This window comes from Sphaeramia orbicularis, chromosome 8 (genome assembly GCF_902148855.1).
Source record: "Sphaeramia orbicularis chromosome 8, fSphaOr1.1, whole genome shotgun sequence".
In the NCBI taxonomy this organism is placed as follows: domain Eukaryota; kingdom Metazoa; phylum Chordata; class Actinopteri; order Kurtiformes; family Apogonidae; genus Sphaeramia; species Sphaeramia orbicularis.
Genome location: NC_043964.1, coordinates 30,391,835 through 30,680,192, shown reverse-complemented (window position 1 = coordinate 30,680,192; position 288,358 = coordinate 30,391,835). Strand labels below are relative to the sequence as shown.

The following is a 288,358-nucleotide window of genomic DNA, read 5'->3' as shown; positions in this document are numbered from 1 at the left end:
GTGTGCCCATTTGAAAAAAGTCTATTCATATTAAAAAAAAAAAAAGTCAAGTAAAGTGTTTATCATTTCTGTTCCCTCAGTGAAATGAAGAATCGTCAACCTCATCTAAAGATCAAACAGGGATCATTCAGAGTTTTACAGCTGTCACTGCCTGTTTGGCAGTAAGGACGGTTCGTAAATGTTTTAGTCAGCACTGCAGTTTACTGTCCAAATTCTCGTAGGATCCATGTGAAATTAGACTTCACAGCAACTCTCAGTAGATGATTTAGTTTTCTTAAGGTTATAAACTGATTACATAAGTGGTCTCAAAACCAGTGCTTACCAGTGTGTCACTGTAAAACATTAACTAAACAAAGGGGACACAGTTGAACAGTTCCGTCACATACTACAAGGATGTTTTAATAAATGAATAATCTCCATCCAAAGACTTGTTTTCAAATCAGTCTCAGCAGTATAAAATTACCCTTCCATAATTTTAGATGCTGTCGGTTTTACTTAACTGAGAGAGGAACACTGAATCCTGCAATAATGATTTTTCTTTTTGAGAGCTCTAAAAGTACACATACATGGTGCATTGTGTATTGAAGACATAGTTATTTATAGGCTTACATAACAGTAGGAGCACAGTGAGGGAGAAAACTCTCATTAATTGACCCATGAAATCAATATTTTAGAGACTTTCCCTCTTAGCATTTCATTATTGAATGCGGAAGGGGTGTGGATCAAAAGCAGATGATGTGGTTGAATGTCACTTTGTACAGTCCCCCCCCCCTCTCAGGTATAGTACAAAGACTATGGTTAGAAACTCACTGTGGAATATTGCATTTCCTCCTCCTCAGCATTGATGTAAAAATCAAAACCAAAAACACAATACCTCTGCACACACTCGCAAATTTTTTTGGTAGCCCCCCCCCCTCCCCCCTCCCCATCTTTCCCTCTCACTTCCTCTCACTTTGGCTTTCTCTCTGTTGGTCTGTTTCTTTCCCATTTCTCTCTGTCAGCTGTGATGCTCTCTTTGATACAGACACCATTTTTTTGTGGATCATATCACTGGATGCTCTTTATTTCCTCCTCTGCATACAGCTCTTAGCTGCTATAGCCAGTTTGCTGCAAGAAGATGAGATATGCACGCATACAAAAACACATAGATGCACACACCCCTCTTTCACATATGTACAAAGTCTTTACTTTGAAGTTCTATGCTGGAAGAAATTATGAATTGCTGCCTCAGGTGAGTACTAAATAATTTGGCGTTGTACTTCTGCAGAGGTTTCAGTAGTTATAATAGTAGCATGTGACTTGTGAATACAGTGGTCTCCTATGTGGTGAGTTGGGATTGGTTACAGTCAGAGTGAACTTGTATCGGTAAAGTTGTAACAATCACTTAGTTTCTGCTTCCTTCAGTCACTTGGTTTTGTGAGTAACCCGTTATCCCTCCAAAAAAAAAAAAGTGTACAGTCCAGCCGTCTCACTTTTCTCTGACACAGCTGTTTGCGACACATTTCCCCCCTGAGAAAGCTGCCTGTAAAAATGCTTTGTAATGTTTGTTTTGCACAGAACTCCTTAATTATGCATTAGATGAATCCGTAGAGGACTGAGACCTGGTTTAGCTGTTTGTCTCAGCTATAGGCAACAAGAAAGGTACGCACTGGTGTCTGAACCTGTTTTTAGACAAACTTCAGATAATTGCTACCCATAATTCCATTCTGAGGTATTGAGTTCAGCTGCGCTCCGACCTTGACAAGCTTTCATATGCAAAGTTTTTTCTTTCTTCTCTCTGTCTGTCCCTTAGTCTGCCTGCTGTGTTCTTACCTTATTATTACTATCAGCGCTATTTAAGATTCACTGTTTGGGAACAATTTGTTTCTGAAACCTAGTTAGGTTGTACAATTCTAACAGGGATTTGTTAGGTTTGTACTTGTAAGGAAGTAGAGTAATTTATGTTTTCACATTTGAAAAAGATTTGGATGTTTTCAGCAGTCCCTGGTGATTGTGTTTCCATGGTGTAGGCCTCAGGGAGTTTTACTTAAGCCATGCCTCAGGATGTTGATGTAAATTGATGTAGCAAAAAAAAAAGGTCTAGGTGTGTGGAGAAAACATATCTGGAAGTACTTTTATGTAGGAACGCATTGTCTGATAATGCAAATATTGATGTGCTTAAAAGCTAAGTCATCTTTTAAAAGCAATTTCTGTCCAGCAAAAGATACACCCATTAAAACAACCATCGACCACAAAATACCACAAGAGCTCAAAGTTGTTTTTACTTACAATCTAGATGCCAGTGATGTGGTTTGTAGTGTAGAGAATTAATGCATCTTCCACAGAAGCTGGATTTTTTTTTTTTTTTTTTTATTTCCTTGTTGTCTCCTCCTCCTCCTCCACCTCCTCTCCTTCCCATCAGCCAATCTCTCTTGCTCCACTTCAATAACTGTTACTTTCTTTGACAGTCAATCAGCCACTCACACAACTGTGCGTCCACACACACTTCACCCACTCATCCTCAGTCTGATAATTAGAGGTCACATATCAGAGGGTGCGAGGTGTGTTTAACAGCTTATGAAGTTATTTCTTCTGTTCGTCTTGTAAAACTTGTCCAGCTGGGCCACGTTCCGCTCAGTCTGCCTCTGTCCCCTCTCTGATTTGGCTTGCCCTCCCACAGGATGCGTTCTATTTATAAGCAGCCTACTTCTTTTAATAAATTCTCTCTTAGGTTTCTGACGCACTTGCCAGAGTCGATTCTTAAACGACTCTGAAACCCACGTGTTAGCAAGTGCTTGAACACTTGAAAGTTATGCAAAAGACTGTGTATTTGGAGTGTCATTAGGGACAATCTTGCAACTCTTATTAGCTCTTTTGTACATGCACATCTGTGTTGTTATGGTAATTGAATGTAATTATATTTAAAATAAAGACCTTTGTCTAATACTGTGTATGTATAGACTTCAAAGCTGTGAATTAATGAGACTGATCCAGAATTTGGGATGTATTCTTTAGTCTTTTACAAATCATTTATAATCCAGACAAGTTGTTTGGGACTGAAAATGTTACCAGGAATCCAAGTGGATGTCGCTAAACAGATAGATATTTTGAGCAGAGACATGACTGGCAAAACTTCTGTACATACACTTATGCTCATTATTGGTTCTTGCACACACACTCAGTCATTGTGGTACTGACCTGCCTATGAAATTCCACTGGGGCTCTCCTCACTTCTCCACTTCTCTCCACTCTCCCTCCTCACTTACTCCTCTCTTCATCTCATTCTTTCCTTACTCATCCACTGAGGAAAGAGAAAGATTTGTCACTCACTACCTCTGACTGCCAAATGATGGATGTCTCAGTGACGAGGGCTATCCTTTAACTGCGGCCGAGAAGACTTCCCTGTGGTGACCTTGACCCTGCCTTCCTTTCTTACTGGAGGAAGAAAGAGGGAAAAGATGGGAACGGAGGAAGAGAGCTGCCCCCAACATGAAGCTGCAGAACAGCTGATAATGCTGCCTGAGGATGTTTTGGAGGTGTGGAGGGATGTAATCCACAGCCAGTCTTACCGTTTTCTCCCTCCCTCTCTTTCTTTCCCTCTCTTTCTCCATCTGGCTGCCTTCCGAGCCTGCAGCAAGTGCTTTTGAGATCCAGGACACCTTATTTCTCTTCTTTCCCCTTTTGTCCGGGAGAGCTGTTTGTTCAAACTAGATGGGGACTCACCAAGATAGAGGGAAGGCATTTGCATTGCTTAACTGAGCTCAGACACTTCCTCAAAGCCCCGAAGAGCCATGGGAAGGGATAGGAGCCTTTCCAGGCACTTTCGGTATGATACTTTCACTTTGATCTCCGCTGTGCTTTGTATTGTTTGTGCTGAATTGTATCTGAAGTTACTGAAGTATTTTTGTGCATCTGCCATTTGTTGTCTCTGTTGTATTGATGATTATTTTACAATTTCTGCCAACTTACAAAAATATGAAAATCTGTGCTGTCCCTAAATCTAATTCTAGTGTGGGAAACATGATATGCAAACTAGTTTCTGGCAAAATTAGGGAGTGATAACTATGTTTTGTTTTGCTTTCTTTGCATTTTTAATTCCAGTGTGTTTCATTCCACTCTGTCTGATGCTTAGAGTTTGCTGTACTTGGGCCATCTGTCAAACTGGCTGATCAGAAGTGGGTCTGATAATAATGGCTGTGGCAATGAGTTTCCCAGCTGATTGCCGTTGTCATTCATCCCACTGTGCTCGATGTCCTTGATCCACCCCTCCTTCAGTCCTAATTATAGACTCCTCTCGCCCTCCTTCTAATTGAGGGCATCCCGAGGCCTACATCCAACTACAATGGAGGAGAGCTGTTAAGTTCCTGCTCACTTGTTTTGGCCGTGTTACAATTAAGAAGTGAAACTGTCTTTCACTGAGGTTAAAACATGACAGAGCAGAAAAAGGATGATGGCAAAACAGGCACTGAAGCCTATGGAAGGAATAGATCTTGATAGTTGTCAGGGCCTGAGCCGGGCTGTCATGAATGCACATTATACGGCCCCATTCTGTTTGATTTTCCCTATACTCCGCTTGTCCAAGCAACTATAGTGATGTACGAGTTGCGTTTAGGAAAGTTCTGTGACCTACATAGCCTGTGAGTACACTACTTAGCTATACTCCCAGTAGTTACATGACCCTGGCCTACAAAGAGCTCCAGTTCTCCACTTTCTGTTTCCTTGCTTCTTTGACTTTGTCATAATTTAATGCTCATATCTCTTTATCTGTCTCTTTGGCTTTTCTGTCATTCTTTTTCTCAATTCAGTGCTTCCAACTGCATGTCTGCTTATCTTAAACCAACTTGATCTTTTCTCTATAACTCAACTTTCGCAAGTTTCTATGAGCTGAGTTTGATGATTATAACTCATTTTATGTTGTGGTTTTATGCCTCTTACCAGACTTACCTTACATCTTCTTCCTTGCTATATAACCTCAAATGTGCACAATGCAGCCCTTGCAAAGACTCTCAGAAAGACCTCTTGCTGCATGAATGCACCATACACTTAATCACTGTCACCTGCATAATATACACCTTCCCTCCCCTTTTGTATTTCTATTGATGTTCTTTTATTAGAAAGCAAATAAATAGTACCTATAGTGTCCCCACAAACTCACTGCTTCCCTTTAGTTTATCCAGAACATCAACTTATATCAGAATTGTATGTGGCTTTGAAAAGAATACGTCTTCATCTGTAGTTGTAATCATTGTAATCAGTTTGTAAAATTTAACTTGTACATACCTGTATTGCCAGGAGCAAAAGCATATATAACATGTAATATGATACAGTCGCGGAAAAAAATTATTAGACCATCAAAAGTCATCAAAAACAATGGTTATGCAATCAAATACTAACTGCTGTGTGTATCATTTGACTAAATCAGACAGAAAAGAAAACATGGAATGCCTAAATGCACTGTTTTTGGCAGTTCAATGCCAGCTATTGATGTAAGAACTTATGATTTCGGTTATTATCAGGAAAACATGGAAAATGGCTAAATATCAGCTCTGAAATTAATTCTCATGAGCTATTTTTTCGTTATCATTATATTTGTCCAAACAAATGTACCTTTAGTTGTACCAGGCATTAAAATGAACAAGAAATTGAAGAAGGGTAGTGTAATAACTTTTTTTACGCTTGTATTGTTGGTGTGGTATCATCACCATGGTAATATCATGCATCTATATGTGTAGATTTAGTATAGATGTGAAAATCAGAGAGGAACTACAGCAGATCCCTGTGGAACACCACAGTGTTTGAAAAGTTTTGGCTGCAGAGAATTAGTAACCTTAACTTCACTCATGTATAAGATGACAGACTTTTACACTGTGCTGCTCACTTTCCAGTGTTAATAACATATTGCACGAAGATTTGGGGGTATTCTGTAATATTTGTAAGGAAGTGGACTGAAAATGGGCCCAGGTCTCATATTAGGTCTGGATTTGCTGGCATCATAAGCATCTGTACTATACTTTCAGCTCACTAAGAGCACTTGAAAACCTTTATCTTTATTTGAACTGGTTGATGTGGTGTAGCCTGCTGGGGTAAGGAAAAAAAGTTCAGGTTGCATATGGGTAATCAATTGATAGTATTTCAAGTCAATTTAACCTGATTTTATAAAAGAAAAGTGACACTCCTGAATTTCTTGTTAACTTTTAATATGTAAACGATGTCCCAGAAGTTTCCTTTACACAGATAGGGTTATGGGATATATTCTCAGTTTTTTATTAGATCAATGTAATAGTATTTAGGGCACCTGTAATTGCAGGCATTTGTCATGAGTCAGTTTGTGAATTTTAGTAAAAAAAAAAAAAAAAAAAGATAGATGTGTAAAATCTAGCTTCTGTCAGGTTTTAATTGAAAGATATTGCTATGATTTTGCATCAATTTTGATTCCCATTGCAAATGTCATTTTGTATGAACCCACTGAATCATCTTCATCTAATACTTGCCCTCTAACAATGTTCCCAAATGTACTTGCAGTCTTTGAAAAACCAAACTACATCACTGAGTTTTATTCTGACAGTGGCAGCGCTGTATATCTAAATGCACACTGAAACTGGCACACTGTGAAAAACCAAAGCACTTGTCTCTCCTCTGCATAAAGGAGCTACCCAGGAGATTCAGAGAGAGGAAGTGGCTTGTGTTGAAGACGGAGGTGGGATGGGTATATGCAAAAAAGAGAGGGGACATATTTGTTGCGTATGTGTGTCAGGTGGATACTTGTAGTGTATGTGTGTGCATCTCTGTAACGAACCACAGATAAGAGCCAAAGAACAACAGAGAATGTCCTATATTAAAAGGAAAAACATATACTCAGACACTTCTAAAAACACAGTTATTGGCGGTGTTTCTTGCATTTCTGGGTCACTTTTGTTGTTTTGTATTTCGCTTGTACTTGCAGATAATTGGGCGACTCTAAACCGCATGCAGATGTCAGTGCAGTGACAATTTAATGTGAGCAGACATTTACAGCACACAAAAACATCAGTCCCAGGGAAAGAAAAGAAGAAAAAGCCTGTTCTGTACTTTTTGTTACTGCTGTTAAACAATCATTAGGGATGAAATAAAAAGTACAGGAAAGGCAGTACCAACCTCTACACCACAAGACACTGTTTGTGGCTCGACTCTTGCATTTGGTTGTTAATAAGCAGTCGTAATGTTCCAGTATTTCTACATTTTGATGACTGGATGGTATCTATCCAACTGCAGCACATGCACAACACGCTCACATGCTGATATGTAAGAGAATCTGCGGGTGGGTTTTTCCTTTAAGAAGCAAAAGGCATTGGGAGTTGCTTATGGGAGGGGGAAACAACACTAGTAGAGAGAGCTTTGTCCCAGAAGTGGAACAACTGCTGGGCTCCCTCCTACTCTCATATTAACACTGAACTGTCACTGGTGCTGAGCAGTATTACCTGCAGCTGCTAATGTGACAGGAGCACACAACACAGAGCTTTATCTCCTGGCTTTCTCTCTTTCTCTCACACACGTGCATGCACACAGAAATGTTGGACCAGTCTCTTCTACCTGTCTCGGCCCTCCCATGAGACGATATGGACTGAACTATTTTTGAACCAATTAAGTGAATGCTGCTGCTGGAACAATACATAACCAGAGCAAGAATCCCTCTGTTTTCTTTTTTTGGATACTTTGCAAGATGGATGCATTAAGAAATGAGGATAAAGGATTTGGGATTTTAGAGGAATTTTGGCTCAAGTGGTTTTTTGATGTGACTTTTGCTATCGTGTTCAGAAACATGATGTCGAATGGGTGTTAGGCTGATGTGTCTCTTTGTGGTTAAATGATTTTGTCATTGACATACAAGGCAAACTGAATATGTCTCCCAATTTGCTTTTTCACTGAAAACCACATTTGCTTTCATCTAGAAGATTTTTTTTTTTTTTTTTTTAAATCTGAGCTTGTGTCTGATTCCGCAATGTTTGCCAGGATCTTCATTCCCAAGAAACATCGGGAGCGTTTTGACGAGGTGGTTTCCCAGAGCCTGATGAGCCGGCTCAAGGGGCGGAGCTTCAGTGACCCCAGCCGCCAACACCTTCGCCGGAGCCGGAGTGAAGATCACCCTGAACGCCTTCTGGTGTCTACCCGTGCCAGCTCAGTACCACGCACCCACGCAGAGGAGGGTGTGGCCCCCCCAACCAGAGGCATGCGCAAGACCACCTCCCTCATAGCTGGGCACACCACTGCCACCACATCTAACTGCAGGTCTGTATTTAATGTCAGTGTTGCCACTTTAGTAACAGGATATAAGTAGTATTGCAATTTATTATTCATCAGTTAGTTGAGTTATCTCAAAATGCTTTCTTCTGCTCATCCTGTATTCTCATTCCCTGTATATTTTGATATTTGATCAAAGGACTTTTTTTTTCCTTTCATGTAATTTTTAGTTTAAGATTTTTAGATCTTTTAAATCTTTTATGTCTGATCAAGTACATGTGAGAGGCTGCATCCAAATTTCTATTAACTGAACTGTATAGGAGTTCAGTGAAAAAGAGATTCTTTAGTGTTAAAGCCAATATTAGTATAAAACTCATTTCAACTATATTCATGCTTGTTCTCTGATTGTCATCATCATTAATGGTCTTGTTTCCTTTTATGTCTCTATGAAGAGATGCCATTTGGTGAACATTATAGTCCTGATTACATTTATCAGAAATAACAACATTTGTTGAAACAGTTAAACCGCACAATTATTTGACATCATTAAACAGTGTTTTTACATTGTACTGATAAAATCCCTCAAGAGCCTGATAATATTTTCTGTTGCTCTGGCTTATAGTCCCTGGGGATACACTGTCCATATTTAAGCAGGATGTGAATTTAAAGTAGTTTGCTGAATATGGAAATCTGTAGGAGGTCCACAATTGGATTGCAGATACTTCCTGATAAGGAGAATGAGATAGCAATGAAAGTTACTCAGCACTGCTACCTCAACTTATGTGTGACACATGTATGAAGAACACTTCCTATGGTCCAACATAGTCATTGTTTTCTACATTATAAATGTAATCATAATCATATCAGGTATTTTTTGATGTCATGACCAAAAAAAAAAAATACACAGTTTGTCCATGAACATTTCCCCTTAAAATGTTCTCACACCAAAAAAAAATCTTCATCTTTTGATACCATGGGCTAAAAACTAGTTGTCTCCTCACTAATAAGCAGTACCTAAATCTGCTCTACTTTCCCTCACTTATTAAGGTAGTAGCTGTCATATGAGAGAAGTGCTAATTGGTGTAGACATAAATAACACAAAGTAGCACAGACAGAGTGGCTTCTACACATCTGCTTTTACTTCAGAGTCTGTTTTCACTTAATCAAAGCTCATTGTCTGTTTCTTTAGGACAGTGAGAGTGTGCAAGGGTAACATGAGTTTTGGCTTCACTCTCAGAGGTCATGCTCCAGTGTGGATTGACTCTGTCATCCCTGGTATGTTAGAAAATGTTTGTGCACTTACAGTTTTAATGCCTTTTTGTGTGGTAGTACACAGTATTATACAAACACAACGATTTTTATCTCTCTCTGTCTCGGTCTCTCTTATGCAGGAAGCCCAGCAGACAAGGCAGGTCTAAAACCAGGAGACCGCATCCTGTTCCTGAATGGACTGGACATGAGGTGGACTTTTTATTTTCTTTCACTTATCATCATGTATACAAACTTGGATCAGTTTTGATACATCGAGTTAACAGGTTCTATTTCCTTTAGGACATCCTCTCATGAGAAGGTGGTGTCCATGCTCCAAGGCAGTGGTGCCATGCCCACCCTGGTAGTTGAAGACGGTCCACCCACTTTCACTCTGGCAGAGCAGGAAATGGCAGGGGGCAGTGCACCCACAGAACGGGCCCGCTCTCCTGTGCTCAGCTCCCTGCAGTGGGTGGCAGAGATTTTGCCCCCTAGTATCCGAGTTCATGGCCGAACTTTTGGGCAGCAGCTGGAGCATCTTCTGACCATCCAGGAGAGATACACCATTTGCAAGGCTCTGGAAAACTTCTTTCAGCACAGGTGGGCAAAAGGCAGAGAAGATGAAGGGGAGGGGGTGGGTTAAATAGAGGGAGTAAGCAGATAGATTTGCTAACATCAGCTAAACTTCCAGTTTACAGGGGTTCTACACAGTAGACTAAACCCAATTAATCATCTTGATGCTCAAGACATTTTCCCAATTATCAGTATTGGCTGAAGTTAGAGCCAGTGGTGGCTCGTAGTTAATGTTATTCATTAATAACTTTGAGTTTGATATTTTGTGATTCAAATTTATTTATGTATTTATTACTTTGACTTAATGTTCAGTTCAAGAATCAGCCTGTTTTTAATAAAGTGAAAGTGGTGAAATTTGACCAAGCATAATACATTTTCAGTGTGTGAATTTTTGGGGTATGAGCCTGGCTGATATGGGCTGATTAATTTCAGTGTTTTCTTCCTCCAGAATGTCATTATTATGTTGGTCTTAAAAACACTGTTGCTCAGCATCTATTATACAGCATGGAAAAGTATGGAATTTGATTTGAATAATTTCCAAATATGGGTTAGCATAAAGAGCAAAAAGCATAAAGAAAAGATGGTGTAGGAAAATATTTGTGGGTCCTGACTATTACTCTTTTTCTGTTTTCTAAAATATAGCTCAAACTTTCTAAAAAGTTTCACCGCATGTAGAGAATGTTGCCAAGATCTTGTCCACCAGTGCGTGAAAGAGCCAGAGCAAGCTTATCATTGTCAAAAAGGCATAGTCGAAAACAGTCATATCTATGGAGCTCTGCACATACATGTGTAATGTTGTCCAGACCTTAGTGTTAAAGGATTTGTATGATCTACATTACCTGTCTACAATCTTCTTATTTGGCATCATAATAGCATACAAATCAGAATGAACATACACGTTAACAGTTGAATTAAAGCCATTTCAGTAAATGTTAATGAACATCTAGCTATTGAACCCAAATGTCAAATGCTGTCTGAAAAATCTACAGAGAAGTTGAAATTTGGGAAAAGACAGAATTTTGAAGTTGGAAACGTGTAGGAATCCTGCATTCAGTGTTTGTCCCATGCTCCTTGAAGGCTTGGGTGATCTCTTACACTTTGCCTGTGTTTCCACGGAAACAGGAATGTTGACACTCTGATCGTGGATGTGTTCCCGGTGTTGGATACTCCAGCGAAACAGGTGATCTGGCAATTTGTTTACCAGCTGTTGACGTATGAAGAGCAGGAACACTGCCAGAGCAAGATTTCACGCTTTCTTGGCTACAAAGCACCAGGTGTGTGTAGACATTTATCATCTTTACATGTATAAAGATGCAGCGTGTTACTTTTAAAGCTTGCTTGCATGGAAAGGGAATGGGAGACTGGATACCTTGTGAGAATTGTAACCTACAGTGGGAATGTCAAAGGTCGCCTCAGCTGTCAGGAGTAATTAATGAAGTGCATTCAGCTCAGGTGCTGTAGCTCTTGAGACACCTTTCCCAATCCCTTTTCTTTTGCAATGCCAATCTGTGTGTGTTCCAGTTCCACCACCACCTCCGCCGCCTCCCCCTCCTCCCGAGCCCGAGGCAGCCCCCGAACCCCACCGCCGTAGCAGCTCCATGAGGGTGACAGGGACCACGTACAGGAGCAGTGTGAGGGGCCGTAGCTCTGATGACCTGGTCATTGGCACACACTTGGGCATGGGTACAGACCTTCACTGTTCAAACCGTTGCTTTTTCATCAGTAGGAGCATTAACAAAACCACCACTGAGACACTGTCATCACCATCACTCGCCTTATTCTCATTGTGATCCTAAACTCCGTCGTCAAATTCTCAGATCCTTACTCGTTTTATTTCATTGTCTTATTCATTTCATTTGTGGCTGGAACATTTTAAGAAGCGTTTGATACACTGAACAATACATTTTCACAAAATAGCATGGCCCAACCTTGCATCCATTTACAACATGCGATTTAAGCTACTCTAATAAGTGTATGACTGTAGGCTTCCGTGCAGAACCGGTGCTGGAGGCAGGGATGAGGTTGGCTCCAGGAGAGAGACAGTCAGGTGACGGTACCTCCCTTCCTGAGACTCCCAACAACCTCACAAATGTATGTACTACCAACGTAAAAAAGGTCTGCCTTCTTCAGAAAAGAATTCACATACATAAACATTAGTTATGACAAAATTAGGGCAAGAAGTCTTACCCTGCTCTCCTTGTCCATTTCCACCACGCCAGCTGTCAGCAGTGTACGCTGAACTGGAGAACATGTATTCAACCAAGAGATCTAAGTCTCTGAAGAGTCGTCCTCCTCCTGCACCTGAGACTTTACTGGATCTGGATCCTCCCTCCCCAACAGCCTCCCCTCCAATACATGCTAACGCAGGTAGCCAATCTCACAACTAGAATAAAATTTAGATATTATATAACACATAGATAACCATGGTGCATGTACTTTTTAATGAATTTGTATGAGAGAGAAAGTATAACAAAAATAACCAGTTTTAAAAAGTGCTGCAGTGTAAGAAAGATGAATCCCAAGGTAACCAGCCCATTTCTGACTCAGCTCAATATGTTGGAATTTTATCCCTGAGTTTTTTTTTTTCATGAAAATTTACATACATAAATATTTAGTATAACAGTGCTGATGCAGCCTTCTCTTTTTCAATCAGTGTGACTGTTTCGATTAGTCTAAAGATGGGAAATGTGTAAGGGGACAGAGCTGGCATCACAGATAGAGTGAGTTATAAAATGATCCTCTGTCAGAAACAGACAGACGTCCTCCCAAATGGTAGGGAACCACTACTGAGAATACAATGATATTTTGCTTTTTTTTGTAGAGGAAATATCATTTTTAAGCTGGATATGGTGATGGTGGAAGTGGAACTAAGAACACACAAATTGTGTTTATGTGTTTATGACATTTGAGCTTGTTCAATATATTTTATCTCTTGAAGAGTGAAATTGAGGCATTATTCCTTGAGACTGAATGAGGGTGTTGAAGAAGATCGGTGTTTTTTTTAGACACTAAAGGTATAAAACTGCTGGTTGTCAGTAGTAGTCATTTCTAGCTTCAGAGCTAAACATACATTTTTCTTTCTCTCCTCAGGTAGTCGTAAAGGACCACCACCGTCTTCATCCTGGCCAGAGCCTCTCCCTAGCCCCCCTCCAGCCCAGTTCTACCCTCCTGGACTAACCAGTCAAACAAGTGCAGAGTCCAACCCCTACATCAGCCTGGACAGTCCCCCACCATCACCACCAGAGCCCCCTGACTTCCCCTCTAGCCCCCCACCCCAAAGGAGCAACAAGAGGCGTTACACCTTCTCCAAACCACCTCGATCAGAAGACACAGACCGCTTTTTGGATGCACTGAGTGAGCAGCTAGGACAGAGGGTGGCCATTGTTGATGACTTCCTGACTCCTGAGAATGACTATGAAGAGGTAAAGCCAAGTTTTAACAATCTGACATTGAAAGAAACAGTCAAATGTCTGGTTTTTACATTTCATCAACCCAGTTCTGATTTTTTTTGTTTCTTGTGAACATATCCATGACTTCACTGGCTCTGATTATAGGAGATTAATTTCCCACGGTAGACTAATTCCCCGTTGCACTCTGACATTTATACAAATGTAAAATAGAGCAAACCTCACCAACACAGATACACACAGAGGAAAGTTTGATAGGCAAAAGAAGACCAATTTGATTGAGAAAAATCTTGTTTTAGCTTTTTAAAAGCGCAAACAATTTTAATTTTGATCTGTTGTAGGGCTTTTACAAAAATCTTTAGCTGCTCCCCCATCACACTCACACACACCAACAAAGAAAGAAGCAGTTGATTCCATTTTATATATCTTTATTCATTTCTTTTTTGTGTGTGTTTGGTTTATCCCAGTTATCCTTGATTCGTAATTATCTCCTGAAGACTCCTGACCCCTGAGGACAGAGTTGAGTGGTCACAGAGCTGACTAAAGCTAAAACCACCTCCTTGAGTGGTTTTATGTACAGACTTTTGATTAAAAAAGAATTGCATTTTTAGGATTTATTTAATATTTACAAATTCACCACTTCAGACTTGACACAGTATCGTCTGCCCCCTGTGACCTTTTTCACCCAGTTGAGGTTGCCTGACTCTCAGGTAGGGGACCAAGGATATAGGCCTTAAACAATGTTTTCACCTAAATTTAGCCTACTTAACTCATAAAGACCCAAATATCCATCATCGATCAAAAGCATCTACTGATCTAAACTATTGATCCACTAATCCTGTCAATCCATGTAAATAATTGGTGTAAAATGCAGTTTGTCATCTTTTCATGGTCATCAGATATGACCCATTTGGATGTTCAGAGGCTCCGTGGTGAACATGGAAACACTGTCATCGTCTACAACACTGATTCACCAGTAAAACCCATGGAGTTGGATCAATAACAGTAGACAGAAATGCTTGATTTATGTTCAGGTAATGATAGATTTTACTGAAAAAAATCACTTTTTTTTGTGTTTTTTTCTGTTTTTGATATAGTATTTGTCAATTTTAATCTGAACATTTTCAAGGTCAGTAAATTAAATACAGGAAAATACCTGATTTATACTGATAAAATGCAAAATACAGTGGATAATATAATAGTAAATGGTGATAAATCACTTAAGAAAGGTTAGATATGGAGAAAATTTCATTTCGGAACTGACACAAAAGTAGCACTGGGTCTTTATGGGTTAAAACAAGGCCTAAACTTAGAAGTCTATGTTTCTTTGTAACAACTTTCTAACTGACATAACAAATGTACTCAAACTCCATTTTGACATTAACGGACTAATACAGTGTAATTGGTGTTAATGCCAGGATGTTGTGCAGATGGGTTTCCCGGATGAGGAGGATGAGGATAATGAAGATGACTTGGGAGTAGACGAGGATGAAAATGGAGGATTTGTTGCACCAGAGCTCAGCAGCCCGAGCGATGTTCAAAGCAGCAGCGGAGAAGAGAATGCCTCCTCTCTCACCTACTCCTCCTCCTCTGACCACATCCCTCCTCCCCCTATGACGCCCCCTCCACCCCCTCCGGTTCAGTTTAACGACCTACCTCCGCCTCCTCCCCCAGCACCTGTGCAGCCTCAGCAGCAGCAGCAGCAGCAGCAGCAACAACAACAACAACAACAACAACAGTTGAGCTACACCCCTGAACACTCTCCCAGAGCATATGTGCCAATCCGCCGGAAATCTGGCCCTCCTCCACCCCCTCCACCCCGAAGTAATCCCCCACCCAAGCGCCACTCGCTTCATAAAGTCCTCCCAACAAGAGACGATCTACAAGTCCATGCTACGATTCAAGAGTTAAAAGCCTATCAAGAAAAACAAGCCTACCAGGAAAGACAAGCCTACGAGGAGCAACAAGCCTACAACGAGAGGCAGGCGTATGAAGAGCAGAAAGCCTACGAAGAACAGCAACTGTTCCAGGAGCAGCAGGCCTACCAGGAGAAACTTTTTAAAGAGAGACAAGCGTATGAGGAGCAGAAGGCCTATGAGGAGCAAAAAGCTTTTGAGGAACAACAAATGTATCAAGAGCAACAAGCTTACCAAGAAAGACAGGTGTATGAGCAGCGTCAAGCCTACCAGGAACAAAAAGCCTATGAGCAACGTCAAGCCTACAAAGAACAAAAAGCATTTGAGGAGCTTCAGGCTTATCAGGAGCAAAAAGCCTATGAGGAGCGTCATGCTTACGAGGAGCAACAAGCATATCAAGAGCAGATCTACCAGACCCATCACTCGATGCCTGCCCAGCCCACGCAGCAGAAAGCCCACTCACCACTCCCTCTTCAGCAAATGCACCAGTCCTTACCTCCACTCCCCTCTCCAGAGTCCGCCCATCACCTCGCTAACCATCCTCTTTATATGATGCGCCAAGCACAACAGCAGCAGGTCCACCAGAGCCACCACCATCATAGGCGGCTGTCTCGTTCTGCCCCGCCCCCACATCAGCCATCACCCCAAACCACATCCCACCCCAGCCAACAAGGCCAGTATGCAGAGGGCATCTACCAAAGCCATCAAGGCCTGAGAACCCAGGCCCACCACTCATCTGCCGAGATGCTCCACCAGATGCACCAAGCCCCTGCTCACCATTCATCCAGCGAAATGCTCCATCAGTTGCAGCAGTCCCAAGCCCACCACTCGTCGGCTGAGATGCTCCAGCAGATGCAGCAGGCCCATGCTCACTATACATCGTCAGAAATGCTCCATCAAATGCACAAATCTAAGGCTCATCATTCTTCATCAGAACTCCTGCACCAGGCTCATCAAATGCAGCCTCACCACTCCTCAAACGAGCTGCTCCATCAGGCTCACCACATGCATCGCGGACAACCCCACCATTCGTCCACTGAGCTGTTACATCAGATGCACAAACCCCAGCCCCACCACTCCTCCACAGAGCTGCTCCATCAAGCCCATCAGATACATCAACCTAAGCCTCATCATTCATCCACAGAACTTCTCCATCAAACCCAACAAGAGCCCGCCTCCCTCCCAGTTCAGCTAAACCGAGACAGCCACTCTCATCAAAGCCGTAAGAGTCTGAAAGGTCATCATCAAACCCAAGTGCCGCCGCAAGCGAGACATCAAGAGCAGCAGATTCATCAAGCGCATCACCCCCAACCCACAAAACCCTCTCCACAGAGACCCCACTCTATTCAGCAGACCCACCACCACTCTAGCACACCCCAGATCCAACACATCCACCACATGACCCCTCAGCCCCCTCCTCAGGACTACCAACACCAGATTCATGTTATCCACCCTCCCCAACAGCCTCACAGACCTCAGCCGCTTCTCTCCACCTTCCAGCCCCTTCAGCCCCACCAGCCCACCCTCTCAACTTTCCAACCCCTGCCCCAACACCACCAGTCTCAGCACCAAGGTCAGTCCTCCAACCAAGCCACCCGACCACAGTCCCAGCCCTCGCATCACCTGCTGCAGACTCAACACCAGCCCACAACCCAGTCCCACCATAAGCAAGCCCACAGTCAGACTCAGCCGCAGTCCCTCCCCCACTCCCTTTCTGATCCCACAGAGCATCTAGAGCCCCCACCGCCTCCACCCCTGCCCCCACCTTGCTCCCCTCCACCACTACCCAGGCCCACTCTATCCAGAATGGACTCCCACCACATGAGTGTAAAGAGGTTACGTTGGGAGCAGGTGGAAAACTCAGAGGGCACCATCTGGGGACAGGTGAGCTCTGCAGAACAACTTAAAGCACAAAATACAGTCGTGGAAAAAATTATTAGACCATCAAAAGTCATCAGAAACAATGGTTATGCAAACAAGTACGAACTCCTGTATGTATCATGTGACTAAAACAGACAAAAGAAAACATGGAATGTCTATAAGCACTGTTTTTGGCAGTACAACGCCATAGCTATTGATTTAAGAACTGAAGTGAATTTGGTTATTATCAGGAAAACATGGAAAATGGCTAGATATCAGCTCTGAAATTAAACTCTTATGAGCTATTTTTTGTTGTTATGATTATATTTGTCCAAACAAATGGACCTGTAGTTGTACCAGACATTAAAATGAACAAGAAATTGAAGAAAACAAGGATGGTCTAATAATTTTTTCTGTGACTGTACTTTAAATCTAGTCCTCAAAAGTCAAAACAATCTAATAGTCTTTAAATTGTAATATACATAGCGCTGCTTCTGCATGTCTTTCATAGTTGGGAGCAAATTCTGACTATGAAAAACTTCATGACATGGTGAAGTATCTGGATCTGGAGCTACACTTTGGGACACAGAAGAGTTCTAGTGAGTATAAGTTGCAGTGTGTCCACTGTATCTGAATGCAGTGCTTCAAAATAAGACAACTATGTAAGGAACTCTAGATTATTTGTGAAGGAGATTCAACAAAAACAATGATTTATCTTAGTTTGTATTTCTCAAATTTCCCATTGAAGGTTGCCAGTTATGGGCTCTTAATGTTTTGTACTGTAATGTATAGCTTATCCCTTACACCCCTTTGCCATCTTCCATGTACCTCTTATTAGTGCCTGCACCAGAGCCCTCACTACAGCCAGAAACCTTCAAGAAGAAAGATGTGATTGAAATTCTGTCTCATAAAAAGGCGTACAATGCTTGTAAGTATAAAACAGCTTAAATTCTATTTTGCAGTATGATGCCATTTACTGTATGTATTTTTATACTTGACATTCATTTGTTTTTTGGTTGTCTAGAACATATGTGAGATTATAGCTCCATGGTTTCCAAACTGAGACAATCTGGGCTGGTATTTATCTTAAGCTTTTTGCTACAACTTTAATTTTGTGTGTTTTTTTTTTTAAACTTCCTTAATGAAATACCTTCAAGATCGAGTGTAATTATGAGCAATTTTTTTTTTTTTGTCTAGAGTTCTGCTCCATGTTGTGTGTAACTGTCTGGATCCAGGCCAAGACCCAAAAGAGGATTTAATTTTTCACAAGGAAACACAAAAGAGCAACAACTATGGGATGTTTTCAGGGGTTGTTGCCAGGATTATGGGCCTTTTTTGTTCATTCTTTATTTAAATGACACTGATGTTGTTATTTCTTTCATGGGTGCAGTTTATATCTTTATTACTGGTACGATCCTGTGTTGTAAAATTGACACTGTACATATAGGTGTTAAATCTCTCCCCCACTGCTTTAGAAGCTTTACTCAATAGTCATGAGCTAGTTCATAATGCAGATAAAGCGAAATGTATGTTCTTATTAGAACCAAATTTACTAATTAGAATAATCTGATCATCTTTACAAAAATGGTTCAAAAAGGAAATGTGTTTATTTTGAAGGAATAAAACTAGGGCTGTTGCTCACTCACGGTTTTGGCAGTCACAAAGTTTCACCTACTTATTTGTTTTTTGATCTGATAATATGATCATTGGATTTCAACCATACTACATGCAACAGCATTGTATGAACATATTTTTTAAGACAGCTGCATATGATACATGCAGCCCTGTCATTAATGGATATACTCCCCAAATGAATACGGGTATCCTGATCAGTTAACTAAGAGTTAATTTACTCAAAATCTGCAGTATCATTATGTCTAAGGGGGATTCCCACTTAGAGGCTTTCAGCTCCTTGGGAAGTTTCCTTCCCTGAGCTCGCCTTAGTATACCTGCGTTACCGTTTGACAGGTGTATCTCCACAGCAGAGCCAGGTGCTTGACACCAGAAGCGAGACTCCACTCGGGGCTCGCTTCCCCGCCTCCCCTGGTGAGTGAAAAAAATGACAAGAATCCCTCGTTCAGAGTTCAGCTTCCCTCCTTAGTTAACCACCAGCGCATGTTGTCACGTGGATTGCTTTTTTAAGTGCACCAGTGAGCCCTGAATATGTATGACTCCCCTTGTTTTCCTTATGCGTTTTCGTAAATTCCTATCCCTGTGCAGTTTTTTTAGTTCTATCCTGTTATTGTAATGCACACTGACTGTCAAAAAAATGAATGCTTGGCCCAGTCATTTGATGGGTCTCCTCATGGATGATTTTAATCATCGACTTTCAGGGGGCAACCTTAAATAAAATGGGTTTTCCTCTGCTTTGTGGAAGGATGCTTGTTGAGGCCACTTTCCTTTCAGTTTTGAATGATTGTGACATTTTCTACATGCATGCTGAAGACACTGGATGCTGTTTATCACTCTACACTAAGATTTACTATATGATATGACTCCATAACTAATCACTGTGAGCTGTATGCTAAGGTTTGATCATCCTCTCTGCAACATGATACACTTCAGATTTAACATATTTATAGGGCTTTTATCTCCCTGTAGCACTTCAGTGTTCTGGGCCCTTATCATACATGCTCAAATGATTGGATTTTGTTGTTGCTGTTTTCACAGAGTTACTCTGCACCTGTAACTTGAATGGAAGACTTTATTTGATTTCATTTTAATTTTAAGGGATTTTTCACAAATGTTAAATTCTGTCACATTCTCCCTCTAATTGTTATTGTTTTAGATGACACTTTTGTGTTTTATTTTAATGACTGGAATTATTATGTATTCTTTTGATTGTATTACATGGCTATTGAAAATGAAGTCTTCATCTTAATGTACCATATATCCCTTGTTAATGTAAAGGTGAATGGGATGACTATGATGCTGGTAATGATGTTTTCTTTGGACATGTTTTTTTTTTGTTTTTCACTTACAAGTCTACATTCATATGAGGATTTGTAATCTGGAATTAAGCATTTTAATCCGCATCTATTTTTCTTCTTGACTTTTAACAATATCATTTCTAGCCATCCTGATAGCCCACCTTAAGCTGTCTCCTGGAGAACTGCGGCAGATTCTAATGAACATGGTTACTGATCGGCTGGAACCATCTCACATCAAACAGCTCCTACTCTACGCCCCCGATGCAGAGGAGGTCAAAAAGTATGAGGAGTACAGACAGGACCCTAGCAAACTCAGTGAGCCAGACCAGTTTGTGTTACAGGTACAGTCCTGTCAGCATGTAAGTGGTTTTGCATGATTAATCTGTATCATCACTCTCTAATTTTCATGTGATTTGTGTTTGCAGATGTTATCAGTACCGGAGTATAAAACCCGTCTGCAGAGTCTTCTCTTCAAGTGTTCACTGCAGGAGAAGACTGAGGAGTTGAGGGGAGCGTACGACTGTATCTACAAAGCCTCCATGGAGCTGAAGACCAGCAAGAAGCTGGCTAAGATACTAGAGGTAGACGACTTCATAATGAAGAAAAAAATAGTTTAGTATGTATAATTGTGATACAGTATTGGTATAAAATGAAGTCACAACTCTATGGGGAGACATCTTTGCATGGCACTGTACATGTCACTGTGTTTTATTTGATCAGCATTTAACAGGAAGTAAGGATAAATACATTAGAAAACATCATACCATTCATGTTTGGTAAAAAGAGTAGTATTGTGATAATAAGTTTGTTCATAAAGAGGTAATAATTAAGTTACACCATTGAAGGTAATATGATTGAAACTGAAGCTTATAGTGCTGTGAAACCATCAGACTATTAACAAATACCTCATTATTAACAGGTTATTACACCATTAAATTCAATATATCACCATTTGTAAAAAAAAAAAAAAAAAATCTTACATGCTTAACTTAATTTCAGCAGGCTGGTAGCCTAAATATTACTAAGTTATTGCTAAATAAATAGTGTTGCCTCCTTGTTCTAGTTCACTGTTTTTCAACCTTGGGGTCGGGACCCCACGTGGGGTCGCCTGGAATTCAAATGAGGTCACCTGAAATTTCTAGTAATTGATAAAATTAAAAAAAAAAAACCAACAACAAAAAAACCAACAAAAAAAAACAAAACAACTTACTAATAAAAAATATATGGTGAGTTTAGAGAGACAATCACTATACATAAAAGACATGACAAACTCTGAAGCTGAAACTGAAGCGCTGTGGTACTGTTTATCTTTCAAATGTTCATTGTGGTCGGTTTCAGATGCTGCAGCTCTTTCATAATTCATAGTTTGAGTTATTGTTTGTTCAGTATTAATTGTCAGCCTTGTAAATACGAGCTGGACTGACTGTACATATCCTGACCAAGGAAAATCCAACTCTCCCTTTGTGCAGTAATCTACACCTGGCTTTACTGCCTCCGTCCATAATAATATACATTATATAGACTAAATGTCCTCTAACACTGACCTGGATTTGAAACAGAGGATAGCAAACTGTTACATGGTCAAAAACAATTTAATTTTAGCAAAAAAAAAAGTCTCCATTTTGAATGTCTGGGGTCCCCAGAAATTTGTGATGTTAAAATGGGGTCACGAGCCAAAAAAGGTTGGGAACCACTGTTCTAGTCCTTTAACTAAAGGTTTCTCCATTATTATCCTTTGTTTTTGACCCTTTATTAACACAGTACATAAAGTTTAGTCTATTTCCCTGATATGCACTTTGTTAATCATGGTAATTACAATTGTATTATCTAGTTATTATCTCTTTATATCCAACTTAGTGTCCCACTCTCCCCATGTTATTACCTACAACAACAAATTTGATTGAAGAAGATATGTCAAAATTGTAATCCCATTAACATATATTATTTATGATTTAGTATCAAAGTGTCACAAGTGTCTGACATCTGGCTTTCCTTTAGTTTGTGTTGGCGATGGGGAACTACCTGAATAACAGCCAACCTAAAACCAACAAGACCACAGGCTTCAAGATCAACTTCCTTACAGAGGTACATCCCCCACCAACAGATTTCTAAAACTAAAAAACATATATGTATTTTCATTCAACACTGAATGACTCTTCTGTATTGTCTGCAGTTGAGCACGACTAAAACCGTGGATGGGAAATCAACATTCCTGCATATTCTTGTCAGATCTTTATGTCAACACTTTCCTGATGTGTTGGACTTTTCCAAAGATCTTACCATGGTTTCTCTTGCAGCAAAAGGTAACAGTGCTCTTCTAACATCTTGAAATACACTGAGATCATATACAAGATTTACTTATGTTGGTGTTTTATTCATTTCAAACATTTTTATTTAATTTTTTGCTCCTGCTTCTAGTAAACCAAAGGAATATCACATCAGATCTCAATGATCTCCACGCAACAATCCAGGACATTCGTTCAGCCTGTCAGAAGATGCCTGCAACTTCTGAGGACCGCTTTGCTGTTGTCATGAGTGTATCCTTCCCTGAGAAAAAAGTAAAAAAAAATATATATATATGTAAATAAGCAGAAAACTGAATGCCACTCTTGGTGATGAAATGATGAAACTTCTATGCACCTTGACTCTAGTGTGTGTAGAATTTCCTCGAAAACAGCCACCCAGCCCTCCAGTCACTGGAGTCCCTCCAACAGAGAGCTATGGAAGAATTTGCTAAAACTGCCTCTTTCTTTGGAGAAGACAGCAAGTCCACCAATACTGAGGCCTTCTTTGGTATCTTTGCTGAGTTTATGGGCAAATTTGAGGTGAGTGATTAAAAAAATAGGTGTGATTAGAAAACGGAAAATGAACTGGACTTTTACTGTTTGTTTCAGTACAAGTGACAGTTAACCCATAGAGACCCAAACATCCATCAGTGACCAAAACCATCTACTGATCTAAAATATTAAGTACCTGTTGATCCACTAATCCTATCAATACATGTAAATAATTGGTGTAAAATGCAGTTTGTCATCTTTTCATGGTCATCAGATATGACACATTTGGACGTTCAGAGGCTCCGTAGTGAACGTGGAAACACCATCAACATTCACATCTTCTATGACATTGATTCACCAGTAAAACCCATGGAGTTGGATTAATGACAGTGGATGGAGACACTTGGTTTATGTTCAGTTATTGATATATTTTACTGAAAAAGTCACTTTTTATGCAGTTTTCTCTGTTTTTGATATAATAATCCTCAATTTTAATCTGAGCTTTTATGAACTTTTACATGGTCAGTGAATTAAATATAGGAAAATACCTGATTTATACTCATAAAATACAAAATACATAGGATACTATATCATAATGCTGGAAGATCTTAGAGCACAGGTGTCAAACATGTGGCCCGGGGGCCAAATCCGGCCCACCAAAGGGTCTAGTCTGGCCCGCAGGATAAATTTGTGAGACGCAAAAATTACACTTCAGATATTAACAATCAGTAGTGTCAAAATCATTTTAATTCAGGTTCCACATACAGACACATACAGTCCAATTAGATTTCAAGTGGGTCAGACCAGTAAAATATTATCATTATAACCTTTAAATTATGACAACCCTAAATTCTCTTTGTTTTTTTGGTGTAAAAAGAGTAAAATTACATGAAAATGTTTACATTACCAAACTATACTTTTACAAAAAACCTGAATAATCTGAACAAAAATGAACAAACAGAAATGTCTTAAGAAAAGTAAATGCAGTTTTACCAATATTCTGCCTGATACTAAATGTTTTGTGCAATTGTAATGCACATGTGTAAATGATAAACTGATAAACCAAGGCAGAATATTGTTAAAATTGCACTTGTTTTTCTTAAGACAGTTCAAGTTTTTCATGTTTTTCAGATTTTTAAGGAAACTTTGTAGATGTAAACCTGATCATAATATAATTTTATTTTTTTTCACTGTTACTATTTTACTGGTTCGGCCCACTGGAGATCAAATTGGGGTGAATGTGGCCCCTGAACTAAAATGAGTTTCACACCCCTGTCTTAGAGCGTCTCTGTGTGTGTGTGTGTGTGTGTGTGTGTGTGTGTGTGTGTGTGTATCTGCACGGTTCTGACAAATTGAGACATTTTTAACTGGCCAGTTTGGTATCTACAGTTGAGGAATAGTCCCATCTCAACATTAAATATCTCAGGAAGTCGATAAGACCAATATTTTGGAATACAATAGCCCTTACAGTCACGTTGCTATGGGATGAACGCTTTGGCGGTGACTGCTGGACAAGTACGGTACAGCATACACGAATCCCCAACAGCATAAAAACTACCACATCTAGAACCCCTGGATCCCCACGGGTCAATGCAGTAATTAGAAATAAATGGTGATAAATCACTTAAGAAAGGTTAGATGTAGAAAAAATGTCATTTGGGAAGTGACATAAAAGTAGTACTGGGTCTTTATGGGTTAAATAAAACCAATGTTCTCGTTAAAGTTTAGTTGTAACTATGCTCTCTGTCATAATCAGTGTTCAATGCTCAAAATCAACATTTTTTCTTCGCCATAGAGAGTTTTGGGTGATCAGCAGAGTGCCGAAAATCCCAAAAGCCCCAGGAGTCCACGAATGGCGTCACCACTGGCCTGGTAACACATATTATATTCAGACATTCACAGACTTACATGTTAAGTCTAGATATACTTCCACAATTACGCAATCCTGAGCAAAAAAGCAAGTTTTTACATGTTATGGTGTTTTGGTGAAATTACATGAGAGGGTGAAGTTGAGAGCTAAAATACTTTTGCATCAAAGGTGGATGATTTTCATTTATACAGTGACGTTCTGTTGGTATCATTTTAATCAGAGTTTTGGTTGAAATCTAAAATTTGAACGGCAAAAACCAGTGTATGTAATGTATATTGGCCTCTACTGTTGGAATGATAGTTACTGTAGATTAAGTTATATTTCTCTTAAACCCAAGTATAGATATTCAAACACCTCTCTATGTGTGTTTAATACAATCTTTGTAAAATATCCATGATTAAGACATAGATTAAAAATACCCTTGAATAGATATTTAATTAAGATATACTCTCATACACTTTGAGGAAACCACACGTGCAGATTTCCTGTTAGTTTACATGTGCTGTATTTTTGTAAGCCACCCACCACTCTGAATGTAATATAAGTTCTTTACTGTGTTTAGCTATTTTTCTTAAGTGGACACACTGTTTTCATGTCAGCTGTAGCCTTATCATTATTATTATTATTATTATTTTAGTTGTACTGCTCTTGTATCATACCTAACAAAATGCTACAAATGACTGTAAATATGAAATATCATCAGTGGGAGTTCACATTTGTTTTTATAAGACAGTTTTATTTGTTTTAAAGGATCAGTTTAACCTGGCTAAAATCTTTAACATACTCATAAGGGGTACTAAAAGAGGAGCTTACAGCGGGCAGTGTGCAATATGTTAATTTTCAGATTATTGACTATATTGTAAAGTAAATATCTTTGGGATGTACAACACAGATTGAATATAAGGAACATGTATACAGAGGAATTTTGTCAGCAGAAGGTATAAAGACTTTCATGTATTCAACTAATACTTCTTTTACTGACCATATCATATGGATTGAGCAGGAAGTTTTAGCACTGCTACCACAGCAGTGTCATTAAGTTTAGCGCAGCAGATGCAGCATTTTACACAATTTGGTCACTAATAATACAGCATACCAGCTTCTCAGAAATCCTGTTGAATTGTGAAACGTGAAGCTTCAACCTATATTTGTAAATGCTAGGGTAAATTCTGATGGTAAGAATAACATGTGCAGCTACTAAATGCTTTGTTTTTCTAATGTATAAGTAGTTAATTTGTGCTTAAAGTACAGAAATAAAACTTCTGAAGCATTGCTGTTCATTTAGGGCTGATAAAGTGTAAGTCTGTATTTTGTTTTGTTTCCTACCCTTGCTGAGAAATATAACATCTCTGAAATCTGTTTATGCCTGAATGTCTGTTTTCTTAAGACTTGTGATGAAACTGTAATTGTTCTATTGTGAAATTTGTCATCTCATAGATAAATAAAACTAAATGAATTGGTGTTTTGTTGAGTACAAATAGAAATACATAACACATAATAGTCCTTGTAATTGCAGATGTTATAGTCGTGGAAAAAATTATTAGACCATCTGGTGAAAATTCTTGTATTTATTCATACACAAATAACAGTCACGAAAAAAATTATTAGACCATCAAAGTAATCAAAAACAATGGTTATGCAATCAAGTACTAACTCCTGTGTGTGTATCATGTGACTAAAACAGACAGAAAAGAAAACACGGAATTCCTAAAAGCACTGTTTTTGTCAGTAGAATGCCATAGATATTGATGTAAGAACTGAAGTGATTTTGGTTATTATCAAGAAAACATGGAAAATGTCTAGATATCAGCTCTGAAATTAAACTCTTATGAGCTGTTTTTGTTGTTATCATTATATTTGTCCAAACAAATGCACCTTTAGTGGTACCAGGCATTAAAATGAACAAGAAATTGAAGAAAACAAGGGGTGATCTAATCATTTTTTCTGCAAGTGTATGTCTTTACAACTTCGTTTACAACTGCGTTTGCCACTCCTACAGTTTACACTTCTTACTGCTGTTACATCTGTCCACATGAAGCAGAAATCAGATTAATATATGTTTTTTTTTAAGTGTCATCTGTATATATATGCATCTACACACTAGCCTACATTAGTTTGACACTGACCATTTTTGTTTTGTGACTGTAATGACTTGAAAACTCTTAAGAATTCACGTTTCACCTCTTTTGGCAGCAGTGTGTTGTGTAAACCCCACTCAGTGAAGAGTAATAAATCTCTTACACGTTAACTAAACCCTGTAGTACGCAACCTGGAAATGGAATTTGATCCTCTGGTGAATGGACTGGTCCTCAGCTAATTTCTGACACGTTTTATCGATTGGGCCCAGTTAACACAACACCAACTGGAATGAAACGGGTAGTGACAGCTCACTGAAGGTGAGTTTATTTTGATTTATTCTCTAGATAATAGTATCTAACAGAGCATAAGGGCAGTACCAGAGTGAGCCATAGTCAAATGGCTGACACCATTATTGAGACTGGTTGAACATTATAGCAGATATTTACAGCGTCTGCATTTATTTAAGGACAGAACATCTAGATATTTATGTACAAAGTATACATATAATTTTGTATATAAGTAAAAATAGCAGTATCATAGTATTAAGACACATATAAGTCATACAGTGTTTACTTATAGAACTATATGAGTGAAATGAATAATAATACATCAGGATCAACATATAATTAACATTATAGTTTTATGAGTTAATTGTATCAACTATGTATAGTTTTATAGATGTATGTTTAGCCCATCATATTTGACCTCCCCTTATTGTTTTGCCATTTTTTAACCTTTTTTCCATTAATTTTACATAACTAATGGTGAAGGAATCAACAATCACACTCCTGTTGTTTCCATTCTTTATTATTATAATGTCATATGTTTTTGATTCATTATTCCTTGTGCATAGTTAGAGCTATTAAAACCAAAAAGTCCAGCTCTATGAGAATATTTGTGATGTCGTTTTTCTTAATTCTGCCCTTTAAAGTTTTTTGATTATTCAGCTTTTCCCCATTGAAATGAATGGGGAATTCCTTCAAACCCCTCTACTACATTCACATACTCTCAGCTAGAAATGCCATTCAAACTTTAAATAAGGCAAGATTATGAGGTATTAAATTGTTCAGCTGACTGATATCTTGTACGAATCTTAAAATGTCACAGTTCAAGTGTTTATTTATTTATTTATAACGTAAGTCTATGGGACAGAATCTTCCAGTGTTAGAGTTTATGATGTCACTCCCCAGCTTAACCCTCTGCTGTTCAACTTTTAACAAAAAAAAATCTATTTACAAACTTCACTTCTACAAACACTTTCTATGCTTCGAATATGGAGATTTGTGTGCTCTTTCTTTAAAGCGGTATGACATATACTTTTTGATATTTCCAGCCTGTGGTTCCTTTTTTGTTGCTCATTCATTTTAAATCTAAGCCCTGGAGTGAAAACCAATTACTGAGAGGTTTTTAAAAAAAAAAACAAACAAACTCATAATAACTAATTTTAAAGGCTTTTTATTGACTTTTTTTTTTTTTTAACAAGACAAATCAGGACAACAAGCAGATTCTTCTGTCTGGATTGTTGATTGATTGTTGCTTTTTGTGATTTCTTGTATACATTTTACCTCAGAAGCTCCTTTTTGAATGTTTCTTTTGAGGAGAACGCCGAGACTCTGCAATCATACACAATATCTTGAGAGACTCCAATTTTTTTTTTCAACTTTTTTTTTTTTTTTACTTTTTTTTCCCTCCATGTTATGTTAACATTATTATAGCTGACATTAACCCTTTCATGCATGAATTATGAAAATAAGTATCTAGATTTATTTAATGTAATTAATTTATTTATTTATTTATTTTGATTGATTGATTTTATTACTCAAAATTAGGCTAAAGTTGGAATGCATTTTGAATTATTTATTTATTTATTTATTTAAAATATGGTTTTATTAAGAAGATATTTACCCTCCTGAGAGCCAGGAATACAAGTTTTGTTTTTGTTTTTTTAAATTAAATAATTGCCTGTATTGGAAACATCATGATGCAACAGTTTTTTCAGATGCTTTTTTTTTTTTTTTTTTTTTTTTAATGAAATGTCCTTTGCGGTGGACAGTTAATTTGTTTATTTATTTATTTATTTATTTATTTATTTTATACACATATGGAAAGCAGTGAAACTCTTGTCTGCACACATGGACAGAAAATCCATAGCTGGGTCTTAGGAGGTAAACTGTATGAGATCACAGACCAGTCCAAATTCTAAAACTAAGATGATACTTTTTTCATTGTATTGCTTAGGGTCTATAGAGACTGTGGTTTGGAGAATGTTGCCTTCTAACCCTTTGGAAAGTGAACTTAAACTATGTGTCTACAAATGTGGATGTCATGCATGAAAGGATTAATATGAGACATTCTTTCTAATAATTACAGCATTCAGATGTGTGTTGGATTGAATATCTGTTATAACTGTTGATACATTCTTCATTCAACTGTATTCAACAACCTCAACAAATGCATTTTGTTCATTTTATCACAGATGACCTTTGACCTTAAAGATGGCCGTCAGGGGGCCAGTATGTCCCCTTCTCCACTGACTTCAGGGAATAAAACCGCTCTGGTAACTGTGGACATAGTGGTCCTGGTGGTCTATTTTTTACTTGTGCTTGCTGTGGGCTTCTGGGTAAGTACAGTTCAGTTTGTTCAGTTTTCATTGGGGTTTGTCTGTCTGTCTGTCTGTCTGTTATCAAGATAAGTCAAAAAGTTATGGACGGATTTGGATGAAATTTTCCGGAAATATAGATACTGGCACAAGTAACAAATGATAAAATTTTGGTGGTGATCGGGGGGGGGGGGGGTGGGGTGGGGTGTCTCTCCGAGTGTTTTTCTAGTTATAAATGTTCCAAATGTCCTTCAAAAACAGATCATTAATAAATAAAAGCATAGGAAAACACACATGCAGGAACATCCAAAAAGTAGTTACTGCATGACTAGAATAACATAAAAAAAAAAAAAAAACTACATAGTTTATTACACATTAAATCAGGGGTGTCAAACTCATTTTAGTTCAGGGGCCACATTCAGTCTAATATGTTAAAGTGGGCCGGACCAGTCAAATAATATGAATAATAGGATAAGAACTTTTGAGTGAAAAAAGTAAATTCCGTAATGAAAATGTTTACATACGAATTGTACTTGAACATAACATGAACAAATATGAACAACCTGAAAATTCTTTGGTAAAATAAGTGCAATGTTAGCAATATTGCGCCTTAGTTTATCATTTATACATGTGAATCACAACTTAGAGATCACAGTGGATCTACAAATACATAAAACATTAAATAACAGGACAAATATTACTGAAATTCCACATACTTCTCTTAAGATATTTCAGATATTCACATTTTATGTTAAAGACTAGACTGTAAATGTAAACATTTTTGTGTAAATTTCCTTTTTTTTTTTTACACTAAAACAAAGAGACAAATTTACTGTTCTCATTATTTATTGGTTATTATGATAGTATTTTCCTGGTCTGAGCCACTTTAGACTGAAATGACCTAAAATGATTTGAACATCCTTGATTGTTAATATCTTCAGTGTAATTTTTGCATTTTACAAATTCATCCCAGGGGCCAGATTGAACCCTTTGGCGGGCCGAATTTGGCCCCCGGGCCACATGTTTGACACCTGTGCATTAAATGAATTCTTCTTGTACGTGGCATACTGAATTCTTAAAAGTCTTTGTTGCATTTACTCAGTTAATTTGCTGAATGAAAATAAAGTGATCTGATTCTGAGAAGCAATAATAATTATACACCTAAATATGCAAATGATACAAAACACAATTTTCATTTCATTTTGTCTTTAAAGTGAAAATGCACAGAATATGGTCAAAGCCAGCATGAAATTTAGACATATGTATTTTTTTCCTCACGTAGGAAATAATGTTAGGAATCATGAAGTGACATTGTTTCTTCTTCCATATCTTTAATATGTTCTCCAACATTTTCTACCAGTCGATGTTGAGGACAAAGCGCAGCACAGTGGATGGATACTTCCTGGCTGGGAAGAACATGACGTGGTGGCCAGTGAGTCAAATATGGATGAGACTAATTAACGATCACATTATAGTAATAAAAACTTCAGTCATTGGAAGTCAGATGTTGTATGTGCATTTGCTCTTCATCTAACCTAAATCAGATTAAGGAAGAAGACTCATCTGATCAAAGATTGATATAAAAGTGAAATTCTGATTTACATTTAGGTGGGGGCCTCACTCTTTGCCAGTAACATTGGCAGTGGACACTTCATTGGTCTGGCAGGGTCTGGAGCTGCAGCAGGAATTGGAGCCATTGCATATGAATGGAATGTAAGAGACTCAGAACAGTAAAGCTGAGTGTAAGTGAACCACTGTGGTAGGATGTTTGTCATCGTTGTGTTATGTGGAAACTGACAGGGTATGGTGATGTTACTGCTGCTGGGATGGCTCTTCCTGCCCATTTACATCGCATCTGGGGTGAGGTGTCTGCCATCCATCCATCCATCCATCCATTCATTCATTCATTTATCCATCCATCCATCCATCCATCCATCCATCCATTCATTCATTCATTCATTCATCTGCCCGTCCATCATCCATCCACCCGTCTGTCCGTCCATCCATCCATCCATCCATCCATCCATTCATTCATTCATTTATCCATCCATCCATCCATCCATCCATCCATCCATTCATTCATTCATTTATCCATCCATCCATTCATTCATTCATTCATTCATCTGCCCGTCCATCATCCATCCACCCGTCTGTCCGTCCATCCATCCATCCATCCATCCATCCATTCATTCATTTATCCATCCATCCATCCATCCATCCATCCATCCATCCATCCATTCATTCATTCATCTGCCCGTCCATCATCCATCCACCCGTCTGTCCATCCATCCAACCATCCATCCATCCATCCATTCATTCATTCATTCATTCATTCATCTGTCGTCCATCCATCCACCTACCCATCCATCCATCCATTCATCCATTCATTCATTCATCTGCCCATCCATCCATCCATCCATCCATCCATTCATTCATTCATTCATTCATCTATCTGTCGTCCGTCCATCCATCCATCCATCCACCCAACCACCCATCATTAATTAATTAATTAATTCATTCATTCATTAAGTCATTAATTCATTCATTCATTCATTCATTCATCTGTCCATTCATTCATTCATTCATCTGTCTGTCTATCCATCCATTCATTCATTCATTCATTCATCTGTCTGTCTGTCTATCCATCCATCCATCCATCCATTTTTTATTTTCTAATATTTGATCTCCCTTTCTCTAGGTAACAACAATGCCAGAATATTTGCAGAAGCGTTTTGGTGGAAGAAGAACACAGTTACTTCTAACTGTCTTATACTTATTCATTTACATCTTCACAAAGATATCGGTATGATACGAATCCAAAATAACTCTGTTTTGGAAAATAACTGTTTTCATGTGTGTTCTTGAACCCTTGGTGGCTTTGTGATCTATCAATTCCCATCTGTCAGACACATTTGTGCTGGTATTTTCTACATATTATACAGTTTTTTTGCGTGCTTCTGGTCAGGTGGACATGTATGCTGGTGCGTTGTTTATTCAGCTGGCTCTACAGTGGGACATTTACCTGGCGGTGGTGCTGCTGCTGTCAATCACAGCTCTGTACACAGTGGCAGGTAATTTCCGCCTTTGTCTCAACATCTTAAACACTCCAACAGTGTAAGAGTCTCAAACTGTCTGTTGTGTCATAGGTGGTCTGGCTGCGGTTATTTATACCGATGCTGCTCAAACTGTGATCATGCTGGCAGGGGCGCTCACACTCATGGGCTTCAGTAAGTCAAATGTAACAAACACAACATGCCTAACAGCTGACATGTCATACTTATGTCATCTGTCTGTTTCCTCTCAAGGCTTTGCAGAGGTAGGAGGCTGGAACGCTATGCTGGAAAAATATCCCAATGCCATCCCCTCGTTCCGAGTGCCTAACTCAACCTGTGGTATCCCTCGGGATGACGCTTTCCACATATTCAGAGACCCAGTGAACTCTGACCTGCCTTGGCCAGGTGTCATCATCGGCATGTCAATCCCGTCCATTTGGTACTGGTGTTCTGATCAGGTAGTATAATAAATATAAATGTCATTTGTGTCACTTTCAATTCAAGCTGTTCAGTTTTCTTTACCTTTTTTGTTTAGATTAGTTCGGTCTTGACACCATGAATACACAGGGTTGCTGGATCGATGCAAACACTATTAGCACTTCTAGTTCTGCGTATCATTTCATTAAAATACTACATTTTTAAGTATTGTTGAGGGGAAATCAGTATTATTGTGACATGACCACTGACCAAGCAAACGAAGGTCATGATTCACAAAAAACCCAATTTAAGAAATTATTGAGAGAACTAGTCGTGGAAAAAGTTATTAGACCATCAAAAGTCATCAATAAGAATAGTTATGCAATCAAGTACTGACTCCTGTGTGTATCATGTGACTAAAACAGACAGAAAAGAAAACATGGAATGTCTAAAAGCACTGTTTTTGGCAGTACAATGCCATAGATATTGATGTAAGAACTGTAATGATTTTGGTTATTATAAAAAAAAAACATGGAAAATGGATAGATGTCAGCTCTGAAATTAAACTCTGATGAGCTATTTTTGTTGTTATCATTATATATGTCCAAACAAAGGTACCTTTAGTTGTACCACGCATTAAAATGAACAAGGAATTGAAGAAAACAAGGTGTGATCTAATAATTTTTTCCACGACTGTATAAGACATCAACAAATAAGTTCTATATAGTCACCCATAAGTAATACTACTAATATGTACTTTAGTTAATGGTATTCCTTAATATAGTCAAGTCAACTTAATTTTTAAAGCGCTTTAAAATAACACAGTCGGCCCAAGTGCTGTACACAGAGATAAAAATGAATTAAACACATAAAAGAAAATAGATTGTTCCTAGTAATTTACAAAAACATGTAGATATACTTGACACATCTAGGGTTCAAACAATTTAATGTTCTGGCAAACTGGGGCAGAGTCAGGAAGATGGACAACCCCAAGAGGCCATAATACATATTGTTTTTTATTTCTTCTTATATGTGACATGCTATTGTGAACAAATTATAAGCATGCAATTTCAGGCTTTGCCATTGACTTTATGCTGCTTACATTTATGGCACCGAAAGAAGCTTCCTTTCAAATCCATCATCTTGTTTATTTGTCATTTTCTCACTAATATTAAAAATTCGTTTTGTACAGGATCAGAGTAACCGTATGCCTACAAGCCAAATCCAATTAAATGTATGAACCTCCAACATGATCATGTCATTTGTGGACATCAGACCTTTTACCCCCTAATACCTGCAGGCTCCTGAATAACAGGGAGCTACATTAGGGTAAACTGTGGTCGGTATCTCCGCAGGTCATCGTGCAGCGTTCTCTGGCTGCAAAGACCCTTACTCATGCAAAGGGTGGATCCCTGCTGGCTGCGTACCTCAAAATTCTGCCTTTCTTTGCCATCATGTTGCCTGGTATGATCAGCAGGATACTCTACACAGGTACAGTATGAAATATATGTAATTAAGATAGCACATAAAAGACCGTATTTGATACAAACTATAGTCTGACCACAGTGTGTTTTTATGATGTTTGTGTAGATGATGTGGCGTGTGCAGACCCTGAGCTGTGTAAGCAGATCTGTGGTAACCCTGTGGGTTGTTCAGACACAGCCTATGCCAGACTGGTTATAGAACTACTGCCTGCAGGTAACTCTTTATCTTTTACACAGCGTATCCGAAAACGCAAAACCTTTTGTTTTCCAAATCAGCTGTGGGATGGATGGATGGATGGATGGATGGATGGATGGATGGATGGATGGAGGGATGGATTAATGGAGGGATGGATAGATGGAGGGATCTTTAGGAGTTTCAAAAGTCAAAACAAAACTGGGAAAGAAGGCTTTTAAATATTCTGCTCCCACTGCCTGGAATAACCTACAGAAGGAGATAAAACTAAAGGGACTGGTCTCTTTTAATACATTCAAAGTCATTTTAGATGAATGGGAAAAGGATAAATCTGGATGTACATGTTTTTCTAATTGATTGAATTGGGTTCTGCTTTGACATGCTTTTAAGGAACATTGTTGTTTTACTTTTAGTACTTTTTAAAATAATGGTGATGTTTTACATGTATTTTCTTATTTAGTGTTTAGTAATGACTTCTGTTGTGTTTTATGTGTACTTTTTTTATGTATGTTTTTAGTGTGGAGGTATGGCTGTGATTTTTATTCTGTGTATCTTCTACTGCTGCTCTTGTCTTGGCCAGAGCACTCTTGAAAAAGAGATTTTTAATCTCAATGAGCTTTTTCCTGGTTAAATAAAGATTATAATAAAATAATAAAAAAGTGGCTGTATAGATGAGTTGTATTATAGATTTAAACAGTTTATTTATTTTTATAGTTTCCATTGTATGTATTTTTATTTAATCTTTCCGGTTTTTATTATTATGGCTTTTGTTTTATATAATGTTGCATGTGCATTTATTTTCTTTCTGAGGAAGTAAAAAGTTTCAGTTTAAATTTAATTTTAGGGTTAGTTTTAGTTTTGCCAAGGTTAGGAGAAAAGCCTTTGTTTATAGAAGTAGAGAGAGGTAAGATGAAATAATGCATTTAATGTAAAATATTTTATATGGTATAAGGCCATTTTGTTCCGATATGCCATGTGTCAACCTCATTTTTTAGCCTTTTAATTCAAACAATGTACTTTTACAATCCTTTTACTAATCAAGGTTGGTTTTATTTTATGTTACATTGTTCATTGGGATCTTTATTTTTCCGTCCTGTCAATTTTTATTTTAATGTAATGTAATGTTTATGTTCAAATGACAATGAACCGCAGTAAGACTTTTCCTTTTCTCTCCAGGTCTTCGTGGCCTGATGATGGCGGTGATGATTGCTGCCCTCATGTCGTCTCTGACTTCCATCTTCAACAGCGCCAGCACCATTTTTACAATAGACCTGTGGAAGAGTTTCAGATCCAGAGCATCTGAGTGGGAGCTTATGATTGTGGGCAGGTAGGTCCAGAAACCAAAGTCAAACACATTTCCATAAGGTTTTCTGAAGAGAACTTTAATGAACTCATAAATTTAATATTTTCACTAAGTTTCTGTGCAGTAGACCACCCGTCTGTTTTTTCCACTGCGGACTTAAGTCAAAGGTTAAAGCCTTATCTGTCATGAAGACTATTTCAGTCTCACTTGGATCATCTACATGTAAAAAGTAACCACATATGCCATTATAATGCACTTTGGATTAAATCATCCACCAAATTGTATAGTAAGTTGTTAGATGTTTCTGTTATATTCACCCAAACCATAAATCCTTTTTCTGCATGTTCTGCATAATGACTTTTCCAGGTTTTCTTTTATTTAAAGCCTACGCATACACACACACACACACACACACACACACACACAAATACACACACACACACCCCCTCTGGACTATTTGTAAAGGCCTGCAAAATACAAAATGCCACTTTTTCTGACATCAAATTAATATGCAGGAAAAAACGATGCTATTCCATTAAAAACACATAAAGCTTGTTTCATGTGCGTGGTGCAGAGTGTTTGTGCTCGTGCTGGTGGTTGTGTCCATAGTGTGGATACCCGTCGTCCAGGCCAGTCAGGGTGGGCAGCTCTTTATCTACATCCAGACCATCAGCACCTACCTTCAGCCTCCTGTGTCCATAATCTTCATAATGGGTTGCTTTTGGAAAAGGACAAATGAGAAGGTAAGACTGTGATTCTGACTGATATCAATATTTGTAGGAAAACACCATTTCTGTGATGTTCATGGATTATTTTGAGTTCTGATATAACTGGATGATGAAAGTTGAGCTAAAGCACATATAACTGAATGCATGTGTGGTTGTGTTTCCCTTAAGGGTGCGTTCTGGGGCCTGATTATTGGCCTGGTGATCGGCTGTATCCGCATGGCCCTCGACTTCATCTACCCTGCACCCTTGTGCTATGAACAAGACGACAGGCCCGCAGTGTTGAAATATGTCCATTATCTGTACTTCTCCATGTTACTGTCCTTCATCACGCTAGTCATAGTGGTTGTGGTCAGCCTGGCCACAGAGGAGCCGAGGCCGGAGCAGGTGAGGCCCATAAAACCTGACAAAACCCTGAATTCAGTTTTGGGATTTTTGTGATTCTTCTTCTTCTGCTTCTTTGTCTTCGCCTTATTCTAAATGTGTTTCCACTCTCCTATCTGAATCTCTGTTTGTATTTATGCTATAATACAATATTTGGTGTAAAGCAGTTCTGCAGCACCACTAGGGGTCAATAACTCTCACAAACTGGCATGATTTTGCATACATATTTTCAACATTGTGTCTTCCATCCATCCATCCATCCATCCACTTCTATAATAACAATAAATAATAATAATACATTTTATTTGTACAGCACTTTTCATGGAACTCAGACACTTTACATACAGCAGATAAAAACAGAAATTAAACACATTAACGACAGATAAAAGCAGGTGCAGAAGGCAGGTATATAAATATAAAACAGTTAAACATTAAAAGCAATCTTAAATAAGTGAGTTTTAAAAGGGATTTGAAAGTGTTGAGGTCAGACTTCTGTTTATTACAGATAAATATACAGTATACTGCCCCCAAGATTAAAAATGTATGTATACAGTACAGTGCAAAAGGCTCACACCACCATCATCTTTGTTGTAGTAGCAGGGTTGAAATAATCAAAAAATGTATATCTCAGACTCTCTTGTTCAAATAACAACAGAATAAAACAGGAAGTGTGTGCATGCTCAGAATTAGATGGATTCTATGTCCAGGTTTGATGTTGCCTACATTCCCATGAGTCAAAACACTTGTTCACATTCAGTATGGATTGAATGAAACTTAATGTAAAACACCAGAAAAATAATGCTCAAATTGTCTGAACAAAAGTGTTAAGTGCAAAGGGACGTCACAATAACAACATGATGCTGCGGTCTGTAGAAGATGGTAATGCTTTACATATTTCCCTTATATCCTGGTTGTCTCTCAATGTAGAGACTGAGAATTCTATATGTGTGGTCATTATAACTTTGCTAAAAAAAATTAATTAATTAGACTAATGGTGGCCAAAGCCTTTTGCACAGTCTTGTATATTAGAGAGTGTTGAGGTTAAGTGCATCCAAATGCAGTTTTGCAATGTGAATATTAAAATATGTGAATGTGATAAAATACCTTTTCTCTACTATTCTGAAATTTAACATCACATCACTATGAAGTAGAAAGAATGAGTGATCTAATATATTTTGAAATGTTTAGAAGTATGACGCTGAATTTGACTTTATTGTCCAAGGTTATACAAGATCGCTGGTTTAAGTATTTATTATAGATTTGTTTTTAAGTAACACTATTGACAATATTTCTCCCAAATTCCAGGCAAGTCATTTGGAGCATTTATTTTCAAAGTTCGTATTTATTCCAAACAACACACTATTGATATTTTATCTTAGGAATAATTCATAATAATTCATAAATCAATGTTTAGTTAGTATTTTGCATTACTGTTAGGCGCTTTATGCAACTCCTGCTGCTAAAATGGTCTTAATCACATTCCAGACATTTTCAGAAGTTTTCAAGTCTGAGAATTTAAAATGGTCTCCTTCAAAGCTGAGCATATTTACTTCCAACCTAAACTGAGCATTAAATAGAGTGTTTGTTTCCTGTTTTTCTGGTGCAGGTGACTCGGCTCACCTGGTTTACAAGGTTTGACCCCGTGGAGCCTAAACAGCAGGTGTTCACCGTGGAGCAGAGCAGTAAGACCTTAGAGGTGATAACCAATCAGACGGATAGGATGGAAGTTCTAGAAAACGATGGACAATCAAGCCATCACAGGGGTAAGTATCTGCGCTGTTCATCACGACATTTCATCTGGAGTTTAGTGGTATTTTCTGTCTAACGTCAGTTCCCCTCATGACCTCCACAGACTCCACATCCTCTGTGTCCAGTGTCCAGAGCCAGTCGAGGCTGATGTGTGCCCTCTACTGGCTGTGTGGGATGGAAAGACGGAGGGAGGGCGACAATAATCCTGTAATTCCTCCTGTACAAGAACAAGCTGTCTGCTCCCTGGAGGAAAAGCCACATCTTAGGAAAATTGTTAATGTCAACCTCATCCTCTCTCTGTCTGTAACGGCCTTTATCATTGGCTACTGGGCTTGATTGTCAAATTTGACCCTAATGGACATGTGTGCACAGACTATTTCTGACTATTAAGATGCATTTATGTACAGATGTCACTTTCTCTGAGAAACACAGATACTTTCTATGAATTATTTATAAAAAATAATAACTGAATATCCACTCAACTGTGATATTACAGTCTGTGTGAAATTGTCTTTTTTTACATTCATAAAAGAATAGAAAAAGTTACCGTGAAGATGGTCTCTTACCCACATTTATTAGTTATGAGCAAATCAACAAAACACATAATTGAGATGAAACTGACACTTTAAAATGTGGTTGAACAATCTTTAATCATTAGGAATAATGATGCATTTTATGATGCAATATGTGCAGAAATCCACCATAAAATGCTGCAAGGAAATTTAAAAAAATAAACATGTAATCAAAGCGCTGAAAAACACCCCAACAAAGTAAGGATTGTCTGAGTAATAAAAATTTTACATACAAGAAAATTATTTGGTTGCTGGACATCGAGATCGAGGGAGAGCGATAATTTCAATGATATGTATTAAAACCCCCAGAAATACAAATCCCTTTATAATAAAAGTGAATTTTCACTATCAAGGCTATTTTGAGGTTGGTAAATCAGCTGAAATTCAAAATCTGAAAACAAAATTAAATGTTACTCTGCTAGATTACTACATATACCAATACCACTGGAAGACGATTGCTTTCTGTATTGCACTCTTTCCAAAATATTTGGTCAGCCAAACAGCTATAAATCGGAATTTCCTATCTGTTTCTTTGGTCCTTTATGCTGCTGTATGCATCATGATGCTGTTATAATTATTTTACAACCCCTTTATGCTGAATATCACATTTAGCCGGAGTTTAATAAGGCAAAAGTGGGGGGGGGGAAAATTACAGAATGTGATTCTGTTTCATGATAAATAAATCAACAAAGGCTGGCTTACAAATGCTGAATAAACAATAAAAAACACACCAGTTCAAATTTTTTTAGAAACCAAATTCACAGATTTCTGTCCCCAAAAAAGATGATAGAACTGTGTAGAAGTAATAAAGAGGTTTTTTAAAGAAACAGGAGATGTAAATGCTTTGAAATTGTCACCAGCACCTTCTGAGTTCAGCTGTTATTTGGTTCATGTTACACATTTAAGTCACATTTGCTTCTATGGTCTAATCTCAAAGTACACAGCAGTATATCGAGAAGAGAGAGTGATGTTTGGTCAAATATTCAAAGTGACGGTCATGTTTTCTAAGACCAACACTGTGAGATGAGGTTCATGGTTTGAGTCTCAGCATAACTGAAGAAAAGGCAGCCATCTTTTTTTTCTTTTTTTTTTCCAGAAAACACCAGCATCATGTGAGTGGAGCACAGGCTGCAGCGATCCATTGCTTTTTAGATACCTGCCTGATATTGAATTGTCAACATTCAAATCTGATCTGACTGAGTGATGGAAGTTTTTCACTGACTCTGGTCCGTCTTTTTCTCACAGAGCAGTGCTCTCTGATTGGATCCGCAGGTCTGGGGGTGGGGCTTGAGTGTCGGTGGGCTCCTGACCAGCAGAGCTCTCCCCCTCTTGGTCCATAACCACTTCAGGGATCAGGGCTCGTCCAATCCCTTTTATGACCAGACTTCCATCTATACAGGGCAATCAAGGTATAGAGTCAGCAAACATACTGGATGGCAAAGTTGTAAACTTAAACTTAAGGAAGTAGTTAAGCTCAACAATGGCCACATTCAAGGAAATGTTTCACATCAACCTGGGGAGTATACACACATACACACCACTTTTACACAACACTCAGTAAAAGATACCAAGGATTGCTCTTATTAAAGTCAGCCAATATAATATACTGCATTTTAACATATCCTTGGTGTATTAATATTAACACAAATATTAATATGAAAACAAAAATCAGTTTCCACATCAAATTCTACAAAATGCACATACAAATTTAGAGCACACTGTCGGTCAAATGTTTAGTTCAAAGCTGGTTAGTTACGAGAAAAGTCTGTGAGCAGCCCAAAGCCGTCCAGCCTCAGCCTCAGGGGTGGCACTGGTGTCACAAGCATGTTAGTTAACTTGTACAGAAGGGTTAAAGTGCAGGGTCAACACACACATACATACCATCATACATAAATGTATGTATATAGTATGTGGGCACAAACAGCCTCATGTTTAGAAGAGCACACTGCTGCATTCTTAACCCCCCCCAAACACACAGACACATGCAATGGGAAAAGAAGCAAGGCCCGTGCATCAGCCAGTCAGATCCTTACCATTACCTGCCTTGCAAAGCTCATCTTACAGGCAGGCCGCCAGCTCAGACATCTGTAATATTTACACATTTCCTGTCATGCTTTAGATCACCACAGTTATATTTAGTGTGCGAGGCACTATGACACAGTGAAACCAAAAGCCAGAAAGATAAATAAGCCCTCAGAGGATGCTGAAATCACTCGATATTAAATACAATATCAGCATATGACCGGTGTGTGATTTCAGTTGTGTCAACGCCTAAACAAAGAAATCACATTGAAAATGTCAAATATAAATGACAGTGTGTTCTTGTTCATGTTTCACACACCTTTATAAAGATCAATGATTCATAACTAACAGGGATGCACTGATCAGCCAGTATACGCAACAATCAAAATCAGAAATTAAAATGACATTTACTGTTTATTTGTAGTGTTATATTAAAGATTATTTTTTGGGAAATTTTTAAGATGGAATTTGAGTTTCTTTAAAATAGGGCAATGAAGGGTTTCAAGACTTTACAGCAGTTATATTTTATTATAAAGACTGCTTTGTTTCCATGGCAAGTGGAAATAAGTAACATAAAAATGTTGGAAGTAATCATCAGATCACTGTGGAAAAAAGAGTGAACTGTCAACATTTGTAACATTTCTAACACATGGAACTTTTGCTTTGCAAAGCTAGTTAAGAAGTACTTTATATTTAAAAGAATGAAAACAAAAACCTTTTTTTTTTTTCAATATCAAGCAGCATATTAAGAACATCTGATATTAAAATATGTAGAAACACTGAATATTCCATGAAAAGAACACTAAAAGGACATATCAAAGAGCTGTTATACTGATTAAAATCACAGGTGGCTCAGTAATTATTGCCAAAGCTTGATATTGAACATTGTATTGGTCTAGAACCAGTGCATCCCTAGTAATACAATCTACAAAATAAAATGCCTGCATGAGAAGATTGAGACATGAAAAAAACAGCTCCTTTCTACATCATCATTTTTAGATCCCCTATAAAAGTACTACAGACCTGTAATCCTATTCTATCTGCATCTACATAGAAAAACTTCATCATAATCCACATTTTATACTTAATACTGAAATAGAAGGTGTTCAGTTCACAGAGGGAAGAATGTACCTGTTATGATCTTGGAGGCGGAGTTGCAGATGCCATTACCATCATTTGTACCAGGCTGAGGTGGTGGGGGCATGCTGGGACGGGGCCGTGGTCTGGGAGCAGGCCTAGAGGGGCGGGGCAGAGACCCGGAGTGGTACGGAGACAGCGGGTTGGAGTGTGAGCCATCATGAGGCGGAGTGTCAGGAGGGGTGGGAGTGCTGGGGGGAGAGGGTTCTGACTCGCCCTGGGCCAGGGGGGCCTGTGGAGGCTGCGGGGGTGGGTGACTCGGAGCGTGGATGGGACTGTCTTTGACGGTGTGTCGTCTGGGCGTGATGGGTGGGTGATGAGGGGAGCTGGGTGTCTGGGTACTGGGCTGGGATGCAAATGGGCTGGCCTGTTTGGGAGGAGCTGGAGCCTGTTTCTTGGTACCTTAAAACAGATTATTATATAATATTAATAATAACACAATAAACAATCAGATGTAGACTTAACATATAACATAATTTAGTTTATTTTTAGGTTGTTACTTCTTTTTATAGGTTATAACACTTTTTTTTCCTTTTTAACTGTTTTGCACTACACACCACAGGAGAGTTGTCTCTTTTAACTCCGTTGTACATATGTATAATGACAATAAAGGCATTCTATTCTGTAATATTAATGGACACTAAAATAAAAAAAAAAAAAAAAGACTAAACTAAGTAAAACTACAAAATCAACTTCATTTTCCTCCATCTGTTTATGGTTCATGATGCACAATAAACAAAGGTTTTGAAAGTAATATTTGAGGTCATGCATTCTTTCATTATATATTTTTTGACTTGTATAAAACAAAGCCTTTGGCCCAACACCAGAACACTAAAACTAGAGTAAATCTAATTAGTCATGTCCTCAAGAAAAAAAAAAAAAAACACTTTTAAAACTGAAAAAAAAGAGCTGAAATTAAACACCAAACAGAAAGTTTAAGCAAAATAAGAGTCTGAATCTGTACAAATAAGTACTTCTCACCTCTGCGCACCATGTGTGGACTGGGCCCCCTGGAGCCACCCTGAGAGTGTGGTGTTCCTACAGAAAGATGGACTGCACCATTCCTCTGGGGAGGGGGGGTGGACATCATTTCTCGGCCTGGGCTGTGAAAATACAGAACATCCTAATGTTAATCAATCAATGTGTCATTTTCACTTTGCATTGAGCAAGCAAGCATTGCATCGGGCCAGGAATTCATGCATTACAAACAAAAACAGATAAATCTACATATATACACACATACACAAGACTAATGTCAGGACATGATGTTATCACATGTAGGGTACTCATAAAGGATGCAAAATCAGAAATTAAACGGAGGCAGATCAAAATTTTGCACATGTGCTATACATGCAAAACTCAGACGATGACAGAAATTAGTCAAACACCCAGACCGTCACACTGACAGGCAGGCAGGAAGGAAGGCGGGTGTATTTTTAACAGACTGGTGTTTGGTCAATCATAACAACAAGCAGCAGCGGGGAGGATAAACATCGCCTGAAGACAAAGCATCACATGATTTTTTGTTGCATTATAATTCTAATTTGTTAGAATCAAGCCAAATTGATGATTTTCTGCTTCTAATATAGGAACTGACCAATCAAACACATAACAAACATAAAGGGTGGCGAGCTCCAGACTGACTGATTGGCTGTGAGCAGGCGGTGGTTTACTGCTGCTACCTCAGCTCGCTCGCTGCTCCTTACCTGCTCTCCTCTGCGCTGAGCTGGGTTACAACCTGAGGCTGCACTGTGGCTACCTGGACCCCCACACCTAGACCACCACCACCAGAAGCACTACCAGCACCACCCAGGCCAGACTGCTCAGCCTCTGCAGCTGGAGACAGAACCTGGGGCTGGGTAGAACCCCAATCCTCCAGAGGGGGCAGTGGGGGTTGAAAGGTAGGTGAGGTTAGCTGTGGTTGTTTTCTATTTACAGTGCCAGCTCTACGTGGGGTGGGCTCCGGCTGTTTGTTAACAGTGCTAGGGAGGGGGGAGAGGGGAGAGAGTTCAGGAGGGCAAACCACACACCGTCAACCAGAGAAAAAGAGCACGAAACCGAGACAGAGAACCAGCGACAGACAGAGAGAGATGGAGCGAGACACAGAAACTTCCTGAGTTCAATGAAACCAGTTCAGAAAGAAGAACCCCAAATGCACAGAAAACCTGATGACTGTGAACTTTAAAATAGAACAACTCTGAGCTGCGACAGAGGAGACAGAAACAAAATGCAACAGAAGAAGCCCACACAAAACATAAAACCAGCACCTAAAGTGTGACCTAAGCTTTAATTGGGAAAAAAGATAACAAAGGAGTACAAAGAAGCAAAACAACAGTTAGACAAAAAAATCCAATAATGTAAATGTCAAAAGATTTTAGTTTCATTGAAATATCTTAAAGAAAAGTGCTGTCTAATGCTCAGTACCGACCTTGACCATAACACATAACTGATTACCTTAAATCACCTTAAAATGACAAATAATAGAAATGTGTTGTAAAAATGACACAAATGACACATCATTCCCTTATTTCACTGATCAGCAGCTGGCTTCATGGGGCTACACTGGACTAGGGCACAGCTTTGAAGTCTGGACTGGGCAGATCTTCAGTGGGGGTTTCAGTGACTGTGATGGACTCATCGGCCACTACATACAGGGCCGAGACCGACGGGCCACGCGACTCCTGCCTGCTCAGGGTCTTGGGACGGGATGGGAGGGTGAGGGGCAGGCTGAGGCTGAGGTTGGGGCGAGACAGGTACCTGTCTTTACGGGGCGTGTGACTGTCCCCGTCTTGCCCCACCAGGCTACCGGGACGTTTCCTGTCCAGACTGGGCTCAGGGTCTGGGGTGGCTGGGTGGGTGGGCATGGAGAACATGCCCGACACATTGAAGTCCACCTCTGGAGAGAAGAAAGAAGACAGAAAGAGGTGGTAATTTTGCATTTTGTATCCTGTTCTGCTTCGTTTAAATTTTTTCAAGTACGACATTAATTTAAAAAAAAGTACCACTTTATATCAGGCTCCTTGTCAGTTAAATGCTTTGTTGGATCCCAAAAGTTGACAACTCATAAGCAGACAGATAAGAGCAGGCACATCTTCATTCAGCCATTTTTATGTGCATTTTCATTTTGTGCATTAAGAAAGTGGAGATGCAGAACATTTGCAGAAAAAAAGACAACTTTGAATGTCACAGGAAAAGTTCACTCAGGACATGTAGAAATAACAGCAAACTGATAAAAAGGTAAATGCCAGTAAATGCAATGGAAACAGATTTAGCAATAATTATGTGTCAATCTGAGAGACTCCAACGTCAACTGAATTAAAACAGAAAAGGCATAAATGGCACATTAGAGGAAACTGTGATAAAACACCAGTACATATTCAAAGCTGCAAAGTAATAATAATAATAAAATAAATCAGCCAGCCAGATTCGTGTCTTTCTATACTCATATATCGCTTCTTCCTTCATATATTCTTCTGCAGATTTTCAGAGAATTTGGCATGAAATTTGCAATACATTTAGATGGAAACCTGTCTAATGACATGATGAATTAGCTTGATTAATGTGCTTGTAATGTTATTATGAACCATTATGAGAGGCACATAAAGCAGTTACAGGTTTATATACTTAAATAATAAGGTGATTTTTTTTTCTGATACTAATGCTACTTTCTATTTCTTTATTTTGTTTTTGTTGTTATTTATTCCCTATTCCCTTTGTTCCCCAAATGTCAAAAATCTTTCAGTCCTTCATCACATTATCGTTGAATAAATTTAACTTCGAAACATACAAATTTATGAACAAACTTTTAATATAACACGACATATGTATCTGCCACTGTCATCTGAAAAGTACACAATTGTTTGCCAACACCAGTATTTAAAGATATCAGCAAATATTGGTATTGAAACTCGAATCCGCTGAATAAATAGAGCAAACTGATACTGACGTTCAGCTAATATATCGGTGTATTCTTACTAATTAATAAGTAATACCACAGTAAATGTGTTTCTGATGCTATCCTTAAATGTTATATAGTCTTATTAGCACATAATAATATTATAAAGTATTATATAATGACTTACGCGCACCTTAATAATGCAAACACGAGAAATGTCTTACCGTCTGGGAAGAACCAATCAGCGTGCTGGATAATGGGCTCGATGATAGCCACCACATGGACAGATGTAGCTGCTGCCATCTCCGCCAGCGTCCTGAAAACACCCAAAGAATAGGTCAGTTTTATCAGCCTTAACTCCACTTTGTGCACAAATATGAAGTAAATACATGGTACAAACAGTGAGTTCTCACCCTTCAGTCTTTGCCCAGAGCAGGTTGGGCCCCAGGACTATGGCAATGTTACTGGGAGTCATTTTATTAATCTCACTGTCCTGCGCCAGTTTAGCCAGAAACTTCACCAGATACCTGCAGCACAGATGCAAACATTACTTTGAAAATGCATTAAAACAACAGGCTCATTCTGCAGTCTGTTCCACACCTGACTTTACTTTTAAAAACAGTTCAGTTATTGTTCCTTTGTTCTGTTCAGATTATCTGTAGAGCTCTGAAAGTAGTAGCTGATTTTTACATGTCAAAGGAATGAATTTGATATAAAATCATTTTCTTCGTGGCTTTCATCTAATATGACTTCTCAGATTTACCGTAGGACCTTGAGGGGTCCTGACCCACATTTTAACATTCATTTTAGCAGCGACTGTTACTATAAGGCCTAGAGTACAGTTGTTAGAGTCAAATAAAACTAGCAAATTATTTCTGAAATACTTAAAAAAAAAAAAAAAAAAAAAAAAAAAAACCACAAATATAAATAAGAAACTACATCATTTCAGTTGGTTTACATATCGTCTCAGTCGGGTGGAAACCTCATAAGTCTATTTTTGGTGGTGGTGGTGGTGGGGGTTTATCGAAAAATGATTCTATTGGTCAGTCTTCATATTGGCCTGACAGATTTAGAAATATTTAACCCATAGAGACCCAAGCAGCTACCAGCATCCAAAACCATCTACTGATCAAAAATGTATAATAACTGTTGATTTAATAATCTTATCAATACATGTAAATAATTGATGTAAAATGCAGTTTGTCATCTTTTCATGGTCATCAGATATGACCCATTTGGACGTTCAGAGGCTCTGTAGTGAATGTGGAAACACCGTCATTTTCTGCAACATTTACTCTCCACTAAAACCCATGGAGTTGGATCAATGACAGTCGGTGGAAAAACTGGGTTTATGTTCAGTTCATGAGAGATATTATTGAAAAAGTCAGTTTTTCTTCAGTTTTCTCTGTTTCTGATTTAATAACCCTCAACTTTAATCTCAATAAACTAGATATAGGGAAATACATGATTTTCACTGAAAAAAAACACAAAATATGGAGGATAATATTATAATAAATGATGATAAATCACTTCTGAAAGGTTAAATAGAGAGAAAATTCATTTGGGAACTGCCGTAAAAGTAGCACTGAGTCTTTATAGGTCAACCAATCAAAAGTCTTGAAAACGTGTTTTGACTACAACTTTTAACTCCATTCATTTATTTAGAATATACATCGTTTTTCCAGCTTGCTGAAAAATAACCATTTTGGACATATGAGGTTTCCACCCGACAGCAACAATATGGGACCTTTAATTAATAATAATAATTTTGTGAATCATATGCGATGTCATGCATTCTTTACCTTATCTTCTCAATATTCTATGAATCAATGCTTGTTTCATAATAATAGTGACAGTAAAAAAGTAGCACTAAAACTGAATAAATCTAGTCAATTCCTCATCATAAATATACAGCAATATCTGCTTTTGTAGTTGCAAAAGTAACAAAAACTAAACTGAAATAAAAAACAATCTTACAAATATCTATAAACTAAAAGAAAAAAGAAAAAAACAAAAAGAGATGTTCAGTGCGTATCCATGAACTCCATTATCCCATTATATATACTGTAGGTGTGATGTTTTGATATTCTGAATTAGTCCTTTTCTGAATAGAGCATTTTCCAAGAAAGATATGTGGAATATACAGGCTTCCCTAATACAAATGACAAATGGCATGGAATAACGAATGACCACTAGGGTTAGGGTTAGGTCATTCATTATTCCATGCTATTTGTCATTTGGATCAGGGAGGCCCGGAATATACTGGTGTTATTCTGGTTTTATAAGGATTCTTTGGACATGTATGCAGCATATTCAAAAAAAAAAAATATATATATATAAATTTAGGTGTTTTACTGCAAGGTACAGACAAAGATCCTCTCTGGATCAGATGCACGAGTTCAAATAAAAATCATATTTCTGGAAAGAGAAACACGCCCTCTGTTAATCAACACGACAGAGAACATCACCAGGTTCTTGGATATGAGCTGACATTTTCAAGAGGGGGCAAAGGGGTATGAACGGCCACATGTAAACAAGAACATTAGTGGAATTTTCAGTTTTGCAATCCATGTAGTCAGTCTATTAGAGACTTTGCTTTTTTTTTTTAGAATAATTGCAAAACTTGGAATATTTTGTGCATGTAAACATAATCACTGAGGCGAGTTCAGCATCAACACCATTACCAATGTACAAACTAAAAAACAAAGCAGAAAATTAATGTAGACATCCTGCACTATTGAAGTACTCCTGCTGTGCTAACACCAGAGATGATAATATAGGACACAAGCAAATCTAGTAAAGCTGAAGATCTCACCTGAAGTTGACCTTGTGAGGCTTCGGCAAATGGTCACATGTTACCCATAAGGCCTGAAGCCTCTTGTCAGGGTCAGACACACTAAAATACACACAAACACATATATGCACGTAATTACCTGTTACATAAGCACAGTAATAACTAAAAAAAAAAAAAAAAAAAAAAAAAGCCCATGAGCACAAATTGCTTAAGGTGTATGCTTAATTATTTGGACTGAATGAGTGTATTTTACAGGATATTAAAAAGAGTCATGTCTGTGTTTATCTTCTTACTTGGAGGCTTGTATCCACTCGTCATACAAGCCAAAAGTCATTAGAGGTTCAGGAAGTTCCCTGAGGTAGGACTTCAGGGCTCCTGCATGAAAAAACACACATTCACATATCACAAAAACTATGAGAAAATGATCTGGACCAGATGGTTTCATTTCAAGTGGATTTATAGAAGACCGTGTACCAGCTACAGCGTGGGGATCCGAGTAAAACTCCTCGAGCTGCGATGTGGAACAGTCCAACGCCGCTTTGAGTTTCTTTAGTTTCGAAGCACCGGCAGCTATTCGGAAGAGGCCCTGCAAAGAGAACAGAAAGGATGCAATGAACGGTGAAGTGTGATTTTGGCAGGAAGAGGTGACTAGTTTCAGTCTTAAAATTTAAAGAAGTAGCTACGTCTGTGTTGGCATCAGGAAAAGAGAAGTAAAGCAACAACTGTACCATTTACTGAATGACAAAATATCAGTTAAGGACTAGTTTTGGTACCAATAGAGATGTGGATCTTTCAAGATGAGTAGCAGACAAATAAACACTATTTCTGCTTCTATTTGTAAAAAAGTCTTAAATCCTTTTCCTTGGGGAGTCTAGTGATATGTTTTCATTTAAAGAGTGTAATAGTGAACATGCTAATGAATAACAGATGCCCATGCACTCACACACACTGCATTTATTCTGCAGCCTGAAGGCCAACTGACCACAAGTCTGCCACAGATGTTTCCAGACTATATGTGGTATCATTTCTAAAGACTAGTCCACATGACCCACATCTCCCTCCAGCCCCGACAAAGAGCTCCACTGCAGATTTATGGGTACCATTTACAACCAAACCTTCAATTAACCCTCACCTCTGCCCCCGTTTTACCTCGTTCTCCCTCCATCTTTCCGTACGTACCTCCTCCTTCATGCCGGTCTCCAGAAGCATCATGACACAGGCCTCTAAGGGCAGCGCGATCTCACGGTTACTCTTCTTTAGATGCTCCTCCAGGGCCGTCCCGAACGCCGGCTTCTCTGTCCACGAGTCTGACGGAGGAATAAATCATCAGTATTGTGTCTTAATACTCTAATCCAAATTTAACTGCATCTCATGTCTGTCAACTACTATGTCATAATAACTATTAAATGACGATAATGTGTGCCTGAATGAAAAAATATATTGTTCTGACTCTGTACTTGTAGAAGGTGCTACAAGCAAACAGCTTATTTTCTAATACTCTGTTACACAGTGTACTTAAGTATTTACATTTAAACTGCTTTAGACTTCTACTTCATTACATTTCAGAGGAAAATATTGTAACTCTATAAAAAGTGATTGCTTTTATGAAATAATGCTGCACTATTACTAATCTAACCAGTGGTCTCCAAAATATCGAAAAATAAAAGTTCCACATTGATGACCTGCAACATTAAAATGGTCTTATCTGTATTTATTGACAATAAAAACACACTAATATAACAACCTTTGAAAGGAGCCCTTCCACTAATCCGAGTACTTTCACTTTCAATATATTTTGTTGATAATAATTCAAGTATTTTACTTGTAAAGGATTGTTAATGTTAATGATATGATTTTAAATCTACTTTTCACTGATAACACTGATAGGCAGCCAAATGAAATGTACCATTACGGTGAATAAGATAGAGATTTCTGTTAATTTGAGTATTGTTGGAAACATTTAATATTGTGTATGAATACAACTTGAAAAAATTAAACATTTTCCTGCATACAGAAATATGAGGTGGCCATATCCATGAATTGTTCCAGCTCTTCACGGCATGTGCCATACTATGCCATCCTTTTGTTTTTTTTTAGATAGTATAGAGATGTAGAGAGAGAGAGAATAACATGCAGCAAAGAGCCTGGTCAAGAAATCAAACCTATGTCACTGCAATAAGACCTTGGACCACGTGCTCCACAAAATCATAGTTGAGGAACCAGAGCAGACAGGATGTGTTTTATCTGTAACTCCAATTGCAGCGTTATGTTGAAATGGTGGAGTTAAATCATAATCAGTAAAAAGCACAAGGAAAGTTGTTGCCAAAAGAGGAAGAAAAGATTTCAGTTTACCAAATAGAAATACAACTTTGCTGGTAGAAAGAGGGGGCTTTGATACTTTCTTGTGGCTAAATTAATGATTAACCACCACAAAAAACTGTTGGTGTAAAAATAAGATAATCTGTAAATCTGCAATCACCGTAACTTTACATATATTTATACTGCATATAGTCAGTATCTATATAGTAGATCATTTTTTGTACAGCTGATTAAATATTTTCTAGATAAAAAAACAATTTTCCTCCTGTTTTAACATGATAATTGTTGTTTTCTTCAATTATACTTTCAGTAGAACGCCTCAGATACATTGCTGTAAAACATTTAACATGTTATAAATGATAAAGATAGTAGCACCTTTACTTTGACCCAAGTCAAACCCTGACATAAGTCCATCCACTTTTAGATATTTCAATCCAGAAATGTTAGGATCTGACTATTTCTTGCATTTCTAACCATATAAATGTATGGATATGGACTATGTAAGGGTTAAAGCAGAAGATTGAGGGTATTTATTATTTACCTTGTTGAAACTGAATCGTGGGTATAGCTGCCTCCAGAGCTGCCAGAGACCTCCTGTGGTACTCTGCCTGGGTCTCTAACAACTACACACAGAAAACAGTGAATGCAAATTGGGAATTGGGAACTAAAGCAGAAAGGTATTCAGATTTAATAGTATGAGCCATATTTGCATAATATTTCCATCTGAGTTCCAGGTCATTTACACTAAACTGAGGTGCACTCACCGTGACATAATAGCGTGCGTATTCTCCCTCTTTGGAAGCAAAATTGTACAAGTCTGCAGAGAGCTGGTCCTGTGGGATGAAAACACAATATAGTCTATCTTTCTATACATGAAAACCACGACCCTTCCACTCTGATGTATGTTACAAAGACGCTTTTCATTAAGACACAAATGAACTCCAGATGACAGCAATGATGGTTTAATAACATGGACATAATAACCTGCGTAGATGTTTGTTCCTGATCCACTCCTGTTTCAATACTTCCATTGTTCAGACACATCATCAGATATGATCATAACCTGATGAAGAGGCCTTTTCCAGCCATTACTTTAAAGTTGTGTGTAATTATGTAACAACATCATGAATACTCCACCTTGCATATTTCTACTTTATTGAGTGCCTCGTCCATTTCGTCCTTGAGAGAATCAGTCTTAGCTGCCATGGCCTGGTTGCTGGACTTGGTTGCTTGGTACCACCTGCACGAAAAAATAATAAAACACATGCAGTATAGTGTATATCAGTAATGAGTGTATGTGTATTCAGATGGAAAAGTCATAGTCAAAGGTCTAGAATAACATTAATCATTTGTGTAAAAATACTACAGATGCTTAAAAGGGTAGTATTTCTACTTTCAAATATTACAAAATTACCTAAAATTATCATCAGAGTTGAAAACAAAGAGCTCTACAGTTATACCAAGGATGCAAATGTATTGGATTGTAGAGATGTGAATGGATTCTATTAGGGATGGGAACTGATAAGAATTTTGTGATTCCGATTCCATTATTGATTTTCCTTATCGATCAGATTCCTTGTCGATTCTAATTGGGTGAGGGAATAAAAGAGTACATGAATGAATGAATGAATGAATGAATGAATGAATTTTTATGATTGTGTCCTGCATAAGAATATACCCAGCCCTTACATGGGCTTATAAGACATCAAAAATAGAAACCAAAGACCATTACCAGACAATAGGCACAGTAGACATAAACAAGACAATGTCCTGACCTATTTAAAAAAAAAACACATCTGCTGCTTTTTCCAGGCTTTACAAACAAATATTGCTAATTTATATACATTTAAACTAAACAGCCATTTCATCTTTTCATCATTAGTGCTCCAGAACATATGAGGCCGTAATGTAAATGGGTTTGTTTGCATTAACTGTCTTTCATATTTCCATCTCTGCACAGAAAGTATACAGTATATATATAGTGTATATACAGTATGCACAAATAATAATAATGAATGAGGCCGGACCCAGTTCCAGATAGTCATATATGAGGTGGCAATCAAGAATGTTAAGGGGGCAATTGCTGGTGACAAAGCAGTGATGGGGGGGGGGGGGTACAAAGCAAAAGTGAAACTTAAGACGTTTTACTAATTCCTCTATGCCACCCACTGTTGTGCACCTCATTTTCCTTGTACCTGTCTTTGGAAACTTTTATTTGAGGGGGCAGGACGTTTGTCGCCCCCTCTCTTTTTGTAGATTTTCTTTGCTGAGAAGGACGGTCTAAGGACAGGGGATGTCCGGAACATCGATTCATTTGCTTCACTGACTGTTTACTAACTGATAACTTGACTGTTTGTTTATTTTCATTGTGTTTTTTTTTTTTTTTTATCAACTCAACAATTTCTGTAAAGCCCTGTGAGGTGACTTTGTTGTGATGTTAGGCTCTAGAAATAAAATTGAATTGAACTGAATGATGATACCATAATACAGATATGTGTAAACAATGAGCTTTATACTTAATTCAGTGAGTGATACAGTCTGTGGATCCATAGCGTTGATTGATTGGTGGTTTTAGTAGCCATAACTGTGTACTGGTATGATGCTCAGACTTTGGAATACCAATACTACATTAAACGACAAGTGTGCAGTTTATTTTTAAAGCTGTACCTCGTCCTAGCGGAGTCATAGTCCAGAACCAGTTTAGCGAGTTGCTTCCTCTGTTTCAGTATATTAGGAATATCCACCTATGAAAGAAACAGTGACAGGCAGAGCATGAGTAAACATGCATGTTATAGTTCAGATCAGCTGCTGTGGGAAACACCGTTCCCGTGAGAAAATTTTGTCAGTGTGAATTCAGCAGAATATTAGTGCAATATAAAAAAGATGCCAAAGGCCATGATGAATAATGAGACTTAAACACACAGTGTGTACAGAGTCTCTAAAGGCTCCTGAGTGTTCCCGTCAGTTGCAGTTTATCTTAAAAATAGACGAAGGGGATTTAATGCAAAATCAATAATCACTACAGAACAAAGAGACACTGTCTGTGCTTTTACCTCTGCCAGCTGGTTCAGAGGATCCAGGATGTCCCTCTCCAGCTGAACTTCATGGTGCATCAGTTCAGTTGCTAACCTGTTCTCAGCCTCTCCACACACATCCATCATCTTACTGCACACACACAGACACATAAATAGAAATGCACGGAACATTAATCAGTATATGCTTAAAGTACAGTTAATGCTAGTAAACCCTAAAAAAGATAAGTGCCCTATTAGATGAATCAGGCTCTTTTACTCTTGCACTACCCTCTTGAGACCCAGCAAAAAAACACCCACAACAAACAAAATTGCTGTCCACTAATTAAAAAAAAAAAAAAAATTCAATGTATCTGAAAAAATGGTTGCATTATACTGCTTCCCATCAAGATGGTTATTTAGTGTAAAAAAGCCAAAACTTTAACTTTCCTGGGTCTCAGGAGGATATATTGGTATATGCATTGTGAGGCAAGCTCTTAATAAGTGCCTTCATTAACCTCACATCGTGATGTACAGTCACGGAAAAAATTATTAGACCATCAAAAGTCATCAAAAACAATGGTTATGCAATCAAGTACTGACTCCTGTGTGTATCATGTGACTAAAACAGACAGAAAAAAAACATGGAATGCCTAAAAGCACTGTTTTTGTCAGTACAATGCCATAGCTATTGATGTAAGAACTGAAGTGATTTTGGTTATTATCAAGAAAACATGGAAAACGGCTAGATATCAGCTCTGAAATTAAACTCTTATGAGCTATTTTTTGTTGTTATCATTATATTTGTCCAAACAAATGTACCTTTAGTTGTACCAGGCACTAAAATGAAAAAGAAACTGAAGAAGACAAGGGGTGGTCTAATAATTTTTTCCGCAACCGTATGTGTTCAGTGCAACTAAAACTAGTCTTGCAAGCAATAAAACCTTGTTGTTAATTTTCTATTCTCACCCGATCAGACTGTCATCACCCAGCTGACTGCCTCCCTCTTGCATAGCCTGGGACAGTGCTGTCAGAGGCAACTTTTTCTGTAAGCAAACAGCAAGTTCACAAGTTTAACGGACAGAAAAAAAACTACAAGTCACTAATAATGATACTGATGGCCATTTGTGTATTTTTTCTGATCTGTGGTAAACAAAAAAGCCAAGGATTCCTTATGATTACCCATTTAGGATTGAGCTAGGCCCTAAGACAACTCCTTCACTTTGATTTATTAGCCGTAAATGTTGTGTTATTGAGAGAACTGCATATTTATTTAGCTTCACAGTTTCTGCAGGCACGTCAAGGCAAGCCACATTTAGAAGACTTAACTTTAAAAATCATATAAAAATGAAGACGCAACAGTGATTTCCTCGGTTGTGTGTTTTATTGTGCGTGTCTGTTATGCAGTGATAGGAAAGCTGGCAGCTGGCCAGTGCTGAATATTTTTCTCCTGAGTCCTGCTCATATCTGTGTGTTACATAAGACAAGATGCTATGTGTTCATACCACAAGATAGCAGGGCCCTGCTAGTACTGACACTGGTGTCATACTGATTCATCCTTATTACATTCCTGCGTGAGCTCTATGCTACTCCCAGAGACTTTACACAGAGATTCTGAACTTGTGGTATGTTGTTAATATGCTGCTATAACATAACAACTTTATGACAGTGCAAAGTTATGAAGATGGGGTCAAAGTTGAGTGTTTCTACAAATAAAAAGACCGTATAAAAAGTATGATAGAGATTTCTTACATGTCTCTTCTCAGAGTCTGTGCCGAGCTGACCCTGCAGACAGGACACCAGTCTCTTGTGTGCGTTGTGTGACACCAAACGCACCAGCTCCATTCGCCTCTCGATCTGTGCAGGAACATACCAAACATAATCCGGTGTCATAAAATGCGAACAAGCAAAACAGACATACAGATGCGAGTCATGCGATTTAAGACAGGATGAAGGGAACATGTCTAGCTGGGTAAAGATAGTTTGATCTTCCCCTGCACATGTTCCTGTTGGACAGAAACGACCCAGGTGGAGCTACAAATCAAAACACAGACGTTGCACCAGCAAACATCCATCCACAAGCCTTCCCTGCTGCTTTTGCTACTGGAAAATGATGGAGGGTGCAGGTGCTGTTTCACTATCTCTTGTTGCCATCTGTTCTGCGGTGTGCACTGTTACAACATGGGCCGCTGACAGGCACATGGACATCATGCGGAGCCGTAACACTGAATGATGGATTGTGGTCTTCACCGAAAACAGCAAAAGGGGTCTTTGCCTTGACATTTGAAGACTACACGGAGAGATTTTACCAAGAGGAACAAATAAATCTCTGACTACAGGCTTGATGGGTTACAGTAGTAAGTTATAGTAGTGTTTTTGCCTGTTTTCACTTAACTACAAACCATGTATACCTATTCTATGTAATGCAGGCCATTTCCTAGAGTGCTGAACAATATTTTTTAAACTCTATCCAGCTGGTGATCCATATTTATTCCAGTATTTTGTGAAAATAAACCTGCAGAGACTTGAAACGTACCTGACATCCAATTTTATAAGAAAAAGTCCTATTACCCTCTTATTATAAGTCAGTGAAGACATTAACCCATAAAGACCCAAACAGCCACTGTCGACGTAAACCATCTACTATTGTAAACTGTTTAATACCTGTTGATCCACTAATCCTATCAATACATGTAAAATAATTGATGTTAAATACAGTTTATCATCTTTTCATGGTCATCAGATATGACCCATTTGGATGTTCAGAGGCTCCGTAGTGAACATGGAAACACTCATCTTCTACAACACTGATTCACCAGTAAAACCCATGGAGTTGGATCAATGACAGTGGATGAACACACGAGGATTATATTCAGTTAATGATAGATTTGGCTGAAAAAGTCACTTTTTTGTCAGTTTTCTGTGTTTTTGATTTTAAAAAAAACTGTCAACTTTAATCTGAGCTTTTATGAACATCTACATAATCAGTAAATTAAATATAGGAAAATACGTGATGTTCACTGAAAAAACACGAAATACAGAGGCTAATGTCATGTTAAATGGTGATAAATCACTTAGGAAAAGTTAAATACAGAGAAAAATAATATTTTGGAATGGCCATAAAAGTAGCACTGGGTCTTTATGGGTTAAAACATCAGAAATATTCATACTTAACTGCTGAAAATTATTCCTAAAAAATAAGAAAATATTTATACTTTGGAAAGGATTGTTTTACAGTTTATTTTGCATTTCAGTTTATGCATTTGAGGCATCCAAATATCAGATGTCATGGTGTCCTTAAATACATCTCAGGTGAATATTGTATAGCCATGTGACAGCACAATATAGTACCATAATATGACAAAAACAAAATAAGTATATATACTTTCCTGTCTCAGGTTGATGTATTTACCAAAGTTAACTAAACTAAAGCCTAAAAGACCTTTGTTTGGTACCTTTAACCAAAAAATTTTTTATAGAAGCTATATTTAGAGCATCATAAATCTAAACCACAGATTTACTGGGATGTTTTTTTTCACTGAAGCTAAAGAAAGGGATCATAAGAATAGCGTACACACTGATTTTTTTCACCCGTCATCTAAGTATCCACTTCCTCTTCCTGTTTGAGTGTAAACATCCATCTGTGTCACTACTACTCCCTACTGCTCTGTGAATCTTACTCCACTTCTTCCTTTACTTTAACGCTCTCAAAGCTGCTGCGATTTTACAGCACATAAGTCCCCCCCCCCCCCCAATTTCTTGCAGCTGTTGCTTCGTGCCAGACCACAACTGGAATCAGCTTCCTAGCCAGGATCCCATTGATTCGCTCACCATTCAGCTGATCCCTAGCTCTGATTAATGCATGGAAGTCTAGCTCTCTCTGGTGACGGCTCGATTGGATCCAGACGTACGATATTTAGTGCCAAGAAGGAAAGAAAGAGGCCCAAGTGCTGCAGTGTGGGCGGTACAATGGACTGGATATACTGGGTGATCCCATTGTGTCTGTCGACGGAAAGTCTGTCTATACTAAAAGAAACAGAATTAAATGCATCTACACTGAGCTGCACTGATTTTTATGCACTTGACATTTGAGTTGCTTTAATGATTACATATGTGACAAATGGGCTTCATTAACCTGTATTGATATCATGTTGTAGACTGGATATGGCACTAAAATCCCTCTGCAATGCTCTTTTAACATAATGGTCCATAAAAATGATGTCTTGTGATCTTTAACCTTCAATTAGCCCGGTTTACGTTTTAAGCAGGAGCATTCAATATGGGCTCAGAAGACGAGTTGTGGCCTCAGGGAGTAGCTCAATTAGGGAAACAGACTCTCGCACAACTCTTTGGGTTTTAGAGGAAGAAAAAAAAAAAAGAAGCAGGAAAACTCCCTGATCATAGGCGCAGACAAGCACACGCTTAGACGATTAACAGAACAGAGACAATCCCTTCTGCCCACTGCTGCAGTTTAGAAGCCGTTCAAAGGTTTACAGGCCGGTTACTGCCATCTTTTTTTCCAGACAGCAATGAAAACAATGAACAGAGCAAGCTGGCGACCTCTGACCTGCCAGTGCAGAAAATGTGGAACGCCGAGTGAGTCACAGAGGAAAAGCTCTGGCTCGCTGGATAGCAGGTTAACCAGCAGCATAACAGGCTGACAGATTACCAGCTGGCCCAGTGAGTGGTTTGTTGATGACAGAGCCGAATATAACGGTCCCTATAGTCCCATTTGCTCAACGGGTTCAACCAGTATTCTCACCAATGGAGGGTTATCTGACAGATGCTTGCATATTATACACTATCAGGTACAAGGATTCACTAAAGCCCATTGTGTAGCCTCGGCTGTATTCAAATACCAACATGAAACCAGTTCCAGCCTGACTCTCTCCAGTCTGAGGCCAAACAGGCAGCAATACAATCCAGTCTGACAGCCTCCCCAACTCTCCCACTGAGGCAGGACATGTCCAAACAAGATAAATACCTTAGCCAATGTAAAAGATGATGGAAAAATGGAAAAGAAAGCTACGACGATACCACAAAAATCACAGCGTCAAATTTCAAGTTCAGCAGAAAAGGGGCTGTGGAGTGTGTGAGGAGGGGGAGTCGGGACAAATGGAGGGAAAAAAAATATTCTCTCTGTGCTCATGTTCGGAAAGAAGCAAAAAGTTTTTAAAGAAGAATTAAAATGGCAGTGCTGACTGTAACAGATATAAAGAAATAAAATAAAATATAATCGAATCTCTGAAAGCTGATTGGGTGCAGTGTGTTTCCTCCTACACTAAACAACTTCTCAGAACCTGACAGGCAACTTAGAGCTTAAATGATTATACTTTTAGACATCCGATCACTTCTACCATGTTGATTGCCTGACAATCACATTCCTCACAGAGAAGTGGAGCTAAAGGAATGTCTAACGCAGCACAAAACGTCTGCGTTTAGGACAAGGACCAAAGACGAGAGAGAGAGCATTCTCTGATAGGGTTGGGTCAGTTTGTCCTCTGTGCTTTTGACAATATAAAACAACACAAATTTAACTAAATGTCATGTTTTAAAAGTCTAGACAGTTTTGACTTCTTGTTTTCATTATAGCAAAACAGCTGTATTCATGTATTTGTCCACATTTAATAACCAAATGCGCTCACAAACACGTGTTTGCGTTCTACATTACTGTGTGCTCAAACCTCATGGGGTTCATAGTTCACTGCTGCCCGTCATAAACCTTCAAGCCTTCATGATTAAAAGGAGTAACAGGCTTTTCCTTTCACTCTTCACCTTTCCTTTCCTTCCACAAATGTTCCTTTCTTCTGTAAACTTGCCATTTTTCTCTGTGTCATTTTTGTATAAACTGGAAGTGACCTCACATTTTCATTGGCAGGAAAATTCCCCCAACTCTCAACATACACACCCAGGCCCTCAAACAAACAAACAAATGCAGACAAATAATGCACCACATACATCCTGTGTGATTTTAAGATAACACAACATTGCCAAGGGTTTGCATCGAGTGGAAAACCATGAGGCACTTTTGCTTTAGCGCCAAACCCCTGAGCTGGTGAGGCGTAACTGAATAAAAGACTGCAAAGTAAAGTTTTAATACCAACGGTTTCACTCCAAGTCTGCAGATGGACTTGGCATCAACAAGGCATGATGGCTTTAACAGAGACTCATGGGAAACTTGTAAGTTGTGCGATTACTTCCGTATTTCAGTGTCCCAGAAAACAACTTTGGAAAAAAAAGAGATACAGGAGATTAAAAGAAGGAGGTGTTACAGTAAACAGCATGTAACACCTTTCATAAGAGATAAATAATGAACCAAACATTCTTTCCAACTTCAGCTGAAAGAGCTCCACAATATAATCAGACCATAGATTACACAGCAGAAGTCTTTATTGAACGCACTGAATTTTTTTTTTTTTGAATTTCAGGATTACAGAGGGAGATTAATTTTCTTATGACTTTTTAAATGATATAATGCAAGTCTAATGCTGTAAAAACAATATCTGCTTTATAAACTCATTATTAACGCAAAAGGTCAGTGATGCAAACAGTTTTCTTGGATGAATGAATGAATGAATTAAAGCTGCATATATACAGAGCATAGATTACTTCACAAACCTTTTTCTCATCTTTCTAATAAACGAATAAGCTGAAGCCATAGACTTATTTTTGCTAATCTTATTTTTTATCCCTTGAATTACCCAGAATACCGACAATGCAAAAGAAATATACATACATAAATAAGTTAAAATTCCTTTAGATATAGTAATTGTGCATGTATTTCTCCAGCCATATATGAGATATAGTTTTAGGTGAAAAAAATGACTATATTCTTCTTTTGTTTTTAATATTCTGATTGAATCATTTAGGCGCATAAGTACTAATGCTAATGCTAGATGCTGTGTACGTTAGAATGGGTAAAATGCAGACACAAATTTTCCTACAGCAGTAATAAAACTGATTTAACCATAACTTTATTCACACTATAATGCATATTGTTATATTTTATAGTAGTAAATGTTGTTCTACAACACAGGTGTCAAACATGCGGCCTGGGGGCCAAATCTGGCCCGCCAAAGGGTCCAATCTTGCCCATGGGATGGATTTGTGAAATGCAAAAATTACACAAAAATATTAACAATTCTTTTGGTTCAGTTTCCACATTCAGACCAATTCAATCTCAAGCGGGCAGGACCAGTAAAATACTATCATCATGACATATAAATAACAACAACTCCAAATGTTTCTCTTTGTTTTAGTGTAAATACATGAAAAATTTACATTTACAAAGTAAAATTTTGCAAAAAATGTGAATAACCTGAACAAATATGAACAACCTGAAATGTCTTGAGAGAAGTACAATTTTAACAAGATTCTGCCTGTTACTAAATGTTTTGTGTATTTTTAGATCCACTATGATCTGTAAGTTATAATGTACATGTGTAAATGATAAACTGATGCTTAATATTGTTAAAATTACACTTATTTTTTCAGTTTGTTCATGTTATTCACATCTTTTGAAAGGATAGTTTGTAGATGTAAACCTTTTCATAATGTAAATTTACTTTTTTTCACTCTAAAACATAGAGAAAAGTTTGGAGTTGACATTATTTCTATATTAATATGTTATTATTTTACTGGTTCGGCCCACTTCAGATCAAATTTAGCTGAATGTGGCCCTTGAACTAAAATGAATTTGACACCCGTGTTCTACAATATATCGGCGCACACCAGACCATGACAGATGATGTATATGCACGTAAATATCAATAAATGTCATATTCACCTGTAGGAGGTCATCACTCAGCACCTCAGTTTTCTCAGCCCTGTTGAGAAAAAAACACATCAGATGTACCTCAGAAACACACTTTAAATGTACGAAGATTAGACAAACACATGTACACAACACAAAAAACATAATGTACACAACAGCAACACAAACTGCTTGCTTATGGATACACACGGAATCATTTCTAAGTATGCTGTATCACTGCTTATCTTGTAAACAGGCCCTGAAATACATGTCATGTTGCTCCGTTCTTACAGATCAAACAGATGAGTTTTATTTTAGCTAAACAAGACCTAACTTGCTGTACAAACGGACTGACAGTCAGGTTGCAAATCTGCAGTGTGATTTGTGCCTGCAACCATGTTACACAGTGTGCAATGTGTCTAAAATCCTCACTGATATAAGAATCACATGATGTACTTTGACAAAGTGAAGTGTGTCATCAGTCATTATGAATTACTGGGAATCACTTGTGTCGTCTTTAAAAAACACACAGCATGAGCCTGACACCATTTGTGCCTGTGGCTGTTTTCCATGATGGACCTGTCAGATTCCTCCACCCTATCCCAACACCACTTCCTGTTGTGTCATCGGCACCTTGTTTGTTATGGCAACAACGGAAGGTGTGTGAAATAGGGTGGGAACCGCTGAGTGGATCGCTGTTGTCTGAAACACACTGCACATTGTAGCGGAGTCTGTGGAAAATTGGATAGCGACTTCATGCCAAAACCTCTAGGAAATGTTGACCCAACGCCAAAATTTTCCCCACATCATTGGAAATAAGTCACAGCCTCTGTCTTTTTTATCCATTTCAACGCCTATTGTTTATAACCAGACAAAATTTTGCTAAGATACTGAACCCAACAAGCGAGGTCATCAGTTATCCTATCAGTATAACAAAAAACCCCAGCCACAGCCTAATGTGCAGACGTATTAAATCCACATACTCAAATCCCTGAAGACTCTTCCCCCTGCACCACACTATAGATCGAAATCTCACAGGGATCAATTAACCCTCTCCCACACAAGCAGTATTACCTAAGACTGTTGTAAGACTCAGAAATAAGATCTTTGCCTGTTACACCCTCACATAAAGGCTGACCTCACTAATGCCTGGAATATCATCGCCATTAAGCAAAAACCGCCTTTGGCTACATTCAAAATCCCACCATAAGGAGACATCTTGATCAAGTTTGAGATCTTTTGGATGAGATTTCTTGTGCTAACACAACTAACAACTTTAGACGCTGCCTTAAAACTGGAGCAACAGATGTTTGTGTTGGAAAAAAATGGGAATAATGATTAAAATTTGCATAAAACAGTGGCAAGATGAATCATGTGGTATCGATACAGATCATGATATGTAAACGCACAAAAACGCCACTGCTCGTCACTTTCTCAGTTTAACAAAGACTATATGTGATGGTATGAGATACGATCTGCAGTCAGAATACCTACACACTGACCACCGTGATCGCATTACACATCGGGCTCGTCTCCGAAGGAAAAAGCTACAAGCGCAATTTTTAGATTCCTATCAATATTGAATTAGCATTGATTTGACTGGAGTACAGCTTGGCTCCGGACAGCAGCTCTAGGTCTAAGAATAGACTCAGACTGTACCAGAACTCAGGCCCTGAAAGAATAGATGGAGCAAAACAAAGCAAAACAACAAAAGCACATGAATCATCTACGGCAGCATTGTAGCACATAGTGTATTATGTAAATTAAGTTTTTATTATACCACAAGGCAGACAGTCAACATGCAGACCAACAGTATGAGAAAAATAATGTTCTTCTGCTGAGGTTTTAGGGATGAACTGATGTGTTTTTTTCCAATACTGACCGATACTGATACTGATGATTAATAAACAAAGAGATTAATAAGCAAAAACTGGGACAAGAGATGTACCGACCAATACTAATACCTATGTCTAAATAAAATATTTGGCCTATAGTTAGTGTTATTTTCCATACATTAATTTTGTTTTCCCCTTTTTGTGCCCTATGAAGAAGGAAATATTCATTATAAAAAATATCTAAACTATTTTGTATTTTTGTGGCCCCATCACAATATATTTGAATGAACAAAAATGTAATATTAAATGTTTTATGAAACAACCATGAAAATACAGGACAATAGCTACATATTAGCCAATGATGAAACATTATTTTATTTGAACTCGTTTGCACTAAACATAAAATGTTGTGTGTTTCTGTGTTGGGAGTTAATTTAAATGAACATCATATGTATTTTTACTTTTAAGTTAATGAAATTAATTCACTTTATCTCTAACAAAAATAATTTCTTAAACAACGCTGACTGTCAAATCAAACATGGGAACACTATTCAGTAGTACTTGAGTTCATAATGAAAAATTAGATACTGTTAAATGAATAAATGTCCTTTTCTCATTTTGGTGTTGTTGTGAAGTAGCCTGTAATTATTCTTTATTAAGATTGAACTTTTATTACATGTAACTACATACTGTAATTTTTTAACTTGAGTTGAAAGTTGTTTTCATGCTTTTCTCCTGTCACACATGGCATATAGTTTTAGGAAAGACAGAGTGTTTTTTAATCAAGTTTTATCTTCAGTTCATGTAGCCAGAAAATAATTGAATAAAATAGTCAATGACATTAAAATACAAAACAAAAAACACCACTTTATGCTATACTGACACACTATATATCACCCCCCGCTCTACTGTAGTCCATCACTTACTATACTATGCATATAATCATCATGTTGTATAAGGGTAAATATTCTTCTATAATATATCATTGCTGAAGTCAATTATGTCAGCTGATGTATATGTAACTACATATTGTATTAATTCATCTGTTATGTATGGAAGTGTGTTTGTTGTTGTAACTTATGCTGATCTCTTGGCCAAGTTTAATCACGATTGTACTTGATTAAATAAAGGACATAATACAAAAAATAATTATTTTAATATCAGGTAAAAAAAAAATGCGGAAAAAAATGGGAATACCACAAATAATGATATACTGCTTGTTTCCCTGCCATGTTTAGGTCCCAGTTCTAAATTCTGTTAAAAGGTTGTGGGTAAGCTTGTCTCAGTGCTTCACACGTTTTCACAGCACCAGCTAAGTCCTGCTAAGTCATACCAATCTGCAACAACATGTAAATTAATCTGCCTTCCTCTTATTAATCGCATGCAAAAATCAAACTGGCTTCCTCTTTTTAAAACCAGACCACTGGGGCTGCGTGACGTCCACAGCCCCTGCCCTGTCAACCCCGTCCCTGTCAACAATCATGGAAATGCTTACTCCACAAAACCTCTGAGCCTGGCCCTTCCTGCACCAAACAGGGAACCACATCATTACAAACTGTCATGAGAGGACAAATTGAGTGGTTTGTGAAAAAGATAAAGTCAGTCTGTGTTCCAGTGTTTCTCCTTTTAACTCATTTTGTTGGCAGGATAGTGATGGATGTGCATGTTTTTATGATGTATACTTGTTTTTCTGATATTAAAGTTAAATCAGAGTTGTGACTCCACAGTGGGTGTGTGCACGCAGACACATCTAACCTGCCACTCTGCTCAGTTCAGTTTTACTGCTGTTACACAACATATAGAGGAACGTATGCGAGGAATTCAAAGCCACTGCCTGAAGCTTAATGGGTAGAAAGTCATTCTAAGGAAACATTAAGAAAACATCATCTGCAGAGACCCTTAATGCTGTTATATTCACAGACATCATCTCAGTGGTGGCTCCAGGCAGAATGGAAACCCCTGTAGGGATGAAGATGAAGGAAGAGGAAGAGGAAATGACAGGATGCGTGATCATCTATGACTTGGGCTGATGTAAACTAACCGCCAGTATCTAAACATATCTGAACACGTGTGGCTACATGCACATTCTGGTGTAAAACCAAAGACATTTGCAGCATCATCATGTACATAGAGCTGCAAATACCAGTCTACTAACCAAGTACGTGACAGGAAATTCACCAGCAAAGAGTTTAATTATGCTTTTACTGATGTTTTCAAGCATATCATGGCTCCAAATGTGACATCTGTAGATCATTTTGGTTGAATATTGTGAGTGGGCATCTGATGTTGTGACCTTAGACCAGAGGTAGGCAACCTGTGGCTCCGGGGCCACATATGGCTCTTGGGCCCTTTTCTAGTGGCTCAATGTGGCTATGTCAAAAAGCAAAAGGAAATGAATGACAGTTTTTTTTTATTTAATTTTTTTATATTTATTTATTTATTTATTTACACATTTTGCTATTATTGTCACAACCATAAAGAGATTCTAACATTATGCAGTTGTAAAAATGTAGACTACACTCCAAATCAATTTTTAAAAAAATAGCAGTAGTAGAAGTAAAAGTTACTTTTTAATTTTAAGATACTGAAGGTATTCGTGTGTATTCTTCACTGCAAAGAAAGTCTTCACATACTAGTTGATTTTTGAATGAAAATAGTGACAAATATCACCGTTTTCTTTGTTTTATAATTTCTTTGTGGTTCTGTAAATGCAGTGAAACTTTGATTTATTCTCTACATATTCTGTACAAACTAATCCCAAACAGCTTCTTAAACAGTTACCACTTTGATGAAAGATATAAGGGTATCTTTTGGCTCCAGACAGTTTCAATTTCCTATTTCTGTCCTAAAATGGCTCTTTAGATTGCATAGGTTGCTGACCCATGCCTTAGACTATCGTAACTTTAGTTTTCTACAAGAAATTACTCACAGAGGGAACAAATATTATTTGGGAATGAAAATAACTGTCGGTTACAGCACAGTCATAGATAGTTTTGTCACAGCCTGAATAAGAAGTGACAACGTTAAGGACCTGAGTTAGTTAATAAATATAGTAATCCACAATGACTTATGGATTTAGTTTTCAAGTGAAAATATAAAACATTTCAATCTTACACATTTGTAAATGTCTTGGTGATACATTTTGGGTGTTTTGTCACATTTACGCCTGATCAGTAAAATATGGAAACAAGTAGTTTTCATTCAAAGGAAAAACAAAGACACTAGTTGGAAATGGATCTTTGGATACAGCCTGAATGAAAAATGGTAACATTAAGAGGTTCCATTAGTCAGTAGAATAGTCATCAGCAATGACTTTAGTTATGAGTTAAACATTTAAGTAAGATTTCCAGCAAGAATAAATAACATTCCATGATTCTACATTCACAAATGTGACAAATGGAGACTGTCTTTATCATATATTTTACCAAGCTGAATATTTGGGGTGTTTTCTCCCATCTGATGTCACCTGGGTCTCTACAATATTGTCCCTGGTAGCTTTTATTCAATAAAACACTTTAGAGATTGGGTGGAAATGACGATCACTGCTAGGTATAGCTCTGTAAAGTCAGGATACGAAGTTTACTCTCAGCCTGAGTGAAAAGTGGCAACATTACAGGGGTCCAAAGCTGGGAGGGCACATTTTTAGGAGGAAAAACAAAGAGTTGGGGGGTGGAGGTGGAGGTGTGTGTGTGTGTGTGTGGGGGGGGGGGGGGGGGGGGGGTCTGCACCACATCTGGAACTCCTTACATACTCATACTACTTATATTAGCTGCTGCCAGTGAATAGGAAGGTTTCTGCTATACTAAGTGTCACTTTTCTCTCCTAAACTTTATGGACATCCAGGTATTTTATTTATTCTAGAAAATGTAGCCAAGCCCTGCTGACCACGCCCACAGAAAAAACCACAGATCACGCTGCGCTCTGTATTGACAAATCATTAAAAAAAATATAAAGAAAACATGACATGAACTTATAATAATACCTGTTGTTAAACAAATACCCACCTTCCTACGGTCTGGTTGGCAAGTTGCCTCATGCGGTTAAATTGTTTCTTCATATTTTTGTTCCTTTTTGGTGTCTCCTACTTGTGCGTAAAAGTTAGCGGCACCTCCAAACGCAGTCGTTCATCCACCGTGGACCCAAAAGTTGCGTTACGTCGCAGCCATTGTGGAAGAGAAAAGCTGAGCTCCGATGACTTCTGTTCACTGTAACTCTGTGGTTTTCTGCCTTCAACCCGGTGACACTGACCGTCGAGCTCAGATTCCACAAGAAAAGCACCAGAGTCACTTAAAGCCCCTCCACGCAGGCTTCTGGAGCCCCATGTCCACCAAATACACGTCCCACTGAACTGGTGTGGGTTCAACCAGTGTGGTAGGAAGAAGGAAGTGCATTTACTTCCCTACTGTAGAGCTGCATGGCCCAGTGGTGACATGTGATACCTCAGCAGGAGAAAAAAAAAAAAAAAAAAAAAATCTTGACTCAACCATTGGTCTGTCACTGCTGTCAAGACACACTCATACACTACGATTTAGTCACAAAAAAAAAAAAAAAAAAAAAAAAAAAAAAAAATCATATAAATCTTTAAAATAAAGAACTGGACAAAAAATAGAAACGTGTGTTTTAGTTACAGAAGGAAATGTTCTAAGTAAAAAAAAAAAAAAAAAAAAAAAAAAAAAATCACATAAATCTTTAAAATACAGAACTGGACAAAAAAAAAAAATAGAAACGTGTTTTTTAGTGACAGAAGGAAATGTTCTAAGTCAAAAAAAAAAAAAAAAAAAAAAATCATATAAATCTTTAAAATACAGAACTGGACAAAAAATAGAAACGTGTTTTTTAGTTACGGAAGGAAATGTTCTAAGTCAAAAAAAAAAAAAAAAAAAATAAAAATCATATAAATCTTTAAAATAAAGAACTGGACAAAAAAATAGAAACGTGTGTTTTAGTTACAGAAGGAAATGTTCTAAGTAAAAAAAAAAAAACAACAAAAAATCACATAAATCTTTAAAATGCAGAACTGGACAAAAAATAGAAACGTGTTTTTTAGTTACAGAAGGAAATGTTCTAAGTACAAAAAAAAAAATAATAATAATAAATCTTGACTCAACCATTGGTCTATCACTGCTGTCAAGACACACTCATACACTACGATTTAGTCACAAAAAAAAAAAAAAAAAAAGTCATCATCACATAAATCTTTAAAATACAGAACTGGACAAAAACATGGAAACGTGTTTTTTAGTTACAGAAGGAAATGTTCTAAGTAATAATAATAATAATAATAATAATAATAATAATAATAATAATAATAATAATAATAATAATAATAAAAGAGTTCAACTACTACCAGCAAATGCCAAAAATGACAACAACCCTTCAAATGTACTGAACTCTCTAATCACTGATCCAGAATCAGTACAGGCTGCTTCCGAATTAACTAATTGCATACAGGTGTGGGATCCCCGGACCGATTGGAGATCAGTTCGTCATTAAACATGAGCACATATGGTTCTGTAATTGTAAGTAGTCTTCTGCCCCCTTGTGGCAGCTTTCTATTATGACATGGACATTTTAAAACAACCAATGTGTGTTTGTTGTAATGATTTTAGTTTGGAGCAGTGAGATCATCATTTTCACCTCTGTTTTTTTTTTTTTTTTCTTCTTCCAGTTCCATAAGGCTCAGTTCAGATTCAGTGTCAGATTCAGAAAACTTTATTTGTTCCATACGGGGAATTCATTTTGCAGCTTACCACAGACATCAGCCCACATTCAAAGTGCAATGTGACAAACATAAATCAGTGTACAAATGGCGCCTACAAATAAATGCATTAAATAATCAACCATAAATAATCAATAAATATCAATGCAGGCTAAAAGACTAAAAGACACTGTTGGTTCTGCTAACATAAAAAAAAAATCTTGTAAAATGACTAAAATGACTGCTGCCAGTTTTCATGGAATAAGGGTTATTTTAGAGTATTGAATCAAATTAAATAGACACGCATTGTATTTGAGTTTAGAAAAAAAAATCTTTCTTTTTTTCTTTTATTTTTAACACTTTTTTAAACACTATTAACCCTCCCCTGAACTAAAGGAACATGAATAATGTTCTACACAAGTCTTGATTTTATTGTGAATTGTTCTTCAGGGGTCACGATTTCCATGAAAATATCCAAATAGATAAAATATAGAGAATATGGAGTTGAATGAAAGTGACTCTCCCACAATTACCACAGTATGACTTAATTAATCTCACTTCCTGTCAAATGCTAGTTAGAGCCAAACTACAGTAGGTGTATCATAGATTTGCTGTGTTTCTTGTTGGGCTCAGGCTGTGTGTGATGAAGTGCAATATCGTCGCAATATTTTGAGAACAGCTGGAAAAATCCTGACGCAAATCTGCTCATTACTAGTCCACATTTTCCAAATGGTACATACATCTGTGGCAGTGTTTCCCATTAATCATCTCTAATCAGCCTAGTTTCTTCTGTTGAGATTTTATAATGAACCAGTGACAGCAAATCGACAAGTTACCCAAACTCTGCACATTACACTTGGTGAACCAAACAACACATATAGACTTCAACAAACATTTTTACGATGTTGAAAGACACCAAGTGATGAAATGATTCAGATAAAACATCAAATGATGTAACTATTTGTACCATTTGGCATTTCAGTCAAATACATGAGCACATGACCTTAGTTAATATTAACTTGTTTTTTGGGGCCACATCATTTGAAATTTAAACCAAAACATACCTGACCACACCAGAAAAATGTCAAAAGGTCTCAAATTTAGTTGCCAATTTTTGCAAGCACATAGTTCTGCAGGGTGATAATTTTCTGAAACGTGATTTTTACGCAAGGATGAGCTAATTATCTAAACACATGATCTACCAATCTGCTGATGATGTAGCTTTTATAATAAAGATAGTGACGTTAAAGTAATAATAACACAATTTTCATTCAATTGAAACTGGACATTTATCTGATGATGACAGTGTTTACCGGCAGAGATATTAAAAAAAAAAAGAAAAAAAAAGAAAAGAAAGGTTGTGATTTCTTTTATCTGAGGGCCGTGGAGGGGGATTTAGTGTGTGTTCTGATTTTTTACCCTTAGAAACATTCAAACCCCTGAGTCTTTCAGTAACAAACAGTAAAAACTGAACTATAATCAGTCATCCTTGTTCCTGTTTTCCTGCTGACACTTGCTGTCACATCTGTGGTTTTCATTTCAGAGGTGATGAAGGTGACCTGACCTGATTGGAGATTTACTGAGGTGTTTTACCCGCTGGATAGATATGATCATCAGTTAATCCACATATTTAGGAACAATATCACTAGAAAACCTCCTTGTCATCAAAAGTGTCCCAGTCCTTTGACAGGTGTTTTCCCTCCTGTGGGATTCACATGCTGCATATACAGTCACAGAAAAAATTATTAGACCATCAAAAGTCATCAAAAATAATGGTTACGCAATCAAGTACTAACTCCTGTGTGTATCATGTGACTAAAACAGATCGAAAAGAAAACATGGAATGTCTAAAAGCACTGTTTTTGTCAGTACAATGCCATAGATATTGATGTAAGAACTGATGTGATTTTGGTTATTATCAAGAAAACCATGGAAAGTGGCTAGATATCAGCTCTTAAATTACACTCTTATGAGCTATTTTTGTCGTTATCATTATATTTTTCCAAACAAATGTACCTTTAGTTGTACCAGGCATTAAAATGAACAAGAAATTGAAGAAAACAAGGGTGGTCTCATAATTTTTTCCACGACTAGATGGGAGGAGTCTCAGTGTGTCCACATTTTCTGACTACATTCTACTGTGGTCCTGTAACACATCTTCCAAAGTCATGTATTTGTACAAACGGCTCTTGCAAACTTCAGACGGTTTACCTGTTGTAGTCGCATATTAAGTTTGTGGACGAGTCTCCAAACTTTATGGGTGGAGTCCTTGTCCACTGTAAAAAGATTGTTGATATCGATCTGTTTCCATCAGGTTATATGGCAGGCTCTGCACGGCCTCATATCCACACCTAATGTTATGCAAATGGTGACCCAGGTACAAAAAAGCCACTGTGCACTCGAGAACCCATCTATCTATGGATTCACACAGAAGGAGGCACAAAATGACCAACAGAGCCTCATAATCAAGGGCCTGTATTATAGCACTAAAACACATTTTGGAAACCCTGGTGGTAAAGGGCGGCTGTGGCTCAGGTGGTAGAGCAGGTCGTCCAATAACTGAAGGGTTGGCAGTTTGAATCCTGCTATGTCCAAGTCAGTCTGTTGTGTCCTTGGGCAAGACACTTCACCCTCCTTGCCTCCAGTGCCACCCACACTGGTGTATGAATGTTTGGTGGTGGTTGGAGGGGCCGTAGGCGGAAATTGGCAGCCATGCTTCTGTCAGCCTGTCCCAGGGCAGCTGTGGCTACAGATGTAGTTTACCACCACCAGAGTGTGAATGTGAGAGCGAATGAATAATGGGTTAATAATGTAAAGCGCTTTGGGTGTCTAGAAAAGCACTATATAAATCCAGTCCATTATTATCATTATTATTATTATTATTATTATTATTATTATTATTATTATTATAAAGCCAAACCGGTCAGTTTGACTCTAAATGGCTGCAGATGATGGTCCACCAACACAACATGCTCTGGTTTGAATCATGGATAGACAAAACTAGTGTTTCTCAAAGTGTTTGGAGCCACCATTAACCACTATGTGATGAGTTGAATCTCAGTGGCAGTGACTTACGAGGGCTGCTCAATAAGTTCATGGCCTCACCCAGAAATACTGGTTGTTATAATAGAGGATGTTACATTCTTTCGTGATGGGATAGTGATGCTTGAACATCGATGGACCAAGTGCATTGCTGTAAATGGAGATTATGTTGAAAAATAAAATATAAATTATCAGTCTGTGTTGTTCTGTTCTGGGTGAGGCCATGAATTTATTGAACGGCCCTCGTAGGTGTTCTTTACTTCATAAAGTTATGGAGGCTTTTGTTCAGCATTTCTTAGACAGTCATGAGACAGTGATGACCTTTGAACTGAAAAGAGTTATGAAACTCAGCCAAGCTGCTGTTGTTCATATCACAAAAACACAGTTGTTTTTAGAACTGATTCATTTCTCATTTTTAGCAGCTCAAGATGAGTGTTTTTTGAAAACTTGTATGAGTATATATGAGTGTAGATGTATAAACGTAGGTGTATATGTGTATGGATACATATATTGTATATGTATATGTACATATATGCATGTGTGTGTGTGTGTATGTTTATGTTTATGTGTATGCGTGTGTATGTTTATGTGTGTATGTGTATGCATATATTCATTATGATGTGTGTTTTTTTTTGTTTTTTTTTGTTTTTTCACATGCTTTAAATAAATGATCCATCAGTGAATTACAGAATTGGACTAGTCAGCGTCCTGTCTCAGAGCTTCATTCTCCCTCTACATCTAGTAGAAAACAGAAGGCAGCTCTGACTCAATTTCAACCACTTCCAAGGTGCAAAGGGAAAGAAAAACACTTACTGCAGGTCAAGAACTCCAGCAGCACAGGACAACTTTATTAGAGACTGATAAATGCCTTTCACTAGGGTTATCAGAAAGTGCACCACAAGCTGCTCATAAACCATTATCTGAAGAATGAAAAATAACTCTTGGTACTTTACATTTGGCATCAGGAGGTGTTACTGGTAAAAATATCATACTTTTTTGTCAATTGAGGTGTTTTCTGGGTTGAAATATGTCTCAGTTAAATAAAAAAAAAACTCTGGGTTCTGTATGTTTATAAAGTGATCACTGTTAAGACTTAGCCTTGAACTGCAAAGAAGAGGACAATGCACTGCACTGATTATAATTAGCCTATACACATGAGATTTCTACACATAATAACGACTCTCCCTCTGTCCTGTCTCCTTTGTATTATTAGACTTGATAGTATGTATTTTAAAGGCATTCTTAAGGGACTCCAGTGCATCAGAATGGAAACTATATGAATCTAAGAAGTTTAAACTGTGCTCATTATGTGCGAGAAACTCTGTCACCTTTCCTCATTGCTGCTTAACCTGGTTTGTTGATGTTAATGAACAACTAGCAATATTGCCTCATCTGCAGTTTTTAAGCAGCTATGCAGAAAACAGCCTGGGGGAGAATATACTTTACACCTGCCTATGTTTTACCTGAGTTTCTGTCACTATTTGTGTCACTATTTTTGTGGTGATTTTCAAATGACCTCTTCTTTATATCTAAACTTTTTTCAGTAATTTGTTATCATTTATTAAAATTTTATCCTCTGCATTCTGCATTTACTGCAGAGTAAATGTGTGTTACATATCAGAACAGGGGAAAAAAAAAAAAAACAGAAAAAGGCAAATTATATAATTAACTGAACATAAAAATCACTTCCATTTACATGAGTTTTATTGGTGCATCAGTGTTGCAGAAAATGTTTGCATTCACTTGAGCCTCTGCACATCCAAACAGACACATTTGATCCCACTGAAAAGCTAAGAAAGTGCATTTTACCTGAATTATTAATGTGTTTAACGCATAAAGACCCAAATAAACACCAGTGACCAAAAGCATCTACTGATCTAAATTATTTAATAACTTCTGAACCACTAATCCTATCAATACATGTAAATAATTGGTGTAAAATGCTGTTTGTCATCTTTTCATGGTCATCAGATTTGACCCATTTGGATGTTGAGAGGCTCTGTAGTTGCCATGGAAACACTATCATCTTTTACAACATTGATTCACCAGTAAAACCCATGCAGTTGGATCGATGACAGTGGATGTACACACCTGGATTATGTTCAGTTAATGATATATTTTACTGAAAAGTCCCTTTTTCTCAAGTTTTCTCTGTTTTTGATGTGATAACCCTCAAACGTAATCTCAGCATGATGATTAAAGTACATGATTAAAAAAGTAAATTTAGCAAAATATCAGATTTTCACCAAAAAAATGCCAAATGGAGAGGATAATATTATGAAGAAATGGTGATAAATCACTTAAGAAAGGTTAAATAGTGAGAAAAATGTATTTGGGAATTGACACATAAGTAGCACTGGGTCTTTATGGGTTAAATAAGATTAGTGCTTCAAAAGATATTTAACATTTTGGATCAGTAGGTGGTTTTGGTCATAGTGGCTGTTTTAGTCTTTGAGGGTTAAAGTCAGTCTGTGAACCCTCATATCACTGATTTTTTTTTTGTTTTTTATTTTTTATTTTAATTTTTAGGTTTTTGTTGTTTTTTTGTATTTTATTTGTTATTTGTTATTTTTTCTTTTTTTTTTTTATTATTATTTTTTAATTAAACTTGCATTTATCCACTCATGCTTCATTCTGAGTGGCTACAGTCTGAACATCTGTTGAGCCAGTTAACTGTGTCTGGATACTGGTGCTCATTTTACATAATAAACATCACTGCAGCTTTATTCTCATACTCTTTCAGCTGTTCTTGTTGTATTTTCAAGTTTCAGACAAAAAACAAACTCCGCATTAGAACAGTTTCAGATGCTAAGGTGTTGCAACAAAGTAGATTCTGACGACACTGTCTTGTCTTTGTCCTATGTTTTCCATGAGATGAGTGGTGTTTCTTTTAATGTGTTCATGTGGAAAATGATTAATAAGCCAAGTGAAATCTGCTGTATTAGATTAACTTCAGTAATGTTTGTTTTCTGAATTCTAAACAAGGCACAGACTTTGCTCTTGTATTTTTTTCCACCAGCAGTTTTACAGTAAGTTATTAGATTTGAAGTCACACTGAATTACAAGGTTTCTTTAAAATGACATCATTTAACTCTTTACCTTGAGCATATGTAGTTTGGATGGCTATAACTCTTTCACTGTTTGTGCAATTGGAGAAATTCTAATGGTTTCTGAAACCTGAGATGTGCTTTATTCATTCATTTATTTCTTTTGAGCAGAATAAAAAAAATTTAACATTTTTTGTGTACAAGGAACTAATATCCGAGCAAATGCATTAATAAACAAGGGTGAGCAAGACAAAATAGGAATTGCCATGTACGCTAGTAATAACAATATAAATTCAATATATACCGCACAAAAAGGAGTGGGAAGAAGAAAACTTATTAAATCCCACCCCCATCTCACATTCATACAACATAACGCTTTACTTTTGCTTCCTTAATCACATATGTTATAGGTTTTATTTGGTCATTACAGTAATCTCACTCACCCCTGTACTAGAAGCTGGAGAAGAAGCTGTTTTAGCAGAATTATAACATGCCGTAAATTGTAAATGACTGCTAGATTTTGAAAGTTCTAAGTGAAGACCCTGGTGCTAAAAGTACTGACGTCACCAAAAAAAGTTTGTTATATTTATAGGGTGGACTCAGCTAAACAAATACAGCATGTTTATATGCTCAACTTGAATTGTCCAAAAATGTGACTTCAGTACTTTTAGCACCAGGTTCTTCAAGTGCTCTGGAAAAATAGGCAAATGGACTCACTCACAGCATATTTTCTAACTTTTTTATATTCAAAACAAGAAAGAAAAGTTCAGACGGACTATTTTAGCTTTAGGGTTTAAATATATATTTTTACACTTGTTAAATTTCTCTCCTTAGCCATAATTGTTTCACTCAAATTTCTGAATAATTAATATCATCTTTTAGAGCTGTCTGTCCTGCCTTAACCCTACTATAACATCTAAAAACAGGCTTATATAAACAGAATGTACGATAATATTTCAATTATTTACAAGAAACTGGATGATTTTTAAACTGATATTGGCAGAGCTCATAATCTAGTCAGCAAATTCATGATTTTTTTTTTTTTTTTTTTTTTTACCTTAGCCAGTGGATTTGTGTGATGAGACGCCATGTGACCCACATTGTATCTAAGATAAATGAGGAAAAAAAGTGAGTAAGTGGAGCAGCTCTGCCACACTTTAACCCCACACACCAAAGTTCAGGTGCTTCACAGGCGTGCAGCTATTTGTGTGCACACTTCAGGACAGCACAGTCAGTGTCACACACTCAGCTCTTACAGACACCAGACATCACTGAAGACTCATGGCCGATGAGAAGATGGAGATGAATGAAGTGGGGACGTCCCTGGTGTCTTCAGAGCCTAAACCTCCTCCAGTCAAACCTCCTAACAAATATGAAAGGGTGTTCCAGCCCTGCCTGGCTGAGGTGGTGGGTACTGCGTTCTTTGTGTTCATCGGTTGTGTGTCCGTCATTGAGAACGTGGACAATGCAGGGAGGCTTCAGCCAGCGCTGGTTCACGGTCTGATGGTGGCCATCATGGTGGCCTGCATGGCTGAGATCAGGTGAGGATCATCATCAGTGGCTGAATACACTGCCAAAATCTAAATCTCACCAAATGTATTTTTCTTATTTCTAGTCAAAATATCTCATCACACTTTAAATAAGACATCATCACATAAAGAGTAACTTTTCAGTGAGATATAAGAACTTATTTTTAGACGATAGATCTTGAAAATCTTATTTCAAGAAATCTTACCAAGATAATTTTCACTTTTTCCATTCGCAGATTTTTTTTTTTTTTTTTTTTTTTTTTTTTTTCTTTGCTTATTTCAAGCAAAAACAATCTGCCAGTGGAACAAATGAAAATTATCTTGGTAAGATTTCTTGATATTAGATTTTCAAGATCTATTGTCTAAAAATAAGCTCTTATATGTCACTGAAAAGTTACTCTTTATGTGATTATGTCTTATTTTAAGTGTGATGAGATATTTTGACTAGAAATGACAAAAATACACTTGGCAAGATTTTGATTTTTGCAGTGTAATGAACTGTAAAGGCTGTATGTTTACATCACCCATCATTTTATACTCGTCACCGTAATGGGTTCTCTCTGACTTACTATATATTTTCTCCTGTTTAGTGGGAGGTTCATAAGTTATCAAACAGGTCACATTTTCCAGAAACAAGAGGGCTATTGCAGGAAGACATGAACACATTTGTCCTCATTTTTGTTCACATCTATGATTTGCTTTTATTTTGTTGATACCCATTAATTTCTTCAATGTTTGTCTTCAATTTTGCACTCATATGAAGATTACCAAAAAAAAAATCATTTTGTTCTCATTGTCTCTACAAATGGTTTAAAACATTAAAAACATATAAATATAATATACCAAACCAAATTTAGATTGCTAAAAGTTTTGATTATTTGTGGTTTGAGGGAGTGGGATTTCTCATTCGATACACAAAAGTTAAAGATTATTTAGGTTAAAGGTCTCAGGATTGTCAATTCCCTTATCTATTTTATTTATTTATTTATTTATTTTTAAATATAACCTAATTTTGCAAGAATGGTGCCACATACCCTCCATGCTTCAGTCTTTATCCTACTAGACTTTTAGACATGAAACCATCTGACTAATGAGTGATATATTGTAACAATGAAATGAAAGTTTGAAGGGTGGTTTAACACAGGAAATTGTATCCATCGCAGTGATTTTGTCTTCCTCTGTGCTTAAAGTGGCTCTCATTTTAATCCTCCGTTCACCCTGGCCATCTTCCTGTGTGGGGCGATGGAGATGCAGATGGTGATTCCATACCTTGCGTGTCAGCTCCTCGGAGGCGTCCTTGGAGCAGCAATGGCAAAGGTGACTCTGAATCACACTCTTATGTCATTAAAATAATCCAAAAGGTTTCCTCACGACTAAATGGTGGCTGCTTAATGCCAACAGCTGATGACTTCATCAGAGAAATATGCCAAGGCCAACGGGGCTGCGTTTGATGTGCTGGATTCCAACGCTCCCATCGGGGGAGCTCTGTTTGGAGAGATCGCCATGACCTGCCTGATCACCATGGTGGTGCTGCTGGGGGCCATCAACCATAAGACCAGGAGCCCCATGGCACCGTTTCTGGTGGGCTGTACTGTCATCTGCAACATCCTGGCAGGGTGAGTAAGAGGAAGATAAGGGAAATTCACAGGAAAGGGGCTATTTTTGTAGTATTGCACTGATTTAGGAGGAAAGAAGATTTCATTTTATTTAAGAGGATTTCACATAAAATTACAGACTTTGTCAAAGTTAACTTACATGTTACATTGTATTAGATTTTCATAGTTATATATCACATACATTTACTAAATATAAGGAATTTCACGATAAAATATTCCTTTTTCTGCACCAAAGTTGACTGGATATGTTATTCCCTCTCCTGTTACTGCAGAACAAATCTACCTACGGGTACAAATAAAAATTACCTTGACTTTGTTTTTTTTGTTTTCCCAGCGGTGACGTATCTGGTACATGCCTCAACCCAGCCAGAGCCTTTGGTCCAGCCATAGTGAGCAACTACTGGACTAATCACTGGATCTACTGGGTGGGACCCATCGCAGGGGGTCTGGTGGCAGCTGCACTGGTCCGGTACGTGCGCTACAACACAATCGCTTTCTAACTCAAAAGAATCCTGGTTATCCTTTGCTTTGATTGTCATATATAACTCTTTTTTGCAGACTCATCCTTGGAGACAGGAAGATTCGACTCATTCTGAAATCATGAACATGAGCTTCAGAGATAAAATGTGGGGTGGAACTTAGAATATAACCTTGTTAGATGTATGTATATCATTGAACTTTCTTTACAGTATATAATAAAAAGCTGAATCCTTTTTACAAAACAAAAGGTTTGACATTTTGTTTTTGTGCTGGTTAACTGTGTAACTTGACCCTCATTTTCCAGGTAGATGATTACAAAAGTGGTTCTAGCATTAAATCTAAAATTATGCCAAGCTCACAGCGAATGTAAAATGAAGCACGTTTATTCAATAACTCCTCTCCTATTACAAGTAACATTAAAATGCACACATGGGCAATTATTAAACAGGGTTAACCCCCTAAGAAAGTAACATTTGTCTGTAGATGAGCAATGTTCCATTTGTAAAGTGTTATTTGCACCAAATAGAAATACTCATTCAAGTCAAGATAAAATGCTTCACTGAAGTCCTTGAGTATTTCAATGCAAAATAAAAGCTCAAATAGGTGTATGACAGGTGCATGAATGATGTAAATTAAATGCAAAAGTAGAAAATCTATGTAACTCATTACCTTTTGAACTAACAAAAACACTAAAAAGCTTTCTTTAAAACTCAATTACCTCTGCAGATTTTCAACCAGATGCTGCCTTACATTAAAAGCAACCTTTTCAAAATGAAACCAGCATCTCCTCTCCAGCTTTGTGTTGCGGGTTCCCCATCCCTAGTCTTTAGAACAGGACCACTGAAAGCCTGTTCAGCACTAGAGGGTATCATGCTGTTTCCATATTGTACCCCTGGGCCTCCCCACAGCAGTGGCCCACATGGGAAAGCGGGCCGGGCGGTGGGATAAACCAATTACCCCCCAGTCTGGGCGGACTCCTGCCGGTGCAGCATCCAGCAGCTTCGGGCTTGGCCCTCCTGGGTTCGTCCCCCATGAGGACCAGCTGGAGTTCCCACACATGTGAACTGTGTGGTCTCAAAAGCCAAAATAGAGGGGATAGATGCTGGCTGGATATTTGACATGGTGCCCCTCCTGGGACAATACCGAAGGAGGAGACTGCAGATTAGGGGTGAATTTCAGGCAGCATTCAACATCAAGATTTTTAATGGTTATTATTACATGTCATGTTTAGAATAGGCCCAAACTACATCTGTTTTCTTACAACTAGTATTTAGTGGTAACACTCAATTCTTGTACTTGAAAAAAAGTTTTAAAATAAATAAATAAATAAATAAATAAAAAGGGTTTTTTTTTTGGTTTACATGAAGTGAAAAAGTATTAGCATTAAAATATATTCAAGGTATCTGCAGGATCCTTATGCAGGAAATGCAGAATGGCCTGTTTCAGAGTACTAGAATTAGTGACACATTCAGTTGTTCATCTTTAATGTTGCAGCTTGAATTAAATTAACAAAACCTAATGCATTGAGCTTTGGTTTATATTTATAATCCTATGAATTTAAAAGTCAGTTAAGACACTTGTAATAAATGGAGTCAGACATTTCCCTCTGAGATGGAGTAGAATATGAAGCAAAACATGGGAATACTGTTGAAAATAGTGCCTCACACAAAAGAGCTTGAATAACTGTACTAATAATATTCCACCAATAGAAACTGATCTGTATTGTTATGTGATTAAATAGATGAAGGATTGCAATTTTGCAGGAAAAAAATACTGAGGTAAATTTAATAATGATTATGTAAATGGATACGAAGAAGAAATAAAGAAGTGAGAGCATGGACAGAATGACAAAAAGACGCAGGGTTGAATCCTGCTCGGGTTTCTCGGATTCATGAGCCCTGATGGTTTTGCGATGACAGCAGCTGTGACAATGGTCATTATTTCTGCTGGAGCCCTTGTCAGTGCAGGGCCATTGTGCGGACCCCATTCACCACACAGTCATTTACACTTTCATTGGCAGCTATTTAGTCCTCATAAAAAGTTCAACACACCAATTTGTGAGCCCTGCTCAGCCAAGGAGAAGTGTGGAAAAGCCTGGAAAAAAGCAATAGCTTTAAAAGTCAATTAATTGTTTTCTTCTGCTGGGAGGGGCCCAAGGGGAGGAGCTCTGAGCTTTGGGGCCTCACATCTGTCCATTCGTCTTCTTGAGCCGTGATGCCACACAATTCAAAAGAAGTCTGATGGGAGCTTTGGCCATCTAAGGAGATTTTGTATTTCATTTTATGGTAGGGCTATCCTATTATCATAAGAATCTGATTACAGGGGGAAAGATGGGCTGCAGAAGGGAAAGGGCCAAAATAAGCTTGTAGGACACTTCACTCTAAATCCTATTCTGCAGTATATGGTTGGGAATGGGGGCACAAGTTCATTTAAGGTATTAAGCCACAAGAAGAGCACATGGTCTTCAAGGGGCTGGTGGTTTTTGTGAACCGAAGCCCCTCATGAAATTTAGATTTTTATGTAGTGTTAATGAGCTCTGTTCACATCCAGATAAGTCAACCGTAACAATGAGATTCAGTGGCAGAATAAAAAAAAAAAGAGCTGAAATGAATTTAATTTTTATTGCACTGCTAAGATAAATCTATTAGGAATTTTACATTTATCTCAAATTAATTTAATACACACCACAGGTCACATATTTACATCTGTCTTTATTATAGGGCAGTCAAACATAAGCTCTTTAATCTGTTCAGTTTGAATAATGTTTCACACAGTGTAAAATAACAAGACAGACATGTTGATTTGTTGTAAACAAACTAATTGAACCTAAAACCATGAAAAACTAGCACAGAGGAATCAATACAAAAAATCTATTCCTTCAAGAAACAAAGAGTATCATTGAATATCTTTGGAATAAATGTCTTTACAAAGTTAATGGTCCCTCAGTGAATTCAAGACATGAAAAACTTTGCATTACAGGCTCTATAATCCTGGAAATGAAAGGTTATGTGTAGTTTACGACACACATAAATAGAAAGGACGCTACATTTAACAGATGATTTAAGATACCGCTAACTTCACTGGCGTTTACAAATGGCCATGTTTCAGTCCTCCCTCCCGCCTCAGTTCAGAGGGCAATTGTCACACAGAGGCAGCAAAGTGAACAACAGTCAATGTGGGGAGAAGCACAAAGAGAGAGCAGCAACCCAACCCCTTCTTAGTCTCCCAGGACCGAGGGCAGCGACGGGAGAGAAACAAAAGCTGGCCCTCTCTGAGCCTCGGGAGGCACCAGAGCAGGAGGCCCCGCTGTTTGCTCCTCCAAATGTGTTTTTCAGCAGCAATTCAAAAGCTTTGTCCCTGCTGATGATGCTGGACGCCACCTTGATGGCGTGGTTGCTTTGCCATGACAACATTAAAGGGATCCCACAGAGGTGAGGATGCCTGTGGATAGAGAGTCCGGGTTCAAATTAGGGCCACAAGTACTGCTGCACTCTTCCTCAGTCTAAAGGGAAGTCACAGGAATTCCGGTGTGCCGCCCAGGCCGCCTGGTACACTGACAGGAAGTCTTTGAATCGTGGGGCACACCCTAACCAAGCTTCCCCGAAATGTTCTGACCCTGTAAAAAGAAACTCTCCATCCCCGGGCTTTACATGACACTGGAGGAGTGTGTGGATGTGTCCGCGCCACGACGGCTTAGACTGAGATGAACCTGAGGCGGTGGCTTGTGGCTCAAACACCCCACTACGCTGCCAGTACACCCGGCCCACCGACACCTCCACTAGTGACGTCTGTCTCACAAAGTCATGGGACACGTTCCTGATGACGCCTCGAATCACTATGAGAAGAAAGAGGAGAGGGGCTGTTAGTGTGTTTTCACCCAAGAAAGGACAACACTCACATCAGGCCATTATGGCAAATCTGACTATGTATGTACAGCCGCGGAAAAAATTATCAGACCATCAAAAGTCATCAAAAGCAATGGTTATGCAATCAAATACTAACTCCTGTGTGTATCATGTGACTAAAACAGATCGAAAAGAAAACATGGATTGCCTAAAAGCACTTTTTTTGGCAGTACAATGCCATAGCTATTGATTTAAGAACTGAAGTGATTTTGGTTATTATCAAGAATACATGGAAAATGTCAAGATATCAGCTCTGAAATTAAACTCTTATGAGCTATTTTTTGTTGTTATCATTATATTTGTCCAAACAAATGTAACTTCAGTTGTACCAGGCATTAAAATGAACAACAAATTGAAGAAAACAAGGGTGGTCTAATAATTTTTTTGACTGTATGATAGGAATAGATACAGTACATGAAAACAGCAATCAATGTGTCATAGTGTTCATAGTGGATCATATTTACAACTTTTTGTGAGACAAATTAAAACACTGAAGTAAGAGAAAATAAGTTAAATAAAGTAAGGTCATGTTTATACATTACATTTAGAAAATAGACACAAGCACAAGTTTGATCCTAAATTAACCACAATTTGGGAGTTTTCTTCAAAGGGATGAGGGTTGAAGAAAAACTAAATTAAAAAAAAAAAAAAATTAAAAAGTAGGGGATAATCTTTCATATCTTTGGAAATAAGGATCAAATATGCATTGTACTAAGTCCCAAGATTTTTTAGCCATTAAAAATTGACCTAAAAATATCGAAACAAATTAAAATATAAAGACTATTGTTGGATTGGACTGATCCATTTGCTCAGTTGGGATTTTTCTGAAATCATGTGAGTGCACATGTTTTCTTTGACTATCTGTAGTGTGAGTTATGATGTGTATGTGTAATATATCTGTGATTTTATCTATGTTTTGCTCATGTTTTGTCTTCCACAGGCTTTGCTCATGTAATTATTCTCAATAGGCTACACCTAAATAAAAAGCTGAAATGAAAACTGAAGCTTGCATCTTTTCACAGAAAATTAAGAAGTCTGGACTTTTTTTTCCCCTCATTTGTATTTTTTTTCCTTTTTCATTTCTACTATTTTTCCATTTTTTGACATTTTCCCCTCCCCTGCACACTCACTCTGTTATCTTTAATAAAACATGTTCATTTTCTTAGACAAAAGCATATAAATTCTGTTTTTTATATTCCTTCTCTTCTGCGTCTCTGTTCTGCATCTGTCTGATCACTGCACATCCAAAAGCACTGATGCTTTAAAGGCATATGTCACATCATTTAAAACAGATTGGAAACTTCAAACTCAACAAACATCTAAAACACATCATGCATCTTTTTGTCTGAACCATGTTTTACACTCATTTGTATCCAGATATTTAATATAACACAGTTGTGCATCCTTTAGTGAAAAAGAAACATTTTTTCCTTCTTGTTTTTTATTTTTAGAGTCTAAGAAAAGGTCATATGTTTTAGGAATATTTAGCATATCTTTATATTGGTGTATTTACAGATCTCAGATTAAGTACCCACCAAAATCACTGTTGCAGATGGCCATGAGGAGCTCTGTATCATTGCAGGGCCGACAGGAAGCTGTGAAGAAAAACAATGCAAGTAAATACTTATAAAGACTTAAGTATGTAAGTCTGCACTCAATATCAAAGATTTATATTAGGACTGTCAAAGTCATAGTAATTCAGGGGCCACATACAGCCCAGTATTATCTCAAATGGGTCAAACCAGTAAAATAATGTGAAAAAAGTAAAATTACAAACTATCCTTTAAAAAATGTGAATAACATGAACAACCATGAAAAACCTGAAATCTCTCTCTCTCTTTTTTTTTTTTTTTTTTGGAAATAGGCACAATTTTAACATTATTATGCCTCAGCTTATCATTTACACATGTGCATTATAACTTATAGATTGAAGTGGATCTATAAATGCAAAAAACATTTAGTAAAAGGCATTATATTGTTAAAATTGCACTTATTTACCCTAAGACATTTCAGGTTGTTCATATTTGTTCAGGTTATTCACATTTCTTATGAAAGAACGCATGCATTTTCACGGATTTTTAATATTTTAGACTAAAAAAAGAGAAAATATAGAGTTGTCATGATTGTATTTTACTAGTCCAACCCACTTGAGACCAAAAACTGAACTAAAATGTTTGAGTTTTAATATCTTGAGTGTCATTTTTGCTTTTAAGAAATGCAACAGGCTGAATTGGACCTTTTGGCGGGCCAGTTTTGGCCCACAGGTCTTATATTTGACACCCCTGCTTCATCTGAACTGACATTAATTGATACATGGGTGTCACATCTCCACTTTACCACTTCTCTGACCTAAAATCTCCCTCATACCAGCTCCATTCATCTCCTTATGTCACACAGTGAAGAAACCAGGGCTAAGTCGCAGGAATGCTGCCTCTGTTTGCGCTCCTTTAAGTGCCTCTACACCGCCTCCAGATCAAAACCAGGACAGTCTTGACCCCGTGTTTGACTCCTATTGTATCTCCTTAATTGAATGACCCGATGCCAATGCAGGAGCCTGCAGGAGTCAAATACTAGAGCAGACTGGCAATATAGACCAGACAAAACCAGCAGCTGTCTATGAAACACAGAGAATGACATCACCACATAGAGCCAGGCCCGCACACATGGATAAATGCTAATAAACACTCGTGCACAATGATATGGCATTTGTGGAATCTGTGAGGTATTTGCAGTCTCAATTCAGTCTTGTTGGCCTGGTGCCCCTGAGCCGCCCTGTGGTCTGCTCGGTCCTCATCGCTTTGTCCGGCGATGGAAACCAGACAACCAGACAAAACACAAGTGACCAGCAGCTGCATGCCTCAGTCTGCAGAATGGATCTGTAATTTAATAAAAACTAGGGCTTCGTTTTATGATGATGTGCATACTATGAATGCCTTATTTGCAGATTTCTCCTATAAATAGTCATGGTTATGAGAATTTATCTTTAACCCATAAAGACCCAAGCCCCAACCAGTGGCCAAAACCATACTGATCTAAAATGTTTAATTCCTGTTGATCCACTAATTCTATCAATACATATAAATAATTGCTGTGAAATGCAGTTTGTTATCTTTTCATGGTCATCAGATATGACCCATTTGGACATACAGAGGCTCTGTAGTGAACATGGAAACACCATCATCTTCTAAAACACTGACTCACCAGTAAAACCCATGGAGTTGGATCAGTGATGGTGAATGGACACAGTTAGTATGTTAAATTAGTGATATATTTTGCTGAAAAAGTCACTTTTTCTTCAGTTTTCTGTTTCTGATATAATAACCCTCAACTATAATTTGAGCTTGTATGAATATCTACACAATCAGTGAATTAAATATAGGAAAATACCCGATTTTTACTGTAAAAAAAAACACAAAATACAGAGGATAATATTATAATAAACTGTGATAAATCACTTAAGAAAGGTTAAATATAGAGAAAAACTAATTTGGAACTGCCACATAAGTAGCACTGGGTCTATATGGGTTAAAGACCCAAGCCTCCACCAGTGGTCAAAAGCATCTACTGATCTAAAATGTTTAATACCTGTTGATCATCTGATCCTATCAATACATGAAAATAATTGGTGTAAAATACAGATTGTCATCTTTTCATGGTCATCAGTTATGACCCATTTGGACATTCAGAGGCTCTGTAGTGAACATGGAAACACCATCATCTTCTACAGCATTAATTCACCAGTAAAACCCATGGAGTTGGACAGTGACAGTGGATGGAGACACTGGGTTTATATTCAGTTCTTCATATCTTTGCTGAAAAAGTAACTTTTTCTTCAGTTTTCTCTGTTTCTGATATAATAACCATCATCTTTAATCTGAGCTTTTATGAACATCTACATGATCAGTGAATTAAACATAAGAAAATACCTGATGTTCACTGAAAAAACTCAGAAAATTTAGAGGATGATATAATAATAAATGATGATAAATCACTTAAAATTGTTAAATAGAGAGAAAAATTCAAACTGCCACAAAAGTAGTAGTCTACTGGGCCTTTATGGGTGAATATCTCTATAAATGGATTATAATTTAAAGCTGTAAAAGATGAAAATGAGGTGACACATTTTGCATCTACTCACTCTGGTGTCCAGTGGTCCTGTTGCCCAGCAGTTCATATCTGAATCCAACAGTGCGTCTGCTCCAGGGTTCCTCACTCTGCAGGTCGGCCTGGAGGTACAGAACCGGCCTGTGCGCTCCGTGTGCGCGGAAACAGTAGACCTGCTCCGGCCTTCCCTGCTCCGTCACCAGTAGCTCCAACTGGCCGGACCGTTCGATGAACACATTGGCTCCGCGGAACGAGGGAAACGGTTTGATGCAGACGGTGGTGCGCCGTGCGTAGGACAGGTTGGGCTCCAGGACCACTCTGAGAGCCTGGCCCGGGTAGACCCACCTCACCGAACCCTCCGTGCAGCGCAGCCGCACCTGCAGCACAATCTTGGTGTCCACGCCGGCTGCAAAACCGCTGGAAAAGTGTACAACGAAATGAAATGTGCACAAGCCTTATGTCAAATAAAGCTGAATTATGTAGCTTTTAAATGTGTGTCCCTCTCAGATCCTTACCTCCCGGTCCAGTTGCACAGATCAGCCGCGCAGAACCGCAAATGAAGGACCAAAGATGTGAGAATAAGAATCACATTTAACAACATCTCACACACAGAAGGACAGAGATCCAGGATGGAGCTGGCGGCGCATGGCGAGAAAGTCTGTCAGTAAATGAGTCTGTTCAGAGGTGGGTGAGTGGTCTGCAGCCAGATCCAGGAGGACGGGCTGGGATGGGTCTCTCTCTCTCTCTCTCTCTCTCTCTCTCTCTCTCTCTCTCTCTCTCTCTCTCTCTCTCTCTCTCTCTCTCTCTCTCTCTCCACACACACCCTCTCCTCCTCATCCTCTAATTAGGGCTGGTCCAGTTGTTGGGGTCTGCTGGCCTCTGCAGGTCTTTGTTTTTGGTCTCTAAAGAGTATGAAAGCCATACGGGTCCAGCCATCTGTTAACATCCGTGGGCCTTTCTGCACAGTCACTCCTTCACTTTTAAGAAGACTAATGTCAATTTACTCCAGTTCACTGCTACTGTGGCTATGACGGGTTATTTTTTATATTTCATTTTTTTGTATTATTATTATTATTTTTTATTTTTGATTGATGCATATTGTTGTCCCAGTTTATATAAATCTAAATAAATAGAATGAATCTTCTTTTTAAACCTTTATTAATAAACTTTCACCTCATCATATTCTTTTATAATAAAACTGAGGAAAATGATGAAGATGAAGAAAATGAAGATGAAGAAGAAAGAACGCATCAAATTAGAATGGGATTTAATTCTTGGGGTCAAATCTGAGTTTTTGTGCTTGAGCTTCATCTAGTGGCAGGTCTTTGTAATGCACCTCTCACATCTGGAAGGGCAACATCCACTGGAGACTCCCCCCTTAGCCCACAGACTCCCTGTCACAGTCCACAGTAAGTCCACAGACGCGCACAAACTGGAATCCTTCCCTGGCTTTCAACAATAATTAATCCTCCAGGGGTGAGAAGTTTCCCTCAGCCTGAACCTGCACGAACCAAAAGAAATTTGGCAGCGTGTCAAAATCTCGCTGGTGGCGACATCTTGTGGAGGTAAACTGTGTGGAGTGACCGTACCCACGCAGGCCAGTGTCACAGCTCCAGGCTGCTGTCAGTGTGTGCGGAGGGCCAACAGGGCCGTAGGCAGCATCACTTCAAAGGGCTGGGCTTTTCGATGGGTCTGTCGTAGAGTAAATTACACTCAGATGGAGAATCTGGCCAGATGTTGTCTCAGCTGCAAGAAAAGCATGTGCGCTTCAGGGCCGGCGACTCACTAAAAGGGTCTTCTGATCTCTGCTGTCACCACTATGAAACCCCACTCATATCCACAAGTGGGGGGAGCAGAATCTAATAGACTAAACCGACATGTTGGATATTTTTAGACGTTTTTCTTCCTTATTATTTGCGTCAAAATTTCTAGAATTTAGTTTCTCGGTCATTTGAATTCGCTTTTCCACTTATCAAATCACGTGATTCCAGTTAATGAATTCCCAACATAATGTAGAGTTACCAGGCCTGACCTCATGAACCCCACACCAAACTGGGCTGTTTCACAGAAGTGGACTGTACCGGACGGTCAGGGTCTAGTGTCCGTGACAGACAAAGGAACATCCAATGAATGGAGGCTTTGTCTGTGGGAGCAGCGGCCTCCTAAAAGGCCTGATAATGAAGGTGTTGGCTCGGACGGTTTCATAGATTAAATAAAGCATTATATTGGGCGGTTTTTAGCCGAAATTGGCCCTCAGATCTAAAGTGGACACGTGGGTCACACTGTGCGTCATCGGTGCGTCTGTGTGTCCTACATAGAAGTCAAACGGATCAGTGACCTCTTTATCAATGTTTTACAATTATTTACAGCCTGGTGAATAAACTCACAACAAAACGCCAGAGGGGTTTCCATTGAGGAACCCTGTCCACTCCAAGGCCTCACTCCACTATGGGAATATTTTTTCGTCTGTATTTTGACCTTCATAATAGTACTAAAAACCAGTGACGTGGGAAATTAAACAACGTCTGTTTATGGTTTTAATCCATCTGAACAGGTTCACCAGTTGTACGACCTGTACACTCTCAACAGGTAATGCTCCACAGTTTGGAAACTGCGTGGAAAAGGTCGAATGTGTAAAAACAAATTAATTTGATCACTTTGGCCTTGGATTTGTTAAATAAACCTTTGGGGGGGTCACAGAAACAGTTTCCTATTTGACAAGTAAAGATGAGATGATGTGCAACCCAGAAGATTAATATGCTATTGCAGAACGCATGCGCATTTTTTCATCAAGTCAAATAATTATTTTACCATTTGTTCGTCTTTTGTTTGCATAGGTAGTCTTAAAATCTTTGGAGCAAACACTTGCTTTGACAGTTCATTTTTAATCGGGACTGGACAGGATTAAACTATTATTAAACCTTAATTTTGCCCTGTATGATGTGGTATAATTTAATTTTTTAAATCATCTTTAAATAAATCATCTGTCAATATATTAGGCATTGGTTGAGTTATTAGCATCAGTATCAGTTCATGATTTAAGAATCACCAACAGAAATTATTTACTTCGGTTTATCCTGCTACAAACATACATTTTAAAATTATAATATTCATACATTTTAACCCAGATCATCAGTTGACTTTTGCATTTTTTGAAGGAGACAAAATCCTTACAAGCAATGACTGAATCAAAGAAAAAATCATGTACAAAATGAGTATTCCTGTAACCACAGTAATCCAAACTAAATATACATATTCAACTAATAATTGTGTTTTGTCTTATTTAGTATCTCTGTCAGGTTTTATTTATTTGGAAGGATCCCCAGTAGCTGTGTTACTCTTCTTGGAATCCTCTTTTAAAAACATACAAGACATGAAGGCATTTTAAGAAAACCTACAAAGTGGAATTATTCCCCAAAGGCCATATATGGTCAGATAAGGTTGTTTCTCCTAAAAAATATAAAGCTGCAAGAATATCTGGAAGTTCAAGTATGAGTTAAGATGACAGCAGACAAAGGATGCAAAAAAAAAATGCAACAAAAACTTTCATTTTACAGTTTAGGTTTAATTTTTTTTTTTTTTTAGCAGCGTATTAAATATTTGTATGTACAAAGATGAAAGTTACACTGAAAAAATATAGTATTACAGTAGGCTTGTTAGTAGCATGTTAAAGAATTATTTAGGCATACATGAGGCTCTCCTGCTGCACCAAAGCGCATACTCATCTTTTATCTCTGAAAAAGCCTTTGTCCGTGTTACTCTCTCTGATGGTAACTGTCAAGAAGTTCATGGTCACATCGGTCACGGTCACAGTGTCCAGATTGGTGAAAGTGGGTTTCCAGGAAGAGGACGGCAGCGTGGATGAATCGATGACAGAGTCGGAGAATCTGGGGATGATGTCTGGTTGTTCCCGTTGGAGACAGCACTGTTGGACCTGATGGCCACGGTGTTCACAGGGATGCTTCATCTTACCGGGCTGTGGAATCGACATCCTGCTCGTGCACATAGTCCTGTGTTTCCCACGCTCACCTTTACGCACATCTGAGCTGAGTGAACATGTGTAAGACAGGCCCGAGGCCCCCATATGTCTTTGCCCGCTGCTGGATTTGGGTGTTATGGTGGTTTCCTCCTGGAATCTCTTGGTCAGCTGGATAAGGCTGTGATCTGACGTCTCTCCGTGATGGTGCATGCGTCGGGGCATCGTGGACAGGTCGTGTGGCTCTTCCAGTAACCTGCTGCGTTTGCTGTCAGGCTCCGTTGAACCGCTCCCATGATCTTCAACACAATGTAAATGCAGCTTCGGTTTGCGCCCTCTCTTTTTGGGTAAACGGATGGATTCTTGGTCCATGAGTGAAGCTGGTGGAGACGGCCTCGGCCTCCTCTCAGGCTCCGGTGGTCGCATGTGGACACTTTCTCCTCGGTTGATCGCGCTCGGTGGGAAAATTGTGGGAACCACCGTGCGTAAACCCTCCCGGGCCCTCGGTGTTATCATAGGCTCCGGGATAGGATAGGAAACCTGGATCCCCCTGGGAGGCTCTCTTCTAAATTCATAGGTCTTATCTTTGGCTTTGGCTTTGGCCTGAGGATAGAGCAGATAATGTTTATGTGGAGCAGCTTCCTAGAGCTTAAATGTTAAAGTCTGTTGAGGAGATCTAAAGGTTGAAATGAATCATCTAAAGTGACAGCTCTTAAATCCGTTCTGTTTTTGTGAAGGAATGCAAGTCAGTAAAGGGAGAAAATTTATATGTTGCGTCGTCACTCTAAGCAGTTTCTGTTCGACACAATACTGAGTTTCAGAATCAACAAGAAAGCGGCTGTCAAACTGTGGAAATGACTCGTCATCTGCTCCACACACGTGTCAGAAGAAGGTGAAATGAGGTACCTGACCTACCTTCAGGAGAAATGTTTCTGGCTTAGGTCCCCTCTTTTTTGGGCCAAACAGCTCCCTTTCTCGCTCCCTAATGGATGAAAACAATTAAAGGAATTACTACAGTATATCTAGAATTAACTGTTTGATCATTCAGCCTGATTTAATTGTGAAAAACATCTGATCGCTTTAAGACCAAACTGTGAATAAGGTGACATTTGTTCATATCTCGGGGCAGTTTTTATTTGAATAGAGCTGCATGAAAATGACAAAACACAGAGAATAAAGCAGATATGAACTTTTCATAGGAAATGACATCGCATCTTGAAATTAAACTGAAAACTGATTCATCTCCCCAAAACCGATACATACAGCTTCTGTTAAGAAAAATGAGACTGTCAGACCCAAGTGTAGGCTGATTTAGGCGGATATTTAGGCGGATATTTTCGTAACGCAGATTGCGCGGTGCCATTTGGTTTGTGCAGAGGCCTACTGCTGCGCTGTCAAAACCTCACCTCTCCTCGAAGGCAGAGAAGAGCCGTGCATCCAGAATGTTTTCCTCCGGCTCCCAAGTGCTGTACCTAAGTCAAAATAAGGAAGAGACAAAAGTGTTTGGGATCACAAGGGGATCGGATCAAATGCCAACACGCCCAAACACGTGTTATAATACTTTTATCAAAGCAGTCTTGCTAGGCGCGCTGCATTTCCAGACTACGTAGCGGACAGTGACGCATGGTGAACCCCAGCCATTGCTAAGGCTAGTGAGGACTTCAACACATCCCAGCGGGCCCGTTTTCAGACATTTCCAGCCCGCGTCTGGTGCGCACAAGCGACCAGACGCGCGTTAAAGTGGTCAACAGTGCGCGATATGGATAAAAACATCCACAAGCGTAAGAACGACAGACTCAGAGGTGGTGCAGTTGTAAAAGCGGCCAGGATGGAGCGCTGTCCTTCACAGCCTCGGCTATTATACTCACTTCTGAGACCAGCCCTTCCATTTCACGAGATATTCCCAGCGACCCTGCAAAACAGATCCGTAACACATTCAGGTTATCAGAGGTTTGCCTATCGGCGGTGCACAAACAAACCAATTGCGTAATAGGAGTGGAGACACAGCCTGGTGGGTTAAAAGCAGCCAGTACCCGTCTGATCCGCCGTTTAATGATGGACTCGGCTGCGAAGACGCTCTCACCGACAGCCGAGAGCTCCATGATCCACCATGCGCCCCGTTTGAGTCTGTCTATTATTTTTTAGGCTTCCCCGTGTCCTCTTCAGGGTTGTTTAATTCCGCACATCCCATAATACGCAATCTGGAGAGGACGTCATCACGTCTTTTTCTGTTGCCAGGCACCGCAGTCAGTAGGACGGATCGCGGCGGAGCACATTGGCTCAGTTGTTGCTACGTGCTCCGGGTTTGTGAGTGAAGGGGAGGAGTCCCGCTGCTCTGGCTGCTGTACAGGAATGTCTGGCACAGTGGAACAAGCAGAGTCACAGGCTCCCGGAGCGGGTCAAGGGCCCCGGAGGGTCCCCGAGGCGCCGCACGGAGCCCCGCACATATCACACTTTAATTTATGACCATCATTTACCCAGATTCTTAGACTGGAAATGAGAAAAATGAATGCGTTCACAATGGGTTTCATCCCTCCAGTCACAAAAATATGAATTTATAAGCCACTGCATAAAATTAACCAAAAGCAATTATCATTTTCTTCAGAAAGAGAGGTATTTGAAGGAAGAATATAACATTTGAACATAAATATTTTCATGCATCTTCATGCGTGATGTGTGTAAAATGTTGACATGGTTGGCCTGGCATTGGCCTTAACTCATCTGTATTCATCTGCAACTTCATGATTGATTATTGGAACGTTTATACTAAATTAACATTATATTTTAATTATTTTCGTTTTGTGTTGTCATTGCTAAATATAAAAATGCGCACCGTGCGTAAATGTCCTGCTGCGTATTTGAGTTAAAGTCAGATTTTATGTGTATGCGGTGTTCATCAGTTCATCTCTGCATGGGCTTAATTCAATTCCTCAAATGTTGCATTTGTAACCGAAAGCCATAAAAACTGAAAGAATTTAATTTGATTGCCATGACAGTTCATTTTTTATTGCTTTCATATTTTCACAACAGAAAAAAAATGAGACTGGATGTCATTGTTGAACGGAGGTGGATGGACTTCAGACGCACGATTAATACAATGATAAAAACGGCGTTTAAGGACCTTAAGAATACACGACCCATTAATCAGAAAAACTCTTTCATATCACCTCCTCCTTCCAAATACACTTAATTCAACAACTGCGATAGTTTCTATGAATACGAAAGGAAAGAAAATAATAAGGAAAAAATGAGACAACGTGGGTATAACAGAACAGGGAGCCTTTTTTTGCGTAAAACGTCCCACTTTCTCTAAAAAAAATAAAATAAAAATAAAATAAAATAAAATAAAATGTTACGATAAGCCTGCTGAACAAATACATATTTACCATTTACCATAAATAAATAGAGGGGGAAAAGAGAAAAAAAAAAAAAAAAACACAGAGAACCTCAGTCGTTTCATTTTCTTTCACAGGTTTAATTAAATCTGTTTTTTTCCCTTCGTTCAGAAACATAGCCAGGAGGAGCTGTTTGCTCCTGCAGTTTTTCTGAATTATTAAAAAAAAGGGAAATTATTATTATTATTATTATTATTATTATTATTATTATATTGTTGTTGATGCTTCTTCTCATTTAAAAATATTGTTCTGATTACTTTGTGTAAATGTAATTAATATATATGATTTATATTCCTGCGCCATGAGATACATTATTATTATTATTATTATTATTATTATTATTATTATTATTATTATTATTATTATTACTGAAACCTGCCCTCGGCCTTTCTGGAATATATTGACCAAACAACTTTTCTTTTTTTTTTTTAAATGATAATGATACAACTATGAACCAAATTAGTGCAAGCAGTTGAAAACCAGAATGCAGACTTGTGATCCAATTTCCTAAATTTGTTGCAAGATGCAAGATGGCAAAAAAAAAGACAAATAAATAAATAAATAAAAATAAAATCACTATAATCATAATACTTAATTACATTTGGCTGCAGATTTGAGAGCTGCTTTCCATGGGGGTGAATCTTTATCCTTAAAAAGATGTCAAAGCCTTCAGGCCATCAGCATCATCACTGTTTGATTAAGTATCTCCAACACTTAGACTTTTAGTGAATTTATGAAAAACCACTGGAATGAATCATGACGTGTTTAACGCATATTTTAATCAGAATCGGATTTTGCTCCGATTTTCCAGCGCCGTTCATCCAAACTCTGATCCAGCTCTGTGCATCTCTCCAGGCCTTTTTTTTTCTTTTTACAGTTTATTCACTATTAGAATAGAATAATTCTATCTCCCATTTTGATAATTTACCAATATAACCAATATGCGGTTTACATATTGACAAATTAAAAACAGTAATGCCTTCTAATGACCGACAAGGACTCATTAATTCACTGTTTTTTTTCAGGGTGTTGCAGCTTTTTTACACGCACACATCTCCAACTGACACTGTTTCATGAATCCTCCTGGACATTTAAAACGAATTTACCCCCACTGATCATAATTATTTAGAAGATATTGCCTCAAAACACCCATCTCTCCTGTTCTGTTTGATTCCAGTTGCGCATTATCGTCACATATTTTCCGCGTAAAACACACTCAAATGAATAAATAGTCTGTCTTTAAATGAACTGTTGGATTATTCCCGTGGTCAGTGGGATCATGTGGATCAGATTGCAGATGTTTAAAATGGAATCGTAGGGCGCACCGAGAGGCATTCGGTGTATGTCCCCTGAGGTGCACCGGCGTTTTGTCTTTACGTTTGGATCAAGTCAGAGATATTGACTGATTGATTTATGGTTTGGTGCCATCAGTGTGCTTTAATGTACTCTGTTTCTGTGGTGCGGACAAAGGCAGGCGCGACGCGGACAAAAGATGCGTTGTGGCTGCAGTCGAAATATGAACCACCATTTTGATAGTCGTAGGCTGTGGACCGACATTTCACGTCGGGGACTATAATGGCTAAAGCCTCCGCGGTTTCACAGAGAAACGCGGCTGGTGCGCGTCGAAGGGGAGGCAGCCTGTGTCCGGGTGCACGCTGCGGGTCTCCATATTTGGCTGCGCGTCGATGAAAAGTGAGTCTGCAGGCTAGAGAGCGGAGCTGCAATGGCGACAGCCGCACATGAATAAACAGAGCTGCCTCTGTGAGAACAGTATTGGCTCTCTGGTTTCTGGGCAACTGCTGCACACAGCTCGCTCTTCACTGTCCTACTTACCGGGCGACATTTTCTGCTCAAGGTGGTGGCTCAGATAGAAAAAAAACCCACAAGCAACAAACTGAAGCTCTGTGGCTCTGACCCTGCACCTTTGCCATATTTCTACGCCTGCTTTGAATCAGAAAGCATCCCTAAGACGACGAATACATTCTGCACCCCACCACACCACACTACACTACACCACATCAGCTCTCACTTCTCTCATCACTATTTGGGGAGTTCTACTTTAGATCTATTTGCAGATGACAGCTCTTTGTTGATATAAATGTGTTCTCATAACTGAACATTTAGTGCGTAAAGGCGGATTCCACTGTAAGAAAATCAACAAAGTCTTTTATAAATTAATTGGAATCCCCTGCTTTCGATTTCTTAAAATATTCCCTGCTATATTTATTTAATTTTCTGGGGTGGACAGGGCCTCCAGTGGGTCACACACAGACACACACGCACGGGGCTTTAAATCTGCCAAATGATCCTCGGCGCTGACACGATCCTGTGAGGCTGCACTATGAGATGAAACTAAGACTGCGCAGGCTGCTGGGTACGATGATAAAGGGGGAATGTGAAACATCACACTTGGTCTATAAATATGTTCCTGTGCTCAACGATGTTTCAGTTTCCTCCTGATGCACTGGTCCAAAGCAAAGGCCACAGAGAATGTGAGATAGCCCATGTGCGCATGGCTTCAGAACGGTGCGTTCACAAGTTCTGAAATTCCGTTCGTGTCAAATAGTATCAGTTGTAATTTGTCCTTAAAATGCGTCTTGTCTTCGGGTGCCACTTTTAGACACGACGACCGCGGGCCTTTCTGATTAATCGATTGTTTGTCGCATTTTTGCCATAATTAGACTCACACTGTAAAAATAAAAGCGTAAAGTTTCCTATTTGGCACACATTTAAAAACAGCCACGATGCAATGTTTACTCTCAATTCATCTTAATTTATTCTTAATTTAATTTCTAAACCAATATTTCATGCACAAGATCTCAAAGAAGAGGAATGTAAGAGTGAAAAAGTCGATGCACCATCACTTTCTCAATTAAATTTCTGGTGCGTTCAGTGTCCCACCGGTTTGTCCCAGGTAAAGAAAAAAAAAATCATGCTGCTAATTTAATATTTTCTACATGTAAGCCACAAAACAACACAGGTTGCAATATCCCAAATGATCCCAAACTGACTAAACAAAATGAAAAAAAAAAAAAAAAAAAAAAAAAAAAAAAAAATCAAGAAATCACATGAGATTTATTTTCTGAAAGCAAAACAAGTGAGACTGAAGAGAAAATGATTGTTTACTTCGTTACAGTCAAAGCAGATGAAGAGGAAATAATTATTTAAGTTACATCAGCCTGTTCATGAAGGCATTAAAACAGTCAAATGAGTGGCATCTCTTTCTTTCTTTCTTTCTTTCTTTCTTTCTTTCTTTCTTTCTTTCTTTCTTTCTTTCTTTCTTTCTTTCTTTCTTTCTTTCTTTCTTTCTTTCTTTCTTTCTTTCTTTCTTTCTTTCTTTCTTTCTTTCTTTCTTTCTTTCTTTCTTTCTTTCTTTCTTTCTTTCTTTCAGACCCTAAATCCTTCCATCAGCCCTACATTTTCCCTCTTCAGTTAGTCCTCAGATCTGTGTTGAAGGCCTCCTTAAAGGTCTGTAATGGTCACTTCTCACATTGTATTCAAGAGCTCAACTCCAAACCTGCATGTAAAACTGTGCATGTGACGCTGTTACACTCTGTGAAGATAATGTAGAAATTGCTGTGTCATTGTGACACAGGTCTAAGAGAAAACACAGCCCTGCTCAAAAACTGGCCCATTGTGCTATGATTCAATGAAGCCTTGCTGCGGACACATTATATTTAAATGTCATATAATTGACGCCCTTTCCTGTTTCATTGTGGTGGACTAACCAAATACCTACTCTCCCTAAAGTCTTTCTGTGTGATATCACCATCACTACAGTCAGATTTATACAATACCCTTCCCTGCCCTCCCCGACTATGTTGTGTATTTACATTCCTGCCAAGGGTCGAGCTGCAATAGCAAAATAATGCATGGGTAAAGTTTTAATAACAGAAGTGGCTGGTGCAGTTATGCAATACAGAGGGCCCTTTGTGCAGGATCGTTTGTGATTATGCAACATGATCTGTTTTCCTATTCATGGGTCACAACCAAGTTACTGTTTGTAGTGTTTAATTTTCCGTTCATTGTCTCTACAAGCAAAAAAAAGCCTCATAATAACTGCAGGAAAAGAAGTATAAAACATGGATCTTAGTCATAACGTACCACAAAACACAGAAAAGGTTTAACGTGCTGTAAATAATCATGCCCGCTTTTCCCCAAACAAATATCAAAACGACAGACTCAATCACTGAGAGGTCATTTTTCTTTCTTTATTGTGAGACATACCATCCAATAAGCTGTGCCAACAGCAATAAATCAACCAATGTCTGGTAGAACATACTTTATAACAATCATTTTGACTTGGAACCAAGTACAGGAACAGAATGAACAAAACAAAACAAATGATTCAGAACAAAAAAAAAAAAAGTAGCATAAACATAAAACATTTTATTGAAACGGACAAAGTGTTCAGTGAATCACTTGCAGCTTCTGATGCAGAGAACATATTATTGTTTTGAACAACAAATTAAATGTCAATAAATATGCACTCTTCATTTTCAGTACTATAGCATTTCGCATTCATACTGGTTTTGCATTAAATGTGCGTAGAAGGCAATTTAGACTCAAATGTGGGTTACATCCAATAGTTTTTCTCACACAAAACTATGACATTTGAATTTTCAGCAGCATAATCAAAACAGCTTGCACTCATTGGATTGCATGTAACAGTATACAAAACCAGTTTTGCAGCTCATATTTTATCTGTACAACATACTAGTTAGTTAAAAGCAACCCTGTAGCTTGTTCTAAAACATATAGCAGTCACATGTATTCTTCAGATCATATAATATGCTTCAGTTAAAAAAAAAAAATGAGATGAATGTTGCTAATCTCTGCGACATTAGAAACTCCTAACAAGACTAGCATAGATCCTTTGAAGTAACTCCAGCAGTAGATGAGGTCCATAATAAGGTAATAAATCACAGCCTCATTATGGTAAGAATCAACGTCACCTGAACAGTTACATGTTTGATAAATGACACGGCTTTCTGTAGAATAGCTGATCTTTGAAAATGCACATCATCCTTTTTCTTTAAATGTTTGCTCAAGATGAACTGTGCAACATAGTGACAGATCAGATTGAGACCACATTTACACAAAATGAAGTTCACATGAAAAGGACTGGAGCATTGTGTTAAGGTGTTGTTGTCATGGATTATTTTTTTTAACTTAACCAAGCAACACACAAACCATTTCACAAAACATGCCAGTTTCGACAGTATGGAGTACAAATCATTAAAAAATAAGACTGAATCAGCTCTTTCTCCACTACTTCTCATGAGTACATGACAGAAATGATTACATGGAAATGCAATTAAGTGCTTTAATTTGATCTTTGATCGCCATAGACTCAAAACGTTCCTCTCCACTTTCTAGTAGGACCAAAATAAGTGATATTATTAATACAAAATATGTATAAACCTTCATACATCTCAGGTTATAGGTTTGGTACAGGTATCCCATCAAGTTCAATAAGCAGATCTTTTTAAATAGTGGAATACATCCACCTGAATGTATTCGCTCAAATCCTCGAGGGCACTTTCTTGGCTACATCACAGAAGAATTACAGTATAAAACATTATAAGAAACATATTGACTTTGAATGATAAATTATAAATTTCCATATATACAAAATTCTTATGTTTTTACAAATGTACATTTAGACAAGATTATCCGATTTGTCGCTGGTGGTCCCCACGGTCTTTTAGAAAGAAACGTATTCCTTGAAGGTGACAGTGAGACTGTTTGTTGTAATGTCTGTGATGATGATGTTCCCCATAAAAGGGGAGATTTTTTTCACAGATGTTTCCTTTGATTTCTCTGTGGATTTCTCAGAGTTCTCAGTCACTGGAGGCGTGTCTTTGACAGCTGGCTGTGACTCTGGTACTGGTTCTGGTTCTGGTTCTGGCTGTACTTCTGGCTCTGGCTGCCTTTTAGTCTTTGGGCAGCTGAGATCCATGGGCTCCTCCTGGCTTTCAGAGTCCATAGTTCCATATGTACATATACTGCTGTGGCGTGGGCGGCTGCAGTGGAGGTCCATGGGTTTATCCTGAGGGGGCGTTACCACAGCACTGGGTACGCTGAAGCTCCTGGAAGTTAGGAAGGCTTTGGAAACGCTCCTATCCTCCACGGGATCTGACAGCTTTCGTTTGCGGTCGTTGGGAAAAGAGGGAATCCTGATTTGGTCGACGGCGGTCGGTGTTGGGATGTTGGTGTCAGTGGACCAGGACGTCGGGGGCGAGCATGCGGTCAGCTGTAACGGCAGGTCTTCTGGCAAATCAGCCTGACCACAAGCCACTTCAGTGTTGTATTCCTCTGCTGTGCTTGGGGAAGGTTTGGAAAAATGCCGGTCCTTTGGGGAACACTTCACTGGGTGTTCTGCGGCAGGGGGAGATCTGCCGTTACACATCTCTTTGTGGATGCCATTTTCAAGGTGCAACGGCTCCACCATTTTGGTTCTGTGTGCTGGATTGTTCTCTGATGGTTTGGTGTTCTGGGGTTTCTCTTCACTTGATGATTCCCCATGTTTACCCTTTGCTCCATGTACCTTGTTACTGTCCATATATTTGCTCATGACAATCACAATACGTCCATTCTTGTTTTTATTCTTGATTATCTTCATTTTGCTGCTAATAGTGCTAGGTAGGGTTACATCTTTAGGACTGGGTTTAAGGGCATGTTCACTGTCAGGCTCCTTAACAGCTGGTTTCCTCACCTCGACTGCCAACTCTTTAACTTTGCTCAAACAGCCTGTATCTTTGTCACGGACCCATTTCTGCTGCAAAGCCAGCGGCAAGTTCCAACCAGGATTGGCTGGTTTATTGGCTGGTTCCTGGACTTTGACCACCTCCTTAAGCCTGGAGGCCTGTGCGTCGTACATACTGGGGTCGGGCTCGTAGTGGTGGTGCTTCTTGCTGTTTAGCTGGTAGATGAACTTCTTCTTGCCGTTGGCCATCTGGTCAGCAGGAACCTCCTGGCTGCTGGGCTGGTACTGGTGGTGCTTTTTGCTGTTCAGCTGGTACTGCTGAGGCTGGGAGCGCTGGACCTGGATGGGGTCGGATTTGAGGCTGGTTTCTGCTTCCTGTGATGTTTCCTCAAAACCTGCAGGAATACTTGACCTTCGTGCAAATGAGGGAACCTGAGAGAAAAGACAGGACATTAGGTTTGACTTTTCAGCCAGTCGGATAACAAATGCATTAGTTTATCAAAATGAACCCCAAAATTTTTAATTTTCTCAATTCCTTAAGCCATGAAAAAAAAAAAAACATAATTAACAACTTCCATATAAGCCCATGATCTGCTAATCTTGTTACTGCAAAAATAAGTGTGTGCTAAAATAACATCAAATTGATGAGTCAAGAAGCCATAAAACATGTAACAAACTACAACATCCAATCAGTGCTCAGCATATGACCTCCCTCCCACCATGTTTCCCCCTCCCCCTCCTGTGCAGGCTGACCCTGCGGCCGTCAGAGGGGCACTGCAGCGGAACGCTCGAGACGCTTTGGCTGTGACCTTAGGTCAGAGAAGTGCCACCAGACGTGTCACGCTTTATCCCTGATTGCTGGCCACGCGTGACTCTGGCAGAGTGGCATGCCTCTTAAGGACTGACACTGCATAGCAATCAGCTCTGCGTATCTCCAAATATATAATCACATTTGGCTAAGAAACCTGTCCTGTAAAAGCCTTAGCTACGACAGAGTGCTAATTTCAGCTGTCTATTTTAGTCTTTACACACAGAGAAACAAAAGAAAACTGGATCTTGGAACAGATTTAATGAGTGCAAAAACAACATAGACAAAAATATTAGACTGTCTTTAAAAAAGTAAGCAGGTGTCTATCGCATGTCTATTCGTTATAAAAAATGCATGATCTTCAGATAAAAACTTTGTACTCATGCAACGCTTACATAACCTCAGGCAGCAAATCCGGTTTTGTGATGAGTCTGAAGAGCAGCCCTTCCCTTTACACTTTTTTAATCTATCTGACATCTAGAAACCACCACAACTTTGATGCAGCAGTCTTAAAACTCATACTACGAACCTTTTCTCTCAAAACAGTCAAACTTAAAAAGGGAAACACTTCTACATGGACTGTTATGATAGTGGTACTTAGTCAGTGATGGCAGTTACCTGGAGCAGAATGTGTTTTGGTTTCGGCCCTCGCTTTCGATATCCCATCAGCTGCTCCTGCCTTTCTCTGTGAAAACAAAAGACAATTACTTTTTGTTGCACAACATTCTCCTATTGTGCACACAACTCGTTTGTAGATGATGTTTCAGATTACTACATTAAAAAACATGATTAGAATTACACAGGAAATTACAGGGTTGACATTTGGAGTATTCCTTCATTTTCTTCCACCTATTCAAGGTCAAAAGTGGAATTTTGATTTGGAGGACTAATGAATGCCCACATGTGACCGACTGCAAAGTATTATGGGTCTTATTTGCATAGCTCTCCATGGTAATCGGCCCATTCTATATTCTCATTATCCTGGAGAAATTCAATTAAGGCTACAGCTGGGAGAATCTCTCCTTGTCTTTCAAACATCCTCCCTCCTGCAGCATACCCTTCCTCTTCTTACATTCACTCTCTAATTAGGGTCATGAGGTAGGGATGAAATGGGATAAACACAACATTGTGGAGAATTTCTGAGATCTATGCTGCTGTTGTAAACACAGCACATTTAACACCCACACACTCCAAATGCATATTGATTAGAATCCGAATGATAACAAACATCTCTCGGAGCTATTTTTACTGTGGGAGGCAAAGTGTTATTTTGATTGTACTGTCTAGACCCAACACTAGCGTCTATGTGAAATATTGCTCCCTGATGTAAACCTTGACTCATCATTGGCTCATAAAAAACAGGAGGCGGGTGAAGGCCGACAGCACGCAGCCTCCACCAGGCATGCGTAAGCCCAGCCTATTGTTGGCCTTTTGCTACAGATGTTCAAACTACTAGAGCTGCCAGAAAATGGACACAAAAAACTGTCTACATTTTAATGCTATAATGTGTGTGATTTCAAACAGCGTCCAACGGGGTGACCCCTATTCACAGAAGATTTGGCAATTACAGCCTCCCCTCTCTGATCCCCTCCCCCATCCTCTGGGAGCAGAGAGGAATCCACACACACAGTGCAGAGGCAGCACTCCATGACCATCAGCACAGAGGCAGACACATAGGCAGGCAGGCAGGCAGGCTGGCTGCAGGGGAATATGAGAGCGGTGCACTGGAAACGCTGGAGAGCACTGCGTGTCAATTAGCCTTTTCAGAAATGTGAATTCCTTTCCATAGCCATCATGTCTTACTAAGTCCCATGAGTGGCCTGATGGCCCACAGAGAGGGTGTATCTCCCAAACCTCATGGGTTCAGAAACCCATACATAATGTTGCACTGCACACGCCATGGGGCTAAATGATATTTATATTCATTTACACCGCAACCTCTGACTGAGATTTATGCGTTTGGGATGATTTGACTCAAAAGGTGGGAAATTCTCAAAATTTTTGCAGCATTGCATCGCAGGAAAGGTCTGCTGATGTCAAAAAAAAAAAAAAAAAAATCATTACTGGCAGTTTCGTCCTGGAAAGACTAGATCAAGCCTGTAACTGGTCCCATTACAGTGAAGACAATCCCATCAGGCACTACATAGGCCTCCCCACTTAAACATCATGGTCACCCGTCATCATATTGGGAAAATGAATAAATGTAGTCAGGTCCATGCAGGTCCATTTTTGGTCCTCGTGCATCTTTTTGATAATTAAAGGCAGCTACTTTTGTTTTTATACAAACTGGGTCAAGTGATGAGTGGACCTTTTCATTCCAGATGCACAACCATTAAAACATAATAACTCAGTACAAATCAAATCATACTACATCCACAAATCATCACCCGTGTCTGATATTTCCACCATAATTCAGGAATTCTCGCTTCCACATCCCCAGCCTTATCCCCAGGAGACAGTTCTGTGGAGAGGGGAGGGGGGTGGGGAGGGTTGGTGAGTGGGTGGGTGGGTGGTGGGGGATCAGCGATTGAGTTACTGGAGCGCCCCTCCTCCCATGCCCATATAAGGTCATGGTTGAACTGGAGGTTGCGCGGCCTCGTCCGAAGTCCACATCTCTCACCTGTGTTGAAACGCGACCAGGAGACGCGGGTCAAGGATGTTTTCCTCTGGTTCCCATGTGTTGTATCTGCAGAGAGGAGCACACAACTGTCACACAGCAATCGCGGGCAAACTTCCTTTTACTAACTGACATGCAGGCCTCAACCACACTGTCACACACATATTCCCACATTACGCATTAATGTGCGTAAAGTGGACAGGTGACGCACAACATCCATTCGGTGCCACGATTTTTTTTTAAATTTTTAACCCAAGTGTCCCGCAAGATCTCATTTTAAAACATAACAACGTGAATATCTGTTAGTCATCTTCCCGCTACAGCGCACCATGAGGACATCCAAGTGCAGAGCGAAATGTCAAACAAAAACTCTCTGTATGTGCTTCCAAACGACCCTCCAGCACCAACATACAGTCGGCCATTTTAGCACCACTGTCTCGTAAATTCGCTGGCAGAGCAGAAATAATTAAAACGGGATTACATGGCTGTGCCTACCCCCTTCCCTCGCATAAATTAGTGAAGGCATCCGCGGATACACTGAAACACATACCAACCGCGCTCACCAAGCTCCACACACACATACACACCACTCACCCACTCATAAACAACCACACCGAGCGCGCACGCCCTTGGTGATTGCAATTCGATTTGGCAATTTTGCAATAAAAAATAATAATTTGCAAAAATGTCACAGATTTGGAGATATTAACGGAATGTTGCACTTCGACTTACTTAGGAGACCATCCTCGCCACTTGACCAGGTACTCTGTTTTGCCCTGTGATGGTGGAGAAGGAGAAAAAAAAATGATGATGAGGATCATATTGAGCGCAATATCGCTACCTCCATCCAACGGGCGCTTTTGCAATTTTGCTCCGTGCATGTTACCTTGCGGATGCGCTTCTTTTCGATGCCCTCTACCGCAAAGACGTGCTCTCCGGCGGCAGGGAGCTCCATTCTCGCCTGAAACCGATCGCAGGGGACGGGGAGTAGGTGAAATGTTGGCTACGCACCGTCGATATGCCTTCCTTTCGGTGCGTGCTGTGCGCGCTTGGTAGTTTTCCAGTTGTATCCAAATCCAACCGTATTCCCCTCCACCTCTCCTCGCTCTCGCTCTCCCTCCTTTTTGCACACTCCACAGTCCTGGCAATGAGCATAGAGATATTCACAGTAGTGCGGCTGCGAGCAGCTCTTTTCGTGCAATAGCTTCAGCCTGGTGCATGACGTCAGGACGGAGAGGGGGAGGTGGAGACCTTGCACTGAGGCTGGGGTTTATCCCGTACGTTCTAGACTGCAGGAGGGATATCTGGAAACTCAAATCAATCACTGTGTTATTGTCAAAGCATATGTATATATGCATGAAATCAGCTTTTATACTTACATTGTTTGTTTATTTATTTATTTATGGACAATAGGGCTAGTGGGATTCCCCTTCATGTATGAAAAAACACTCCGAGTGGTTAAGATGAGATGGTAATTAAAAGTCTCTATTAGCAAAAAAAATTACTCAAACACAAAAAAATTACCTTTAAACTCTAAACCCCACTAAGTGCTTTGTGCATTGCAAAGCCACACTAGGGAACTTAAATTCCCAAGTCAGTCAGGGTTCAGCTAATTCCAAATGCTCTCCTCACATCAGTTAAACTTATCAAGAGTCTTGTCCAACAAAACAAAAACAGCGTTGATTTTGGTGTTGGGGCTGAAAACATGGCATGAATAAGGCTTCTGTTTTTCACTTGAGCTGAAGCTGAAGCTCAGATGAACTAGAAGTTCCCTTTTTATTTCCGATCCCCTTAAAGCAGCACAGTTATTTATGCACAGAAGGAGGCTTGAAGTTCAACCTGCTAACAGTGCTTCGCAAATATAGGTCACACACACGCACACACAGGTCGTCAAAGCAGTGCCATGTCCTCTGGGTTTAGCTGCCATTAATTTGACACACAGCAGAGGGTTGGTGTGCAGCCTTCAGCCTACCTGTGGCAACTTTCTAATGGTAAACTCATTCGTTGCCAGACTTCTCGGCTTTCCCCCCAAATTACAGAGTCAGTTACAGCCTCTTATTGGCTTATTGGCTGTAATATCGGATTTGACACGTCTAGCGCTGCAATGACAATTTATGTCCGACTACACGGAAGATATGACTACAGAACATGTACCCTGTGTTGTAAATGTCATCCGCATTAAGTCATCTAATTTATGGGGACTTGATTGGAAACATAAGAGAAACAGTGCATCCGTGCGTAAAAGTCATGATTTCGTGCGTAAAATTGTGATCTCTGAACGTAATTACACTCAAAACGCACCAGTATGTTTGTATAAGCTGAGCTGATGATGCATAAAAAGACGTTGACAAGCTAAAGGCGATGCTTTTTGTGCTCCAAAAATAATTCAGCATCACAAGGGTTAAAATGAAGCCTCTAAGCAGAGCGGCAGCGGCCAGCCTATTAAACACAGGCACGATATATCTCAGCCCTGCCATATAAGGTAATGGAGAGAAAGCGCCGAAATAACGCATATTATACACATTAATTCCCGAGTTTGAGTTTTGAAATAGGTGCTTGAGGAGGTTAAGACTATGTCGGTTGAAAATATGCTCGATAAAAGCCACGTATTTTCGCCTTATTCCTGTTTTTTTCCTGTGCCCTTCAGCCGCGGCCAGGGAGCGCATACGCCCTGCTTCCCTAGCAACAGCATGAAAGGAGAGAGAGACAGAGAGGAAGACAGAAAGAGAGAGACAGAGAGGGAATTTAAGTTTGTGACAGACAAACAACCTCATGATAAAATGGCACCAAAGAACAGTCGTTTCCTCAAACACGCTTCAGCCTTTCAGTGGATATTCTGTCATCGAAATGCATATTCACAAGTGTAGACTGATTGCATTACAGAGCAAATTTTGGCATTGAAGGTGTTCTCTGTCAGCTCTGTTTACGCATCAGGTACCCAAAATACAAATTATGTGTCATTTTGTGTTCGTACCGACGGGAACGACGCCTAAAGTCTGCGTCAAGACAGAGACGATCATTTAGAAAATCTTCTGACTCAGCTTGTCGGCATGGTCTGATCAGAGATTCACACAAGCTGCTTTTATTGGTTCAAAATCACAAGTCTTTATCTCTGTTTGCTTCAATCATGAGAGGCTTCTGAAGTGAAACAGCGCCAACAATGCAAAGACTAACAGGTTTTCATTCACTGACATCGCCCAGATTGCGCATGAAGTATGAACATTTGAGGAATTAAACAGCATTCATTTCAATGTTCAGTTTTGCTTCTAATTTTTAAATTTGTTTTCTGAGGATCTGGATGTGCTGCCCTTTCTAACCAACAGATCCATTTTGCCTGGAGCACCTTGCTGATCATCTGAGGAAGAGTTACTGCAGTCAGATAAAATGTGAGCACTGAGCAGTAAATGTATATCTGTTCCTCAATCTCACCTTCTTTATAAGTGAGTACATTTGCGGTGTTGTCGCTCCCCGGTTTGTGCGCCCTCTGAGGAATGCGCTCAGGTAAGATCATGTACACTTGCACTTGCTCACCTGTGACATTTTACATTCAAGCAGCAGATAAAATCCGCTGTCTGGAAATCGACCAGGTTTTGCACAGAGGTTCGATTTCGGAAAGCCAAAAGAAAACTCTGTAGAAATTCAATTAGTCGAATAAAAAAGTGGGGGTGTCGCAAATCAGCCTGTGATGAGCAGGTAAATTGGTTTGCAAATCATTCAAAGACCCGCTGAGTTTTCAACAGGACGATGTTAAAAAAGAAGAATGTCTGTTCACAAATTACTTCTCATTTCTTTTCAATGAAAGCCTTCTCTGTTGATCGGAAAACGACCCTAAATTACCCAGCACCACGCAAAGAAAGGGTACTTTATACATTTCATGTCACCTTTAAAAAAAAAAAAAAAAGGAACCGACATTTTGAGGAATTTGCATTTGCAGGTTTGTTCAATGAGTGCTTTCACCAAAACATTTCGACATTTATTTTGTCCTTGCAGCGGCCCGCCAAGGTCACATGAGCTGTTATCTAAAACAGGAGGATAAAGTCAGGGTCAGCAGTTTGTGTTTTATCTCCTGTTTGAAAAGACTCTTCTCAAACAACTCATGGCGTCATTTTTCTGCAGCAAGGCTGGTTTGTGGGAAAGAATATATTTAAGATATGTAAAGCAGGAAACAAAGTTGTTTTTTTATTTAAAACAAATGAACAGGAAGCTCCTTCTGAAGTCAAAGAACATTGCACGAGTGTGATTTCTACAGAAAAAACATAGTCAAAGAGTTGAGGGAGGTTATAGTCTGTGCCAGGAAGAATGCCTGTAGAGTATATTAATGGGTGTGTAAATGAATGTGTGGCCCCTGTTGTTGTGTGTGTAACATAGAGAAAACTGTGTGTAGGAGGAGGGCCAGGGTCAGGTTAAGTCATGATCTCTGGTCCAGTCCCAGCAGGAACCAAAGAGAGCTCTGCCTTGTGACCTTTTCTGTTGCAACACCAATTTCTTCCTTCATTTTCCATCTTGCCGTCTGTCTCTTCCCCTACACTTTCTCTTTTTCAGTCATTCGAAGCACATGCACACAGCTGGCTCAATCAAGCAGTCCACAAAATGGTGGCTCATGGGAAGCCAGAAGGCCTCCCCTCCTTGGCACCCGCCGAGCATAGTGCCAGAAGTGCCAACTGAGGGAATGGAGAGATGAGGAGGAAGGCGGAGGAGAAGGAGGAAGAGGAGGAGGGGGTAAGTGGGAAAGTGTGATTGATGTAGGGAACAAGGAAAGGAAAGACTGGAGGTATAAGAGAGAGCAGAGTACAAAAAAAGGTGAAAGATGGTGGTGAGAGGAAGAGAAAAAGGGGAGGGGGGGGGTGGAATGGAGACGGGACAGAGTAAGACAGAAAAGAAAAGAAAGACGGGTACAGGGAAAAAGGCCTTTGCATCAGCCAGCCAAGCATCCGATTCATCCCTCCACGGCAATGTAGAAGAAAAGAGTTGATTGGTTTAAGAGACAGAATGCAAGGACAGGGAAGAGAGGAGAAGGAGGGAGGGGGGAAGAGGGGGGGTATTACAAAAATGTTAAGAGGGCCCTACAGCCATTCTCACAAGGCTCAGCAGGCGGTCATTAAACTCTGCTATCAAACAGGCTGATGTAGCAAGGACATACAGATACATAGACATACACAGAGGCTGGAGCATGCACAAGAAGAATGAAAACTCAAGGTTCAGACTGGTGCTGAAAACAAATTAAGGCGACGCATGGAATTAACGAAAAAGTGGCCCTGTAATTAGAAACTATAAATATGCTGTATGATTACAATATCCGAGTCTATTCAGGCTAATTATGCTATAACCAAACTATCCTTTTCCAGTGCCTGCGTGCCCCCTTCAGGTGCTAACACAGAAATCTCTCCTTCCCTTTGTCTGCTCCTGACATATGTTTAATTATGATAATTGTAACAAATGAAAGCTATTAGGAAGCCATTCATCTTGGCACTGCTGAATTTAATGCACTATGAAGATGGGGTGGGGAGGTGTGTGTGTGTCTGTGTGTGTGTGCATGTGTGTGTGTGTGCATGTGTGTGTGTGTGTGTGTGTGTGTGTGTGTGTGTATGTGTCGGTGGTGGTGGTGGTGGTGATGGGGGGCAGCGGAAATTCCTCCTCCAGTGTCATTGTCATGGCCATTGTTGCTCCGAGGCGACAGGTCTGCAGAGAGAGGGGTGCTCCTCTGCCAGGGTGGGCTCTGCTCCCCCCCCCCATCCACACTCCCCCCTCCCACCCCCCTACATACACACTCCCTCCTCTTCCCCTCTTAGCGCCCTACCGCCTGCTTGCCTGCAAGGCTGCCGTCGTGTGGGGTTCACCCCCACATCCACCACCATACGCTACCCCCATTGATCCCCTCTACCCAGAAGCCTGAGCAGAAGTGGGGGGTGCGTGAAGCCTGAGAGAGAGGAAAGAGGAGAGAGGGAAGGAGGGAAGGAGGGAAGGGTGGGGGGCTATGCAGAGCACCAGGCTTCAAGGGTGGTAGGGGTGAGAGGCGAAGCCAGAGGAGGAGGAAGGAGGAGGTGCAGTGGAATTCTGGTAGAATGCGGCTGAATACACGACTTGTCAATACTGTATTGAGCGTCAGTGTGTTGGGAGAGGAGGATGGCGTGGAGGTTTGACTGTGGGGAGTGTGCACAAAATGCACACAGAACACTGCACTGTGGGTCTGAATTCAAAGCACTGCTATATGTTAGAATTATTCATCCAGTGCCATCAATGATAGATACTCCACAGCTTTGTGCAGCAGCATAAATAGTAAGCTCGCACATGAGGCACAATAGTAAGCACACAATGCGACGCTTCAGAGAACAATAGCTGAATAATTGTCTGGCTTTTACTGTATAGCAGCGTGATTCCCTTTGGATAGGATAGTGAGGTTATTTTCATCAGCTTGGAGACCCGACAGTAGCAGCTACGCTAAATGTGCCTGTGTTCAGCCTTAGCTCCCTTCAGTCTAATGCTATACTAATGATGAGTGACACAGGCCCTTATCCTGAGAGCCCTTTCCTCCTCTCCCCTCCTCTTTTTCCCCCCTTGCCCATCTCCCGGGAACAGCTTATTTGCCTGTTTTTAATTGCGTTTTAATTTACATGTAAGCCTGGAAGCACTATGATGAGGAGCTGTCTTTTTCTTTTTTTCTTTTTTTTTTTTTTTTACCCCTTTGCTTCTCTTTTCCTTACCACTGAGGGATCATGAACTGCAGCTATTACAGGAGGAGGAAGAAGGCAAACTCACCGTGCAAATGAACACAACAAACCGTGGCTGTAAAACCAGGAGCAGGTTCCTTTTTATGGGGTCAACAGCAGTTCAGAAACAATCAAGTGTCCAGGCAGATAGGGACACCACAGACAGTCAGACAGAGAGTGATATGGTGGGAGGGAGGGAGAAAAGGGGTGGGGTGGGGGGGTGAGGATGAAGAGGGGTGTTGTTGTAAGATGATGATGTAGATGAACCGGCCTTCTCCCCATCAAAATGTAATAAGAGGAAGAGTGGACAGAGAGCTCAGAGATAGACAAGTTTAATGTGCCCGTCTATCTATATGGAAATTCAGTCACCGCTTTCATTCCTCTGATTTTTTTTCCCATAATTCACTTTGGGCTTTGATTGGCTGTATAGAGAGCTTCTGAGGAGGAGCTGAGAGATAAAGCACGCTTTCTTTACAACAAAACAGGGATTTCAGATTCGTATTATATTTGGGGAGATAATAAGGCGTCGGTCTATGGAGCGCCTGTTTTTTTTGTTTTTTTTGCCATTGACTTATTATTGAACTACCATACACAGCAGTTTTTAATCTACAGAAACAAATGCACTGAAGATTCATATTATCTATTATTATATTTTACTCTTTCCTTCCGACTAAACATTTACCCATTTTCTATGCACTTATTATTATTATTTGCATAAAAGTATTCCCCGTTATAGACAACTTTTCTGAAAATGTAATCCCCACAGAGTATTCTTTTCTGTCCTTGTGAGCACAACAGCAATGCATGACTGTATAATCACCTCTCACTCCCACACTGATGGCCCACGGCAAGCCTGTCAGGACTCATATAGGCAGGGTTGGCAGCATGTGCCTTTGTCACTCATCACCCTGCCACTCTTGAACGTGTGCACTAGACATCATACACTCAACACAGGAACTCAGTGTGTGTCACAGGTACTGCAGTTCACCACATCAGAGCAAAGCAGGCCCCTTCCTGAACACAACAGCGCAGACAGCCTTTTGTCTGCTGCATGTCCTGTATTGTCCCTCTCTACTGTTTGCTGAGGTCCTGTTGTCACAGCACCGCGTGTGTTCTAAAGGTATTAGTTTTAATGCACTGCAGTTCAAACAAGATATTCAGTGTCTTTAAACAGAGCGAAGTGTGCAGATAGTGTAAATGAATCATCACCAGGAGCTCACACATTTCAGTATTAATATATGCATACACGGTGCATGAACTCTGTCAGGTGGAACAGGTGAAAAATATTAGAGTTTGGCAAGTTTTCTACTGGAATGTCAAATTAAGGAGTTCTTTTTTTAGTTTGTCCTGAAAAACAGATCATTTGTTGAACCCTTAAAGAGTGTTAGGAGGGAGAACTATTTTTGTGGCAACTTCCAAAGTGATTTAACTTCTTTTATTATAACATCATCTGTATTTTGCATTATTCAGCACAGAGCAGGTGTTGTCCTGTAATTTGCTGATCATGTAGGTCAGTGGTTCCCGACCTTTTTTTGGCTTGTGACCCCATTTTAACGTCACAAATTTCTGATGACCCCAGATATTCAAAACAGAGACTTTTTTTTTGTTTTGCTAAAATTATTTTGTTTTTGATCATGTAATAGTTTGCTATACTACGTTGCGAGTAAATGTTAATTTTAGAGGACATTTAGTCTATATAATGTATATTTTTATGGACAGAGGCAGAAAAGCCAGGTGGCGATTACTGCACAAAGTGAGGATTTTATTTTCCTTGGTCAGGATATGTACAGTCAGTCCAGCTTGGATTTACAAGGCTGACAATTAATACTCAACAAACAAGAACTCAAACTATGAATTTAGAAAGAGCTGCAGCATCTGAAACTGACCACAATGAACATTTGAAAGATAAACAGTACCACAGTGCTTCAATTTCAGCTTCAGTTTGTCATGTCTTTTATGGATTGTGATTGTTTCTGTCAACTCACCGTATATTTTTTTATTAGTAAGTTTTTTATTTTTATTTTTATCAATTACTAGAAATTTCAGGCGACCCCATTTGAATTCCAGGTGACCCCACATGGAGTCCCGACCCCAGGTTGAAAAACACTGGTATAGCATTAATATGAATGTGCATGTGCTAAAAGTCCACAATACTCTTTCATCTGAAAACAACCTGCAACAAATACATTATTTAATCCTGCTGAAATAATCTCAACTCACCATATATTTTTCATTAGGAAGCAGAGGTCCCAACCCCAAGGTTAAAAAACACTGATGTAGATACTCTGAGTAGATTCAAAGGTTATTATATCAAAACAGAGAAAACTCTAGAAAATCTTACTTTTTCAACAGAATATGTCATTAACTGAACATAAAATCAAGTGTCTACAACCACAGTCATTTGTGACTACGTGGGCTTTATTGGTGAATCAGTGTTGCGGAAAATTATGGTGTTTCTATGTTCACTATGGAGCCTCTGAATGTCTAAATAAAACTGATTTGATGCTGCTGACAACACAGGAAATGGCACTTATTTTTTGGAGAAGTGGTTCACTAATTATTCGAAATCTTAGATCAGTAGATGCTTTTGGTCGACAGCAGCTGTTTGGATCTTTGAGCTCCTTAATGAAGCTTGAAAATTCACAATTTTCTGTAATAAAATGTTGCTTTCTCCTTGGTTTTGGAAGACAAATAGAAAACAAGCTCAATTTGGTGAATTGTTCAGTGAAGACAAAATGTTTAAAGTTATTTTAGAATCGATTAAAACTTAATGAGGTATAGTAAACATTTTGGGCAATGGGTATTGTTGCAGTAAGTACAATCCATAATAAAAAACAATAAAATAAGCAGCTGGAGACTTAAGAAAGTTTATGAACGTGAAGTTAAAATTTATTTTGTCTTCTCCGAGGTCCAGAACGTCCTTGTATTTGAGCTTAACTCCTTCTCGCTGTAAACAAGAAGACTTCAATACCCAAACTATGCCTACTGAATAGTGAGATGAAAGCATTCCCTTATGTGAAGAGGAATCCCTCACAACAATACACACAATCAGGGTCTCCAGAAAAGCCTGATTCAGCACAGCTTAAGATAATTCACGAGCTTCGTCTTTGTCAGACATAAGACACACAGAGAAGATTGCCTTGCTTACATTGGGCATCCCATGTGTTCCAATTCGATATGGTTTCTCCGTGATATATCTCTCTTGTCTTCATGTGATGGTTATTTAAAAGGAGAGTCATGGATTTTCTCCCCCATACAACATAATGGCAAATCAATACACAGGCCATATGGGGAGAGTGGGCATTTCATAGAGCAGCCTAAAGGATGGGAGACAAAATTAAACTGGAGTCCTGGCAAAAAGGAGTAGATGGGGGTTTAAAGCACATTATAGAACTAAATACTTAATCATTCTTGCCATTTGTGCGATTGAATACAGAATTTCTCTTGATCACTTTGTCAGCTGTTTGGCCACAGTCACTGAAATCACAACGACACAATGAATCCGCCATTATGTTTTACAGCAGAATCTTTTTTTTTTCTTTGGTGTATGTGCAAGTCATTTCCATCTGTGTGTCTGGAGTATGCCTGTACACATGTGGTGCATGTGGATGAGTGTGCTGATGTGCCTGCGAGGTCCCTGTGGTGCGTGCACACACACTTACAAACACTTATGTGTGTTTTTCCCATGGCAAGACCTGTCAGCCAGCAGACGTCTGACATCATGCTCTGAGCGAGGAGGAGGTTTTCCACTGCATGTGTTACAGTGTGTGTGTCTGTGTGTGTGTGGCGTGTGTAGGAGGAAAGGAGGAAGACGGTTGTTATCATGACTTATGGATTGGACAGCAGTTTCCTACTGGGCAGAGACGACATGATTGGTTACACAAAGGAATGCTGTTTTTTTTCTTTCAGAGTGGAGGGTTTTCGCAGGAAAACACTGCAAGGATGACATGAGAGGAGAAATCAAAGGAAACAAGTAAATGAATCTGTTCCAACCACCGGCTAAGGCAAAAAACACAGGGGGTAAGAGAGACCGGTGTCAAAAGACAAGATGCCTGGAGGTCCTTTGTGTTTACACTTTCCATTCTGTCAGTCAGAGCCTCCTTCACTGTCTTTATCTCTGACACAACTGGCAATCCCTCAATGAGTCACCCCGCTCTGAAGTGCTGCAAACCTGGCTTTGCTTTGGGAGTAAGGGAGGGTTGAGGATCGACGTAAATCCTGCTTAATCATCCCCGCCACCGCCGCAGCAGATAGCCTTTGGTTATAAAAGTATGTGACTACCGAGGGTGGGAAATAAGCGAATGACACTTCACATCCAGATATGGTGACAGCTGAAGTAACAGTTCGTGACCGTTCGCTTTTACCCACGCTCACAGCATCACAAAGGGAAGGTTGTCTTCCTCATGGCCTGAGTTGGAGAGCCTACGTCAGGGTGAAGCTCTCGCCAAACTCCTTGAGTCGCGGCTAGTGCTTGTTTCGAAAAGCCTCTTTTGTGTTTGTGCTGCCCGAGGAGACAGGATGACCAACAAGCTGTCAGTATGATCACATTTTCTTAGTGTGAAAACAATTGGATCAAACCTGATGAAGCTCATGTTTTCACGTATCTGTGTCACTGGAGACAGATTTCTGCAAATGGACACAAAACAGAAAATAAACCAAATTAAAGCATATGTCCAAAGTAACAAAATTCACAGCTAAACACACGACAATACACACAACCAGTACAATAGCTGTAAACCTTAATTGTTAGTTTATAGACAGAACTGTGTCACTCCAAACCACAGATTTTGGGGTGTGCTTCACACCTTTGCAGAAACTACACACTGTATGCGTGCTCACACAGCACACAAATAAATGGCTAAGGCTTCACACACAGAGCTACTGTGGCTTAAAGGGAATTATGGAAGAGATCACAGTTTCATGTGCTTTTCTCTTCCACATACAAGGGAGTACACACACACACACACACACATTTCAGTCGATGCTGTATTGCCTGGGTTGGGCCTGTCAGAGCGGTGGATGAGAGAGGAGGGCTGGGATGTGTGATGTTAATCTAACACTTTTGAGCTTGTGAGTGAGCGCAGCAGCTGTGCTCACACCTTTCCTGCTTCCTTCTGAATTGGCTGAATCTGACTTATCACATATACAGGCACATGTAGTTGCTCACACAGTCGGGCAGGCTCAGTTAGGCTCTGTATGCCTTTTGCTGTCAGAAACTTTCAGTCACAGAAAGCTGGAGAAACTACGCCAATTAGTGAGTTGAGAAAAATGCTTATTAGACAAATGAGACGAGAAAGAACAGAGCAGGGGGGGATCATGCCTCTGGATGGTTAACACGGCTGCAGAAACATAACCATGAAATCTCAAAACAAAAAGCCATCATTAGCACTGGCTGAATCTCTTGTTCCATCAGTCAGCCTTGCCGATTCACACAAGTAGCACAAATGTTCTGGTTATCACACAAGTGCAAACACAGACACTTGTCATCTGCTCTTTTATATTAGTGCCACGATGGCAGATCGTGTTGTTTATACTAGCTCTGAACACACAAAGCTGAGGAGAAGAACAAGACTGTTCAGAGCTACATACACACTACATGTCAGCTCACTTTTTCACTCATCCCTGAAAAGACACATGCCTCTGGTCAGAAAAACCACAGAATACTTCATAGTTTCATGTGACTGATCCCACTAGTAACACATGTCTCTTTCTATCCAGATCACAGCATTTCAGTAAAACAGCCTCAAAGATTATATTAACTCTGTAGAATCTGTATAAAGCCTTGCAATATTAATGCTTTTTTAAGGAAATAGGAACTATTAACAAATACAGAAATGGGAGGTTTTATACCATTACAAAACAAATGGACAATTGTTATGCACTATTTTTAATACTCAATATTTTACCCAAAAGCCTTTGAGGTAAAACTCATGAAAGCATGTTGTAGCTCGATTGCCAGTGTATGTATTTCACTCTGTGCTTGTTCTCACAATTCACCTCAAAGATGTGTTTTTTTCAAAATGCAATAGGGTCCTTTACTCCATTAAAGAGACCAAAAAAAGCATTTAATCTCCACTTAAGGTTTCGTCAATATGAGGACATTATTACGCTCTTTTCACAGATTTACTCCAGTGATAGTAACTGACCTTTGTGCGTTTATAATCAAGGGAATGCCTCTTTGCAATAAATCGAGAACAACATGTCAAATAAAGGGAGTTTAACAATGTTGCAGTAAACTTCTGTTTCCAAAGCGCGCTCAGTTCTCGTGTTTGTGAACAGAAAGTGCAGCCACTCCATAAAGACTAATGAATGACCCGTTTAACCAACAGATTGATGCTGAATAGCTGGTAAAATCCACGTAGTAAAAATGGATGGAGTAGCCATGTCATAAAACTAAAGGGAAACCTCAGTCACGTGACTCTGAGTTTGACTGGTTCTCTTGAAGGTATTGATTAAAATGGTTGCATGAATGATTGCTTCATCTGGATTATTGATGGACATGTGCAGAAACTGTGTGTAATTGAACAGTCCCCTGTGTGTGCTCAGGTCACTCTGATGGCGATCGGCTATAAACATAAATTGGACGGAGAGGGCAGTGAGATCAATGCACGAGTCTTGGATTTCCAAATAGGACATTATGGCATATGATAAGATTTCAACAGTAAAGGGCGATTCTGCAAAAACTCTGCAGCGTCATCAGGAGTCACCAATTCTTCTTCATATAAACATTTTGTCCCCGGTGTTGTCATGTCACACATGTGTCCGAACCTTTTTCCCTCCGGGCTTATGTGTACTGACCTATTCCATCATCTGCAGCTGAGAATGACTTTGATTCCTATTTTAGCTCCTCATCTCATCCATCTCACGCAGCCCTCCATTGTCTGAGGCCGCATTTAAATGACAGTGATACATACGGCACATTACAAAGACAAAAGGTCGACAAGGCCCGGTTTTTGCTCGCATAAAAACCGTGACAAAACACGTTGCCGTTCGCCCTCGCAGCGCCGCATGTAAAAATTCACAGGAGCTGGAAATTTATCAGCCGCCTTTAACGGCAGCATCCAGAGACTTAGCCGGCTGAGGTGTGTGTGAGGATCCCATTAAAATGCACTACAGAAAATGAGATTTGGGGGAGCCCTGTGAAAAACCATGCGTGTAATCATCTCTCTTCCTCTCTCAGTTTATCTGCGAAGGATTTGGAGGAGGCTTTGGTTCCCCACCCTCCCTGCCCCTCAACCTCCCCCGTACTACACATTAATATTCATAGAGGAGATCTTCTTCTTGCTGTTGCTGCCTGTAGCACACACAGACTTGGCTTATTAAGAATCTAAAATATGGCTAGCAGATTCTCTATTGGGAAAGGCTATTGTGATTTTCATGGACTCTGCGTGTTGACTGAGAATGTGAAGGCGATACATGGCACGAATCAGTGTTGGGACTGTCTGTATTGTTGCTCTCTTGGAATATATTCGACCGGAGGAAAAGCAGACTTTGTAATCTGATTGAAGAGTTGTGAATTTGTCAGCTTGTTTCGTCATATGGCGCGTTGTGAGTTTACAGAGAGGTGAGCTGATCTTGTGGCTTGTTTTGGTCAAACCCTTCTCAGTGCCGTGACTCAGACTGAAACAGAACGCTCTGCTTTGCCTTTCCTGCTTTGGTTCATGATGAACATTAAATAGAGAATGAGAGTAAGAGGTGACTCATGCCTCCCATGAACAGACTCGGTAATTACATGCTTAAAGGCATTAAGTCCACCTTGCAGATCCCCTGAACAACAAGCTGCACTGTGACAACATAGTACAGTACTTCATTTCCTCTCACAGTCATTTTATTGTGCTTTTTTCCCAAACTAATTGCAAAGTTCTTGCTTTTAAATTGCATTTAGTAATTTCCTTCTCTATTTCACGTTCTCTCTCTGTCTTTTTTTTTTTTTTTGAGAAAGAGGTGTGACAGGATGCCAGATGTTGGCCTACATGCAGTATGCAAACCTCCAGCTGTCTCACACAGACACCAAACACATGTACACAGCTACACTAGAAGTTATATAATATTATGTGCAAAGGAAGGGATTTATGTAATAACTTTTCATAAATGCAGTTAATGTACATCATCAATATTTGCTTTGATCATGCATCCAAACACAGACAGCACACTTATGATTCCACTTACACTAAAACTCAGCTGGGGCATCTAAAACAAAACATCATCAGAACAAAGCGTGTTGGTAACAAACATTGATATGAAATGCAAAAACTTTGGCCGAAACGTCTGCAAACATTTGCCTGTGCCCTATCTGACCCTCTTCTCTAGAACACTCTCAAGTGAGTACGGTGCAGAACGTAGTAGTCTCTCACCCGTGTTCTCTCTCTCTAACCACTCTCCTCTTTCACATGTAAATGAGTCTTTAATCTCCGCTGCTCTAATAGACAACCATGGCAACGGAGGCAGGCCTAATGAGGCAGAGGCGCAGGTTAAAATCTGCCTGCACGCTAACACCACTCATACAATCAACAGTTTAAACATACACACTCATTCATGCGCACACACTTCATGCATACATCTTAACCTGGTTGCACATGCATACATCCTCATGTTACTATTCAAGCATCATAGCCCTGAAGACGAGACATTGCTTTTTAAATATCACATTATGCTGCAAACAAGCACTTGGGATTGTCCTTATTGCAACACAACATTAATTATTAACTAAACCAAAGCACCAAAGGCTTGCACGGATTTCAGTGTTCTGTGTCATAAATTGCGGAATACACAGCAACGCACACAAATTGCTGTTCAAAGTGTTCAAGCAGCTGCCTTTACGCACTATTTTTGTATGAGCAGTTGTCTGGATAATTAGACAATCCATTCAAATGAAGCATGAAAATAATCATAGACTTAGAAGAAATCCATGCAAAGCTGTTAGAGTCTATAAAACCAATCATGACAGAAAAGAAACCGTAAGAGAGGAGAAAGAAATAAGAAGACGAAAAGACATGAACAACTAAAACTTAGGTGACCACAAATGCACTCAACTCAGTCGACTAATGTCTTTGAACAGGCCTGTTGAAATATGCATGGAAATGAAGATGTAGCGCACACACACATGACTGATAAAGCTTTGAATACAGCGATAAAAGACACTCGAGTAGCGCTCATTTCCATGTGAGTGGTACTGATGCTCCTGCACTCTGTTGACTGTAATTTACAGCCATATTAAATCCATTAGACCAACATGTGTTTTTTTGAATAGTTTTAGCCACAGACAAGCTTTGCAGTGTGCTGTAGTCCCAGACCTCAAACACACAGACACATGCTTTATGTCGACAGAGCATCAGGAATTAGCATCAAAGACAGAAACAAAGTGAATTTCATGATAAGATTGAAGATATTTTACTGACTAGTTGTATAACAAGGTGGCTTTAACTTCAGAACATTACACACCTGCATGTACACACACACAGAACATATTTAAGCTTCGTGTGGAATGTGAAGACAGCGTGTGCAGCCCAGATTCACCCATGGTTCAGGCACATGGCATATGAGATGCGTGAGATACAGACGCTGTTTGTCATTTTCAGATTCCATTACCAATATCCTGCTGACATGCCAAGTGGTTTGTGTGTACTCAAATGTCATTTAGTCCCAAAGTAGCCTCAGTTTAATGCTTGGTCCTTCCAAAAGTTCAACTACTCTGACCTGAACAATTTACTGTTGTCTCAAAAAAAAAAGGTCATTTAAGTAATCAGATGATTTGCGTACATTAAATTATTCAGTAGTATTGCTTCTGTGTGTCAGACTCATTTTAGTTTACTCAATTTTTGATTAATTCAACCCAATGTGATCTGAAGTAGGTCAAACCAGTAAAATAATAACAGTGAAAAAAGTACAATTCCATTGTGAAAATGTTTACATCTATAAAGTTTCCTTAAAAATGTGAATAACATGAACAACCTCATATGTCTTAAGGAAAATAATTGCAATTTTAGCAATATTATACCTCAGTTTATCATTTACACATATGCATTGCAACTTCCAGATCACAGTGGATTTACAAATACACAAAACATTTAGCAACAGCCAGAATATTGTTAAAACAGCACTTACTTCTTTTAAGACATTTCATGTTGTTCATATTTCTTCAGGTTATTCACATTTTGTCTAAAAGGATAGTTTGTAAAGGTCATCATTTTCATGTAATTTTACTTTTTTATACCAAAACAAAGAGAAAAATTTGGAGTTGTCATTATTTATAGTTAATTATAATAGTATTTTACAGGTCTGATCATATTTGTTCAGATTATTCACTTTTTTTCATTAAAGGATAGTTTGTAAATGTAAACAGAAAAAATTGGAGTTGTCATGATTTATAGGTTGTTATGATAGTATTTTACTGGTCCAATCCACTTGAGATCATATCGGTATGTATATGGCCCCTGAACTAAAATTACTTTAAAATCTTTGATTGTTAATATGTTCAGAGTAATTTTTGCATTTTACAAATTCATCCCACGGGCCGGATTGGACCCGAGCCGGTTTTTGCCCACGGGCCGTATGTTTGACACCTGTGATGTAAAGGATGTTTCTGCTCTCTAAGCTTAAAACAATAATATCTTCTCTGTTCTTTTTTTAAGACCGAATTCTTATCTTCGCAGCAACAAATGACCCGTGGAATATTCTCCTGATTCCACATTTGTGCAAATATCACCGCACTGGTGAGAGGAGTCTGTCACATTAGTGAGTGCTCCTCTCAGAAACCCTTTCTTTTTACTTCCACACAGGGAGCAGATGTTGACATGCTCTTACAACACCTTTCATTGTAATTATTCTGTGTACACCGACACAGTGCTACCACCTCACACAGGGGTCTGTTGCTACACCAGCCTAATTAGCAATTAACAGCCATATACTCATGAAAACACTGTCTGTTGGGGTTCACTGGGGGATATAAGCTTTAAATAAGAAAAGGATGAAAGCATGTACAACAGAAAAGTATTAGAGTTTTCTTCAGACTGTGCACGCCGTGCCATTTTATTTGTGGGAAAGGGCCTACAGTGTGTTTAATGATTGTAACATGATTGTGTACTTTTGTCATGACAGAGAGGCGTAGGCTGCTGAAAGACAGAACACACTCTGTCTCTCTGTCTTTGCTGCAATGTTATTTTTGCCCTGAGGCCCAACACAATTAACACCCACTGCCAACTGGTAGGTTGTGTGTTGTGTTGTGAGTATGTGCATGCGTGTGTGTAGTCGACATACATTAATGTGTCTGCACTAGATACACAAATGAGTTCAATTTGTTTATTCATTCCAGCCTAAAATTACTGTTTCTCCTACATAATGTGTGTTGGGCCTTAATTAAGAATGCACATACAGTACATAATATCTGCCAAAGCATCACTGGGGGAAATTCCTCTTTTCCTTTTTGATTGATGTAGATTTTCGTAATTTCCGACTCTATAATTAATTGCACTTCACAAGTTAATTTCTAGATAAATGTAAAATAAACAGGCAATAAAGCTGTGTTTAATTTGGCTCACCAAGGAAGAAAAACTTGAGCAAAACGCACACACAAAAACACACTCTGCTGCCGTACAGCATCTGTTAAAAAAACACAAATCTCATCAGATTGATCACTCAGAAGCAAATCAATGACATTTGGACATTTTGGAATGCTTCTGTAAATCAATTCAACCCCCTGCAACAAGAAACAATAAACCTTTCTTCAGTGGTAATAAAAGAGTGAAGCCCATTTCATTAATTTATTGCCCCATTCTGTATGTGTGTGTGTGTGCGTGTGTGTGTGTGTGTGTATGTGTGTGTGTGTGGTGTAAATGAAATATGAGTGGATAATCACAGCCCAGGAATTCTTCCGGCGGTCCAGCAGGCAGGTCGGAATGCTGTGTGTTGGAATGCGGAACCTGGAAAGTCAAAACAATGTTCCATAATGGAATGAAGTAAAAATGACGGCGGACTTGAGGAGGGTCCTGGAGGACAGAGGGAGAGGAAAAAGGAGTGGCTGAGACGTGGAGGAGGAGGAAAAGGAGGTTTGAATGGTGAGGTTTTATATCTGACTGGAATGAAAATATTCCTAACCTTTCTGTGGCATCCAAATCTGTCAAAGTAATGGGAGTATGTGTCGAAATGTAAATCTTAGCAAGCCAAAAATCCAGCACGTCTTGAGTGAAAACGCTTTTCAGGAACTAAAATATGCATAAACACTCTTTTTAGGTGTTCTGTTTATTATGAGGCTCCAAAATCCCTAAATAAAGGGGGTTTACCACAGTAATCACTCTTCTTCTCCACCTTCTCCCTGCTTCAAAACTCATCCACGTTATAGCCTCATGCCCCATCCAGAGTCATTTTAATTCTGTGTAAATAAGGAAATGCTCCCATTTCGATGCACGGCGCAAAAGAAAAGATGCGTGAAAAGATGCATGAGCCCCGTAACACAATACAATTCAGAGGTGTGGAAATCTCCCCTCCTTAATCCAGAAATCAGTGCTGTGGAAAGAGGGATTTGGGGCTGTCACTGCTAAGCTCCTTGTCCCTGGTGTATTATTGGAGCTGTGGCATAGAGGAGAAACACAGGGAGGATGATGCTGCTGCTCACTGCATTGTAAACAGGTTTCAGTGTTTGGAAATAAGCATCTTGCCATAACTGAATTTCCAGGAGTGCTGTAGGAAGAATGATGGCATCGAAGGCAGCAGAAGCTTATCTCTGCGCTGCATCTGCGCATATATCCAGCTCTGACTGCTGAGCTGCGATGCTTAGATGAATATACTGCACGCACAGGTTTGTCGCAGAAAAAGGAGAAGAATGCCGATCCATAGGTCTTATCAGTTTTGTTTTCTACGACACCTGCAACACCCACGTTTAAACAGAAGAAACAGACTCTTAATTAACTGTGTTCACATGGTTTTAGCACTGTGGGATGTTTAATTATTTCCTACCATCTGAAAGCACAATTAAATATGCTATTAAGTGTTGATTTTTTCTAGTACTGCACAAGAATTTTGGGGAATCTGGGTGTCACTGGGAGAACTACAGCTATAGTAGCAGCCAAAATAGTATTTGTAATGGCTGGGGGGATTCTGGCATGCAGGAGCAATGCATAAGACATGAGCTATGTTAGGGAGGTGAGTGGGTCGCAGCTCCAACCGTGTGCTATTCATAGACCCTGCTGATAACAGGTTGACTTCTCTGGGAAAGCAGAAAGCAGAGGCAGGGAAGGAGGGGAGGAGGGGTGTGTGGGGGGGTGATAGACGGGAGACAAAAGAAGGGAGGGTGCAGGAGTATTCACCTGTGGAAAGGAGAAGAATCAAGCTGGGGAAGAGAGGATGTTTAAGGGTTAAAGCAAAAGGATAAAACACAGGATAATGAGGAAGAGGAAACATCCTTCCACCCACATGCACCTGCACCACCAGAGTATGACAGCTACACATCTGATTGTCGCTGACAGCAATGAAGAAGAGAGGGATTGCCACAGTAAAGGTTAAATAAGAAGGAGTGAGTGGCAACGGGATGCAGGATAAAAGGGAAAAAAGGGGAGTTTCCAGCTAACAAACATCCGTGTCACATGCATGTAGCCAAGGAGTAAAAAATGTGGAGGAGCATCTTCCTGGCCCCATCTTTCTATTTCTGTGTAATGTGTGAAGATGAACTTGTGAGGCAGGGATGACAGCGAGGCAGACACAACAACATACCAAACTGGCCTTGTTCAACAGCGGGAGCAGTCACACTGGCCCAGTGTAACGAACTACAATCATGTCATCTGTAAAACCTATGACTACACCCTCTATGTCTGCAGCTGAAATTACACACATATTTGCACGCCCCAATCTAAGACCAGAGGAGAAAACAGAAACAAGAAATACAGCACCAGCTCTACTCGTCCCGCTGCATCTGCCAGCAACTCCTGTTGATTTATTTGCCATGTTTGTTTTGTGTTCACAAGAAACACAGTCGCCATCATTTGTGGCTCTCATTCCCAAATTTAGGAATACTGTGGTCCAATTTGAAATGTTCAAATATTCCTCATGGTTTCAGCCTGCTTTACCTGTCACCGTCATGGAAAAAATTATTAAACCACCTTTGTTTTCTTCAATTTCTTGTTCATTTTAATGCCTGGTACAACTAAAGGTAGATTTGTTTGGACAAATATAATGATAACAACAAAAATAGCTCATAAGAGTTTAATTTCAGAGCTGATATCTATCCATTTTCCATGTTTTCTTGATAATAACCAAAATCACTTCAGTTCTCACATCAATAAGTATGGCATTGTACTGACAAAAACAGTGCTTTTAGGCATTCCATGTTTTCTTTTCTGTCTGTTTTAGTCACATGATACACACAGGAGTTAGTACTTGATTGCATAACCATTGTTTTTGATGACTTTTGATGGTCTAATAAATTTTTCTGCAACTGTATGACATAATCCAGGTCATAAATATGTCTGTAATTTTAATCCCATATATCTTTGTTTTGGTACATCTTATTTATTTTAGTCAAAAATACTTTGTACTAATTTCTTTGTAAAACTGACATTTAAAACCTTTTAATTTATTTATTGAAAGTGACCTCCTGCAGCCCACCTGCAGTATCTCAGTGGGGTGCAGAAGCTCACACTTCGTAGGATCTTTAATCTGTCATGAAGGTGAACAGCAACAAGTTATCACCTTAACTCATAAAGACCCAAAGAACCACTGACTGCCAAAATCATTTACCATTATAAAATGTTTAATAACTTCTGATCCATTAAACCTATCAATATATGTAAATAATTTGTGTAAAATACAGTTTGTCATCTTTTTATGGTCATCAGATATGACCCATTTGGACTTTCAGAGACTCTGTAGTGAAAGTGGAAACACCATCATCTTCTACAACATTAATTCACCAGTAAAACCCATGGAGTTGGATCAATGACAGTGAATGGAGACACTAGGTTTATGTTCGGTTAATGATACAGTTTGTTGAAAAAGTCACATTTTGTTCATTTTTCTGTTTCTGATATGAGAATCATCATCATCATCATCATTTTTGTGTATTTCGAGCACTTACAGAATACATGCAAATTCAAAATTCCAAAATCATTCATCTACACTTGAAAAGGAGTGGGAAGAAGAAAAATTTATTTAATCCCACCCCCATTCTCATCATCAAATAACTTAACATAATAACATTTTAAATACTCACTCCTGTCCTTACACTTCAAGGCAGAACAATGAATAAAATAGGCCTATACCAAATTAGAATGAACTCATTCAACAGTTTTGCATTATATAACCAAAATGTGTGTGAAAAATAGAAACAAAGTACATTCACAGTGGTGTTACCATGGGTAACAGTTAACCGTCAACTTACATTATAATATTATTATATTATTATAGAATTAACTATAATCTGAGCTTTTATGAACATCTCCATGATCAGTCAATTAAATCTGGGAAAATACCTGATTTTTATTGGAAAAACACAAAATACAGAGGATAATATTATAATAAACGGTGACAAATCCCTTAAGGAAGGTTCTATATAGAGAAAACTTTATGTGGGAAGTGACACAAAGGTAGCACTGGGTCTTTATAGGTTAAGTATTGATTCAGAGTTCACCATTATGCCATTATGTCCAGTCTGTCTCCCAAAGGTTCTGTGCTTACCTCCATCTATGCTGACTTATACACCTGGATTAGATGTTTGAAGCACATATTCATTACACAAAGCAAGAACAGACATATACAGAATGGGGCGTGACACCATCGTTTTCTAAATTTCCCATTTTCCCCGTCCACATGGATACACACAAACCAAAGGTTTCAAGAATCTTCACTTTGTAAGGTGATTTTTTTGTGACTTGAAACACTATTTACATGTACAAAAGAGGTTCAAATATAGAGAAAATATACATTTAGCAAAATATCTGCATTACATGGAATTTCAGTAGTTCCACTGACTTTATTTTATCCCAGTAAAGTGTATTTTTTAGTACAACAGGTGGTTGGGTTTGTAGCACTGAACATTTCTAATTGGTCTGTATTTGTACCTCTATAACCCTTAAAGACAGCTGTATTTGCATATCCTTAGCCTCATAGCATAATTGCCTAAGTCATATTTTTGTCCAAATTGTAATTCCTGTATAAAATGAAGCAACAGTATTAGGAGAGTTAAGTTACAGCAATGTCAAAATTTAGCCAAAAATATGACCTATAGCCAATTATGCTATGAGGCTAACAATCTATGGTTTGACACATTATGATAGAGTTATTGAAGAGACCATGTGACACGTGGGCCGTCGATGAAGTACAGATCAGATTGTTTGGTCAAAAATGATGCAGTAGACAAATTCTCCTAACCTTTGCAGGTCTACAGATCACAGATATCCAATGGTCTAAGGCAGGGGTGTCAAACTCATTTTAGTTGTGGGGCCACATTCAGCCCAATATGATCTCAAGTGGGCCAGACCAGTAAAATAATAACAATGAAAAAAGTAAAATTAAATTATGATAATGTTAACATCTCCAAAAATCTGAATAACATAAACAACTGGAAACATCTTAAGAAAAACAAGTGCAATTTTAACAATATTCTGCCTCAGATTATCAGTTTATCATTTACACATGTGCATTTACAACTTACATTACAATTACAAATGCACAAAACATTTAATAACAGGCAGAATATTGGTAAAATTGCATTTACTTATCTAAAGACATTTCAGGTTTTTCCACATTTTTTATAAAACAACTTTTTAATATAAACACTTTCATGTAATTTTACTTTTTTTTACACTAACACAAAGATGAAATTTGCTGTTTTCACTATTTATACGTTTAATATGATAGTATTTTACTGGTCTGACCCACTTGATATCTAATTGGTCTGTATGTGGAATCTGAATGAAAATGATTTTCACATCCTTGCTTGTTAATATCTTCAGTGTAATTTTTGTATTTCACAAATCCATCCTACGGGCCAGATTGGATCCTTTGGCAGGCCAGATTTGGCCCCCGGGCCGCATGTTTGACACCTGTGGTCTAAGGGAACCTTTTAGGTGCTGGCACTAGTTCATAGCTTCTGGGTACTTTGGATTGAAATGGAGCTGAAGTCTGGAAAGCCAGGTTCGCTCTGGCTCTGCACTTGAGACTGAACCTGAGTTTTCAGATGACCCAAACATCTGTGAATCTTCCATAACCCTTAGCTCTGAGTCAGTGGTCTTTGCTTCTCTTTGGTTGCCTTTAACTGCTTTATTTCATATATCAGTGTCCATGGTCTCCCCATTAAGAAGCTCTGCCAACACGGCCAAGCCCCCAATGCCAACGGAAATGGCCGCCTCTAATTTAGCTGAACCGGCTGCATTCCTTGCCTAAAACAAAGCATTAGCTGTTCACCATATTAAGTCGATCTTGCAACAGATACTAGCTCCATGTTGAAATGGACTCTAATCCCTCTTTTCATGCTGGCCTCTTGGTCTTCATCCAGTTGTACTAGAGTTGACAATTGAACTCCCTCGGGCATATGCGCTCATTTTTCCAGCCTTAATAATAACAGCGATAGCATGTTTTAATAAATTGCACATTTCATTAAAGACAAATGTTAAAGGGAACAAAGGAGGACAGAGTTGCAGTGTAATTAAAAGCAGGTAAAACAACACTGGAAAAGTTAAAGTAATTGAATTTTCAGTGTGTTGAAATTATCTCTGTGAATTCTTCAGTGTCTGATGTGATCTCAGGCGTTCAAAGCACCTTCTGGACATATGTCTCAACTCAGGTGGAAGTCTTCAAAGTTATTTTCCATCTTTCCTTCATGTTTATATCTGTCTGTCTTCCAGTTTTATTCTCTCTCTTCTTATCCCTCCCCTCATGAAACTTCATTCACACTCCTCATTTTCCTTCTCCTCTACTTACACTCCCTCCCTCTGTCCTGCTCTCACTCCCAGTCTCTTTTACACTCTCTCTGCCTGAGCCTGCCCTGACCCAGACGGTCTGTTCCCTGTCTGAGCTCCTGCCAGATTCATGCAAGGGGAGGAATGCGCAAGAGGGCCTCACCGAGTCGCAATTAACATTTCGTCTGTGCTCCACTCACACCTATGCAGGGTTCTTAATGATGGCATATTCATGAAAAGCAAATATTTGCACAGAAAAGCTGTCTCCCAGCGACCGCCAAGAGGAAGGGGAAGATAATTGAAAGGAGCTTGTGGCACTTCTAAAACAGCGAGGAGGAAGATAAAAAAAAGAAACCTGAGATAAATGGAGGGCTGGGCTTTAAAGAGACTGTTGGTAGTGAGAGGATACCCTGTGATGAGCGTGTAGTGACAGGAGAAAACCCTCTCTGTGGGGGACAACAGCACATGCTGAGAGGGCACCAGCAACAGTGAAAAAAATACTGCCACATCAATGTGCAGAACGATGGCGAGAGCAGCACAACACACACAGACACACACACACACACACACAAAAAAGACAGGAGTTGGGGGGGGGGGGGTGACAGGTAGAGTGAAATATTTTCCAGCAGGTTGGGAAATCAGATACAGTATTAGGGAGATATGTTTAAAAGGGAGAAGAAGGACAGGAAACTTACATGACTGACAAAGGACAGAGAGAAAGAGAGGAGGAGATGATACACTGACACTTTTCCAAGAGGAGCAGACTGCATACCGTCCTCCATTTCCCCAAAGAACATCCCTCCCTACTGCTGCCCCCAGCTGGGAGTGCATACACACACACACACACACACACATACATAGCCGGCTGTCTGGTTTGGGGGAGGGGTACGCTGAGATGCAGGGAGACGACGAAGGATAGTGATGGAGAGAGGAATGGCGAGGAGAGGGAAGGCTGCAACAAGACAAGGAGGGATGGAGAGCAAGATGAGGAAGAAATACAGGTTGGAGAGGGATGCATGAGAGGGAGGTGACAAGTAAAGAGGAGAGAGGAGGAGATGGAATACCATCAGGGAAACAAAAGAAGAGAAATTATGTTTCACACGGCGTGTTTGCATGGACTGTATGTGTTTCCACCTGCACTGCACTGCTTACACTGTTAATCACCCACCTGACTCAGCATCCCACTCTGTCCTCACATTCACATGCATATGGAATCACACACACCACTATTCATCATCCATGATCTCCTCCCTACTACCACACACACACCCACACACACACACGTGAAATTCCAACAAAATCCCCCTGCAGAGAAGTAATTCAGGAGTCAATAACCTGGTACACTGACACCCAACGACCCCCTTGAAAACACACACAGATACATGCACCATCCCCCCTTCTAAACACACATATAAACGTGTATACATATATATATGTCTATATATACGCCACTGCACAAACATGTAGTCCGAAGCGAGACAGCTGGAGCTATCAAACCAAAGCCTGTGAGAGCCAGCCTTCTTCAGATGGATTTGAAAAGTGGGCTTTACCGTATCATCTGCCAGCACGCTGCTGGGAATGAGACGTCACATACATAACAGCCTACTGCCTTATAAGGCAATTATCTCTCTCTCCCTCTCTCACTCTCTCTCTCTGTTTTCAGTGGGGGAGGGATGAGTGGTTTCAATTATATGCGACAAAGACCAAATTAGGCACCTGGCAATTTCAATATGGCCTCTTGCTCTGCATTAAGTTGATAGGATGTGGTTTTGATGGGGAGGTAATGTGGTTGCATGCATCTTGTCTCATGGATGAACATGCATTTGTTTGTTTGCGCGGGTCACAACCGCACTGCTGTCGAGTTTCTAAATAACAACCTCGCAGCCTCCTGCAGAAAAAAAGACCAACAACGTACAGACAAAGATAGTCTACTCATCGTGGAAAGCAAGTGCTGCACACCAGCGTACAGATTCCATTATGCAGGTCACACAAAGGCTCAGCAGCAGGCCGGGATCGATCTGTCCGCGGCAGCTTTGAGGGCACATTGAGACTTTACTCTCATTGACTACTTCACAATCAATAGTAGCTGATTACCGGGCTGGAGAAACTAGCTGGGGTATCTGACACTGCTCTGCTGCTCCGATCATGCACTCAGTTTCACACACAGACCACAAGCTAGTGTACAGTTCAACCGGTAGCTAAGCCCCCACTCCTCTTTCTGTCACAAGTGCACACATGAAACACACTATATATTGTACAAATGCACACCCACACACACTGTAATGTAGATAATCTCTCTAATGAGCGATGGCAGGCTGCAGCTGCATGAAATCTGTCGTGTGTCTGACTGCGGCCTGCAGACTGGGCTGGTAAAAGAGCCAGTGTGCTATGAAATATGGATTTAATTCCAAAAAGAAGTGTAATGCACAACCTTTATTAGATTTATTGTTTTTAAAGTACATTTCAGTGTCCTGAATGTTTTTGGTACTCAGCCTAAATGGATTACTCACATGATTACATTACCTGGACCATACACACAGTCCAAATAAATACATTTGATAACATTCACCATAACAGAAATGAGTTGTTATCAATGCCTCTGTCCAAAACAACAGTCTTCAGCTCAGCGTAATAGCATCAGACACTAAAACCTTCTACTAAACCTTCTCAGACAAGTAATTCCACAAGTCAAAATACAAGGGGCAATGGAATATGTGATTAAATGCCTCAAAGATCACAAAAATCACTACCATTGCACTTCAGGAATACCTTTATTTCTGTCTTTATGCTTAAATTTAATATTCTTCATGATTTAGCACAATCTCAAACTCATAAAGGCAACTATTATCTGCCAACACCATATTTGAGCACCTGAAGTCAAGAATGGAAAGATCAGCCTTTCATTGTGTATGAGAGCGCAGTCAACCATCCCCTTTTTTCCATTTCCATGTTTGGTGCTGCTGTGTAGCTGCGAGGGGACCGGCGAGCTTTGCTGTTCCTCTCGGTCTCTGCACCTCACAGGCAGCTCAGCGTCTGTACGGCTCTAATCCACTGAGCTGCTAAGGAAAGAGTGCTGACAGTGCCCTTTTCCACTGACTATCCCCTAATCCAGCTGGCTGCGGGTCTGGGAGAATAATCCAGGATTAGAGACTTCTTCCCATGGAGCGGCCAAGGGGTCCCTGGTGGGGGCCCCCGTCACAGTCAGCTGTGCCTGAGGCGCTGCGCCTTTCACTTCATGAGAACATTACAGCCAATCCAAAAACAGGCAAACAGTATCTGATTAGGATTGAATTGCGTCAAACCTCGCCTTGTCGCCCTAAGGGGAGCTACAGCGCTTATTGGGAGATGAATAATGGTAAAGAGGGATAATGGTGGCACGGCCTTGTGATGTTACAAGTGCTTTTCATTTGAGGTGACGAAGATTTGGATTCAGGAAAAGCAAGAATTGAGCCCCCAATGAAACATTTTGTCACTAGAGGATATACTCTAATTGGTGCATTGTTGGAAATGTGAGCTATTGTGTTAATGAGAACCCTCACATACTGCATGTGTGTTCCCACCTTAACACAAGCATGAGCGACAAAGATGTAGGAGGAGAATGAAGAACAACAGAACAAAAATGCTTAAAAAACAAATAGGGAATGAACGTCTCAAGCTGAAAAGATTACAGAGGGTAAAATAGATCCAAATTGGTAACAGTCATAGCTTTGACACACCCTATTTACACAAATTTCAGACATAGACATATTTCCACTCTGAGTCAAATAAGATACAGACAATGATTTCACAAACAAATGAGGGGTAAAAACACACAAAGCAGATTGTTCACAGAAAATGTTAACTTCAGAGGGACGGAGCTGTCTGTCGAGAAGCCACAGAAATTTTCCAGACGTTAATAGGCAATGACAAATTATTCAAGTTACACTGAGATTGATCCAAAGGCTGAAAGATTTTCATTTCACTGAGGTAAGATGTGTCAGACAAGAAAAGAAATAATTAACAAAACATTCAGAGTGGAGATATTATCATTTTAATTTGTGTAAGGTGCTATTCTTTTTTTTTCTTATTAGCATCTTCTATTTTGAAATCACTTGCTACCTTATCGATGTAATTAAAAGAAAGAAATGATTCTGGTCAGAGGAGGATACAGCTACAGATCAATATAGAAATTATATTTCAGTCACAGTATTAAGATTGATCCAGTGCTCATCCTGAGACAGAGATATGACAAAGACTATTATTCTGGCTAACCGAGTATAATCACAGGTTTTCTTTTTCATCAGTGTACGTGATGTCCTCCCTTAGCAGTCATGCACGAACACAAGCCAGTTTATTTACCTGCATTGTTGTGCAAGTGGGATTTGAGCTTGCGTCAGTGCACAGATCCCATAGGTCCAGTGAAGCACAACAAGGGACATCAGGGAGGCTTAAAGCACCAAGTGTGTGCGGACACATCATAGCAACATAGCTAATGGTTGTGGAGATGTCTGTTTTATAGCTCTAAATGTTAATTTCATCATCCTCGATAGATTGTAATTGTAGGAAAAGGTGAATTATGCAGCTTGTAAAAGAACTCTCTCATACTTCTCTCAGTTCTGTACCCTGGAAAAACATATGCAGTTTTGTTTTCACCAGTTCAGACATCTCTTATTGCATGGTAGTAGAATGCAGTTAGCAGTTTACATAATACCTTTCAAGATTTCTTAAAGGTTCTGTACCTTAAAATTGGGCATTTCAGTTTAGAAAACATTATTTCAGTAGGATTAAATAATGCATTTGTTGCAGGCTGTTTTTCAACCCTGGAATTCAAATGGGGTCACCTGAAATTTCTAGTAATTGCTAAAAATTTAAAAAAACAAATAAACTTACCAATACAAATATATGGTGAGTTGACACAGACAATCCCAATCCGTAAAAGACATGACAAACTCTGAAGCTGAAACTGAAGCTCTGTGGTACTGTTTATCTTTCAAATGTTCATTGTGGTCAGTTTAAGATGCTGCAGCTCTTTCATAATTCATAGTTTGACTCATTGTTTGTTTTTCAGTATTAATTGTCAGCCTTATAAATCCAAGCTGGACTGACTGTACATATCCTGACCAAAGAAAATAAAATTCTCACTTTGTGCAGTAATCTCCACCTGGCTTTTCTGCCTCTGTCCATAATAATATACATTATATAGACTAAATGTTGTCTCAAATTAATGTTTATTTACAACATAGTATAGCAAAATATTACATGATCAAAAACAAATTAATTTTAGCAAAAAAAAAAAAAGTCTCCGTTTTGAATGTCTGGGGTCGCCAGATATTTGTGATTTTAAATGTAGTCACGAACCAAAAAAGGTTGGGAACCACTGTGCTATAGTGACAATGGCATGTGTGATCATGTTGAAATGTGCAATACAACTATTACAGTCATGTTAATGGAAGTGTAGAAGCACATTACTGTGACCATTATGAAAATTGTGTCAACAATTACAACCAAAAGCAACAAATGTGTTCCCACAGAATCAGTTAAAGTCACAGTGTGTTTGAAGCTGGTGGTCTGATGTGATACTGTTTAAATACGCTTAATAACATTCAGACATTTCTGGGAATACTAATAATTCTTTTTTGTTTTTTTGCAGCAACATAAAAGATTATAAAATTAAATTAAAAAAAAAAAAAAAAGAGCTGTGGAGAGCTGAGTTCATTCTGCAAAAAGCATATTTTCTTCTATGAATCATGGAGCTTTTATAATGAGAGAATAAATGCAAAGCTGTGTCTTAGTCATTCATTTCCTCCCCTGTTCTGGTTCACACCAAAATATGCAAAAAAACAGACACGCACACACAACCACAGACACCAGCAGGAAGACTGATGGGGTGAGGGAGGGGATCTGAAAGGCACACACAATAATACAGATCTGTGTTTGATTCACAACACACACACACACACCTGCATTCGTTGTTTTGATGTCTTTCTCACACACGTACAATTGCAGCGTTAATGTGGCATATACCACAATCTCCAATTCATCATAACACCTGTGACATGTCTCCAAAGCATGGCAAAGACACAAAACAACCCATGAGCTCTAAAATACACAGACAGTCATTGCATATATCTTCACCTCCGTCACCCTCAATCCCCTGACTACAAGCTTCCCCCGTTTGCCTGCAGCTATTTTGACAAATTCCTCATTTTCATTTCGATCTCTCTATGATATACTGCACGGCTGCCGTAACCTGAATCCTTCACCTAAACGACACTAACAATTGAATAGAGCAGAGATGAAATATGCATTGAAAGAGCTGTTATTGTTATGATAAGAGGCCAAGTCAATCTATTTGCATTCAAGAGCGAAAAGATCTATTTTTGCACACATTCATACATGAACAGAGGGGAGGTAGTGGAGGATACAGATGGCTGCGGTAATGCAAAAGCAGTGATCTATGCATGTCTTATGTCATACTTGATCACTTAGTATGCAAAAAGATATTAGTAGCTACATATAAATGACATGCAACAGAGGGAATGACATGTAACTATAGATGCTCTATTTTTGTGCTGCGCCTATGCTGATATAGATATGAGACATTAAGACAGATGATGAAAAAACAGGTCATAAAGCCTACTGCAGATTCAGCAAATTCTTTCCTAATAACCTGGATGTGGACAGACTAAATGAAGCCCCTTCTGTTTTATTTATGTAGACCAATATCACTTACAAAGAAAGAAAAGGCTTTAAAATATTTACATTATACAACACCCTTTGTCATTTGGTTTGATTGAGGAAATACCCCCCAAAAAACCCTTTTAACCAGGAAAAAAGATGGTAGAAATCTAAGAAGAGCAACAGATTAGCAATAGCTGTGTTGACATTTGGAAAAACAATGATAACAGAGGATTAATAAATATCATATATAAGACAAATGTATTGAATATAGGAGTGATGAGTAGATTTTTGGGGGCAGGGGTGGGTACAAGACCTGGAGTTCACAGCTCTGGACATAAGAGGACAGGATATCCAAACACTCAAAGACACACAACATTCACATTCATCACTCATCAATAACTTAAAAACAGAATACGTGGATATGTTAAGGAGAATAATCTGACTTGAAACCATACACACAGTGAAGCTTTCTATATAGCATCTGCACAATGGCATTACTCACATGTTAATAAATTACCACAAGGATTCTTTACTTAACCCTATAACATCAAACGTATCATATTTGATACATGAGTTTTGAAGCCCTCTACATGATTTTTTTTTCTTAAAAAACCTGATGTATACAATTAGATACATGCAATACACCAATAATCTACCAGGGGGGAGGAATTTAGTTCACCAGAGGCCTTGCCAGTGACATTACATGATTGTTATTAATGAGGAAGGAGGGAGAACTTTACCAATTTTGAAAAGGAATGACCAATTTGTTAGACATGTTTGTGTTATATTATGTTTTTGTTTGTTCAAAAATAATAATATTTGAGCATTAAGACCCAATTTATCAAATATGATACAAAATTGAAACTCATAGAAATTGATATTTGAAAAAAAAAAATGTTTGGGTTGTTCAGAAGGACCAATAAAGGCTCCAGTTTCAAAGAACTGGAATTGTTTGTCAATGACTTACTGGTTCAAGCTTTACAGGGTTAAGTTAATATATTAGTAGAAAATAACACTCAGTTAAGATATTATAAGTAATATCTTGCTGCCAAAATGTCACTTCAGTAGCAGAAGTACAAAGTCTTATCAACAAAAATACTGTAAAATTGCATAGAATGGCTCCTTTCATGGCGTTTTGTCATTACAGATTGTTTTATTTTAGCACTAAAGCATACATACTGTTGTGGTTTGCCAGTGTGGAGCCATGTCTGGCTACTAACGGGTATATTATTATCAGTTATCCTCCATGATAAAGATAATGCATTGAACCTGTGCCAATAGTATGAGACACTTCCTGTCTCTTAAGTGGTTACAGTCTGAAGAGTTGAGAACATTAATAAGAGCTAAATAAAATAATGTAAGAGCCAATCACTAATAAAAAGATGTATTTTATTGGTAAGGAAGTGACAGTTCATGCTATTTTCACTCTTTTGTGCAAGAATGTGTTGCTGAGACATTGAAAGTACATTTTCTCCTCATCTGTCAAACCTGGAAAATACCATTTTAATATGAAGATGTTCAGAAAATAAGTGGCTTGAGAAAAACAGGTCCAATAATTGGTTAGTGGAATATTAACATTTATTTCCTGGTAGATATAAGTTAGGGTATGCATCTATTCTCCTAAAGGGGGAGTACAGAGGGGAAGCCTTGTGACAGGGAAACAGGAAATCATTCTTATCTCTGTTATTGCATCATATGAAAAATATATTGCAGGGTTTCTGTGCATGTGCATGTATCAAATAAAAGTAGTTGAATAAAAAAAAAAAACAGAATATTTGTTTGTGAAATGTGGTGGGGTAGAAGTATAAAGCTGCATAAAATACTCAGGTAGCTCTAATTTGTGCTCTTTTGTACACTTAAGTTGGAATAAAATATTTTTACCTCTTCTCATGGCATAATTATGACAGTGTGTTTTATTCTTAATAGATAAAGCATAACAGCGACTCAGTATGTAATCATTTGACCTGGTTAAAGGTGATTACTGATGTGTGGAAATAGGAATAAAAAGAGGAATGTGTCTGAAAACAAAATTATTCCAACTTTATGGGCGATGGTGTACATGCTTAATCCATAAAGACCCAAATATCCACTGGTGACCAAAATCATTTACGAATATAAAAAGTTAAATACCTGTTGATTCATTAATTCTATCAATACATGTAAATAATTGGTGTAAAATAAAGTTTGTCATCTTTTCATGGTCATCAGATATGACCCATTTGGACATTCAGAGGCTCCGTAGTTACCGTGGAAACCCCATCATCTTCTACAACATTGATTCACCCGTAAAACCCATGGGAGTTGGATCAATGACAGTGGATGGAGACACTGGGTTTATGTTCAGTTAATGATATTTTTACTGAAAAAGTCACTTTTTCCTCCCTTTTCTCTGTTTTTGATATAACAACATTGAAATTTTATTTGTGCTTCTATGGACATCAGTCATGATCTGTAAATTAAATATAGGAAAATACCTGATTTTCAACTAAGAACACAAAATACTGAGCATAATATTATAATAAATGGTGATAAATTACTTAAGAAAAGTTAAAAGTAGAGAGAAAAATCTATTTGAGAAGTGCCACAACAGTAGCACTGGGTCTTTATGGCTTAAACTCCACCACTGCTGTGTTTACAATCTCAGAGGCCATTTAGTTCCTTGTGTTACTGGTAGTCTCATGTATATAATAGTTAATATCATGCTTATACTGCGGTATGAATTATTTTGATATGTGCCATTACCTACACGTTAATAAGTTACCACAAGGATTCTTTACTTAACCCTATAACACCAAACGTATCATATTTGATACATGTGTTTTGAAGCCCTCTACATGATTTTTTTTTTCTTAAAAAACCTGATGTATACAATTAGATACATGCAAAACACCAAGGAATTTAGTTCACCAGAGGCCTTTCCAGTGGCACTACAAGATTGTCATTAATGAGGAAGGAGGGAGAACTTTACCAATTTTGAAAAGGAATTACTAATTTGTTAGACGTGTTTGTGTTATATTATGTTTTTCTTTGTTCAAAAATAATAATATTTGAGCATTAAGACCCGATTTATCAAATATGATAAAAAATTGAAACTCATACATGGAAATTGATATTGGGAAAAAAAAAAAAAAAGTTTGGGTTGTTCAGAAGGACCAATAAAGGCTCCAATTTCAAAGAACTGGAATTGTTTGTCAATGACTTAATGGTTATGTAAATCTTGATTCAAATTTATATATTACACCAAGCTGTTTTGCATGAATAGCAATTTCATCTTAGCATTAAACGTCACGTATAGTAATTATGTGATACCATCAAGTTTCCTTTTCATTTTTGGTCTCTGTGACATTACAAAGCTTTAAATGCAAGGATTATAATTTTTCTATGAAGCAATTTAACAGTCTTTTGTTTGTCCATGCCTCTGTTTCTAATCCAGGCTGAATTTGTGACACGACCACACACGGATATTGACTCTAATATGTAAAATCTGTGGCTTTATATGCAAATTATTTTTTTAAAAAAGTCTCAGTTTCAATGTGATCGTTTTAGAGAACGTAATAAAAAGAAATATCTCATCAGTGTTTTGTTATCAGATACTCTGATGGATCCGCCTGTCGACTGTAGCCCTGCAAGGCCCATTAACACCTCCAGAGGGTAGAGCCCTGCCCCCTCTATAAACAGCCCAGTCGGAGGTCCGTCCTAATGGGCTAAGCTCATTCCCAGCCTGGCCTGCTCCAGGTGTGGAAGCCGAGCCCTGTAATTGATAATTAGGGGGCAATAACCTAGCGTTCAATGCAGGCCTCATGACAGGAGAGTACCCAGGCCCCACACTGTCACTCGGCCAGAGGCAGGGAAAAACGGGGGAATTGAGGAGGAGGAGAGGGGCTGTAATTCAACAAGAGGAGCTATTGGGTGGGGGGGGCTGAGAAAAGAAGGAGGTTTCTAAGCAATAACACATGTACACGCAGGCAGGTTTGAATGGGTGACATGTGAAGAGTGACAAAGCAGAGAGGACGGGGGGTGGGGGGTGGGGGGCTGAGTACTACTACGACAAAAAGACCCTTCTATTTCACGTACTGCTGGTGTCTTCTGTGCTTGTCATACTACACCTAACATAATGAACCCAGAACACACTGTGGATACCAGGTCAACCATGCCATTCCACACACAGCTTACTGTTAAACCACAGATCTTATAATCATAATCATGCACTAATCGTGTAGAAATAAGCAAAGCATCTCCAACGAGCACGTCTCCGGTTGGCTTTACAACAGGGTGATATCATTTTTATGATGTTCACCGACATCCACCTGTGCAGCCACGTAGTTTATTATATGGATAAAAACTGCATTAGTCACTTAAAGGTCTCGAAGAGGGCAAAGATTTGAGTAATGAAAAGTGGCATTTTATTCATTTATGTATTTATTGTCATTTCTCCTTTTTTCCTGCTATAGAAATGCATTAGCCCTTAGAGAAGCAATCAATCAGAGGCTAATGGGTTGTAATTGCAGGCAGGCAGGCCCCCACATCAGAGACAGCGGGGGTCTCCGAACAGCAGAATGATCACATGTACAGTAAAGAATTGCTTACAATGGATTAGGTCCCTGGGTGATGTCAAGGTACAGGTTAAGATAATTTCCAGCCCATTTTCCTTTTGAAATCCATTATACTCATTGCAATAAGGTCATGCATTAATCGGCATTGTTCATTTAGCAGGAATGAGGTTGAATAATAAAAGGGAGTTGCAGACATGAGTGGGAATCAAGAAAAAAAGAAGCATTGAATAGTTTTATCCAAGACAAACTGTGCATTACAGTCACAGCACCTTCCAGAGAAAAAGGCTGTGAATATAGTTTTCCTGGAATCACTCTGAGGTGAGTCACTAAACCAAAAACCTACAGCTGGAGAAGTTTCTTTCATTTCTAAGGAGCCAGCCACCTGATGGAGAAGTCTGATACAATCTGCACAGATGTCCCTGACAGACAGTTGATCGCTGGTAAACGTATATAGACCAGTAAATATCACTCATCATTGGACAGTTTACAGACTGGACATGGAGTATTATAGACATCTAAGCCTGTTTTTCATATAAAAAAGACGGGGAAAAAATGTATATAGGGTGTAAGTTTGTATATGTATGCGTATTAGTCTAAGTGCATATGCATTTACTATTGTAAATATATGTGTTGGTGTATATTTATATGTGTTGGTGTATATACAGACATTGTATTTTTATTCACTATTGTGAACATGGGCAAGTGTATATTTTTATGAGTGTTTGCATATACAGGTGGGGAAATATGTATATGGTTATTAAGTATAGACGGGTATCTTTTTGTGTTTTGTAATGCTTTATGAAATCTCCTTCAATTAAATGAAACTTATTAAAAAAAATAAATAAACATCACTGCTTAACCCAGAAAGACCCAGTGCTACTTTTGTGCCAGTTCCCAAATGATTTTTTTCTCTCTATTTTAACCATTCTTAAGTGATTCATCACCATTTATTATAATATTATCCTTTGTATTTTATGGTTTTTCAGTTAAAATCATGTATTTTCTTTTATTTAATTCACTGCGCGGGAAAAAATCTAACTCTTACCATGTGCATTTTTCTAATTTTTAGTCAAAATATCTCATCATACTTAAAATAAGACATAATTATCAAAAGAGCAACTTTTCAGTGAGATATAAGAACATATTTTTAGACAATAGATCTTGAAAATCTTATTTCACTTGTACCATTGCCAGATTTTTTTTTATTTTTTATTTTTTTGCTTAATTCAAGCAAAAATATCTTGTATTCATTATTGTTTTTACTTGTTTTTAGAGGGACATTTTTTTCAGTGAGATCATGTAGATGTTAATAAATTCTGAGTAAATTCAATAGTTATTATCCATATAGTTATGATATTGTTTATTATATAGTTCCATGGATGTTCTAGTTCAGTTATCTGTGCATCAACTGCATCCACGTCTCTCCCCCTACCTCCCCCCTTCTCCCCCAGTCTCTCTCTATGTCTATCGCACTCTCTTTTCTTCTCCTTTACTCTCTCTTTAACCCCAACTGGTCAAGACAGACATCCATCCTCCAGGAGTCTGGGTCTGCTCCAGGTTTCTGCTGTTAAAAGGAAGTTTTTCCTCACAACTGTCACCAGTCACAAGTGTTTGCTCTTGGAGGATTCTTTTGGGTTTCTGTAAATTGGCTTAGAGTCTGGTTTTGACCAACTCTAGATGTAAAGTGTCATGAGATAAGTTTTGTTATGATTTGGCACTATATAAATAAAATTTGATTTGATTTGATTATATCAAAACAATAAAAACTGAAAAAAAGACTTTTTCAGCAAAATATAATTAAAAAAACAAACAAATAAATAAATAAATGTATGTGTGTGTGTGTGTGTGCGCGTGCATGCATGCGTGAGTGCGTGCGTGCGTGTGTGTATAATTACCTTGAATCTGTGCCTCAAGCATCTAATCCAGGTGTATAAACCAGCGTAGATCAAGGTCAGCACAGAACCTTTGGGAAACAGACTGATAATGGCCTAATGGTGAATTCTGAATCAATACTTAACCCACAAAGACCCAGTGCTACTTTTCCTGTAGTTCCCAAATGAATTTTTCTCTCCATTTAACCTATCTGAAGCAATTTATCACCATTTATTATAATATTATCCTCTGTATTTTGTGTTTTTCTAATAAAAATCTGATATTTTCCCAGATTTAATTGACTGATCATGTAGATGTTCATAAAAGCTAAGATTAAAGTGAATTCTCATAATATCAGAAACGGAGAAAAATGAAGAAAATGTGACTTTTTCGACAAAATTTATCATTAACTGAACATAAACCCAGTGTCTCTATTCACTGTCATTGATTATACTAAATGGGTTTTACTGGTGAATCTATGTTGTAGAAGATGATGGTGTTTCCAAATAACCACGGAGCCTCTGAACGTCCAAATGAGTCATATCTGATGACCATGAAAAGATGACAAACTGTATTTTACACCAATTATTTACATGCATTGACAGGATTAGTAGATCAGCAGGTATTAACCAGTTTAGATCAGTGGTGGTTGTTTGGGTCTTTATGGGTTAAGACATGTTTCGTTCTAGTGTTTCATCAATCTGGTCTCACAGTCACCAAACTCTAGCTGTAAATACACTCATTTTCACATAAGTAACAGTAAACTAGGTCGCTTATTTGCTGTGCATCTACCTTTAACTCTGCAAAGATACAAAAGATTAAGTGTGAACTCTTTCTGTGTGGGGATTTCCATTCCAGTTTCCCAACAAACAGTGTAAGCTCCCCTTGAGAAAATGCAGCAGAAGCATGATTCCTAGAGTTTAGCCCTAACGCTTTAGAGCTGCCTTATCAGGCGCCGTTGTTTGTTGTGGCTGTTCGACAGCATGTGAGATGGCTCGGGTATTTGACAGCGATCAACTGTCTGTCAGGGACATCTGTGCACATAGTATCAGACATCTCCATCAGGTGGCTGTGGCACCTTGGAAATGAAAGTAACTTCTCCAGAGTAGGTTTTTGGTTTAGTGACTCACTTCAGAGTGATTCCAGGAAAAAATATATTCACAGCCGTTTTCTCTGGAAGATGCTATGACCAAACCAATATAGTGGAGTCTTCTTTAACTGTTTGATTTTCTTAATCTTGCTCAGTAATATGTCAAATGGTATGTGTTTGGTATGTGATGACACAATACTGCTGTTTGTATACTTGCATTTCCAGTAAACCTTAACAGCTGAAGGCGCACAGGTCAGGAGACAGTTTCAGGAAGCTGGATATTGTACCTACAGTTTCTGGTAAAACTAGGTCAGACCTACAGCAGTGATGAAATGTAACAAATAAAGGTGGATCATTGTTCAGCAGGTTTAAGCATAACTTCCTCCTTGTAGTGGGGACATATTTCAAAAGAACAATCTTACTCAAGTTTCTTCATGCATTACAGTCATGGAAAAAATTATCAAATCATCAAAAGTCATCAAAAACAATGGTTTTGCAATCAAGAACTAACTCCTGTGTGTATCATGTGACTAAAACAGACAGAAAAGAAAACCTGGAATGCCTAAAAGCACTGTTTTTGTCAGTACAATGCCATAGGTATTGATGTAAGAATTGAAGTGACTTTGGTTATTATCAAGAAAACATGGAAAATGTCTAAATATCAGCTCGGAAATTAAACTCTTATGAACTATTTTTGTTGTTACCATTATATTTGTCCAAACAAGTGCACCTTTAGTTGTACCAGGCATTGAAATGAACAAGAAATTGAAGAAAACAAGGGTGGTCTAATAATTTTTTCCACGACTGCATTTTCTTTTGACAGATTGCACAGGTTTCCCAAAGAAATAAGAGCATAAAACTATGACTGCTGTGAGTCTGTGATACTGTTTGAGATAATAGTGAACATAAAAACGTCTAATAAATTAGTCTGATTTCTGAATTGTATGTTTATGAGTTGAGCACCTAGAACGGCCCCATGTGAATTCTGTTTTTGAGTGAATTTCTACTTGAAATGAAAAATGAATATAATTTGTAGGTGTTAGTTTACTTTATGTTTCTCATAATTGTCACAATTAGCATAATAAAAACTAGCAAAATTGGTATAAGATGTGTTAAAAAAATATCTATTTAAAATTCGGTTTTAAAATGAGTGCTTGTATATAAAGTTCATTGTATGTGTGGATCCATGTAGAAATACAACGGATCCAAGATGAGGTTTATTCTGCACATGATCCAACAGGTACAAAACAGTCAATTATTTATAGTTAGTATCGTATTTGATATTTCTTTATGTGGTTACTTGGGCACTGTAAGGCATTTCAGACACTTTATATGACTTTTATTGAATAAATCTGCTGCTATTCTTGCATGTTGGAACCTGTGTGTTTCCTGGCATAAGCCTGAAAGATGCAAGTCTTACTTTGTATTCTGTTTTTTGTTTGTTTTTTTTTAATAGTTTTCAAAGTCTTTCAACCTTGTCAACATCAGTGTTCAGAAAAATAAAAATAAATGTTGAAAAGACATTAGTACAAAGCATTACCTTTGTCAGACCTGTGTAGCTACAAACAGGGATTCAAGAAAATCATTTGAATAAAATATAACAAAGGATGGAGGGACACCACTCATGTACTTAATTCATTATTTTATTACTGGTATTAAAAAATCCCTCTTTTACAACCAGCATAACTCTTTATAATTTACCATAAATGTTTAATGCCATGAATGTTTTTTGGTTTGCTATGAATCATTCACTGTTACTGTGATGGTGAGGATGTGACCGTGTTAATACAGATACCTGGATTTACCTGACGGGTAGTGTGTAATTCCCAACTCGACTGTAGTTGAATTATCCCATTTCCTGTTAATTTACAATTTGGTGTTGAGTAAGACACCTACAGATTTTTCACAAAAGTATGAGTGCATTTTTATTAATACCAAGAGTAAGAATAGGCTCCTTACTTTGTGATGTGCACAGTAATACATCAACGTATAATGGAGTTTAACAGCAACGTTGTACATTCAGTGATGACTGATCCCAACCCCTTCAAATTGGGGTGGTCATTCATTATGCTTGTGATTTGCAGTGTCTGTGAGGACAATGTGATTTAATTTCATTCACTGAAATTATATTCATGAGTTCATCTAGTCACACACACACACACGCAAAGGTACTTTCCCACTAGGCATTTCTGATTTAGCTCACTCTCATGCGGCCGCCCAATCTCCCAAACTCTGTGGGCTTTTTGAGCGAGCAGCTGCACATGATAACTAATAGGAAAAGGAGCTGTTATGAATGTCATTTGCAGGGACTGCTCGCTGAGTGAGAGAGCGAGAGACCACAAGAGAGAAGGAGAGGCAGTGGGAGAGCGAAAGAGAGGGAGGAGGAAACCTGATGGAGGGTCTTAAATGTTACATTTCAGCAGTAATTTCAAGATGTTTTCACCCACAGGAGTGTCACTCACGCTCTCAGGGGAAGTCTCTGAGTGGTGGTAACATCTGGGATTTGCAAATCACAGAAGCATCGTGCAGACTGTGTATCCCATCCCTGAACAGAAGTCAAACACTTCAAAAATGGTCCAATAAGATAGTCTCCTCTTTATATTTCCTGTATTTTTTTTTTTTCTGTGAAGAGTCCAAACTCAGTTTTTTCTTTCTTGTTTTCTGTCCCAGGTTTCCTCCTGATGACTGCTATAATTTAAGGGACTGGTCAGGGGGAGGCTGTCTATGCCTGTTCTCCAACTCATTACCAGATGTTTAGAGGTCACTCCAGTTTATACACACACACACACGCACACACACACACACACACACACAAATACACAAACTGAATAGTTTCATACTGTTGTTGAGTGAGAAAAGAAGCAAACAGCAGATACATTCATGTGGACTGAATCTTAGTGTTGATAGTGCCTTGTTGACATTTCCATTCATTTTCAGGTGGAGAGAATGCTGGATAAAAAAAAAAAAAAAGTACACTGTGCTGAGGATTTTTCACATCTCTGTCTAAACACGGTTCAACACAGAAGACAAAAAAAACAAAAAATTCAAGTAAAACAGAAAGCCATCAATTTTTTGTCAGGACAAAACCATGATTTAAGCTTTGTGGCAGACTACGGTGCCACATGTAAATGAGTTTCAGACAGGAAACTCATTTAGATCTCCTGATGGTAATGTGTAAATGCTAAATCTCCTATTGCTCAACAGGTAACATGAACATCAGTCTGACTTTATCAAGAGGAAACATGCGGCTCGCTTCCTCTCACCAGTCGGGAAACACATTTAGAAACAGAAAGAAATCAGATTGTTTTGTTGTATGACCTGTTGAGGAAATATGCGGAGCCCTATCATGATGTGAATATTTGTCATATGAACACATTCAGACCTGCTCTTCAAAACACATGTTGTGCCCTCTATATGTAAAGAATCGCTTCATGCAAGGATATTATATTGCTAAATATTGGTAACTGCTGATAAGACATGTTGAAAAATGTAATTTAAACAAACTTAACAGCATCAGTTATTCATTTATAATCTTATTTGTAGGTTAACCCTTCTTTGTCGTCACTAAGGGTTTAGATTTCATGTTAAAAATACCTGCTCTGCTTTGAAATATGCACTTATAATATGATATTCACACAAATATTCAATTGTGAGCACTTCACGTTCAAGTCCTGTGAATGAATCTCCAGTTTTATCCGACCCTTGGTTCGAGTCTGTGCAAATCCAGGCCGGTTGGTTGCTTCAGACCCTGATGCAACCCCTGCCCATAAAGCGCGTTGGAAGTATGCCAGGCCAGCAACAGACTCAAACCTGAGGTTGCTCCAGACCAACACAATGGCTGGTGATTGTCTCTTCTGCTCCAAAAGAAATGTAGCCTCTTGAACCGAGGCCTAAACACAGAAATCGTCCTTACTGCAGATTTGTGCGATTCTGAACGCCGCCAACATTCTGATAAGGCAGTGTTCCACGCTGCACCACAAAAAAGGATCGAATAACAAAAATGCTCAGTCGGATAGTGACTGAAAACTAGGAGGAGGGTCTGTGTAGAGGGGCGGCAAACAGTTCAGGAATCCAGCACATGGATCCAAACCCTGCTGTACTAACAGAATAAAAAAAACAAATCTAAAGAGTCCCATAACCTCCACCTCAGGACTGTTTCCGGAAGGTGAAAATGTCCCGGGTTTTGGAGCCTTTCTTGCCCTCCGGTGGTGGCGTCGGGGTGGGGTTTGGTGAGGGCAAGGGTGTGGACGATGGGGAGGGCGAGGAGGGCTGTGGGGTGGAGGTGCCTCCATAGGGGCAGCTCTGTGAGTCTGGGTGTTCTCCAGAACATTCCACAGTGGGGATGTAGCGGCTGTCCCACATCCCTGGGCCACACAGTTTACAGAGGTCATGTAGGCTGCATGGGATCCTGGGTAGGAGGCGGAACTGGTAGAGAAGGCTGCGAGCCTGGAAAAGTAGGACAAGTGGCCAAGGTTACTACAGTTAAAAAAAAAAAATCACTGACTATATTAAAACTAGAACAGGAATTTTCAAAAACGGGAAAAACTAAAAAAAATTAAAATGGGAAAATGCACTAAATGAAACTAAAAACAGAACTGGACATAAAATCAGCTTTGTTTTCCTTCAATGTTTCTAGTGCAAGAATCAAATGGCATTGAACATGAGGCCATTGTTTATTAATGAGTTTTTTCATCCTACATTTTTCAGTGTCTGTAAGTCAAGGTTTTCCTCATAATTCCTGAAAAACTAAAACTAGCCAAATATTCTACATAAAAATGAAAGCACCTACACATTTGTAAAAAAAAAAAAAAAAAAAAGGTGAAATCAAAAACCAGTGCAGGACTTTATTGAAAACTATAATAACAGAGACAAAAAAAAGTCAGTGAATATAAAGAGATAAAGGTGTTGCAAAGAATGAGAATTTAAAAAACAGATACAGTTAAAGAAGCAAGAGATAATTGCAGTTATGAAAAACAGTGAATATTCAGATACATCAATAGCCTCGAATCTAAGCAAAAAGAAAACAAAACACAGTCAAGGTCAGCATTGCATTCTTTTACCTAAAGGTACAAACCCTGCTCTTGAATCACTGATGCAAAATCTCTGGAGTTACACTGGCTGCATGCTAACGTGAACCCACTGCCTGTGGTTGAAGGAGCGCTAACACAGAATCCATAAACATGAGGATACAGACACACACAGTGTAGCGGCAGCGATGCAGATCATAAATCCTCTGCATGGCATGGACGCGTCCTGTCCAGCACCTCAAGGCCTTTGTGGGCAGGTTACACTTTATCAGAGCTGCTTTGATGCAATATGTAGAAGTGGAACCTGCAGATCCTGTATTCATAAGGTAATGGAGACTAACAGAGCATGAAAAAAAAAAAACAACCCAAGGCTGTGGACCGTCTGTGTTACCTTGCGGAGCACCAGTTCTCCATTCATGTGCATGGAGAGGTTGCTGAAGTGAAGTAACATTTGGTCGGTGGCAAGCTGCTGCTCCGTCACGTCCTCGCCGTAGAGAACGATGATGGCCACGCACAGGAATAGGTGGAAGTAGTCTGTCTACAAAGACAAAGAAAGGCGTTTACGAAGAAGCTTTTAAAGTCTAAAATAAAATTAGACTTAGTGAGGTTTCTTAAATCACTGGATTCAGCCGTGTCCTTGCTGCAGGGCACAATGTGAATGTTAACACAGAACAAGGAAAAACAAAGAACAGACACGTGAATTATGCAAATTATCATTAAAATTCAATACAAAAGACTTCATATTAAGAGGATATATTAGTTAAAAATGTGAATTAATGGGTAGAAGGTGTTAAAGTCAAGCTAAAGAAGAATTGGGCTAAAGAGCTGTGTAAAATTAATGAATGACTGAATAAAAGCTGCATTTTAGTTCTTTAAAATATGCAATTACAATGTGTTGAACAAAGGGCTGCACTGCGTCTCTCATGTAATTATTATTTATGTATGCGAGGTTTTATATTTATATTTATGTATGAATTTCACAGACAAATGTGTAAAATTGTACTCAACTCATGTATAAATACACTTAATGATAATATATTTTATGTTGGGTCAATCAAGAAGCCATTGTAACTGGAATCAAATAAACCATCAGAAATTAATGACAGTACGTGACATTTCACTACCTAAAAAGAGGTTTTACTTTTTCTGTCGACACCTCCAGTACATTTCACAGGGAATCTGAACAGATGGTATGAAGCAGGACAACTGACATTTGACTCCGCTACAGCGAGGAGACGTGTTAAGCTTCTGTGTCGCGGGAGCGAACACGACAGACGCAAATCTACGAGACTCTGGCAGAGGACAGCAGCCAGGATGGGGAAAAAAAAAAAAAACATTCACAAGCATCAAATTCTCATTGGGAGTCCAGTCAGTGTGTTAAAAATGTGTATGTAATAAAACACACAAGTGTACAGAACTGAGCACTACTGTTGTTGAGGCACATAGTTGTACTTTACTATTAGTTAATCACTAAAATCAACCAAACTGAAATGAATTTAAGCCGAATGTTAGATTTTTCCCTTTTGTAAATCAAGGCTTTCCTGATGTTACCTCAAAAATAAAATAGCAACAAAATAAAAATAAATAAAAATTGGTCAGGTCTATGCTGAAAAAAATATTGGGATATATAGAACTTCACATTCTTGATTATTTTAAATATTGAATAAAATAATAATAATAAAATGTCAGTGTTACTATTTGTTTGGAGATGAAAAAACCAGACGTTACTTGTGATTTAAGAAAATTATTTATGGCCAAAATGTGACAAATATTTCAGAAATGTAGAGGTAGAACATTTAAAACAATAATGACACTTAAAAAGATTCAACGCTGGGTAAAATTAAGTAAAACTTCAGCAGCATTTTAGATGACAAAGTAAACAAATTTAACCCTAAATATGAAATAAATGCATTCATTACAATTATACTTACCATGACACAAAATTCTATCATGACATTTGTCAGTTTTGTTTTTGTAGTTCAGTCCCTTTTTAACAATAAAACGTCTGAATGCAATGTGTCCCAATACTTTTGTCAGTGTAGTGTACAACTAAATCATCTCACACACTTGTAAAATGAACAAAATAAAGAAAAATCAAAAGAAAAAATAACAAAAAATGTTTAGATTGGAGTAAATGTGCTATTCAAAATGCAAATCATTATCATGTTTTCTGGGTCCTGTTACCAAAGACTAATGGATGGATACATAAATGCAGAGATACATTTTTAAAGTGGAGTTGCCACTTGAGATTAAAATTATGTATGTTGGGAATATTTTTCATAAATGGCAAAAAAGAGACAAATACTTAATGAACATCCTGTTGGTTGCAGTTAAAAAGGCTCTTACTGGAAGTGATTATTGCAGAAGAGTCCAACGTTCAATGAATGGACGTTTACAACATGGACAAATTGACTTGTTAATCATATGGTGGAACAGTTTATCTCAATGGATTCAATGTGTAATGCCCCAAAGGCTTGATTTTATCTTCAGAGCACATTGGTTTGTGTTTATTTTCTTAAGGGAAAAGAATATTCCCTAATTGTACATAGATGCTTTTTATTTTATTTTGTGTACAACTACAACTGGTATTTCAGAGATCTGTACCAAACAGGTAAAGAAATGGTGGTAGAAATCGTCAATAAAGAATAAATTATTTTTTTTTAAAAAAGGCAGATTTTAAGATATATTACATTGTTCCTAATATTATTGTCGCATCCACATTTAACACACAGTTCAAGAGGTATTTTTGCAGCTTTATAGAAGGTTCTTTCTTTGGCTTTCTGCACACATCCTGATAAAACCCTCAAATATTTAGTGCTGTGGTGAAACAAAATACTTCGAAACACCCCCGTGCAGTCATATGCAAAGCTTTCTTTACAAACTAGTGTATGCAAAGGAGTCGTTCGGACTTTGCACTGACCTGATAGTGCGCCCAGCAGGCCTCCCACATGCGCAGAGCCTCCGTGTCGGGGAACTCTCGCTTGAAGCACAGCAGTATCCAGCGATGGCAGAAGAGCAGCTGCAGGCCGTCCTCCCCCAGCCTGGTCAGGTGCTGGTGGAAGCGCGGCTGCATGAGACGTAGCAGCTCCCGTAGATACATCTAAAGGCGAGACGGAGAGGGTACACGCATCTTACAAACACAATTTTTAAACCTTTCTTTATCCAAAAAAAAAAAAAAAAAAAGCTGACATTTAAAGACAACGCAGGAAAACCTCCTACCAGCTGCCTCTCCATGTCTTCGTCACGGGGCGAGCTGATGAAAATGGTGTTCTCCATGAGGCCGACAAAGCACCAGAAGGTATCGCTTTCATCCTGGATCTCAGTGAGCAGGGGGGCCACCAGGTCAGACATGCCTTGGCAGTAGCCCATGTCGGGATTAAACACTGCATAGTTGAGCAGAATTCGCCTGGAGCAAGATCAGCCGTGGACATCTTAGTGCTGTTGTAACATCTCAGCAGAAAACAACACTTCTAATACAAAAGGGCTAAAGGTGTAATAAATGTTTCAACTTCGGCTCTTTTTTTTTCAGGAAGTGTGCATTTATTGACAGCTCCTTTTATAGGCATGTTCAGGATAGTGAAGCCCGGCCAAACCACACAGAAGTATGGTCCCACCCAAACACTCTGAATGATCCAACATGTGTTTCAGCATTGCTGGTAATGCCCAGAAAAACACTGCAAGCCCTGCTTTAGAGGTTGCTATGCCAACTTCTCTGGTAACCAGGGAGCTAATTAATGATCATTTCTCTTTTTTTTTTTTTTTGCATACAGATACAACTACAAAAACATCCTTTGCAGCACTTAGTTGCATTAGTTTCATCCAAGCCAGGGGACTTTTATACAGATGCACTTTTTTATATAGTTGCACTTTTATATAGAAGTATTTGAATACTAATGTGTTTGTTGTGTTTGTTGTGCTTGTTGAATGTATTTATGAGTGGGAAGTGTGTAGTTTGAATGTTATTTGTGGTTTTTTGTGTGGGGGGCATGAACAGTTTCGTTGAATTTATTATGCAATGACAATAAAGCTTCTATTCTATTCTATTCTATTCTATTCTATATAACTACAAAAACATCCTTTGCACCACTTAGTTGCATTAATGAGTAATGCATTAATAAAGGAAGGGCAATTTATTGTTTGAGTGTGATATAAGAAGAGACACAACTATTTCTTCCTCATTTTCTTTTTGAAGAAGCGCACACTTGAGTGGTTTGATAAGGAGTTCAGATGATGTGCCAAAAAAAACCCCAAAAAAAAACGGAATATCTGTTTCATATCAGTTCAGCAGATGTGAAAACTGAGAAACCAAGAGATAAGTGTGCATGAGCCGCAGTGGTATCACCCCTCCCCCAGATACAGCACAAGACATAATACGTAGACAAATACCAGGAGCCTCGATGAGAGTCACTAAACTAATATGCTATTTAAATCCTCTTGCTCCTCGTTTAGAAAGCCATTAGCTTTGAGTATGCATCAAAAGTGCTCAGACGGCTTAGTCAGAGTCAATAAAGCATGAAACTCATTTGCAGGTCCCCCAGGGTTCAGAATATGAAATGAATAGGTACGCCTGTGCGTCGAGCTGCGGAATAAGAACGATAAGGATGGATCGGGCGAAGGTGACAGAAGGAGAGGCCAGATTGAAGAGATGTGCAAGTGAGAGGGGAGAAAAAAAAAAAAAAAGGGGGGAGGAAGCGGGAAAAACGATGAGGGGGTGGCCTCACCTCATGATCTCCACATTGGGGTTGTTCTCGCCTCTGAAAAAGTGGTTGCTACGGTCTGTTCTCACCACGTCTTTATCCACTGTGAACTGGACTTTCCTCCAGAACTCACTGTGCTCCTCTGGACTCATAGACAACCTGGATACACCCCAAAATAAAGTGAGAGTCAAGTTAATAGTTAAAAGTACAAGAGGAAATGAGTTGAAGAAACTTTTATTGTATGTGTCTCTAAGGAAAAGCATGCTTATTATAATAAAAAAAGTACCTGATTTTTTTTTTTGCCTTAAATGTTACTCTGGTGTAAAATGCTAATGGTTGACTGCAAATGAGCTAAAGAAGGTGGAGGTGGGCAAGCATTGGACTAAAGAAGTATTTCACTGTCGAGCACTCCACTGAGGATAATACCACAACCATAAAACCCCAATCTATCTCTGAAAGTGTAAGCTGCTATATTAGCAATGTACTCTGTGTATGATACTAATGTACTCAAGTCCTAACAAGCTGAAGGGATTTAATTAACACTGTTTGTTTTCCATGTAGCCCCACCAGGAATAATGAGCGCACACCTGATGCAACGCCATGCAACCGTTTAGTTTCACAGCGCCATGTTTGTGTTGTTGGACCCTCCCAGGTACCTTTCTGTGTCTTGTTGTCTCTCCTGAGGGTGCGACTCCGAAGTTTACTACATGTTTTTATCACTTCATGCTTTTGATGATGTCAGGAAGCAGTTGTGGATGTGGAAATATTATATCGGAGTGTAGTTATTTAATACAAGGCACTTACCTGCACTAACAGTTATTTCAGTAATCAGTTCTCAACTAACTTACCTTGTTAACCTATAAAGACCCAAACATCCATCAGCGACACAAACCATCTACAGATATAGACTATTTAATACCTGTTGATCCACTAATCCTATCAATACATGTAAATAATTGGTGTAAAATGCAGTTTGTCGTCTTGTCATGGTCTTTAGATATGACCCAGATGGACATAAAGAGGCTTCGTAGTGAACGTGGAAACACTGTCATCTGCTACAACATTGATTCACCAGTAAAACCCATGGAGTTGGATCAATGACAGTGAACGGAGACACTTGTTTTATGTTCAATTAATGGTTTAATTCACTAAAAAAGTCACTTTTTTTCCAGTTTTCTCTGTTTTGATATAATAACCTTTGAATTTACTCTGAGCTTTTATGAACATCTATATGATCAATGAATTAAATATAGGAAAATATGTGGTTTATACTGAAAAAAAAAATCAAAATAAAGAGGATACTATTACAATAAATGGTGATAAATCACTCAAAAATGGTTAAATACAGAGGAAAAATTGTTGTAAAATGCAGTTTGTCATCTTTTCATGGTCTTTAGATATGACCCATTTGGATGTGAAGAGGCTCCATAGTGGACGTGTAAAACACCGTCATCTTCTATAACATTGATTCACCAGTAAAACCCCTGGAGTTAGACCAATGACAGTGGATGGAGACACTTGTTTTTACATTCCGTTAGCAATATCTTTGCTGAAAAAGTCACATTTTCTTCATTTTTCTCTGTTTTGATATAATTAGCTTTTGAATTTACTCTGAGTTTTCATGAACATCTATATGATCCGTGAATTAAATGTAGGAAAGAATATGATTTACACCAAAAATGCCAGAGAAAGAGGATAATATTAATAAAAAAAATTGGTGATAAATCAGTCAAGAAAGGTAGAAATGGGGAAAAATTCATTTGGGAACTGCAACAGAAGTAGCACTGGGTTTTTATGGGTTCAATAAGGGTTAAATAAAGAAATAAAAATTTGTTTTGTATCTTTATATCATTCTTATTTAATCAAGTAGAGGATACATACTGATGCCCAAGAACTATTTTTGTAGCGACTTTTAAAAGGAATATTTAACTATATTTAACCATTTCCTCAGGGATTTATCGTTATTTATTATAATATTATCCTCTGCATTTTGCATTTTTATGAAAATTATGTATTTTCCTACAATTAATCTACTGATCATGTCGATGTTTATAAAAGTGCAGAGTAAATTCAAAGGATATGATATTGAGAGATGGAAAAAAGTGACTTTATGAATAAAATCTTGAAGTGAATGTAAAAACAAATGTCTATAACCACTTCCATTTGTCAAACTACAAGGGTTTTATTCATAAGTCAAAGTTCAACAAGTGTTTCCATGTTCACTGTGGAGCCTGTGAACATCCAAATAGGTCATATTAGAAAGCTGAAAACCTGTAAAACTGCATTTAACATGAAGTATTAAAATGCATCGATATGATTAATGGTTCAAAATTTGTTAAACATTTCAGAGTAGCAGATGCTTTGGGTCGCCTGAGGTCTTTTTAGGTCTTTGAGGGTTAATGTAGACCTCTTAAATATACAGAACTCAACAGGAAATGGTAATAAAACAGTTAAAAAAAAAAAAGAAAACAAACACTGATGTAATAAAGCCCCCATAAAACTCAATGACAAGTAATATATCATTAACGACTCCATTACTGTGCCCTTTATAGAAGCTGTTTCAACTGGAGTTCAAAATGATCCCAGTTGGGCTGAAGACTGCCAACTGTAAACCGCAACTTCCCCAGTTTGATTCCAGTTAAAAACCTTTCCCGCACGTCATTCTCAATCTGCCTCTAACCTCATTTCCTCCTCATCGCTCGACTGCTCCTGATCCTTTCACCCCCGCCATAAAACAAAAAGACACAGGTCATGAACAATATTTGAGATCTGTGGGTGAAGGTTGTGCAACAGAAAGAGTCCTTAGAGTGGGCAAAAGATTCCCTGAATTACTAAACATAAGAAAAGATGCTTGATTATGAAGCATAGGTGACAAAAATGGAAATACAGCTGACTTCCTCTTTTCTGCAAATAAACCACATGATTTTTGTATTTTTCTTCCCATTAGTATAAAATAAAAAGAGGAAATGGCAAATAAACAGCAAAATCATATTAAAAAAAACATGAAGCCTGAACTGTAACTTTGACTTTACCTGATTCTCACTGTTTCTGCATTTATTATAGTTTTTAACCTCATCTAATCCCTTCTCCCTGATTTTTATTTTTTATTTTTTGGTCAATTTGTACACGTTTTCTCTCCCAATATATATATAATTATTGAAACTTAAGGGGAAGATAACTTCAAAATCAAAAACAGGACAACAACCTTAAAAAGTATTTGTTTATCTATTTCTGGTGTCAAGTTATGGGACAATCCAAGTGAGGAACTCAAGCAAAGTCCAAATATTAACCAGTTTAAGAAAATATATAAAGATATTTTGTTTAGCAGTTATAATTGATAATTCTCATTACTGACTGTTGTCATTTACTCATTGATATGGCATAGAGATTAGAGGCAGAGAAGCCTATGTGAATGTATATGTGTATGTATGTATCAGTGTATTTGTACATGTATATATGAGTGTATGTGCATGTACACATATGTATAAGATGACATATGTCAATGTGTATACATGTATGTGTGTATGTATATGTATGTATGTATATATGCACATATTGTTGGTTTAGACAAAGGGGTGAGAGCTAATAAGCCATACTTCTTCTCACTCCTTTTCAAATATGACTTTTTTCTTTTTTGTGTGTGTTATTATTTTATGCTTCCTTGAATTTTCATTTCTATATTATGTTGTGCAAAGAAGTCAATTAGTAGCAATCAGGAAGCCTGTGTCATTTCCATATTCAAAATAAATCAATAAAAAAAAAAATATATATGTGCATGGCAGTGGGTCCAAAACTGCTCTTGATATTGTATGTATGTTATACCCTGTAATATAAACTGCTGTTCCAAAATAAAATAAAATAAAATAAAAAAACATAATGAAAATGACTACAAAGCTTTTCCTCGTGCAGTGTTTTCTGTAATGGTAAAACCTCAGTCGCATTCACTCATCAATAATCGAAACTATATTTACCGGTTGAACCTGCATTGCTTCTACTTGCATATCTACTCTCACATCTCAGAAAAGGAGACAAGGTTAGGAATCGAGGAACAGGAGCAGTGACATGTATCCTTGCTCCTAATGATCAACTAGTGGCTCTGGAGGCTGCTAGAGTCGAAAGGTCTTTAAGGGAATCCACAGAGTCAGGACAAGCGCTCTAATTATCTGACTTCGATAAGACTTTCTGATAGACTCCAAATGTTAATGGGCCATGCAGGAGAAACCTGTCCAATTATCATATTCATTATTACAGACACAGAGCCACTACATGTGAAAATATGTGGACACTCGGTTGTGGCGACAAATCAGGACTCAAGTGTGTGTGTGTGTGCGGAGGTGTGTGCACGTGGCTGTCAGTGCGTACCAATGCTGTTTTTCTCCCCTCCTCCTTCTGACATGAGTATGATCTGATAAGCGCTGACATGTTTTTTCTCCAGAGACCTTTTATTTCACACCCGGCACCTCCCCTTAACACTTCCCCGATTGTGCCTATTGATTGCTGAGCGCATGTGATGAGAAGCCACAATAGACTCACATATGGTTTAATGTTTGACTGAGTGAGCATTTGGCAGCCAATACTGCAGCCGTGTGACGGTTTATCTGCCGTTTTGCAGTGTCAAGAACGCTACTGTGTCTCTGTTAGGATCCTTTAAACTAAATTGATTGCTATCGGTTGACATGTCGGGAAATCTACCTGCTCCCGTAAACCAACACATATCTTTTTTTTTTCTTTTTTGTCTCCCTGCTCCCCACCTCCTCTGTTGGATGTCATGATAGTGGGTACGTTTCTGTAGTCTCCAGGCCTCTCTCTCCTGGGAGGTGGAGTCATAGCTGTAGTAGTGCAGCAGGAACGGCCACACCTCGCCGCGGATGGATGGGTCGATGCCGCCGAAGAAGATGGCCTGAAGAAGGAGAGGAGAAGGAAGAACAAAAAAAAAAGGAGTGTTCTCAAACATTTAAATGGCAAAAAAAGCAAAAAAGGAACCCTGTGAATATAAGTACCATATTAAACCCTCAGCGTGTGACAATGTGTGGGCGCCACTCTGCAAAAATTGCATAATTACCTTTCAGCATATTGCAGTTCAAGGGGTCTGAAAGGAAACAAGACTTCTGCACAGCCTCTTGGCTCTATTTACGGGCAGTGGAAAAATTTACCACAGTGACGGAAAATCACTCAGTCGATGGCTCATCACAGGTGTTTTCAGAGAGGTTGGATAGAGGAGGGGTTGAATACCGACTGCCGTTCTGTCAGATGTGACTCTACTATTTTACTCCATGGCTCATTACAAAAACAACACAGCAACTCCCATGGCAGTGATATTTTAACTTTACTTTTCCGCAGCGACATGTTAACAGTGACAGGCCAAGTATCTGTATACAGTAGTCCTCTGAGTTACACCTTTCGACAGCTTAACCCTGTAAAGCCTGAACCATTAAATCATTGACAGAAAATTCCAGTTCTTTGAAACTGGAGCCTTTATTGGTCCTTCTGAACAACCCCCATTTTTTTTTTTTCAAATATCAATTTCCATGTATGAGTTTTCATTTTGTATCATATTTAATCGGATCTCAATGCTCAAATATTATTACTTTTGAAGAAACAAAAACATAATATAACACAAACCTGTCTAACAAAATGGTAATTCCTTTTCAAAATTGGCAAAGTTCTGCCTCCCTCCTCATTAATGACAATCTTGTAGTGTCACCAGAAAGGCCTCTTGTGAGCTAAATTTTTCCACCCTGGTGGATTGTCAATGTATTGCATGTATCTAATTGTATACATCAGGTTTTTCAAGAAAAAAAGTATCACACTGATCATATAGAGGGCTTTAAAACTCATGTAGGCACGAATTGGCAGCCATGCTTCCATCAGCCTGCCCCAGGACAGCTGTGGCTACATATGTAGTTTACCACCACCAGAGTGTGAATGTGTGAGTGAATGAATAATGGATCCACTGTACACACTTTGAGTATGCGTTCATAGAAAAGCGCTATATATATTTAACCCATTATTAAACCCATTATTATTATTATCATGTATCCAATATGATACGTTTGGTGTTATAAGGTTAAGGATTTTTAACATCCAGATACTGAGAATAATGTTGAAATGTCTCAAAGTAAAGGATAGCAGAAAGAAACAAAAGAGTACCATTAATACCAATAGTCAATGTTCAAAAAGTACGTAGTGCAAAAAGAAAAGAAAAGTAATCCTGTACTATCAACAGGGATACCATCGCCAAGGCCAGTTGACCAGTATTGACTGACTGATGGATTTATTTTGAATATGAATGTCAATAAAGAAGAAAAATAAACAAACAAAACATTTAAACATAAGACAAATAATACATATTCAAAAAGGAGTGAGAAGACGTATAACTTATAAACTCCCACCCCTTCTCCTTAAATAATTAAAAACAATAATAATCTTCCTTGTCTAAACATATATTCATTTTCATGAAACTAAGTTTTTGTCCATTGATCACTGTTTTACTCGTCTTTTTTGCTCTTTTGTTTTTCATTCATTTCACTTGAAGAGCACTTGATTCCTTTATATATATATATGTATGTATATATATATATATATATATATATATATATATATATATATATTCACATTTTGTGCTTTTCTTGTCATGTTTTGAACAGAGAAACCTGACTTACTTTTCATGCCTGGGACCAATGACTTTATTTTCAACATTTTGATTATATTGTTGATATGGGAACTTAAAAAAAAGTCTTTCTCCTCACATTTTTTCTCTTTAATCTGGCTTCCAGACTGCAAACAGAAACTAAATCCTGCAGATTAAGAATGCAGAGGATACAATCTCTGCACACATCTACCTCCTTCCCAAACTACAGTCAATGTAATGTTTTTTCAGCATTGCAAAAGCTGTAAATCTGAAACCCCTAAAAGCAAACACAGTCAAACCTGCATGTCCAGCAAAAACAGCAATGTTCTCTTTATGCACTTGCATGTTTACTGAGGAAACGTCTTGGTCACAGTCTAACTGCCGCTGAGTCATTTCAGTAAGATGGTAAACCTTCAATTGAGTCAATCCCAGAGAAGTCAAATGACTCACAGGGGGACATTGGCCAAGACCAACCCTCTCATTAGCTACTGAAGGGGGTGCTGATTAAAACTGAAAGTTTACACACTGAGGTGAAGCTGACTTTCACAATGACTTTCAGTATGTTTGTTTGGAAGGAAAATGCAAGAAAATGTGAGGCTTGACTGTACAGAGCAGTAGGTCAGACCATCAGACCACTGTCATGACTGTAAATGTGTAATGACCAACTCCACAGGGTTCTAAAAACATGAATGTCTACATAAATCCTCCGCTATTGTACCTTGCGTAGTTTATACTCCTCCTCCACTTGTCCATTTTGGTTGAGGTGACGCAGCCAGGTGGTGACATCCAGCCGCCGATAAAGCTTTTCCTCCGGGTGGGTCTCAGCTGACGGCAGGGTGGGCCTCTGGATGGAAAACTGCATGCAGGATTTCTCATCTGAGACCTGGTAGCGATAATGAAAGATGGGAGAAAGAAAGGAATTCATGAACAGAGGACGTGATTAACTTCTTGGGCCAAATTAATTTTAAAAACCAACTGAGACAAAAGGAGAGGCTGAGACATCTTTTACAGCCGTTTCCTCACGTAGCCACATGCCAAACTAGACTTTGGATTGTAACCTGACCTGGTCTTTAAGCTGAGTTTCCCGGCAGCACTTCCACTGCTGGAAGACCTCAGCCAGCTTGTCCAACCCAGCGTGATGGAAGTGCAGGATCTTGTATTGGCTTTCTCTGCTGGCTATCACCAGCTGGCCACTGGTGCATGCCTCATCACTACCAGAACACAATAATAAAAAAAAAAAAAAAAAAAAAAGACATGAAAATAACACTCGGAAAACCAGATTCGAAGGAATGTGTCATCCATCAGTCATTTTTTTGTCATTCCATTTTATTTTGTATCCATTTTTTTTTTAAACATTTTCATTGGTATTTCTTTATTTAATCCTATAAAAATCAAGGTGCCCCCTCATGACCTTTAGACTCCATTCCTGACCTGAAGAAGAGCCTCAGTGACCTCATGTGACCCAGGTCCACCCTGAAAACACCGCACAACTGCTCCAGGGCCAACACCTTCTGCTGCTCTTCCCACCGCACCACCTGTGATTGGCCACTGTTCTCGGAGGGGGCGTGGCTGTCTAGGCTGGAGGCGGAGCTAGCCGAGTGGGTCATGGACTCCTCACACAGCTCCCTAGAGAGAAAAACAGAAGTGGACAGACTATTCCTGAGTTGAATCTATAAAGTGATGTAGGATGGTTGGACATAAAATAGTTAATTTCGTTGCTGGATTGCGATAATGGGGAATGGAGTCATATGTTCTGAGAAATAAAAAGGAATGAGGCTTTGGATGTTGTTTACTCCTAATGCCTGAACTTTGCACAGACAGCATTCCTTCAGTGTTCCTTATGTTTCCATTCAGATGCACATCCAAGCCTCTATGGTACATTAATAATGAGCATCATGTCGACAGTGGGTACTAGCGTTTAGCCCGGTGGTAATTGTGCAGACATATAGGTTTATTCACAACTCAGCTCTGTCCTGTTGTTTTGCGTCTCAACATGGCTCTGCCAAGAGGCTGAGAATGGGAGGAATGCATGGAGGCTTCTGAGGACAGACACACACACACACACACACACACACACACATAAAGAAATCTGTACACACACAAATCACACTGTCTGCCGTCCAATTTCCCCTGTCATTCCCCCATGGCCAGCATGTTGTTCCCGGCACTGAAACTTGAGCTTAGAGTTCCTCTGCAGCTTGAGAAAGAAGACGCACAAATGCACACATACATGTACACACACTGTATGTGTGAACACATTCATGTGACAACACAGAAATGGACCAAACTATGCATGAGGCACACACAAATATGCAATAACACCCTGCACCACTGCGAACAGACACACGTTCTTTAATTGTAAGAACACACACACACACACACACACACACACTGCAAACAGACCATAGCTAATGACCATAATGCACTCTTAAACACGTCTCAAGACATACTAATGCTGAGAAACAGACCAACAAAGACATGCGTTAAACCCACTGACATTCGAGATGGAGTCTAAAGGAACGTATGTGTTCCATATTGTTAAATGTAGAATTTATTTAAAACTTTTTCATCATAAATCATTCATTTTTGTGGCTAAACATATTATAAGGCAAAAGTAATCTTATAATTTTACAGAAAGGAGAATTGGCTTTATTGAGAAGACTTGGGAGGCCAGGTCTAATCTATAACACCCTGAGTCAATCATGTCTGGCTAATCATTTCCCTGTTAGCAGATGGGAAAATAACAAGGCTGATCAATCCAAGCTGCACTGTTTCCTCTGCTATCTAGTGATTTACTGCTCTCTGTCTCATGTATCACACCACAAACCAGACTGTGGAAGACTAGGAGACTGGAAGAGAGAGGCGAAGAGAGCTCTGGTAAGAGAGTTAAGCAATCTGAAATATACAAAGGTTCTTTTAAAGGACTACTGTACTGACTTTTTCATTACTCCAATGACTGTCAAGCACTAGGTGTTAACAAGGCCTATGAGTCCATTTACAGCAGACACTTCCTCCACTTTTCACACTCGCTTAAAGTATAGTTTAAAATTGTTTGTGCATAGGTTTTTCCATACTGAAATAAACCTCAAAAACAGTGGAAAATGTAGGAAGAAAGCACATGATTCTTGGTGTTTAGCATTGTGTTTAAGAAAAAAAATATATATACATGATAAATGTGTCCGACTGCAGCTAAGATATAAACAGTACAGAGTATGTTCTGTAAACAAGCTGTTTTGATGGAGTCAGGTTCCTCTAACTGCCATATCCCACCAGGCCAGGGTGAGATCAAACTGCCCTAAGGCCCTTCATAACACCTCTTTCCACATACAGGAGGCTTTACCCAGGGGATGGTGCTGCCAGGTCACCCTGAGAACCAGGACCAAGTTCTACAGGCCTCCTGAGACTGCCAGGCCCTTCAGCTAATCCCTGGGGTGAACAGAGAGATGGGGGAGGGCTCGGAGCAAAAAGGGGTAGTGGTGGTGTGGGTTCTGCAAGCTCACACTGGAAAGTGGTCAGTGCAAATTAAACGGAGGGTGGAGAAAAATGCATCATGAAAAAATAATGTAGAATTTATACAACCCAACCTGATCGCTGGAAAAAATGTTGTGGAATCCACCAGTACTTGTAATCTCAATGAAGGATCTAGTCTGTCTTCGCTTTCACTTCAGTGGTCAGAAGTAGGGCAGATAGATAGCATCAAAAGGAAGAAAGTGCAATTCAAACACCAACTCCCATATTTTTTTATGTTTAGGCAATAAAGTACTTTGGCTGGGGTTAGGAAAAGATTAACATGTGGTTTAAATATTACTAAATACATTGTGACTCATTTTTAAAATCACATATTTGCAGCCTAAAATTTGACCACAAAAATTGTTAAATATACATATGGATATGACTTCTGTTAAAGACATTTGAAAACACCTTGTGCTGTTACTGTAACGCTATAACTCGGTTGCACGTGTACCGTAAAATATGGGCATGAAACAGATTTTTGGTCCAAAAACTTTAATATTATAAGCTACTTATGCTTATTTTGCATAAACATATAATACTGTTTTATTCTGCTGACTAGGTTGAATAAACCTGTGTGTGAAAAATACATTATCATATCGTTGGTTTAGACTTTCCACTTACAGAAGATTATTCACATGGAGGTTTCCTGGGAGAATTAACAGAAACACAAGATGAAAGTTGCCTTACATGATAGAGGTAATAATAAACTACATTTCATTGTGATTAATAAGATTATCTTTATTTTCTCAACAACATAAAACCTTTGAGTGAACTGTTCAACACTGGAAAACAAATAGTTAGAAGTGGAGATTTCTTAATGAAAAATGCTGGGAACAATTAAACTCAATCCCTGTTAAAATTGAGCTTTAGACAACCAGGATTGTAGCCTGGAGAGGGCAGTATTCTTTAACAGTAGTTGAACTGTGAAGAAACTAAAAAAAAAAAAAAGACATGACAGAGATTGCTGTGGATTTCTCTTTTACAATCTCTCTCCCACCACTCTCTTCTTTCTCTCGCTTTTCATGCGCTCTTGCTCTCCCATACTCAGTTCTTTCTCTCTGAATGATTCCAAGTGACATGTTTCCAGTTCCTGGCCCCTTAACAGTGTCAATTAAAGCAAGAGAGAGAGAAAGAGAGATTGAGTGGGTTCCAGGGTTTTGGCTGCTGCTCTGCTCTCTTCAGTCCTCTAATCCGGAGAGCTGACATTCAGCCCAGCACAACAACCCCGGGAGCACTGGGAATCAAAGGGCTTCACACAGACTTTAGGAAGGGAAGAGGGGGGGAGATATTTGAGAGGTGGGCGACACCAAATGAAACAATATTGAGAAGAACTGAATGATGAAGAGGAAAAGATGCAAAGTAAGGAGTGAAAGGTATGTGTTGTATAAGAGACGGAGAGAGAGGAGAGGAAGGAAAAATCAGACAGGGGAGATGACACACAAAGGATGAGTCCGAGTGCCAGAGAACTGGAGAGATACTAACAGCGAATGAGGCACAGAGGAGACGAGGAAGAGGACAGAGTAAAGGTTAGAAGCTGTGAAGCAGAGAGCGCTGCCAAGTCACACACTGACTGCACTTACAGCAAGCTGGGGTCTGAGAGTGGTTAAAAAGGCTTAAACACACACTGACTCTCCCTGATACACACTGACACAGGCTCAAACATTCTGGGCAGCGAATCAGGACGAATAGCTGTGTGAGGAAACAACCACGGAGGGAATCATAAAGTCATGCGGCTGCGAGGTCCGAAAAGCAACACAATCACTGTCCAGATGGCTCCCTTGATTAGTGAACAATCTGGAAGCACTGAGGTTTGTAGGATTTAGGGACTGATTTTGGACCATCTGTGACTTTATAAAACATTTAGAATGGGAGCTGCTTTAATTAAACGCACCCATCTTAAATTCAGATCCATACCCTCTTTTGAAGTAATCTACCTGCCTCCACTCCCTGGGGACATTCATTGTAGTGCAATAAGCCACCATGTGGCCTGAGACTGTAAACCATACCTCAACCATCGATTTGTTTCTTTTTGGCTCCACCTTGTGGCCAGTTACAATAACTGAAAGGGTGGTTCGCTTCCTACTATGACATGTTGCTCTAGGATTTACAGCTGTGGAAATTACTAGATGTACAGACCTCAGTGAGATTAAATATAGATGCAGACTTTGCTCATAACTCGCGCTGTAATTTGCAAATAGAAAGCAAAAGTAGGACATAAACTAAACATATAATACGTAAAAGCCTTTGCGATTTTCTAGCAGCTCATCTTACAGTCTCACATACACAATACTTTATATAATTTTCTAGTAAACTTAGAGGATTTACAAGTATTCCCTAATCCTTAAATCTGATTGGAAAAACAACCCAAAATACTTTAAGCCGTCCACTGCTCTCAGGTCAGAACATTAGTAGAGACCACTTCAATGTCTTTGCCGTTTTTTTCCCACATGGACAATCTTATATATTTTTTCCCCTTTTTTAAAAACCTAATACAGTTTACTTGCATAATCTGTTGCATAACTGTGGAAACATTTCAGTGAAAGAGAAAATCCACAGTCCACTCATAATGGACAAACAGAAGAGTATCATACTGAGTCCACCAAAAGAATCCCTTTAGAGATCTGTACTAATACATGCAGTATTTCACTCAACTCTTGAAGAAACGTTAAAGCAACATGAGGTTCAGAGAGGCCAGAGTATTATCACGCACAAATATGGTAAAATAATTATAAAATCTAAACTACCAGAATATAAAAACAGCTACAAAGGGATGATAGATAAACATGACAAATAACTGAAGGGCAAATAACTCTATTTAATCTAAATACTGTATGTATGTATGTATTTTTTTACCTTAATTCAGTTGTCAGTTCAACTTGATTTGATCCAGCATTGATTCTATTTAGGATTCTGTTCAGTCACAATACCAATATAGCTTGGATATGAAAGTGATTCTCAGACGTAACTGCTTTGTTTAGTGCAGAGGTGAGTAACAACGTTAAAGCTACAGCTGTTGAAGCTTGAAGACTTTTAAACCTAGTTGTAAGAAAAATACAATCTCATTCAGGTGCATTTATTTTTTTTTATTTTTTTATTTTTTTCAATAGAACCTGTTTGTTTCAGAGTATTGCAGACTCATGAAATAACCCCCAGTATCACTGACCTGCTCTCATTGTCCAGGAAGACAGACCCGCTGCTCTCACAGAGGGCTTCGCTGACTGGAGACAAACAAAACGGGGACGAGAAGGTGTCTGAGTCCGACCCCATGGTGCTGTCGCGACTCACTTCATCCGATAGTTCGCAGGAGCCCTCGTCGCCCTCCTCGCCCGCTGAGGGAAGCTGTTGGTGGGAGGACGGATCTGCTCCTGTCTCTACCACCACGGTGTGTCCGTCTGCAGAGGTGCTGCTGGTCAGGCTCCGCTCCTCATCCTCCTCTTCCTCCTGGGCTACTGCGGGGGGTCGGGAGTGAGGTCTGGAGAGAGACAGTGGATTTTAAATACAATCAGTGTCATCCATGGCATTGAAAGATATTTTATATATATCTTTCATATTGTATGTTTCCTTTTTTCACTCAAGAAGTACTGGCTCTATAAAGCGCATCAAGATTTCATTGTGAGTGTGTGTTCTCTGTGTATACAATGACAAAAAAAAGGAATCTGGAACCTTGAAGATCTTTTCTTTTTTTTTCTTGGTGTGAGGTTTGTTTTTACAGACTCACTGTTTTACATTGTTATTTCTAACTGAGATATCACTGATTGTGTTTTAAAAGCTTCACACATTTTGTCATATTTTAACCCTTTCATGCATGAGTTATGAGAACCTTAGTCAAGATTTTTTTCCTGGGGGTTTTTATTCCTTTTTATACATGAAAAAAACATTGTGATCGAATTTTTTTTAATGAACATATTTTTCATGGATTTACAAAAATATCCAGTCAGCTGGACACCATGTGTTTAACTTTTGAAGCAATAAAACATGTATTTAAAACCAATATCAGAGAGTGATATAATGTGTGAAAACTATGAAATAAAAACATTTTTAATGTAGCTAATCTGATGTTCTCCCACATTTTAACACACTCTAACACTAGTTATTACTCACTTCATGGAGATAATATGCAAAAAAGTTTTAATTGTTTAAGAAAGTGTAACAATAATAATTAGCAATTGATTTACACTCAAACATGTCACTGCAGATCAAGTTTATCAAATGCAGCAAAGTGACAGTAATGGTATGACTTGCAGTGTATGGGATGGTGCATGAGTGTCCACTGTGTTGGCTGATATGTAAATAAAACAACAAAAGACACTATATCCTCCTTAGACCCAGTTAGCAGTTTTTTTTACATTAAATAAACAGCATGATGCAACTGTTTGTTTTTTTCAGATACATTTTTTATGTCCTTTGCAGTGGACAGCAGTTTTTTGGGGTTTTTTTGTTTTTTTTTAAGTAAACCTGTGAAACTCTTGTTCACTACAGAGAACAAAATGCATTGCAGGGTCTCAGGAGGATGGTTCACTTGAATTTATGATAACGGTGCTGATCTTGTGTACCTTCGGCCTCGGCGGCGTGCGTTCCTGCGTACAGGGGAGCTCTCTGGGGTGATGTAGCGTAGCGCCTCCTCATCCTGCCTCTGGATGCGGGAGTTGGGCACCCAAGTCAGAATCAGGGTAGTGCCCAGACTCTCATCCTTCTCCACATGAACACACAAGTAACCTGCAGAGGGAACAGAAACCACAGTAACAATATGAATAATTACAGGAAGAAGTATGTTAACAATTAACAGGAAAGATGAGAGTGAAGGATAATATTTCAAATTATTTTATTGCTGTTTGCTATTTATTTTTTCCTCACTATTACAGTATAAGTCTAGTAATAATATAGGAAAAAACAGGCAGCTTATGAAGAAGAACCTTGGAACACATTAATAAAAATGACATTTCTGCATGCCTTCGTTATTTTATCCTCTGCATTTTTTCAGTGAAAACCAGGTATTTTCTTATAATTCATTTACTGACTATATGATGCTCATAAAACACCAAATTTATTATATCAGATCACAGAAACTGAAGTAAAAGCAGCTTTTTCAACAAAATATACCTTTATCTGAATGTAAAAACAAGCATCTACATCCACTATCATTTGTAAAACTCCATGGGTTTTATTGGTGAGTCAGTGTTGCAGAAGTTGATGGTGTTTCCCAATTCACTCATTCATAGTCATACCTGATGCCACTGAAACCTGAGTTACCTGAATTATTTACATACATTGATAGGAATAGTGACTATTAAACATTTTAGATCAGTAGATGCTTTGTTTAACAGTGACTGTTTAGGTTTTTGAGAGTTAAAATGCACTTGCTTGAATTTAAGAAGTTAATGACTATTCCAGCATTGAAAGACCAGCAATAACGCCTTAAACGGGTGAAAACAACATCCAAATAGTGATGGAAATGTAACATTTCTGTCAGTTTCATTCCACTATTTTGATGCATAAGAACTGAAGCAATTAGTTATTAAATAATTGCTTTGAGGCAATTATGTAATAATTGTGTCAGACTAAGCGCTAGTAGAAGTATACAAACATACTGCACAATTTAGTCATTATCTTCAACTCACACATGCTTGACATGTGTAAATAGGCATGTAAAAGTATTTCCCTTTGCTTTCAGAAGTAAGCCTTTACTTCTTGTAGCATTAACAAGCAAGTAAAAAGAAACAGTGTTTCAGCCTTGAAGCCTTCATACAGAACATAATGTGTAATTCAGTCCACCTCACCTGGGTGGTGCTCTGCCAGGCCAGGCAGGGGCTCTGCAGGGTGCACACAAACATTATTTTTGGAGAAGATGATCTCGCCATCCAGGCCTGAGCGTAAAGATGAGCCCCCAGCCCCGGGGTTAAAGGTCAGGAGGTCGGAGGCCTTGGAGGAGGCACGCCGCAGGAGCCGACCCAAAGACATCTCCTCAGGCACTGGGACACTGGGCCCATCCTCTGGAGAAGAACATTCAGGAGTAGGAGAAGGAGTTTTGGACAGCAGAGAAGGAATGACAGAAACAGAAAACAGGAAAAAAAGGAAAAATACATGTAAGATAATGTGAGAGATCAGTTGGGGTAAGTTAAATATTTTCAGAACAATGTGATAGAACAGTGCTGTACAGGGCTGCACAGATCCTCCAGTCCTACCCTTCACCTACACTGTCCTGTATGTGCTTGCATTTACTGCAGTGTCCTTACTGCAGAGCTCCCATGAATCCCCTCTTCCCTCTGTACTTGTTCAGCATTTCCCTGTGCCACATTTTCCTTGCGTACACACCTGCCTGTACTAACAGACATTCAAAGGACCTGGTAGTGCAGTGATAGTGTGTCCCACCTTTTGTACACAGTACACACACATACGAGTATGCTCACAAAGACATGTGCAAACACACTACACTAAACCCGTGTGAAATTCCATGTGGTTATCAGTAGCCGACAGATGCCATCAACATGAGCGCTGTGATATGCTGAACTGAACTCTGCACATCACAGCGCCAGTGTGTGACAGATTCAAAGCCCTGTGTCAAAAAGTATAATATCCTATTTTCTGCTGCAGCGTGGAGTCCTTTTATAGCTGTGCTTCTTTAAAAAAGACATTAGTGTTCAAAGCAGTTAGAGTCAGACTTGTTTTTCATCTATTCCACCACCTTTCACATTCATTTTCCTTCACAAAGCTTTAATGTGATCCTGTGGACACACTTCATGAGTATAGTTGTGTTTTCTTGCTGGCTGAACATTCTGACATGTACTCCCCACTCCATCTGAGGAATGTTCCCTCCTCTTTCCTCAGAGGGCATGTTTACCTCTGCCTGATTAAGCAGGCACCCCACTTCCTGATGCCAGACCCCAGACAGGAAGTCTACTGGCATGAACTCCAGGCATGAGCTGGTATGACTGAGCCATCACTTGACTTATTACCTCCGCCAAGTGTAACGGTGGAGGTTATGTTTTCATCGGGGTTTGTCTGTCTGTTTGTTTGTCTTTTAGCAAGATAACTCAAAATGTTATGGACAGATTTTCATGAAATTTTCAGGAAATGTTGATACTGGCACAAGAAACAAATGATTAAATTTTGGTGGTGATGGGGGGGGGGGGTTTGATTGTCTGTCTGTTAGCAAGATACGTCAAAAAGTTATGGATGGATTTGGATGAAAATTTCAGGAAATGTTGATCACATTTGGTGGTGATTGGGGGGGACTGATCTGCCTTGGTGGAGGTCTGTGCTCTCTGAGTGCTTTTCTATTTACATTTTGTTTTTGTTTTATTATTAAGGATGGGGAGGATTCTAAACATTATGCTCCAGTGTATAGGTGTGGTTGCCTGTTCTAAGAAATGCTATATGTCTGCATGCTTTCTTTTAAAAAAAAAATACATAAGCACCCAAATTGGATTAAAAATAGGCATGAGCATGACTTTTTCCACCATAAACAGTGAACTACCTGCTACAATAAAACTCCCATCAGTCACCTCTTGCTTTGATGGAAAATGTATGTACATAAAATCTAATCAGATGTAAATCTAATCAGATGTTTTAAGAAAAAAAAAATGTTTAGAAGCTTATATAAAGGCTCCAAATGGTATTTACTTGATAATTTTGTTGTAGTTAACTGAATTCAGGAGAACACTATCTACAAGCCCTGACATATGGCTAATACTACACACTAGCAGGTAGTGAACTATTTGGATGCGAACCACTTCAAGCATTACACTAATCCACTTGTAAATGAGCCAGGATGGACCATGTTGAGTGCTCAGTGTCTTTATACCCTGACTATTCAGCAGTACTTTATTCATCTCTACAGATACTGGTCATATTGTCACATACCACAGTAAATACTTAATATCTGCAGCTATGGCTCTACAATTTTAAAGTACATCCACGTACATGCTATAAACAACAACGCCTCATTTCACACCCTTATGTCCTGAGCTCAAGAGATTCCCTTACAGAATGATGAGAGCTTTTTTTCACTTATTCAGGTATCTTTTCCCTTATATTTTTTTACCAAATCAAACTGAAATTTCATAACATGCTCTCCATCACAGCATGATCAAATAACATCAGTGCCCTCTGTCCAACCCCACACACCACGAGACTTTGCCAGAAGTAGAGACACTGTTGGATCCTACGTAGAATTAATTCACCTGGGCATTCCAAAACAGATTACAGTCAGTATGTTCACTCGAGGAAAAATGAACCTGTGTAATTCAGCAGTTATGAACCAGTGGTGGAGAACAATCCCCCACATGTTCTCGATCAAAAGTAATTTCTTCTGTTTCAACAAACTACAGCCAGAAATCTCAGTGTCTGCTCCAGGGATGATCTCTTATAGCACCCAAACATTGGTTAATACTTGCTGAAACTGTGATATGAGATGTCATTTAACTGATGGTAGTGGCCAATATTAAATCTGTTCGGTTGTGTAATTTTCAATGAGTTAAGGCTTGATTAAGAGAATGTGATGAAGAGCTGAATAAGTTATCACATTTTTATATACAGTCAGGGAAGAAATTATTAGACCATCAAAAGTCATCAAAAACAATAGTTATGCAAGCAAGTACTAACTCCTGTGTGTATCATGTGACTAAAATAGACTGAAAAGAAAACATGGAATGCCTAAAAGCACTGTTTTGTCTGTACAATGCCATAGCTATTGATGCAACAACTTAAGTGATTTTGGTTATTATCAAGAAAACCATGGAAAATGGCTAGATATGAGCTCTTAAATTAAACTCTTATGAGCTATTTTTGTTGTTATCATAATACTTGTCCAAACAAATGTACCTTTAGTTGTACCAGGCATTAAAATGAACAAGAAATTGAAGAAAACAAGGGTGGTCTAATAATTTTTTCTGCGACTGTATAGTGAAGATTTTTTTTAAATTCCTGGTACACAGGGAGTGATGAAAAACAACAAAAACAAGATAACAAACAGAAAGTAGCATCAATATTGGCATTTTAAATATGGATATTGGGCTAGAGTGTCACAATCAGTGCATTCCTAGTCTCAGGATAGCAGAGTCATGAGAAAACTTGACAATAAAAGTGTGGGGATGACTTATTGTGTAATCATTTCTGCGTAATGTAAACACAATGAGACAACTCATACATCCCTGAGGAACACCTGTGCAGATGACTTTATGGTAAGATAATGTCAAACATATACTCCTGCACGTCAGATAAAACACTCAACATAACGTGGATAATGACAGGCTGGGGTTTTAAAGATGACACACGACTGGTTTTCCGTCGCCTCCAAACAGAAATAATATATTCCCTTTGCTGCTGCTACTATCCAGTGGTTATTTTGGTCTGTATGTGATTACAGAGTCAGTCTGTTTGATAGCACCCATTCCGGCTGGCAGCCCAGCTGTTAAAGGACAGACTCCTCTCACTTCATCTTTTATGCTGTCAACACCTCAGTGTGCCTGTACACACCGCCTCTCCTCTCTGACCTTTTACCGTTTTATCAAATGACTCACATCCTCAGGACTGAAACACCATCCTAAACTAGGTCTAATTCCACTGTGACCTGCAGAATACTTCACATTTTTTGCAAACTTCTAACAGATAACCCATCAACAAGAGAGCTTTTAATAAGAGCTTGAAACTTACACCATGGAAATTTAGCTGCGAGTATAGAAGCCACAAGTTTCCAGGGTCTCAGCTTCTCACCTCTGGGCCACATTAATTAAGTTGTCACGCTGACATTTGAATGGAGGAGTGAGTACTGAGCACCCCTTTTCATTTGACTGTATACCAACGTGCCTGGAGCAGCTGAAAAGGCCAACCACAAAGAAGCCTGCAAAACAAGGTTCCAGCGGACTCTGCACAGACTGGGTAAGTTATGAGGAAACATTATTGATGACTCACACTGAAAATGTTTATAGGCTTTGAAGATGTGAGACAGCATGTAGAGCAGGCTCATGTGTGCTCTGAAATATAAATACAACTGTTTAAACAGATTTGAAATGAGTTAATAAAACCAATATGCAGAAACCCTGCAACCACTGGCTGGTTTTACCTGCCGTACTAGAAAGTGCAACGGCTGATTACTCTAGTCAGACTTGTTTACTTATCATCATGAGATGCAACTTTAATTCCTCAAAGACAAATGCAAAATTGTTACTTTGCGTTTTATATTGCACAATGCAACACTTTAAAAAACTATATATATGGGAAAACGTCTACATATAAGATTAAATATTAGTGTGAGAATGAGACAAGAAATAACAACGCAAGCGCATTAGAAAGTACCTATCATATTCATCAACTAAACAAAAAAAAGCTCAAACATTAGTGAGAGTTTAGAGATATATTAGCGATTACCCAAGATGCAATGCACACTATGATGATTTTTATCCTTGGTTTACTGTTTTTTGTTTGTGTTAAGAACTGATGATTATCTGACTATGAAACTGATTATTTTGGCATTCAACAGTCAGTTCAAGCCTCAATTATCTGCTGGATTTTAATTATTTTCTGGTTTCTTTAATGAATGCCCTGAATGATGCGTTTGAGGACATCATGTTGGCTTTTGGGAAACACTTTACTCATCATTTGATACAAGTCGACAGTGAAAATAATGGTCAGTTTTAGTGATAGCATAAGGTTAAATATGAAATCGGCCTGTATTTTTTTAGCTGAGGGTGTTTGAAGGTGGTCTTTGGCTGTTCTGCTGTGGTGAGTTTCAGGAGTAGCCGACACTACGGTAACATCCTCGGAGTATCCTGTGTAGCCGAGGCGTGCCATGATGTCGGGGGCTCCATCAGCTTTCCAGGGAGGAGGAGGATGATGAGGAGGATGAGGAGGAAGAGGAGAGCAGCCCGGGACCAGGCTTTTGCCACCGCAGCAGTATTTCCGAACATATCCAGACGAAGAAAAACACATTTACTCTGCATTTCTGGCCTGAGCAGGTACCATCTTGTGCATTAATATTTCAGTGGAACTGCCAGGACAGACCAACGGCTAACAGCAACTTTAAAGTTTGTTTTACGTGACAGTCAAACGTCCCCAAAAAAAACAAACAATGTCACCTTATCCACTAGTAGCGGTGAAATGTATCCATCCTGAATGTTGACAACACCTGTTCCAGCTGGAGCAATGAATGAATAGCAAACCGCATGTAGGGAAACGGGGCCAAGCGGCGGAGCTCACCTTCAGTCCCGCCGCAGGAGTCTACAGCCCATACCGGACATCCATCCCAACAGGCCCCGGGGACCGACCACCATGCTCCGGCGAGCTTCCACCGCTTTTCTCGAGGTTATACCTTTGCTGTTACGAAGTGGAGTCTTGTTTGTATCCCTGTGTTTTCCGATAGTGACACCAAATGTTTGACATGCTGCTGTTTCTAGACTAAAAATGACACTTCCGGATGTGACTTTCACAATAAAACATCTCCCGTTAGACACACATATAGGGACGCTTTTGTAAAAGTATCAGGGTTTTATTTTTTAGGGATACGTCACTGCACTTCCGGTTACGTTTGTTAACGTCTATGAAGCTTGACTTACCAGCTCCAGACCAATCCCCCAAATTTCGTTGCTTCCGGAAGCGCAAAGGCTTTTTCCATCGCAAACCGGGAATTTTAGATTTCAGACAACACAGAAAGGACAAAAACACACATATGAAAATAATATATAAACCTGTATTTTCTAATAAACCAGAAGCATAATCAGAGCAAGCCTATAATAAAATCTGCCCGTTTTCGTCATAAGTGACGTTTAAAGGTCATTTGCAGATGCTGTTGATCCATCATCAGGACCAGAACTGGACTCAGAGCATCTTTTTACTGGAATACTGAAACCATGATGATGAATCAAAATCATGATTATTACAGATTACTCATTATTTTTTCTATTTACTTAAATAGGTCAAACAAAGATCCTGGTGTTTAGTCCAAAAAAAAAAAAAGAATAATTTAATCATGTTAATTATTAAAGTGTAAAGGGATACTTGTGTTGGTGTGAAATGAATTAACCCTCACCATACTAATACACTGCAAACTAATGGATGAAACAGGCATAAAAATGAATATAACTTCATTATTTAAGCACTATATTGTTATTCCCACATCATGTTTCATGATTTTATTCCTTTTTTGTCTCATGGTCTTCCATTTTCTTTATTTTACCTTATATACCTTGACACTGTTGAAAATTTGTGTTTTCCAAGGGAACTAACGACAGAGTAAAAGAACACTAAGATGTGTGTGGGTTCATATAGGCTGAAAAAAACGATGGTTGGATGAATGAATGAAATTACCCTTATTAAGACCTCTGGCTGTAAAGCATAAAGGTAATTTTATTTTATTAAACTATGATGGCAATAAAATATAATGCCATACATCGGTATAGTTAAGTAAGTAATTGGTATAATCATTAAATATAATAACTGCAATAACATGTAACAATCATCATAAACATTAAGCAGTAAAATTAAGTTCAGTATCCACTACTTCAGACAAAGTGATCTTTTATGGTTATTTTATTAGTGGTTCAATAAAAAATCATGTAAAAGGCAGTTTTAAAAATAGAATTATTAATAGCTATAAAATATATACATTGACAAAGGCTTCTATCCTTGATCCAGGGTTTCCTTTGGACATCAATGATCCTTTAGTGTAAGTATTTAAATCCAGTTCATCAAAGAGCCCATTGGACGGTGAAAACCTGTGACATGGACAAGGCCAGGCCAGTCACTGTTAAAGCCTTTGGGAAGAGAAAGACACAAATAAAGTTAAACTGACAGAATGGTTGCACATTAAGCTACAAAAACCTGATAATGATAAAGCAGACGCCATACTGTAGACATGCTGCGTAGACACAAGGTAAATAACATTAATGGCATCATTAAGCAGGCTCACCTTTGTGTCACTACGATAGGTGAAATCCCTGACTTTCTCCCCATTGGCTAACACATATCGAGGAGGTGAAGGTACTCCAAACACCTGTATACCTCCCAGCACCAGACCATCCAGGTCCCCATTCAGTCTCTGTGGCTCACTCACAACCTGACACTGAGATAGACATATATACTTCATCTTTCTTTTCTATATATACACATAAAATCCAAAACATTACTTCATCCTGCCATTGGCACATAAATACCCATCACATCTCTTTCCTACCTGTCCAGCAACGAAGATCAAATAACAATAACTTCCTGTTTCAAAAGTGCCAAGACTATCCCCATCATCCCAGAACAAGTCCCCCCAGGCCCAGCCCCCCGCTGACAAAGCCACCGTTAAGAAGAAGGGGTTTCCGCGTGAGGCCGTGGTTGTCAAAGCAGGCTCCTTGTCAAAGAAAGCAAATCAAAGAAAATATGATGAAATGAGAAGAAAAATGCACGTTTTCTCTGTCGAGTGAGAAGGTTTGTTTTGAAGTTTTAAACTCATGACAGTTACTTCCAACAAAACACTTCATCCATTATAAAACAAACAGTGAGCACAGGGATAATGTATGAATGGTTTCACAATCTCTTGTGTGCACATGGTGTTTATTTAACACCAACCTCAAACATAATTCAGTTCAGTAGAAATAGCTTTGTATGTCTCACCTGTTGTAATTTCCACCTCTGTAAATTATGTAGAATGAGACATTTTCTGTTCTCAAATATTTTATTAATAATTAATCTGCCACATTTTGTCTGCTACTGAACTGTGTTTAAATCAGCACATAGTACTTTGGTTTCACCCACCTGTCGGGGGATAATGTGTCCCTCCCTCACATGGATGTTGATGGTGTCCAGAAGGGCTGGCAGGAGTAGATACTGACCTTTACTGTAGAAAGGCTGACCCTTCAGAAAGAAATGCAAACATGAACCAAATGAGAAACACATGAACGTACGCCTCACACATACTAAAAAACAGACTGAACATTTGAGATGTACACCTTGTCTCATGACTCTTATGCCAGCGCTGCTGTCACATAAAGAAGAATCTGAACAGTGCGGTGTAACTTACATTGTGGATGCTATACCAAGTCCCAGGAGGGAGATAGGCTGCCAGCTCTTCTACCCCTGGCTCTAAGACTGGAGTGATGAGAAGTGAACTCCCCCACAAAAACTGCCGATCTATTGTCTGACAGTTTGGGTCAGAAGGAAACCTAACATACAGAGCACAAATGTTTTTGGAAGTGAAGAGTAAATAGTGATACAAATGTGCTCTATATAATTTCATTTATGTAGGATGATAGAAGAAAGAATGGAATAAAACACTATTTGGCACTGAGCTCTACAAAACGGTTAAAACTTACAATAAACAAAAATATTAGAATGTATTTAGAACACTGTGTGTTATTCTCTGAGGCCTATGCACAGACTTGGAAGTCTTTATCACTTGGAGCAACTACACTTTGTCTAAAGTATAAAAAAATGAGAAGAAAAGAGAAAAAGAGATAAATGAAGGACAGAATACATACTCCAGGAAGAGTGGCCTCGCTACTGTGTCAGCAGAGGTGTGTGCATGATGGAAAAGTGTGTAAAGGAACGGTAGAAGGGAGTAGCGAAGATTTAACACACTCCGCATGGCAGCCTGGGCTTTCTTCCCAAATACATAGGGCTCCTGAGGCTGTGAGACAGATAAGCATTGAAACACACAATGAAACAGGGTCAAATTACCCCTATTCATAATACATGAAAGAGACAGACTGCTAATGAACCAGTGGAAAATCCCTTGACTTAGTAAAAAACTTTCAAACTTGTTTAAATACAGTGAGCATTAGCAAACTGATATAAACAAAGATGTGCAAAAAGCATAGAAACAAACAGGATCAGTGTCTCACAGCATTTGGCTTATCATTGTGGTTCCTCATGAATGGGTAGAAGGCCCCGAGCTGCATCCATCGCACACACAGCTCCTCGGTGGTGTCACCTCCAAACCCACAGATGTCTGCCCCTACCAAGGGCACCCCAAACAGGCTGAACTGCAACACCGCTGCAGGGGAACAGGTGTAGAGGAAGGTGCAAAAGGTCACTGAATTTATCAGGTGGTCTGATGCTACTTCAAAAAGGATAAAATACTCTTTATGGTTTGTTTGAGGCTCTTATTCAGCCACATACAGTTCATTAAAAACCTGATGAATATCTGCGGGTCATTATCTCAGAAGACAAAATAATCACATGAATTCAGATGTTTGTAAAGAGCATTTTTTCAGACTAGTTGTCCTCACCAGGGATGGAGTATCGAAGCTGCTCCCAGTCACTCCTGACGTCACCTGTCCACACTCCAGAAAACTGTCCAATGCTCGGATAAGACGACCGAGACAAGACAAAGGGTCTCTTCCCACGTACCTTCACGAGAGCACTAAAGATGGAAACCAAATAAAAAGTAAACAAAACAATATTGCTCTATAAATCATTTGAAGAGGACAGCTACTTCTACTGTTACATCAAAACTTGTTACTTTCACCACTCGCATTAAAATAATTACACTCCCGTAAACATACTACAACTGTTCCACTAATGCTTGACCTCCATGTAGTCTGACCTGTGAGTGGCGTAGGCTTCGGTCAGCCCGTACATGTTGTGCAGGTTGTAGTGACTGGACAGCCTCTGCTGGGCTGACATACAAAGGGTTCCTGAGTTTAACTGGCCACCAACCACCCCTGTTTATACGACAGGTAACAAAGTCATTTAACATCCTGTGCAGTCATTTTGTGTACTGTCATTTAGTTGATTTTAAAGGGATTGTGTGGATTTTTGGAATATGGTTGTATGAGGTATTCATCCCTAGTCAAGATATTACTTTCAGTAGATGTCAGTCAGTAGAACGCCATTTTAAGGAAGCACTTAAAGTGTTGAAATGATGTAATAGTATTTTAACCACTTAAAAACTCACCTAAAAAATCCTATCTGTCTAAATGTACAATGTATTTAGACATTCCTTACTTTTGGTACCACATTTCCTCAGCTCTGTGTGTGATACATAGCCTACATTTCTTCACATAAACACATAATGTATGATGTTACAGATGAACTATGACACTCAGAGACAGAGAGGGCAGCTACACAACAAGTATTAAAATGCTGTAAATATTGTGAATACTTTCACGATATCTACAGGTTTGAAGAAGCCAAATTTATGAGATTTTATGACATTTTTCAAGGCAGCTTTGGTCAAATTTAAGACTTTGCATTCACAAAAATAACAATGAGACTTGTGCTTAATATACACTAAGATGTACAAAAATACATTAACATGCACTAAAATACAAAAAAAAAACAATAATATACACAAAACACACATCAAAATACACAAAAATGTGCTAAAATACACAAAAAGTATGCTGAAATACACAAAACATACACTAAAATACGCAAACAGGTTCCTGCAGGTTTGAGGAAGCCAAATTTATGGCATTTTAAGGCATTTTTCAAGTCACATTTGATCAAAGTTAAGACCTTACTTTCACAAAAGTAACAGTAGAATAAGCCTCATTGTTATTTCCTTTAATCAGTCTTAGCTAAAATAACATTTTGTAGCCAGCTCTATCTACATGAGTACAATGGTTTGGTTCCATGCTGGTACTCCTGTGACCTTCTCCAAAATAGGACCACACTGACTGCAATCTACAGCAGGTAATATAATAAGGATGGACAAGTGCCGAATACAACCCAACTTCTAAAAAATCATACTTATCCCTTGACATAAACCTAATAATATTTGTATACCGAGCAGCAAAACAGAATGAAAACCTGGGTGCATACGTAAAACTTACTGGGCGTATACGGTGGATTCTCAATATCACTATCAGGACAACCCTCTACTGAGCCCTGAACAAAACTGGCAGGTTCATTCATATCCTGAGTGGAGAATAAAGTGATTCACTACTTGAATGATGTCATGTGTTCATTTCAGTATTTTGTGCTGAAAACCATCCAGATACATGTGCTTTTCATGTCATATTCATGTCTGTACATACTCACAATCCACAAACCGTCCACAGGCACTTTTGAATGAAAATCTCTGATACAGTCTTCCCACCATTGTCTGGTCTCTGGGTTGGTGAAGTCGGGGAAGGCTGTAGGGCCGGGCCACACCTGGTTACACAGTATGGGAAAAGGCATTATTGGTGCACAAACAACCACACCTATGATAAAAGATACGCAGACTGAAATGAACACACCCATTAATTAGATGTTTCCCGCAAAAAAGAGGTCTAACCTTCCCTATCAGAATGTTTCCTGTAGTGTTTTTAATGAACACATCACGTTTGAGTCCGTTATCAAAGGGAGGGTAAGTTCCAGGGGGGCTAGTGCTGCTGATCCCAGGATCCTGAAGCACAAATCAGTCACAAATCAAGACAGTATTGCTGCCATCTAGTGGTAACACACAGTTAATGATTACTTATGTGCAGTTACAGACATCATTAGCAGATCAAACAATTAATAAACTGATTCATCTCGGTTTCTTATAAAACTATCATAAAATGAAGAATAGATCAATGTCAGTTTCTGTGGTCTTTAAAATGTAAAAACTTAATGTCACACCAGAATAAGGATGTACTTCATGCCTCTCTTATGAAACTCCTCCACCATCTCTGGGAGGTCCCCAAACCTCCAGGGGTCAAAGGTGAAGACCCTGCGTTTATTTGCATAGTCTAGGTCGTTCCACTGCACATCCTGGGAATAACAAATGCAAAAATCATCTCAGTTGTAATTGGATGTCAGCGTAATGCGATGCACTGTGAGCATCTGATAAAGTCACAGCAAATGTTGAAGCACATTTTCAAGATTGGTTAAGTGTTGATTGGACTTATAAAAACTGAATTTAACACTTTGTAATTAATACTGACAATTTTCACACATACATAAAACCTGTTAGAAAACATCTCTAATATTAACAGTGTCAATTATGAATTTATCTATATAGGAAAAATCCTTAATTATCACTTCCATGTCAGCCTGCTGCATGCTTCATTTACCATGGGAAAGTTAGCAGCATGCATGCGCTGTGCCACCTTCCGCGTTGTATTAGAAGTTGTATAGCCCCAACGACATAGATGGAAACCAAGTGACCAATAAGGAGGCATCATAGGGTAACCTGGAGATAAATAGATCCAAATATACTCATACCACCATTCTCCTGTTGGCTCAAAGGATACAGCTGTTGGAGGATGATTAAGAAATGTCAAAACAGTAAAGTCATACCAATCACCTGGAGGTACTGTCGAATGACACTCTGAGGATCAGGACCTAAGAAAACAAACAGGTCCAGGATTCCACCAATGGCGACCCAGGTGAGTGCAGGAGTTGGCTGCAGCACCACCTCTAAAGAAAACAAATAAAACATTCATATATGCACTTTATCTGTATAATTATGCATGAAGCCAGAGGGCAGACACTCTCCAAGACTAGGCTTAAAATCAAATCAAATCACATTGTATTTATATAGCACCAAATCTTAACAAAAGTTATCTCATGACACTTTACATATAGAGCCGGTTGGAACCAGACTCTGAAGCCAATTTACAGAAAACCAACAAAATCCTCCAAGAGCAAACACTTGTGACTGGTGACAGTGGTGAGGAAAAACTTCCTTTTAACAGGCAGAAACCTCAAGGAGACCTGAACTCCTGGAGGATGGACGTCTGCCTTGACCAGTTGGGGTAAAAGAGAGAGGGTAAAGGAGGAGAAAAAGTGAGAGAGAGACTGGGGGAGAGAGGGAGAAGTGGGGGAAGTAGGGGGAGACACATGAATGCAATTGATGCACAGATAACTGAACTAGAACTGTCAAAAGTAGATCAGCTCGTGTTAGTATAATTACTAATAACCAGAACAAAAGTCCATGACTGTTAATACTACAACTACATAACAAGTATTAACAGTGGATGTACTACTACTACAAATACAAGTATTAACAGTGGATATACTACTACTACATAACAAGTATTAACAGTGGATATACTACTACTACATAACAAGTATTAACAGTGGATATACTACTACTACATAACAAGTATTAACAGTGGATGTACTACTACTACAAATACAAGTATTAACAGTGGATGTACTACTACTACTACTACTACATAACAAGTATTAACAGTGGATATACTACTACTACATAACAAGTATTAACAGTGGATGTACTACAAATACAAGTATTAACAGCGGATGTACTACTACTACATAACAAGTATTAACAGTGGATATACTACTACTACATAGTGAGTATTAACAGTGGATATACTACTACTACAACAGTTAGTACAAATAATAGAAACCTCTACCATCTATGGAACTATATGATAAACATTATCACAACTATATGGATAAATGAGTGATGATAGTTTAAAATCTTCCTTTTTGACAAAGCGTATAGTTAGGTTTGGCTCTGATGATGCTGCACTGTCACTTTGTTTCAGATATATCGTCGTAGGCTGCTGAAGGAACAGTGATGGATTGAGCACTTCTCCTCTTCCTCCTCTCTCGCTGTTTCTTTATCTGTCTCTTTCCATGTATTGTACATGTCACAATTATTTGTCACTAACTTTGTGGTTTTCCTCTCTCTTCCTGTTCCTCTCTCCAAGTATCTCTGGTTCTTTAGCTGTTTGGTTCTGATGTCTTGTTCTGGACTCCATTCATTCTGGTGTTTCCCAGTGTCGTCCAGTATCTGTGCTGTTCTTTTCTCTCTCCTCCTTCCATTAAGCCTAGCCAAACAAAGCAGATGGCTGCGTACCTGGACCACAGTTCTGTCTGAGGTTTTATCCTTCTATAAAAGAAGTTTTTCCACCCTGGTGTCACCTTGGGCTTATTCCTGGAGGATCTGTAGAGTTCCCTCTCCATATAGACCTTTTAAAGGGGTCATATTTTGCTAAACCCACCTTTATTAGTCTTTGGTACCTTTATTTGTGTATTTGGACCCTAATAGTTCATACAGTTTGAATTTGAACCCTCCAGGTGCTGCAAAGCTATCTTTATATTCATTTCGGCAAAAATCGAGTGGATTTCTACAACCCGTTTTAATTCCTGCTTAATTTGTTACATCTACAACTAGTAACATCATGACATTTGCACACATAAGGTCAAGACTTCCGATGAACATTTCTCCAAGTACGCTATAATTGTTTGTCAGCAGCAGTGGTTGTTGTCCATACTGACAATATGTCCAAACTTCGACCTGATTACCTAAAATTTTCAGTTGTTGGTTGTATTAACAAACACAAGTGGCTGAACAGGACAGAGCAGCACAGTCAACAACCTGGAGGGGGTGGGGTGTGAAGTGGCTCATTTGCTTTTAAAGGGCCAGCGCTCAAAACGACGTTTCTGGTGTCATTACTCAGAAATAGGGTTGAAGATGGACCTGTAGAGTTTAATTAATGAAGAATTCAGACCTAAGCATAGCATTTACAGTTTATGTAGACCACAGGGAAATGTTTTAAAATGCATAATTCCATTTAAAAAAAAAAAGCTAACTATCACTCCTTTAAGGCTTTGATCTGAATTTGTGACGTACCATGAGACAGTCAGGTATTATAACTGGTGCGATATAAATCATATTGAATTGAACTGCATTGAATCATGCTCTATAGAAACTCATGAAGAACAGAAATAGCACTGGGATAGATGCGTGGTGTGTTAAATGGATAATTTACCAACTGCATTGCTGTTAAGTAGGAAAACTCCATGTGCAAAGCCATCCTCCTCTTGAACTATGTAGAATGGGTGGGAGCCATAGAGATTAGCATCAGCCTATAGACAGAAATTATTTGGCTATAGAATGAATATAGAATTTGTAGACGGCACAGTAAATACAGAAAACAGTATTAACATTCGTACACTTACATGAGGGGCCATGTCTCTGTTCCACAGAGTCAGAGAAGTCCAGTTAAGGTCCAGACGGAGAGAGGTGTAGTGCTCTCCAAGCCCAGACACAAAAGTGGAGGCCAGTGCGGTGGACAGCTGCAGGTACTGGTCAGCAAACAGCAGAGGAGCAACTGTGGTGTTCAGACTGGACAGACACAGAGAAGAAAACACACATAACATGACTGAACATATCTTCATTTAGGGTGAGTCACATGGTCATTTTAAGCCTGTTTACACAAAACATATAGATCAAATAAGAAATAATTTATCATACAGGATGCTAAGTGAAATAAATGAGTATTGAAAATATAAAAAAGAGTTGCATAGTCTAAATGAGAGCGAAATTCATTGCTCACATGGACAGGTATAACACATTATTGACATAAAAACAGAAAATGGAAAACTTCATGAACTGTATGGAGGAGTGACGAATAACAATAATCACATGCCAAATAAACATGATCTGAAATGGAAATACAAGAATTGAATTAAATGTACACTAAATAATTCATAAAAACATAGGAGAAATACTCACATTACTCTTCCATTGGACTTTCGCCGTACCATAAAGCCAAACGGGTCAGGGTGGAATTCAGTGCTATAGAGAGTGTCTTGGGAATCAGTTTTTCCGTGAGCACCTGAATGAGGTTCACCCAGGAGCTGTACTTCATACCGTGGATATGACGGGTCCTTTACCTTAAAGATAAAAAAGTTCAGTTAGACTTTTTCTCATTTTGTTGTGACAAATAAATAAAGGCCATATGTCTAAAATGTCTTTCTGCAGGACTTCTATTTTTTTTACTTCAAGCTTTATTACAGCCTTCTATATTTACTATAACATTAGTCTGGGAAATATGGTGAATTCATTTGATCAACTGAAGTTTTGCTTTCTGAAAAACAAGAAAATACCTAAATCATAAAGACAAGAATGGAGAGGGTTTTTCTCAATAATTCAAAATGCTTGTATCATTTGCTTCCTGTAATATATTAAATGTGAACGTTTCTCCAGTTGAATATTACATATATTTTTTCAAAAGAAAGGGGATTTCTTTTTAGTTATGTCTCGTATTCAGTTCATGTAGCCAGTAAACTATCATAAATCTTCCATAACAGTGAACTGATCAGGACTGTGTAGTACCTGTAGAATATGTGTGTATGCTTGACTTTTTTCTTACTGTTTTTTACTCAGGTTTTTATTTATTTTTACTGGTCTTATGGTATTTTTAGATTTATGCTGTTTTCCTCTTCATGCAAATTAAGGATAGCCCTTTCGATTTCACTGTACATGTATAATGACAATAAAGGCATTCATTCATTCATGTATGTACAGTGTTACTCACAGTCAGGTGTAGGCAGCCTGCAGACTCTTCTATGACTTCTAGGCGGAGAGTGGAGATGTCTTTGGGCAGATAGGAGGGTTTGGCACGGGTCAGAGTGGCAGCCTGTCCTCTCCTGGTGGGACTGAGGGGACCCATGATGTAACCAGGGTACAAATGCGGATAGAAGCACCAAGGTGGTCCTGCAGTGTCAGGCAGAGGGGCATAGCAGCAGCCTCTGTCCTCACACTCTTTTTGGCTGAGAACTCTGTCTCTTGCACAGTCAAAGCGGTTCTCTGGTGCCATAGTGCATTTATCATTAGTAGAAAATTGAGTGGAGTTCTCTGGGTGTGGACATAATCTTTTTCTTGCATTGTTTTGTGCTGCATAATGAACAAGTCTGTCATAAGTTAACGTGTTCTCTGGCTTAGCATGGACTGACCTAAGCAGTCTGGCCTGGCCGATGCCTAAATATGTCAAAGCTAAGGCAATGAGGAGAAAAGCTGTGATGGATGCAGTGATGTGATAAAACAGCCCCATACCCTGAATGGAGATGCAGTGGCAGGTCAAAGGTCAGGTCAAGGGTTGACTTCTACAAGAGGCATATGGTGGTAATATTCCGCAGTAGAATACACTGTAACTTTTACATTTGACGTCACAAAGCTCTTGCTTTATGACGTCACACTCCTATATCAGTGCATATTATAGCTGAAATAAGTTTTTTTTTTTTTATCCAGTGGCTTCACCTTCACTTGTAGATGGAGTTAGCCGTTAGCCATAAGCAATGTAGCAATAACGTCTACTTCATGCCAGAGTTCTTTGAGTATCCCTCTGAAATACTGTTCATTTTCTACACGAACAGTAACAGAAAACGGGTTTGTTCTTTGCAGAGGCAGTTGTGCAGGCAGTAATGAAGTATAACAAAGTTCCTACATTCTACACAGACACAGACATACACGCAGGGAGTACGCATGTAAATAAAGTGAAACTACGGCAAGTCTACAAGGACAAAAATGCTAAAAGTACTCCCACTATTTCTGCTGTTGCTCTTCTTTGCAGTCTTTCATTTCCCACTCACAGAAATACAGCGCAAATAAATATATTTTAAATATGAAAATGTGAATAACATTCATCTATAACGTGGAAATCTGTTGACCATTGGGGTTGCTGCACAGTGAATTACCAAATATGATTAAACTAGTATTAAAATCTGTTACCCTTTGGTCCATTTTGACATTTTAATGTTAAAAGAAGTATTAAAAAACTGCTCAACCACCTGTGGCTTTAAAAATTAGGGTAACTACTTCTATTCTTGAAATTATATACATTTGCACTTACTTCCATCAACAACATAATTTATAGGTTATGTTTTGGGTTTGAAAATGGAACTAGTTTATTCATTACACCATATTTATTTCTGATTACGTTAAATGAATTCTGAAGTGAAATGCTTTGAACAAATCTAATGAAAGGTCTATATTTAAAATGAAAAGATGTAGATGTATAGATATACTTTATTAATCCTGAGGGAAATTCAAGTAGACATTTAACAAACCTTAGGAGTAACCTTGGCATGCCCTTATATATCCTGTGACAAATTACAAATGAAAATTGTATGTTTGTAAATACATGTACGAGCTATTTTACATACACAGCTGTTAATAGATCAACCACAGACTTAAATGAACTTTATAGTCAGCTCATTGTTCTAAAATAGAATTCTTAAGTGTGATTTATTTATTGACAAATGACTGCTCAAAACTGTGATAATAAAAATCTTTAATGCATCTTGATGTATGACATTTGAATACATTTCCTTAAAACAGTGAAAACACACGTAAATTATTACATATTTTCGATCATTATTTGCTGCATTGCATTTGACATTTTGTCATATCTGACAAAATACATACAATTCAGGATAAGCCTGGAATCCTTACAAATCATAAAAATACAAAACTGGTAAATGTTACAAAAAATGACATAGATACAAACATAACTGAATACTACAAAAGTTTTAAACAGCACTTAAAAATATGTATAGGAGAAATACTGAATTTAGTTTGTCATTATCTATACATAAAAACTGGTTTGTAGTGTTATGTAGTTTTAGTTGTATTTTGAAAAACCTATACAAATGTATAAATAAGCATAACATGTGAAAATGTAAATACCAAACGATCTTGGGGAAAAATGGTATGTGTTTAAATTTTTCCAGCTCTTTAACTTTGAACCACTACTCTGAAGGTTTGTGTCTTCTGGATGGATCTCTCCACTTTATTTTATGGTTTTAATACTGTAAGGATTAGATTTCTACACGACACACAGCTCTCTGTGACAACGTCATTGGTCAAAGATAAACTATTTTTTCACAGTGATGTTGTAGGCAACAGGGCCTCTGAAGGTAAAGCCCAGGTAGAAGGTGATGTTTTCATTACTGTGGGGTACTGAAGGTACAAAAAGAGGAGGGATACTGAACTTCTTTTTCTGTGGCCCCTCAAGATACACTTGTCCATCTTTGGTCCATCCCGAAACACACTTCAGCATCTTGGCAATCTCAGGCATTTTGAATGCTTCTGCGCTGAACCATTTCATCCGTTTCTCAGTGACAGATAACCACTTTTTGACCCCTTCAAATTTTCTCTTGAGGACAAATTTATCCAATCCACTGCCACTGCCAAGAAAGAAGTGGGTGTAAATCCTTCTCTTTCGCTGAGGAATGTCCTTCATCTTGGTCTGGTACCATTTTTTCAGGTGGTCAACAGCTGACTGGATGATTTCAAATTTGGCTTCCTTCTCATAATCTGTGTCATGATCTTCTGGCCAAAACAGCAAGGTAAGCAGGAACAGGGCACTTGGAAGACATTTCCTTTTATCAGCTGGGAACTGTTGACAGAGTGCCTGTAGGTCCTTCAGAGAGGCTACCTTTTTCGACTGTGGTGAAAGGCAGTTCAGAGCAATATGGGTGATTATGTAATTAACAATATCCCTTTGACGAAAGTTGGCCTTTATTGGATTGCTAGGGTACAGAGAAAGGATGTCCTCCAGAAGACATTCTGCATCCTTCTGTTCTGATAGCTTGTAGAGGGTGGATATTACATTGCCCCCACCAAGATGATAAATAATCATGCGTTTTTGGAAGGGTGTTAAACTGACAGGGATTGACTGCCCCTGTTGTAGAAGTGGGCCTGGTGCACTGAAGTACTGGCCATACTCGCTAGATTTTTTAGCCAACCATTTCAATGGATGTTTTATCTTCTCTTCAGTGCCTGCACAGGTCTCTTCATCTTCACCAATGTCTGTCTGGAAGTAACTAAGGTCTTCTGAAATCCATTCCAGTGCATCTTGCATTGTCTTGTGAAGTTCTTTCAAACGACTGTGAAATGGTTCCCAGGGTTCTTTAACTTCGTCAGGAATGTAATCTGTTACCAGATACTTCATACATTCTGCATGGCCATTGGTTTTGTTTGAAAACACTTCCAATGATGAAATCAGCTTAAACAAGCTGGATCCGACCTCAACTTCAGAAAAAAACCCTGAGCTATTTGCATTTTCCATATCTGCTTCAGCTGCTTTCTCACATTCATGAAAACATTCCAGAGCTTTCAGTGCAGTACCTACAGCATCAGCTGTATTTTTGGCTGTCTTTGGGATACCGCGCTTGTTAATAGATTTGCATTGTGCTTGGAACCATTTTCGGTACACTTGTCCCTTTGTGTCTAATATGTATGAGTTGTTGGGCTGCTGTTTAGCTGCTGTATCTGCCCACTGTTTGGCCTCTTCAAACTTCTCATGATGATAGAGAAGACGAGCAAGTTGTTGTGCAAAGAAAGGATCTCTATGAAAATGTTCAAAAGCTTCTTTGAGTAAGTCAATTGCTTTCTTGGGGTTTTTCTCATTGTTACACACATGCTCAATCAGAGGAGAGAACAAAGTATCACATTCATCCCCTTTGCTTATTCGGGATCGGCTGATAAAAAGTGCTCTCAAGAATGAGTGATATTCCTGCCTTCCGAATCTGTGATCAAAAAGCACAGTTTCACAGAGCAAATTCATTGCCAAACTGCTCTGTGTCTCTTGTTCTCTCAGAAGTTGTTGGAGAATCTCCTTTGCAACAAGTGGATGGATGATTCTGATTGATCTTATCTGTGTCTTGTCATCTCTAAGGTGGAGGAACACCAGCTTAGCCTGGTCACTGAGTGAACTCTCAAACTCATGCTGGCGAAACCTTTCCATGTGAACAGTTAAAGCGAGCAGAGCTTCGCAGTGGGACTGAGAGATGAAAGATTTCTGAACATAAGTGTTCAGCAATGCAACGTAGTGAATGAGGCGAGTGACGGTGGACTGATGGTCAATGCCTTCAAGCAGATGTTCCACAAACTGTCGAACATATTTCTCATCAAAACCTTTGCTCATCAATACAAAGGTCAGAATGAACTGAGGCTGATATTGTCCCTCAAGCACCTGTAGTTTTCCAGCAAACTTTCGTTTTTCTTGAGGAGACAGTTTGTGTGTGACGGCCACATGCTGCAGTGGAGACTCTTTGCATCTTGTTTCTGGATCATTGGATCTTCTGCAACTCAACAAAATGAAACACAATGTTTCATACTGGATTTTCTTGATGTTAAGGGCAACTTCTAATTCATGCCTCAGATCATCGAGATATTCTTTGTCAGTGTCTTCGATGAGAAGCAGCACAGGCAGACACTTGTGTGGATCTTTTTCTTCATATTCTCGAAGTCTGACTGCATGTTCTGCAATAATATCAACAGGGTAAGATGGCTTCATAACCGCACATCTTAGACTCTTTCTATTGTTCCACAGTACTTGTCTTGCCACGGTGCTTCCACCACTTCCAGGATGATGGTAGATATTGATACAGTTCACTGGCATCTGATCTGTGTTGCATGTCAATGTACCAGCAAGAAATTTGGAAACTTCATGATAAGCATCTCTTTCAATTACATCTCCAACATATTTGTGCTCTGCAAGCCACAAATTCAACCAGGTCAATCTCCCCCCACGGTAGAACTGGCTTTCAATGTTTGCCTTCTCCTCATTGATGAAGACTTCACTTGTTTCATCACAATGATCAACAGTAAGAATTTCCAAGGAATACATCTCTTCCTCATCTTTTGTTTCAAGAAGACATGTCCCTTTCACAAAGACTGGCAAGTATTTTCTAGAAGATGATTTTACTGGTTGTACCTGCAGCAGAGTTGCATTAATGTGACTCATTTTCATCCCAACAACACTTGAATTGTTTACAATTTCTTTTCCACATGAACCCTCTGCAAAGCTTTGCCATTTCTGGAAGTGTGTCTTTGATTCACAGATGCAAATGATGTCTTCATGACCTTCCATGTCAGTGAAAAATTCAAAAAAGGTGTGCAAGAGTGGTTTCTCCACTGGTGATGTAAGAAGAAAAATGACCTGAAAGGCTCCTTTTGGCAAGATCTGCTTACAGATCGAAGACACAGCTTCCCTCAGGAAGGTCATTTTGTGTCTGACCCAAGTCATTTCATCACATGTATCTTCATTTCCTTCATAGTCACTTCGGCCATTACAAAAAATCCAGCTGGTCTGCTCAAACAGTTTCAGTTGGCTCACAAATTCTTCGATGCTTGTGCTGCTGGATATCCTGTAGCTCTGCAGAAAATGCTTATTTGCAGCATGATGTTGAAGATATCTGCTGCAAAGACCTGAAACATTTGAGTCTGGATCAAAATCAAAAACACAGAATATGTTCATGTTAAGCAGCCATTCAATGTTGCAAAGGTCAGTGGGTTTGAATTTGTTTGCGACGAGAATAAACCATTTGTCCTTTTCAATACATTTCTTCCCTCCAGTCATTAGCATTGTGAGTTTCCTTCCAAGGTCTGGGGAAATTTCTGGAGCACGATGGATCTGACTTTTCTCAGCTTCTTCTCTTTGAGCATCCCGATCTTTGACTCGATGGTAAAAGTCATTCAGGTCTTTGTCAAGTACTGGCTCTGTTTTTGACCCAACCCTTCGGAAAGTAGTTTCTTTTTCCAATTCTATCTTGTTAGTTGTTTCTTTGAAGTTGGGTAGACGGACTGCATACACCTTGCCTTTAACAATACTTATTAGAGGCACAACATCGACCTCTATCACAAACCTCTTCTCTGGAGTATTTCGATCCATCACTTCAACAAACCTTGGTGGTCTAACACACTGGCGTACATGTTCACCGTCAGCGGAGAAACTCTTTTCAAGGTTGTTCAAAGCATCTACATAGATATCTTTGTCTTTCACAGGGACACCTATTATCTCACCGTGCACATATCCAGGATCTTCCTTGCTGTCCATCACACCAAAATGAATTGTGCCATTTGATCTGATATTCATACAACCAGTAGCAAATTTTAGAACCTCTTTGGCAAATTTTGCTTTGAGTTTTGTGTCATCCAATGTAACAGCCACAGCGAGGGACTTGAATTCATGCAATGGAGATATCAGATTATAGGCTCCAGATTCAGGTTGTAGGACTCTGTGCTTTATGTATAGGAAATCAATATCATCTTGATCAAATGGCCGTGGTTTGCACTCATCTTTTGAAGTCAACCCACAAGGTTCATGAGCAGTAGGTCTCACTTCTTGATCTGTCTCATGACTCTGTGTTGGAGGATCTTGACTGTTGGGAGGGGGTGATTTCTGTTCAGTATTTTTCTGCTGCAACTCTTTTTTGTTGCCACTAGTTGGCTTTTTCTTTCCCTGGGACTTTGACTGAGAGTTAACAAGCTCATCTCTCTTTTGAATCACCATATGAGCAGGCCCAGATTTCATGCAAATCTTTGTCCTTAAAAAGTCTTCATTTAGTGAGAGAAGAATATGTCCATCAACTTCTTCCTCATACAGTTTATTTATGTACTGCTCCTTCACTCCAATAGTTCTGAGCCATGTGCTTACTTGAGATTCGGTCCAGGTGTTGAGAGGCTGCTCAAGTTGATCAGCTGTGTTTAATGAAATAGCAAAAATTACATTACATTATTTGTTAATACACTTTAAGCATTTTTTAAGTGTGCACTGCAGCATTCTAAGTTAAAGCACAGCAGTAAAAAAACAGTAAAATAGTATAGATAAAGTACAACAAAAACTATATATTGTATGCACTATGTGTGTGTACTGAACATCACTGGTAACCATGTTAAAATGTCTGTTTTACTAAACCAAATGCTGACTTGTTTTTATCTATTTTATGACAAATTAAAGTCCACTTACCCATGCTGTCCTGTTTATGTTACATGAGGCACTTCGCTCTGGGACTGACAATCACTGTCCCTCTGTTAAAGAAAAAAAAAAGTTTCATTCATTTTCTGTAATCCTTTATGCATGTTTGGGTCCACCTTGAACAGATTGCCAATTCACTGCAGGTGTGATGTAAAGACAAAAAAACACTCTCATTCACATTCACAGAAGAATTTTTAGTGGGACCAGTTAACCTGTTATGGTGCATGTCTGGAACAACCAGTGGAGCTATTATTTACTGAATAACACTTATGTGGCTCCCTAACAGGCACCTCTGCTGTAATTATGTTTAACATTTCACACAAACAAGAGGGTTAGAGGATTCTATCATGAAGGTTACCGGTACTTAATTACAATATCCTGCATAACTTAGCTGATATTAGCATTAAGTGTATTGAATTACCCGGTCTGACAGACAGGGGCGTGCACAGGATTATAGAGGGACAGGGGCTCAAAGTCAAAAAAGGGCAGTATGTGTGCGCCAAATTTTTTTCAGGCCTTAATAACACACTATGTGGCTTAATGTAAAATGAATAAAGTAGCCATAGATGACAATAACAACATAGTAGTGTATATTGTGTAGCTGTGAGTGATTCAATTGCTGTTTCTCTTGTGTCAACAAATTATTGTCAAAATGTATCATTATACTGAGGTTTGGAGGACACGCGATTCAGCTGCAATTCTTTTTTTCTTTTTTTTTTTTTAATTTAACTTTTTATGAGCAATGTAAGAACATACAAAGGAGCATAAATCAGCTGCAATTCTAAAAAGCAATAAAACATTGGCTTACTATCAGGCTATGTATTGTTGAAGATAAAGATTGTAACACATGAACATTCAACTATGAAACATTGAACACTGACAAAAATATAGAAATAAATCCTAGAAAAACAGTCCTGTTTAGTCTGTGCAGAAAGCCTGCATGGCTACAGGACTGCAGTCAACATGTTGATCTCAATGATTTGTTGTTGATCTACATAGTCTGAGACCTGAGATTAGCTACACAATAAACTAGAACAATTTTGCGACTCCCCAAAACCGAGACATAACTTCCAAACTCGTAAGCTAATGCTAATATGATATTTTTCCCAAGGTGCACATTAACACAGCTTTCATTTAAAAAAAATAGTACAGGCTGCACATAAAATAGTCCTACTGTGACTGCTGTTTGAGTTTCCTGTTCCTACTGTAGAAACATTCACAGTAGCAAAGGCACAACAAACTCTAGAAACAAATGTAAATTGTCAGTAAAATCAAGCCGAGTGAATGATTCTGTTTCCGCTGTGATTCAATACATTCAAGTAATGTTGGGGGGGGGGGGGGTTGATAAGCCACAAAGGTTGAAGTCAATCCACTCTCCCGTCTCATCTGTGCAGTAACTACACAGTGGAGATGTGACCACGGCTTGTACTTCTCTTGCTCTCTCTCTCTCTCTCTCTCTCTCTGGACAAGCGTGTGAGCATGCAGCATGGGGAAGCCCCGCCCCTCAGTGAGAGACAGCGGACAGAGAAGCGGCATCAGACTCAACACACATCCAATACCATGACGCGCTATTACAAGGAAATGTGTACGGTAGATAACCGTGGTGTTTTTATACAGCTGTTTTCTTTTACATTCTTATACAGAACCGGAATTTATTTACTTTTTAAAAGTAAAAAGGGCACTTTTTCTACGAGGCAAAAAGGGCAGGGGCTCAAGCCCCCTTTGGGCCCTATGTGTGCACGTGCCTGCTGACAGATATTCTGCTAATTAGCTCATGTAAAACATTTTAATACATTTCACAACTTTGATGGACATCCTACACATACTTAAACATAACTGTATGTTTTAACATTTATCACATAAACAAAATTACTTGATGGCATTACCATTATATTGTTAATTGATATGGTCAGCGTTTTTAGTAGGTTTTGTTTTCACCACTTGTTCTTCTCCAACTCAACCCTCCTCATCCACATATGGGCATTTGTTTCCAAAAAAACATGTCAGTGGCCACGTTGAGCATCTCAAGGCCAACACAACTCAATGGTTGACATCTCTGATGGTTTTGTTCACTATTTTTATACAGTCAGACTGAGCTCATGAAATCATGTTCTATGTCACGCCAGTTCTTATGGCATTTGGCATGCTATACATACGCATTTTCTACTTTTTGCATGTTATTCAACGACATGTGATTGCTTGGCAATTTACAACAAAATCTCCAGTTCACATAACCCTAAGCCTCAGTGTGTGGTATTTGACATGGCGTGAACATACACATGGAAAGCTTATAATGCAAACAGATAACATCCCAATTAAAAGTGGTGTATATATTTACAGGAGTCATGATATCACGTTGTACAATCAATAGTCTCACCTTCCCCTATGGTGGTTGCTGAAAATGCAAAAGGCAGTGTTTGGTTTGTGTGTTCTAGGCTTTTTGGTTAGAAGGATATTGAGGTCCAAAACAGAAAAAAAAGACATGACAGAAAAAACACGTCAGTACAACATTGTAAACTACTGCTCCCATTGATGGGATAATCACTGCACAGTAGTTTAACTCATGTGACCACAGTGGTTTTAAGTTTGGAATAGATCCAGTGAGGCCTTGTCTGCATTTGTATTGTTGTGTTTATACTTAGTCTCCCTGGGATGTAGTCCAGAATGGACTAGTTTAAGTGACGTGAATTCAGCTGATATGAGGCAACACTTTGTTTTCTGAAGTGTTGTGCATGCTATTTTGTTTGTTGGGCTCTTGTATGCCATATTTAACTCAAATATGACTCACTCTCCTCATGTCATCAGTCTGAGAGAATGGAGAACCCTATTTATGATGTATTGAAACAAATGAAATGGGAAATACTTGGTTTCATCTTGAAGAGGAGAGAAGATGGTGTAGATGAGATGTTTGCTAATCAACAGAGGAGAGGAAACACAGCACATGAACATGAACTCAACATAAACTTAAGCAGTGAGTACTGCATCTGAACCCTGCACATCCCCAGGCAGGCACTGTGTATTATTATGTTATTTCTATGGGTATTTGGCTTAATCAAAACTGCATACTGATGGTAAAGTCTGGCAGAGGTGTCTTGAGGTCTTAGTAGGTCTCATTTCTCTCTCGTGTCCCCTCTTACCCCGAGCAGTGCTGATAAAAATAGTAACTGGTGCTGAAACTGCTCTATAGCGCCCCCAGTAGAGTTTTATAGTTTATGAGGAAGGGTGAGATAAGAATTAGCTGGGTAAGCATTTTAACACAGGACAAAAAGAAACATGTGATATCAAGAGGATAAACAAGGGAGCTTAAGAAAAACTTACTATGCTGTGAAGCTGTATAATGTCACCCTATAATACAGTGTGTGAACTCATAAAAGTGTCTAAAAATATAGTCCTCTGTATATCATGTAAAATACATGATTTGTATTTAATGTTGTGTTAAAATATAATGAACATAACACCATAATCCATGATTTTTTCATCCTGCATGGACAGAAGAGAAATAAGGGTCACTTATGGTACAGTGTGTTGATGAGTGTTACATTACATTTAGAAAGTGATGGTTTTTCACCAGTTTGACCCCTGCATGTAGTAATTAATAAAATAAGACTACAGTTTGCCAAGGCTATGCACATGCAAAAACACTTTTAAGTGCTTTAGAAATATGAAATACAAGTGACCACACTGTAAAAAAAAAAAAAAAAAAAAAAAAAAAAAAAAAAAAATATATATATATATATATATATATATATATATATATATATATATATATATATATATATCATCTGGCACAGAAATGCTTAGAGGTGTGGCTCCAGTCCTTATCTACACTAACACTGGTGGAGTTAGAACATGTGTTAGGGATTACAGAAATTCTGAAAATTCTACAATATGATCATATATTGTATGAGACAAGATCCAAAATTGACACTTCCACCTCAATGATTTTTCTCCTTCTGAATCTAATATAGTGTGAATGAACACTGTAGTTCATATTAATATGTCTAACATGACTTTTCACTGGTACATACTGACAGTCATGATCATTCGTGAGCATTTCAGAGGCGCGCGTGAACACTTCCTGTGTGATGTAGTTAACCATGTAACTGAATATATTTTATTAAAAATAAAGAGTTCACAACTAGAACATTTTGTCAGTGTAATTTTCATTGATTTATAAATTGGAATTTGAAGTGATAACGTATGACATATATAATGTACATTAAAACTATTAACATGGTTAAAACTGAAAATATTTTATTGAAAAATCGAACATAAAAATAAAGACTCGTGAGAAATTAACAAAACTCTTCAATAAAGGGAGGAGAAAACACTGCCTTCGACATACTCACGAATACTCCTTTATCATAGGCTTAGACGACGACCGAAAACGAATTTCAGTCTCGGTTTTGTTTAGAAAAAACTCACTTTTTTTCGACGCAGAAAATCACGGGCCTGACATCAGATCAGTCTGCGTTTAAGAACCATATAACACATCAGCGAAAACAGCACGTCTCACCTTGTGTAAAACCCACAGGACATCCACAGCACGTCCTCCCTCTGGTTTTGGTAGACTGATTCCAAATAGTTTTAATCTTCAATCGAGTTCTTCTATCAGAGCTGCATCTCCGACTGCTGCACGAACCGTCTGAGCCCACAGTTTCACTTTACCAGGAAATGGAACTGATCGCAGATCCGTCAAATGGACACCCCCACTCATATACAGGGTAACAGCTGCCCCTTGAATCTAACACTGAAATGCCCCCACCCCAGGAGAACTAGTCTGCAACCCTGTTAGAAAGTGATCTGTGTGCAAATATAATGACAATGTGCAACAAATTTACATTTTATAATTTTATGCATTATGATAATTTGTATTTTACTGTTGGAAGATGCTGGAAAAATGCAACTAAATGTGAGTGTCAGTGTGTGTGTGTGTGTGTGTGTGTGTGTGTGTGTGTGTGTGTGTGTGTGGGGAGGGGGGGTATAGTGCATTTGACAGCATGTAATTAAACCATAGCAAAATGCGAAAAGTACAGTACAAGTCCCCACCCTAAACAAAAATGTAAAAGCCTGTTTTGTGTGCTTCCCTTGTCTAAATCTAAAATAAAAGCAGAGTCCAGATCATGAACTGCAGGTAAACAGTACTGTTCTGCATCCCCTTTTATACCAACTCACTGTCCCTTTGGCCTTCTAACTTGTACTTCCTCTGACATAATCCTCATTTTACACCAACAGGTTTGTGTAATTTCCCCATCATTACATCCCAGGCATGTCCAGACAGTACCGTCACTGTCTGACAACTTATTTTGTTGTTGAATGTCTTGACATATTTACAGTCACAGAAAAAATTAATAGACCATCAAAAGTCATCAAAAAAAATGGTTATGCAATCAAGTACTGTGTGTATCATGTGACGAAAACAGACCGAAAAGAAAACATGGAATGCCTACAAGCACTGTTTTTGACAGTACAACGCCATAGCTTTTGATGAAGTGATAGCTAGCCATAGCTTGAACTAAAGTGATTTTGGTTATTATCAAGAAAACTGTGGAAAATGGCTACATATCAGCTCTTAAATTAAACTCTTATGAGCTATTTTTTGTTGTTATCATTGTATTTGTCCAAACAAATGTACCTTTAGTTGTACCAGGCATTAAAACGAACAAGACACTGAAGAAAACAAGGAGTGGTCCAATAATTTTTTTCCACGACTGTATATTTCATTTTACTTTGCTATTTCTCTTGTGAGATTGCATCATGATTTTATGCTATTATGACATTATAATAAAAAGTATACAACGAAGTATCACTACCACCAACAGATTAATATGTTTGAGCTGGTTACACATTATTTAACCCTAACTGATGCAGTGAGGAGCTTCACATTTCTTAAACAATCACCAGTTTGGCACAGCATAAATTTTACACAATGTAAGGATCCACTGGGTTTATCAGGCTTGTAAAGGAGTAGTTCAAGGACCATGAGACAGATTCCAGACCTAAACCCCCTGAGAATCATTGGAACATTCCGGAGAAGACTTGACAGCAGCGGTCTGAAACTCAAACCATCAATACAAGATCTTGGGCAAAAATTAAGACTGGATAGAAACTAATTATTGTGATATTGCGTTAATGAAGCCACTGCAAAGTGTCATGTAAGCAAAGCCAAAGGGAGGGTCTAAACAACTATAGTTGGAGACTGTTTTGACCAGGCAGTGGATCCATACATGCTTGTCTGTATACTGTTATATATCTAGAGTATTAGACCCCAGTAACCCTTGCTGGCAGTAGAACTCCAGCTTCAACCTGACAAAGGTGAAAATATTTTTATAGCAGACACAGTCCAGAGGTCTTCATCCCTGGCTGGATATGAACTGCTTGGAGTGAGTGTTAATTATTTAAAAGTGTTTTGATTGAAGTATTAGTTTCCTTTAGACTCAGAATATTCACATTTAACCCATTATCCAGAATACAGACCAATGAGCACACATAATCAAGTATAAAAATATTAGAATTTAATGTGCAAGTCATTAACTTCATTAACTTTGACACCCTTTAAAAGTTACACAGAAGCATTTTGCATCATGACCTCATCTCTTATTTGACAACATAATCATGAGGAATCAATTACCTACTGTATTCAGATGCCAACGTGAACAATCTTTGGAACAGTCCACTCTTATCGAGTCACTTGATTGACAAAAGAGAAGCAGTCTAGCAGCATTAACTGGAATCGATCACATTTAGCATAGTCAATTTAAACGATCTGTACCCACACAGCATAGTGATATCTTTAAAAAAAAAAAAAAAAGGCACCGTAGCTACATTTAAACATTTATCATCAATGATCCAAATTTTGAATCAGTCTATACAAAAATATACATACAGTATCTGTGCAGTGAACAAGTTCACCAAGAAATACAACATTGCACAATAAAACCAACCCCCCCAAAATAACAACATCCACATGTTTCCTACAATAAAGGCCAGGCACTTTTGGGATAAACACTATGTTTGGACATTATAAAATAAAATAAAATATTCACTTTTCACAGTCCAGCTACAATATAATGTCCAACAAAATCTTGTTGGTTATGTGACTTTTCAAGGCAGAAACAGACCTGGACGGTTCTGCAGGGAAACGTTTACCAGAAGAGCAGAAGGCACTTGGTTCAGGGTGCAGCTGCCATGCCTTTGGTGGATCTCAGGCACTGCAGGCCTGGTCCTCACCAGCACTGCAACTGTCCCTTTGGTGTCCATGCTTTAAGGCAATGCCCCCCCGTCTGTGCTGGGTCCACTAACTGTGGTCTGGTTCAGACTGGATCATTGTCCAGTGCAGGAGCATCTGACAGTGAGTGACTGGATTCTTTTTGCCCGACAGGAACTGCAGATGATTCTGAGACATTAGTCTGACTGTGCAAGTCTTCTGGCTTTATTGTCTGAACTGGAAAATCAGGTGATGAAGGGAGTAACACTTCAGCAGGTGCTGTGGAGACCTGCACCTCTTGTGATGACTGTCCAGGTTGTGGTGATGTGTTTGTTGGGTGTTGTGTGCATGGTTCATCCTGTCTTTGTGACCCACAGTGTGTGAGCTGGGCCTGTGTTTTTGTAAGCTGCGATGAAGTGGAATAGTAAGGCAGGAAAGGCCTCTCAGGCGCACAGGTCCGCATGGCCAGGTAGGTGTGCATGAGGAGGTGAGGGAAGCGGGATGTGAAGTAAGACACAAAGTCATCAGGGATGGAGCCTAGAGTCTCCTGGACCTCAGCAGGCAACTCTCTGTAATGGTGTTTCTATTGAACGAAAGACAATTATCAGTCAGACGGAACAAACCTGTTCCAATTCATACAAGGGGGGAATATAGCCTAACATGACACCCTTACCTTGTTTCTCATTGCACGCAGCAGGTCTCGAACTGACCCACCTTTATAGGAGCGGAATTTCCGTAGATCTGCCAGAGAAAGTGAAAGAAACTGATGGATTAAACAATCTCAGACCATTTAGAGTTATTTAGATAGAGAATGTTAAGGGAATGCGGCACAGCTGATACACCTGCCTCCACTACCTACTGTGCTTTCAATAAATGGAGTTTGCATCAAAGAGACTGATCAACAAACATCAAATGAAAAAATATCCACTTCTTTTGACTCCACCTACAACCTCTTTATATCATATTTAGACTATTAAACAACTAGCACCAAAAGCTGTATGTGTAAAAAATGGCTACATGTGAGTCACTCAGTCTCGTCATCAGTAAAAACAAAGCAAAGTCTCCAGTGAGCACAATTCAGGAAACTGTGATGTGCAAAAATGCAGACAGGAAGCTGCAGACTTGCTCAGCCATTGACTATTATTCTGTGGTAACAGGAATGGCAAACACACTGAGCACCTACGACGGCATGTGAGCTTGTTTCACAGAAAGCAAAGTCTGCAGCAACAGAAAAAAATATGGAAATGTGAAGCAGAAGACCTGTTGGAGTCTAAGAGGAAGCGTCGTACCTGTCTGCAGTGGTACTGTGATGTGTTCTCTCCAATCACCCTTGACAACAGCCCTTCCCCCTCTTTCCAGTTGTCTCACGACTGGTCCGTCCAGCGGTTCCTTTTCAATTCTGTCACTGACATTCTGCAAACAACCCAAAAACCGATGTTCAGCCAACACCCTATCACCTGAGCACACCCATTTTGCAGTGAGCTGGTCTGACTGGTGATTCAAGATACCATTTGATTTTTCACATAGCAGATTAATTAGGTTCAACAGATTTTACTTGGGTTGTAACAATAAAGGGAAGGTCTTAATTCTTCACAAGTATTTCAAATTGCTCATAATTTTATTAAACAAAAGAAAGACAAGCAGACTATACAGAAGGATTTACTAAATCATGTACTAAGCCTGGATGCACTTCTCTTCATTTTACTTCTTGGGTTGTGGCTTATTTTGACCTGGTCTTAACTGATTTATCATTTATGTATTTATTGTCCCTTGTATAATATCATGTTTTTAATCATGCTTTAATAGGTGAAGTTACCTTGGGCTTATTCCAGATGGATTTGTCAAGTTTCCTCTCCATATAGATCTTTAAAGGGGTCATATTTTGCTAAACGCACTTTTAGTAGTCTTTGGTACATTTATTTGTGTATTTGGACCCTAATAGTTCCAAAAGTTTGAATTTGAACCCTCCAGATGCTGCAAAGCTATCTTTACATTCATTTTGGCAAAAATAAAGTGGATTTCTACAACCTGTTTTAATTCCTGCTTAAATTGTTACATCTATAACTAGTTATGTCACGACATTTGCACATATGCTGACTGAATTGATCTCCTTGAATGCTTTTAAATCCAAACTCAAAGTGATAGAGAATAACTCAATGACTTGCACTTGTTTTTCGTAGTTTGACTTGTCCTGTAAATTATTGTATGTTGTAACTGTATGATGTAACAATGTGTATTTCATGCTGCCACTTTGCCAGGACTCCCTTGGAAAAGAGGTTCTTAATCTCAATGGGATCTTTTTCCTGGTTAAATAAAGGTTAAATAAAATTTTAAAAAATAAAATCTAAGGTCAAGACTTCCAACGAACGACAACAACGAACAGTACGCCATAATTATTTATCAGCAGCATCAGTTGTAGTCCATACTGAAAATATGTCCAAACTTCGAGCCAATTCCCTAAAATGTTCAGTTATTGGTTGCATTAACAAACACAAGTGGCTGAACAGGACAGAGCAGCACAGTCAACAACCTGGAGGGGGTGGGGCATGAAGTGGCTCATTTGCTTTTAAAGGGCCAGTGCTCAAAACGACCTTTCTGGTGTCATTAGTCAGATATAGGGTTGACGATGGACCTGTAGAGTTTAATTAATGAATAATTCAGACCCAAGCAGAGCATTTACAGTTTATGTAGACCACAGGGAAATGTTTTAAAATGCATAATTGCATTTAAACAAAGCTAAATATCACTCTTTTAAGGCTTTGATCTGAATTTGTGACATACCTTGAGATAATCAGGTATTATAACTGGTGCTATATGAATCAAATTGAATTGAACTGAATTGACTCACACTCTGTAGAAATTCACAAAGAACAGAAATAGCACTAGTATAGTGTGTGTGTGTGTGTATGTGTGTGTGTGTGTGGTGTGTTAAATGGACAATTTACCAACTGCATTGCTGTTAAGCAGGAAAACTCCATGTGCAAAGCCATCCTCCTCTTGAACTATGTAGAACGGGTGGGAGCCATAGAGATTAGCATCAGCCTATAGACAGAAATTATTTGGCTATAGAATGAATATAGAATTTCTAGATGGCACAGTAAATACAGAAAACGGTATTAACATTCGTACACTTACATGAGGGGCCATGTCTCTGTTCCAGAGAGTCAGAGAAGTCCAGTTAAGGTCCAGACGGAGGGAGGTGTAATGCTCTCCAAGCCCAGACACAAAAGTGGAGGCCAGTGCGGTGGACAGCTGCAGGTACTGGTCAGCAAACAGCAGAGGAGAAACTGTAGTGTTCACACTGGACAGACAAAAGGAAGAAAACACACATAACGTGACTGAATATATCTTCATATAGGGTGAGTCACATGGTCGTTTTAAGCCTGTTTACACAAAATATATTGATCAAATAAAACAACATTTATCACACAGAATGTTAAGTGAAATAAATGAGTATTGAAAATATAAAAAGGAGTTGAGTAGTCTAAATGAGAGTGAAATTCATTGCTCACATGGACAGGTATAACACATTACAGACATAAAAACAGAAAATGAAAAACTTCTTGAACTGTATGGAGGAGTGACAAAAAACAATGACCACATGCCAAACAAACATGATCAAACAGGCTGCTGAAATGGAAATACTAGGACTGAAAAAAATGTACATTAAATAATTCATAAAAACATAGGAGAAATACTCACATTACTCTTCCATTGGATTTTCGCCATACAATAAACCCAAATGGGTCAGGGTGGAATTCAGTGTGATAGAAAGTGTCCTGGGAATCAGTTTTTCCGTGAGCACCTGAATGAGGTTCACCTGGAAGCTGTACTTCATACCATGGATATGACGGGTCCTTTACCTGAAAGATAAAAAAGTTCAATTAAACTTTTTATTCTTTTGTTGTGACAAATGAATAAAACTTTTTTCTTACTGTTTTTTATTCAGGTTACTATTTATTTTTACTGGTCTTTTTAGATGTAGGCTATGTTGTTTTTCTCTTCATCCAAGTTAAGGATAGCTCTCTCAGTTTTATTGCATATATACAATGACATTCATTCATTCATGTATGTAAAGTATTACTCACAGTCAGGTGTAAACAGCCTGCAGAATCTTCTATGACTTCTAGGTGGAGAGTGGAGATGTCTTTGGGCAGATAGGAGGGTTTGGCACGGGTCAGAGTGGACGCCTGTCCTCTCCTGGTGGGACTGAGGGGACCCATGATGTAACCAGGGTACAAATGAAGATAGAAGCACCAAGGTGGTCCTGCAGTGTCAGGCAGAGGGGCACAGCAGCAGCCTCTGTCTTCGCACTCTTTTTGGCTGAGAACTCCATCTCTTGCACAGTCAAAGTGGTTCTCTGGTGCCATAGTACATTTATCATAAGTAGAAGATTGATTGGAGTTATTTGGGTGTGGACACAATCTTTTTCCTGCATTGTTTTGTGCTGCATAATGAACAAGTCTGTCATAAGTTAACATGTTCTCTGGCTTAGCGTGGACTGACCTAAGCAGTCTGACCTGGCCGATGCCTAAATATGTCAAAGCTAAGTAATGTAAAAATAATACAATAAAACAAAACACCTATAGTATGCACAGCATACAATAATTTATCGCACAGCAATATTAAAAAATGTATATGTTTAGTATACATGTATACGTTTAGATTTTGGCTCTTAAACTTTGAACCGCTACTCTGAAGGTTTGTGTCTTCTGGATGGATCTCTACACCTTATGTTATGGTTTTAATACTGTAAGGATTAGATTTCTACATGACACGCAGCTCTCTGTGACAACATCATTGGTCAAAGATGAACTATTTTTTCACAGTAATGTTGTAGGCAACAGGGCCTCTGTCCGTAAAGCCTAGGTAGAAGGTGATGTTTTCATTACTGTGGGGTACTGAAGGTACATAAAGAGGAAGGATATTTAACTTCTTTTTCCGTGGCCCCTCAAGATACACTTGTCCATCTTTGGTCCATCCCGAAACACACTTCAGTATCTCAGGCATTTTGAATGCTTCTGCACTGAAGCATTCAAATTTTCTCCTGAGGATAAATTTATCCAATCCACTGCCACTGCCAAGAAAGAAGTGGGTGTAAATCCTTCTCTTTTCCTGAGGAATGTCCTTCATCTTGGTCTGGTACCATTTTTTCAGGTGGTCAACAGCTGACTGGATGATTTCAAATTTGGCTTCCTTCTCATTATCTGTGTCATGATCTTCTGGCCAAAACAGCAAGGTAAGCAGGGACAGGACACTTGGATGACATTTCTTTTTATCAGTTGGGAACTGTTGACAGAGTGCCTGTAGGTCCTTCAGAGAGGCTACCTTTTCTGACTGTGGTGAAAGGCAGTTCAAAGCGATGTGGGTGATTATGTAATTAACGATATCCCTTTGATGAAATTTGGCCTTTATTGGATTGCTAGGGTAGAGAGAAAGGATGTTCTCCAGAAGACATTCTGCATCCTTCTGTTCCGTTAGCTTGTCGAGGGTGGATATTACATTGCCCCCATCAAGACGATAAATAATCATGCGTTTTTGGAAGGGTGTTAAACTGGCAGGGATTGACTGCCCCTGTTGTAGAAGTGGACTTGATGCAGTGAAGTACTTGCCAGATGCACTAAATTTTTTGGCCAGCCATTTCCATGAATGGTTTATCTTCTCTTCAGTGCCTGCAGAGGTCCCTTCATCCTCATCAATGTCTGTCTGGTAGTAACTGAAATCTCCTGAAATCCATTCCAGTGCACCTTGCATTGTCTTGTATAGTTCTTTCAAAGGACCGTGAAATGGTTCCCATGGTTCTTTAACTCCGCCAGGAATGTAATCTGTTACCAGGTACTTCATAAATTCCGCATGGCCATTAGTTTTGTTAGAAAACACTTCCAATGATGAAATCAGCGTAAGCAACCTGGATCCGACCTCAACGTCAGAAAAAAACCATGAGCTGTTTGGATTTTCCATATCTGCTTCAGCTGCTTTCTCACATTCATGAAAACATTCCAGAGCTTTCAGTGCAGTACCTACTGCATCAGCTGTATTTTCGGCTGTCTTTGGGATATCACCATCGATAACAGATTTGCATTTTGCTTGGAAACATTTTCGGTACACCTGTCCCTTTGTGTCTAATATGTATGAGTTGTTGGGCTGCTGTTTAGCTGCTGTATCTGCCCACGGTTTGGCCTCTTCAAACTTCTTATGATGATAGAGAAGACGAGCAAGTTGTTGTGCACAGAAAGGATCTCTATCAAAACGTTCAAAGGCTTCTTTGAATAAGTCAAGTGCTTTCTTTGGGTTTTTCTCATTTTTACACACATGCTCAATCAGAGGAGAGAACAAAGTATCACATTCATCCCCTTTGCTTATTCGGGATCGGCTGATAAAAAGTGCTCTCAAGAATGAGAGATATTCCTCCCTTCCAAATGTGTGATCAAAAAGCACAGTTTCACAGAGCAAATTCATTGCCAAACTGCTCTGAGTCTCTTGTTCTCTCAGAAGTTGTTGGAGAATCTCCTTTGCAACAAGTGGATGGATGATTCTGATTGATCTGATCTGTGTCTTGTCATCTCTAAGGTGGAGGAACAAAAGCTTAGCCTGGTCACTGAGTGATCTCTCAAACTCATGCTGGCGAAACCTTTCCATGTGAACAGTTAAAGCAAGCAGAGCTTCGCAGTGGGACTGAGAGATGAAAGATTTCTGAACATAAGTGTTCAGCAATGCAACGTAGTGAATGAGGCGAGTGACGGTGGACTGATGGTCAATGCCTTCAAGCAGATGTTTCACAAACTGTCGAACATACTTCTCATCAAAACCTCTGCTCATCAATACAAGGTTCAGAATGAACTCAGGCTGATATTGTTCCTTAAGCACCTGTAGTTTTCCAGTGAACTTTCTTTTTTCTTGAGGAGACAGTTTGTGTGTGACGGCCACATTCTGCAGTGGAAACTCTTTGCATCTTGTTTCTGGATCATTGGATCTTCTGCAACTCAACAAAATGAAACACAGTGTTTCATACTGGATTTTCTTGATGTTAAGGGCAACTTCCAATGCATGCCTCAGATCATCGAGATATTCTTTGTCAGTGTCTTCGATGAGAAGCAGCACAGGCAGACACTTGTGTGGATCTTTTTCTTCATATTCTCGAAGTCTGACTGCATGTTCTGCAATAATATCAACAGGGTAAGATGGCTTCCGAACCGCACACCTTAGACTCTTTCTTTTGTTCCACAGCACTTGTCTTCCCACGGTGCTTCCACCACTTCCAGGATGATGGTAGATAGTTATACAGTTCACTGGCATCTGATCTGTGTCGTATGTCAATGTATCAGTAAGAACTTTGGAAACGTCATGATAAGCATCCCTTTCAATTACATCTCCGATATATTTGTGTTCTGCAAGCCACAAATTCAACCAGGACAATCTCCCCCCATGATCGAACTGGCTTTCAATGTTTGCCTTCTCCTCATTGATGAAGACTTCACTTGTTTCATCACAATGATCAACAGTAAGAATTTCCAAGGAATACATCTCTTCCTCATCTTTTGTTTCAAGAAGACATGTCCCTTTCACAAAGACTGGCAAGTATTTTCTAGAAGATGATTTTACTGGTTGTACCTGCAGCAGAGTTGCATTAATGTGACTCATTTTCATCCCAACAACACTTGAATTGTTTACAATTTCTTTTCCACATAAGCCCTCTGCAAAGCTTTGCCATTTCTGGAAGTGTGTCTTTGATTCACAGATGCAAATGATGTCTTCATGACCTTCCATGTCAGTGAAAAATTCAGAAAAGGTGTGCAAGAGTGGTTTCTCCACTGGTGATGTAAGAAGAAAAATGACCTGGTAGGCTCCTTTTGGCAAGATCTGCTTACAGATCGAAGACACAGCTTCCCTCAGGAAGGTCATTTTGTGTCTGACCCAAGTCATTTCATCACATGTATCTTCACTTCCATCATAGTCACTTCGGCCATTACAAAAAATCCAGCTGGTCTGCTCAAACAGTTTCAGTTGGCTCACAAATTCTTTGATGCTCGTATTCCTAGATATCCTGTAGCTCTGCAGAAAATGCTTATTTGCAGCATGATGTTGAAGATATCTGCTGCAAAGACCTGAAACGTTCGAGTCTGGATCAAACTCAAAAACACAGAATACATTCATGTTAAGCAGCCATTCAATGTTGCAAAGGTCAGTGGGTTTAAATTTGTTTGTGACGAGAATGAACCATTTGTCCTTTTCAATACATTTCTTCCCTCCAGTCATTAGCATTGTGAGTTTCCTTCCAAGGTCTGGGGAAATTTCTGGAGCACGATGGATCTGACTTTTCTCAGCTTCTTCTCTTTGAGCATCCCGATCTTTGACTCGATGGTAAAAGTCATTCAGGTCTTTGTCAAGTACTGGCTCTGTTTTTGACCCAACCCTTCGGAAAATAGTTTCTTTTTCCAATTCTATCTTGTTAGTTGTTTCTTTGAAGTTGGGTAGACGGACTGCATACACCTTGCCTTTAACAATACTTATTAGAGGCACAACATCGACCTCTATCACAAACCTCTTCTCTGGAGTATTTCGATCCATCACTTCAACAAACCTTGGTGGTCTAACACACTGGCGTACATGTTCACCGTCAGCGGAGAAACTCTTTTCAAGGTTGTTCAAAGCATCTACATAGATATCTTTGTCTTTCACAGGGACACCTATTATCTCACCGTGCACATATCCAGGATCTTCCTTGCTGTCCATCACACCAAAATGAATTGTGCCATTTGATCTGATATTCATACAACCAGTAGCAAATTTTAGAACCTCTTTGGCAAATTTTGCTTTGAGTTTTGTGTCATCCAATGTAACAGCCACAGCGAGGGACTTGAATTCATGCAATGGAGATATCAGATTATAGGCTCCAGATTCAGGTTGTAGGACTCTGTGCTTTATGTATAGGAAATCAATATCATCTTGATCAAATGGCCGTGGTTTGCACTCATCTTTTGAAGTCAACCCACAAGGTTCATGAGCAGTAGGTCTCACTTCTTGATCTGTCTCATGACTCTGTGTTGGAGGATCTTGACTGTTGGGAGGGGGTGATTTCTGTTCAGTATTTTTCTGCTGCAACTCTTTTTTGTTGCCACTAGTTGGCTTTTTCTTTCCCTGGGACTTTGACTGAGAGTTAACAAGCTCATCTCTCTTTTGAATCACCATATGAGCAGGCCCAGATTTCATGCAAATCTTTGTCCTTAAAAAGTCTTCATTTAGTGAGAGAAGAATATGTCCATCAACTTCTTCCTCATTGAGTTTATTTATGTACTGCTCCTTCACTCCAATAGTTCTGAGCCATGCGCTTACTTGAGATTCGGTCCAGGTTTTGAGAGGCTGCTCAAGTTCATCAGCTGTGTTCAAAGAAAAGGCAAAAATATTGTGAATTTAAGTGAAATGATCACAGAATTACATAATTTGTTAACACACTTGAAGCATTTTTTAAGTGTGCACTGCAGCATTCTAATTTGAAGCACTGCAGTAAAAAACAGTAAAATAGTATAGACAAAGTACAACAGATACTATATACTGTATGCACTACGCGTATGTACTGAACATCACTGGTAATCATGTTAAAATGTCTGTTTTACTAAACTAAATGCTGACCTGTTTTTATCTATTTTATGACAAATTAAAGCTCACTTACCCATGCTGTTCTGTTTTTGTTACATGAGGCACTTCGCTCTGGGACTGACAATCACTGTCCCTCTGTAAAAGAAAAAAAAACTTTCGTTCATTTTCTGTAATCCTTTATGCATGTTTGCACCTTGAGCAGATCACCAATTCACTGCAGGGCTGATGTAAAGACAAAAAAAAAAAACCTCTCACATTCACATAAGAATTTTTAGTGGGACCAGTTAACCTGTTTTGGTGCATGATTGGAACAACCAGTGGAGCTATTATTTATTATCTAACAGGCACCTCTGCTGTAATTATGTTTAACATTTCACACAAAACAAGAGGGTTAGAGGATTCTATCATGAAGGTTACTAGTACTTAAAGCTGTGGATGACTTTAGTCACCAATTTTTCATCAAATCTGTAAAACCTGAGTCATAGCCTAAGTATCACGAATCCGTATGTCTTTCTGTGATTACGCACCTGAATCTCTTCCCTCACGGTGAATAATTTCAATGTGTACTCCACCATAAATATTGCATGTGTTTACAAACAGAGCCGGTAGGTCACTAGGGCATTTTCAGAAATTTGTCGTGACATGCATTGTGTGAAGCAGAGTTCCATGCAACCACAGTAGCAGCAACAACAAACATGTCGACCAAGCGAAAATGGGTGCGTGGAACTCTGCTTCCCACAATGCACATTGCGACAAATTTCCAAAAATGCCCGAGTGACCTACTGGCTCTGTTTGTAAACACATGCAATGTTTATGATGAAGTACACTTTGAAATTGTTCACTTAGATTCAGGTGCGTAATCACAGATAGACTCACAGATTCATGATACTTAGGCTATGACTTGGGTTTTATGGATTTGATGAAAAATTGGTGGCAAAAGTCATACACAGTGGTAATTACAATATCCTGCAAAACTTAGCTGATATTAACATTAAGTATATTGAATTACATGGTCTGACAGATATTCTGCTAATTAGCCTAGCTCATGTAAAACATTTTAAAACATTTCACAACTTTGACAGACATACTACACATACTTAAACATAACTGTATGTTTTAACACCGCACAGTAGTTTCACTCATGTGACCACAGTGGTTTTAGGTTTGAAACAGAGCCAGTGAGGCCTTGTCTGCATTTGTATTGTTGTGTTTATACTTAGTCTCCCTGGGATCTAGTCCAGAATGGACTAGTTTAAGTAATGTGAATTCAGCTGATATGAGGCAACACTTTTTCTGAAGTACTGTGCATGTTATTTTGTTTAATGAACTGTTGTATGCCACATTTAATTCAAATATGACTCACTGTCCTCATGTCATCAGTCTGAGAGAATGGAGAATCCTATTTATGACATATTGAAACAAATGAAATATTTGGTTTCACCTTGAATTCAAATTTAAAGATTTTTGCTCAATAGCTTCCAGGTCATGTGACCTGTGTACTCCAAAGATAAGGAGGATACCCGTCAAATATAGAACGTTAAACTGCCGGTGTCCTGTCGAGCCACCCTACGTGTCGAGTTGAGCTACCTAGTGCTACTGAGCATGCGCATGCCCCTAAGCGTTTGCACAGTTTAAATGCCCATCGATTTGTGCTACCCCAGGCAGAAGTGAGTCATATTTTGTACGTATTTTTCTTTTATTGTGCCTTTTGAGCAGTAAGCATGGAAGCAATTATGTGCACGAAAGATAGACGTAGAATATTGATGTTAGATGATAATAGCGTAAGGAAGTTCTCATTGTATTATATAGGGTATATTATATAGGTTAATGGCGTTTAGATTATTGTTTAAGTTAGTTCAACAGATGCCAATAGTGGTAGCCTACCATTTTAACTTACTAAATCCATGTTAACAATTCCTGTAAGTAATTACATGTGCACGAAGGATAGACATAGAATATTGAAGTGAGATGATAATAACGCAAATAATGGTGTTTCTATAGTAGGAGCTTTATTTAACCCTGTCATTCATGAATTATGAGAACCTTATTCCCGATTTTTTTTCCTGAGTGTTTTTATTCCTCTTTAGGCATAAAAAAACAATGCAATTGAATTTTTTAAAAAAATAAACCTGTTTTTTATGAAGGTAGATTTGTTTCTTTATTGCTTCAACTAAAAAATAAATTTCAATGAAAAAAGTGTTTGAATGCAAAAAAAAAACAAACAATAAAATAACTATCCAAAAAATTGCATTTGGACACTTTTTTTCTTTGACTGAAGTGAATTTTTTTTTTTTATTGATTTTTTTTTTTTTTTAAATGGAAAAAAAAAAATATATATATATATACATATATATATATATATATATATATATATATATATATATATATATATAGAGAGAGAGAGAGAGAGAGAGAGACATATATATATATATATTTTTTTTTTTTTGTTTATTTGTTTGTTTGTTTGTTTTTTTGTTAAAGCAATAAAGAAACAAATCGACCTTCATAATTTTCTGTGGAGTTCCAAAAATGTCCACTCCGCTGGACACCATGTGTTTAATTTTTGGATATTGGAAAGTGAAAAAAAATCAAAATTAAAACATTTTTAATGCAGCTAATTTGATGTTTTCTCACATTTTATCATATGCACAATTTTTTATTAGCAATTGATTTACACTCAAACATATTACTGCAGATTAGGTTTATCAAGAATAGCAAAGTTACACTAATGGTATGAATGTCAGTGTATGGGATGGTGCAAAAGTGTCCACTGTGTTGGCTGATCTGGAACTAAAACAACAAAACCCATGAATATATTAGAGAACAGATGTAGAATAGCTGTCCACTGTAGTGACCAATATGCATGAAAGGGTTAATAGAAGTTATAAGCCTGTATAAATATGTTACCTGTAGTGGAAGCTTTATTTGATACAAGTTATAAGCCTGTCGAAATGAGCTTCCTCTACCCATACTCAGATGAATAAGTAAATACTGGTGTTTTTCTACAGTCGAAGCATTATTTCATTTTCAAATAGGCGTGTCGAAACGTAAGGTGGCATGTTCTGACGGGTTAGCGTCAATCGTTAGACGTCGCTGTCGGTATAAGCTACTGGTAGCTTCCTTCGACGGAGCAGCTCAACTCGGGCGTAAAGCTTGAGCGGAGAGTCGGTGGATCTGAATATCGAACGTCAAACTGTCTTCACCTGCAGCTGTTCAGCAGAAGCGGCGGAGAAGGCAATGGCGAGAAGCAGCCCGGACCTGGCACTTTACTAACCCAATTCTATCTATCCTCCAGGAGGCATCCAGCCTCCCCTCCTACCGCTGGAATAGCTAACCCCCTATTCTAACTATCTTCGTCGCCGGTGGCACTAAACAGCCACGAACGACACCCAGCTTTTTCCCTACAGCGCCACGACACTAGCTTCTCGCTTGCTGCAAACCACCTGCCTTTTACATCATCCCACAAACCCAGAGTGTCTCCCTCCGGTTCTCACAGACAGCTGTTCACAACCCCACACCTGCTCCTACCCACTCAGCAGCTCAACTTTAGTCCCATCACAATATTTTATTGAAAAATCGAACAGATAAAAAAGACTCATGTGAGAAATTAGCATAACTCTTCAACAAAGGGAAGAGAAAACACTGCCTTCGGAATACTCATGAATACTCTTTCATCATCGGCTTACACGACGACCGAAAACGAATTTCAGTCTCGGTTTTGTTTCGAAAAAACTCACTTTTCTCGACGCAGAAAATAATGGGCCTGACATCACATCAGCCTGCGTTGAAGAACTACATAACACATCAGCGAAAACACCACATGTCTCACCTTGTGTAAAACCCCACAGGACATCCACAGCACGTCCTTCTCTGGTTTTGGTAGACTGATTCCAAATAGTTTTAATCTTTAATCCAGTTCTTCTATCACAGCTGGATCTCCGACTGCTGCACGACCCGCCGGAGCCCACAGTCACCCAGGAAATTCCAGCAGTTCCACAACTTTTTTTCCCTGCAGGGGGCGTGCTTATTTTACAAATGTTTGTTCATTGCCTTGTCGTCTGTATGTGTAAAAAGCAAAGCAACAAATATAGAAACGGAACTCAACTCTCTGTCTTCCTTAAAACAAAGAATGTCATGCAAAACCCATGTCATGCAGTGACGTGCAGTGGGGTTCATGGCTGGGGAGGCACTGACTCTTTCAGAGCCAGATCTACAAATATATGGTGGCCTGAGAAACTGGAATAGAGAGAGTGAGCAAAAGGAATGGCCTGGGTATATGGGCTGTGCATCAAGTCAGCATAGGTAGACTGGCAGGAACTCAACAGGAAACCTTCAAAAAGAGCCATTTCAAACTAAAAATGAAAAAAGTTTATGGTCTTACCTTTATTTGTACATGAAATGTAATCCTCCATTTTTGATGAGGTGAATTAAAGTATATAAAAAAGAACGAAGAAGAGTATCAGCGCATGAATCTGTGGACTCACAGGCGCCATCTATCATGAGGCAGGGGTACTGTTTGCCTCCCCTAGTGACTTCTTCACTGCGGTTTTATGATTAATCTGCGAGCCTAAACACATTACAGAAATACATTCCATACGTTATGCAGATTATGGAAGGACAGATCATATAATCAGAGTGTTTGAAAGCATTTTAACTGTGATATACAGAGGGACAGCGACACAATATTTTCTTCAGGTACCAGCAGAGTTCATGAGGGGAGGAGACAGTTCTCCTGGAGGCACAGCACAGCGCTGCCTCCTCCCTGTATTTAAATGGAGCATGCGGAAATTCTGCTATTCTAATTGACATAATAATAATAATAATAATAATAATAATAATAATAATAATAATAATAATAATAATAATAATAATTTTGGATTCGAACAGAAAATGAGTTTATAGGACATACCAGCTGACAACTATCAACATTTATTATATTTTATAGTTAAGTTTTTTTCTTTTCAAGATTGACAAGGGAGGCTCTGCCTCCCCTGCCTCCTCTGACTGCACGTCACTGATGTCATGGTATAGTTAGTGCATTTGACAGCATGTAACTAAACTATAGCAAAATGGGAAAAGTACTTTACAAGTCCCCACTCTAAACAAATATGTAAGAGCCCATTTGCCTGCTTCCCCTGTCTAAATCTAAAACAAAAAACAAAATCAGTGTCCAGATTATGAACTGCAAGTAAACAGTATTGTTCTGCATCCCCTTTTATACCAACTCACTGTCCCTTTGGCCTTCTAACTTGTACTTCCTCTGCCATAATCCTCATTTTACACCAACAAATTGGATTCATTGTAATTTCCCCATTATTACATCCCAGGCATGTCCAGACAGTACCCTGATGTTCTGACAACTTTTTTGTTGTTGTTGTTGAATGCCTTGACATATTTAGTCACAGAAAAAATGATTAGACCATCAAAAGCCATCAAAAATAATGGTTATGCAATCAAGTACTAACTCCTGTGTGTATCATGTGACTAAAACAGACCGAAAAGAAAACATGGAATGCCTAAAAGCACTGTTTTTGACAGTACAATGCCATAGCTATTGATGTAAGAACTGAAGTGATTTTGGTTATTATCAAGAAAACTACAGAAAATGGCTAGATATCAGCTGTGAAATGAAACTTTTATGAGCTATTTTTGTTTTTATCATTATATTTGTCCAAACAAATGTACCTTTAGTTGTACCAGGCATTAAAATGAACAAGACATTGAAGAAAACAAGGGGTGGTCTAAGAATTTTTCCACGACTGTATATTTCATTTTACTTTGCTATTTCTCTTGTGAGATTGCATCATGATTTTATGCTATTATGACATTATAATAAAAAGTATACAACAAAGTATCACTACTACCAGCAGATTAATATGTTTGAGCTGGTTACACATTATTTAACCCTAACTAATGCAGTGAGGAGCTTCACATTTCTTAAACAATCACCAGTTTGGCACAGCATAAATCTTACACAATGTAAGAATCCATTGGGCTTATCGGGCTTGTAAAGGAGTAGTTCAAGGACCATGAGACAGATTCTAGACCTAAACCCCCTGAGAATCGTTGGAACATTCTGGAGAAGACTTTACAGCAGCGGTCTGAAACTCAAACCATCAATACAAGATCTTGGACAAAAATTAAGACTGGATAGAAACTAATTATTGTGATATTGCGTTAATGAAGCCACTGCAAAGTGTCATGTAAGCAAAGCCAAAGGGAGGGTGTAAACAACTATAGTTTGAGACTGTTTTGGCCAGGCAGTGGATCCATACATGCTTGTCTGTATACTGTTATATATCTAGAGTATTAGACCCCAGTGACCCTTGCTGGCAGTAGAACTCCAGCTTCAACCTGACAAAGGTGAAAATATTTTTATAGCAGACACAGTCCAGAGGTCTTCATCCCTGGCTGGATATGAACTGCTTGGAGTGAGTGTTAATTATTTAAAAGTGTTTTGATTGAAGTATTAGTTTCCTTTAGACTCAGAATATTCACATTTAACCCATTATCCAGAATACAGACCAATGAGCACACATAATCAAGTATAAAAATATTAGAATTTAATGTGCAAGTCATTAACTTCATTAACTTTGACACCCTTTAAAAGTTACACAGAAGCATTTTGCATCATGACCTCATCTCTTATTTGACAACATAATCATGAGGAATCAATTACCTACTATATTCAGATGCCAACGTGAACAATCTTTGGAACAGTCCACTCTTATCGAGTCACTTGATTGACAAAAGAGAAGCAGTCTAGCAGCATTAACTGGAATCAAGCACATTTAGCATAGTCAATTTAAACGATCTGTACCCACACAGCATAGTGATATCTTAAAAAAAAAAAAAAAAAAAAGGCACCGTGGCCACATTTAATCATTTATCATCAATGATCCAAATTTTGAATTGGTCTATACAAAAATATACATACAGTATCTGTGCAGTGAACAAGTTCACCAAGAAATACAACATTGCACAATAAAACCAACCCCCCCCAAAAAACATCAACATCCACATGTTTCCCTCAATAAAGGCCAGGCATTTTTGGGATAAACACTATGTTTGGACATTATAAAATAAAATAAAATATTCACTTTTCACAGTCCAGCTACAATATAATGTCCAACAAAATCTTGTTGGTTATGTGACTTTTCAAGGCAGAAACAGACCTGGACGGTTCTGCAGGGAAATGTTTACCAGAAGAGCAGAAGGCACTTGGTTCAGGGTGCAGCTGCCATGCCTTTGGTGGATCTCAGGCACTGCAGGCCTGGTCCTCACCAGCACTGCAACTGTCCCTTTGGTGTCCATGCTTTAAGGCAATGCCCCCCCGTCTGTGCTGGGTCCACTAACTGTGGTCTGGTTCAGACTGGATCATTGTCCAGTGCAGGAGCATCTGACAGTGAGTGACTGGATTCTTTTTGCCCGACAGGAACTGCAGATGATTCTGAGACATTAGTCTGACTGTGCAAGTCTTCTGGCTTTATTGTCTGAACTGGAAAATCAGGTGATGAAGGGAGTAACACTTCAGCAGGTGCTGTGGAGACCTGCACCTCTTGTGATGACTGTCCAGGTTGTGGTGATGTGTTTGTTGGGTGTTGTGTGCATGGTTCATCCTGTCTTTGTGACCCACAGTGTGTGAGCTGGGCCTGTGTTTTTGTAAGCTGCGATGAAGTGGAATAGTAAGGCAGGAAAGGCCTCTCAGGCGCACAGGTCCGCATGGCCAGGTAGGTGTGCATGAGGAGGTGAGGGAAGCGGGATGTGAAGTAAGACACAAAGTCATCAGGGATGGAGCCTAGAGTCTCCTGGACCTCAGCAGGCAACTCTCTGTAATGGTGTTTCTATTGAACGAAAGACAATTATCAGTCAGACGGAACAAACCTGTTTCAATTCATACAAGGGGGGAATATAGCCTAACATGACACCCTTACCTTGTTTCTCATTGCACGCAGCAGGTCTCGAACTGACCCACCTTTATAGGAGCGGAATTTCCGTAGATCTGCCAGAGAAAGTGAAAGAAACTGATGGATTAAACAATCTCAGACCATTTAGAGTTATTTAGATAGAGAATGTTAAGGGAATGCGGCACAGCTGATACACCTGCCTCCACTACCTACTGTGCTTTCAATAAATGGAGTTTGCATCAAAGAGACTGATCAACAAACATCAAATGAAAAAATATCCACTTCTTTTGACTCCACCTACAACCTCTTTATATCATATTTAGACTATTAAACAACTAGCACCAAAAGCTGTATGTGTAAAAAATGGCTACATGTGAGTCACTCAGTCTCGTCATCAGCAAAAATTCAGACAGGAAGCTGTAGACTTGCTCAGCCATTGACTGTATTATTCTGTGGTAACAGGAATGGCAAACACACTGAGCACCTACGACGGCATGTGAGCTTGTTTCACAGAAAGCAAAGTCCGCAGCAACAGAAAAAAAAAAATATGGAAATGTGAAGCAGAAGACCTGTTGGAGTCTAAGAGAAAGTTTTGTACCTGTCTGCAGTGGTACTGTGATGTGTTCTCTCCAGTCACCCTTGACAACAGCCCTTCCCCCTCTTTCCAGTTGTCTCACGATTGGTCCGTCCAGCGGTTCCTTTTCGATTCTGTCACTGACATCCTGCAAACAACCCAAAAACTGATGTTCAGCCAACACCCTATCACCAGAGCACACCCATTTTGCAGTGAGCTGGTCTGACTGGTGATTCAAGATACCATTTGATTTTTAAAATAGCAGATTAATTAGGTTCAACAAATTTTACTTGGGTTGTAACAATAAAGGGAAGGTCTTAATTCTTCACAAGTATTTCAAATTGCTCATAATTTTATTAAACAAAAGAAAGACAAGCAGACTATACAGAAGGATTTACTAAATCATGTACTAAGCCTGGATGCACTTCACTTTATTTTAATTCTTGGGTTCTGGCTTATTTTAACATGGTCTTAACTGATTTATCATTTATTTATTTAGTGTCCCTTGTATTATGTCATTATGTCATGTTTTTATGCTTTTATCATGCTTTAACAGGTTTTTTGTTTGTGATTTTTTAGGGGTATCTGATTACTTTGGTTTATTTTAGTCTGTTTTTTATTTATCTATTTAGTTTTTGTCTGTTTTAACCATGACCAACGAGCTGCTGGTAGTACCTGTCCATGTCTTTTGTCTGTGCTGTTTTTAATCTGTCCCCTGTATGCGTCCTGTGGTTTTAATGTTTTTTGTGTATAACGTTTGAGATGCCCTCTCCAGACTGCAGAACAAATCTACTTACAGGTATTAATCAGGTATCAGCAAATCTAATTTAATGCTTTATAATGCCACTTTAAGCAAATTTAATGCCCACATCCAACTGCAGATACAGTTTATATATAGTTTTATTATGGTTTACTGTCGACAGGCTTTACCCAGGTTCTGAATAGTTCCTCCTCCAACCACTTTTGCTGAAACTTGCATTTTCCCATTTTTCTGACATTTGCTAATATTCCTTCCACTCTTTCGTCACGGCATGAGCACGCTCACAGCATGTTGCATTCCAAGCATCTGGTGTTGTGACTTTGTGTATTAGCCATAAGCAATAGGCAATTAAAGGGTTCCACCTCTTAATAATCACACTATACTTCCGATCAGTTATTTTATGTTTATATAATCAAAATAAATCATGAATAACAATGCTTTTTTTCCCCATCAAGTGTATTTAATTTTTTAATGCCTCTGGACATCAAATTTAATGCTTTATAATGCCACTTAAGGCCTTAATTTTCACAAAATCTATTTAATGACTTTTAATGCTGTTTAATGACATGCAGAAACCCAGTTAATAAAGTCACTATGAACCTTGAAACTGATGTGAGGAATTAAATTGACACTGAATCAACCCCAGACTCAAATATAATCTTTAGAGTAAGATACACTATAATTAATAAGCATGTATTTTGACTCTTACCTGAAAGAACTGTAGCTCCTTCTCCAAGCTCCAGAAGAAAGGGTGTTTAAGAACACATTCAGCTGAAGGCCTCTTATGTGGTTCCATGCTCAACATTTGCTCAATTAAATCTCTGGCCACAATGTCGTCTGTTTAAGTGAAAGACACAAATATTAAGATTATTTTCAAGGAAATGTCGATGACTGTAAACCATAAGACACCCTGTTCCATCAAGTAGTTTCTGGTAAATAATCCACATTAACAACAAGCAAGCAAACTATTGTTGCACACTATTGTTAATGGTCTGAGGCTACAAAAACAGACAGACATTTAAGTCTCACCGTGTTTGTCTGTTTGCAGATGCTCCAGGCTGTATGCACCCAGGAGGATGTTTGCTTGCCTTTGCAGAGACTTGCCGAATGGGTGGCAACCCTGGGACACCACGTAGTAGAACACACAGCCAGCGGAAAAAATATCAACAGCGCAGGTCTAATTGATAAAGAAAGGAGGAAAACAGTTGTATCAAGAAACAAAGTGAAATCCTTAAGTCCTTATATCATAGTTAACCTTTCTGCCATTAGACCAACATTTAAACTTGCAGACAAACATTCCTTCGATGACTCCTACCAGCGTGTTACTGACTAACTTTAATTATTTTGTTTTGATGAGCGGACTATTTGTCTTTTTTCCTCTAAATGGGCAATTTTTGCAGATCATTTACTTTAGGTTTCATTTTAATATTCTGAAATACTTGCAACCACCACGATCTACTCACTGGATTATCTTTGCAGTCCTCACTGAGAACCTCAGGTGCGATCCAGCCCTCAGTACCTGGGACCCCAGACCTTCTACTGAAACTGTGTCGACCCACTGCTAACTTCTTACACAAGCCAAAGTCTGAAATCATGGCCCTCACCCGACCATGGGCATTGGGCATGGACACCAGGATGTTGTGTGGTTTCAGGTCTCTGTGAACTGAAAAAAAAAAAAACAGAATTGAAAATGGTGAGTTACTTTAGTAATATAGATATTATTTTATAAGCAATTAAGTATAATGTGACAGATATTTATATTGAATGATGAAGACCTATGTTGAGGGAATGCAGATGGGCGAGTCCTGACATGGCCTGTTGAAGCAGCACAACCGGCTCTAGTCCATGACGGTTAAAGTCTTTCCTCTCCACATACTATAAAGATGTTAGACTCCAATCAGTGTACAGTGTTTACATGAAGTTCTCTTCAACACAACTTCAGTTAAGGGGGTGTCATTACCTCTTGTAGTGAAGCAGCACACAGCTCAATGGCGATGTACTGGAACTGTCGGTCCCTCTCAGTGCAAAAGTACCGGATGACATTTGGATGCTCGTCTGACTCCCGCAGCAGCTGAACTTCTCGGTCAGCAAAACTGAAGCACTCTGGGAGAATTCTCTTCACCGCTACAGGACGGTTGTCAAACTGACCCCTTGTGGTGTAACAGTGAAAATGCAACACTGTGATGTAGGGGTGTGTTCAACTGACACCATTATGAACGTCTGTTAAAATTGTGCTGAGACATACTTGTACACGATGGTTCCCTCGGCTCCATGACCCAAGACCTCTTTAGGATGGAACGTTATATTGCCCACTCTGACAATGTTGGAGTCCTCCTCTGATGAGACAAACACAGATCTGTTATATTTAGGAAATAAAACCTGGATTAAACTTCTGACGTGAAGCAAAGCAGGTCATGTTGTCCGTCTTTACCTCCATCTTCATGCTCATTGGCAGAGCTTCCCAGCTCAGACACAGACAGATTGGAGTGGTTGGAGGCGCGGGGGGTTACGTTAGGGCTGCTGTGGTCTGAGCATTCAGAGCGAATATGAGCCACCTCCAGGTAGTCGTTGTCTGGGGCCAAACCCAGGCCCACGTCTGCAGGAGGAAAGGGCTGCTGCCTCTGGAGTAGCTCCAGCCTCTCCTCCATCTGTCTCTGAAACTCCTGGTGCTGAAGTTGCTGCTGTCGGTGTACACTCTGCAGTGAAAGAGGGAGTGAAATCAAAGATTTTCAGAGGAGTGAAATACTGTGGTGGAGAGCAACAAGTTTAAGACATCATGTAATTTAAAAAATACACATCTATAAACATATTTTCCTCAGAAACTGTATCAGATTAGAGTTGGTGATGAAAACAGTGATTATTAGTGTATAAACTCAAATGCTTTTGATTGGTTCGTTTGTATGAATTTTCACCCCCTTGCATCTGGAAGTCAAATCGACTGCCAAGTAAAAATATTTGATTATTTTTAGATATTTTTTTAACAAATGTAAAAAGTTACATTACACTGATGAAGCAAATAGACCAACTGGTAAGCTGTAATTTACGGCATTTCAAGAATAACCTTCCCAAAATCATTTATGACATTGTATGTATGTCATTGGGTCTATTCTGCACTTTGATACTGCAACACCTCAGGACTTTATGTCCACCAAAAGCTAGTATAGGGTTTCACTGCTGTTAATACAGCTCTTTGTCACCATTTGGTGGGCCTACATAGAGTCCCCTAGGTGGTGCTGTTTGCCTTGCCTTGGGGTAGGTGATGACAAATGCCACCCAGCCAGCCAAGAGGAAGGTGGAGAAGATGATCGTGGCCATGTCTTTGAGCATAGAGTCTACAGGAGCTTCTGGTCGCGTAGGGCGTCCACTGGCCCCAGGTTCCTGGATTGATGTTTCAGGCAGAGGTGTGGGCGGACCATCATCCATCCCACTATCATTCACCTTCTACATCACAGTGAAAAACATGCGGAAAAGGTGATCAAATCTGTTAAGATGCTTAGATATACTGTAACAGACAGGTCTAACATGCATGTTTCATGTCAGCGGAGACGCACCTCCTCTACTTTCTTGTCAGTTGTGGGTGGGATAACGTTCCCTTGATTGCGAGGGAAGCTGTCAGGGAACTTTTCGAGGATCTTGTTGTGAGCTTCAGGAGGGGTCTCATGGTGACCTGAGGGACCAAAATACAAAATATTAACAGGGGCAACAAGATTATGGGCTTCAACCTTAATAAATCTGTTTCTCAGTGGCAGGTTTAGTTTAGTTTGCAAATGTTTTCCTTTTCGTAATTGCAAAGAGAAGATAAATAGGTAATGTTTTCAAATTTTTATAGCAGGTTTTTTTCATCCAGCAGAGGGCAGTCTCAGCACAACGTGAAGTCAATATTGGTGCAGTGGGACAATATGACAGAAGTGAAACCTCTCAACACTGTACACAGGTCTTTCCTCACGTCAAACCAAAGTGCATCAACTGTTCAAATGAAACACTTCTTTATTTAAATGTTATGTCCCTGAAACTTATCTGAGTTCATAGTTTCGACTTGATTTACTGGTACAGTACCTATGAGGAGCAAGTAGTTTCTCATGAAGTTGATACGATTTCGCTCCCGGAGTGCGGCATTGAACTTGACACTGGTACTAGGTGTGATGACACATTCCTTATCCTCTTCAGTTTCCTGGCTGTCAGGACCTTCCAGCATGGGAAAGGTGCTGCCACGAGGCTGTATACGCACACACAAAAACAAATATTTAAGGACGTTTCTCAACCACGCTAAATTAAAAGAAAAACAGAAACAAATTGGGATTTTTTTAGGGTTCCCTTAGTATTAACAAACATTGAGTATTCATTCACTCACCACCACAGTGACGCCATCATGCACGAGTGAGGGAGAGGCATACAGACTGGTGGAGTATTTACCCACATACAATGTGGCCCTGAAAGACATAAGACAAACAACTGCTCAGTTCCATCTAAAAACAAATAACTGTCCTTGTGTTCAAATGCTCACAACAAAGAGAAACTTTCAGAGTTCTCCACCACCTCCCTAAATAGACAAAAAATTATTTTGCAGTGGATCAACCACTGAAAGTGCTATTTGTGATATCCATCAAGAGTAAATGTGAGGAGAATATATAGAAATGAAAAACAGCACTGTAGCATGAAACTGGAGCTGAAACCAGATTTGTTTGCACCCAGTTGTTAGATACAAGTCTAGACTTCATGCCAGCATTAACCAATCTCATAATTTACAAATGCAGATTTTACAAAACTGTTTTCTGTAGGAATCCATTCACCTACACTTAATAGGGAATACAGACCCAACCATATATTAAAAAGGTTCATATATGATACATGATAGTGAAAATGATTTTACAAATGTTTGTCTGACATTAAGAAACCATTCAAGCTGTAGTTTTCATCCAAATTTTCTGATTGCAAGTTAATGGCGTGAAAGGTTAAGATTATAAATCCTAAAACACAGACAAAATGTCAACACCAGTACGTCACATCCATCTGCTTACATGAACTTGTTCTTGGGCTTCTGCTCTTTCGGAAATGGGTACTTCCATCGGGTGATGCGACCAACCTCCCCTGACATGAATGTGAGATAACGCAGAGTTTCCACAGCCACGTTAGTATGAGGGACTTTCCGAAGGCCCTCCCGCTGCCAGATGTACATGGCCACCACTGGTGAGTTGTAATTCTGAACCCACTGAACATCTCCGGAGTCACTGTCCACAGTCACCACAAGGCCGTCACCGTTTGATACAAAATGAGACATCTCTTCAAGGGGAGACACAGACCAAAGGACAATGAATGATGCTGTCAGTGATAAACTAAAAGCAAAAGGGCACGTGAGTGTGTGTCTCACTGTATTTGGTGTCATCATCAGGAAGAGTTGAGGCGTAATCAGAATAGGTGGCATTCCAGCGTAGCTCTCTGCTTTTGGTATCATACATGGTGATTGTGTACTCTAAGAGACAGAGGAACAACATATTCATACAGGAATAACAAATAATTGCTTTCCTGATTTAATCTACTCAAAAGACAGGTTCAGGGTATCCGTTTCTGGGTGTAAATGCATATGGGTGTAGAATTTCCTTAGTTTCAAAAGACGGGATTCATACATGGGAAAAAAAATGGACACTGTGACATGAAATACGGCACGTGCTACTGGGCAACAACGTGAGCAAATACATGACACCAAATGCTGTAGGGCTTTTAGGCTCTGCTATGGGGTCAATAGAGACATTTTCTCCAGTTTTCCCACACCTGCAGCATTAAAGGCTGATTTTCATCTTGTGGGCTATTCAGAGCTGGGGGTGGGGACTGGAATAGATCCCACCATGAATAAATAAAGGATTTGGAAAATTTTTGGTTTTAGGTACACATGATAGAAAGGCCAACTGATTGGCCCAGGGGAAAAAAAAAAAAAACAACAATGAAAGAAAAAGGGATTTTATTTACCTGTGCGTCCCAGGTACAGCAGAGATGATGAGGGACACAGCATCTCAGCATAGGAGGAAGTCAGTGTCTGCTGTTTTTCACCAGTCAGTAGATCCACCACATACCACAAGTCCTGCTTCTTACCTGTGCACGAGCAGACACAGAGTAAATAAAATGACCTCGACAGATTCAGTAAAAACAGATGCTGCACTTGAGTTAACAGCAGATTTTACAGTTTTAACAAAAGAGCTCATTGTGCATGTTCAGTCAAGTAAATTGATGTGCACTGGTTTAACATTAATTACTGGGTGTTACCATTCAGTTACTAAATGACCAACCCATAGCCTGTTTGGACTGGCATATTACAGATTTTTTCAACATCAAGAGTGGCTGTTATATCACAGCTTAATAAAAAGGACCATGTATCACAAAATGGATGCTTTGACTCAGAGATTCTCTCTAAATGTTGTGGCCTGAGAACTGCACTACAAACTTCCTTTGGCAAAATGGACAGATTCAGAGGATGAGAATTCAACCAGTACAAATGTCTGCAAAGTTTACATCTCAAGTTTTATGCTAGAAGCAGCTGCAGCTGAATGAGAACAAAAGCCAGAGTGATGGAGACAATGGTGAGGGGAGGCAAACGGCAGCAGTCTTCCTTTAAACAATGACAGCCACTGTGGTAGATTACCCTTAACCATTGTAAATTCAAAAGAGTGGAGGCCATGACCGCAGTTTGAGTAGAATGAAAATGACTGTGATATACTCTGTTAAAGCCAGATAAAACCTGTTCATCACACATCCATTCATCTCTGCTGGCTAAATGTTGATAACCAGCATGAAGAATATTTTTCCCCTTTGTGTCAAGAGTAAGGTCTTACCCATGTACAGAATTCCATCAGAACTGCGACAGGGGGAGGCTTGGACCAACTCAGGGATAGTGAAGGGTAATTTCTGTTTGGGAGTAATGAACAGACATAAGATAACATCAATGCAACAGGTGCTCTTTGACAACATAATTGCAACATCTTCCATGCATAGAATGACTGTGCATCACTTTCAGCATGACAGTTTTAAATGTATATGTGCTAGGATGAAGTGCTTTTCTACAGAATAGGGAAATGAGCTATGTGTTTCTGCAAACAAGCGATGAGATTATTGTTTGTGATATGGTTATTTTCTCTTACTGTGAGGCCTTCGCTGTTCTTTCCTCCCAGTGAATACAGGCTGCCATCATTGGGGTCTGGCAGAAAGGCTGGCCTGAAGAAAAGAAAGAAAAGACTCAGATATTTCAAGAGCGATTATGCGAGTAATTATTCAAGTGACAGATAGAACAAGCTCAACTGGTTACCACAGACTTTGTGGTAATAGATGTGCATTACACAAGAATACACTCAGAAAGTAACTTACTCTGCCACGTGTGTAGGGACCTGAAGAACTGGATCTGAGAGAGGAAAAGGAGACAAGATGCAGGTCAGGATGGACAGGTCCATTAATTAAGAATGGAAAATGTAGCTGGTGGCTGGTTACTAAAGGAATGACATGAACACTGACATGACATTCAATCAGCAAAAACAAAGTCCAAATGAAATGGATTCCCCTGTGGCAAACATCAAAGTTAAATAGTCGTATCTGCAAACAACTTTTCCTGGATGAGTCAGGGATGTAATATCAGCAAAATAATGAAGACTGAAAGGTAGGAAGGGGCTGAGGGGGCGGGCTTTACTACAATACTGGGACAAAAAAGCAGTTCTCCAACTCTAATTTGGTTCCTGTGTGAAAAGGGGTGTTATAAATGTCAAAACGATTTGCAACAGCAATAACGTATGCGTTTAAACACTTGTGTGGCCAACAGCCAAAACATGCAGCCCCACTCTCCGCTGTCACTAGACAAACACACACCGCCCCTCAGTGTGTGAACATTCAGGGTGTGGACCAGATGGTGCTGATCTCTATAAAGTTTGCTGTGGGGGTCAACAATAGCAGGGGGTAGGGTAGGGTGTAGGATTACTGAGAGGTCATCAATTATCACTGTGCTTGAGAATGGTCAGCATTCATTACATGTAATTGTGGGTGGGGGTGAGGAAATGATTGTTTTCCATGTGGCAGACGATGGCATTAAGACCAACTGGCAGATATACAAATATGCGTTTGCAAAGCCAACAAGGAAAGACACACAGACAGTAAGAAGATAGGTATCTTGGCTGACTTGTGCCATCTTGGTTTAGGAAAAGATTTCATCTTCCCCCTCATTTTGTGGGAGTACGGTTGCCTGGCTGGAACACAACAGCAGGTGTGTGTGAAGCCTGGTTCAGAACTGGTCAAATTTATATTCAAGCTCTCTTCTAGAAAAACAGATGATGCGGAGGAAGCAGCCTCTGCTTATTAATGATTTTGGTATTAGGTAGACTGACAAGAACCTGCTGGCTGACACAACTTTAGTTTTATTGTACCTTTAAATCTCATTTTCTCATAGAAAAAAAACTGGGAGAAATTCTGTGTAGGATGGGTCGTTTTTAGGAAATTTTAGCTTTATAAATGAATCACAGCAAACAACAATACATTCTATCATTGTGCAACCCATTGCAAAAAGCCTTTCAAAACAATAATGTATAAAATAGACCTTTACAGCCTACCTCAGCCACTCTTATCTAATGTAATTCCAACGCATGCAGTATCTACATTAACATGGTAACCATGAACGTGCTGTGTGTGCAGGTGATACTCCAGCTGAACTGCTTACCCTTGCCCACTCTGACCTTGATTAGAGGCTGTATTTGTCCCTCTTTCAGTTAATAATTGTCTAGTTTCCATGTCTAACATGACATCCCACAGCATGTACTCAAGTACGATCTTTTACACAAGCTGTAATCCCTGAAATCAGCACATATTTAGCACCATATATATATATATATATATATATATATATATATATATATATATATATATATATATATATATATATATATATATATATATATATATATATATATGTGTGTGTGTGTGTGTGTGACCCACCAACATTTAAAATAGATTGTGACTAAAAAGAACATTTATGTTGCAATTTTTTGGCTTTAATAATTAATTATTAGAAGAATAGCAACAGTAGAAAGTTTAACCTGTAGGACCCAATCAAGGAAAATTAGTAGTGTTAGATAAGTGTTCGTGTTGTCCATGACACAAATTAGGACTCCAAATGACAAAAGCCAGAAGCTCTGGTCACTAATTGTCACCGATTTAAAAAAGAGCTGTGGGATCTAACTGTTTTCTTTCTGGGCAGAAGACAAATACACTTTGTCTTTGTACATGTAACCTGAACATGGAGCTGGGCCTTTAGACAGGCGGACAAACAAAACCATGACAGCGAGTTACACTTAACTCCACTGTTCTCCTCTTACCTTCTTTGAGAGTCCATTTGATAGAGCCTGATTTCTTGCTAACAGCGTGCAGGTTTCCATCCAGAGTAGATACAAAGAGCAGACTTTCAGGAAGGGAAACTGTGCTGGCACTGCAAAACCCCTACAAAAAAAAATCAAGACAAAATGGAGGAGAAAAAGAATATTTCACCACTGTATACAAGTCACTTAGTCTAATATATGGAAATAATAATGATCACAAGTTGAGATTAAAATCTGGCATGTGTGAGCATACATCTCAGATCTAAGTGTGTGTTCATGCATTGAGGTTAGAAATAAGCACCACAGTTACTAATCAGATATTAGTTTGCCTCACACATGGTCATAATAGAATGACAATACGGCATGCTGTTCAAGTATTCATACAATGACAAGGATCTAGCAGACAACATCCAAGTAAGAAGGGTTATGGAATGATAACAATGCGTACAAATGGAAGCCTGTTCTGTTTTAGTCATTATCTCTTTAAACTAGCCTTTTGCTGGAGCAGGAAGTGGGTTGGTAGGTTGGGCCATTTACCATCATGACATCTTTACAAATCAATAAACTCGAATCAGTACCTCATAATGGTGATTGAAGAACAAAGTAAAAGAAGCTGATAAGCTAAAACAGTAATGGAAGGGAAGTTGCTGAATGAGCTCCTAGTGAAAAGTAAAAGCCACAGTGAGTTGTAGGGCAACGTGGAGAAAGGTAAACAAAATGAGCATGAGGCTGAGCACGTGTAGGTTGTCTCAACTTCAGTAAAAAACCAGCATACCCTATGAGGCAAGCGTGGCATGTTGAAGTGGGCTTTCATGATAAATAGATTGGAACATCGTTCTGAACAGATGAGTAGTGGGCTGGGAGGCTGCGTGGGCACCTGTCTGTCCAGAACTCTTTACTCCCACTGAAAAAATGGGTGACATGGACTCCTGGATTGACTCAGTATACAACAGAAGTAGAACGCATATGTGACAAAAAGCCAGTCTAATCACAGTCACAGAGACAGAAACACAAAATTCAGACAGTAGCTATGAAAAGTCAAATAAAGCTACATTCTGTCCAGTGCAAACAATGAAACCATAACCACAACAGTGGCTCAACTAGACAGCCTCATGACTTGGCTTATGCCAGAATTAACAGCACTGTGGGTGATATGTGCTCCACTCTCCTGCGATGGAATTTTAAAAACTCTGCTCTTGATAACGTGTCTGTGGCCTTCATCTGGTTTTCAACACAATGAGGAGGTGTGTTACTGCACTACCATCAGGTCAGAGAAGTTTAACATTATGGACAAAACAAATGATTCACTTGAATACTTTTGTACAATCCAATACCGGGGACAGTTCGGAAATGGAAAATCCGACAATCTTACTGAACTTCTAAACTTGCTAAGAAAAGCTCTGGGGTTGAGATCCAGTCTTCTGTTAAAACACAGCGGTATTGATCAACATCAATCAACATCGACACCCCTGGCTAATCCCCTTGAACAGAACCCTAGGGGGCAGTACAAATGGCCCCTGCACATTATGCAGATTACCAATCTATAACTGCTAATACACTACATTGAGCATTTATTCAAGTGCTCTGAAGAGATTCACTAAAACTACCAGAGTGGGTAAGTCAGGCCTGAACATGTGGTATTGAAGGCAAATGCAACCACCACCTCAGAGTAGCTTTGGGTTCTCCTGTTGCATCCACTAAAAGCCAACATGATACAAATGATCAATGTGAGACAGAACAAGGACGAGTTGGAGATTGCAATGTACCAAGCTAATAACCTTCTACTTGTGTATTCATAGCATAAGAAAAACACTATTTAAAAAAATCCCCATACAGTGGAAGTGGTCTTCATTTATTTCTTCCAGTTTCACACCATCTACAAAAGGAAACCAAGTCCTTCCACATTTGCATGTTTTGCTGTAATCTCACATCCGACACAGGCGTTTAAGTCAATATTCTGCACCTGTTATTGCTCCCACTGGGTTACAAACTCACAAGCATCACACAACTGCACTCGGGGAGTTATCTTAACATGTTTTTGGTCCGGTCATAACCTCTAGCTAGGTTATAGACTTTGTAAGCAAATTGTTGTGCAAACATCTGGTATGATTTCTAGACTGGGATGGAAATTGATGTTGTGCTATACAGGCCACCTGTGCAACAGAGTTTAACCGCTCAGAGTGAGTTAGAGCTCTACAGGGGACAGAAATATTGTTGCAATCTTTTTCATTTCCTTATTCTGTCTCTTACACAGAAATGTTTAGCAGTTGCGCAAGTGTGTTACATAATACTACAGAACTGGGCGAAACCAAAGCCCTGGCAAGTTCTGAGGTCTTCACTATTTGTTCTGCAATGAGGCCAGGCATGGCTTGAAGGGAGACTAACTACAATACTCCAGATATCAATGGCAACAGATGCAGCATTGACATCAATAGAAGCATTTCATGGAGGTATATGTTATCAAATACTTTGATATGCTGTTACCAAGGTGGTGAATTTTGACCCCCGTACATTAGTTACAAGTAAAAAGGTTTGTACAACCTATACAAAAGATGGACCCCTGTACCTGCTTGGTACTGTATTGTTGCAAACGCTGGGAAAAAACAGTCAGAGAAAACAAAGGGTTTTTTAAACAGAAGAAAACTGATGATATGGCAAAGGCACTGAAGCTGGGTACCAGACTTCAACAGTTTTACAGCATCATAATATACAGCATCAAAAAAAAGTCTGCAGCAGTTGCGGGTTAAAAAAAAACAAAAAACAAAAAAAACATGGAATATATCTCATCAGTGCATCACCCACAAAGAGCTTTTTTTAATCCACTTTTTTATTATTAATGATAACATGTTGACAAACATCAAGTTTACTTTTTATTTTGTAAAAGGGTCTTGATTTTATAAAATGCCAATTAAATGAAAAAGAAAAGAAAAACTTTTGTGTCATAATATGTGCTCCAATTCTCCATTTGTTGACGATGGGAAATTAGTTTTGGAATTGGTACCAAGGCTGATGTATCAAAAAAAAAAAGTTTACAACAATATCAGTCCTGACGCCCTGAGGGGACTTGACAGAGAAAGGTTAGAGATGCTACCTTGAATCAAACACCAATCTAATTAGAGAACAGTTACTGCAAGGGCACTATTTCACTATTTAATGTCCATGTTGTTTGTTACCGATTGCATGAGTGCCATGTGCTTTTATTAAGTAACCCTAACCCAACGAGGTTGTCAATATATGGGTTTAACTCAATTGTATCTATAACCAAGAGTAAATTTGAAACTTTAACAAATCAGACATCTAAACCCTACTGTCTGTTAACCAGGCTGTTTTTTTTCAGTTTCCTTCAAACAGCTTTTCTGCTGTGACAGTCTGTTTGCAGTTTGCATGTGTGCAGTTTTCAACCAACACAGGAACCAAGAAATATCACACATTGGTTACTTGTCATGGGAAGTGTAGTGCACCAAGTCACCAAAAATAAATTATGCAATTCAACTAACAAATCCCTCCTTGTATTTGAGAGAATGTACGAGGTGTCAGTTGTAGATGGATGCAGTAACCGAAGGGTGTGTAAACATAGGTTTACACCTGAGGATGTGTGCTTTCTTTTCATATTCTCAAAAGACACCAGTGCCAGAGCTGAATATTTATCATAAGAATAACAGACCAATGCCTTGTTATGGGTGGCAGACTGTTTCTTATTCAGTGTGCCTCACATTCTACCTTTAGTACAGATCTCAGATAATACATTGTAGTAAGTTTCCCTCTGAACACAGTCTCTTTCAGCTGCTCTCTGCATGGTGTTGCTTCAGTAGGGAGGATGTCACGTGTAGACCCTGGTTCAGGCACACACTGTCACAGCACAGCAAATCTACTGCTGTGATAAGATAGTGTAGATCACAACTTTTTCAACTAAATCAACTTGTGTTAGTGTGATCCAGTTCTTGTCAACAAATAGGAAAAACATGTGCCAATATAAACAGGAAATAATGCAAAATGAGAGCTGAGGGAAAACTGAATAAACATTGTATTATAATAAATATTAACATTGCAGTGTGAAGACAGACTGGCGCGATAATAATTCAAGAAGTGTCTAAGAAAAAGACAGATAGCTACTGTTTAGTCACACACACATCCTCCTTACAATGGAAAATTGTCTGACCTTAAAAATAGCCTGTAAGAATTGAGATATTATCATTTTTTTCTTCAGTAGTCATTTCACTTCTGCCTCACAGATATACAGACACGTGTTACATTCTATAGATAGCCTATCAATTTTCACCCTCTTTACTCTGACAAATTGTTTAACAAGGTAAAAGAACCCCCTGAGAGATAATAGGGGATTAAAAGGCTACTATAATCTGCAGCTCAGCGAGTTGAGCTATCGTGGTCTGTGAATGGAGCCTGGCTCAAATTATAGGCTACAAGCCCTGTATGCTCTCCTAGTTTCTGATTAATTAAAAATTTGCTCAGAAAACAAAACATACCCCATCTTAATTGCAGCTTTCTTGGAATTCAGCACCCATATGTTTCCATATCTCATTCATCAGCAATTTATATCTTTACCTAAGAACTCACAAACTGCCTTCCTGGTGTGTGGTTAGCAGGTTGTGCATATCTACCTTTTATAAAAACACAGTCTGTTGAAAAGTGTGAAATGTGTGGATGAAGAACACTAGTCAGGACTGATCAGTTTAACACTAGTTCAGGACAAACTGCCCTTTTAAAGCTTCTAAGTTTACAGTTTGATCTAAATGAGTCTATTCAGGTTGTATATTTCCTGAGAACAATGCCTCATGTGTTTCCATCAACTCATTCCACATTTAAAAGAAAGGATGAAGTAAATAAAGTGCTGCCAGACTCAAGTTGATACAGACCATGAGCAGATGAGGTGCTCAGTGTGGTTAACCATACAAACCGCAAAAAATACCACCATATGACCGTGCACAATATCAACAATGCCTCTCTTGACTGGATTCTTGAGCTGTGTCACTAACCTCTGCAAGGAGAAGGGGACAATAAGACTGTTCTAAACCCCTCTACCACTGATTCTATGCTCTCACCTGTTTTCTAACGCAGGTGTGTAGACTGTGAAGTGTTTAAGCGCAACAACAATAACACCTTTCTTCCACACAAAGCTGTCACAGTATCCTACCAGGGATATCATTTACACAGGGTAGAGTTGGTGCAGGAACATCAGTTTTGTCTGTGTTAACATGTTGGCTAATACTGTTTAAAACGGACTAAATGATAGAGTTCAAGTAACTTAGCTTAACCAGTGCATTAAGCTAACAGGCTAACGTTAGCTTACTCTTCTCAAAACGAGACAGCTAATATAAAACTTCACTGAATGATAAACAAGAAAGCTTGACCTGCTAATAGTTAGCATAAAAGATGTGTTTGGTTAAAAATGCCCTGCACCCTCCTGCTGTTATCCAACTTAAGCTAGCTTATCCAGTTAGCCAGTCTTACCTTTTGTGGGAGTCCAGCGCAGTAAAGCAACGCTAAAATGAACCACACCAGGGCCCGACTGCTAACCGTCCAGTCCATGGTTTCTGGTCTCAAACCGGGATAGACAGCTGGTCCTGGTGGTTGTTGGCTACATAGAAAGCGTGATTTCTTTCACAAAGTGATGTCGCGAATTTTTTTATTTGAACCAGCCCCGTAACGTTAAAGGCACTGAGCCATGAGCGGTGGACGCGATGTTAGACCTGCTTCTTCCTGAAACGATCAACTGTGGGGGTTGGACTTCGGGATACATATCCACACGAGTGGAGGAGGGGGGGATGTGAAAGCAGCAGGAGCCAATGAGGAAGCCCCAGCAGACACGGATGTGGTATAAATCACATCCGGGGGACATTTTCTGCAGTTGCACCATGCGCTGCTGCATAGGAAGCATGTTTGCTAACAAGACGCTGCAACTGTGCTCTAATATTATGGCCTGTAAGTGGTTTGTGAGTACATTTCTTAGCCAGTATTATGACACATGAGTTGGATTTGTCATGTGATTTGTCATAATGCTATAATAGAAGAAGGTAGTATGCGGTGGGACTGCCAGGCTAGGCCCCATCCGGATTGAAAAAATGAAGGTAAGATTATGATCATGCATTATTACTGTTATGCATGACCTTTTTCATATTCTTAATCACTCATTTTCTTATATGCTGTTGTGTTTGCAGATCCAGTGATGAAAATGTGAAAGGAAATCCTCAAGTTGATCGCTCACTGACACGTGTTCAAGGCCTGGTGTGTTCAATGACTGTGGTGAAAGTGAGTATCTGCACTTATATACTTTTTTCCTCTTCTCAGTGATGAATGATGATTTCTGTGCGTTAGACTTCTGATATACAAATGAAGTCAACTTTTAAATCTGACGTCAAGTAGTGCTACATGTCTAAATATGATGTAAGATGCAGGTTTATGATACTGAATGTATATCCTGCAGGGCTGGCCTCGGTGTGAATGGATCCTTATGGATAACAGTGTGGTAAGTGTTACCACGGCAACCTGACAGCAGTATCCTGTGGTCATGAATGATGTTCATAATGCGTTAGACTTCTGATTCCACATTGACGACAATGTAAATTTCTCTGACGTGACCCAGATGCAGCAGATGTCTGGCACATTTTGTCTGTGTGACCTCACCATGTTTTTTTGTTCCGCAGGGTTTGGACCCATAATCCTTGATGTGGACATGGGTGTGCCAGTGTGACACCATGACTCATACAAGCCTCTGCATATTTTTTTATACCCTCTGTGATTAAATATGTCCAATAAAGTACAACAATTGTACATGATGTTGGTCTGTTTGTTATTCTAATGGTTTTAGTATCTTTGTTAGCACTATACTTGGAATTTGAGTGGCCTCTCTTATGGTCATGCATGTCAAGATTAGTGCAAAATTATACCATATCTTGTTATAACTGGGGTTTCTTGGCATCTTTACCAAGTCTCTCTTTTAAGGCAAGATACATTTCAAGTTAGAAAGAAAGGCATATCAGTGCAGTGCAGTGATTTGGATTGTAGCATCTAAAAACCTGCAGAACCACTGAAAAATGAGTTGGATACTTCATGTCTGTAATGGAAATGATTCTTTTTTTGTCTGCTGTGATAAGTGTAAGATAATTGAAACACATTCTTTCCAAGCAAAAGGTTTTATTGATCCACAACGATCAGAACCATAACATTTTGTGACATCACTGAACACAACAGCAATGTTTGATATTTTCATCACTGTGCAAAAGAACAACACCAAAACTTGTGAAAACAAAGGGCATGTCTTAACACAGTAATGGCACGAAAAAATTCTCTATCCTCAACTGATGCAACAAATGTGGTGGCTCACTATGGAGGAATGTTTGATTACTTTAAAGGCACTTTCTGCCTCATACGCTTTGCCAACACATATTGAAACGTAACACATTTAAAGATAAAGTAACCTGTAAAGCAGCCGGGTGTCTTGGCAGACTGTAAATATATTATGGTCATTGATTGGTGTTATTCCTCTTTGATGTGTACAGTACAGAAAGAACAGCAAATCAATAAATATTAAAACACAGCATTCAACAACTGAATGACTGCTAATAATAATAAATAATATGGCTAATATCCAGTGATTTATTAAAAGAAAATGGGACAGGGCATGTCACCCATGTTTGAGCTGAACTCAAGGTTGGAGTGTTACACACTTTAAAAGGATTCAGTCTCCTGATGTCCTCAGAAATCATTTACCTGCAGATTATATCACTGTCTTATTTATTTCCAGCTACAGAAATCCAAATATTGGCTGTGCAAGTCAGTCACCGGAGTCTCTTCAGTTTAAACAACTGCTTATTTGTCACTGTTTATGACATACAGTACAATACCCTCCAAGCAGGACTGAAAGATTGCTTTGGCAATTAAAACAGAAAAGTTATTACTTTAGTTCAACGCTGAATATAACATGAAAAGAAGTCTTGAAGCTTGATGCGTAAAAGCACATCATCAGTGAATGACCTGCTCACTGCACAGCTAGGGAGCTGCATTCCTATTTATACATTCATCAGACCTAGGCAATGTTCAGCTGCTGTGTTTGCAGAGAAGTTTGGATTTATACGACACCTAAGAAGTCAGTTTTAGCACTACGCCCTATGACATAATGTTTCAATTAAAGCACACAGGCTGTATGTTATGACTGTGTCCATCTACAGTAGTAGGAGGGTGGATCTAAACTGACCTAGCATCCTAGATGGACACAGTGCCATTGATCTGTTTGCATATAGGTGCCAGACACCTGGCACAGGCAGCAGTGAGGAGAAGTTTTGCTATCCCTTTGAAATGTTATTAAAAGATGCAGGGGCTTTCAGCAAAACCTTCAGCGGATAATAGGATTAATCCCTTAAACCTTTGCTCACTCAGACATACTTTTCATAAAGAGGCCTTCAAGTTCTCATAAAGTTAGAGGAACAAGAAACCATTCAATTAGAAAGGTCACACAAAAGTACTGTATACACTGTACAACTATCATGTTTGGTGCAGCTGTACATCACAGGTATTATGGTTCTGGTTGAATCTGATGGCTATTTGGTGATCCATCACCATGTACATTTGTTAAACAGGCTGAACATGCCCTAATGAATTAATCAGAACATTTAATGTCACACAAATAAAACTGTGTGATTAAATGACAATCTTTGAGTCAATTTTCTCTTTGAGTCTACTGCTTTTAGTGGCCACAAATTATTCCGATCTTACCGACACATGTAGTTTCGAGAATGAACTTCATATGTGGCCACAGACTGGTGCAGCAGTGGGATCAGACTGAGGATAAAAAGGAAGGGGGTGTCGCGTCTGCCCATTGCTGCACCTGTAGTTGCTGATGTGGGTGGGTACTTGTCATATTGCCACGGTGATAAAATGTCCATCAGTGTACACTGTGAACAGCAGTCTTCATATGTCAGAGACCTCAGAGTCCAACGGTTCTGGGTCCTTCAAGGCATCATTTGTCACAGTAACCAAGTTGGCATTTGAGCGGGTGTCCATGGCTGAGTGCATTATGGGTAGCCATACGTCATCCATGTTTGGCATCACAAATATTTTCTGCGGGAGGAAAAGCATAATGAAAGAAATGTCCTGTATATTTCAAGAGGCACTGTTAGTCCGGAAATGTGACTGTTCAGTACAAAAACTACTGTCAGGATAAATAAAAATGAAAGGAAAAACATACCAAATCAGACAGTGACATATGTAGAATTTATCTATTCAAAAGAACTGAAGAAAAAGGCCTGAAATAAATTATCCTTTGTGCATCAAAATCCACATTTATATTTTTGGAACCCAAAAAGGCCAGTTTTCAGCTCATGCATTGTGGAAAGTCAGACATATACACTCACCCGCAGCTGACAACAGTATGTTCTGCAGCACTGTATTTTACTCGAGGCAGGATTGAGGGGGGGTTATACATAATAATAACCCCCAGAGGAGTCAGGCAGGGATAAATGTAGATCTGTGGTAGACCTGACAGGGACTCTTTGCTGCAGTTATTTGCAGGTGTGCCTCAGGGCAGTTATCTAGTAGGAGGCATGTCATTACTTTGGCTTTATGTGAGGGGTGGGAGAGCCACAGGCACACTGCTCTGAAGTGCATGATGTGGGCAGCCATAAATGAATCCCAAAGTCCTTGTTTATAACCGAAATTCTGACCCTAAACATCCCAGGGCACATTCCCCTTTGTTCTTGTGGAGTAAAAATCGTGAGCCTCTCAGTCGTGCCCAAGCAAAGTTTCTCCTTACACAAGTTGTACACATCATAGAATACAACACAGCCTTTTAAATATAGCTGATGTAAGTACCTGGAATTCCTGATCAAGTTTCTTCTCTATCCAGTCCGTTACATGAACTAAGGTGACCTCCCTTTCCCCAAGTTTAGGCCGTGCTTTCAGTTCCAGATGAGGTGGACTCCTGAAACCATACCTGAGCACCAAGGGAAGCACAACTGGTGAAATAAAGTCATGAAAGCAGAACTGCAGTTTGTGATAGATCCTCTAAGTTTATGACAGTTATGTTCTTTACAACATAAATGATTGTGTTGCGGAAATGTGCTACACAAATAAAGATAGTAAAGATGACATAAAAAAAAAAAAAAACATACTTTTGTGCTAGAGCTGGTAATTGAATTAAAAACTAAACTTAAACAGTCTGTGTGGGATGTGGTAAATGGCTATTTTATCTTTTTTTAACCCCTAAAGACCCAGCGCTACTTTTGTGATAGCTCCCAAATGATTTTTTCCTCTTTATTTAACCTTTCTTAAGTGATTTATCAGCATTTATTATGTATTATCTTCTTTATTTTGCATTTTTTCAGGGAAAATCTGGTAGTTTCCTACATTTAATTTACATATCATGTAGGTGCTCCTAAAACGGCAAATTACCGTTGATTGTTATTATATCAAAAACAGAAAAAAAAACTCAGGAAAAAGTGACTTTTTCAGTAAAATATATCATTAACTGAACATAAAACATGTCTATTCACTGTCATTGATCCAACTCCATGGGTTTTACTGGTGAATCAATGTTATAGAAGATGACGATGTTTCCATGTTCACTACACAGCCTCTGAACGTCCAAATGGGTCATATCTGACGACCATGACAAGAAGACAAACTACATTTTACGCTAATTATTTACACTTATGTATAGGTCTACTGGTTCAGAAGTTATTATTCATTTTACATCAGTAGATGTTTTTGGTTGATGGTGGATGTTGGGGTCCTTATGGGTTAAGCTTGTGCCATGAAACTCATTTTTATTGTCTTATGACTCCCTCCCCTTCACAGACCAATGGGCCAAGCACCAGTCTACATATTTTTTTCCATTCATGTTTAAAATCTATCTGTACAAAAAGTGTTTGGTTAGTTCACTTCAGACTTTGTAAAGTCACTGTTTTTGTGACATCTTCTATGGCTTTGGCTTTCAACTGAACTTAAACCCAGATATATATCACATATATATCTATCAGTCCTATTTTTTTACGCTCATTTTCAAAATATTCCATAATTTTAGCCTTCAGACGAGTACATTTTTAATCTCCATCACTGCAAGCATGCATGCATTTGACCACCAGAGGGTGCAGTGGTATATTCTTAAACTACTACTCCCATAAATCCAGTGATTTCAATCCTCAGTTTTCAATGTACTCCTCCCTGGAAGTGAACGTACCATATCCTGTCAGTGGGGGGAGGCGGGATGTTGACAGCCAGTGTCCCGCGACATTCCTGCACCTCCACAGTGAGCAGCAGGGGTGTGTTCGACACCTCCTCCATCTTCTTCTTAATAAACTCTGTCTCAGTGGCTTTCTGGAAGTACTTTGACTTGGCTATCTTGTCCACAAAACGCATGATCTTGCTGGGCCTGTGGCCTCCCACGTAGCTATGTGAGCAGAGGAGGGAGGAGGGGAGGCAAGGAGTGAGTCAGGTTTATAATTTATTCATAACAGCATCTACTGCTACTCAGCACCCACGATGGAGGAGAGTGACCGGCTGCTACATTAAATCAACAGTAAGCTTTCAAACATGTGGGACTGAGTGGGTGGGTAGGTGAAGTAAAAGGGCAGAACATTCTGCTCAAACACTATTGTGAATCTGTTTCTTCCCATTTTAAATTCTAGAGTTGTGCTGATGTTGTAAAAAGCCATTTGCTCACCCTTCGCCTCCAGGCAGAATGGGTTTGTCACTGAGGAGTTCTGGGGGATCCTCCTCATCTGATGAGCCAGCACTTGAAGATTCCTCGTCACTGTCAGCTAGACAGTATGTTCTTGGCCTGGACCTGTTACGCACACAAAAACACACAGTCATTGCAGCAAAGTCAAGTCATAATAGCAACATAAGCATTTAACATAACATGCATCTCTGGCATTTTACCATTTTGTACAATAATTTTGATGATAAATCACTGGAAATCAATCATGGCATTAATGAAAACTCAAACAAAATTAAAACTAGCAGAGAAAATATTGTTAGCTGAAATAAAAAATAGCTTTTATAAACACAAAAAATTAAGAACTACAACAAACAATGCAAAATGAGTTAAAGAAAAGAGTTTCTGTTCTCTTTCAATGTTCATGAATCTTGGTGCAAAAGAATAAAATAGCTTTGCACAATACGAAACTTTTAAAGCATATTTGATGTCATGCATTCTGTCTTTCCCTCAGATTTAATCAAGGCTTTCCTCATCATACCTGAAAAACTAAATAAAACAAAAACTAGACAGCCCCTCAAAATAAAAACATTTTTTTCTTCCTTCATACAACTGAACAAAAACCAAAACCAAATAGAAACACTGAATAATAATAATAATAATAATAATAATAATAATAATAATAATAATAATAATAATAATTAATAATAATAATAATAATAATAATAATAATAATAATAATAATACAAAATTTAATATAAAAACAATCATAACCCTAATATACTTATTCTACAAGAAATCCTACAAGAAAAGACAATCCAGAGTAAATGCATTGTTTCAGTGCCAGGCATCTATGGTCATCTACCCCCAAACTCACCAGTTATTGGACAAATCCACAGTGGGAAGCATCAAGAGAGAGGTTTGATATATCAAGAGAGGGGAGGAAGAGCCGACAGAAAAAGGGTTGGATTTGTGAAAAACAGATGTGATAACTAATATGGCTCTATATGCAAATCTATGCAATTAATATCCAACTCAGAGTCATTTGTTTAGCAAAAAGAAAAGATAATCCTTCAAGCGTATTATTTTGGGCCAGTCACTGAGAATGTAGACAACCAAGCAACAAAATCAGAGGAATAACATGTTACATGTCAGTTCCATAATAAACTTCACATGTGTAATGACTGAGCGTTATTGAAGGCCTCACCATTCTTTCCCATGCTCTCCCAGCCCCTCGCCCTCTTTTCCTAGACGAGCCAGGTTCATCTTGGTCTCTAGTGTCATGAGGAAGGACCCTGTGTAGGAGACCTCCAGATCGAACCACAGACCTAAACAGACAGGGACGAACATTTATCATTTTTCAGTATTACCACAGCAGAAGCCCATTAGCAAACACAGAAAAGGTCATCCTGGGGGCTCTGACGCTGTCTTATTGGCCGATTTCATTAGGGCTCCTTCCTGTTTGCACATCCCACTTCCCAGGTCGCAACAGGGGAACGATTGAGATTTCGATCCCCCGCTGTTTGCTCAATGATTTCAAACCTCAATAACTGAGACTGATAAGTGCTGTTTATTATTGCTGTGCCTCAGTCCTTTCTCCTCTTCATTTGCCACTCTCCATAAACGCTCATTGATTTGTATGTGTGTGGCAGCAGTGTCAGGGTGAAGCTAAATAACAGCATGAAGTCAGACCACGTTAGACAGTGTCTCATTGTCTGTGTCTGGAACGACGCACAGAATGGAGAGACAGTTTGGACTGCCCAATTAATTTTGCAGAGGTTGACATATCTGCACCGCTGACACATGCATGTGCTGGGGGGTTATATCACTGAAACAGCAATATTATGACACTGAATATTGCCCTGGATTCTAGGTTATGGAAGTAGAGCTTACGCTTCTTTTTTCCATACTGAAGTGAATTTACTGAGTTGACTAAATGCTATCTGCTTAATACTGCTACTATTGTTGATTATATTCTTTTTTTTCTTACTATATTGCAAGGATTATTAAGGTACCACATAGAATACTACACTCTACAGCAGGGGTGTCAAACTCATTTCAGTTCAGGGGCCATATTAAGCCAAATTTGATCTAAAGTTGGCTAGTGAAATAATAACTTAATAATATATAAATAATGTCAACTCCAAACTTTCCTCTACGTTTTAGAGTGAAAAAAGTAAAATTATGTGATGAAAATGTTTACATCTACCAAATATCCTCTAAAATAATGTAAATAACATAAACAAACTGAAGTTTCTTAAGAAACCTAAGTGCAATTTTAACAATACTATCTCTCAGTTTATCATTTACACATGTAAATTACAACTCACAGATCATAGTGAATCTACAAACATACAAAACATTTAATAACAGGCAGAATATAGGTAAACTTGCACTTCATACATTTGAAAATGTTCATAATTGTTCAGGTCATTTGCGTTTTTGTGAAATGATAGTTTGTTTTAGTGTAAATACAGTAAAATGACATGAAAATGTTTATATTTACAAAGTACATCAGTTGTACTTGTAAACCTGCACATTTATTGAACTGTTGTGCATTCAACATGTTGACTTCATTAATGTTATTTCGGATTTTTGTTTCTGTTACTGGTGCTGGGGTTCCATGTTGCCACCACCATTGGGTGTGAGTAAAAAATGAGCTCAAATGTAGTGTCAATGAGTCCTGACTCCTGCCAGGCCAGGGGGGTTAGGATTATTTAGTTTAGATTTACTTTGTTGTTTTGTAATGCTTAAGTTTGTTTGGATGTTCCTTTGGGCTCAATTATTGTTTGTTTTTGGAGATGTACTGACTTTCCAATCATGTATTTGGTAATTATTCAATGATAAGTGTTTCTGTTATAGTTGAGTTCTGTTTTGTCTCTTTGTGTTTGGTCCGTTAAGTTGTTTCATATTGGCCTGAGTTCATTTCTATTTATTTACCTTCTTTTATTTGGCCCAGAACCCAATGTAGGCTTTTGTAAATCAATTTTTCCCCTTTTTTGGGCTAAATAAAACCTGTTATATCCTCATGCTTCATTCCTCCTCCTTTGTTCTTCGTAAACTGAGCTCCAGTACTTGTGAAATGTTCTGTCTTTGTTGCTGTGCTCCAACACTGTCCCCTCAATTCTCACATAATACATACACATAATAATGTTTCCATTCTTGAATACAGGTGCATTGTTATTTTTCCAATGTTGCAGTAATACCTGACAAAAATCTGATTTGCCATCCCGCTGGGCATCTTACTTTAAACATTGTGTGAGAAAGAAATCATGGTGAATATGATTTTGCAGTTACATCTTCTAGAAATCCATCTTTCAATGTCCCCTCAAGTCTTTTTAATTTCCTCACATGTATAAGGGAACCATATTTTAACATATCTGAGGAGCTAGGGTCAAAGTTAAGAAGTTTGTTTCTAAAACAGTATAAACTTGTTAATTATACTGTAGAACAGTACATGCAAACATGCCTTCCAACTTTTCTCTTCAACAACTAAATGCAGATTTTTATTCCATTTGTCAAATTATTTGTCAAATGTTATATGAAGCCATTGACAGATGGATGCTTCTATGAAATTGGGTTCATTCTGGTATCTGGCACTTTGCCAGTTTTTTTAGACCCAAAAGAGAAATTTAAACATATTTCCCCCCAAGATGTACCTAATGATGGCCTCAGATAAACACAAAAAAAATATATACTCGTGCTCTGAGCCATCCCAAAGTTAATACATTTTTAATAAAATATTGATGCCAAAAATAGGATCAAAACTAGGACATGAAAAACTACCTAGGTGTCAGTGTATTTTATCTTGAAAACATGGCTTGAAATGGTCTTATATACCGCTATTAATGAAGACGCTGTGTTAAATTTGACAATCCTAGTGTTTTTTCTAATTCAGACATGTGGGTTTTTCATGAATCGGCAGTCTCATTCCAGGTTACGTGTGTAACCCATCGTATCCACTGGTGTTACACACGGAACCTCTCCATTTAAACATATATAACTCACAAGTGATTTTGCAACAGCTGTTATTTTTGTGAAACACTCTGCCTTGCATTAGTTCAATTCCCAAAACGTACCTGTGAGAGAATAAAAAGATATTCGACAAAATAGTAGCAAGTAATTTCCGTGTCCTTTTTACCATGTTACATGCAGATTTTTGTATAGAAATAATATTGAAATAGACCCAAAGTGCTTCCAAACTAGCTTCATAGCATTAGTCTACATCTGGTTTGGATTTTTAGCCTCTCTGTCCTGTTTTCAGGGACCAGTTTCATAGAAGCACCCAGATGCACTCAAAACATTACCATATTACAATATCTACTTAGAAGTGAAACACTGTAGTATAATTAGAATAATCACGCCCAACTCTACAACTCGAGCCTTGCATGTATGCAATAAAAAGTATCATGAATCAGTATCACATGAATCTGCTGTTTGTCAAAAAATAAAAATTGGTATCTACATCAGGTAAACGTTATTATTGCCCTTTGTGCATCCTGTTCTGCAGCACTCCATGAGATACCGTTCCTCAAAGACTAATTATGAGCTGAGATCAACTGATGAGGCTTTGTGAGTAGATCTGTGGGTGTGTAGGTTCAGACAGAACACATTAATGAGCATTGCAGACTTGGCTGTGAAAATGTGGCTGCCAGGAAGATGAATCATGACTGGCTCCTATAACCTAACAACAAAGGTACTACGACGAAATGTGAGATTCGACTAGACTCAACGCAAATGTTTGGACTAAATATGGAAAGCTACAAATAAAACTGACATGAATTTAGGAGACAGCAGTGAGGATTGACCAAATCACCCCTCAGACAGCCCTGTTTTAATTTTCCTCAGCTTCTCTGCATTCATTTTTCATCTAACCAGTCACCTCGGTATGAAATCATACACCCCACATCGCTGTTTTGCCTCTGTGTGGTGAACCAGTTACTCTGCTGAGACTCAAAGCAGGCAGGAGGCCGGGGTGAGTCAGTATATCAGTAATGGATGAGGGGGACCCGGGACGTGATGTTTAATTTCTGGAGCTTAATAGAACGAGGTGTGCAGAATGGCTCGACTCAACTCTAAAGGGGAGGACTGAAGGGTGAAGGGGACACATCTCAATACAGAGAGAAGAAGAGGAAGGTGAGGAGATGATGGAGAAGATGCAGAGGAAAAGGAAGAAGACTGACAGCTAGAAAAACACATAAAACTAACACATCTCTGTTAAAACTAGGAAGGTTTCTATTCCTACCTTGGTGGTCCACAGAGGGTTTGGAGGCATGAAGGATCTTAGGAATGGAAAAGCCCATGTCTAGCTCTGTCAATGTCAGCTCATTCATAACATACGGCAGCTGAAACCCAGAAGGCAGTTTTCACCGAGACAAAAAATAAAATAAAAAATGAGCCACAGACATACGAGACACAGTAAATATTTGTAGATGTTCGTCCTACCTCATACAACTACCCACCCTGATCTTACTGAGTTTCATTTGGATCTTTTTGGAGACTACATTGGCCCAGTACTTCTCACCAAGGAAGTCCCAGAATATCCTTCCCAAAAAAGCATTGACCCAGGCCTCGGGTTCCACAGGTGCATCTGAACTCCTGGGTATCTGAAGAACACATGCAAGAATTTATATATTTTTATTTATTTATTCATTTCTAAAATTAAATTAAGATGGCACAGATGGTGGCTACTCTGCCATTTACACCCACAAAGCATATGCACCAAAATTTTGTAATATATAATTGAAATAAAGTCTTGAGAATAAAGTCTGGGTCAAAGACTAGGGCCCAAACCCAATTCACCCCTTGGCCCTCCCCCTTACCCCTACCCATCCGTTTTGCACATACACAAGAAGGGGTAGTGTTGTCCCGATTCTCAATTAGACGGAGGGGATGGGCCCTCGAAGCAGAGATTTTTCAGGACCACACTATGAACGGAGGGGTAGGAGAAATCTCCCATAATTCTGTTTGAATCATCGGCAAGATGGAGGTAAACACAGCCAAAAGGTGCAGCAGTGTGATGAAAGAAACACACAAATGTACGTATTTTCTTTGTAAACAACTTAATCATTTGATCGACCGTTTAATGCCGTTTCAAAGTGTTATAGATCGCATTTTTGCGGTTTATAGTTGATAGCCGCTAAAAGATGACCAAAGCCCATGCAACAGAGACGGTTACAGCTACTGAAAGCATGGGAAGTACTTGTGTAAATAAAGTTGTTGCATCTGTTTAGAGCGGCATCGACGAGTGCTGATGATGTAGCAGGTCGTGAAGGGTTGTCACATTTCATAGGAGAATGTTTCAACCCCTAACCCTTGCTGCTCTGTTAGGGTAGTGCCAAGTGCAAGGGCCAAGAGGCAGGGGTAAAGGGAAGGGCTAAGGGGTGAATTGGGATTGGGCCTAGATTTTCACTACTGATACTGTTGTCAAGTAGCATTATTTAGTGCTATTTTCAATTTTCAGTCACAGTTAGGTTAGGTTTAAACATCATATATACACCATCACCCATAAATTTGGAATAAAATGAAATGATTGTGACTATGTGATTTATTCTTGATCGATAAAGTGTAACTATGTAATCATCACACGTGGTCAGAAGTGATTACTGATGTATATAAATGGAAATAAACAGAGGAATGTGTCTGAAAACACTATTCTTCCAACTTTATGGCTAACAGTGTAGTTGGTTATACATAAGCACCAATTAGGTTGAGGAATATATGATGGTTTTGGTTGAAATAGATCCTTTCACAACATTAGCCACATGTTAGAAAGACATTCTGCCAGAAAACTTTCCACTTGGGTGCAAATACAATACTTATGTGCAATACAATACGTAACATAGACAGTGTTAATATCATGGTTTATGGTACATACAACTGGATATAAATAGCATCTGCCATCAAATCAACAGCCTTAGCTCCAGTAAAATAAATGTTCACCACTCACCTACTCTATTTCTTTTTAGCTTTTGCACCATCTATGTGTCTCCTACCTTTTTAGTGGTTTTGGGGCTGCTCTCAGGACTGTTCCCAGGGCTGTCAGTGCCAGTTGGGCTTCTCGAAGGCGCCTGGGGGTTCACATATTTAGCCATGTAGACATTATAGTCCAGCAGCATTTTCTGTTTCGTCCCCCCGGCAGCGACACAGGGCAGAGTGGCTGGGATCTCTCTGTTGCGAGACTGAGGCTGAGACAGCTCATCCAGACTTCCCCGGCTGCTGCTCCTGCTGTCAGCCTCCAGGCCTCCACCAGATTGGGTGCTGCTACTGCGGCTGTGAGAGGGCAAGAAGGCTAAAAGTGGAGGAAAAATGAAGGGTGTAGAATGAGAAAAGGGGAAGGTTAATGTGATGCAGTTAGGCTTGGACATACAGTATTTCACTGATTCCAATCCACGCACATTTCATATACATAATACATGTTCAACCAAATAATTACCATCTATTTTGCATTCATTGCTCACAGCATCCTGCAGCCCTCAGTATGCTTTACAGTGGATGACTCCTCAGTATGACTCATATATGTACTGACCAGCCATTCACATAACTACTATATATATCTATGAAACAGCTTATAAACTATATAATAGAAAAAAAATCAGTAATCTTGTTCTTCTTCCACATGCATCAATGACTGGGCCCTCACAGTACTAGTGTTTCCCTTTGAATTGGCCCATATCTTTAAAGGCTTATATCCCACAGCGGAGACCAACACTATAATATGCTGATTCTCTGTGCATGTAATCCTGCTGACCCATTCACACTCATCTGTTCACTAACTTGAGGGGATTGGCATTCCCTAAGCTGGGGCTTATACACAGATCTGATGGCTGTGCAGTAACATACTCAAAAGAATGGCTATTCTGACTGAGAGAAGTGACGAGTTCATGTGTCTGTGCCAAGGCCTGTGGGAAAAGGCAACACTAATAAGACTGATTATAACTTTTTTTTTTGGAAAGGTAAATGTCCATTATATGCATTAATTACTGCGGGGGTGTCAAACGCATGTTAGTTCAGGGGCCACATACAGCCTAATATGATGTAAAGTGAGTCGGATCAGGAAAATAATATAAATAATAGGGTAAGAACTTATGAATAATGTCAACTCCAAAGTTTTCCCTGTGTTTTTGAGTGAAAAAAGTAAGATTCTGCAATACATCTATGAACTGTACTTGAAAATAACATTAACATCTTGAACATTGAAACTTCTTGAGAAAAAAAAGTGCAATTTTAACATTATGCCTTAGTTTATCATTTATACATGTGCATCACAACTTACAGATCACGGTGGATCTATAACTACACAAAACATTTAATAACCGACAGAATGTTATTAAAATTCCACATATTTCTTTTAAGATATTTAAGGTTGTTCATATTTGCTCAGGTTATTCACATTTTTTTTGTAAATGACTAGTTTGTAAATGTAAACATTTTTCTGTATTTTAACTTTTTTCTTTTTTACACTAAAACAAAGACAAAATTTTGCTGTTTTTATTATTTAAAGGTTTTTATGATAGTATTTTACTGATCTGACCCACTTTGGATTGAACTGACCTAAAAGGAGTTTAACATCTGTGATTGTTAATATCTTCAGTGTAATTTTTGCATTTTACAGATTCACCCCATGTGCCGGATTGGACGCTTTGGTGGGCCGGTTTTGGCCCCCGGGCCGCATGTTTGACACCTGTGAATTACAGCCTTAGTCATTCCAGAAGATATAAACTGATGGATGCAGAAAGTTTGTGTGATTGTATCCATACTGCCCATCCAGGATTTCCTTTTACGGACCATCAATTTTCCAGTTGAAGCAATAAGAGAAAAATAAAACGGGTGCGCATCACCTCATACAATCAAAACATCACGTAAAAAGAAGGTTCACACAAAGCACAAGTAAAGTCAAATGAAATCAAATCTGATTGGTTATATATACTCAGTCCATTTGGACCAGATCTTATCATTTTTTTCTTTTTCAACTTTGAAGGAAAAAGATATCTTCTCCATAACATAAATCTCAGAGACAATTCCAATCCATTCATCAGTGCTGGGTGGTTCTACTTTTAAGCTTTTCCTTGTGTTGGATTTCTTACTGGTTGCCAATAGTATAACCAGCAGTTTTCAGTCTTTGATGTTCCATGATTCAAAGTACAACTTGTGTATTTTATAAGACTCACCACTCTTACAGATGGCAGGCAGACTGCTGCCTCTCCCCTCTGATTTCATCCGGGATGCGAGCAGAAATCTCCGAAACCACTCCTCCTTTTCCCGACCTGTCCTCCCAAACAGGTAGATTGTCAGATCACCTCCTCCAGAAGCTGGTCTTTTGGGCTCCTCGGTGGTTCCTTCTACTTTTTCACTCTTGTCAATTTTTTCTACTTTCTCACTGGGCCCTGTGAGTTTGTCCTCCCCAGACTCGGGTCTCTCTCCCTGAGCCTTAGACATGAAGTCCTCCTGCTTGGCCAGCTCAATGCAAATTGGGTATTTTTTGTTCCACACTCTCTTCCTTGCTAGACTCTGGGGCATCAGGTAGATCTGCATGAACAAATAACAACAAATCCACATTTAATAATTGTAAGTGATGCAGTTTTGTTGATGTTGTCTTCAAGGAGAAAAATACCTACATAGAAAAGAAGAAACATTTTGATAGAACAAAGAATGCTACAGACTTATAAGCAAAGGTTAAAGCTCCACCTGCAGCTTCCTGCATCTTTGCACTGACTCCCTGTTAATTTTAGAATTGATTTTAAGATTTTAATGTTTGTTTTTAAAGCTTTGAGTGGACTGGCCCCACAGTACATCACAGACCTCATCCAAATTTATACCCCAGGGTGCACACTGAGGTCTGAGGGCCAGCTCCAGCTTCTGATGCCAAAGGTGACACTTAAAGCCGGGGGGCGGGGGGGGGGGGGGCTTTCTGTGTGGTCGGCCCCAGACTCTAGAACGCCCTGACCCCCTACATCTGAACAGCCCCCATAGTGGAGTGTTTTAAGTCTCGTCTTAAGACCCACTTTTATTCTCTGGCTTTTAACCCCGCCTGAGTTGTGTGGTCCTCTGTGTCTTTTTTTTTTTTTTTTTTTTTTTAAGTCATTAATTTATTTTTATTTATTTCATTACTTTTAACAACTTGATTTTATTGTTTTATTTAGAGCATTGTTGTAGTTTTATGTACTTATTTATTGTTTTTAGTGTATTTCTTTAAATTGTTTGATTGTTTTTATGATGTGCAGCAGTTTGGAAACATTTTTGTTGTTTAAATGTGCTATATAAGTAAAGTGGATTGGATTGGATTGCAGCTCTTTCCGTTCTGTCTCAAAAGTTCCAAAAGAGGGGGGTCAGTGTAACTATGTGATGAGGGCATCCATAATTCATGATATACTTATGATATAACAACATGAGAAACTGATTCTTAGTGCACTGCCTTCAGATGAACAAAACTAAAGAGTCAGCAAATGATACACAGGACCTGCAGCTATGTGTACGCGGTCACTGACCGGACATATTCGCTCCTTGTTTACACACTGTATGTGACTCTGAGTGGCTCTGTCACTGAATATGACCTATTAGCAAGCATACACTCAGGCAAAGACAAACACAAAGGGACGTGTGCTTGATGTCACTGTCTGTTAAACTCATTGTCATGTACATAAATACACTAGTTCATCAGAAGAGACGCACAATCATACATTAGCATCTGGTCCTTTGTCTTGCAGGCTTATAACACAAATACATGATAAAACATTGACATAATTTCCCACATGCACCCAAAGTAGCCGCACCTTGCTATCAGTCAGGTCATAGATCTTCTGGCTAATATACGTGACGTCAGGTTTAGGCTCGTTGTGAGCGGCACGGCGGGAGATGTTCCTGTTGGGCTTTGACAAGCGCAAGACAGAGCCCTCCAGACGGACGTAAACAGAGTGGGTCAGGGTGGCGTGGTACATCTCAGGGTCATAGCTGTGGATCTCATTCATCCAGCCCTGAGAGAATATGGGGGTAAAAGGCAGATAGAGTCAACTGGTTAATATTTTCCCCCTTACAGCATTTAAACAAACGTCAAATAAACACAAAAACAAAGAAGAGGGTTTGTCCCCACAGTACCCCTGCACTCATGTGCTCTAGGGTCCATCATTTATTTGTGTATTATGTTCTGCATGACCACAGAGAACCTTGGAACAGCTGTGCCCTCTAGCCACAAGGCTCTTCTGTGCAACAGCTTGGTAACTACGAAGACACACAAATCTGAGTACACACGCTTACATAACTTCGACCAAACAGCTGAACAATTCTGCAGTTTCCCAATTTTTTGCAGCACTATGTGAGGTTATTTCAGAACACGATGAATGTGTTTCAAGGCAAAACCTGCAGTCGTCACAGGAGAAAAAGTGTAATACATCCTTGATGTCTTGCCGCTGGACCCCACGGGGCTGTTTGGAGTTTAATTCTCATTGCCTCATCAGTCCCAAAGGACTCTCTGTGAGCAAAGCCAATTCAGCTGCAACAACAGGGGGAATTTCAGTGTTTGGCTGGTGTGTAAAGATGTTAAATTGAAAGAATGAAGATACAAAACAAAAGCTCTAGGGCAGGGGTGTCAAACTCATTTTAGTTCAGGGGCCACATGCAGCCTAATATGATGTAAAGTGGGTCGGACCAGAAAAATAACATAAATAATAGGATAAGAACTTATGAATAATGTCAACTCCAGTTTTCTCTGTGTTTCTGAGTGAAAAAAGTGAGATTCCATAGTGAAAATCTTCACATCTACGAACTGTACTTGAATATAACATGAACAACTTGAACAAATATAAACATCCTGAAAATGCTTAAGAAAAATAAGTGCAATTTTAACAATATTATGCCTTAGTTAGTTATTTATACATGTGCGTTACAACTTACAGATCACAGTGGATCTACAAATACACAAAACATTTAATGACAGACCGAATATTTTTAAATTACACGTACTTCTCTTAAGACATTTAAGGTAGTTCATATTTGTTCGGGTTATTCACATTTTTTGTAAGAGGTTTGTAAATGTAAAACTTTTTGTGTAATTTAACTTTTTTTTTTTACACTAAAATTTAAAAAAAGTGCAGTTTTCATTATTTATAAGGTTCTTATGATAGTATTTTACTGGTCTGATCCACTTTAGATTGAACTGACCTAAAATGATTTTAACATAAGTGATTGTTAATATCTTCAGTGTAATTTCTGCTTTTGACAAATTCATCCCATGGGCCAGATTGGACCCTTTGGTGGGCCGGATTTGGCCCCCAGACTGCACGTTTGATGCCTGTGCTCTAGAAGGATGGCAATCCTTTCTACTTATCTGTTATAGCACGTGAATATGTACCAAACGGCATCTTCACCTGCTGAGCGACTGTAAGGTAAATGCATTGTGAGAACCTGGGTGTGAACTGAAGGAGTCTGACTTCAATTCATAAGACATGAGCTCTCCTGAAAATACAATTTGTAAAATCTTGGGGGTCTCTAGAATAAGATGCTATTTATGCCATGTATTCCTATTTCTTATGATCTTTGTCATCATGGATCATGTGTAAAATTAGGCTGTTACTGATTTTTTTTTAGCTCTGCACACAGTCCTTTTGATCCTAGTCCCATGGGCAACACGAAGTCCACCTCTAAGTAAGTCAAGGGCAAGGTTTTGATAGCGGGAAAAAAATCAAGAGTACATGGAGGAAACTAACACAATTCATGCAAGAAGGTGACTCATTATTGTTTCACTAAAATAAAAATACGTGCATGCTTTTCTTGCCACTGGCAATGAAACTTGATGGTGCAAATTATAAACTAATGACAAACAAAGACAGCAAGCATAACACCCAGCAGCAGCAGCTAATTTTGTACTGTTTTCTTATTGTTATTATTCATATTCTTACTAAAAGCTCAATGAGGTTCTTTAATAATGTAAGCATCTGTCATTTCTGACCATATTCTGACACAGACATTACAGGAAAGAAATGAGAATATTGATTTTGTTACAAAATCAATAAATTTCATTTTTTCTGGTTGAAAACAAAGGATAATTTTTCATAGTAAATCTGTATATATGTATGTTTTTATTGGACATATTTTTTAATCTACTAGCAATCACGTGTACAGCTGTTATCTCTGGATTAAATAGTCCATGCTCCACAGCTCTGTGGCACTGAAAGATGCACAGGAACAAATGAGTTTCATCTTTCTAAGGTTATTATGGATCATCTTTATAGAAATAATGGTAAATAAATGGAAACTTGTTTATAGAAGCTGTAGAAAATGTTGAAAGGTATATTCAGCATGGTATAGTTGAATATATATTATACAGCGATGGAAAAAAGTTTTCGGACACCTCATTCATTTGTGACATATTACTGCATAAAGAATCATTCATAAGTCATTGAACTCTGCCTAGTAATGTTCCATTCTTGAACCCTTATGCTCCTTTCTGCACATGCTCCGTTCCATCGAGATCAGAACTGGATGTTTCAGTAAGATAATGAAACACACCCAGGGACTGTTAAGACTTTAGTTTTTGTATTTTTTTCTTCTAATAATAAGCAAAAAAATACATAATATTTCATGATAATATTTGAGACAAAATTTTTCTGGTTGCAAAAACTTTTTTCCACTACTGTGATTCACACACTGGCTAAAACTATATATATCATGTTACATGTTTTAATCAGAATCTTCTATTTTTTTTTTCCAAGGCTGACAATAACATCGTCATGTTCCTAAAACAACTGCCTAAGTCATTTTAGGACAGAAATTACTTTTTTGCGTAAATCATCAAATACTCATTCAACACAAGTTTTTTGTGTTTCCTAAATCTGAAAAAATTACATATGCAACTATTTTAGGAAAGTATATTATATATTGTGGTTGAATACACAGTTGCAAACTTATATAGAGTTGTGGAAAAAATTATTAAGCAAAAGTTATCAAAAACAATGGTTATGCAATCAAGTACTAACTCCTGTGTGTATCATGTGACTAAAACAGACAGAAAAGAAAACATGGAATGCCTAAAAGCACTGTTTTTGTCAGTACAATGCCATAGATATTGATGTAAGAACTGAAGTGATTTTGGTTATTATCAAGAAAACATGGAAAATGGTTAGTTATCAGCTCTGAAGTTAAACTCTTCTGAGCTATTTTTGTTGTTATCATTATATTTGTCCAAAAAAATATACCTTTAGTTGTACCAGGCATTAAAATGATGGGTGGTCTAATAATTTTTTCCATGAGTGTATTGCATGCTTCTCAGTATGTTTAATATATATTCATACTAGAACCAGTGATGGAAAAAAATCAATTAACAAAAGCCAAAAGCCCAAAATTGTGCTACTTTAAGCTACTTTATATTTTGTCACTATGACAACAAGCACATTAAACTCATCCTGTTTCATCTCACCTTGAAAATGCCCGGTTCTTTAATATCCAACTGGGCCACATTCCAGTGCTCTATCCTTCGTCTGCCTCTTCCTGTTCCTGAGGAGGAATGTCGAGAAGAGGACAGCCAAAGGACCAGGATGGCCAGCATGAACCCAGCTACTACTCCATGTACAACAGCACACATGTAGGGTGGGACCGGAAGGACTAAATACCAGTACACCAACTGTGTCAGGAAGATGAGGCCAGTTACAGGCACCGTCTCCACCTCCTGCACCACTCTATCCTCCTCCTCTGTGTCAAGTTCACTACACAATCCTGTGCTACCAGTGTGGGGCGGCCGGGACCCTGGGTAATCCCCGTCTGGGGTCTCTGTGTCAGTACATATCTCAAAATCCTCACTATACAGTTCACAGAAATCCTCGTCTTCCTGTCGAGCTACCAGGGCCGACATAGAGCAGCGGCCCAGAGTGAGAGACGGAGACTTGGAAAGGGTGGAGGAGGGTGGAGCTGGAGCAAGTGACGGGAAAGAGAAAAACACAGAGTCGGGGCCTTTGCCCGTCGGAGTTTCCTCGTCTTCCTCCCCTTCTGCCACCTCCTCCTCCTTAATGCTGTAGCTGTTGGTACTTTCAGCGTGTCCGTTCACTGCTGTTACCCCGCTCAGCTCTGACGCACTGGAGGAAAGAGATTTGGCGCGATGAGTGGCGCTCCCTGCCGCTCCGACGCCAGACTCATCCCCCATGATCTTACTGAAAAGCTGCAGAGGGTCTGACATCACCTCCGACAGCCGCCGCTTGGTGTCTTCTATTTTAGCCTCCACCTCCTGAACCTTAAAAAAGGACCTGCCATCTGGGGACATAATTGGCGAGGAAGGAGCTGTTTTGGAGTCACCGCCCGCTTGACTGACAATGACAGGGCTAGAGCACAAGCGTGGCTGAGAAAACTGTTTGAAGAGCTGCATGTTGCGAGGTGGAGGGCGCTGGGATGGTTGCACTTGCTGCTGATGAGGGGGATGATGAAGATAGTGGTGAAGTGGCCCTTCTTGGTTTTCGGTCTTTGAAGTGTCCGTGGAGAGGGACTTCACAAATGATTTCATTAAGTGGCGGTGGCGTGCATGTGTTGGTGCAACTGTGGTGGGCACAGCTGTGTTTTCTCGAGACTCTACATCATTAGACAAGGACCTGACCAAGCTGAGAAAAGGCTTGGAGGATGACAGCGTTGTAGACTTACAAGGGGAGGAGGAGGAGGAACTGGAGCTCGTGGAAGGGGGATTGGCTAAGGGTCGGTCAGAGGGCCAGGAGGAGCTGGCGTTAGGGGCGGAGGTCAGGTGGGAGTGGGTGGAGGTAGGGATTATAGTCATGGCTGCAGATGGTGTGTGTGGGTGAGGGTCTGAGGGCTGCACAGACAAGGTGGAGGATGAAACAGGGAGCACGGCAGCTCCGGATGAAACTTCCTCTGCGGTGGATTCAAACAGCAGCTCCTCTTTTGCCTCCAAGCCCGTTGCAACACAGTGGTCATCACCCCCCGAAGCTTCATCCTGCTCAGATTTAGGTTCAGGTTCAACAGGCGCCCCGTAAAGCTCCTCTTCTTCATCGTCTTCCTCTTTCCCCAGGGCGGAGAAGTGGATGGTGATGGTGTCTCGAGAGAGGGAGCGTTGCACCTGCAGTTTGGGTCCAGGGGCGTGACGTGGGGGAGGAGTGTCCGCATGCTGGCCACTTCCCCTGCTGCTGCCCTGACTGCTCATCACCACCCTGCACAGGGCTCACAGCCTGGAAGACACACACAAAACACACACTTAGTAACAGAAACAACATAATCAAAAAAATAAACACGCATTCAAATCCTTTACAATTATTACTGTTTAACCCAGGGGTCTCAAACATGCGGCTCGGAGGCCAAATGCAGCCTGCCAAAGAAGCCAATCCGTCCCATGGGATGAATCTGCAAAGTGCAAAAATTCCACAGTCTCATTTTAGTTCAGGTTCCACATACAGACCGATATGATCTTAAGTAAAATAATAGCATAATAACCTACAAAAAATAATGACTCCATTTTTTTCTTCTCAGTTTGATGTGGAAAAAAAACACTGTGCCTATAAATAATGACAACTTCAAATTTTTGTCTTTTTTCTTTTAAATTCTGAAAATATTTACATTTACAAACTATCCTGTAACAATAAAATGTGAATAACCTGAATAAATATGAACAACCTAAAATGAGATTTAAATAAGATAATTAAGCACAATTTTAACAATTTTCTGCCTGTCACTAAGTGTTTCATGTCTTTGTAGATCCGATTCATAATGCATATGTAGAAATGATAAGTTGAGGCATAATATTGTTAAAATTGCACTTATTTTTCTTAAGAAATTCCAGTTTTTTCAGGTTATTCACATCTTTTTTGTTTGGATAGCTTATAAAAGTAAGTATTTTCATAATTTAATGGGGTTTTTTTGCACTAAAACAAAGACAAAAATTTGGAGTTGTCATTCTTCATAGGTTATTATGCTATTATTTTACTGGTAAGGCCCACTTGAGATCAAATCGGGCTGAATGTGACACCCCTGGTTTAACCCATAAAGATCCAGTGCAACTTTTGTGGCAATTCCCAAATTATTTTTTTGTCTCTATTTAACCATTCTGAAGTGATTTATCACCGTTTCTCATAATATTATCGTCTGTATTTCCATTTGTTTTTCAGTGAAAATCTGGTGTTTTCCTATATCTAATTAACTAATCATGTATTTTAATCATGCTGATAATACATTTGAGGGTTATGCTATCAGATACAATGAAAGCTGAAGAAAAAGTGACTGTTTTCAGAAAAGTATATCATTAATTGATTGTCTCCATCTACTATCATTGATCCAACTCCATGGGTTTTACTGATGAATCAGTGTTGTAGAAGATGACAGTGTTTCCATGGCAACTACAGAGCCTCTGAATGTCCAAATGAGTCATATCTGATGACCGTGAGAAGATGAAAAACTGTATTTTACCTGAATTATTTCAATGTATTGATAGGATTTGTGAGTGTATAGTTATTAAATACTTTAGATGCTGTTGGTTGCTGGTGGATATTTGGGTGTTTATGGGTTAATGTGTGTGTCATGCATTTTACTGCTGTAGATATTTAAGGCTGATCTTACTTCCACTACTTTTTTTATACAGTTGTCGTAGTTACCATCCTACAAGAACCACCTATTTATAAAAAGTCTCAAAAAATACTCACCTTCAGTTTTATCACGAGCGTTTTTTTTTTTATCTAAAGCTGAAATCAAGGTTAAAATATCAGAATTTGCAGCGAAACTAAAGATTATATAAAGATCAGCCACTTTTCCAAACTATCTGCAGTTGCGTCTGGCTGAATCTGATCACAGATCTGTAATTATGCTGTACTTAACCTGTGATTAGCTCAAAAATCTGTATCACAGAGTAGATTCTCTACAGCTTGAAAACACAGGGAAAGAGTCTCATATCCTGTCAGATCACTTCAATTCCAATATGCTAAAAGGTAATTATGGATTTTTTTTTGTCCAGCAATGATAAAACCTACCAAGGAGCACAGCTTTAAGAAGTAGGACACTTTTCCCTTGTCATAAATGAATACTTAATCCTTTAGTTTCACAAACACGCACTGAATTGGAAAGAGATGAAAACCTGAAACTTGACATCAACTAAAGCCAGACGAATGTAACAGATTAAAAAGGAAAAGACTATCCTCTGACTTTCAGAATAGAGTTAAGATAAAAGACATCAAAGAAAAAAACAAGCAAAAAATTACTTTTTCCTAGTTTGGGATCAATAAAGTCTGTCTGTCTGTCATCCATCCATCCATCTTTAGTTTCTCACATCCATCCATCCATCCATCCATCTTTCTATCTTTAGTTTTTCCCATCCATCCATCCATCCATCCATCCATCATCCTTAGTTTCTCCCATCCATCCCACAGATGTCCATCCATCCCTCCCTCCCTTCTTTCTTTCTTTCTTTCTTTCTAAAAATAATCCAAATATCTGCCCGATGATGTGAAAGTTGTGATGAAAGACTTTTATTTGACAAAGTAAAAGCATAAGTACAAAAGATGTTCCTCAGAACTGGCTTTATATGAACACAAAACCAGATCAGTGGTTGTAAACTGTTCAAGATATTTTTGTTGAGTAGAAGTTGACAAAAGAAAAATGGAACATTTATATAACAAGTGACACTGATACTGCCTGGAATTATGTCACACTGCACTGCATGAATCCCAGACAGCAGGTTGTATTGTATGTTTTGTTGTTGTGCTTGTCTGTTTACATATTTATGTGAAAATGTAATAAAAACATGAAAAAAAGAAGCAACATTATGATTTAATAACCTCCGAATCTCCGACATGCCCTAAACACAACGTGCACACAACAGAAAAGGAAAGCCTTGCAGCTCTCCATTGGTCTTAATGTGAGTAGACTGGACAGGTATGTCTACGCTCCCCCATCCATTAGCCCTCATTATGCAAGGCTGTAGCTGACAGACTGAGGTGCTCTTGGGCCTGGCCTCCCTCTGTTTCAGCCATACCCCAATCACTCACTCACCCCGACTATGGCAACATGATTAATGGGTTCATTCAGAGCAGGGTCTGGAATAAATGGGGCATCAACACTTCAGCTGTATTTAACTCTGTCCTCCACAAGGGGCAGACTGCAACAGAATAAAGAAGGGGTGTCCAACATATGGCCTGCAAGACCTAAACTGGACCACCAGAGGGTCCAAACTGGCCTGTGGGATCAATTTGGGAAATGCAAAAATTACAATGAGATATTCATTATTTATTTTATTTATTTATTTCATTAGTTATTATTTGTCAAGGGTGTCAAAACCATACCATTCCAACTTTATTTATAAAGTACTTTAAGAACTTTACAGCTGGCCAAAGTGCCATTCACGAATCATAAAACAAGGAAATAAGTAAAAACAGTGATAACACAGGGTGCAAAGCAGGCAAAGAACAACAAAATACAACCATCCTAAAAACAAAGACATTAAAATCTGGTAAAAACAACATAGGAAATCTAAAAAAAAACCCCATCTCACTCATTTATTAAAAGCCAACGAGAAAAAGTGCATTTTTAAATGTGATTTAAAGACAGGCAGAGACTGAGCCTGCCTAACATCTAAAACCATTTTAGTCCAAGAGCCACATGGAACCCAATTTTATCTGAAGCATGTCAAAACAGTAAAATACTATCATAACCTAGAAATAATGACAACTCCAAATTTTTCTTTTTCTTTTAGTGCCAAAAAGTAAAATTACATAAAAATGTTTACATTTACTAACTACAGTCGTGGAAAAAATTATTAGACCACCCTTGTTTTCTTCAATTTCTTGTTCATTTTAATGCCTGGTACAACTAAAGGTACATTTGTTTGAACAAATATAATAATAACAACAACAATAGCTGATAACAGTTTAATTTCAGAGCTGATATCTAGCAATTTTCCATGTTTTCTTGATAAAAACCAAAATCACTTCAGTTCTTACATCAATATCTATAGCATTGTACTACCAAAAACAGTGCTTTTAGGCCTCCCATGTTTTCTTTTCTGTCTGTTTTAGTCACATGATACGCACAGGAGTTAGTACTTGATTGCATAACCATTGTTTTTGATGACTTTTGATGGTCTGATATTTTTTCCACGACTGTATTCTTTCTGAATAAAATGTGAAAAAATAACAACATGAGATGTCTTAAGAGAAGTAAGAGCAATTTTAACAATATTCTGCCTGTTATTAAATGTTTGTGCCCTTGTAGATCCACTGTGATCTGTAAGTTGTAATGCACATGTATAAATAATAAGTTGAGACATAATGTTGTTAATAATTACACTTATTTTTCTTTAAAAATTTCAGGTTGTTCATGTTTTTCACATTTTGTAAAGGATAGTTTGTAGATGTAAACATTTCCATAATGCCATTTGACTTTTTTTTCACTATAAAACATAAAGAGTTTGGAATTGACATTATTTATAGATTATTATTTTACTGGTCTGACCCATTTGAGATCATATTTGGCTGAATGTGGCCCCTGAACTAAAATGAGTTTGACCCTCTTGGACTAAATGTATGTGGTGAAAATGAGAGGGAATAAACAGAACATATTTATTCTTTTATCTGGACCTACATTAAGTTTATTTCTTTGTGCATCGAGGAACATGTGCCATTGTTAAATGCTCCACTACCTTCAGTAGGAAGCCTCTCCTATCTGTGTGCTCAGGTAGTGTGCAGTGGGTTTATGAGAGTGATTTTTATTTACTGTTGATGTTAATAAGAGCACTGAGACTGAACCAGAACAGTGGAATTGCAGGCTGTAAACACCAAAACAGCTTCCATCATTATGAGTATCTCCTTTCACATAATGTTCACATAAAACTACTGAATTGCACAGATTTAGAATGACTGTATGAATTATGAATGAATCGATATGATGTGTGAGACAAACCACTTGGAAATGATCATTTAAACCCTTTAAGTATTCAGCTGTTTTAAAATGTATTTGGGATAGTCATTGAATTTACTCTTTTTATATAAGCTCTAGTTATAATACAGTTGTCTAAAATCACTCAAATTATTTTCCTCAAGAAAACCTTTCTATTGCTCTATTTTATCATACTAATGCTTACATTCATTTTGTCATACCAATACTTCTTTGTAATATCTGTTACATTTTAGACCTATATTGAGTAGGGACAGTATGAATGTTGAAAATAAGAAAAGGAAGCAGTGAGAAGTAAAATTTTATTTGACTTTCTACCATGTTACTATGACCAAAAAGTAGTTCATTTTTTTTGTCTAGGCCACTCCATTTAGTTTCTAAAGATACATCAATTCTTGCTAATCAGGCCTATACTGTATTGGATTCCAAAGTTTGGGATAGTAAAGCATTTACCACTTTATGATGTTTCTCTTCGTAACTATTGAAAGGGGCATTAGGGACTGGAGACATCAAGTAATAACGAATTTCAGGTGTCATTTTGTCCCATTCTGCAAACAAGATGTGAAACAGCACAGGGTCTTTGTTGTCATATTTTACATCTCAAAATGAGCCCCACATTCTTTAGTGGTATGATATGGAACTGCAGACAGGCCAGATTAGCAACCATACTGTCCTAACTTTTTCTAATGTAGGGTTGTGAAGGAAGGGTTTGTTTACATCTGTAAAAAAAAAAAAAAAGTGTGCTTTTGAATTTTTCTTATACTTTCTGCATTAATATTTTAGATTTTATATACTAAAGGAGAAATTTAATGAAATATGAGTTTGTCAAGTATTTAATTCAAAATTTAATAAGAACCTTTCTATGTGGTCATGGAGAAGCATTATTACATACCCCCCACCCCGAAGGGGAGGCAAGGGGAACTGTTTTTGGTTCAGTTTGTTTGTTTGTTTGATTGTTAACACTCTAGCAGCAAAATTATTGATTCAATTCATACCACATTTGGTTTATAGATTTCCAGTGACCCAGAATAGATCTGATTACATTTTGGGAAAAGCAGGTGAAGGTTCAACTTTTTTATGAATTTTTTAAATCTTTTTTTCCAAGTTTACTTATAATGGGCAAAATTTCGAATGTCTGTAGCAGCAAAACTATTGGTTAAATTTATACCAAAATGAGGTTATAGATTGCCAGTAACCCAGAATAGATGTCATTACATTTTGGGATACGGAGATCAAAGTTAAATTTTTTATGACTTTCTTAAATCTTTTTTTTTCCCATTTAATTATAATGGGCAAAATTTCACGTGTCCGTAGCAGCAAAACTATAGGTTGAATTTATACCAAATTTACGTTATAGATTGCTAGTGACCCAGAATAGATGTGGTTACATTTATGTTAATGAATTTTTAAAATCTTTTTTCTTCTCCCATTTACTTACAATGAGCGAAATTTCACATGTCTATAAATACAACAGTTTTGTTTCAATTAACTTCAAACTTGGCACATATATAGAGGCAATTGATATGCTGACATCAGCACATGCATAGACATGATGACATCAGCTGGATCGATACCAAAATAAGCAGCAATACGTGTGAGGGGCAGGGTATGTTGTGCCTGGCACCACTTGTTACAAATATGTGTTGCATTCTGATACATATTTATCTGCAACTGAAATGACAAAATGTCATGATATGAGGTTGTTTGTCATATTGCACAGACCAGGTACAGTTTTGCATTTGTTCCTAAATCTCAATACTGTATAGATTTATTCAGAGCTCCCTCTTTCCCCCACCAAGCACTACGGTACACAGGGCATAATCAGACAACAAAGTAGCTGCGCTCCAGTGATCACAAGAACAAGGCGTCTATTGTATAGTCTCAGCACAGCACAACCAAAGTCATTCATCATGCGGTGATTTCACTGAATGAGGCCTCATGTTGTTATTGGCTTATTGTGCCTGTTTATTCTTCCACATCCCATAGAGTCCATCATCCCTGGTTAGCATTATCAAACAGACAGGGGACGGCAAATATATACATACATATACACAGCCATGAACAAAGGAAATGCACACAAATACACTGTTTACACACATGCACACACTGCCTCTGTCTCGTTTCCAGGCAAAATGTCCCATAATGGAAGGAGGAGGGACCAAGAGAGACAACAGAGCAGTTAGCTTGTGTGACTGTCTACATTTCTGAGAAAGCCTCAGCAGCCTTTGGGGGTTTTTGGTTGGCACTGCATCTCCAGAGATTGTATTTGTTGGAAAGAAATGACAGGGTATTTGACTTTCCCAGTCATTCACTTGGCTGAGCTACCCAATGGGTTTTTGGTTGTGTCATTTTAAGTATGTGTGCGTGCATGTGTATGTTTGTGGATTATGCCATGGCCATGCTATAGGGCACAGCAGATCGAACAAGAAAAAAAGAGAGACAGACAGAGAAAAAAGAGCAACAAAAAGGAGAAAGATGGAGAGCCATGGGGGGTCTGTGGAGGCTGCCGTCGACCTTTCAGAGACAAGCTTTTGAAGCGGAATTCACTTAAAGACAGCAGAACGGCAGGCGAGTGACAATGGGAAGGACGAAGTGGACGGGAGAAAGTGATGGAGAGGAGGTAGACAAATAAGTAAAGAGGCAGAGCCGCAGAGATGGAAGTGTCGTCAAAGCCCGAAGGACAAATGACAACACTGTGGAGGTCAATGTGGGTGAACTGACAAAGATGGATCCAAGTTTTCTGAGTCAGGGAAACACAGGAGAGTACAACTGAATGACAAAAGAGGCACAGGATCGAAAAACACATAGAAAATGGTCAAATGCACAGCTGTCATGATAATAAAACTGAAGTGGACAATTGATTTCTATACAAAAAAAATAACTTGGAATGAATCATTTAACTGTTCTGTTGTCTTCATTTAACCCACACAAAATACTGGTTTATTTTAATAACTCAAAGGCTTGATTCAAGTCTGCTGGGTGATTGGTTTTCTATTTGATCTTAAATCCAGGCTTGTTATTCTCCTAGACTAGGGGTGGGCAACCTGGCCACATTTGGCTCTTGGGCCCTTCTCAAGTGGCTCCATGCGTCTTTGTCAAAAAACATGGAAACACTACTTTTTTTTTTTTAGGACATTCTGCTATTATTTTCTCAACCATAAAGTTATTCTGATGTTATTCAGTTATAAAAATGTAGACTACACTCCACATGAATCAAAAAGTAGTAGTAGTTGTAGTAGTAGTAAAATTAGACTATTTTTTATTCTACGACACTGAAGGTATTCATCTGTTTACTCAATTGCAATTAATTATAATACAAATAGCCCATTGTCGCTATTACACATGATTATATTTAACAGAAATATAATATGTATGTAGAAGAAGAGGCATTTATCAGCATTGAACACTCAAACAGAATACAAAAAAACAGAATTTTTATTTGACTTTTAGGTTCTGAAAAGAAAAATGGCACACAGGGCAGATTTGCTGTTCATAACTTAGACAAATAAAGTTGAAGGGGCTGCAATGAGATATCACTATTACAATAATGATGGCGAAAGCAGGATGCAAATATGATGCTTCTGTTCATTTTAACCAGGTGTGTTTAAACAGATGAATGGAGGTTATTATCACAACTGTGCAAAAAATATTTGCAGTTAGCTAAAATAAAAGCAATAAGTCAATTACGTAATAAATGTGACAGCTCTATTTAAATGTCACAATTACAAAGACAAGTCCAAAGGTACATAAATAAAATTAACAGCATCCATTGAAATATTTTACACTGAACAGCTCCCTGTTGCTTGAGCTGACTGAGCACCTCATAAGGATTACAGCCACATAGAACGAAATATTATAATCTGTTTATTGAAAAGATTGTAGTCAGTACATACACGGTGACTGAACTGTACAGTGTTTGCTGACATATAATTTTAGAGTTTCTCTGGAGAGGATGGCAGAGAGGAGAGGAGTCTGGCATGGAGACAACACTCATCCAATTAATCCAAGCAGGCTGGGCCACTCTAATCAGTGAAAGGCACCGAGGGAGACGAGACAAGGAGGGTGGCTTTAAAAGCACCAGGGTAAAAAAGATATCAGAGGGAAAATAGTCAGAGGACATGAGAGGGGAAAGAGAAGCCTGAAAAAGCAGAAACGGGAAAGGAGAGAGGAAAAGCTATGCTAAAAAGCTCAAATATGTAATAAAATAATAGGTGTGATGAGATTTTAAAGGGGAATTGCTATTAAATGGGTTAAAAGACACTGATAGAAACATTTAAGCTATTGTAAGAGAGGAGCAAATAGATGTATGTCTCAGCAGTATGAAAGAGAGTGAAAGATTAAAATTCATTACTGTCTCATTCACACTATCAGCAAGAAAAACAGCAGATGACTAAGATGGAAAAATATTTCACCATAGCTACAATTTGATAAATGTTAATAACTTATCACATCCCTATTGGAATCCTTCATCTCATATTCATAAAGAATTCTCCCTCTGAAATACTTCTCAGTCTAATTCACCTTTAAATCTATGAAGTCAAGTAAGATGTATGAACTGAATTACAGATAAAACATAAGAATGGGTGGTGGTGATGTTAACCCTTTATAGGACACTCATAGAAATACCCTGAAATTCAAAGTTTCAACTTTAAGTGTGTTATTGGAGCACCTAACAAGACTTTATTACTTTTGTGAAAATGTTCCAAATTTTTTATTGTTATGTAGAAAATCAAGGTCAATGAAGTTACCATATTTGGTTCCTTACACTTAAATGGCAAATAAAGAAATGAAGTAGGGCTGTCAAAATTAACGCCTTAACACAAATTAAACCATTATCATGATTAATCTAATTAAAAATGTTAACGCAATTAACCCATTCATGCATGAATTATGAAAACCTTAATCAAAATTTTTTCTCCTGAGTGTTTTTATTCCTCTTTAGACATGAAAGAAAACAGACAATGCGATTGAAAAATTTTTTATGAACCTATTTTTCCATGGAGTTCCAAAAATGTCTACTCAGCTTAACCTCATGCATTTAATTTTTGAAGCAAACAAACATGTATTTACTGATATATTGTGTGAAAACTATGAAATAAAAACATTTTTAATGGTGCCAATCTGCTGTTTGTCACATTTTAACATACTCTAATACTAGTCATTACTCACTTCATGGAGATATTATGCAAAATAATAATAATAAAAAACCTTTTATTTGCAGTTTAATAACAGTAACAAGCAACTGATTTACACTCAAACATGTTACGGCAGATCAGGTTTATCTAGAACAGCAAAGTTACAGTGATGGTATGAATGTCAGTGTTTGGGATGATGCATTAGTGTCCATTGTTTTGGCTGATATGGAACTAAAACAACAAAATGCATGAATATATAAGAGAACAGCTGTAGAATAACTGTCCACTGGAGTGACCGCTATGAATGAAAGGGTTAACCCATCTTCAGCGTAGAATGACTCTGAACATCCCTGGCAGTACATTTTGGGCAGTTTGTCCAAGTAGAGTTAGCATCACTCATGTGCACATGGGCAGTTGATCCAGTAGTGACAGGCAGCAGAACCAACCAATAAAGATGGAAGACACTAAACTCACGTTGGTCCTCTGGATGGAAATATGAGGACAAAAAAAAACTAAAACGGATCAGTGAACTATATAAAGTATTATGCATACTCTGCAGGAAGGAGTTTTCTTTTCACTGAAGCACTTCCAGCTTAAAATACCACATTAATGCGAAGAAAACATTAGTCAGAAGTTCTGTTAGCACTTCAGCTAATGTGTCACCCAGCTTGTGGCAAACACATTATGTACATATATATTCCCTTCTTTCTTGAGTCTGTTTGCTTATGTGAAATGAAACGCGATTAATATAGATAAAAAAATGAATGATATTTAATTGCGATTAATCAAAATTAATCCACGGCAACCCTGTGATTAATCTGATTAAAAATTTTCATCATTTGACATCACTAAATTAAAGAAAGAAATAAAAAATACAAGAAGTATATATAAAATACAAGAAAACACATGTAAGGTGAAAGGAACATGTATTTTAGAACATTAGAACATTACTTTTAGAACATTAGACCAACATTAGTGCTGATCCACACACCTGTCCACATCCACATTCTCCCTTTGAACATCATTCCCTACATTAGTACCATTACTTCATGGTACCTAACAAAGCAGGTACACTCACTGTTCATGCAGAGGTGGACCTTACAGACCCTGTAGACCACATTGGATCTCAGATTGGTGACTCACAGGCCTAACTGTAACTGTTGCTGTCACTGTCTTGTAATGTATGCGGAAAATACCTAAAAATAGTCACTTGCCCGACAAAGAGTAAAAGAAAATACAGGGTGGGTGGAGAGTAGGTGATGTATTTATGGTCAGCTTATTGTGGGTCTTATTTAAAGCTGAACAAACCACTGAAAAGCACCAAATTGATCACTTTTAAGAGCTGAGGAGCGCTCTTAATTGATTTAACTCCAGAAGCTGTGTGCCAAAACAGCATTTGCTCCAGTTTTCCATCATTTTGCACTTGTTTTATTGCAGCTAAAGGCACAGCTGATATACTAAGCCTGACATATGCTGCAGCAGTTCCATATGAACACACTTTTCACTGTTTTTTTTTTTTTTTTTTTTTGGAGACACTCACCTAATGTTCCTCTCTTCTTGATGTTTTTGACGGATGGGTAGATACTTTTGGTCTGTCAAATACGCTGACAAATATCAGACCCTGAGGTAGTGTGTGTGTCTCCTTTATCATTGTGTGGACCCACTGTGCTTATACAACTCTGGGGAGCAGAGGCTGCACATTTAGAACTGTTGTAAAAAATATGAATCATGGATGACAGGAAGTTGGGAGAATATCTTTTCAGGATTAGAAACTTAACATTTATTTTGTGCATTTGCAAGACAAAGGTATAGAGATGATTTCTTTTTAGATATGGGGACCAAAATGTGTGAGTTTTCTCCTGTAGAGGGAAAAAAAAAAAGAGTAATATTACTTTTGTTTTTTTTGTTTTTTTTCATTTAACTACTACTGTTTTCTTTCTTGTCTCTTCATCTGGTGGGATAATTTTTTGATGAGGTTATGATTAACTATGTTTGCAGCCTAAAATAATGTCAAAAGGTTGATAATATATTGTAATATATGATTTGTGGAGAAGTGTTTACTTCTTTCCAGTCCTTTTTGGATGTGTAAATAACACTAAAATGGTCTTCTTTTATGTAATAGCCTACATTTAATTTTTTGGTTGTCTTATGTCATTAATTTGCTTCAGGCGTTTGCTTTTGTTGGTGGTTGTATTGTGTTTTTCATTATATGTCTGAAAAAAAGTTTATTCATTCAGTCATTCAAAATAGCTAATAATATTTGTCTTAAATAGTACTTTCATTATCATCTTCATAGTCACTGACATAATAAGACTGGTTAAAGCTTGTCCCCCAGGCAGGAATAAAACTGAATCTTTTAGTTTCTTTGCCTTGAACCTTTTATAACATAAAAAGGTCAAAGGCACATAGGTCAGATCCTTCTATTTGATATTTACTGCAGAGATGAATATGTTTTAGATGCAACATGTTCTTTAACCCTGATGTAGTGTATAGTTTCTCATTTCTTGCACAACCATCTGTTTGATAGAGATCATAAAAATTGGACTGTGTTTTAATGGAAAAAGCTCATGTGGTCTGCTGAGTCCAGAGTGACCCTGTTTCAGAGTGATGGGGGCATCAGGGTAAGAAGACAGATAATTACCCATCATGCCTAGTGTCAACAGTGTAAGGCCCAATCCCAATTCACCCCTTGGCCCACCCCTTTACCCTTACCCTTCCATTTTGCACGTTCACGTGAAGGGGTAGCGGTGTCCTGATTCTCAATGAGTTGGAGGAGAAGGGCTAAGGGGGAGGGCTGTTTGACCCTCGAAACTGAGATTTTTTCAGGACCGCACTACAAACAAAGGGGTATGAGAAATTTCCCATAATTCTCTTTGAATCACCGGCAACATGGAGGTAAACACAGCTAAAAAGTGCATCAGTGTGATGAAAGAAACACACAAATGTATGTATTTTCTTTGTAAATGACTTGATCATTTGATCATCCATTTAATGCTGTTCCAATGTGTTATAGATCGCATTTCTGTGATTTGCGGTTGATAGCCGCAAGAGGATGACCAACACCCATTCAACAGAGATGGTTACAGCTGCTGACGGCATGGTGAAAACTTTCAGAAACAAAGTTGTGGCATCTGTTTATAGCAGCATCAGTAACTGCTGATGACGTAACAGGTCAACCCCTTGTAACTCCATTTCTAGGGGTAGTGCCAAGTGCAAGGACCAAGGGGTAAGGGTAAGGGGGAGGGCCAAGGTGTGGATTGGGCCTAAGCCTGTGGGGGCAGTGTTAGGATGTAGGGTTGGTTCAGTTGCTCAGGTCTACATTCAGCAACGTTATGTGTCTATATTGAGGTCACATGAACCTGAATGAACTGAAGGACCAGGTTTACACATCAGAGGAGGCTCAAATTGTGAAAGAGAGGTTCAGGGAGCATGATACATTATTTCCACCAGTGTATAGTAGACCACAGAGTCCAAACCTGAACCCTACTGAGAATGTTTGAGATGCAATAGAGATAATGTTACATAGTGATCAGACTCACCAAACATCAATATTCCTTAGCAAAAAATGAATGGACAGAAATAAATGTTGTAACATTGCATTAGATTTGCATGGCTTAAACCAGTAATTCTCAACTGGTGGGTCGCGACCCAATAGTGGGTCATAAACCCATTTTCAGGGGGCCTTCGTCTAGGCAAAAATAATGTTAAGACACCAATCGTGCTTTATTTTTTACAGAGCTGAGCGCCAACGCTACGGGTTTTACTGGTGAATTAATGTTGTAGAAGATGACAGTGTTTCCACGGTAACTACGGAGCCTCTGAACGTCCAAATGGGTCATATCTGATGACCATGAAAAGATGACAAACTGTATTTTACACCAATTATTTACATGTATTGATAGGATTAACGGATCAGCAAGTGTTTAACATTTTAGACCAGTAGATGATATTAGTTGCCAGTGGTTGTTTGGGTCTTTATGGGTTAAAGCTTGGTTATTTTTCAAATTATTATTATTATTATTATTATTATTATTATTATTATTATTATTATTATTATTATTATTTATTGGTTATATTAGTTGTGTATCTTTAACAGCTGAAAGACACAATACCAGTCACTTCATATAATTTGTTTACCCCAGATTATTACCACTTGTATCAGATTTTCCTCATATTATATAGGCCTACTTTATACAAATACCTATTCATGGATAAATAACAGTCATTTGGCTAAAAACACTATTCTATCTATTACAGGCCAACTTAAGCAGAAACTTGTCAGTGTAGTTATATTTCCTTTGCTGCACTCACTTCCCAAACTATAAAAACTATGTCTTTAAATGACAGTGTGCTGATTTGTTTGGATGCGTCGGCAGGTGTCGAGGACAAACTGACACGACCCCTGCCGAAGGACGTAAAGTCAGTGTGCCAAAATTCCACAAAGGGAACTTTCCTTGAAAGATCAGATAGAGAGCTAAAAAAGAAGAGAAGAAATGAATTCTGGCGTCAGGAGCATGTTGAGCGGATGACTGTGTGAAAAATGGGACAGCAGAAAACGGAAAGAGAAGCGAGTAAGAAGCGAGTCGGCGAGGCATTAAAGCGGAGGGTGACAGCGGGAAGATAAATCGGGTGAGACAGAGAGAGTGGAGATGAACACGGGATGCAGAGAGAGAAAGCACTGACAGCCAAGACAACACACATACATGCAAAGAAGAGTTTCATTTACTCAAAAGTGAAAACAAGAAATTAAAGTCTTTCATCACATGGTGCGTACAGTGGCCCAGATTAGCACAAATGTAAAACCAAAAGTAGGACAGAGGATAGACTGAGGGGGGTTAGATAACGAAGTACCTAAGGCAGGTAGAGGGAGTTAAATAGAAAAAGACACAAAAACTTTGAGAGGGGGCTTTGTCCTCCGGTATACTACAACACAACAGACACACAATCACATAACAGCGGAGAACAGGTAAACACACTACAAGCCTTTTTGCATGCTCCACTGCTCACTCCAGGGAGAAAAGGTCCCAGTCATCAGCAGCGCCTTGGTTACACAACACAGACAGTGCAATGCAACGATAAGAACTTCAATCAGAGATGAACGCAAAGGTTGGAGAACAGTGTTGGGAGAAATGCGTTACAAAAGTAATGCATTACAGTAATGGATTACTTTTTGCTGTAAGGCAGTAGTGTAAGGCAATACTAATCATTTTTTAGTCATATTTTACTCAGTACATGTTCAATAGCGCTTGCATTACAACACATATTTCGCCCATAATGTAATTGCTCACATGACAAAAAAAAAACCAGCAAGATCTAAAGGAATCAAAAATGCGTCAGTAAAGTTCTATTTCCTGTTGGTGTTCAGCCAATGGATGAAGATGTCAGAAGACAGTACATTAGCCACACTAACCCTAACCCTGCTTTAAGAAGCTAGTTAGTATGATCCCTATGATTAGCAATGACAAGGTAAGCTAACGTTTCTATGATTAGTTTGAAATTTTTATTATTTGCAGATTTATCTACCGGCATACTCGATGCCCCGCCCCCTGTTTGAATATGTAACATGTTGAAAAAAAATGCAAGCATTCCTGCTGGGATTCGAATGTCATAGACCAGGGCTGTCAAACTCATTTTAGTTCAGGGGCCACATTCAGCCCAAATTGATCTCCAGTGGGCCGGACCAGTAAAACAACAGCAGAATAACTCCAAATGTTTCCTCTTTGTTTCAGTGCAATCAAGATTAAATCATAAAAATATGTACATTTGCAAACTATCCAAACAAAAATGATTTGAATAAACTCAAAAAAAAGGAATTTCTTGAGAAAAATAAGTGCAATTTTAACAATATTACACCTCAACTTACCATTTATACATGCATATTACGGATTAGATCCACAAAGGCACAAAATATTTAATAAAAGGAAGAATAATGTTAAAATTTCACTTCCAAAATTTCAGGTTTTTCGCATTTTATTGTTAAAGGATAGTTTGTAAATGTTCATATTTTCATCATTTACCTCAAGTTTTTACACTAAAACAAGGAGAAAAATTTGGAGTTGTCATTACTTATTTATAGATGTAACGTAATCTTATGTTTTTCACATTAAACTAAGAACATTTGGAGTGATTATTTATCGGTTATTATGCTATTATTTTAGTTGCGATCACATTGGTCTGTATGTGGAACCTGAACAAAAACGACTTTGACATCCTTGATTGATATCTTGATTCATATCTTCAGTGGAATTTTTTGCGCTTTTCAAATTCATCCTAGGGGCCGGATTGGACCCTTTGGTGGGCCAGATTTGGCCCCCGGGCCGTATGTTTGACACCTGTGTCATAGACCGTAGCGTTACTTTGGGGGGCAAATGTATGTTCCCTAAGGCTCTCCTATCTCTTGTACTGGGGGGGTAGGTTATTATTTGACTTTGGGGGGGTTCTACTGTGCACGCACCATTTATGACAAGAGTCTGTACGCAGCTCAAAAGTAATACAGGAGTCATGTAATGCATTACAATTCTGAGACAGTAATATTGTCAGGGAACAAATTACTTTTAAATAACAGTAACAAGTAATCTGTAATGTATTTCAGTAACTTACACAACACTGTTGAAGAATGACCCAAAAGATGCTTCCTCTATAGTTCCTCAAGTACATTGATTAAAATAATGGACAGGAAACTAGAGGGGGCACTTAAGGAAGATGAGATGGCAGGTTCATTATCGATACATCACGTGTAAAAACGGACATGGAAGCCAAACTGCACCCTCTTTTAATTACCGCAGTCGGCAAGGAAACTCTGACCTGAGTCTAACAGTGACAAAGCAGCACCAACACTGTTCTTAAAATAGCTTGCGGGGGCTACCGAGGTGTTAGTCCCATAACACCAGTCTGGACACTTAAAGCAGTAGCTGCAGGACAAATAGATGGTGGAATAAAAGGAAGTAAAAGGACATTGCCTCAAGAGAAGTGGCTGACTTTCCAGGAGAGGATGAAAAAGTGACGCAACAAGCAAGATTTGTGCATGACTGCTCTGTCCACAGCAGAGCCTACTGCACAGACATGATTGTTATAACCGATTAATCAGCTGTCTTTTTCTCTATTGTTTAGTAAAGTTGGGATCACATTTTCCAAGCGTCTAATACAAAACAAACCATAAGTGACAAGATTAAGCTTATAATTTTATAGTGATGTTGCAAAAGAATCTATTAAAGATTAATAAGCAACGTGTTTTGGTTTTTTTTTTGTGTCTTCAGCATGTCACATTAAATACATTTGCTTTTTCATTACAAAATTAATCAAAAGCCTGAACGGTGATATCAAAAATAAATGCAGCAATGGAGGCTCAACAGATGTAGCAGTACCAGAGGGGACACTCCATCATATTGACAGTAACAACACTGACTGGCTGACATTCAATATTAATGTGTGATGTGTCAATATGCTTTTGTGGTCCTGTTAGATCAGTCATGTGCTGCAGTCAAACCTCTAAATGAACATATGAACACAAAAACAGTAGAGTTACATCTGCAGTTACTCCAGTTCACGGTCTGAGTAAACTGAAGAATCACAAATCAGAGAAAGAGAGGATCGCTGCTCTGAATCATGCAGCCCCTCTCTTAAAGACGAACAGGAGAAAATAAAACAACAATAAAACAACAGCCAGGGGAAAGGAAAAAAAAAAAAAGCCCTCACGCAGCTGTGCTGGATCAAACCGGTTTTCTTCACCCTCTCTCTCTCTCTAACCCAGAATCCACCGTCAACACGTCAAACATCAAACCTTGCCATGCAGATGATTGTGAGGGTGGTTACCATGCCAACAGAGAAGCTTTCATCTTATTCGGCACTTATCCCTTCATCCTTTCTGTTTGTCAGAGCAGCTCCTATATGGTATAACCTTGGTTTATTAGGAGTGTGTGCATGTCTTAAAATAAAAAATAAAGTTAAGTATTTTTTTAATACTCCAGGGGGAAGTATAACAGTTTGAGGACATTATTGCCAGGTCTCACAACTTTAACCCTAAAAGACCTAAAAAGCCAGTGAAACCGAAAAGAATCTATTGAGCTAAAATATTTAATAACTTCTTAACCATTACTCCTATTAATATATTTATATAATTCATGTAAAATACAGTGTTTAAATGTACTAGTTCGCAGATCTGGAGGGAGTTCTCCTGGAAAAATCTGGTGCGTTTATTTATTACAGCAGAAATGTTGGAGGGAATGTGGAGAATTTGATGTTGATCACACACACACGTCTTTTGGAAATGTGATAAAATAACTGTGTTTTGTGAGATGGTGTGTGGAGTGCTACAACAAATAATGTGGTATGAGATTCCAATGTGCTGTGATGTACTGTATTTGTGTGACTTGTCTGAAGGAACGACATACATTTGGTTAAGGTACTTTTAGTAGCTTGCAAAAAAGCTATTACAAGGAACTGCGGAAAGACAGAACCACCAACAAAGGACCAATGAATCACAACTATTGAAGGAATATATACAATGGAAAAAAATAACTCACAAACTGCGATTACAAGAAGCACAAATGGACAAAAAATGGAATAAATGGACTGATTACAGAACCCAGAATGGTGGAAGGACTGAAAAATGTGAATGTAGTGTCATGTAGTGTACCAAAGAAAGGCTTGTTTGTTCGCTTTTTGTTGTTTTTGCTGATTATGTGTTCATAAAATTTCAGTAAAAACTTTAGTGGAAAAAAAAATCCAGTGTTTAAGCTTTTCATGGTCATCAGATACGACTCATTTGAACCCTCAGAGGCTCCGTAGTTAACGTGGAAACACTATCATCTTCTGTAACTTTACTTCACAAATAAAACCCATGGAGTTTGACAAATGACAGCAGTTGTAGATGCTTGTTTTTATGTTCAGCTGACCATATATTTATTCATGCATTCATTTCCTGAAATGCTGAGGTGACATATTCAGATAAACAACCATTTACTCGCTCATTCACACCTACAGGTGATTTAGAATGACCACTTAACCTCATGTAATGTACCAAGAGAGAACCCACTAAGCCTGACGATATATTTTGCAAAAAAGTCACTTTTGCTTGCATTTTTCTTAATTTACTTTCATGAATATCTACACCACAGGTGTCAAACATGCGGCCCGGGGGCCAAATCTGGCCCGCAAAAGGTTCCATTCTGGCCCGCAGGATGAAAATGCAAAAAATTAACCTGAACAGTCAAGGTTGTCCAAATCATTTTGGTTCAGGTTCCACATACAGACCAATGTGGTCTACAGTAAAAATAACAACACAATAACCCATAAATAATGACAACTACAAATTTCCTTTGTGAAAAATTATGTGGAAAAACATTACACTGTGAAAATATTTACATTTACAAAACTATTCTTTCACAATACAACGCAAATAAATACATAAATAAAAACAAAGATGAACAACCCGAAATGTGGAATTTGAACAACATTCTACCTGTTACTAAATGTTTTGTACATTTATGGATCCACTGTGATCTGTAGTTATGTTAATAATAAGAGATGGAATATTGTAGAAATTGTTCACATTTTAGTTCCAAACTCTAAAATTTTATCAACATTCTGCCTGTTATCACATGCTTATGTAACGTTGTGTGTAATGTACATGAAAAATAATAAGTCGAGGCATAATATTGTTAAAATAGCACAAATTTTTCTAATGAAAATTCAGTTTTTTCAGGTTATTCACTTCTTTTTTGTAAAATGTAAATATTTTCATAATTTAATTGGGGGTTTTTTGTACTAAAACAAAAAGAAAAACTTGGATTTGTCATTATTTATAGGTTATTAAGTCATTATTTTACTGGTCTGGCCCGCTTGAGATCAAATTGGGCTAAATATGGCCCCTGAACCAAAATGAGTTTGACACCCCTGATCTACACAGTCTGTAAATTAAATACAGAAAAACACATGAATTCCACTGATAAAAGGGAAAATCAGAGGATAAAATGGTGATAAATCATTTAAGAAAGGTTAAATGTAGAGAAAATTGAGTGTTAAAGCTTGAGATCTGAAGGAGGTTACAAGTTTTTGTGCTCGGTTTAGATGGTTGAGGTTGGTTGGGATTGCAGTATGTTAGAATGTCCTCACAGCGATAGAGATACGACTGTGTGTATATATGGGTGTGTGTGTGTGTGTGTGTGTGTGTGTGTGGGATGTGTGGGCGTTAAAGAACAAGCATGATTCAGATCTAAGAAGCTCTTTGAACCGGGTGAAAGACAGAAAGTGAATGTGTTTGCACATCATTTAGTTACGGTGGGGAAACTCCTTATAGATACAAGAATGCCTGATCAATTAATAACCTTTAATTAGGGCTGTCAACATCAATACACTTCGTCTTGACAACTTCAGCTGCCGACTGCAATCTTCTCTCTGAGTGCACAGATAACATGTTCCTTTTCATCATTACACGCTGCTCAGACACTTAAGTAGCCCCATATGGGTATTACACTTCACTTCGATAAATAACGGATTTACATCGGTAATATCGATGTCTGTTGCTGTGTAACCCGATTTGACAGTTTCCAGATCAAAAGGTGGACTGAACGCGCAAACATACGGCCATCAAAATATATTAAGCAATTTATAATCTGTGTAAAAGCTGCTTGACAGCTTGCAAACAGCTAGAGGGTTTGGTATTAGTCATAATCCACCCAATTACATGATGAATGGAGTGATGTAGGGTGGAAGAAGAACAGGGAACAGAAACAGACAGAAGAACATCAGTTGAAAGTGTGTTTAAAGATTAATACTGAAGTATTGTTTGGTGTTTCTCCAGCAAAACCACCAGCGTTAAGTGGCATCGAACGCTTTTAGACTCATGAGACTGCAGTAAATACTCTGTCTGATTATTAAGTCCACAATCTCTGATTAGTAATCAAACACCAAAAAAGAAGGCAGGCATGGAGATAGTATCCTGTGGCTAAAAGCACAAGAAAGCACACGAAGCAATCAGTATTCATGAATTACTGTTGAAACTGTAGCAAGCCTTCAGGATGTAAAAGAAACTTACTATTCACACCATGTTTATATTTATATATATATTTTTATATATATTTTTTTTTATATTTATATATATTTATTTTTCCTATCTTGTCATATGAGACGGTATGAGCAGCCTCCCTGATTGGCATCATTTTAAGATTGTAGGACACTGAAATATCTGATCCATCAATTTTCAGGCCTGTTTTTTGACAGTGACGTGCCACACAATAGAGGTATCAGTAGCGAGACTGAGCTGAATTAGCATAAGTAACAAGAAACGACAGAAGTGTGGACCTCAGGATAATGATCCTGCTAGATATAAATCATAGTCTGCCAAAAAACCTTTTTTTCATCTCAAGCAGAACTTCTACAGTATGAATCAGCTATCAGATGATAATATCGAGCTCTTTTAATTAAAAATGAGGTTACCTGAAATATCTCAAAAGTATAACCTCTCTATAATAGATGAAAGTGAAAAAAGAAATTACATCTCTTTTACTCTTAGTTCATAATGACCGTAGGTGCACTCATTTGTTCAATATTACTCCAACAGTAGAAGTGTATGTCAGTAGATTAGCACACATTTAGTTCTATTTTGAGTATTTACACCAGCGGGATAATATGTATCATAGTCCGAATAAACAAGAATTATTATTATTATTATTGTTGTTACTCATTTGCTCTATACCATTACTACTGTGATTACTACAATAGGATTATAGTAATCACAGTATCATCATCTTCCTCTTCTTTTGTCCTCTTTTCCTCATCTTCTTATCTATATTATAAAAGGGCAGTGGGCTCTGTTTGTGTGTGTGTCTCAGGCATCGCACAAAATCCAGAAAGAGCTAGCAGCTGCAGTTTGGCATACTTGTGTATTTTTGGTCAAGGAACAGACTAGTGAAATCAGCTAGTTGATGGGACTAATATTTTGGGAGACATTAGTAATTTTGGAATACAATAGCCTTATAATTATGCTGCTATGCCCATGATAGTTGACGGTATGCACAGTACCACACTGTATGACAGGAAATTAAGTTAAAAACAGGAATGATGCATTTACTAACTTCAGTCCGTAGATATCGATATTAATATATTAAGTGTTGTTTAAATTTTTAAGAATGATTTACCAAACTGTTTTTCAGTACTTATAAAATAGAGACTAACATCTCTTCTCAAAAGTCAGCTCTACCCAGCATAAAAACTACCACATCTAGAAAGCGCTTGTTATTATTATTTATTACTCTTATAATATTACTGTTGTTTTCATCTTATTTATTGCTGTTTTTTGAATGTATTTTTTAATTTCTTTTTGTTCTTTTCATATTTATTCTTTTTTTCTCACTTCTTGACCTTGTTGCCATGGTTTGTTCACACTGATAATTAAAAAGAAAAAAAAAAACTAATGTTGAATGAGTGAAAGGAACATGTCGCCCACTTCTTAAAGGGAGTTTTAAAGAAGCTGCTGTGCTGATAGTTTTTGGCATCATTGGGCAAATCACCTTTCAGTATATTCTGCATATTCAAGTGTATTCAAGTGATCTCTGTTCTCTGACTCAAGGAAATCTATTTCATGGCGCAGACTTCAGGTAATCGGGTGTTTTCAGACAGGCAGGGAGGGAGGGGGGGTTAAATGCGTGACTGACAGCTGTAATTCCTGATCATCGATTGAGTTAGCCGCGAGTCTAGTGCTCAGCTCTGTGATTTGACACAGAATCTTGGAAAAGCGAAGCCACTTTTCCACAGCAGCGTGAAGCAGCGCCACATTCATCTGTATTTATTCTGAGTCTTTTGATTTCAACCGAGTGGAGAAAGCTGCAGAAGACACAAGCGTATGTTAATTTTTTTCAGCTCCCGCAGCTTTAATGTCACAAAAAATCTCAACACATAAATGTAAAAGCACATTGGCTGTATTGTTGGAGGTAAAAGGCATATTGACAGCTCTTTTCTACAGTGGCACTAGATTCTCCTCGTATATTTAACCAGCTTACATGGTGAGCTCAGTGAACAGAACAAGTGTGTATTCCGTGCGCAGGTCAAATCTCTGTGTGCAATCTAGTCTGCGAAAGACTTCCTCTTTTCTCTGCAACGTTAACTTCCTGTTTGGTGAGATAACTGCAAAAGGAGGAAAGAACCACCCATTGTTCTCTCACGATGCAGTGCACTCATACAAATGTATCTTCAGCTGGATAAATCACCACTTATGGGACTGCTTGCTTGGCTGTAGAGTTGAGTGTACAGGATACTTTTATTGAATTCACATCCTGCTGAATATTAGCTGGTCAGTGGATGTACAGAAAGAGAGCCACAGCGGTGTCACAGCCTATTAGATGTCACATTCACGGCTGCACATCACAGTGACATGTGCCGATGGCTGCTCCGCCAGCTTTCCACTTAACCAGTTAGTGTTGTGTGAGGAAAGGTGAATGTATGTATATATGTGTGTGTGTGTGTGCTTTCATGTATGTGTCTGCTCAAATCAATAGCACTCTATTTAAACTGAGTTATTAGTGAAAACATACAGTTATCGTTAGAATTAAATTCATCCAAAAGCAACTGTTTGGTTTTCTTAGCTCTAATCACAGATTAGCAAGTGTGTTATTCAACGTCATTTGATTGCATGTCAATTTACGCCAACATCTCCGGTTTACATATCTGTAACCGCTAAACCTAACCCTAAACCTAACTGCTAATTGCGTGGTATTTGATGCAGCATGAACATACACACGGAAGCTTATAATGCGTACAGATAACACGGCAATTAAAAGTGGTGTGTATGGCGTGTATATTTACGCAATTCATGATATTACATTGGAGTGAAAAACATTCAACTTCTGAACACTGAGGTGGAGGATTACAAAACCAGGGAGTTCACATAAACCACCAAGTGACTTTGTTTCTCTAGTTCCTCCAAACCATTTACTGTGGACCTGACCAAAACCTGATAAGATTAGCTGCCATGTGAAAAGTAATACCAGACTATTAAGTACATGTGTATAAGGCTCAACCTTTATTGTCTGTCACATCTTTAAGAATCTTTATTTTGTCAGTAGGGGTTCACACACGTAAACATGTACCACACACCGAAATTTGTCTTCTGCCTTTAACCCATCACTAGATCACGCACACATCACACACCAATACAAGCTTGCCATATCAGGCACCCAGGGAGCAAATGGGGGGTTAAGTGCCTTGTTAAAGGGCACATCAGCCAACAACTCTCCGCCAGTCCAGGGAATCCAACCAGGGACATCGCTCACAAGCCAACTCTCCAGCCATCTAGGCCGCAGCTGCCCCCATGCTATCTTCAGTAAATTCACAGTGATGTGTTGCGCTACAATGAAAAACTACAGCTACAGCTTTTTAACAAATGGTGTCTGAAATAAATATTTTATGCGTATTGACAAATTGGAACTGTTCGGCGATAGAAAACCACCCCCAACAGTTCCAGCACATTCAGAATGTGTATTCCACCTAGCAGCAGTGTGTCTTTTGTGGTTAAAATACAGTCTACAGATCTAAATTTAGATTCCGGTTCCTGTGGTAGAAACACACTTAGTTCCTCCAAACCTTACACAACAAACTGAACTGGCATAGGGACATGAAAAGCTGTTTTAAAACAGAGCACAGTCTATTTCATCAAGTCTTTCAACGTCTGCAGAACCCTGTTGCGTGATGAGTGGGTTTTGTACAGGGTGGGGAAGCAAAATTTACAATATTTTGAGGCAGGGATTGAAAGACAGTGTATGACCAATTAGTTTATTGAAAGTCATGAGAATTTATTTGCCACAAGAAAATGTACATAATAGAAAATGTTTTTATTCTATGTGTCCTCCTTCTTTCTCAATAACTGCCTTCACACGCTTCCTGAAACTTGTGCAAGTGTTCCTCAAATATTCGGGTGACAACTTCTCCCATTCTTCTTTAATAGTATCTTCCAGACTTTCTCGTAATAGTTTTGCTCATAGTCATTCTCTTCTTTACATTATAAACAGTCTTTATGGACACTCCAACTATTTTTGAAATCTCTTTTGGTGTGACGAGTGCATTCAGCAAATCACACACTCTTTGACGTTTGCTTTCCTGATTACTCATATGGGCAAAAGTTTCTGAAAAGGTATGGATAATAGTGTTAGGTATGGTTATGACATAAATATATGTTTGGTTTCAAAACAACTGACGTAGTGCCTGCTGAGAAAAAACAACTAAATGTTCATTGTAAATTTTGCTTCCCCACCCTGTATATGAGACAGTTGATGACACCACAGTCAGCGAACTGATCTAGAGGCCTGGGTCTGAACCCCCCCCACCCAAAAAAAACCCAGCTGAACCCAAATACAGGACGATGTTTTACAGAGGAGGATGTTTTTGAGAAACTCGTCCAACATCGAGAACAGTTCTTCTCACCTTATACAAGACTCGATGGTAGGACTTCAGTGCACAAACAGCAAGAGTCTGTTTGTCCTGAGGTTCAGGACTGTATACTAAAAGGATTACCTGTTTAGTGGTGAACTTGCCAAACAGGTGGATTGGACGGAGGGGTTTTGTTGAATACCCTCCACATTCACCAGACCTCACACCACTAGACTTTTTTTATGGGGTTACCTAAAAGACAAAGTCTACGCTAAGAGACCTGCAACAGTCACTGAATTTAGAGCAGCCATTGAACGTGAATGCACACAAATACCAAGGGAATTGTTTAGTGATGTGTGCGATTCCATTGCTTGGCGTTGTCAGCAGTGTGTGGACCAGAACGGACGTCAGTTTGAGAACAGGCTGTGACAAAACAATAAAATGATGTTTGTAAATTCTATTACATTTTGAAAATTAAATGAATTTTAATAAACACCTACTTTACAATTATTTAAAGTGTGTATAAATTTTTTTGGGACACCCTGTATATTAGAGCTGCACAGCATATCATTTGAGCACTGTCATCGCGATGGATGTGTGTGCAATAGTCCCATCGCAGGTCTTGCAATGTAGGAGGCAAATGAACTCAATGTGTTGTCATCTAATTTCACCCTGCATACCTGACACACACTGCGCACAGTGATCCACCAATCACAATTGTTCTTAATCAGTTTATCGAAGCAGACCACGCCCCTGCACATGGAATGAGTCGCTGGTTATTCTGGTTTAACATGCTGCTCATTTTTAATCCTGCACTGTAGTATTTATGCACATTTATTCGTTATTTATTTTTAGGTTTTACTGTTATTAGATTTTATTGTTATTATCTCTAATATAGGATTCATTTTATAGGTTTTTTACCACGTACATTGCTGGACCTGAGTACTGATTTCATTTCATGTATACACTACATGTAATGACAATAAAAGTGAACCTTGAACTTTGGTAACAAAATTGAAAAATGAGCAACGAACAAGAGAAAATCACCGAAAACGAAGACTTGGTGCCAAAAAGAAAAGCAACGTCAGTTATCTGGAATTATTTCAGTTACAAGAAGGATGATACTGAAACACGAGTTGTGTGTCAACAGTGCCTTGAAATTGAGGGAACACAACTAATTTGTTTCACCATTTACATCGGCACCATATAGCTATTTCATATCGCAATATATATCGCAGGGTTAAAAAAATCGCAATGTCATTTTTTGCAGTATATTGCAGCCCTAATATTTATCGTATTTTAACATTTTACAGTCATTCATTTATGCTGTTGTATTCATTGTAATATATTATTGCATTGAGCCTTTTAACGCACAAGAATTCCCTGCATTCCTCAATTACCACTGAGGACAAAACTCCCACAGACACTACACTAACAATTAGTTAAGTCATGTAAACGGAATTTTTCAAAACTAACAGGAACTATACATACTGTGTAACCTACTCACTGTAGTGTAGTTCATTTCACATCCTCTTTTCTTCCTGATTATCTCTCCTTATCTTACGATTGGTAGTATCATAACACAGACCTAAACAGTGACCAAAAGTATCTACTGATCCAAAATATTTAATAACTGTTGAACCACTAATCCTATCAATACGGTAAAATCGGGTAAAATCCAGCATTTCGTCACATCAAATGTATTTGATTTGATCATTGATTCACCAGTAAAATCCATGTAGTTTGACAAACGACAGTGTTTGCAGAGGCTTATTTATATTGACAGTTCATAACGTATTTTGCTGAAACAGTGACTTTTGATGTAACTATCTTTGAATTTACTCTGAGCTTTTATAAATATTTTCATGATCTGTAACTTTACTATGGGAAAATACGCACTTTTCACTAGAAAATGCAGCTGATAGGTAATAAATGGTGATAAATATCCCTTAGTAAAGGTTAGATGTAGAGAAAAAAATCCCAAAACATGAAACTGCTTCCCTTTCTAAAACATAAAGATATGAGATCTAATGACAGTTTTACTAAAAAAAAAAAAAAAAGAAAACTTAAATAGTGTTGCTGCCAGACTTGAACCATACTCATGGACAGTAAACAGACCTGCCAGACTAATAACAGATCCTGGTGAACTCTGAATCTAATGAAAAAACATTTCATTAAGTCTGCAAACAGGCCACTACAGGTTCTAAACATGCAGAAGTACAACACACACACACACACACACGCCCTGCCCTTCGCTGACATAATATAGAATTAGTTATTATTATGTCCCAGCCGCTGACCCAGTGGTTCACATCCAAAGAATGGACCTTGGGGTGGTCTGCTGACTCAGAGACGGCTGGTGAGACACCCTACAGCTGAATCTATTTTAACCTGGGAGAAAAAAAAAACTGTTCAGCCTGAAAGTTCTCACCCCATAGTCTACCAGTGTTGTATAGTAACAACGTAATCATGCTTCACTACTGTACTCAAGTATGTTTTGGGACAATTTGTACTTTACTGAGTATTTCTTATCCTGTTTACTTTCACTTTTACTTCACTACATTTCCTAACTCGATTGTACACTTCTACTTTGATACTTCTTTTTAATGCACAGTATAGTTACTGGTTACAAAAAATAAATTAAAGGGGTCATATTTTGCTAAACCCACTTTTATTAGTGTTTGGTACATTTATTTGTGTATTTGGACCCTAATAGTTCATAAAGTTTGAATTTGAACCTTCCAGGTGCTGCAAACCTATCTTTATATTCATTTTGGCAAAAATTGAGTGGATTTCTATAACCTGTTTTAATTCCTGCTTAATTTGTTGCATTTATAACTATTTACGTCCCGACATTTGTACATATAAGGTTAAGACTTCCAACGAACAGTTCTCCAAGTATGCCATAATTGTTTGTCAGCAGCAGCGGTTGTAGTAAAAACTGAAAATATGTCCAAACTTCGAGACGATTGCTTAAAAAGTTCAGTTGTTGGTTGAACGGGACAGAGCAGCACAGTCAACAACCTGGTGTGAAATGGCTCATTTGCATATTTAAAGGGACAGTGCTAAAAACAACCTTTCTGGTGTCATTACTCAGAAATAGGGTTGAAGATGGACCTGTGGAGTTGAATTAATGAAGAATTCAGACCCAAGCATAGCATTGACAGTTTATGTAGGCCACAGGGAAATGTTTTAAAATGTATAATTCCATTTTAAAAAAAAAAAAAAAAAAGCAAAATATCACTCCTTTAAAGGAAATTTGATGGTTTCACCGCTGAGATTAACAGTGACTGCAACATAGTCAGGAAGATGATTTATCATTGCCCTAATGCGCACAAACGAAGATCCACACTCAACCTGTCAGTGATCTGTGGATGTGAGGGAGAGTTGAATGAATCTATGCCATAAAACAGGTTAGTTTTATATCAGTGGTTTGGACTCTGGATTCCTCATTCACGAGGTATGATGTAGGCTCCATGTTTTGAGGTGCCACATAAGCTTCATTGTTTTCTTTTCTTTTTTTCCTCAAAATTCTGACATCCTACAACTGTTTAGGTTGTGAAATCTTGTTTTAGAAGTGTGTGATGTAGGCATCCTTTTCAATATTTAGACCTCTTGTCTTTTACTTTACCATATTTTAAAATCCTGGATAAACTTCATAATATTCCAAATTCTGACTGCCTTTGGTTGTTATTTACATTTACTTGTACTTTTGCTTTCATTACTTGAGTACATTTCATTGTAGATGACTTGATATATATAAGTACAGTAAATACTAGATACTTAAAGACTTTAACTTGAGTAGTATTTCAGTTGGTGACTTGAACTTCTACCAAAGTCATCTTTTAGTAGAGTACCTGTACTTCTACAGCATCATCTTTTAGTCTGGTACCTGTACTTCTACCAAAGTCATCTTTTAGTAGGGTACCCGTGCTTCTACCAAAGTCATTTTTAGTGAGGTACCTGTACTTCTACCAGCATCATCTTTTAGTAGGGTACCTGTAGTTCTACGAAAGTCATCTTTTAGTAGGGTACCTGTACTTCTACCAAAGTCATCTTTAAGTAGGGTACCTGCACTTCTACCAGCATCATCTTTTAGTCTAGTACCTGTACTTCTACGAAAGTCATCTTTTAGTCTGGTACCTGTACTTCTACCAGCATCATCTTTTAGTCTGGTACCTGTACTCCTACCAAAGTCATCTGTTAGTACGGTACCTGTACTTCTACCAAAGTCATTTTTGGTAGGGTCCCTGTACTTTTACTCAAGTGTGACTTTCCAGTACTTTATACAACATTGCTGCCAACAAATTCATGTAACCCTAGATACATTGCATAAACACAGGCACACCCAGTCACATTTACTTCATACTTGACCACATACACACACACCAGTATTTTTCAGTCCGTGTGTTGCTTCAGCCTTTCTCTGTGAGTCGGAGTCAAGGCCTTGTGCCATCAAACCCTTTTTCATCCCCAAACAATTGCTTATTCAGACAGTCCAGCTGCCACTGTTTGCATTTATCCTCACAGCAATTTGTCTAATTAAGCTAAAGAAACTATTCCCTTTAGACTCGCTGACAGAAAACACTAGATTTACGCTACCTCCCTCATCTGCGAGCTCAAAGTGAGCCGCTGTTGTTGGAATTATCATGAACGATGTGGCACGTGAAAGTTTAGTCTGCAAACATACCACTGCTACTGCATTCAGATAATACCCTCTGCTCACTGGTTTGATGCAAAAGGCCTACATGATGAACAAAATTAGGGAGAGATGGGGGAGGTGGAGAGCACACAGTCAAGGCCATGGATCCAATCCAGACCTCCAACATCCCCCTCAACTGAGAAGAGATTTACCTTGAGATTTTAGAGACATTCAATCTCCTCCAGCAACACACGCAGCACAGCCATGGATCATGGTGCTGACACGCCTGGGAAAACAGACAAATAAATCTGATAAATGTAAAACTACGGGGTAAAATATCTCGCTGGCATTTGGCTCAGCTGTTACGCATCAGTCATAGATGGATGTCAAACCATCCTCCCCGGGGTTGGAAAATCAGTTGTACTTTACATAACATAGATTTTGTTGCTGTTACTAAAACCTGAGTGGCATGAAAATCTCTCAATACTAATCTGTGGTCTGTAGTAGGTGTGTCCCGGTAATCCCACATGCCCACATCCACTCACAGTTACATTACAGGTTCACATGAGGACACCAGGAGAGGATCCCAAATTGTCTAATGTTATCTATCGCAGGGATACAGGGGCGATTAAGTGACAGCGAGATGAAAGTGTAGTCCATTGATTTGTTGTAGTGCTGTGATGCTGTAGCCTGTTTACGAAAAAGAGGAGAGGAGAGGAGAGGAGAGGAGAGGAGAGGAGAGGAGAGGAGAGGAGAGGAGAGGAGAGGAGAGGAGAGGAGAGGAGAGGAGAGGAGAGGAGAGGAGAGGAGAGGAGAGGAGTACACTTCACAGCAGGCTACATGGATAATAACCCACAGCTTCTCCACATAGGTACCATCTACTCTGGCAGTGTCATTTCCTAAAATAACCCTATTTCCTGTCACTGCTGTGAAGTCCTCCAACATCACTCGCTTTACCAGAGTTCCATCCATTGTGATGCTGATGAATGTTAAATAAGGTGTTTTAATTTTCTATTTAAGAGTATAGCATGTAGCCTATAGACACAGAATGCTGGGCTAGAAGGCAGCAGCATCCTGACAGCTTTATTTATTAGGCTTCTGCAATAGAGAGAGAGAGAGAGAGAGAGAGAGAGAAACACCTCTGCTGATGCTTGTTTTCTATTAACACTGATCATCTAATCCACTGTATTTAAAGCTAAGGATCTTACAGCTGAATCCATCCCTTTGTCTTGATCACATCTTGGCTTTAGCTGAGATCTGAGCAGGTTCTGATTCAACCAGACTGGAATAATGCGTTCACGGACCCCAGCAGCTGATATTGAAAATGAGGAAATGACATTAAATTTAAAAAAAATAAATAAATAAACATAAGTAGAGGAAGGAGTGATCTTACCGTGGTTATCGCATGTTTGTCGCGGCGTAGCGTCGCATCCAGGGTTAGAATGTGCGTAATGCGATGAGGATCCCTGCGAGGAGCGCGTTTTTATCCGCAGCCCGGTGTTCAGCCTGCGGAGGGACGGACGGAAGGAGCACCCACCAAGGAGACCAAACCCTCCAACCTCTGCTATTTACGACAGCAATGTACGAGCCAAACGGACGTGTGTTGTTTTGGTGAATGGGAGAGGGTCAGCGCCACACCCCCCCACCCCTCCTCCTCCCCCCCTTCCTCCCCTTCTCATCATTTACATGTGTGTTTACACTCACACCTCCATCCCATCCACCCAACTCTGATTCATATTTTATTGTATTGCAGCAGCAGAGTGTGTGTTGCGTCATGGCGTTGCAGTATTGCCTTAAGAGGCGGATTTCCCTCCACAGACAGCCTCATAAAGCTCCACATCTGAGTCCACCATCAGCAGGTCACCACCCAAATCCACCTGATCACTTTTAGAGTTCTGATATTCTGTTTAAACTTTGCATGAAACTGTCAAATTATAGCATCAGGCAGCACAACCTACCCCTACACCAGCTCAACCAAGCACACAGCTTTTTTTGGTGTTCATGCTCCAACTAATTTGTGGTCTCGTCTGGTTGCATTTCCTGGAATATGCTGCCACCTACCGGGCCGAGGGTGAAACTGCACCCAAGTGGGTGTATACTGTAGCAGTGGTTCCCAACTTTTTTTTTTTTTTTTTTTTTTGGCTCATGACCCCATTTAATATCACTAATTTCTGGTGACCCCAGAATGGAGAATTTTTTTTTTAATAAAATCAGTTTGTTTTTGATCATGTA

General features: G+C 38.7%; 13 protein-coding genes and 1 long non-coding RNA gene across 23 annotated transcripts in view; 4 read left to right on the top strand and 10 right to left on the bottom strand.

Moving 5' to 3' along the window:
- The window catches only part of grid2ipa (glutamate receptor, ionotropic, delta 2 (Grid2) interacting protein, a), a 31,064-nt gene extending 4,848 nt beyond the window's left edge, over positions 1-26,216 (top strand). The window contains exons 5-23 of the mRNA XM_030141630.1: positions 7,969-8,244; positions 9,386-9,471; positions 9,588-9,657; positions 9,748-10,044; positions 11,140-11,291; positions 11,539-11,700; positions 12,002-12,108; positions 12,237-12,384; positions 13,108-13,439; positions 14,843-17,224; positions 17,712-17,799; positions 18,039-18,128; positions 20,275-20,471; positions 20,556-20,711; positions 22,129-22,215; positions 22,304-22,433; positions 22,549-22,667; positions 22,791-22,955; positions 24,703-26,216. Coding sequence (XP_029997490.1) covers positions 7,969-8,244; positions 9,386-9,471; positions 9,588-9,657; positions 9,748-10,044; positions 11,140-11,291; positions 11,539-11,700; positions 12,002-12,108; positions 12,237-12,384; positions 13,108-13,439; positions 14,843-17,224; positions 17,712-17,799; positions 18,039-18,128; positions 20,275-20,471; positions 20,556-20,711; positions 22,129-22,215; positions 22,304-22,433; positions 22,549-22,667; positions 22,791-22,955; positions 24,703-24,783 — 5,125 coding nt within the window. The 3' untranslated portion in view covers positions 24,784-26,216. The remainder of the gene's footprint in view (positions 1-7,968; positions 8,245-9,385; positions 9,472-9,587; positions 9,658-9,747; positions 10,045-11,139; positions 11,292-11,538; positions 11,701-12,001; positions 12,109-12,236; positions 12,385-13,107; positions 13,440-14,842; positions 17,225-17,711; positions 17,800-18,038; positions 18,129-20,274; positions 20,472-20,555; positions 20,712-22,128; positions 22,216-22,303; positions 22,434-22,548; positions 22,668-22,790; positions 22,956-24,702) is intronic.
- A 3,199-nt stretch (positions 26,217-29,415) lies between these two features.
- slc5a11 (solute carrier family 5 member 11) lies at positions 29,416-39,147 on the top strand. The gene is made up of 15 exons (XM_030141687.1): positions 29,416-29,476; positions 30,816-30,887; positions 31,064-31,168; positions 31,256-31,315; positions 32,154-32,258; positions 32,421-32,526; positions 32,602-32,682; positions 32,761-32,966; positions 34,281-34,416; positions 34,516-34,623; positions 35,779-35,929; positions 36,480-36,648; positions 36,802-37,017; positions 38,621-38,777; positions 38,867-39,147. The coding sequence occupies exons 2-15, from the start codon at positions 30,819-30,821 to the stop codon at positions 39,097-39,099; spliced, it is 1,902 nt and encodes a 633-aa protein (XP_029997547.1). The 5' UTR covers positions 29,416-29,476; positions 30,816-30,818; the 3' UTR covers positions 39,100-39,147.
- Positions 39,148-39,394: 247 nt separating this feature from the next.
- Positions 39,395-68,492, bottom strand: arhgap17b (Rho GTPase activating protein 17b). 5 transcript variants are annotated; one of them, XM_030141638.1, is made up of 21 exons: positions 68,106-68,492; positions 62,300-62,339; positions 56,266-56,370; positions 55,483-55,559; positions 54,556-54,667; positions 54,170-54,246; positions 52,640-52,742; positions 52,267-52,335; positions 52,044-52,125; positions 50,363-50,490; positions 49,658-49,769; positions 49,477-49,558; positions 49,205-49,285; positions 46,803-46,916; positions 46,614-46,705; positions 45,252-45,390; positions 44,201-44,476; positions 43,476-43,597; positions 42,489-42,896; positions 41,369-41,420; positions 40,589-40,726 (listed from the first exon to the last, which is right to left on the bottom strand). In XM_030141638.1, the coding sequence occupies exons 1-20, from the start codon at positions 68,156-68,158 to the stop codon at positions 41,413-41,415; spliced, it is 2,280 nt and encodes a 759-aa protein (XP_029997498.1). In that variant the 5' UTR covers positions 68,159-68,492; the 3' UTR covers positions 40,589-40,726; positions 41,369-41,412. The 5 variants fall into 5 exon arrangements, with proteins under 5 accessions (XP_029997497.1, XP_029997501.1, XP_029997498.1 ...); XM_030141639.1 differs by having other exon boundaries at positions 40,590-40,726; positions 41,375-41,420; XM_030141640.1 differs by having other exon boundaries at positions 40,629-40,726; positions 41,379-41,420.
- An 8,677-nt stretch (positions 68,493-77,169) lies between these two features.
- Positions 77,170-79,637, top strand: aqp8b (aquaporin 8b). The gene is made up of 5 exons (XM_030141680.1): positions 77,170-77,429; positions 78,608-78,734; positions 78,819-79,033; positions 79,368-79,502; positions 79,592-79,637. Exons 1-5 carry the CDS (start codon positions 77,170-77,172, stop codon positions 79,635-79,637), a joined length of 783 nt encoding a protein of 260 aa, XP_029997540.1.
- A 2,567-nt stretch (positions 79,638-82,204) lies between these two features.
- Positions 82,205-90,524, bottom strand: LOC115424411 (meteorin-like protein). The gene is made up of 4 exons (XM_030141675.1): positions 88,038-90,524; positions 87,557-87,939; positions 84,954-85,013; positions 82,205-83,348 (listed from the first exon to the last, which is right to left on the bottom strand). The coding sequence occupies exons 1-4, from the start codon at positions 88,121-88,123 to the stop codon at positions 83,011-83,013; spliced, it is 867 nt and encodes a 288-aa protein (XP_029997535.1). The 5' UTR covers positions 88,124-90,524; the 3' UTR covers positions 82,205-83,010.
- A 544-nt stretch (positions 90,525-91,068) lies between these two features.
- On the bottom strand, positions 91,069-93,771 carry cbx8a (chromobox homolog 8a (Pc class homolog, Drosophila)). Its single transcript, XM_030141666.1, has 5 exons — positions 93,532-93,771; positions 93,367-93,410; positions 92,905-92,970; positions 92,414-92,480; positions 91,069-92,101 (listed from the first exon to the last, which is right to left on the bottom strand). The coding sequence occupies exons 1-5, from the start codon at positions 93,598-93,600 to the stop codon at positions 91,244-91,246; spliced, it is 1,104 nt and encodes a 367-aa protein (XP_029997526.1). The 5' UTR covers positions 93,601-93,771; the 3' UTR covers positions 91,069-91,243.
- A 5,312-nt stretch (positions 93,772-99,083) lies between these two features.
- Positions 99,084-106,242, bottom strand: cbx4 (chromobox homolog 4 (Pc class homolog, Drosophila)). The gene is made up of 5 exons (XM_030141462.1): positions 105,914-106,242; positions 105,760-105,803; positions 105,031-105,096; positions 103,029-103,095; positions 99,084-102,034 (listed from the first exon to the last, which is right to left on the bottom strand). The coding sequence occupies exons 1-5, from the start codon at positions 105,980-105,982 to the stop codon at positions 100,601-100,603; spliced, it is 1,680 nt and encodes a 559-aa protein (XP_029997322.1). The 5' UTR covers positions 105,983-106,242; the 3' UTR covers positions 99,084-100,600.
- Positions 106,243-145,419: 39,177 nt separating this feature from the next.
- Positions 145,420-175,045, bottom strand: tbc1d16 (TBC1 domain family, member 16). The gene is made up of 13 exons (XM_030140559.1): positions 174,856-175,045; positions 169,440-169,652; positions 168,216-168,378; positions 166,826-167,134; positions 161,581-161,775; positions 161,213-161,360; positions 160,868-161,032; positions 158,270-158,418; positions 153,543-153,677; positions 152,041-152,227; positions 151,742-151,921; positions 149,213-149,359; positions 145,420-148,240 (listed from the first exon to the last, which is right to left on the bottom strand). Exons 2-13 carry the CDS (start codon positions 169,618-169,620, stop codon positions 147,941-147,943), a joined length of 2,259 nt encoding a protein of 752 aa, XP_029996419.1. The 5' UTR covers positions 169,621-169,652; positions 174,856-175,045; the 3' UTR covers positions 145,420-147,940.
- A 1,117-nt stretch (positions 175,046-176,162) lies between these two features.
- gaa (alpha glucosidase) lies at positions 176,163-186,871 on the bottom strand. The gene is made up of 19 exons (XM_030140558.1): positions 185,847-186,871; positions 185,042-185,202; positions 184,486-184,651; positions 184,296-184,392; positions 181,849-181,968; positions 181,623-181,741; positions 181,189-181,320; positions 180,863-180,973; positions 180,625-180,738; positions 180,417-180,501; positions 179,186-179,303; positions 178,869-179,002; positions 178,482-178,633; positions 178,119-178,267; positions 177,662-177,803; positions 177,397-177,495; positions 176,828-176,992; positions 176,564-176,716; positions 176,163-176,408 (listed from the first exon to the last, which is right to left on the bottom strand). Exons 1-19 carry the CDS (start codon positions 186,360-186,362, stop codon positions 176,343-176,345), a joined length of 2,799 nt encoding a protein of 932 aa, XP_029996418.1. The 5' UTR covers positions 186,363-186,871; the 3' UTR covers positions 176,163-176,342.
- Positions 186,872-187,584: 713 nt separating this feature from the next.
- On the bottom strand, positions 187,585-213,854 carry samd9l (sterile alpha motif domain containing 9 like). Of its 3 annotated transcripts, none has more exons than XM_030140556.1 (3): positions 213,707-213,844; positions 193,065-193,126; positions 187,585-192,796 (listed from the first exon to the last, which is right to left on the bottom strand). In XM_030140556.1, the coding sequence occupies exons 2-3, from the start codon at positions 193,066-193,068 to the stop codon at positions 188,184-188,186; spliced, it is 4,617 nt and encodes a 1,538-aa protein (XP_029996416.1). In that variant the 5' UTR covers positions 193,069-193,126; positions 213,707-213,844; the 3' UTR covers positions 187,585-188,183. The 3 variants fall into 3 exon arrangements, with proteins under 3 accessions (XP_029996416.1, XP_029996414.1, XP_029996417.1); XM_030140554.1 differs by lacking the exon at positions 213,707-213,844 and adding an exon at positions 197,590-197,730; XM_030140557.1 differs by lacking the exons at positions 187,585-192,796; positions 193,065-193,126 and adding exons at positions 205,058-209,657; positions 209,951-210,012 and having other exon boundaries at positions 213,707-213,854.
- Positions 199,567-204,790, bottom strand: LOC115423641 (uncharacterized). The gene is made up of 7 exons (XM_030140560.1): positions 204,369-204,790; positions 203,983-204,143; positions 203,416-203,581; positions 203,226-203,282; positions 201,570-201,693; positions 200,954-201,021; positions 199,567-200,863 (listed from the first exon to the last, which is right to left on the bottom strand). The coding sequence occupies exons 1-7, from the start codon at positions 204,759-204,761 to the stop codon at positions 200,387-200,389; spliced, it is 1,446 nt and encodes a 481-aa protein (XP_029996420.1). The 5' UTR covers positions 204,762-204,790; the 3' UTR covers positions 199,567-200,386.
- Positions 213,855-216,418: 2,564 nt separating the features above from the next.
- On the bottom strand, positions 216,419-234,181 carry ern1 (endoplasmic reticulum to nucleus signaling 1). Its single transcript, XM_030141887.1, has 22 exons — positions 233,929-234,181; positions 228,460-228,580; positions 226,472-226,505; positions 226,249-226,321; positions 225,943-226,015; positions 225,083-225,205; positions 224,487-224,588; positions 224,137-224,398; positions 223,470-223,548; positions 223,175-223,334; positions 222,670-222,785; positions 222,365-222,559; positions 221,550-221,814; positions 221,364-221,454; positions 221,079-221,268; positions 220,894-220,993; positions 220,582-220,781; positions 220,148-220,295; positions 219,828-219,955; positions 218,383-218,506; positions 217,812-217,879; positions 216,419-217,721 (listed from the first exon to the last, which is right to left on the bottom strand). The coding sequence occupies exons 1-22, from the start codon at positions 234,004-234,006 to the stop codon at positions 217,245-217,247; spliced, it is 3,207 nt and encodes a 1,068-aa protein (XP_029997747.1). The 5' UTR covers positions 234,007-234,181; the 3' UTR covers positions 216,419-217,244.
- A 138-nt stretch (positions 234,182-234,319) lies between these two features.
- On the top strand, positions 234,320-235,248 carry LOC115424026 (uncharacterized). Its single transcript, XR_003936040.1, has 4 exons — positions 234,320-234,545; positions 234,636-234,726; positions 234,902-234,943; positions 235,122-235,248. It is a non-coding gene; the product is annotated as an uncharacterized LOC115424026 (long non-coding RNA).
- Positions 235,249-235,594: 346 nt separating this feature from the next.
- On the bottom strand, positions 235,595-287,780 carry tex2 (testis expressed 2). Of its 4 annotated transcripts, none has more exons than XM_030141095.1 (13): positions 287,520-287,779; positions 286,339-286,412; positions 254,538-256,284; positions 250,900-251,100; positions 249,298-249,655; positions 247,123-247,418; positions 245,590-245,733; positions 245,373-245,472; positions 241,335-241,455; positions 240,134-240,250; positions 239,651-239,860; positions 238,285-238,405; positions 235,595-237,534 (listed from the first exon to the last, which is right to left on the bottom strand). In XM_030141095.1, the coding sequence occupies exons 3-13, from the start codon at positions 256,257-256,259 to the stop codon at positions 237,385-237,387; spliced, it is 3,540 nt and encodes a 1,179-aa protein (XP_029996955.1). In that variant the 5' UTR covers positions 256,260-256,284; positions 286,339-286,412; positions 287,520-287,779; the 3' UTR covers positions 235,595-237,384. The 4 variants fall into 4 exon arrangements, with proteins under 4 accessions (XP_029996955.1, XP_029996954.1, XP_029996952.1 ...); XM_030141092.1 differs by having other exon boundaries at positions 237,385-237,534; positions 240,134-240,256; positions 287,520-287,780; XM_030141093.1 differs by lacking the exon at positions 286,339-286,412 and having other exon boundaries at positions 237,385-237,534; positions 240,134-240,256; positions 287,520-287,780.
- Positions 287,781-288,358: the final 578 nt, after the last annotated feature.

Coding starts and splice junctions, on each gene's coding strand:
- slc5a11 (XM_030141687.1), top strand. CDS start 30,819: ATGTTGAGGACAAAGCGCAGCACAGTGGATGGATACTTCCTGGCTGGG. Junction 32,527..32,601: donor AGCTCTGTACACAGTGGCAG/GTAATTTCCGCC, acceptor GTTGTGTCATAG/GTGGTCTGGCTGCGGTTATT. Junction 35,930..36,479: donor GAGCTTATGATTGTGGGCAG/GTAGGTCCAGAA, acceptor TGCGTGGTGCAG/AGTGTTTGTGCTCGTGCTGG.
- arhgap17b (XM_030141637.1), bottom strand. CDS start 68,158: ATGAAGAAACAATTTAACCGCATGAGGCAACTTGCCAACCAGACCGTA. Junction 52,743..54,169: donor TATGACTCCGCTAGGACGAG/GTACAGCTTTAA, acceptor TTTTTCGTGCAG/GTGGTACCAAGCAACCAAGT. Junction 46,706..46,802: donor CTCTGGGCAAAGACTGAAGG/GTGAGAACTCAC, acceptor GGGTGTTTTCAG/GACGCTGGCGGAGATGGCAG.
- aqp8b (XM_030141680.1), top strand. CDS start 77,170: ATGGCCGATGAGAAGATGGAGATGAATGAAGTGGGGACGTCCCTGGTG. Junction 77,430..78,607: donor GCCTGCATGGCTGAGATCAG/GTGAGGATCATC, acceptor CTGTGCTTAAAG/TGGCTCTCATTTTAATCCTC. Junction 78,735..78,818: donor TTGGAGCAGCAATGGCAAAG/GTGACTCTGAAT, acceptor TAATGCCAACAG/CTGATGACTTCATCAGAGAA.
- LOC115424411 (XM_030141675.1), bottom strand. CDS start 88,123: ATGTTGTTAAATGTGATTCTTATTCTCACATCTTTGGTCCTTCATTTG. Junction 87,940..88,037: donor CTGTGCAACTGGACCGGGAG/GTAAGGATCTGA, acceptor ACACTTTTCCAG/CGGTTTTGCAGCCGGCGTGG. Junction 85,014..87,556: donor CAGGACCACTGGACACCAGA/GTGAGTAGATGC, acceptor TTTTCTTCACAG/CTTCCTGTCGGCCCTGCAAT.
- cbx8a (XM_030141666.1), bottom strand. CDS start 93,600: ATGGAGCTCTCGGCTGTCGGTGAGAGCGTCTTCGCAGCCGAGTCCATC. Junction 93,411..93,531: donor TTAAACGGCGGATCAGACGG/GTACTGGCTGCT, acceptor TCTGTTTTGCAG/GGTCGCTGGGAATATCTCGT. Junction 92,102..92,413: donor CAGAAACATTTCTCCTGAAG/GTAGGTCAGGTA, acceptor CTCTATCCTCAG/GCCAAAGCCAAAGCCAAAGA.
- cbx4 (XM_030141462.1), bottom strand. CDS start 105,982: ATGGAGCTCCCTGCCGCCGGAGAGCACGTCTTTGCGGTAGAGGGCATC. Junction 105,804..105,913: donor AAAAGAAGCGCATCCGCAAG/GTAACATGCACG, acceptor CCACCATCACAG/GGCAAAACAGAGTACCTGGT. Junction 102,035..103,028: donor CAAAACACATTCTGCTCCAG/GTAACTGCCATC, acceptor CTTTTCTCTCAG/GTTCCCTCATTTGCACGAAG.
- tbc1d16 (XM_030140559.1), bottom strand. CDS start 169,620: ATGTCTTTGGGTCGGCTCCTGCGGCGTGCCTCCTCCAAGGCCTCCGAC. Junction 168,379..169,439: donor CCTGGCAGAGCACCACCCAG/GTGAGGTGGACT, acceptor TTCCCTCTGCAG/GTTACTTGTGTGTTCATGTG. Junction 158,419..160,867: donor AGGAGTATAAACTACGCAAG/GTACAATAGCGG, acceptor CTCCTTCTTCAG/GCCATCTTCTTCGGCGGCAT.
- gaa (XM_030140558.1), bottom strand. CDS start 186,362: ATGGGGCTGTTTTATCACATCACTGCATCCATCACAGCTTTTCTCCTC. Junction 185,203..185,846: donor CAGGCTGCCTACACCTGACT/GTGAGTAACACT, acceptor TTTATCTTTAAG/GTAAAGGACCCGTCATATCC. Junction 177,804..178,118: donor GCGAGGCCACTCTTCCTGGA/GTATGTATTCTG, acceptor TCTGTATGTTAG/GTTTCCTTCTGACCCAAACT.
- LOC115423641 (XM_030140560.1), bottom strand. CDS start 204,761: ATGTTAACTTATGACAGACTTGTTCATTATGCAGCACAAAACAATGCA. Junction 204,144..204,368: donor CAGGCTGTTTACACCTGACT/GTGAGTAATACT, acceptor TTTATCTTTCAG/GTAAAGGACCCGTCATATCC. Junction 203,582..203,982: donor AAATCCAATGGAAGAGTAAT/GTGAGTATTTCT, acceptor TTGTCTGTCCAG/TGTGAACACTACAGTTTCTC.
- ern1 (XM_030141887.1), bottom strand. CDS start 234,006: ATGGACTGGACGGTTAGCAGTCGGGCCCTGGTGTGGTTCATTTTAGCG. Junction 221,815..222,364: donor TTGTCATCACCTACCCCAAG/GCAAGGCAAACA, acceptor CTTTCACTGCAG/AGTGTACACCGACAGCAGCA. Junction 217,880..218,382: donor CACAGTACCACTGCAGACAG/GTACAAAACTTT, acceptor TTTCTCTGGCAG/ATCTACGGAAATTCCGCTCC.
- tex2 (XM_030141092.1), bottom strand. CDS start 256,259: ATGAGCAGTCAGGGCAGCAGCAGGGGAAGTGGCCAGCATGCGGACACT. Junction 245,473..245,589: donor TGAAACTCAGTAAGATCAGG/GTGGGTAGTTGT, acceptor TCTGGGTTTCAG/CTGCCGTATGTTATGAATGA. Junction 240,257..241,334: donor GGAGAGCATGGGAAAGAATG/GTGAGGCCTTCA, acceptor TGTGCGTAACAG/GTCCAGGCCAAGAACATACT.